This window comes from Homo sapiens, chromosome 13 (assembly GCF_000001405.40).
Source record: "Homo sapiens chromosome 13, GRCh38.p14 Primary Assembly".
Lineage (NCBI taxonomy): Eukaryota > Metazoa > Chordata > Mammalia > Primates > Hominidae > Homo > Homo sapiens.
Window position 1 is genome coordinate 105,522,021 of NC_000013.11, and position 288,358 is coordinate 105,810,378.

The 288,358-nt window shown below is 36.3% G+C and overlaps 2 long non-coding RNA genes across 7 annotated transcripts; one reads left to right on the forward strand and one right to left on the reverse strand.

Annotated features, from left to right (window-relative positions):
• Positions 1-50,055: 50,055 nt before the first annotated feature.
• Positions 50,056-184,836, reverse strand: LOC105370345 (uncharacterized). 5 transcript variants are annotated; one of them, XR_931698.2, is made up of 7 exons: positions 184,650-184,836; positions 183,171-183,352; positions 169,531-169,574; positions 158,711-158,858; positions 154,955-155,069; positions 105,469-105,522; positions 50,056-51,327 (listed from the first exon to the last, which is right to left on the reverse strand). It is a non-coding gene; the product is annotated as an uncharacterized LOC105370345 (long non-coding RNA). The 5 variants fall into 5 exon arrangements; XR_007063935.1 differs by lacking the exons at positions 50,056-51,327; positions 105,469-105,522 and adding exons at positions 118,866-119,233; positions 119,926-120,072 and having other exon boundaries at positions 154,955-155,066; XR_931702.2 differs by lacking the exons at positions 50,056-51,327; positions 105,469-105,522 and adding an exon at positions 140,616-140,865.
• LINC00343 (long intergenic non-protein coding RNA 343) lies at positions 184,810-239,776 on the forward strand. 2 transcript variants are annotated; one of them, NR_046391.2, is made up of 4 exons: positions 184,810-184,897; positions 185,080-185,609; positions 185,694-185,817; positions 239,243-239,776. It is a non-coding gene; the product is annotated as a long intergenic non-protein coding RNA 343 (long non-coding RNA). The 2 variants fall into 2 exon arrangements; NR_120418.1 differs by lacking the exons at positions 185,694-185,817; positions 239,243-239,776 and adding exons at positions 208,295-208,438; positions 209,428-209,695.
• Positions 239,777-288,358: the final 48,582 nt, after the last annotated feature.

Below are 288,358 nucleotides of genomic sequence, written 5' to 3' on the forward strand. Positions count from 1 at the left end.
CCAGGATGGTCTCGATCTCCTGACCTCGTGATCCGCCCGCCTCGGCCTCCCAAAGTGCTAGGATTACAGGCGTGAGCCGCCGCGCCCGGCCTCTTGTAAGTTTTACAGGCAATAGTGTTGTAGGTTGGCAGTTATTTTCTTTCAGAACAATACAGAACAAACATCACTCTACTTTCTGCTAATGTCACTTTTGCTCTTGGAAAGTTAGCAGTTGATATAACTGTCACTCTCTGGGATTTAATCTGTCTTTTCTTGTTGACTATTTTTACAATGCTCTTTTTACTTTGGTGTTCTCCCGTTTTATCATAAGGTGTGTTAAGGTGTGAGTGTTTTATTTTAATTTAACTATCCTGGTTAGTATTTATATGTTTTCATGAATGTATTAATTGTCATCATTCATCAGTCATCAATAATCCTCAGTTACAATCTTTATATTTTCCTGCCACTTCTGTTTTCAGAACTCCAGTGAGAGATATGTTCATCCTTCACATTCTTTCTTCCACCTGTGCTAGGTTGTCCTTCATTGCACTTATTTCCTTGCTTGTCTGCACTGCCTTCCGGGTAATTTATTCAGGTCCCTCAGTTCACTAAGGCACTCAGCTCTGTCCTTGCTGTGGTCATACACAGGACCACTGGTTCTTTTATATCTGAAAGTTCTACTTGGTTCTTCTTTTAAAAATCATCATGTTTATTCTTATGTTTTCTTTTTCCATGATCATATTTTAAAACTAGTCTTTCATTCCTTTAAAGATATTAAATATAGATTTTATATTCCATGTGTGATTACATTCCTACGGGTTCTTACTAAACAGCCTTCTTTCTGATGCCTCTTGTGTTTGCAAGTTCTTCCTCATGGTTCTTTCTTTCTTGATTCTTTAGTGAAATCTGCTGGTGAGTGCTCATTTTTCTAGTAACATTCTCTAGAGATGAGTTTAGTAATGAAGCTGAAATTCTCCAAAAAGATTTGTATTCTTTTTGCCGTATGTAAATTGCCTATAAAATAAACTCTGGGTTTTTTGTGATATATATCCATGTCTATATCTGTATCTACCATGCGTTAAGTGTAAATTGGAGGGAGGTCTAGCTTTTTCCTTTCTTTCTTATTAAAGGGTTGATGGGAGGTTTGTGTGTATGTTTGTATCTCTGTGTATTTACGTGTTTACCTTCCATTCAGGGTCAAGTTTATCGACAATTTACCTTGTATCAGCTGGAGAAAGGAGTTGTCTTTAGTTTCGGCTCACAGCTATGCTAAGAGTGTAGCCTTCTCATCATTCCAGCTCATCAAGAGTACTTATGATCAACTCACATCTTTTTAGGGACCTGGATGTCCTCCTGTTTCCTGCACTCTGAGAGGCTGTGCAAACAAATTTGCAAGTCAAGATTTTTGGGTGATATCCTCAAATTCAAACCTGTTTCAGAATTCTTCTTTCTTCTCAAGGTTTATTTCTCTATTTAGTTTTCAAATGAGAATTCTTACTTTCTTTCTGGTGCATTGATTCATTTATAAAACAAATTTCCCAAGACTTTTTAGGTGTTTTTAATTAGTAGAAAGACCAGTTAGAATATCTAGTCTCCCATATTACTAGAAGAGGAAAATTGTGTTGAGAAAATTTAATGAAATCTTGCAAATGTGCAAATGCTCCATAAAATTTAGCCTTTGTCTGCTCTATGCCTTTCACCTGCTTTAAGCTTGTTTTTTGGCTATTAAAATAAATCACTTATTTCTATTCACTAATCTACTTAACTAAATTGTGACTTGCAATTTAACTCACATTTGGAAATAATTCATGTATTTATGTACTGCTTTAAAAACGCTCTGTAAGTATCCTGTATGAGTGACACACACAGCTTTTAACAGAAACGATACTATAGTGAGAAGAATCTGTGTATAATAATGAAGCACACTGCATAATGCCTAAAAAATAAGTACCAGATTTCCATCAATTTAACAGTTTTTTTTTTTAATGGCGAGCTGCTTGTGGGTTTCTTTTAATGAGTTTATGTGGTAGATTATAAATCAGAATATACTAATTACATTTAACATAGGCATTTTGAACAGATTTGGTATGGACTCCACATACAGAATATATTCTTTACAGATTCCCGTATTTATAGCTTTACAAAATATTGACTATCCATACTCAAGGAATGGTAGTACTCTGCTATTGCACTTAGGAAATTCCCTTAACATGGTCATTCATACCATTGATGGTAGTTAAATGTTTACAGACCAAGTAATCTATGTAATTAATCTTAATTTGTGGTTGATGAGTGTAATTGGGGAAACAAAAAAAAAAGCCTTATCTGGATCAGGTAATTTATTATGAGCTTATGCCTGTCTAACAAGGCTTGCCTTGAGATGATAAGTATAGGTGTGAAATTATGGATGGCCTTACGTATATTCATGGTAACTATTAAGAAAGCAACTGAGGATGAAGGCTAGAAACCCTTGGGATATCTTTGCAGTAGAAAGAAGTAAACAGTTCTACTGAAGCTATTTACTAATGCCTTAATCAAAAATCTTTATAAAAATGCATTTATTCTAGTCTCCCACATTCAAAGCATCTGTTCACTATACAGACAATATTGAGACATGGAGTCACTGCAAATGCCCAGTGTCCAAGTCCTGCTGAACCCTCATCATTGACCTGGAAGTTTGAGCTCTATTCTGCAATCCTACCCCTAGCATGCTTTCTCTTCCAGTCCTCACAGTTCTTGTCCTCCATGAGCTCCTCTGCTTTTGGGTATCCCATTCTCCACCTCCACTCCTACACACTCAGGAGGTCAGCAGATCCCATTTCCACTACCTTATGGAGAAAATAGAAATCTTTTTTTTTTTTTTCTTGAGATGGAGTCTCTCTCTGTCACCCAGCCTGGAGTGTAGTGACATGATCTTGGCTCAATGCAACCTCCGCTTCCCAGGTTCAAGAGATTCTCCTGCTTCAGCCTCCCAAGTAGCTGGGATTACAGGTGCCCATCACCACACTTGGCTAATTTTTGTATTTTTAGTTGAGATGGGGTTTCACCATGTTAGACCAGGCTGGTCTTGAACTCCTGACCTCAGGTGATTTGCCCGCCTTGGCCTCCCAAAGTGCTGGAATTACAGGCATGAGCCACCATGCCCGGCCGAGGAAATTGAAATCTATCTCGCCTTCATGGTCCCCACTAACAAACATGAATATTTGTAGCTTCCCTCACTTTCTTCCTTCTAGACCCACCTTCTTCTCACATGTGTGATGGTTGCAGTGGTCCAGCTGTGAAAATGAACAGTCTAAAATGTCAAGAAAGGGCACAACACAATGGGAGTGTGTTTTTGTTCAACTATTACTGCAGGGATGTTTCTCGTTGTTCCATATTGAGGGTCTCTGCTTCCTTCGATTGTATGGTGCATCTCCTCCTATTGCTTCAGCTTTTCCATTCTGCTGGGAGAAGGGAAAAGCTTCTGCCTTAAAATGCCACATGTGATCTTTATGGCTGGAATTCAGTCACATGGCCACCCCTAATGAATGGGCATCTGAGAAAAGGAATCTGTTTCGCATCTGCAAGTCCAAGGAGAAATGAAAAGGAATGTATAGCCACTGTGCCTGACTAAGGATTCCTGCCTGCCTCTTGAGCTCACCCCTTCTCTCACCTCTACCTCAACACTTTGCTCCTTTTTTGCTGCATTATCTGTAATCACTCCTAACATGATGTCTCCTCAGCATATAAGCAAAATCATCTTCATTATTATCATCACCATCCACACTTGTTTAACACACATTCTTCTCCAGGTCAACAGCTGTTGGCCAGAGGTCATCATCAGCTTTTAGAGGCCACCTGTACCCCCTTCCTTATGTTCCCCGCCATCTTCAAAACTATTAATACCATGTCAAGTCCTTGTCAGGCTTCAAATATCTCTGTCCTGCCTCTTTCCCTTATCTGTCTGCCTTCTGCTTCTGCTAGTACAGACTCGTGTGATTACACTGGGCCCACCTGGACCACCCAGGATCACCTCCCTCTGTTAAAGTCAGGTGAATAGCAACATTAATTACAACTGCAAGTCCCTTCTGCCATGCATATAACATAATCACAAAGCTGGCACCGGGGGTGAAAGTCATAGTGAACAAAATTCTGCCTACCACATTGCATCAGGTTCCAACTTTGTAGTGTGTGTCAGAGCAGCCATTTCAATTCATTTCCTACGTTATTAACCTTCTGACTATACCATTAACTTTATGCCTAGGGAGACCATATGTCACAATTTGCCTGGGGCAGCTCTGGTTTATGTGTGCTATTTCAAGATTAGAATTCACAGCATCTCCTTTGATACTAGCTTGAACATTAAATCAGAGGTCACTTAATTGTATTCCATGCCCTGTCCCATTGTGTCCAGTTTTCTAGTTTCTAGAAATTCATTGTCTATTTCATGACTCTTTGCCTTTTTTAACAGCATTTATGCCTTCCACCTTTCAGCCTATCCTTCTCTTTGATGTCTTTCTGGGCATTTTCTAATTTCTCAGACACAGTTTACCTCCTCTATGAAGCCATCTTTATACCCATTTCTGATAATTTTCCATTTTTTTCTTTGTCCTGTCCCTGTACTTTTATATGCCAGTCTCATAGCAACTAAAACTTTTCTTTTTTTATTCCTGTCTTCTCTTATTAGGCTATAAGTTCTCAAGTCCAGGAAAGGTACCTTATCCTTCTTGATATTTACACACCCCAAATGGATCAGAGATAACCTGGTCCTTTCCATGATTTGGTCTGAAAAGGAAACAGGTGAACAGGCAACAGCCTGAGGCTCCAGGGAGTATATTTCAAAAGGAAACCCAACTCCCAAATAAACTCTTGACTTAGAGATTGGCTTGAAACTCACCAACTCTAGGTATCAATAACTGAAATGAAGACACAGTGTCCAGAACGTAAGAACCCATTCACCTGGAGCAGGAGATGTAGCTCGTCCATGCAAGGGTGGCATTAAAATGGAGATGAATTACAAACACATGTTTTCCTGAAGCTGTTGAAGCTTTGGTTCTTAAACAAAATCAAAGTTTACCATCTGCTGAAATAAGGTTGAGGTTTGTTAACATAGGGACTGGCTTCACCTTTACTCTCTTTGAAAGATTTGTGGGACAGTTTGCATTAGATGGTCATCAACAAGAACTGCAGTGTAGGTACACAAGAGGAAACATGGGCCATCGTCCTCCACCTCTCTCTTTGCATTTCAGGTGAGTCTGAGGAACAGGCTTTCTTAAAGCATATCAGGAAGCAGATTGACTGATATGCAGACTGCGTGACATCCGTTGCACTCTTGTGAACTGCCAGCCTGCTCTAAGTGCTGTGCATTGATACCATGGGTGTAATTGGATGGATGCAGTAAATGTGAATTGTAGGTAGCGGTATCAAAATTGCCATACGTGGCAGACTCTGTGCTAAATTTGTGCATTCTATAGTTTGGTGTTTCTATGCAAGGTAGCAACTAAGCTTCATTTCCTGAAACTCAGCAAAATAAATAAAAAAACCTTTCTGCATAGGAAAGCATTTCCACACTCCATATTATTTTTAGAGAAAAAAAAATGATGATTTGCAAATATAGTCAAATAAAAGTGCATTTCTAAATGGAACTGATTAGACTAGGTTCTTTGTAGCAAAACGTGTATTCAGTGTTTGGCTTTGTTCTCCCCACCACTGCCTGCCTGATCAATGGACTGCACAACTTTTAAAAACATAAGAACATTTTTTGTACTGTACCGCCCATGGTTTATTCTGTAGTTAGATTATTGCTTTTTTCGAATTTGGTAAAAAAAAAAAGGTGATGCTAACTTCTTTGCAATTGAGAGGCTTGTGGGTCTTTTTAATGACAGAATTTAAAATCTCTACGAGCAAAATTGTTTTGTAAGTAACTAATTATTATCTCAATAATTTTTACATTTTGTAAAACAACTACAACTCAAGCCATAATTAGGATCACTTGTATAAGTAACCAGTGAATCATGAGCTTCTTGAGGCTGTGTTGTAACTAGTTTTCCATATTTTCAAAGTGCCCTAAAAGGAAAAGAATGAAGGAAACTGGCATTTATTTGACCCTTTTATGTGATAAATACATGCTTTTACCTTTTTTTCATCAAGTCCTCATGTGAATAATACCTAACATTTATTAAGCAAATCCTCTGTGCCTAACATCAAATTTTTTACGTGGATGGTCACATTGACTTTTCACAATGCATCCAGAGGAAGGTGATACTATCCCTATTTTATAGACAGTGCATAGCATGGGGAAGCCACTTAACATTAATACAGTGTTTAGGCAGCAGAGGTGGGATGACATTGGGTGGGTATTTTTCTGTATGGAGAGATGACAAAGCTGAATGACAGAAACATTGGAACAGGATTTAATGTTATACAGATTATAAATGGAAATTTGTGAATTCGAACCCTGATTGGCACGATATCAAAGTCAGAGTTCTTTGGAGTATGCTGAGCACCTCTGCTGGGAGCAGTAGAGAAACATCCTAAGCCTATAAGGAAAAGAGACACTGAAAACTTCCACTGGAATCTGACACGAGAACCACTTCCACCTGACAGCTGCTAACAGCCGTTCTGGTATCCCACTTATTAGCAGAAGCGTATTTACCCATGGAGCTTTCCTTTCAACATGGTATTTCTAGAATTCACACTAACACTAACGGCAGATGAACTGGTCTGGAAGATCCAAGAGGGCTATTCTCACTTTCTTAGCATCTTGGCAGGAAATCTGGAATTCTGGACTAGGCAGGAACTGTCCATCAGAACACCTCCATGTGTCTTCCCCAGTACAGCAGTGAGGTGGTTGTTAGACTTACATAGCATCTCGGGTCTCACTGAGAAAGTGTTCCAAGAGAGCTGGAAAGAAGCTTCAAGGATTCATATGACCTAGTCTTGGAAGTCCAATAACATAATGTTTTTTTTTTTTTGTCCCACCTTCTGTTGGACAAGAAGTCAATAAAATGAGCCCACATTCAAGGTGAGGTGAATTTGCTTCCCTATTTCAATGGGAGAAATAGTAAGGAATTTCTGGCAATCTCCAATTTACTAAAGGAAGAAAAATATCAAATTGTAAGTAAACAGAATATCACACTATTAGTTATGGCAAAATGGTTGCTACAGGACTAGCCTACCTTCTGTAAACAACCATTAATAATTATTATTATAGTTATAATAATAATAATAAATGTAATGGATTGGAACCCATCAAATACCTCTGGCTAGAGTACTTAATTTAAATATTCAGCACTCAAGACAGTGTGATATTGGCATAAAGAAAGAACATTATTGAGAGCCCAAAACTGGAAATGCACAAATATTATTATTTGATTTTTGAGAAATATCAGAATTCAGTGGGAGAAAGGACAAACATAATTCAATCAGAAAAGAACAGGAATAGGACAATCTTTTAAATAAATGTTGGTAGAACAAGTTGATTCCACCTGGAAAAGGTAAATACCACCACCTCACACCATACACAAAAATAACTCAAAACTAAATATAGACAAAAAAGCAAAAATCATATTATAAACTTGTAAAAGAAAGGATAAGATAAAAATTTCAGACTTGTGGGGTGGGGAAACATTTCTTAGAATACAAAAGCACTAAGTGCTAAAAAATAAAAGATTACATTTCACCAAGATAAAATTTTGTTCTTCAAAAGGTTTCTCTAAGACCATGAAAATGTAAGCCACAGACTGAGAGAAAAATATTTGCAGTGCACATATCTGACAAAGAAAGTGTATTAATAATATGTAAAGAACCCTTAAAACTGAAAAATAAGAAGATGTAACCCAATTTAAAAAGAAACAATTCTGAACATACACATTGCAAAAAAGGACATATGAATGCTCAATAAGCAAGAAAAGAAAAGATGTTCAGTACCATTATTCTTCAAGGAAATTCAAGTTAATATACACCTACTAGAATTACTGAAATTAAATAATTTTCCTATGTTGCTAATGGGAATGTAAAATTACTCAGCTGTTGTGAAATCGTCCTCCATGGGTCTCTCCTAATACCACACGTTTTCTGGATACTTCAAAATATCTAGAAAAGTATCTAGTATCAAACTCTCCTACTTTTTATTATTTTTTAACCTGGGCCATTTCTCAGGGTTATGATTGCAATGAGCCACTTTGAGGGACGAGGAAATGTTTTTATCCAAGACAAAGTTTAGGTTTGCTCACCAGTTATCTTAAAATGAAGAGTTCCCCAAGATCACTCTTCCTCTCCTGTAATCTTCAGCCACCCATCTGGGCCCTCTGTGTCATCCCTGTGGGACGTGGACGATACAAAAAGCCAAGTCAAACATGATGCTCATGCTGATTGCTCTACTGTGGATGATAAAGTCCTGTTTCTCTGACCCAGAAGTTTTGTGTCTTCTGCTTGCATCCATAAGGCATTAATAAACTAACATGTTAGCTTATAAGTAGGTTAAAATCTCAGACCCTAACAATAGTCGCTTAGAGAAAGTTCTGCATTTCGTATTTCAATTTATGCATACCACATGACCAGAAAACCCCACTGTTAAACATTTCCCTAAGAAAAATAAATACATAAGTCCACAAAATAATTGTAGATGAATTTTATATAACTGGATTCAGTTGGTATATCTGTATACAAATTATGACTCAGCAATAAAAAAGGGCAAATCTGATGCAATGTGGACAAATCTTAAAAATATTACACTAAAACACAAAACATTGTGTCTTTCAAAGCCCGACACAAGAGAATGCATATTCTAAAATTCAATTTCTTATGATTTTCTAAAACTGAAAAGTAACTTGTAGTGACAGATTTTTATTTGTAAAGGCAAAAATTATGATATTTTGTTTTGGGGATGTTAAGTTTGAGATGTATCTTGAGATCACCAAGTGAAAATGTTGCATATTCAGTTATATGTTAATTTGTGAAGGAGCAACATTTTAGGGTAGAGATCAATCTGAAGCAGAGGCAAAGCAACAAGAGCAAAATGATGCAATTGTAGTTACTGAAGTCAAATGATGGTCACATTTTATAAAATCTGGAATGGTCCAGAAAGTTGAATATCCATGAGTCTTCTGATAAATTGGGAACGGAAAGGGTATCTGTTGCCTTTAGGGACACACATACGACTAATAACATTAAAGGGTGTTTACATGCATTGCCAGGATGAAATACAAAATGAAAAAGGTTGAGAAGCTGGAGGGAGCTCACAAAATGGGAATGGAGAGAACAAAACTATTTTTTTAAACTGATTATAAACAGTTGTTTAGCACTAGGGACATGGTAAATGGAGTGATAAGTAGCATTTAGGAAGGATCTTTAGCTATTTTATTTATTTTATTTTTTGAAGAGACCTATGCATGCATTGAAGCTGATAGAACTTATACAGGAAGGAAATCCAAGCTCATAATTTACATCTGAGGAGAAGGTAGGATATTTCTTCTTCTTTTCTTACTGTGGGAAGAAGGTAGCATTCTCTGCTAGCATACATTGATAGAAGGCTAAGAGACCAGAGAGAAGTTGAATTCAAATCTTCAAATATGATGGTCTGTTTTTGTCAGATTTCCCTAGGTTGGAGTGTGCTGTGGAATAGTCCCCAAATCTCAGTGGCTCACGGTAGCTTTTTTCTCACTGACATTGCATTTCACCTCTGGGTTAAATATGGTTTTTCTCCTCATGCCGTTTCACCAGATTGAAAGAGCAGCTTCTATTTGAAACGTCGTTCTCAGGCAAAAGGGAAAAGGGAGACAGCCAAACCATGCAACGGCCCTTAAAGCTCTTTCTCAGACATGCGGAAGTCTCCTGTTTTGAAAGGTGACAATCCTTCAAGCAGTGTAACAAAAGCAGAGGCTTGCACACAGAGAGAAGACAAAGTGCAAAGGCCTCAAGACCCAAACTGAATCTGCTGTTTAGGGAAGAGAAAACGCTAGTGAGTCAAGTGCAGCGATGGGGGATGATGGGATGAGAGATAGGAGCAAAGGTGACATCCTAATCAGTCATCCATGCATGGAAGGGCACAGACTGGCCCTTACCATTTGCCAAACACAGAGCCAGGCATAGGAAGAACATCATGGTTGAGATCAGAAGGCCCATGATGTGATGAAAGGGTGGAGGATTAGGACATGTAATCTTCCAATTACAGTTACAGTGAGGACCATGATGATGGTAATAGGGGAAGCCATGCAGTGCCCAGCATCCTCAGTGTGGTAAGTACAAAGAGGGAGGTGATGACAGGGTCACAGATACAACCTGCCTGCAGCATTATCTATGATAGATGTGTCCAGCTCTGGAAAAGCTTTCTAAACTATGGTAAGAAGTTTGGACTTCATTTAGAGGGTAATGGTAAGATACTGAATTATTTGAAGAAGTGAATAATATAATCGTAGCTCCATTGTAGAAAATAAAACCTCTAGAATAAATTCTTTTAACGAACAGATGGAAAAGATTAAAAGAATCTGGTCATATTTTAGGCAAGTAATTACAGTAGCCTGAAGTAAGGCTGTAATCACCACACTAGAGCAGAGTGAGTATATTTGAGAGGCATTAAGAGAATTGAAGCAATAGGATGTTGTGGCTGATCAGAAAAAAGGAGGCTGGTTAGTGATGAAGCAGAGGAGAAAGAAAATCAGGGATGATTACTACAAAACTTCTAGGAGGAATGGAGTTGTTGACAAAACATCTTCTAAACAAGGGAACACGAAGGACAAAGTATAGATATGGAGGTTATTTGAAGGTAATGATTTCAGTCTTGCAGCTTGAGATACCTGGTAGATATCAGGTAAATATCCTTTGTAAACCAAATAAAGCTGTAAGAGTGAGTCTGAACTGAGTGAAAGATTAAGAAGTCCTCAGCAATACCCTGGGATAAATAAGATTGTTTAGGGACTGTATGAGTTACCTGCTGTTAATTATGACAAGCCGTTGAAGGGCTTTAACCTAGAAAAATGGTTTCTATTTCAGAGAGAGTGTTCTGATAGCAGTATTAATGGGAAGCAGAATAACCAGGTGAGAATGTAATCTTCAATAGACAGAGTGAGAAATAATACAGGTTTTAACCAAGAAACTAGTCATGAGAATGACAGTGGGTATGAAAATACGTTAATAGCCTCAAGAGATGTTAAGAAACTTTGTAAATGGCACTTGGCAGTTGATTGAGTATAGCAGTTGAAGGAGTGAGAGGAGAAGTTGAGTTTCAGTTTCTTGATTATCATTTTTATAGTTACAATCAAGGTAGAGATGTATGAGAAATAGCCGGTTAAAGAAACAGCATTACTTTCAGACTATCTTTTATTTGAAATACACGTGGGGAAACCAGAAGGTGAAACCCCTTAGGAGATGGATATAGGATACTAAAATCTGAGTTAGAAAAATTTGAGCATCAGCACCTTACGTGTCATGCTAAGATAGTGAATGAGACTGCACAGGAATTGCATGCAGTTTAACGGAAAAAGAAGTCGAAAGATAAATTCCTAGAACACTAACACTGAGTTATGGGAGGAGAAATATCCTGCACAGGTCACTCTGGGAGACATGTCAATTGTTTAGCCAATATCCATTTAACTCATCTTTCTTCCTAATGAAAACCGAATTTGGAGAAGCAGGTAGTGCCCCTGGCTAGAAATATGAACCTTCCCAGCTTCTCTCATGCACTGAACTGACAAAGTTCAGGTCTGGCATAATTCAGGCCAAGGATACCTAAGGAGACATGGCTGCCAGGGTCTTAGGGACACTTTTCCTTTCTGATTCATTGAATAAAGAATTTAAAAAACAAACTAATTTTGTCCTTTTTTTTTTGTCTTAGACACACAAGCATTGTCCATGGCATTTCAAACCTGAGGTTCCCATAAGGCAACAAACATGAGAACAAAAGCCAAAATGATATGGAAGACGGAGCAGAAATAGGAAAATGCTTAGACCTCTGGCCACATTGCCAAAGGGCTGCACCAACCTTGAACTCCTTAACTCCAGATGTTAGGTTTGAAATCTGAAAAAAATTCTTGTTTATTTTGGTTATTGTTGCGTTTTTGAATCTCCTACAGTTAAATGCATTCTTAACGATGAAGATGCTGAGAAGAAACCTCACATACTGGAAGAGAACCAAGGGTGGATAGTTTCACCGAACAGAGGAGAGTATCCATGGGGTAAGAAGTCTAAAGTGAGGAGAGCCAAACGGAAATGTACTCCCAAGATAATTCACAGATAATGCTTCAGACTCAGTCAGAAAGCCACTCTTGCCCCAAGCTGTCAGAAAACTTTGGGTATAAAGGTCAAATTGCAGAGTTTTCAAGCATGAAACAGAGGTAAGAATCTGGAAACCATGAGAAATAGAAACTTTTTTTAAGCAGATTGTTTGAAGAAACAGTAAGGGGTAGGTTAACAGAAAGACTATAGCAGAGGAGTCAGCAATCTACTGGCCACCATTGGGCCACCTGTTTCTGTGAATAAAGTTCTACTGAAAAAAGTTATGCCCACTCATTTTTATATTGTCATAGCTGTTTTCATTGCAATCACATAGTTGAGTAATTGTGATAGAGTCCATATGGTCCACAGAGCCAAAAACATGTATGGATATAGAGCATCAGGGGAAGGTTTTGCTCTTTTTTTTTTTTTTTTTTTTTTTTTTTTAAAGACAGAGTCTCACTCTGCCACCTAGGCTGGAATGCAGTAGTGTGATCTCAGCTCACTGCAATCTCCGCCTCCCAGGTTCAAGTGATTCTCTTCCCTCAGCCTCCTGAGTAGCTGGGATTACAGGTACGTGCCACCATGCCTGGCTAATTTTGTATTTTTAGTAGAGACGGGGTTTCACCATGTTGATCAGGCTGATCTTGAACTCCTGACCTCCTGATCCACCCGCCTTGGCCTCCCAAAGTGCTGGGATTACAGGCGTGAGCCACCATGCCCAGCCTTGTTCTTGTTTTCAGGGAGAGAACAACATTGACATATGATATGGTTTGGCTGTGTGTAGGGACAGATCTCACGTTGAATTGTAATCCCCAGTGTTGGAGATGAGGCCTGGTGGGAGGTGATTGGATCATGGGGGTGGTTTCTAATGGTTAGCACCATCTCCTTAGTATTGTCTTGTGATAGAGTTCTCAGGAGACCTGGTTGTTTAAATGTGTGTGGCACCTCACGCACCCTTCGTGCTCCCACTATGTAAGACATGTCTGCTTTCCCTTCACCTTCTGCCATGATCATAAGTTTCCTGAGGCCGCCCCAACCATGCTTCCTGTACAGCCTGCAGAAACGTAAGCCAATTAAACTTCCTTTCTTTATGAATTACCCAGTTTCAGGTATTAATTTATAACAGTATGAGAAAGGACTAATACACCACACTTACAGGAATGGAGAAAAACTGCAGAAAAATGAGAGAAGTGGTTACATTATTAACACAATGACCTCAGAGGATGGGGTAGATGTGTTGGACGGGGTAGATGTGTTACCACAGTCCAGAGGAAGGATGATTTGTGATGGGGTACATGGGAAGTTGGAAGCTCCTTGTTTTCTTTCTGGAAAGGGGGTTTAAATATCCTATTAAAAGTGATTAGTAAGGACACCATGACACCATGATCTCAGGTTACCATCTCCAAAAATGCTGTCTGGGAAGTTCTAACAAAAGATTCTTTAATAAAGTAAACACAGGTATGATATATTTCTATGCTCCTAAAACTCCTAAAACACCCAAATCAATAAAAGTATTACCTGTTAAGAACAATATGCTTGGATTTAACACCAAATTTATTTATTTTTAGATAAAATTATATTTTATTTCATTATAGTTTTTCCTCCATGACTTTAAAACTCAGAAAGTTGTAGATCTGAAATAGACACCATTATCATTATTCAGTAACTAAAAAATAAATAAACAAATAAAGATCATTACAAGACTACCGGAATTTTGATAATAGAGAAAAGATAACAGGTAAAATTTGATCATGAGAATGAGACACACTCTCCTTCATGTTTTATGTATTAACATTACAAATAATGCACAAAGGAACCCTGTATAGACAGTCATGTGTGTTTAAGAAACATAGATTTAACAGATATCTTACTATTTCATTCAGGTTTTATGACAGATTGAAAGTATTTGCTCCCCTGTCCTATAGGAAGATCACACCTCCCACCCTGATGACATCAGGCTTGACCATGTGACCTGCATTGGCCAAGGAAATGTGAGCAGAAAGGATGTCTATTACTTTAAGAACCATCATATAACTCCTACTTTTTTCTAGGGAAACTTCAGTGTCACAAAGAGGGGACTCCTTCCACCTGGATCCAAAAGGGTAAAAGACACAAAGATCACAGTCAGTGGACCAGTGGAGAACTTTTCATGGGAGTGAGAAATACGCATCTGCTGTTAAGAGTCACTGACAGATGAAGATACTTTGTGTAAACCCATGGAAATATATTTTACTTGAAAATTATTTCATTAATCCTGATATTACTTAAACTTCCCCCTTCTTTTAAATTTTACACTAAAGAGGCCTACAGAAACACATACCAAGTAATGCAGTGGGATTTCCTTATGGAGTTGATATAAAAGAACAGAGATATCAGGTAATTCTAAACTCCCCAAAGACACCTGACCGCTTGACATGAACAAAAAATGTTTTATGATGTTAATTTATGGAGAACATGGGTTTTGATTTGTAAAAGAAGTTGGGATTTCCTTAATTAATATTTACTTCCCAGGAAGAAATTTTAAATCTGTGGTGTTAGAGGCTTTATATGACAAGATGGCTAAAATTATTCAGTTTGAAGACATATTGTTACATAATGACCCTCTGTGTGTGTAAATATATGTATTTATATGTATAAATACATACATACATTTATATGTGTGTATAATATATATGTATATATATTTGTATACATATATTTTTAAGGTGGAGTCCCGCTCTGTCGCCCAGGCTGGAGTGCAGTGGCTCAATATCCACCTACTGCAATCTCCACCTCCTGGGTTCAAGTGATTCTCCTGCCTCAGCCTCCCGAACAGCTGGGATTACAGGTGCCTGCCACCATGCCCTGCTAATTTTTGTATTTTTAGTACAGATGGGTTTCACCATGTTGGCCAAACTGGTCTCGAGCTCCTGACCTCAAGTGATCCACCGTCCTCTGCCTGTGAAAATGCTGGGATAACACGCATGAGGCACAGCACTTTGTATGGGGGCATATATCCATCATCACAAACATCACAAACATTTATTTTTGCTTTGTATTACAAACAATCCAATTATACTCTTTCAGTTCTATTAAAATGTACAATATATTACTGTCGACTGTTGTCACCTGTTACGCGATCAAATACTAGATTTTATTCACTGTAACTATATTATATGTGCGTATATATTGTATTTCAGTTTTTCAGATTATTTTGGATGATGATAATATTTTAGATTTCAGTCTCATGTTAGAAACCTGTATTAAAAAACATCAAGATATAGTTACTCGAAACTAATTTATTTTGATAAATATTACAAATGAGAATTTTTAAGATAAATTAACAAATCCTGTCAAGGTTTTAGATGTAGAATAAAAGTGTGAAAGATTAAAAAAAATAACTGTTACAGGGGATTATTTGGAGAGCAGAAGTGCAGATGAAAGATGCATTCACAAAAGAATCTAAAGTTGGCTGACCCAGAATAAAAGTAAGACTCTCAAACCATTTAGAATACTGGTTTAATGTTTTCTAGATGCAGTTTACAATCTATTAGCATCTCCAATAGAGATCTCTAGTACCTAGTATAGGTCAGTTTTTAAAACTCGGATTGAGGTTTCAATATCTGGGGAGGAAATAGTGGGAGAAAATTATTTATGTATTCTATTGGGCTATTAGAGGAGGGCTAATTATTGCGTTACTTAGAGCCTCAAGGCTTCTTTAGTAATATTTTATGAGTGCTTAAATCATGATATTCAAAAGGAGGGTTGAGTTATATGAAACAGCAAGAATGTAGACATGACATAATGAGTGTGAGAATTTGCACAAAATATTCAAATGACCTGAATAGCTATCCTAGTTCATTCCTTTAAATATTAAAAGCTAGATGTCAAGTTGTCTCAATTTAAAAACCACTTAAAAAGCTGTATCAGCCATTTCAAAAATAGGACCTATTATACATATAAAGCAGTGTAGTTCTATATTGGTTCATGTAAACTTCCTAATTAATAAAATCAACAACAGCCGTGACTTGAGTTTCCAGGAAACTCTAGATAAGTTCCTTAATATGTTGAGTACTTGTAAAATAATTAAAACATATTTTTGCTCTTTACAGGAGAATTCAGTTACATTGTTATCTTACCTCGAATACTGAATGTCATCAGGTCTATGTAACTTATTCAGGTTGAATCTTGAATATATCAAGAATATATTCAGAATATACACCCTGGAAATATTCAAAATAGCATTGGAATAAGATATAACTTATTCAGGGAAATCTTGGAGTCACAGTTGACTTTCTTTTACATGTCTTAATCCCCTCATGTAGTTGCTAAGAACTGCTGATTCAGGCTTCTTAAATTCCCTCACAGCAACCCCCCTGCCGGCACATTAAACTAGTACATGAGACAAACACCTGCAATGACCTGCTCACTGGAGACTTCTCGCCAACCACCCATGCATGCCAGCTGGCTGCTTCCAAAATACGATTTTGCTTATGTTGAATCCATTCTCAGGATTTCAGAGGCTCCTCACTGCCTACAAAATTCAAATTCCTCGGTCTTACTTTAGAGACACTGATATCAATTATTTCATTACTTTATCTGCTTCACTTTTACTCTCCCCTCTGTGAAAGTTTCATTCTGACCAACGCAGACTACTGGCCTTCTGGAATATTTGTTAATTATTAAACTTTACCCAGTATTTATTTCTGCATATTATTTTCATTAAAAATTACTTATATTTTTTGAAAAGAAATCCCATATTTATTCATTACCTAAATTACCAAGACACTAAATTATATTAGACATCATTGTGAAATCATTAATAAGATGTACTCCCTTATCAAAGTTTTTTTGTTTTTTTTTTAGTTTTATTATTGTTATACTTTAAGTTTTAGGGTACATGTGCACAACGTGCAGGTTTGTTACATATCTATCTTTTAATATAGAACTTCAAAACCTAGGAAGCTTCCTTAACCATTGATACTGCATTATTTCATACCGCTGTGTTTCAGAAATTTGTATTTCTTACTCACCAGCATAAAAATTTCATTTGGAGGCTTGTGGTTAATTAATTTCTGTCACCCTCAGTCACTTCCCAAAGTCCATCTGTAATATATAGCACATCTTATCTCCAAATAAATGTTACGGCAGCAGTCAGAAACCCACATCACTAATAGGGTTTAGCCAAATTTGAGTAGAAGCCTTTTGACTGGGAGGGTCAGATAGAATTCACTCAGTAAAGATTTTTCATTAATAACATCTTGAAAAGTTCTTTAATTCAGGATTGTACAACAATTATGATGGCATGAGAGTGAACTATCCCACCATGAAATTAAAGCTTTAAGTATATTATTATATGACTAACTTAACCCTTCCTCATAAAGCCCTTAGTACAGCACCTGCTGTATAACACTCTGTTAATATCAGTTTTCATCCTTGTTTAGGCCCATGCCACCTACATTAAAGGTGAACACTGTGTAGTGGACTAACGACAACAACCACCTATTGGTATTTCTTCACATGAACTATGAGAAAACACTTTGGCAGGTGCAGGCTAGAAAATTACTTTCACGCGTATTCTCATTTAAATTTCTAACTTTTGATGACCTTCTGTGAGTCTCTCCTTCTTGTCATAAACTTGTCTTCACACACACACACACACACACACACACACACAGAGAGACGCACGCACACACAAGCACACATACACAGAGTATCAAGGATATTCTGTTGGAAATTCGGAGTTCGTACTTGATAATTGCCTGTTAATATATTGTTTTCTGCTGGCAACAGTTATTGTTTAAGAGTGTACTTGTGACCTAAATACACGACTATAAGAGGAGGAGTAGGAAGAAAGAGGGATAAGCCAGAGCTAACATAAAATTATAGAAATTTACATCATCTAAAAATACAGTCTGATTATGGTTACTGATGAAGGGAAAAGATTTGGCAGAGGTAAGATGTTGGAGATCCACAAGAGAAGGATAATGACTGACAATGCAAGATGTCTGAAGCAGTAGCCAAGGTTGAAACAGATTGACATTGTACAAAGAAAAGGGGAATAAAGTGGAAGGAGAAGGGAGGATGTAAATTGATATGATTTAGGCATGACAGGGCCACAGTTGTATGCCCTACTAGCTGATAGTATTGACTGTCTCTGTGAAGCAGCATGTGAGGTATATTCTGAATACACAGGAAAGGAGAGCTTGGAAATAAACTTTTAATAATCAGGGAATGTATAACCCTACAGAAAAAGCACGTCAAATGCTGACCCAGAATAGAAACATATTTTCTCTACAGCACTGTGGGCTCAGGAAGGATTTAGATGGCAAGAATTCAAATTAGACCAATTCACATAATTACAGCATTGTGTTCAATACAAGGATGGAGCCTAAAAAGAGAGAACATAGGATTGATCTGATGTGTAGGTTTTAGGGCCAGGTAGAAATGAAGAACAAAAGATGATGGAGTCAATTATACAACAAGAGAGAAATGATAGGTATTTATGATATACAGGCTGAGAAGAAAAGAGAGGAATGACTGAAGAGAGGGATGTCTGAAGAAGTGATACCTGATAAGAATGGAGGAGTTACAAAGCTGGAGGACTTCATGTAAGGAGGTGTATGTGCTCTTAAAACATAAAGTTTATGGTTTATGTTTGGAGGATATTTATTTCAGATGAACTGAAATAACGATCATGAAATTTTAGTCTTGACACAGTTGTCAGCCAAATGTGTAACCTTGAATAGGTCCTGACATACTCTGCACCTGAGAATTTTGATCTGTGAAAATAGAGGAGACTTGGAGACCTCTGAAGAAATCCCAGTTGCAATATTGAGTGATTAAAGAATCAATAAATCATCTTTCAAAACAAAATAAAGGACAGTCTTCATTTAAGAATGCCTCTTAAAAAATTTCTAATTTGAAGCTCTTCTACATGGCTGGCTTTGGCTTTCTTGGTGTCTGTTCATTCAATTTTACCGCTGATCACTCTCTTCTCCTCAAATATGCTCCTATTTCTCTGACCTTTCATTCTTCAGCTCCTTGACAGGCTCTGTATCTTTAATTCATTCATTAAATATTGGGCAGCATCCAAATGTCTTCTATTTGCTTACTTCTCATTCAAAACACTCTCCCTGGATGATCTCAGCCACTCTTATTGTTTTGACTGCCACGTGCATACTGATGACCCTGGAGCAGACACTGAATGCCTAGATTCTTCTACAGGGCTCTGCACACATGTATTGTAAGTTACCTGTTAGACCTGCCCACCGAAATGTCTCGTACACATCAAATTTATCATATTTAAAATGACTCTTTTCCTCTACAAGCATTTTCCTTCAGGTACGATTTCTGTTTCTCTTAATGCATTTCCACACACTATGACACTAAGTCAGAAAACCAGGTCATGCTCCCCCACTTCTCATTTCCCCATCCACTAAATTTAATTATCTCCCAGTCGTAAGAGCCTATGTATTAAGGAGGACCTGACTCTGTTTTCACCTCAAGAAACCTACTTCTGCCTTCTTCATTTGGGTTTCATTTCTAGCCTGGACTTTGGTAATAGCCTCAGCATTGCCTCACTAAAGGCAATAATATAATAGCCTCAGCATTGCCTCACTAAAGGCAATAATATATTCTTCCTGTTCCCAAGTGATATGCCACACTCTGGCCAGAAGGAATTCTCATATAAATAAGGTAAAAATGCTGCTCACCTATGAAAATTATTTTGTTGGTACTCTATTCGTGATAAAATACATCTTCAGCTTTTTCTGTGCTAATACAAGATCCTTGAAGATCTAATTTCTACCAATCATTGCCTCTTCTCTCTCATACTTTTGGGTTAAGCAATGAGGCTTCTTGCAGTTCTCTGAACATCTATGCTGTTTTAGTTATCGTCTTGTTAGAATTGATCTTCACTTCTCTTTGAAGACTTTCTCCATCATCTGCATGGATGATCCCCATTCATCCTTCAAGAGTTGGGATGAGAAAACCACATCCTATAAATCTGTTCATGTCCATATGTCCTAGAACATGGCTGGCTCTTGCGAAGTATTTTACTCTGATGGAATGTGGGAAGCAAAGAAATATACATAATGTAGGTAGACATGAATATGGCTAAAGGTTCAAAGGAGGATGACTTGTTGGTTATTTTACCAATGGCTTTTATCCAAGGGCAATGCATTTAATGAGTGAGCTCTGAATCATAGAAGATTTTCTGATATGGCAAAGAAAAGAAAATATTGAGGGCCAGCAGATCTGATTTATCATTTTGTTGTGTTTACTGTTTGCCTCTCAACATGCATTCCCACTCTTGCATCAACATTGATTTAATTTTTCTTGAGGTAGAGGAACCAATCCTCCCTTTCTTAAGATCTTTGTATTTGGCTGAAACTGTCTACAAGTATAGGATCCTAGGTGAGCCAGTTAATATATTGTTTTCTATTGGCAACAGTGATTGTTTAAGAATGCACATGCGACTGAATACCCAACTATGAATTTCCTAAGAAAAAGATATCCACTCTTTTTTCAGTGGATGCCAAGGAAGAACTGCATACCCTTACAAGGTGCTAGCGACCATCTCAAGTTTATGAGGAGAGCCAGCCCTACAACAAAACCAACATCCAAGATGGAGAGCAGACAGCTGGACAGAAACTATCTGCATTGAAATCCACACATCTGCTTTGCCACTTGATTGATGGATGACATTGGCAAAAATGTTTGTCTTGTTTCTTCTGAAATCTGTAGATAAATTCATGATCCAAAGACATTAGGATTGACTTGTGCTGTCAGCGTAAAACTAATAGTTGTTTTTAGTGTGAAAATTCTCTGAAGGAATATGACTGCTGTTTGGTTGGCAAGAATATTTGACAAATTATTTCTTCCAGGTGAGCATGGCACTGAATGAAGAGGAAATTTGCACAATAAGAATTCAGAAGGTTACATTTCCTCTGAATTCTGGTTTTCATTGCGTAAGTGAGAACTCCACTACTTATGGGGACAGTATAAAAGTAATCAGAGTAATAGTGGTTATTATGAATGCAGGAAAAGGCAGATACCTCAAAAAGATGACCTGATCATGTCCACAAAACCTAATTCCATTGTTAGGGTAATTTTCTTGTTTACTAACCATGGTAATTGCCTAAATCAGAACAAAATCTGCTTATTGTTTAATAAGATAACAGATTTAGATTGGCATCTCAGAAGAAAAGATCAGTGAATAACACATCATTTTCCCCCAATTTAAAAGATAAAAACTAAAACAAATGAGAAGTCATGAAGCTGAATGTCCTGGATGTATCCACACCCTCTAGGAACAACTGAACAAATCTTTCCTGGAAACGGTGTTTAATTACTCAGAGCAGTGTCACATTAATATAGAAGCTGTGCATGTCTTCCGTATATACTCTGTCCTTTTCTGTGTGAATTTTTTAAAGTGGAATTATTAACTAATCATGCTGCTCCCATATTACCTGATTATTACCAGATTTCCCAAGTAATTCATCAAAATTGCCTGGGTCAAACTTCTCTGTTACTCTTAGTGCTGCCCATTCTCATTGGTTTTATCTATTTGTTTCATTTGTTAATGTGTTTTAGGCAACCATATTTACTTTCATTTTTATTTTACTACCTATTTTTGGTCTCATAGATTTCTCCTGTAAAGTTTTTGCACTTCCAATTTACATGACTTTCTTTTTCAATCATGAGTCACATCATTTTTCATATTTAAACATTGTTCTTTCCAAACGTTACTCATAGACTTCTTGGTTTCTGATCTACATGTGTAATGAGAATGTCACTAGGGTTGCATCCTTCAGTACTTTCAAGAATTCTGGTGAGAAAATTCTCAGTTGTAATGACATTGTATCAGATTCCCTTTCAAGTCTCTTTTAAATCTAATACACTTCTTGAAAACTTTAGAAACTGCATTGAACAAATTAAATGACCTAACTTTTCGGTGACTCAGGCTTCACATTTTAACCATATAATTGATGTGATTATTACTACGGAATCATTTTTTGAACCAGCTGCTGGAGCATCCATATTCTATAAATATAGGTTCAGTTTTCCTGAGAAGGAAAAGTTATAAGAATCAAATGTTTAAAAGGTGATTTATGAGTTGAAAATAATACACTCCCAATAGAATTCGAGATTCTAAAAGTGAGGTAAATACCTTAGTACACATAAAAATGCCAATATTAAGAAAAAAATTATAATTTTATATAGTTTTATATAATTTAAATTTTCTACTTTACAGTGTAGGAAACTTACAATTCATGTCATTTTTACAAAAGGAAATATTTATCTAAATTTCTTACCATTTTTGTCTCAGTTTCATAAAAGTCAACAGTTGTCTAAACGTCTTAGGATCCTTTTGTCCATTTGATACTAATGCCTAGGGTTGGTTTGTCCAACAGGCTCTGTCCTTCCCCAGTGCCATCAGTGAGTGGGGCTCTATGTCAGCCAACCGGGAACAAGAATAATGCCTGGAAATGCTTTTGTGTCAATTCAGACTCTGTGACACAACATAAAGGGAATCTTTTAACGGAGCACCTCCAAAAGAGAAGGGAAGTAGCAGTTGAAAATAAATGAATCACAACTTTTTTATTAATTCAAAGCACATACGGTTTACTAAAAGTAACCCAAACATAATTTCATCATCGAGAAAACCTAAGTATGTATTATATGTGAAAGCATAGAAAACCCCATACTTCTGGCCATGTCTTGTAACCAGCGGCTCATGCTTGTAATCTCAGCACTTTGAAAGGTCAAGGTGCTGGCCTCCCACCTTCAGGTGGGAGGATTACTTGAGTCCAGGAGTTTGAAGCCAGGAGTTTGAGATCAGCCTTGGCAACATAGCCAGACCCCATGTCTAAAAAAATAAAATAAAATAAAAAATTAGCCAAGCATGTAGCCCCAGCTACTTGGGAGACTGAGGCAGAAGGATGGCTTGAGTCCAGGAGTTCAAGGCTACAGTGAGCTATGATGAAGCCACTTCACTCCAGCCTGGGCAACAGAGCAAGACCCTGTCTCTAAGAAACAAGACAAAACAAACAAATAAACAAATAAAGGCATACTTCCTCTAGAGGGGAAAATGTCATTTTAAAAGCCTTATAATACCTGAAGATAAGTGCTAACTTCTAAGCAAAATGCTAAACATAGAGAAGTTAAGAACCAATTATACATCAAATCCCAATGAATGCAGAGTACATAGGTGGCTTCTGTGATAATTAATGAGTGTATTCCATGAAGGATCAGCAAAGCCCCAACAGGAGTAGCTCAGTTTAGCGTCTCTATCTCAATTCCAAGTGCTCTTTCTTTTCTATTAAGAGAATTCTCTTTCCAGCCTACCCTAGAAGTCATTGGTTTTGCTTGGAATGGTTGTTTCTGCATTCACTTCTACCTGAAAAACACTTTCCCAATGACCAAAGCAATTATCTTCTTCATTATTGCATACTTTCTGCAGTGAAAGTCCTTATAACTTAAATTCAAAAAGTACATTTGGAGACAGATAGCTAATACACCCTTAAGTTTTAAGTAGGTTTTTGTATTTAACGATTCTGTCTGAATAACCTGCATTTTGCCAGTGTTTTGTGAAAGACTGAATGATTCGTACCAGCACTCCACTCCCCCGTAGTACATCGACAGCTTTACCATGGCTTGTTGGTTGGTGGCATGTACTTCCCAGTCCTTGCATTTTGACTTCATCAAGTGTGCTTATGTAGTTAAGCTTCATTCATTCATAAGCTCCTCTCAGTGCCTTTAAAGAACATGCCACTGCCTGGGCTTCTCCAAACACTTCAGTCTGTGCCTCGTAATGAAACGTGATGAGCCAAGCTCAGCCAGCTTGCAGCCTGAAGCAGATCCATCCTCCCAGCTCAGCCAAGTCAAGAGTAGCCAAAACTCAGCCAACCACAGAACAGAGAGCTCCAGAGTAATATTTGTTGTTCGAAGCCATGAAATTTTTGAATGGGTGATTATGCAGCATTATCGTCATGATATTTGAAAAAGAATAACTTATCACTGCAAGTTCTTGATCACGTTTTTTAAACGAACTTTTTAATCTATCTCTAATAAATCAAGGTATATAAAAATATTTCTTTCTTTCAAATCGTCTCTCTGATTTAAAGTGCCCTCTGCATTCTATCAATCATCTTCTAGTTTTATTTCTCATTACATTAAACTACAATATTAGTTACTAAATTAGCTTTGAAGGCTGTCTCCCTTTCTTCATACTCCTATGTATGTTGTATGTGGCTCATTCCTCTATGAATCCAGTCCAATATCTTAAAGGTAAAATGATGTGATGATGTCCCGACTTCTGAAGGGCAGAAGATAAAGCATTGAATTGTTTTACTTTCCAGGAGAAACCCTCAAAAACACAGGAAAATGAATGGGAATTGAGAATGAGAAATTCAAGTCTGCACTGCCTGACTTCAGGTTTATTTTTCTATGAAAAAATTATAAAAACATTATTTTTATTTATTTATTTATTTTTGAGATGGAGTCTCATCCTGTCACCCAGGCTGGAGTGTAGTGGTGCTATCTCAGATCACTGCAATCTCCACTTGCCAGGTTCCAGCGATTCTCCTGCTTCAAGCTTCCCCAGTATCTGAGATTGCAGGTGCCCGTCGCCACACCCAGCTAATTTTGTATTTTTAGTAGAGATGGCATTTCATCATGTTGGCCAAGCTGGTCTCGAACTCCTGACCTCAGGTTATCCACCTGGCTTAGCCTCCCAAAATGTTGGGATTACAGGCGTGAGCCACCACGCCTGGCCTAAACACATTATTTATTTGAATCACAGTCTATAGGCATATTTGTAACATGTAGCAAAAAATATTTCTTCCCGATGCAGATTTCTAGCACAATGTGTGGTTGGCATCCCTCACAAAACCCCCACACCATTTTCAGAATAGTATCGTATCTGGGGTATTGTAATCGAGGCACATCCTTACTCTCATTCCTAACAACTCTTTCTTTTAAGAAACTGACATATTACTCATCGGTGAGTCTATGTTTGGTACTATCTTGTGACTGGATTGCTACTATTTTTCCTTTGGAAGAGTTTGCCATCACCCCCATGATCTGAGCCACAACCACAAGACCCCATCTGGAAAAGTGATGTGCTGCCATTTAGTTTCATTCCATGAAATTTTCCAAGGCCATTTTGCATTTCAACAAAGTGTGACTTTATGTCGCTCACACATATAGATGAGGGTTTTTTTTTTCTTTTTAGAGATTTCACTGATATTCCAAAAAATATTTCTAAACTCTTCATTTTCTTCATTATTACTCAGTTTAGCCTGATAAGATTAGTAAAAGCTAACTTTCCATCTCATAAATTTAAAAATATATAAAAATTATTGATGTTTCTTTTAAAAATATGAGATAGCTATTTTTAAGGCCTAAGATTTCTAGTTAGTTTCAGCAAGCACTCAGTACCTCGTTTAATTTAAATAACATTACCCCAGAAGATAAAAATATAACAAACGATATTGTAAACAGTTTAAGGGTATTTAAATGATTTATAACTTCAAAAATATCCTATTTGTCTAACTTTATACAGGAAAACAATAAGAAACATGATTCCTATCAATTTGTTTTAATACATTTAAAAGCAGATTCTTCTCCATCACTAAAGCATGTTTGACTTTGAATAAATGGCTTAAACTGAAAAAAAAAAAAAACTTCTTTTTAAAATTGAGAGGTTACACAAGATTTGTGGAGATTCAGTAGAATCACAGGGAATTACTTTCAAAATCACTGGCATTTATCTACCCAGAAAGTCAAAGGCAGAGCCCAGTATCTGTGCTTTATGATAACTCCCTTGGCAATTCTACGGTACAACTCTGTTGGCAAGCCTGTTGGATTTAATCATTTCTGAGCACTCGGTCAAATATATTATTTTATGATTCCTAGTTTACCTTCTAATAAGGGGACGGCTTGAGATGTCTCTTAATTCCTTCACCCTTAAATATAGGTCATTTTGCAGAATTTCAGTTTTCCTTCTTGGGGGACTCAAGAGAGTCCAGGCTAAACTCATGATGTAATTTAACTGCTGTGTCACTTGAGATAAAAGAAAGCTGAGAGATTTAGAAAACTAATCTAAGCCTGGAAAAACCATCTCAGGAGTGATAGATATCCAGAAAGATGCAGGGTGGAGTAAAATTTTAAGAAGATTCTCTACCAAATTTTAGGAAGCACTTTTAAAGTACTCTAATGTGGCAAACCGCTATAATTCCTTCTTATACAAAAGGAACAAAAGAAAAGTGCGGTCGCTAGATACTATTTGATAAATAAGAAGACAGAATTAAAGGAGATATTCTTTTGGAGATGATTTCTCTTGCAGCATTAAATCTTTGACACTAAGACCATTTTCTATGCATACATTCCAAATCTAACATCCAGAGAAAGACGAACGTAGGTGATATTGTTTTAGTGTCAATTTTTATGTTTCTTTACTCCTTGAGTATTTTTTTTTGTAAAAGAATGGTAACAATGACTTTAATGAGAGTATGAATTCAATACCTGGTTAATTTTACTGTTTGGTGAAAAAACAAAGGAGTCTCAGAATGTTATTCCTCTACAAAGGCAAAAGAATGTTTAGCACCACGTTTAGTTGGGCTCTGAGGAGGGACTCTACAAGTAAGCTAATAAAAAATATTATGTCTGGATAAAATTTAGCTAACTCCTTATAGGATGAGTCTGGCAGTATCACCACTTACTAACTGTTAAAAGCGGCTTTTCAGTTTTATATTCAGTTGAAGGAAAAAAGAAAATGATAAAGAGTCAGTAGGGACCCAACACCTACCAAGAGTTCCAGGACCTCCCGTGCCAAGAGCACATTCATATTCATGCATTACATTTAAGGGCTCCCAGAGTAAATATTTTCCATGCCCCCCACAGCTATATTCCCCATAAGTAGACAAATTAGTGAAGGTGGATTCTGGAGCTGTACATAAATATTCAACTAGTGTCTGTATTTATGCCCCAGCTTACAAATAACTAATGGTCGGCTGAGCCAAAATAACCATATAAGCGAGACATGTAGAAGGATTGCTGATTTCATTTATTATACCACCTGTGAACCTCCTAGGGGAAGGGCAGTCTAGTGAAATATTTTGGTGTGCTGACACAATTTTGTACTTGTTTATGAGGCTACACCAGCCTATTCCTAATTTCCTGTTGTAATTCTCTGCTTCAAAGGCCAAGTCCACACATGGGAAGAATATTTTCTGCAAACAGTCTTCTCACAGCTCTGCTGTCTCTGTCTCTCCAGTTGCCTCCCTGGGCATTCTCTTCCCCTTTATGCTCTTAACAGTCATAAGGGATTCAAGTTAGCATTTGAGTCAGAACAAAACCAATAACTATAGAGGTTTAGTTGGCTATGTCAATTACCTGGTTCTGATTCTTCTTGAATATGTAGGAGAAAAATTATCTTTTCTAATTCATGAGCTACTAATGACACTGGGAAGAGGTTTTACCCCAATGCATTTCATCAAAAGATCAAATGGAGACAAACTAATCTTACTGTTGAGCTCACAGTCTCCCTACAATCCTGTTTCCATCCTAAAGCAAAGTCTTGATGTAAAGCAGACAACCTGGAAATATTAGTGCTATCCCTCAGGAAGCAGGGACAGCATCCTCTCCTGGAGGAGTAGTTATTGCATTTTTTAAGGATTCATATAAAAATGCTCTAATCCTAGCTGGAAAGCTCAATGTTACTAACACTGGGGCAGGCAAGGTAGTAGCTTCTGTCATTACATCTATCAAAGAATACCTGAAATATTGCATATTATTATGACTTTCTACTTTAATTTATTGTTTCTTGTTCATTATATACAATTTCAATGTCGATTGGATATGTTCCTGTTTAGTATTAACATTTACAGCTTGATATTTTGAATTTTGAATGTTTGCTTTACCTCAATATTAAGAAGTATTTTAAAAGATGTGTATTTTTGACATCAAATGCTTAGATTTCCTAAAGGGCAGCCAGAATATATATGCCAGTCAAGTGGAATCCATTACTCAACCAAAGACAAAAATAGAGCAGTAAGAGATGCCATTGCCTTTTCTGATGATATTGGACAAGTTGGAAAGCTAATGGCCCAAATGAGTTTGAGTTGGACCAGAAAACTGGAATCAATAACATCTGGATGTTCTCACTCAAAACAATTTCCACAATTCCCTAACTGCTGATGAACGACAGAATTCTACTATTAAACAATGATCAGTTTCACTGTACGTCAATGATTTTTCCACTTTTTGTCAAATAAATTCTGGTATCATGATAAACAGCAAAGAATTTAATACTGCCTGGCCACTGGCTTAAAAAAATTTTAGAAAAAAATGAACATGCAAATAAAAATGGTAATTAGAGTCCAAGGGGCACATTGCTTAACTAATTTGTTTGTTGTGCTTAAATATTGCAAAGGTTTCTGGTATGAGCATCATGTTGTACCATATGTGATCCTGTTTTGCTTACACCAAAATAATTGTGATTGCCTGAGCTTTTGAATCAATCTCTTCCTTTTTGTATAAGCCCTGATCATCACATTATTTAAAATGTCAGTATGAGTCTACAGGCTAACATTAAGTATATTTCTTCTTAAAGTGATTTTTTTGTCTTGTAATGTACACATTTTTATCCATGTTTGAATATTTAAGGGGCACTTTCCAAAGCCACTCCTGAAGAAATTCAACTTTTTTTGTTTTATCTAATTATCTTATAAATTAATACAACAAGTGAGCTCATTAAGTGCAAACGAGGAAGAGGGAGAAGATGTTGCTAGAACTTAATTAGCAAGATACAAAGACACCAATTAACATCTATAGCTCAGGAAAAAAAATTTTTTTTCATGTGGTAGCATCAGAAAATAAAATCACAGCTGGTTACACATAGTAAGTAGAGTGCAGATGAATTTCAGTTGTCTGTGATATTAAGCCCTCAGGAGTAAGTAAAAAGGGGGCTGAGGAAGCAAGAAAAATTATCTAGGCTGGCCAATAAAGCACCATTTTGTAAATTTGAATGTCTTCTATTTGAGTGTTTAGATGACAGTCTATATTGAAGGGCAAAATTCTATACAAATTCCAAGCCAATAATATTTTATTGTTTCAATCCTTTCTACAGGTATGTTCTCTAAATCACACTGTAAATATTTAACTTATAATGATCACTTCTGTTGATTTTATCAATAATTATTTCATCAGACCAAATAATTTGTATGCTCAGCATGGTAGCTCATGCCTGTAATCCCAGCAACTCAGGAGGCTGAGGCAAGAAGGTGGCTTGAGCCCAGGAATTTGAAGCTGCAGTGAGATATGATTTTGCCACAGCACTCCAGTCTTGGTTACAGAGTGAGACTTTGTCTCTAAAAATAAATAATAATAATAATAATTTTAAAAGAATCTAATAACTTATGTGTAAAATAAACTTCATAAGACATAAATCTTCATAGTTTCCGTATTTGAAGGAGTCATGAAATTAAAAGAGAGTTTTTGTTTTAGTTTTCTAAGGAAGGGCTACAAGTAGTTCAAAACCAACATATATTAGTATGACTTGAAATGTATTTCATTTCCATTTAAAAGGAAACTGTGTAGTAACTCAAATTTTGTGCTTCTCAAGATAACTTAAACTGGGTTCTTACACTTACGTCTAAGTTTATAATTAAGGCAGAGGGGTTAAATCCCAAATGTGTAATCAGCGTGTTCCAGTAACTTTCAAAAAATAAAGGAAGTTTTCGAAGTATTCATCTAAAATAATGTTGTGCCAATCCTTCCTGGGGTAACATTTTTTCACTTTTATTTGAGGACAATTTCAAGCTTACAGAAAAATTGCAACAATAGTACACAGAGCTACCATAAGTGCTTTTCCCGGATGTACTGACTGTTGCATCATCTCCGTGTGCGCTGTGTGTGTGCAAGCCTGTACATCCACACACTCAGAGCTCCCCTAAATCCTTTTCCTGGGTGTACTGACTGTTACGTCACCCTCGTGTGCACTGTGTGGTGTGCATGCTTGTACACCCACGCACTCACTCGGAGCTGCCATAAATCCTTTTCCTGGATGTACTGACTGTTGCGTCACCCCTGTGTGCACTGTGTGGTGTGCATGCTCGTACGCCCACGCACTCACTGCCAAGTGCAAGTCACTGACACACGGACCCTACAACCCTTAGTACTAACTACAAGGGCATCCTCTTTGTTAACCACAAGCTACCGTTTCAGGAAACAGAATGTTGATAGAAAACCTTTATTTGATCTACCTTCCAGATTTCAGTTTTATGAATTGACCAAGTTAATGTCTTTGATAGCTTATGTTACATCACATAGAGGATTCGGTCGTAATGTCTCTTGAGTCTCCTTTAAACTGGAATGGGTCCTCAGCTCTTTGTTTTTTTTCATGGCATTGGCATATTTGAAAAAAAGTTTAATAGTAAAGTGTTCTTGGTTTACAGTTTGTGTGATGTTTCCTAAAAATGTGGTTCATTTTCCTCATATTACTACTTAAGTGATGTGGTTTCCTTCTGAGTATCAGAACCGGAGCCACGCAGTTATCCATTGACCCTTCATTGATAATGTCAACCATTTTTACATTACTCTTGTCTAGTTTATTCACTACTTAGATCTATGAGATAACTTTAAAGATGGCCATATTTCGTCTGATGATCATTATGACTTTAAACAACACATCATATATTCTAATGAGTCACAGTGCATAACCTACATAGTAATCAAATTAGATATATTTAAGTTTTAGAATTCTATTGGCAAAACCTACGATATCCTAATATAAAAATTTTAATTCATATTAAGCTCAACAAAATTTCCATTGTTTTTAATGATTATAAAATGCAGAAACATTAAGTAAAAATCCATGGTTTTAAGATTAGGTAGAACTTTTTTAAATGTTCTGTGTACAACCTGTACCAATTTAAATTATGTTTGTTATTTCCTATAAGACCATATGAACAAACTCACACACTTATCAAATAACTGACTACATTTCTCTACTTTCATAAGATACTTTATCTACATTATTGTTAATAAGAAGATGGGCAAGTAACTTATTGCCTGGTTAGGAAGATAAAATAATTGTATATATCTGTGCAGTATGGAGTAAAAAGTGTATGTAATGAAAATAAAGGCGTGGCTAGTATGTCATTCTTTGGCCAATCTATTTTCGTCATTGAAACTCAGATCAAGGTCAAGAATCAGAATGACCCTAAGTGCCCTCTGTGTCACGTTATATTTTACATGATATATTTTATACATTCGGCTTCTAAGCCTGCTTAAAATGATTCTGGGACCTCATGTCACTTATCTCTGGGGTAAGAGGCACTGTTATTTCAGTCCCAGTATATCCCCGTGTTATTTTTTCCTTGTTTTGCTGAAATATATTCTCAGAAATCTATTTCTCCAGACATTTATATAAAGACAATTTCCTTAGTTCTTATAATTACAAAATATCATTTTTTGTTATTTTAGAATGATAATTTAGTTAAACAAGGATTTTTTCTTTTTTAGAATTTTAACTTCGCAATTATTTTCCCTCAGAATTTTGCAGATACAGACTCCTTTGGAGTCTAGAGTCTAGAATTGCTAATTCAAAAGTTATAGCAAGAAAGTTCCACTTCCACTTAAGATATGGAACATGAAAGAGCATTACTAATACCTTAATAATTTGGGGGAAAAATAGTGGAACATACTACAAAATCATCTCTATTCTTGAATCCAACAGAGAGCTGATATTGCAAGGAAATGAAATAGCCTAAAATCCAAGGAAAGACAGGGCATGCAAAGGGAGACAGATTGATACTTGTAACAGAGCATGGAGGGAAGATGAGGCCACCTTTGTCCTCTTCCATTGCATAAGAGCCTGCTCCATGACAGGGTGTAACTGATAGAATATGGTAGAAGTACAGCTATACCAGTTTCTCTGCCTAGACCTTAAGAAAATGGCAACTTTACTTTCTATCTTTTGGAAAACAATCTCTCTGAATCCTCACCTGCCATATGAGTTTGACTCTCCCAGGAGAGATGGTATTGTTAAAAGGAAAATTTCAGCCAAACTAATTTAAAGGAGTTTAATGGAGCAATGAACGATTCATGAATTGGGCAGCCCCCAGAATCACAGCAGATTCAGAGAGACTCCAGGGATGCCTTGTGGTCAGAACAAATTTATAGACAAATAAAGTGACGTGACATACAGGAATCAGAAGTGAGGTACAGAAACAGCTGGACTGGTTACAGATTGGCATTTGCCTTATTTGAACACAGTTTGAACACTCAGCGGTGTATGAGTGGCTGAAGTATGGCTGCTGGGATTTACCAAGACCCAGCTATTGTTATAAGTGCTAACTCCTAAGTTAAGTTTAAAATTTTCTCTGCCTATTAATTTAGGTTGCGGTTCATCCACAAGGTCTCAAATACAGAAGTACAAAGTCTTTCTCAGGCCATATTTAGTTTGCTTTAACAGTATAAACCATGTGACTTGCTAATATTTGACATTCTTTGATCTTAAAAAAATAAATTTTGTAGGTTTCAGCCTAATATAAATTTTGAGAAATATTAAGAATGTGCACCCTGGAAATGGTTGACTAGTAGGAATTCTAATCAGAAGCCTGAAACAAGGAAAGGTAAAAACATGCCATCTATTTTTCTCTCTGATGAGACCAGAGGTTGGTTAAATAACGTATTTAATAAAACCAAAAGTATTTTTCTCTAGTGGTCTAGCAGTTAGAATTTTTAAAAAGTATTTTAATTGAAGAAATACTAACGTTAAAGATTTGTGAGATGCCTAGAATTCCATATGCACTCCTATTTTTCCTTTTTTTTTTTTTTTTTGGAGTCTCGCTCTGTCACCAGGTTGGAGTGCAGTGGCACAATCTCCACTCACTGCAACCCCCGCCTCCCAGGTTCAAGCGACTCTCCTACCTCACCCCCCCGAGTAGCTGGGACTACAGGCACACACCACCATGCCCAGCTAATTTTTGTATTTTTAGAAGAGACAAGATTTCACCATGTTGGCCAGGATAGTCTCTATCTCTAGACCTCGTGATCCACCCGCCTTGGCCTCCCAAAGTGCTGGGATTACAGGCATGAGCCACCATGCCCGGCCTCTATTGTTTCAAAAGAAGGTTATAAGGACCTAGGAAGTTCAAGAGCCTGAACACTTTGTGATGTCATCCAAGTCTTTGTATCCAATCACTGATTCAATTATTTTAGTGCAAATATCTGACCATAAGATAAGCTGAATTCTGTCCTTTGAGTATTTTGTGCTCTGGCTTGAGTCAACATTTTATGCTGTGTACAATTAGAGGACATAAAAGGCAGAGAACCTGGACTTCATTATACTCAGTACAATTGATTTTGTCCATACTTGATAATACATGTTTGCATGTACAGTAGAATTCTGTCTGAGATTGCAGGGAAAGAGACCTTTAATTCTCACATAACTCTACATATAGAAGGCTAATGATATTACTAAAAATTACCTAACACTTACGAATGAAAAATAAGCTTAAGTCAGGGCACATGTAGAGCACTTCTCTTCTGTCAACTGATAAAATGCAAGGGGTTTACTTTGGGGTCTCAAAACATAGCTAACAGTCTTGACTCTCAGGCTGCTCACTCAGTTACTATTAAATATCACAGACAACCCTATAGTATTTGGCCAAAAATTCCAACTTGATCTCTTCTTTGACAATGAGCTGCAAAGCTAGACTGATCAGCGCAACTGTTCAACTATTCACCTTCCATTATTCGCCTTGTTTTTTGGACCCAATGCTCATTCTCTTTTTGCACACCTATGAACCCAAAACCTCTCTGAGATTTTAGATTACTACTCACTTCCTCAGCTTCTAACTCTCATGCATACTTCCCATGTGGCTTACTACTTCTTTTTTAATTCTTGTCTTCTTGCTCTTTTATATAATCCGTTTAAAACTTAACAAAGACTTGGAAAGATAAGTAAAAAATGCATATGTTTAGTCTGCCATCTTGAATTCAAATTTGCATTAAACAAATATAGGTTAGTTCCATGAGACTTACATTTCAATGCACTAGGGACAGTCATTCTTTACCAATTATAATACTCCCTGATGTGGTTTGGTTGTGTCCCCACCCAAATCTCATCTCAAATTGTAATCCAAATTGTAATCTTCACCTGTTGGTGAAGGGGCACAGTGGGAGGTGTTTGGATCATGGGAGTGGTTTCCACCTTGCTTCTCTTGTGACAGTGAGTGAGTTATCACGAGATCTGATAGCTTTATAAGTGGCTGTTTTTTTTCTTTCTCTCTCTCTCTGTCTCACCTGCTGCCATGTAAGACATGCCTGCTTCCCCTTTCACCATTATTCTAAGTTTCCTGAGGCCTCCCCAGCCATGCAGAACTGTGAGTCAACTAAACCTCTTTTCTTTATAAGTTACGCAGTCTCGGGAAGTTCTTTATAGCGGTGTGAAAACGGCCTAATACACTCACCAAATATCCACCAAGTATTCAGTATTCTTGAATACTTACTATGCCCCAAGTGGTCCCGTGTATGTCTTGTATCCATATTTCTATTGCTTAGTAGTCTGAAATCTATGTATTCTCATAAAATGAAATTATGCTTCAAAATTTAAGCAGACATTTGAAATTATTGGAGCCCAGAGAGAGGTTCTCAATCTCAGTCCAAGAGAAAAAGCTGAAATCTCATAAAGGAGGATTTTAAATTGAGTACATAAAGACACAAAAAGTTTGGCAGGTAAAAAAAGTGAAAATGGCAGAAAGTCTGGAGACAAAATTGTTTATCTGGTAAATGAAAAAAACACTTAATATGGCTAAAAATCAAGATTTATGGGGGAAAACTATAGCAGAAAAGACCAGATACTTGAACATTAGAATAATACTAAGATTCTTGTTTCTATCTCTTACCTAAGGGAGGAGGCCAGCTGAAACTGGAGACCCTCGGTATCCAGGGACCCCCAGTCTGCACCAGGGCATTCTGTTACACAGCTGTCTCTAACAACAGGAGTCTAGGAACACTGAAAGTGTATTGTATAATTGTTAAGATATTCACACCAGAGTGACTGAAGATAAAAAGAGGAAGAGGGGATGTTCTTGAAAATGCTGTGAGTGAAGGGATCGAATGATGTGGCTGGCTTAATGAGGGAAGAAGCAGCAGGCAGAAAAAAAACAAAGTTCGAGGCTGAATAGAAGGCATTGGGGAATAAAAGCTATGAGAGATGATGCCATTTACTGATTGCAGATACTAATCTTTCATAGTTCAAAGATGGAGAATTTCCAGGTGTTAACAAGGTCCTGTGTGTGGCCATGAGAGTGTGTGGCAGAGTGCCTGGAACTGAAAAATATCAAGGAGGAAGCGTTAAGAGGCCAAGAAAGCATTGGTGTTAATACACAAGAAGAAGAATCACACTACAGTGGGAATCCCTTGGTGTTCTGCATACTGATAGGTGACACCACAGATGTGACACAGTGTTGACGTTAAATTATTACTTGTTAAATGAAAGAAGAGAAGAAAGTGTTATTTGGATTGTACATTAGAGGAATAAGAATCAAGAAAGTCACTGACTAGAAATTAGAAGCATGGGATTATAAGATATTCTGCAGAAAATAAATATTTGACAACAAAATGTAAAATAATGATGCAAAAGAGAAAAATAGCAAAATATAATTTCAAAGTTTCTATTACAGCATGGAAGAATTGTGGTACCACTGAAAGAAATTAGATGGTAAAGAAGGCAATCTGGAATTGAGGGAACATTGCTAACTCAATCTTTACCAACTGTGCTTGTGGTTACACAGAAATGGATGATATCAGAACAACTTGAGTTAGACAAAATAAACAAGGGCAACATGTTTGTATTTTTAATCTTCTGTTTTGTTTTGTTTTCAGTGGAAGATAACAAGTAGGCAGTCCTAAATTTCCCCTTAAGTATACACACAAGGAAAAAATGAAAATCATATTTTTTGTTAGTCATATATTCTCTCGCTTAACTTTCCCCAGTACCTCTATGAAATGAACTTGTTTACACACCTTAACAGTTGAGGTTACTAAATGGTACTCGTCAGGTTCACAACTGTTAAGTAGCACAAATGGGAACTAAATAGAATATGTTTGCCTCTAAATGCCATGATTTTACCTCCCTATCATACATAAAAGAATTTGTAATTTTAGAAACTCATAATATAAATGCTTCCAAAATAAGTAGCACGTAACTTTTTGTGAGATCCTCAGAATTCAGGTTGACTAATAAGTTCAGAAAGGCAGTAGCTAAGAACATGGACTTTAGAATTGCAAAGACTCGGCTTTAAGTTTAAACTCTGACTTTTTTTTTGCCATGTAATACTGGGTAAATCACTTAACTCCTCTTAGACTTAGTTTCCTCATTTGTAATGAAAGACAAATAAAAATCCTGATCTCATGACAATGTGACAAATGAGGTAATGCATGTCAATTTATTATCACAGAGCTAAATCAATATTAGCTATTAATAACTAATGAACTAAGTGTATTATTTTTAGTTCTACAGTCTTAATTTTACACATATTTATACAAAATATTTCTCCATGGTTGTATCATACTAAACATTCCTACACTTCCGCTAAAAAATTATACAGTTGACCATTGAACAATGTGGAGGTTATGGCTGCCAACTCCCCCAGCCCCAGCCACGCAGTCAGCAATTTTTATGTAACTTAGACTCCTCAAAAGCTTGACTACTGACAACCTACTGTTGAATGAAAACCTCACAGATAACAAGCAGTAAGTTAACACATATTTTGTATGTTGTATGATTTATATTCTGTATTCTTACAATAAAGCTGCAGAAAAGAAAATGCTATTAAGAAATCCATAGGGAAGAGAAAATATATTTACTATTCATGAAGTGGAAGTGGATCATCATAAAGGTTTTCATCCTCATCGTCTTCATACTGAGTAGGCTGAGAAGGGGGAAGAAGAGGAGGGTTTGGTTTTTCTGTGTCTGGGGTAACCGAGGTGGCAGCAAATCTGCAGATAAGTGGATTTATCCACATAGTTTCCACCTATGTTATTCAAGGGTTAGCCACATTCAGGTTATTGCAATTACAACATCTTGATCTGTACAAATTAACCACTGAACATTTTAGGCTCATCTGTTATGCTTTAATATTGCAATGTGAACATTACAAGACTCAGGATGCACCTCGAATAAAATAAACAGCTATTAAGATGCCAAATTAGCGACAGAAAACGTAAAATCTGATTAAATTTTCTTTAAATTTCTTCTAGATTACTCTTTACAGTCAATAGAATTAATGGGTTACTATCAACAAAAATCATTGGATTCCCTTAGCATCAGAATAAAGAATAACCAAATTGTGTGATCAAACTAGGTTAATACTCACTTTGGCAAAAATTATGTTAACTCAAAATCATGTTAACATCAAAGCTATACAGTGATGTATAAAAACTGGGACTCCCATGAAACTAGAGTTAATAATACAAATGCACAAAACAGGAAGCATAACATTTGAGTTGAAAAACTCTTAGAGTAAAATGTTTAAATTATCTGATTGGAAATGTTAGAGAACAGAAATGATCATTGACATTTCAGTTTTGATATCAACATAAATGATAGTGGTGATGGTGGTGGCATTCCCTCCTGGAATCAATTAGGAATGTCTCTCCTGCTATCTGCCTGGAGAGCCATCTTTCATCAGGGTAAAGATCACCCTGTCCTGTACAGGCACCATTCTTTAGAGAAGCTGGATAATACAGCTGGAGCAGAATTGAACAAAAGTGCATTTATATGAATGGATCATGTTATCATTTTTCAATTTAAAGGACCTACTTTCCCCTGCACCCTGTCTCTACTCTTCTTCTCTGATTATCTGCAACTACCGTTCTCCACCCATTCAACTGCATTCGCAAACTTTTCTAAGGATATAAGTGAAGCTGAATACATAGTGAATTTAATAACAAACGAGTGGCCCAAGCACTATATATTTTACCTCTCTGTCTTAGACTGGGTGGCCTAAAATGCAGGAATTTATTTTTCATAACTCTGGAGACTGGGGAGTCTGAGTTCAAAGTGCTGACAGAGAGGGTTCTTGGTGAAGGCTCTCTTCCTGACTTGCAGAAGGCTGCCTTCTTGCTGTGTCCTCAAATGGTGGAGAGAAAGATCATATCTTCCATCTCTTCTTACATGGACACTAGTCTCATTCATAAGGGCTCTACCCTCATGACCTTATTTACCTCCCAGAGGTCCCACTTCCTCACATCATCACATTAGGAATTAGGGCTTTAATACATGAACTTTGGGCCCATAAAATATTTGGTCCAAAGCACTCTTCATCAACAGTAGCAGTTCCTCCAAGGGAAGGTAACTAAATGACATTGCAACTGCACTGTGAAGTCACTGGCAGAGTCAGGCCAGTTTGTACCCTGCCAGTGTGACTAAATCAAGACCTCAGGCATACAGGCAAGAAAAATGCAGCCTATAAGGCCACACAAAGAGACAGATATCCAGACAAAGGGCAGTGGCTTCAGGATCCATAAAGATCTAGTTATCCCTATGCAGCCCGTGCTTCCTAAGCCCAGCAACCCTTTGGCATTGTGAGGTTTCATCTAGCTTCTACAGGCGGCGCTTCAGGTGCAGAGGAGATCTGCAAAAGCTGCTATGAAGCGTCCCCCACAGTTGTGCCTGTCCTGGCGCAGAGTCCCACGTGTGCCCTCTCTGCTTATGGCAGGGTCTTTAACTCTCTAAGTCAATAGAACAGGATTTTCTCTTCTCAAATGTGAGCCTACCTAGACAGACTTGTAATTCTCTGACCAGAAAAAAAATATATATCTAGCATAAGGATAAGGATAAGATCACTTCTCTCTGTGTTGCGCCTTTTTGTTTTCTTTTTTTTTTTTTTTTCCTCTTTTTTTGGACAAAGGGTCGTGCTCTGTCTCCCAGGCTAGAGTGCAGTGATGCAATCATAGCTCACTTCAGTTTCCACCTCTTCTGGGCTCAGTGATCCTCCCACTTCAGTTTTCTAAAACTTCGATTACAGACAGATGTGCACCACCACGCCTGGCTAATGGGGTGTGGATTTAAACTCTTTTTATTTACCGACATAATTACAAATTTAACACGTGAGTGTTAACACAATTGCAAAAACTCTTTAGTTTTCATTTATTAAAATATAAATTCTAATTAAATGATTACAGCATGTATGGCATAGTAGGCAGAACAAAAATTTTGAAACAAAAATCTGAGGAGGTGTCTCATCTGTGTCACCATATTGCTGGGTGACCTGGTCTCATTGAAATTCTCCCTTGTACTGTTGTGAGAATGGCTTAAGAGAGTGGATTAGAAAACACCTTCTAGAGTCTAGAATGCTGTTAAAAATTGAATTGTCATTTTATTGTTTAATGTACCTTTTTAGATTGATAAAGAGCAATACAAATACAAATGTATGGCTATTGACTTTTCGCCTTCATTTGTTCACATATGCTCTGACATACACACTATCTAACAATGTGTGTTCAACTTGTGCAGATGAGCTAGAAAAAACAAAAGTATTTTCCGTTGATGCCCTAACTTCTGTGAAATCTGAAGATATTTAAGCACATCCCCCCAAAAGTGCACGGTCACGGCTCTGGCATTTACACAGCATCAGTGGCTCCTCACTCAAATCCTTTGCGAGTCCTCCCCCGTGGTCTACTTGTCATCACAGGTATTAAGATTACCCACCCACAGGTGACAGGTGTAACCATCCGTGCAGCATGAATCTCATCGAAACTGATATTGTATCTACAAAGCAAATAACATGAAATGCTTTTTCTCATACAGTCAAATGCCTGTGTATGTATTAAATTAATTGTGTTCATTGATAATTCTTGCTTATGCAATAACTGTTCTCAACTTTTATGTTCTCCCACTTTCTGGAATGACGAATAACATCTCATGCTTTCTCCTGAGAATGGCTTATCACAAGATGAAATCCACATGTAGAAACTCAAATTCATCAGAAACTTTTTCTCTTCTCTGATTTGTTTGTTAAATCATGTGCTTGTGAATTCATCATTTGCAGTTTCTAATTTGAAGCACTAATTGCATCTACTTTGAATTCTGCATAAAATCATCTTCACAAAAACAGTGCAATTTACTATATTTGTATGAGTTTTCCATCACCTTTCCTTTTCTGATTCATATATTTTTAAAATAATGCACAACGTTTTTAAAAGTGTATTTCTATTCAATAACAACATTTACTAGACTTTATTATTAAAAGAAAAGGTTCCAAATATTGAGATATTTAATGAATGCTTTATATCATTAATTAATTTGTATTATGAAAACAAGATCCATGCATTTACTATCACTAACATAGTACTTGCTATGAGCATGCCACTTTTCTTTTTCTTTTCTTTCTTTTTTTTTTTTTTTTTTTTGAGATGGAGTTTCACTCTTGTTTCCTGGCTGGAGTGCAGTGGCACGATCTCAGCTCACTGCAACCTCTGCTTCCTAGGTTCAAGCGATTCTCCCGCCTCAGCCTCCCGAGTAGCTGGGATTACAGGCTGCTGCCACAATGCCAGGCTAATTTTTTGTATTTTTACTAGAGATGGAGTTTCACCGTGTTGGCCAGGCTGCTCTAGAGCTCCTGACCTCAGGTGATGCACCCGCCTTGGCCTCCCAAAGTGCTGGAATTACAGGCGTGAGCCACCGTGCCTGGCCCTAGCATGACACTTTTCTATGTGTGTTCAACAAATCTGAAAACAACGTGATGCAGATATGATTATTGTATAAGTTTCATAAATGAAGAAGACTGAGATCCAGAAAGATAAATTAATTGTTCAATGTCACATAGCTAGTATTTCACAGAACATGAATATAAACTTACACAGTCTGTTTCCGCAATTCGTGCTTTTAAGAAATATGTCAGTGGTTCCCAAACCTTAATGCATATAAGAATCATCTCGAGAACCTATTAAAATAGAATTTCCTGGATCGCATGCTTGGATATTCAGAGATTTAAGGTAGGGCTCATGAATGTGTGTGTGTAACAAACTCACAGATGTCACTGTTGCTGCTTGTCCAGGTACTATGCTTTGAGACCCACTGAACTACCTACACTGACTCTCTCATGAGGATAATCAAAGATATCATCACCTGAATCTGAATAGTGTTCACTATTTTCACTGAGAAAACACTAAAATATTGTTCTGTTTTGGAAAAGATAAAACTTCACCAGCCAATATATTATATCTAACATAACATTTTAGATTCTATATAAAAGCATCTTTCAGTAGAGGTTAAGAGTCATATGGCTTTGTGTTTCAATTATTTTCTGTGGATGTTATGAGAGTTTGATAATGAGCAAATTGTGTATCTTCCTGAAACTCCATTTTGCACAATTGTAACAGGATCATACCATCGACTACACTGAGTGGGATTAATTGAGATAATATAAACATAGCATCTAGCTTAAGGACTTGGTAGCTGCTTAGTTAGAAGCTATTTTTCTTCTCAGGCTATTAAGAAGGAAAATAATCATAGATTATTCAAATGAATCAATAACACATGGCGAAGACGAGGGGGAAATAGCATAAGGAAAAGGGAGAAAGACCTTGGAGGTTATATACCATATTGACAAACTTCTTGTTTCATCCAAGTGAAAGTTCAATTGATTTTATAACAAAAGTAACAATATTTCCTGACAATCTTTCCTGCTAATAGCTTGAGTGAAGTGATTAAAGGCCATTATACTCTCCCGAAATAGTCCCCTTCCAGTAAGAACTCATTAAGCACTTTAAACTGTGGAACATGATTATAGAGAATAGAATACTAATTGTTAAAAATAAACGTCATGCCTGAACTGACTGAATTAATTTCTTTCAATATGTTGATATATAAAGATCTCTAACCACATGTAATTCTTAAATGTCACAATTCCTTTTTCTCTGATCTTTAAAATTTGCTACCTATTTCTAATTCCATTTTTTTGTTATATGTTAGTGGAATATGGCATTACTTAAACTTTTACTGTTAAATCCAATATTGGGCAAAAATAGTGCAGGGAAACATTGTGGCAGGAACAACATGGCCACTATCAAAGCACAATCTGTACTTTCAACATGGATCACTTTATCAACTTCCAGCTTTCTTTCAGTAATCACAAAGGATGCTGTCACGGCAAAACCACTTAAAGTGCTTAGATTTCCTCTGATTCCATCTTGATATCTCCTGGTTAAAGACTGACTAGTGGGAGAAGGCAAATTCCACTTGCAAGATCTTCTAAAATGGAACTTACAAGCATTGAAGAGTTGTGTTCAAGAGAATAGGCCAAACTAATATGTAATAATTAAAAGGCAGAATAGCAATTACCTTTGGGATGAGGCATGAGAAGGCCCGGGTCGGGTAATGCTCTATCAATGTGTTATTTTATTGGCATGCTAGTTACATGGCTATATTCACTTGAAATCCATTGAGCCGTAGGCTTCTGATTTGTGCACTTTTCTATATATACTTTAATTTTCAATAAAATTTTACCTAAAAGAATGTATGGTCCTAAACTCAGGTATTCTTCTGGGTCCAACATTCCATATTTATAAGGCAGGCAAGTAAAACACAAAAACGACTTGCTTGCTCTTAAAAATGTTATTTTTGGTCTGCTGTTCAGAGCAGCATTAAAAACAACTTTTCTTGAACAAAATATTTTTTATTTCATGGTCTACGTAAATACACATTTCCAAAGATTGTAAACCGATTCTTGCTTTATGATGGCTCTTGGTTTCCATGGTTTTATACAAGTCAAAAATCACCCCTGGATAAAAATCAGAGACTAAATTCAGAGGCATGATCCAGGACAAACCCATCTAGTTCTAGAAATATAAAAATCTCCATCTTCTAGATTTATTTACGTTATTACTATGCTCCAACAGCATCATTTTGGTTTCTAAAGACTTTAGAATAATTTGTTTTTTCTAAACCAATTTATATCATGTCAAAATGAAATAGCAGTTTTATAACCACCTGGAGGATCAAGCAATCCCCTTCCATAAATAAAAAAGTAATCTGCATAAATATGTACTAAGATATCCCTATAGACTTTTAAAATCTCGTATATGGGGGAGGGGAGTGAGTACAAACCATTAAAAAAATGTGAAACAAGTTCCAAACTTTGCATCATTTGCCATATTCTAATTGTCTAATAAATTAATATCAATGCTAAAAACAGATTTGTACAAATATTCATTTGGGATTAGAGCCAGCTAATTCAGATAAACACATATCTTTCCACTGAGCTGTATGCTCCAAAGCAGAAATTTATAAAAGCAACTCTCAGCAAATATGAATAACATATTTGGAAGAGCCAATATAATAAATTTGAAAACTCTGAGCTATGTTGCAGTGTACTGCTCATCAAAGAGTATTTTTACATTAGTCAGCCCTAAATGTATTTCCTTATTCTGTGTAATAGATTCATATTAAGCAGACAGATATGCAATAGATAAAGCAGGAACGAACACCTCCCCATTGACAAGCCGTCAGAAGGGCAAGGGAAATATCCCAGATGAGAGGGAAGAACAACAACAAAAAAGTCAACAACAACAAAAATGTCAACAACAACAAAGTAGCCTCTGAAATAAATGTCTTCGTTAATCCCTTTCCAACAATAAATCGCGTTCTGAGTGTTCAGGCTAACACTTAAAGCCTGAATCAAGCGAAAAGCTATTCTTGCAGCCACCATAGTCTGCAAAATGTTCTGTGTATCTGCCTTGTTTATCTTTCCATGTTATCAGCTAGGTCACGATGAGTAAATCTATTCACAAATTGGAATTTGGGTGTAATTATACAATGATCTTGAGCAAATTTGTCTCGATTAGTAATCATTGACATTGCATCCTACTATCAGAGCTTTGATTGTGAGTTTTAAATACTTCAACAACCAGACTCTCTGTACCAGTTGCACCTTTCAGTCCTGTGAAACCTGTATGGATGTTCATCCCATATATTTCATATACGCTTATATCTACTGTATCACATGTCATATTTCTTGTCTTTGTACCACCTCTATTTCAATTAAAATATTTTTCCCTACTTCAAAACATTTGTGGTCTTGTTTTCTCTGGGAAATCTTTCCAGTTACCCTTCATTCCAGTAAACAAAAGTAGCAAAAGAGACGACTTTCTCAATGTGATTTCAAACACATCAGAAAGTGCTCAGTTTTCCAGAAAACATATGGCTAATGTTTAACTTCAACTTTTTAAAAGAAGCTTACCTAATTTTGACAATTTTCTTTGTTAATATTAATCATTCATTCACCCTAATGAGCCATTATTATGTGATAAGTCCATTTTATACAAAGAAAGTAGAATATGTTTCTTGCCTTCAGATTCTTCACAGCTCCAAGCAGAATTCAGATGTGTGAACCAGTAATTGTAATAAAATATTTCATAACTATTAGAATCAATGGGAAATCAATAAGGGAGCAATTAATTTTTCAGAGAGGGTGGGAAATGTATCAGGAATTTCACTAATGAAGAACTGCTATAAATGATTATTAAAGGATGAATTAAAATTTACAAAGATATGAGATAAGAAAGGCTATTCTAGGAAGAATAAAAAAGTAAAAGCGTTTAGTTATAAAATTGGGGAAAAGGGATGTTTGGTTTACAGAACTGTAGCAGTTCAGAATCACTGGATATGGGGGGGCACGAAGAAAAATGACAGAAGTTGGAATTCAATTATCATGATCTTGTATATCATTGTACATTCTTGGACATTATCCATGAACAATGGGCTAGCACAGAGGGTTATGGTAAGGAAATGAAGGATGGGAGAGAAATGTCAGCTGGGTAGAGGGAATATTGGTGTTACTGTTCTTTTGCATTCATCCTTCCAGGCTGCTAGATTTTGAGGAGTTTTCCTCAGTGTGCAGACTCAGTGAGAGTTGGGGCCAACCATTCCCCCAAGTTAGAGAAAGCATGAGTCATGTTAAGGAGCTCAGCTTATTAGCTCTTCTCTGAGGATCTGATACTACTAGGGCTTTTGTTTTCATCCTCCTTATGATGAAGACTTTATCACAAACTAAATTACAATAAACAACTTTCATCTGGATACACCATGATGGAGTTTTTTGCTTTGATTCATACGTTTTTCCATAGAGCAATCTTTCTCCTGCTTGCAAATTTTCTCAGAGACCAGAGTACAGTAAATAGCTTGGCTAATTCCCTGCATTAATTCATGCATCTAACCCATATTTATTGTGCTATTATATGCCAAATACTATTCCAGGCTTTGGAGAGAGAGTAGTGAACAAAACAAGCAGACATCCTTGTTATTGAGCTGCCTTTTTACTGGGGAAATAGGCAATAAATAAAATAAGTAAAATATGTTTGTTAGATTGGGATAAGCGCTATGGAGAAAAACGAATCGGAGAAGGTAGACAGGAAGTGTATTTAGGGGGATACAATCTAAGATGGGGGGCAAGGCAAGTTGTATTGAAAAGGTGACATTCAAATAAAAACTTGAAAAATATGAGAGATAATTGATGAGGATATCTTGGGCAACTGCATTCCAGGTGGAAGGAATCGCGAAGTGTCAAGGCCCTAGACAGAAGCATAGTTAGGTGTGGACAAGCTAAAGCTACCTGTTGGGAAAGGTAATCAGAGAATGAAGGCAGAGATGGGGAATACAATTAGAGAATGAAGGGTACAAAGGCAATGTCATCTTTCTAGCTGCTTTGGTTAAAAAAATATACTCTTGAGTCCCTTTGTTCTCCCTCACTACACGTGCAATTCTCAGCAGCACCATCGGCTTGTTTCTCAATATAAAACCAATTTCCACATTTCTGATAACTCGACTTGCTATTACCTTGATTCTAGCCAACACCACCTTCTGTCTAGATTACCAAACTATCAACCAGGAGATTTCCCTTTTGTGCCATTACCCCCCGCAGTGTATCCTGAAAACAGCAGTGGATTCACAAAACCACAAAGTGGTTTTGCATTTCTCAATGTTCTTCTAATAATCAACAAGAAGTCATACATGCCCCTCTCCCCACTTGCTGACTTTATTCCCTTTTAGGAGCACCCGTGCGGCCTTTTTGTTTTATTAGAACATGCCAGGCACACTTTCGAGCCAGGGACTCTTGCTTCAGTTCACCCTGTCTGGACGGTATCTATCAACTTGGTAAGCTCAAAGCAGGAAATATTTTTAGAAACACTCAAAGTTTCAAGTGTAGAAAACTCTTATCTAACAGTTCTAAAGGAATAGGATGGGGATCATGGGTAATTACAATCCATGGGTAAATTTTTAAAAGCTTCCTTTGGCTTTTTTTATTATCAAGATATTTTCCTTGTTGAACTTGTGATACAGATAAGAAATATTTAAACAACCAGTATCCACTTAAGTCGATTTAAGATTAATGAGGAAGCAGAAACAGTAGGGCATAGATGCAGGGACACGGGAAAAAGATGGTGAAATCTTGGAGGTAACAAACAAGCTTTATTTTCTTCATAGGGTTTTTCTTAGTATAATTCTGCCTATGACCAGATCTCTTTTTACATTGGAATTGTGAATAGGATGCTTATTGTACTTCGCTGTTTTGCTAAATACTTCAAAAATTATTTACAATTGCCAATATACTTGTTTCTCTGGACGTTTCTAAACCATTGGGTTTTAAATGCTTTACTTAAGGTCATAGACTTCAAAGAACGTTTGACAAAATGATTTCATAGTTGAAACAACCTCTATAATGCTTCCAGCACTGAAAAGCATAAATTCATTTTAGAGTACAAATTATTCAAGATTTTCTGATATTGCCCTGATTATCAATTATACTTAAATAAATTACCGGCCGGGTGCAGTGGCTCACGCCTGTAATCCCAGCACTTTGGGAGGCCGAGGTGGGTGGATCAGGAGGTCAGGAGATCGAGACCATCCTGGTTAACACGGTGAAACCCCGTCTCTACTAGAAATACAAAAAATTAGCCGGGCGTGGTGGCGGGCGCCTGTAGTCCCAGCTTCTAGGGAGGCTGAGGCAGGAGAATGGCGTGAACCCGGGAGGCGGAGCTTGCAGTGAGCCGAGATCGCACCACTGCACTCCAGCCTGGGCGACAGAGCGAGACTCCATATCAAAAAAATAAATAAAAAATAAGTAAATAAATAAATTGCCTAAGTTTTTATTGTATGTGCAACTTTCCATTTATTGTAGTGAATATGTTAGAGTGTAGCAGGAAGAGGCAATATATTCAATACTGGTCTTTTCCTTTATTATTTCACTTATATTTAAGCAATGGAATTGAGGATTCATTGGCATTGCTATCATAGCTTACTATAATAAGCGATTGGCATCTCTTCAAACATAAAAAATCTATTAAAAATGGCTGCAGCAAATTTTAAATAACTGTACGTGCGTCTCATGTTTTCAGAGAAAATTTAGAAAAATCTCAGATACCTGGTGTTAGACCTTGGCTAGGAAATACATTTTTAAAACCTAAATCTAAATCATTAAAAGTAAAAACTTAATTAAAAAAAAAAACTAGTCTTTTTTTTTTTTTTTACAAATGGCATTTTCTTAAATTGTACCTAAACTTTTGCCAAAGCACTCCTAAAATTATTTTCTTATGTAAAGAAATAATAATAATAATAATAATAATGAATTAAGCTCTAAGGAGAAGTTCATTTATAACTCATTTTCTTTATATCCACATGCCAAAGTACTAGATTGAACACATGGCTGAGCTAAGCACTGGCCCCGCTGTCGCCATTGGCCCTGGCCACTGTTGAAAGTGCCTTTGTCACTTTGGCCTGGATGACTGTAGATGTGAATAAAATATATAATGCATTTTCTCCAAGCAATTAATTCTTTTTTTTCAGTTAGTGTAGACAGAGTCTATTAAGCAATTAACTGTGGTTAACTCAATTATAGAAAACATAACTCATCTGATTTAGAAACTTAACTGACAAGGCAAGTGAACTTTGGCTAACCTCAGTGGGACAGAAATGGAGAGTAGTAAGGCCATGAGGACTGATCATCCTAGAAGAAGAATCCACACAGGAACAATTTTTGGGGTACTCAAACATGTGGTCAAGTGTTTATGATTTTAGTATGGTTTGGATTGCTAAAATTATGTTTTTATTTTTTCTTACATGAAAGTTTATCTTTACCAAGAAGTGTAAAAGTTTCTTTCTTTTGGAAAAGCAATAGATTTCACATATTCACATTACTTGTTGATAAAAGTTACTATATGTTCACCAAAACCTCTACTAGCTGATCATTTTCACAGTGCGCAGTCTACGATAGTGTGCATTTTCTGAAATGTTTAATGATAACATCTTACTCTTCAGTTTTTACTTAGAGAATTCACTCTCCCAACACTTTGAAGAGAAAAGAAAAATTTTATACAATAAAACGTATTATTAAATCTGTGACAATTTTAATATCCCAAAAATCCTTGCATAAAGATTATTAAATATCACGTTTTTTGTAAAAGATTTCTAAAAACTAAATTAACTGATTATTTTTTGTTTGAGGCATAGTATTTTCTTGATGTATTAATTTTAATTTAAGCAAAATCCTTAAAACTCTTTTTGTGACATCCATAGAAAGTTTACAGGCTACAAGGAGAGAACAGCTACATACGAATGACAAACATCCAAGTGGAACCTAATCATTAATAAAGTAATGTTCACCAGTAGTGTATTATAATTTTTGTAGTACTCAATGCCTCAAGTTCAATAAACAAGAATTAATACCAAACAGATAGAGTTGATATTAGTTAGGATTAAGGGGTCTCCATACTGATGTTCTTACTACCCAAAATAGTTGTGGTAGACATGAGAAGAATTATAAATAGTGCACCAAAGACAGGACAAAAAAGGGGGTGGATGTGGTGAGAAAGAGGACAATGGGTGTCTGGGAGAGGGATGGAGGAGGGGCTAAAATTGAAGACAAGATGCTTGCCATAACTCCATGGCTAAATTGTGAACTACATTTTCAAGGTAAGGATTTTATATCTTTTTTGCATTAGCATCTCCAGAACTCATCAGAGTACTTGACAGATTACATGCAGTCAGAGTGTGAGGCAAAAATGGGCAGCCTGTTGACTTTAAAAATAGCATTACTAAATCTGTTGGAATATCGACCAAACATCGAATTCATTCTTGGGGCATTTATAAGAATTCTTCCTTATTTTTGGCTTGAATTTCCTTATATCCCTGCTTTGAATCTTTAATATAAGCTGGCTTCTTCATGCTCCCTCCTTATTTTACTTTCCCTTTACACTTTTTGTGACAAGATCTTTGATATATTTAACTGCATAAGCTTGCTTGTTCAATCAAATGGGTTTTTGCTTGTAGAGATTTTCTATGTCCAAGGAAATTCTAACTGATTCAAGATTGGCTTCTTCTCTTCCTTAACTTCTATTTCTTGCCTCTGCAAAACTATGAGGTAGTTACAACATAACTTTACATTGGCCTTAAAGTGATATACTCAGGCTAATCTAGTTAGATTACTCGGCCAGGTAGCTCATGCATTTGGGACTCAACATTCAGGCTACAGATTGATTGTGCAACAGAAAAATCGAGAGTGGGTTAATAGAAAGGGTTCAACAACACACTAGCAGAAGGAATGAGGGGTAGAGTCTAGACATATAAGCAGAAAGTCAAATTAGGCAGATCACCCCAATATGGAAAGAGAAAGGTGCCATGGAAATTTTTGGTTCTGCCACAGACCAGCTTTGAGCATTTGTTCAGTCATTATTGTGAACTTCAATTTCTTCAATGACACACAAGGCAATGGATTAGGAGTATATAAAGTATAATTGTTTCCAAATATAAGCTATTATAAATATTGACATCTTGCAGTATACCCAGTATTTTAATTATGAAAGTTAAAATTATATAAACAACATATATGTGGTAGTATTTTCTCTTACCTTTATTATAAATTGATCAATATAAAAATAATGGCTAAATAGATTATAGCCTCAAAGACAGTAAATGATAATTTCCTTTCCCTAGAAATTGAAATAGTCCAGTATAAAATTTGCTTTTGTTAAAAGCTTAAAATTTAGGAATATAAAATATATTTACTGTCATGTGGAGGATGTAATAGCATCCTGATTCATTACTTGAGCTTTGTCCAAAGACTTTTATGTCTTCAAATATACTCTGTGATATTTTACTTTCTCTGGTTATGTATAAAGCTAATCAAGAAGCGAATATAATAGCTGCTACTTTAGGATAAACTAAAGATAGGAAAATAATTATATTTTATATAGAATGTATCAGCTATCCTTTAAATGCCTATAGTGGTATCAAAACTAACACATGCTAATTTAGCTAGGTATCAGCAATAGGCTGGCAATTAGTAAGGGTGCTTTGAAGCAATCACTGAAGCTACAACATAAATCTGTGGCAGACAGCACAAACTACATTCTTATGTTGTTAATCACTCTTCTTAATTTTCAGTGCCAGAAAGAATGGTCCTTTTCAGGCTATCTATTGCTGCATAACTAATCACCCTGAGAACTCGGTGGTTTAAAAATTACAATAATTGCATTAACTTTCAGGGTTTATAGGGGACCAGAACTAGGAAAGAGCTTGGCTTGGTGTTTCCAGTTCAGAGTCTTTCCTTGTGATTGCATTTAAACTACAATAAATTTAATTAAAGTTTAATTCTTAAAAATTAAAGTTTAAAATGTCCCCTGAACCACAAAATAATTTTGGCATAATGATGGCCAATTGACTCTTTCACATATGAATTCTATCATTGCCCCTCTATTTTCACCACATTTTACCTAAGAGATACCTGTCTAAAATAACTGGTGGTACCTAATTGATGTTTTCCTAATATATATTATAAGTGCTCTAATATATAAAGTTGCATTGTGTTCTGAATATGTTAGCAAACAACATTAAGTATCAAAATAAAATGTAGGGAATTGCTTTCCTTTTTTTTTCAGAATGTGCAGGCAAGCAAGAAAGACACAGAATAACATTGAGAGAAATAGAGATCATTGTGCAAGGAGAAGCCTATGAATAAAAATTAGCTGGAAAGTCAGTCATTATGTCAGAACAAACATCTTCTAAGAAGAAAATTCTGATTGATTTCCACATAATCACTCTGATTGTGGAGTCAGCCTGAGCCACACATGAGCCAGCTCTTCCACTGCTGTTGACTGCGCCTGCAAACAACCAAGAAAACATAAATCAGGGAGAGGAAATGACTAAAGTATGGATTTAAATGTTCCTATTTTTACAAGGCTGTAGGCTCCACATTTTTGTTGACTATTTTAATGATACCAGCAACAATTTGGGGCAGCCATCCTGGTAATGTCTCTTAACCTTTTCTGTCATTTATGGGAAGCAGTTTGCAGGTACTTCATGATCAGAGAAAGAACTTGACCAATTTATTCTTTAGTATTTAGTTCAAAAGAGAGCTATAAAAACTGTTTTTTTTTCTAGTTTAAAGGGATGCTATTTTGAGAAAAAAATATTCTCAATAAAATTTGCTACTAAGGTAGACAAAATATATACAAAATTTAAACACATATAATAACATATACAAAAGTTACACAGCTCAATTAAACAATCTCAATATGGAGAAAGGCAAAAGATGCTTCTCAAAGATAAGTAACCATAAACTCACTGACCAGCTAAGTTGGTCCATATTTTATCCGCTCATTTATTCACCTAACATTGACATTTACTGAGCACCTCTATGTGCTCAATACAGTAGTACATGGAACACTTAACATAACTTTAAAGACATATATGTATATATATATACACACACACACACACACACACACATATATACTTTAATAATAATTTTAAAATGTAACTCAACCTTGTTATTAAAGTGAGGCAACTTAATTTTATATCTTGGTGATATGGTTTGGCCATGTCCCCACCCAAATCTCATCTTGAATTGTAGTTCCAATAATCCCCACGTGTCAAGGGAGAAACCCGGTAGCAGGTAATTAAATCATGGGGGTGGTTCCTCAGGCTGTTCTTATGATAGTGAGTGAGTCCTCGCGAGATCTGATGGTTTTGTAAGGGGCTTTTCTCTCTTTATTCAGTATTTCTCCTTCTTGCTGCCATGTGAACAAGGACGTGTTTGCTTCCCCATCTGCCATGAATGTAAGCTTCCTGAGACATTCCCAGCCTCAGGACTGTGATTCAATTAAACCTCTTTCCTTTATAAATTACCCAGTTTGGGGTGCGTCTTTATTAGCAGTGTGAGAACAAACTGATGCAGTAAATTAGTACCAAGGGAGTGGGGCTATAAGGATACCCAAAAATATGGAAACCACTTTGGAACTGGGTAACAAGAACAGGTTGGAACAATTCGGAGGGCTCAGAAGAAGACAAGAAAACTTGGAAAAGTTTGGAACTTTCTAGAGACTTGGAGGGCTCAGAAGATAGGAAGATGTGGGAAAATTTGGAACTTCCTAGAAACTTGTTGAATGGCTTTGACCAAAATGCTGATAGTGATATGGACAGTGAAGTGGTCATCTCAGATGAAGATGAGGAACTTGTTGGGAACTGGAGCAAAGGTGACTCTTGCTATGCTTCAGCAAGGAGACTGGCAGCTTTTTGCCCCTGACCTAGAGATCTGTGGAACTTTGAACCTGAGAGAGATGATTTAGGGTATCTGGCAGAATAAATTTCTAAGCAACAAGGCATTCAAGAGTAATCAGAGCATAAAAGTTTAAAAAATTGCAGCCTGAAGACGCAATAAAAAAGAAAAACCCATTTTCTGGAGAGAAATTCAAGCACACTGCAGGAATTTGCATAAGTAACAAGAAGCCAAATGTGAATCACCAAGAAAATGGGGAAAATGTCTCCAGGACATGTCAGAGACCTTCATGGCAGCCGCTCCCATCACAAGCCTGAAGGCCTAAAATGAAAAAATGCCTTATTGAACCAAAACCAGGGCCCCCTTGCTCTGTGCAGCTTCAAGACATGGTGCCCTGAGTCCCAACTGGCTCAATGCCAGCTGTGACTAAACGGGGCCAAGGTACAGCTCAGTCTGTTGCTTCAGACAGTGCAAGCCCCAAGCCTTGGCAGCTTCCACGTGGTGTTGGGCCAGTGGATGCACAGAAGACAAGATTGGAGGTTTCGGAACCTCTGCCTAGGTTTCAGAGGATGTATGGAAATGCTGGGATATCCAGGGAGAAGTTTGCTACAGGCATGGAGCCCTCATGAAGAACTCTGCTAGGGCAGTGTGGAAAGGAAATGTGGGGTCAGAGCCCCCACACAGAGTCCCCACTGGGGCACTGCCTATTGAAGCTTTGAGAAGAGGGCCACCCTCCTTCAGATCCCAGAATGGTAGATCCACCAAACAGCTTGCACCGTGCATCTGGAAAGGCTGCAGGAACTCAATGCCAGCCTATGAAAGCAGCGGGGAGGGGGACTGTACCCTGCAAAGCCACAGGGGTGGAGCTGCCCAAGGCTGTGGGAGCCCACCTCTTGCACCAATATGACCTGGACGTGAAACGTGGAGTCAAAGATCATTTTGGAACTTTAAGGTTTAATGACTGCCCTATTGGATTTTGGACTGGCATGGGGCCTGTGGCCTCTCTGTTTTTGCCAATTTCTCCCAATTGATATGGATGTATTTACCCATTGCCTGTACCCTCATTGTATCTAGTAAGTAACTAACTCGCTTTTGATTTTACAGGCCCATAGCTGAAAGGGTATTGCCTTGTCTCAGATGAGACTTTGGACTTGGACTTTGTAGTTAATGCTGGAATGAGTTAAGACTTTGAGGGACTGATGGGAGGGCATGATTGCGTTTTGAAATGTGAGGACACGAGACTTGAAAGAGGGCAGGGATGAAATGATATAGTTTGGCGTGTCCACACCCACATCTCATCTTGAGTGTAATTCCTATTATCCCCATGTGTTGTGGGAGGGACCCGGTGGGAAGTAATTGAATCATGGGGCTGGTTACCCTCATGCTGCTGTTTTCATGATAGCAAATGAGTTCTCATAAGATCTGATGGTATTACAAGGGGCTTTCCCCTCTTTGCTCAGCACTTCTCCTTCCTGTTGCCATGTGAAGAACGACGTGTTTGTTTCCCCTTCCACCATGATGTAAGTTTCCTGAGGCCTCCCAAGCCACGCTGAACTGTGAGTCAATTAAACCTCTTTTCTTTATAAATTACCCAGTCTCAGGTAAGTCTTTATTAGCAGAGTGAGAATGGACTAATATACCTGGTAAAGGCTGATTTTAAGAAATTCAAGCTAATATAAAAAAACTGTATATATGTGACATGTTTCACTAACTTCTTTGTTAACAATAATGCAAATATCTAAAAGGTTTCACATATTTGCTCAGAATGCTAAAAATCATAGTGTATTATATAAAAATATAAGTGTTTTGACCATTGTGCATAAGTATTCAATAAACATTTTGAAATCTATATACTTTTATAATTTGAAAATAACCTTTGTCTAAGTTAGTTCAATTTTCATTTTATCTTGTAAAAATTTTAAAGATATAAGAAAAAGATATATTATGGATGAAATAATAACTTAAAAAAATCAGGTACTATAAGCAATTATTTCTGCACTATGGCAAATATTCAAATCTGCTCTCACATACTTTACACAATGGCCATTTCTGAATCCAAACCTAAAATAATCCTTCTTAGGTCTCCTTTCTCTGTGCAGGAAAATAAAGTCATTGGCCTTTAGATGTTGTGTATCTCAAAACAGATGATATTTTAGGATATCTAAAAGACAGTTTTATGGTAGGTAATTCCCTAATTCCAAACTGAAGCCAACTCATTATTTTTCAAAACCCTTCCCCATCACTGTCAAAACAAGAACAAAGGTTTTATTACTCTCAGTTGTTCATTTTCTTTTAAAACTAACTGGGACTTTCATATTAAAAAAATTGTTGTTTTAAACTTACTCATACACATTGTACACATTTATTGTGTGTGTAAGCATAATGACCTTTTGTTTGCCATTTGTAACAATAAACAGACACTTAAAAAAATTCTCTAACTTCATTGTAGGACCACGTCTTGGACTCTTCTGGCTGCTATAACCAAGTATCATAAATTGCACAGCTTCATTAAAAACAGAAATTTATTTCTTATAGTTCTGGAGGCTAAAAGGTTTGCGATCAAGGCACCAGGAAATTTGGAGTCTGGTGTGGATCCTTACCTAGGTTCACAGAAAAGCATGTCATATTTCACCTACATCTTCCCATGTTGGAAGGAGAAAGGGGTTTTCCTTGGGCTTCTTTTGTAAGTGCAGTAATCCCATTCATGAGGGCTCCACCATAATCACCTTCTAAAAGCCCCACCACTTAATACTATCACTTTGGAAAATCAAATTTTTATACATATTTTGAGGGGACATGAACATTCAGACCACAGCATTCTGTCCCTAGCCCTCAAAATTCATGTCTTTCTCACAAGCAAGGACATTCGTTCCATCCCAGTAGCCCCAAAAGTCTTAACTTGGTCCAACATCAACTCAATAGTTCAAAGTCCAAAATCTCATCTAAATATCATCTAAGTTAGGTATGAATGAGACTCAAGGTAAGATTCATTTTGAGGCAAATTGTTCCCTAGCTGTGAACCTATGAAATCAAACAAGTTATGTGCTTCCAAAATACAATGATGGGACAGGCACAGAACATGCATCCCCATTCTAAAACATAGAAACAGGAAAGAGGAAAGGGGAAAGAGGCCCTAAGTCCACAGCCCAACAGAGAAAACATTATAGCATAAGTCTCAATAACAATCTTCTTCGGTTTGATGCTCTGCCCTTCCAACCCACTTTGGGGAAAAGTCCCTTCTGAGCACCCTGGGTGGTACTCCCTTAGCTTTGCCCCCCAGAGTTTGGACCTCCAAGGCTCTGGGAACCCCTGGCTACATGACTTTGCCAGATGCAACTTACAATGCAGCTCTCATGGATTGGAGATGTGTGCCTGTGGATCTTCCAGCCAAGAATTTTATGCCCGTGGCTCTCCAGGTCTGAGGTCTCAGGGGCAGCCCTACTCTTGTGGCTCTGCTGGGCATTGGCCTATTAGAAGTTCACTGTGGTGGCTCTGCCCCCCTAACAATTCCCTGCCAGAGTTCACCAGAACTGAATCTGGGGCTACCAAGGTGCATGGTAACAGAGTAAGGGAGGTAGATCCACAATGTGAAGCAGCACGGGGTCGTGGTGGTCCCTTCTTTAAATTGGAAACCACCCTGCTGCCCCGACTTTTGCATTTTGGGTCTGCGATAGGGGTGGCAGTTCTGATAGTTTTTGAATTGCTTTTAGGATTATCCTTCCATGGTCTGGGACAACAGGTTCTAGATTCTGTTAAATGACTGAGTAATTCTGTTAGATTGTCCTTTGGTCACACCCTTGGTCTTCTCTTGCAAAGATACTTCCTCATTTTTTACAATATGGATAGACTAAGAATTTTCCAGATATTTAAGTTTTGCTTTCCTTTTGATTAACAATTCCATCCTCTAATAATTTTTCTCTTCTCCCATTTTACTAGGAGCAGCAAAGAGGAAGGAGGCTACTCTTTCAAAGTGTTGTTTAGAAAGTGCTGCAGCCAAATATACAATTTCATCACTCACAAGTTCTACCTTCCCCAAAATATCAGGACAGGAACACAACTCAGCCAAGTTATGTGACACTTCATAACAAAGATAGACTTTTCTCCATTTTCCAATCCCATTCTCCCCAGTAGGATCTGGGAACACATCAGAATGGTCTTCACCACCCATATTTCTACCAATAGCTATTAATGATGACTTAGGTGGTATCTAAGCTTGAGGCTTTCCCTACTCTCCTTTTTTACTTTCTGAGTCCTTTCCAGAATTGCCAATCAAGACCCATAATTAAATGGACTAGAACAAAACATTTATTATTTTAAAATATCAACTCTGAACTAATCCAAACATTTGTTTATGTTATTCATACATAACATAAAATATATTTATTTTTTATTGAGTTAAATATATTCTAAAGTTCTAAACATTTTTGTTAATACTGTAAAATGTTCAAAATTGACTTCCTTGGGTCATATTATTAAAATCTCTGCTTTCTACTCACATTCTCACTCTGATAAGAACATTAATATTATACAATTGCAAAACTATATATTTTACCCCCTCTGACAGGCCACCTTGGGGCCTCTTGGGGTTTGCTTGCCTTCTGTCAGAGCGAGAAAGCTTTGCCGGCAAGAAGCAATGGAACTGAGGCTGGAGTGGGGCATGAATGAAAGCCAGCCCTCTGCTTCCTTGTGAAATCAAAAAACTGTGGTTTTCCCCTTTTTTTTTGCACTTATACAGCATTGCCCTTTGTTAACAATCTTTCTCCTGATTTTCCTTTGTTTAATCATTGCTTATTTCCCATCAACACCAACTTACATAAACTTGGAATTGGTGTTCCACCACTGGGAAATATTTACTAAACTCATGGCTAATGATGGTCTCTTATTTTTCTTTTTAATCTTACAGCACTCACTGAAACAACTCTCTATAAAGATACTTTCAGCTAATTCCTAGAGATGAAGAATCTGAGTATCAGAAAATTTAAGTGACTTGTCCAATGTCATGCAAAATATTTAAATATTTGCATTTGATCTATAACCCATTTAAACATTATGAGGTACATAAAAGTATACTGTAAATGATAAATTATCATGCAGTTGTATAACCAAAGTGTCAACTGGAGCTTCATTCCTTCTCTGGAAACTCAAATGTGCTTGGTTCACACACTCAATTTTAAAGTCTTTGAAGTACAGAGCTTCCTGTAATTTCTGCTAATTACCAGCACTTTCCCTCTAATGACGTATTCTGCATCAGGCTCCTGCTTCAACATGTGCTGTTCTGAAACAGCCAGTGTTGACTCAAATTCAGAATCACATTAGATTATCCCCCAAAATGTCATTCACCCAAAAGCAATAGGGAACCTCGCAAATTTTACTGAAAAGGTTACAAAAGCAGAGTGGTTTTAACCCCAAAGTTCACAACATAGAATTGCTATGAGACAGTCCAGTTCTCCTAAAAGTAGTTTCTAAGTTGCCCCATTACCAATTGGTAACTATTCAGCAACTGGGTCTCCTGGGGAAAAAACACCCTTATTTGTAGAGTCTGCCAATTAATGTGGTGTAAATATTCCACTGTAGTCATTTTCAAACTATCAATGACATCACTGAACTCAGAGCTGGAATTGAGAAAACAAGTGAGTAACTGGATCTTGCAAGCCATTGTGGACTAACTCCAGCACATTGCAGCCCATTACCAGAGAACTTTCTCAGTGAGCTTCTTCAATGCATGTCCCAGCCTCTCTTACTTCACTGGTCTTGCCCTGAATCATCACTACTAGCCTCATCCCTGGAGAACTTTAAAGTATTTCTTCCCTTGAATATGAAGCCTCTTAGCTTTTTTACACTCTATGACAGGTCTAAAACCTGTCCAACAAGTTCTTTGATTCACCTCCCTCACATGGGTAGAGACTCAATCAATCTTAGTAACTCTCTTGTGATCAGTAAACTGCAGCAGAAATGTCTCATTGTAACTTCCAAAACTAGTTATAAATAAGCCACACATTTCTGCCTTAGACTCTCTTGGGACATTCTTTCAGGTATATGCCAGCCACTGGAAGAAATTCTAAAATCCTGAAACTGCTGTGCTACAAAGACACATGGAGGTGATCCACTTGTCATCCCCGGCTGAGTTCCCAGCCAACAGCCACCATTCACCACCAGCCACATGAAGAAGCCATAGGATGGCCAGTTTAAATAGACTCCACATAATTGCAGCACTAGCCAACATCTGCCAGACACACAGGAAAACTTCCAATTCTGCCCTGCCTAGCCCTTTCCAATTTCCTTCCTCAACAATTATAAGCAAAAGAAAATGTGTTTTTTTCTTTAAGCTACTAAGTTTGACCTTCTTTCTAACTTACCCAAACTCATAAGAAAATGAGGTTGGGGTTATTGAGAGCAAGTATTTCTCTTGGTAATATCATATCCCTTCTTGAGAAAATGCAGAATAAAGAACAAGTTTAAAATGTGGTGAAGAAAAGTCAGCTGTAAAAAAGATCAAGTTTCTAATTTTGAAACTGGTATGATTTCACAGGGCAGCCTTAAATACCTTCTTTGACAAACCTAGATATGCTCCCTATTTCCCACCCCAGGTTTCTGCTCAACCAAATCCTTTACCCTATCTAAATGTTTCCCAGGAGTAAGGAAGAGGATACAAATGATAGGATGAATTCTACTGCAATTGCTTAGGCAGAGATATGACAGGGAATGAATGGGGATGATAATACACAATTACTTTTTTTTTTTTTTTGTGGCTGGAGAATCCTAGACCAGATAATGCAAGAAGGCTCTTCCAGCTTGAGAATTCACTGACTCACTTTCTTCTTCATAGATTTTCTGGTACTAAGTTTTTCAACCTTTGCTTTCCTGAATTCTATCTGAAGTTTTTATAAAGTTTTGAATTGACATTGCTTTCCATCTTCATTCACAAAGATATTTCCTTTTGTTCTAACTGTAGAACTAATCCCAGTCTGTAAAACACCCAGACTAATGGAGACGAAAATTCTCTTGTGTTGCTTAAGGAGAACTGAGTTGCACATAGAATGCCATCCACAAGGGGCAAGAATACCAGCATGACTACCCACAATCTTTCATCTAATATGGCATACATTTAAACTGGAATCAGGCCAGGTCCTACTGTTACCACTTTAACCAGGGACCATAAACCAGTGTGTGAAGAGTGAGGAGTCACATATTTGTGTGGTAACACTGTGCCTGCAGGATGCTTGTGATAAGTGGCAGAAGCTTCATTACCATAAAATGACAATGAGAAATTAATTCTAATTATCCTGATCATTGAACATTTAAACGAAAATGAAGACACTAAAGGTAACTAATTGCTAGGAAGGCCATTGCTGAAGATGAATTATGAAAGATTTTAAACAAAGACGTTGTAAAACAATGGGTTCCAACTGCCCAAATCTTGTCAGTTTGTTTATTTGTACTGATCACATGGAATTTACACACCAGAAAATTGGGAATGATTTGGTTGTTAAAAGAATGTGAAAAAGGTTCTGTGGAGAAGTGCACCCTCATTTATGTTTCTGAAAATAAGAAGTCACAGTTAATTATTTCTAAACTAGTAACTTTATCAATTTTCAGACCCAAATATAAATTAGAAACAAAGAATATGAAGAATGGGAGAGTTACATAGGAAACTTACTTCTGAATAATTGTCAGCTTCATGAATGTAATTTCACTGAACAGTTAAATAGAGCAGTTCTGGAAATATCATCATTTAAAAAGATGGCAATGGAAAAAGAAGAAATGATAATCTAATTAAATGACTCTGTAATTAGTAAACAAGTTAGGAAAATATAATTTTACTGACCAGAAAACCTAAATTTGGTAATCTTTTCATACTCTAGAAGAGTAATGCTCTTATTTGCATTTCCCCAACCTGTTCTTCAGAAGTAACTCAAGAATTACATTTTCATCTTCAAGAAAATGAAAGAAGGCTTGACCAAGCAAAAGTTGTGTTATTCAACAGCTAAGCAGTAAGATAAAAAGGTGAACTTTTGGAAATTTGGTATGCATCAGTTCAAACGTATTTCCTACCTGAATCCAAACAGCTTTCACATTGTAAAGATTCAGGCTCATGCAGAAACTTGTTTGTGAAATAAATTAAAACAAAATAAAACAAAACAAAAGCAGCTGCTCTTTATTGGGATATATCTCAGCACATTGCATTGCTGAATTTAGGTTGAGCAAAAAGTCAAATATTGGAACTGTTAATAAGCATTATGTTTATTTGAAATTACCTGTGAGCTAAGTTGATTAGGGATCCCTTGCTTTGAATTTAACGAATTATTTATTTCTTTTAAACTGACAAGAAATAGCTGCATTTTCACTAAGGTCTATGTCAAATTCTTGAGTTCAAATGCTTTTTATACATAAACTTTATGTTTTTGATACCACCCTCGCTAGGATTCTTGCATTACTTCCTGGTTACTTGTAAAACCGAGACTCATCTAGTTATATTATTTGAAGTTAATAAACCACTGAAGGACCTTCAAATATTGTTTATGATTCACTAACAGTGATTCCCTCTTTCCAAGTCACTGCATTTTGCACTGGCCGATTCAAATATCCACACTCCTTACCGTTAGTTGAAACAAATGAAAACAACATGTGTAAAAAAGCTATGGAACATCAGCAATACAATGTATTTCAACCACGAGTATGAAGGAAGGGGCCATTTCTATCTTGTCTACTATTGCATTTGGAGTATATTAGTTATAGTCTAAAATCATATACAAAATTATCAATAATTGCTTCTTAATAAATGAAGTCTCAGTTCATTGTCCCAGTGTTGTTTATTTCTTATGTTACTCTTTCATTTATTCATTTAATTCTTTACTTAGACACTCAATCAGGCAACAAACATATATCTCTTGAGTGGGCATGGCCAGTCAATTACAAAAGAAATTTATTACATTTGAAGAGCTGCATTATCAGGGATCATCAATACAATGCTCAGTCAAGTACGAATAGAATATCTTAGCCTACAGAAGTGAAGTGAACCAAGATTCCAGTTAGAACCTGATCTGCCGGAGCAGAATATCCAACTGAGTCCAACGTGGGGCATTTTCATCATTTTAACAATATCATACCTATCTGCAAATGGGCTAAATAGTGATATGAGACAGATCTACACAAGATTTAGTTAACTCCACTTTCAGGCAGGGTCAGCAAAGAAGTTCAAGAGAAGTTGGTGCCTGGGACAAAGGCATAAACATGAGTCTGTGCTCCTGATTTAGAGTGTAAGGTCTTCAGTTGAATCCAGCCTTTGTAGGCAATATTTATTCATGTGATTGCATTTTTATGTGGTTTTTCCTGTTCCACATCTTCACCACCTGGAAAAACTAAGAAAAGGCAGAGTCTTGCTCATGATGACTTAAAAGCCTGGGTGCAGAGAAAACAGATTTTTCTGGGATCTCCTTGACTCTACTACTATAGCTGGAGGAGTTGGGCCTAACCCAGGGATAAGTGGAAGAGTTAGCGCACACTTCTATTGCATGCCGGGCTCTATGGTAGGCACTGAAGATGCGGCATTAAAGACATCCCTGCTTTGGCCGGATGCAGCGGCTCACGCCTGTAATCCCAGCACTTTGGGAGGCCGAGGTGGGCAGATCACCTGAGGTCAGGAGGTCGTGAGGCCAGCATGTCCAGCATGGTGAAAGGTCATCTCTACTAAAAATACAAAAATTAGCCAGACATGGTGGCGGGCACCTGTAATCCCAGCTACTCGGGAGGCTGAAGTGGGAGAATCGCTTGAACCTGGGAGGTGGAGGTTGCAGTGAGCTGAGATCACGCCACTGCACTCCAGCCTGGGCGACAGAGCAAGACTCTTTCTCAAAAAACAATAAAATAAAATGAACAAATAAATAAATAAATAAAGACACCCCTGCTTAGGGAGGCTGAGGCGGGCGGATCAGAAGGTCAGAAGATCGAGGCCATCCTGGCTAACAAGGTGAAACCCCGTCTCTACTAAAAATACAAAAAATTAGCCAGGCGTGGTGGTGGTCGCCTGTAGTCCCAGCTTCTCGGGAGGTTGAGGCAGGAGAATGGCGTGAACCCCGGAGGCGGAGCTTGCAGTGAGCCGAGATCGCGCCACTGCACTCCAGCCTGGGTGACAGAGCGAGACTCCGTCTCAAAAAAAAGAAAAAAAAGACTGCATAGACTTTGAGCTAAGCTAAATGAAAGGAAAAGGAAAAAGATTCCAGGGAAGAAGTTTTGAAGTGAAGGTTGATTGACTTAAGTAAACTCCAGAGTAACTGACATAGAAAAAGAGGCTAATAGAAATTGTAGGACTAAGGAAGAAATTTGATCGCAACTTCTGACAGGCTCTGAAGGTGCCTGTCCTTAAAAGAACAATACTTTTAAGTGTTTAGGCATTAGCTATAGAAGAAAATATCCCAAATCTAGGTGGAGAATTCAAAGAAGAATGGCTACTAAGTGGTGAAACATATATTTGAACCTAGGTTTTCAAGCAACATTCTCTATTCTGTCTTTATAAGCAAAGCTGCAGTCTCTGGAGTCAGACAAGCTTGTTTCTAAGCTCCTGCTTCTCCTCTCACTGGCTATGTGGGTTTGTCAATATTACTTAAAATTTTTTGGTATATGTTTCCTCAGCTCTAAGAAGACACAATTATAATTACTTACACAACTGCTATGATAAATGTCTGCCTAGTCTAAATAATTTAACATAAGATCTAGTCTATACTAAGTGCTCCAAAAATGTGCTCCTGTCTTAATTTTTATGAAGTGGCATTGACAATTGGCTGGAAGCTAACGGAACTAGAAGTATCCATAGATTTAATTAAATATTATCTATAATAGGCTTTGATGTTTTGTTAGCCCCAGGATCAATCTTCTTATGGCAACAGGAAATTCACATATGGCTTGAGGGAACGCACCATCTCCTCTGCATAGGTCAAGCTGACTACATCTCCAGCCCCGGGAGATGGAGACAGGTGTGAACAGAAGGACTCTAAGAGGACATCATTTTCACAGACTTGGAGACATGTAGCTGAGTTCAAAGCCCATACTGCTTGCCACACAACAGCAAATAAGTCAAGAGACAAGATGTTGCAGCAAGGAAGCTGACTTTATTTTGGAGGACAAGCAAACTGAGAAGATGGAAGATTAGTGTCCTAAAGAACCATCCTAATAGAATTTTAGGAACATTTAAGTTTGGGGAAGAGGAAAGAGGGAAGGAGTTGAAATCACGAGGCAACCAATGACCACATATATCTGGGCAGCAATGAGGGTCCAATGGAGTGGACTGTGAAGTTCTTCATCCTTGGTCAGGTCACAATGCTCTTATAATCTTTAACCTAATGTTCTTAATTATGTGTACGCCCTTCTTGTTTCCTCCGTGGTTAGTTTTGGGAAGGAATTATTACAAACCTTGCTTTAAAGTGAAACTATAAACTAAATTCCACCCGTAGCCAGCTTGGCCTACATGCAGAGATAAGCAAAAGCCGTTAACCTAAAGGTGGGCTTAGGAGCAAAATGGGGCCAGTCATGCCGGGCCTCCTTTTCACTGCTTCAATGATGGAGCTTCAAAATCAGCACTTTCCAAGTCTTTGGGCATCATGATTGGTTCTAAGGTGGGCTCTTTCACAAGTTAGTCTAACTCGGGGCTTTTGTGACCCCATTCTGGGGTTTCAGTTATGTCCATCAGGAAGTGTCACCCTCTTTCTGAGTAGGAACTGGAGCTTAAGTATAGAGCTTACATAGATGAAGCTTAATCAATACATATAATATGAGTTAAATTAGACTCTGATTATGATCTTTGAGGCCTTAGATAAGCCACTCTTGAGGATCTACTCCTGAACTGTTACTCATACATGCCAATAAAGTATCTTTTTATGCTTAAGGAAGATTGAGTTGGGCTTTCTCTCACATGTCACAGAAAACATCCTAACTCACTCATGGACGGCACACTCTGTAATTACTATTGGTCTTAATAAATCAAGCTTCATCCGGGTTGGAAACCATCATTCTCAGCAAACTAACACAGGAACAGAAAACCAAACACCACATGTTCTCACTCACAGGTGGGAGTTGAACAATGAGAACACAAGGACACAGGGAGGGGAACATCACACACTGGGGCCTGTCGGGGGGTGGGGGACTAGGGCAAGGATAGCATTAGGAGAAATACTTAATGTAGATGACAGGATGTTGGGTGCAGCAAACCACCACGGCACGTGTATACCTATGTAACAAACCTGCATATTCTGCACACGTATCCCAGAAATTAAAGTATAATAATAATAATAATAATAAAAGAAATCACATTATCTTTCTCTCATCTTATTCTTCATTGAATATGGTCCCAAAGTGGGCTGTGTACCCTAACCCACATTTGTTATTGCCCCCTTGCTGATTTCTCTGATTTGTTTTTCTTTTAAGTGGAATAATAGATTAAAATCATGCAGTAATAAATGAAATAGATTTATAGTGACATTTTAAACGGAATTACCATTATAATTGTCTTTAAGAAAAAGAATTCTAGGGCCGGGCGTGGTGGCTCACACCTGTAATCCTAGCACTTTGGGAGGCCAAGACGATGGATCACCTGAGGTCAGGAGTTCGAGACCAACTTGAACGACAGGGTGAAACCCCATCCCTACTAAAAATACAAAAACTGGCCGGGCATGGTGACTGGCGCCTGTAATCGCAGATTCCCAGGAGGGTGAGGCAGGAGAATCACTTGAACCAGGGAGGCTGAGTTTGCAGTGAGCCTAGGTTGCACCATTGCACTCCAGTCTGGACCACAAAGTAAGACTGTTTCAAAACAAAACAAAACAAACAAACAACAACAACAAAAAAAAAAAAACGAAAAAGAATTCTAGGCTTTGGGTTATAGCCCCTTGCTATTTTAGGAACACAAATGGCCATTTATACATATGTATTATTTTCCTTGTTGCCTAAAAACTGTGTCCAAAGGCTAGAAAGCGCTGGGACATTAACTTTAGTGAGTAAATATCTGCTTCTTGTTGGCGAAGGACCTTGGGGCTTTAGTGGCAGGTAGTATGTAAATGTGAAATTGGTCTGGAATGAAAAGAGCTTAGAGCTCTCTCAAAGAGCAAAGCTATTAACCTGAGGGTTCTCATCGAATTCTAGCTCGGGCAGGCTTGCCATGCAGATTTAAACCAGTGCCTTCTCTTCTGAAAGCAGCATGACTCAGGTGAGCAGATTGCATGTCGTGTTCCGGTGCTGCACTGCTAGTTGACATTTACTGTGCTCCGACATGACTAAGGCAGAAGTAATGCATTCATCAACATGCTGTATAGAACAGAGGTTCACATTCTACCCATGGGGCTACTGGTGCTTGTGAACTTGAGCTCTAGAGACAAGTAAACCGATGCCTAAAGCCCACAGGCAATCTCTCTGTGGGAGTAAGGGATTCTGGTTCTCTGGTTTTAGATCGACTCCATTGCTCTTCTGTCCTTAGTAGTGTATAAGGCGAATCAAAGGCATAGAAAATGAGTTGGATTTAATAACAAGCATATCAGATAGTGTTAGGAAATTAAATAGCTGGCTAATAGTTAAACATTTATAAGCACACTCTATTTTTTCTGCATTTAAAAAAAGAGATACTGATCAATGAATGCAAAAAGAGACACTGATAAAAGATGTAGTAGGAACCAGAATACAGAAAGAATGAGTGCTCACGTAGATTGATTGAGAACCAGGAAAACCTAACATATATTTCAAAAAAAGAAAAAGTTGGAATTATTCGGCCAGGGCATGAATTATAATATAAGAAAAAGCTATTGAATTGGATCAACTTGTTTTTATGATCTTAAGTTGTATCAGAAGGGTACAGTAATCTCTTGATCAAAAGTGGTTATTTAAAGATTGAGTGACTAGTCCTGAGATATAAAAAATGAGAATAAACTTGAATGATTTCAGAACGTCTTCCAGAAAGTTTAGAAATATAGGGAAAAAGAGAGGTGGCATCATAAACTTAAAATTAGATACAATCAGTCTAAAATGGCAGTAAAGCATGTTCAGACATACAGAATACATTCCCAAAATTTGGATCCTAGATGGTCTGAAAGGCAGCGGAATCCCAGGGGTGAGCCCAGAGTCTTCTGTTTTTCAGCAGCTCTAGACCTTTTGAATAGTTTCCAGGGTAACAACTAACAGCTCCCTCATCACGTTCAACTTGGTGGAAACATTACTAATGTCAATGATAGGACACTTTCTTGTCTACATAATAGCAAATTCATTGATTTGGTTTTAAACTACTGCTCAGCGGGGCACAGTTGTCTATTTTTGAGTGAACAGCTTTAATAAAACTTTTTATTAGGTTTTCAAATATGCAGAAATGTATTGCCTAAACAAACATTTTGGGGGAGACAATTACTTAATTATAATGACAGTTAAGTCACACTGGAAAAAATTACCAACATTTTTCTGCCAGTAATTCGAAACACACATTTGGAATTTTATGGTATATTTAATGAAAATAAAATTTATATAATAATACCAAGAATATCCCTGTAAGTGATGAAAAGCAGAAGAATATTGCTCTCATTTTCTAAGCCAAAAGGCTTAGAGTTCTACAATATAAGAAAATGTTACTTTGCACCAGCTTTTAAAACAATATAATTATTTATTATGGATCTAAACTAATACAATTTCTCTTCCAAAAATATTTCAAAGTATTTCCCCTTTGGAGAAGGTATACTTTAAACTATTTTTAAAAGCTAGGAAATGCAAACATATATATATATGTATATACAGGGTGGAGTTTGTGCATTTCATGAAGGAATTCAGAGTAAGAATATAAAATAAAAGAGTGTAATGCAAGATATGGCAACAGATTTCTTAATTTTGAAACAGGTCAATCAGCTCTACTATATTCTGTTTCTACAATCGATAGCTCTCATTCCTGCTCCTCATCCTGCAAATGTATCTCTCATGCCAAGCAAGAGCCAGTGGGAGAACATAGATCACATAGCTGGTCGGTGATGCCCCATCAGCCCTAATGGAGAATCCAGTCAATATTCATGCACCATGTAACAGCTGATCAGCCACAACATTAACCCAACCATAAAACATAACATTTAAAAGCCAGATAAAAATATTTTCCCCATTTTATTTTTTACTGTACTACAAATATTGTCAGGAAAACAATCCATTAACTCACTGCTCTTCTAAAAGGATCGACTTAGTAGCCCATAACATTGTCCCAGGTAAATGATGCAGGTTTTGTGTATTGTGTTTGTATATAGCCTGAGGGCCCTCACGGATGAAAAGGGATCCATTTTTTTCCACTTTTATTTTAAATTCTTTTGTTCATTTTATCAACAGTCAAAGGTTTGGAATGTAAAATTAATGAGCAGGTCTGTAATCTTTCAGTGAAATCTTAAAGGTCCACTTTTCCACAATCACAAAGAGATGGAAAGGAGGCCAGGCTACATTTTTCTTCCTGAAGCATGGTTGATGATTTAAACTCACTAAGAAATAAATTTTTTTTTCTTAAGGAACAAATAAGAGCCTTGTGCTCACTCTTGCTTCACATTTGAATATGACTCTCATACTGTTGTTCTAAATGAAATTTGTCATGCATCCTTAAACAGATGGATTTTGAGTTTCTGTTGTGGAAATGTATTCATCCAGTGTTAGTATGAGCTAGGCTGGTATTTAGAAGGAGCCAAAGGTTTTGACTCTTGGGAGACATAAGACATAGCTTGCCCTAGCTCCCCAGCTCAGGGAAAGAGGAAGAACAACCTTTAACCCACAGAACTGTGCATAGCCCCCACTAGAAACCTCGGGCTCCTCTTCTGTCCTCAAGTCCATGCATTCATTAAAAACTCACTTGCAGCCGGGCGCGGTGACTCACACCTGTAATCCCAGCACTTTGGGAGGCCAAGGCGGGTGGATCGCAAGGTCAGGAGTTCAAGACCAGCCTGACCAACATGGTGAAACCCCGTCTCTACTAAAAATACAAAAATTAGCAGTGCATGATGTCATGCACCTATAATCCCAGCTACTCAGGAAGCCGAGGCAGGGGAATCACTTGAACCCAGAGGCGAAGTTTGCAGTGAGCTGAGATCACGCCACTGTACTCCAGCCTTGGTGAAAGAGCGAGACTCCATCTCAAAAAATGAACAAACAAACAAAAAAACAAAAAAAAACCTCACTTGCCTTTGACTGCAGTCCATACCCACCTTGTGTCTCACATAGGGAAGGCCTAGAGATCCCTGATAGAGCAACTTAGGGTCACGTGTCTAAACTTGGACGTGGTGATATAAAAGTGGAGTCTTAGTCCACATTAAAAATGAGGAAGCTACGGCAGAGAAAGTTCAGTGACTGGCTGCAAGTGACAACATGCATTACTTAGAGTTCAGCATAAACCTTGCCATCCCTCAGTGCCTATTTCTGATGTTTCCCAAAGAAGCAGATGAAAATGATATTTTTAAAAACCCAACAAATTATGTTTCTCTGGGTGAAATAGCTTTTAGTATACTTCATTTTTTTTGCTACGTTCTTTAACAAAAAAGCAATAAAAAAAAACCCTTCATAACAACAACAATAAAAAAAAACACATAAAAAAAGGAAACCAGAGCCAAAAGCATGCATCAAAATATGCAGCTATTAAATATTACCATTTTAATTTGGGAAAAAATAATGAGGGTTTTGCAATAGTTTCAATGCCTTAACTTCGAGATCAGATAAGAAATAGCAAAGAAGAAAGAAAGTGAATTGAGATGGTAATTTCCCGGTCAGTGACCTACATATGCCAGGACTGAGCACTCTAAAAGTGCAAAGAAAACCAGTGCCACTCATTGGAGAAAAATGCACATAGATTTTAAAATGTTGGTAATCATTCGTCACACATTTATTAAAGTAATTAACATTGAGGAAAGTAGTATAGTCCATGTTGTAATTTTTTTTTATTTCTTGACCTTACACTTTCTTCTCGAGAGTGGTAAGTTTTATTTTGACCTTTTACTGTATTATTCTTAAAATTAGCTCATCAGCCTTCTATTAAATAATTCTTTTATTAAGAGAGGGTATAATTATTAATGCAAATTGTGAGGTTGAAAGTTGAGATATGTGCAGCCTTTTTCAAGAGTTTATCCTTTGAAATGTTCAAAATAACATATTGACAGAGGTGTGTGCTTTAAAGAGACTTTAACAAAACATCTGTCATAGGATTGTTGCTATAGAAACTGGTTTATTAAACATTAAAGTTAATAAATTCAAAAACCACTTAGGCTGGCATGAAAGAAAGAAGTTTATAAATGTAATTGAGGTACAATAGGAAAATAGCAATCTCACAGCAGAGGGATCTCCTTCATGTCGCCTTCTGAGATCTGAAAGATCAGCGGAAAAATGTCATGGTTGATATTTGGGGTATGGGAAAGACATAGAGAAAGTGAGTTGTTAGACACCTGGGATATTTTCAAACACTTGTGTAGGTATTTATTTTTCTCAAACCTTTTAAAGGTTGCTATTTCCAAACTAGGTCAAATCAGGGTCTCATTATAACTTTTGTGGGAACTAAGTACTTTTGTTTTCATTGGGCTCTGGCATCATATTGATATCAACATTGAACATTTTTAAAGGTTAAATATTTTATTTTTTCTGTTTCAGACAAAAATTTAATAGATTTTTATTGTATGTATTAGAGTTCTCTAGAGTGACAGAACGAATATGGTAGATATATATATATATATATATATGTATATATATATATATATATATATATATGTATATAGGAGTTTATTAAGTATTTAAGTATGAACTCACACGATCCCAAGGTCCCACAATAGGCCATCTGCAAGATGAGGAGAAAGGAGAGCCAGTCCAAGTCCCAAAGATGATGAACTTGGAGTCCGATGTTTGAGGGCAGGAAGCCTTCAGCATGAGAGAGATGTAGGCTGGGAGGCTAGGCCAGTCTAGGCTTTTCACGTTGTTCTGCCTGCTTAATATCCTGGCCATGCTGACAGCTGATTAGATGGTGCCCAGCCAGATTAAGGGTGGGTCTGCCTTTCTGAGTCCACTGACTCAATGTCAATCTCCTTTGGCTACACCCTCACAGACACAGTCAGGATCAATACTTTGCATCCTTCAATCCAATCAAGTTGACACTCAGTATTAACTATCACATGGTTTCTGAAAATTTAATTTTATTTTGATTTGAGAATAAAAAAGCTTTCTCTTTGACGCTGAAAGTTTTCTTTTTCTTTTTGTTAAAATATATTAAAATATTTATATGGATTTCTAAAATATTGTGAGCCCCAGGAACTGTGGTTAATGTGCCCGATGGGTAAGTTGTCCTCTTCTTTTCTCACAAGAGTATGCTTTAGTTAGCAATTTCATCCATGGCTTCAATACCACCTATATGCAGACAATTCACAAATGTCTGTACACAGGTCAGGCTTCCCTTGTGGGATTTTGATCTGCCTTTCCAAAAGTTCAATACCTTCTGAACATCTTTTAAATGTCTCAGTGGTCTATCAAACTCTACATACATAAAAACTGAAAGCATGCCTGACCCAACAGCAAATATTCTTCCTAGAATACTTACCTCAGTTCATCAACCATAATCCTTCCAATTTGCCAAAACAGAAACAATTGCAATAACCCTAAATTATCTCTGATGCTGAAAGCAGGATACATTTGTATTCTTATGTATGTTTATAGGCATCCATGTTCTCCAAATTGTCTAAATTGAATACTATTAGATAACAACAAAAATAGTTTATTAAAACGAATATATCTGAGAAAGTAAAAATAAAAATATTAGTCAATTTCTAGGAAAATTATTAAGAAATATCGAACTCTTGTCTTCTGCTAATACATTAATATAAGAGTAAATGTTGAAAAACCCATATTGGTCACCCCTTATTCCAATATAATTCTGGTTTCAATTAAAATGAAGAAATGATCTATCTTTTAATATGATGTAATATCTATGTGAAAGTAAAGAAAAAAACTATGATATTTCCCTTATTTTGTAGTTTTTAAAATGTCACTGTTATTGAGTTAATTGTGTCCCTCTAAGATTCATATGTTGATTTCCTAGCCCCAAAGGCAATTGGAGATAGGGCCTTTAAGGCGATAATTAAGGCTAAATGAAGTCATAAGAGAGGGACTCTAATCTGATAGGACTGGTGTCCTTTTAAGAGGAAAGGAGACCAGAGATCTTGGAAGGTCCATTCTGGGACACGGTGAGAAAGTGGCCCTCTACAAGCCCAGAAGTGCCCTAATGAGAAACCAACCCTGACGGCAACAGAGATCATCAGGCACATTAACCACAGTTCCTGGGGCTCACAATATTTTAGAAATCCATATAAATATTTTAATATATTTTAACAAAAAGAGAAAAACTTTCGGGGTCAAAGAGAAAGCTTTTTTATTCCCAAATCAGAATAAAATAAAATTTTCAGGGACCATGTGATAGTTAATACTGAGTATCAACTTGATTGGATTGAAGGATGCAAAGTATTAATCCTGGGTGTGTCTGTGAGGGTGGTAGATATTATCATTACCCCAATTTTACAGATGAGAAAACTGAAGTATGCAAAAGTTACTAACTTGCATGAAATTGTCAGGGTACTAAAAATTAGAAGAACTAACTTCAGAGACTCTCAAGAAACTCAATGTTGGCAGGTTCCTTCCAGTACTTCTGAACAGTGCTCTCATTTTCCTCCCGGAAAATAGGCTCCTGGAGATGTGGAAAGACAGTCCCAGAGCCACTCATTTGCAAGCAGGCCTGAGTTCTGGACACCATGGGCTCTTCAAACTTCCTTCTAAATTCATCTCTGCACCCTCTGAGGAGGAAGATGAGTTCCAATCACGCGGAAAGAGGAATGGTAAGTTGTTTTGGTGAGCTTGGTAAACCCCCTGCTCTTAGGCTGAAGAGATGGTGCTGTATGCCTGGCATAGTCATCAGTTTCTCCTCACACTGTGGTTGGGATCCTGTCTCTATGGCTTTATGGATGTCCTCTCTGTTCTTTGTGTCTACACAAGAGCTACCCAAGTCTTCTTACATCAAATCCCGGTAAGATCAAATACAAAACTCGTGAAAAATGAATACTGCCACTGAAAAGCATGCACACACCTAAGATTACTTATTATAGAACACTGTGCACTCCTCAGTATCAGATTTCTTTATGTTCGGGAAGTCTGGTAAGATTGTTCACTAAAATCTCATTACTGTTCAGTGATTTTTGATAAAAAGAGCATCTCCTCTGAGTGTCAAAACAAAACAGCATCTTCCATATGTGTCAAAATAAAAGAAATCGGAGGGGTAGGGGGGAGCGATAAATTCATATTATCACAGGGGATATTTTCAAACATAAACTCATTCATTAAATAATCATTGCAAATCACTGAAGCTATGATAACAGGCCTCAGTTTCCATAACAATATTTTTATTCATGGCTCTGAAGTTCTCCTGCACATTTTAATGAAGTATATGAAAGAATTGCGGGCATCTAAGCAGAAATCCCACATTCTGCTACCCGCCACGCACTGTTTATTTTTTAATAAAACTCTCCGTATGACAACAGGCAAGGTTAACTGGGTAGTTTCCTATTTATAGGGCAATCAACACCACGGCGAATATGAAGACTGTTTCCTTTCATCTTTAGCACTGATGCAACAAGTCAGCAAAAAGCTTCTGCCCCAGTCCTGTTAGGTGTTCTGAGATCAAAAGCACTGAGAAAACAAATATCAGACATTCACATAAAGCATGCTATTCTCCACTTCACTGGGACTTGCCATCACTCGCATTTCACGTTTCTGCCTTAAAATTCTGTTGCTCATTTTTCCAAAAAAAAAAAAAATTACGAAATTCTATAGTTCCTTTTCCTACATGTGGCTGACATGTCTAATAGCTATGTGAAGAAATGTTCAAAGCCCTCAACATAATGAAGAACATGTGGCTAATTATCATTACTTTTAATTTATGGCTAAGGCTCTCTGTCTACAAAACAACCAAAAACTAATTTGAAAATGAAAAAGGTGAATTATCGATGTGGTTGTTATAAAAGATGACTAACCACTAGCATGTCTTGATTAAATGAACTGGTTCTTTTTTCTTTTCATTTTTTAATTTGGCTTACTCTGTATACAAATAGAAGAATCAAACCCATATTAAGGTGGTAAAACTGCTCAGACAAATGTTTCCTTATCCAAATCCCAAGAAGTGCCCACTCCACTCTTGGCTGGAGCAGACTGACAGCTCTGCCTGACATGCAGCCTGCTCAGCCCAACTGTGGTCACCACAAAGTTGAACCCTGCTGAACTAATCTGAAGGGTGTTGCTTTCTGAAGAACCATCATTAGCCAAATATGAGATTGCCCTCAGCATTCAACAGCCTGTTGACATCACAGCACACATGGGCAACGAACCACTGAATCAACCATTCTGAGGGTATGGCTGAGATAATGTCCCAAACTAAGCATTTAACCACTAGAGGAGGGTCAGTGATGGCTAATAAGATGAGAAATCTAAATGAGAAAGGGAGGGAACATCTTGATTGCAATCTGCAGTTCAGTTATATTCATTAAAAAAACCTATGTTTATGTTTGAAATATGTCCCATTCAATGAAATTGAATTTTACAAGCAGTCATGGGTTACCAATTGGCCTAAATAGAATAATCGTTTAGCAGTTAAATTAGCTCTTTTTGTTTGACCTTGTCCCTTAACTCTTTTTCAGTCATTTATTTGATTGGCTTATGGAACCCCTACTCTGTTCCAGGCTCTCCCCTATACACTAGGGATTCAGAGGTGAAGGAAAACATTCTTTTATTTTTTTTTTCTTGAGTGATCTCGGCTCACTGCAACCTCCACCTCTAGGGTTCAAGCAATTCTCCTGCCTCAGCCTCCGAGTAGCTGGGATTACAGAAGCCAGGCTAATTTTTGTATTTTTAGTAGAGACGGGGTTTCACTACATTGGTCAGGCTGGTCTTGAGCTCCTGACCTTGTGATCCGCCCGCCTCGGCCTCCCAATGTGCTGGGATTCCAGACGTGAGCCGCGGCGCCCAGCCCTGGAACACATTCTTGTCATGAAGTTTCCATTCACGTGGAGAAGACATGCAATGAACAAACACATTCACATTACGCCTGGTGATGGTAAGTGTCTGAAGAAAAGCCTACAGCAGGATTCAAGGAAAAATAGTAGCTCAGTCCAGCATAGTACCAATGTTATTTAGCACAGGGTGATGAATAAAAATCTTTCTGGTAAGATGATTGTCTAGCAGAGTTCTGAATGAAAGAGAGAGAGGAAAATTCTGATATCTGAAAGAAGAGAGTTTCATATAGGAAAAATAGGAAGTCCAAAGGCCTTCACCTACTCCCTGTGTAACAGAAAGGACATGTTTCTCACAGGGGCTGGAGAGAGAAGTCAAATTTGTGTACAAAAGTAATTAGAATGATGGGAAACTTCCACCCAGGGGACAGTATAGACAGTGCTAGGGTGAAGACAAGATTAAAAGGATTTTATTAAATTTGAGGTATAATACAAGAATTCATAAAAAGTCAAGCATTGAAAACTTGAGGATGGGATCCAAATTCAGAACGATAAATAATTTAAAATGAGACCAGACATAACATTAATTTCAATGGGAACAAATTAATAAGAAATGAAAATAACAATTAAGTAATTTGATTAAGTTTCTGCATTCCTCATAACAATTCTGTGAGATTGGTATTTACTATTATATTCTCAGTTAAGAAATCACGAAAATGACATTATGGAAAAAGATCATACCAGTCCAAACCTTACCCACGTGTGTGCGATGAGAGATGGTGCAGATTTTTTTGCTAGTCCTGCCATGGATAAATGACTGTCCAGCCTTGGTGACTCCCTTCTCCACTGGAATCTACTTGAAGCAGCTTTCTGGGACTTCAGGATACACATGGGACTTCAGGATACACATAAGCAGTGCTACGTCTGCTGTCTTGCAACACCTGCACTGGAGTCCTCAGCTGAGACCTAAGAAGTACCAGTAACCTGAGACTGCCATGCTGGTGAGGTCATGTGTAGCTGTTGCCATATCCACTCTGAGACTGCCATGCCGGTGAGGTCATGTGTAGCTGTTGCCATATCCACTCTGAGACTGCCATGCTGGAGAGGTCGTGTGTAGGTGTTGCCATATCCACTCTGAGACTGCCATGCCGGAGAGGTCGTGTGCAGGTGTTGCCATATCCACTCTGAGACTGCCATGCCGGAGAGGTCATGTGCAGCTGTTGCCATATCCACTCTGAGACTGCCATGCCGGAGAGTTCATGTGCAGCTGTTGCCATATCCACTCTGAGACTGCCATGCTGGAAAGGTCACATGTAGGTGTTGCCATCTCCATTCCCAGGTGAGCCCAGACCTCCAGCATCCCTGTCAAGGGCCAGACACACGAGTGATGCCATCCTTGGTCCCTGACACCGGCCTGCCCACCAGCTATCTGTCTCTGAGTGAACGCTGTGAATCCCCGTAAAACAGAAGAGTCTCTCAGCTGAGTGCTGCCAGTTTCTGACCCACAAAATTGAGAAATGTGCAAATAATTGTTCTTTAAGTCTACCATGTGCTGTGGTCATTTGTAAGATAGCAGTAAATGACTGGTTTACCAGGTAACAAGTGCATTCAAACACTGCTTTTCAAATTCTAAACGTTGGCCCTTTTTTCCTGCTTCTAATACAGAAACAACAAATTTAAGGAAAAGGGAAATCATGTAAGAATGGTTAAAAAGTTACTATTGTCTGTGATCAGGCAAGCTAATCACAAGTCAAGCAAATAATCCCAGAAGAAAGAAATCATGAAATTGTACGTCTAAATAACCTTACACTGTAGCATAGTCATGTAGACTTGGAAACTGAAGCACTAGACCAAGAATGAAGAACTGAAGAGAAAGAAAATTGTCAGTGTTTACAGGGCACTAACCAACAGAGAGAGAGAGAGCGATTCCAACCTTAGGGAATGACCCTAAGAAACAGTTTCTCAAAATCAGGGTGAGTCAGAAACTGAACTTTCTGTAACCCTCTGTAATATCTGTAAGAAAGATTCATTTCACTAGCAGCTCTGAAATACTTAGGTTGGTTCTCAAAGCCAACTGATGCCAGGAAGCTAGTGGAGGGCTTAAAATCCTCCTCAACAGCTCATTGGAATTCTTTGAATATGATTCTGTGGATCAGCCTACTTGGACTCAAGTAAACTGGAAGATATTTTAAAAAATTAAATTAAATCAGCATCTTAGAATTCATAAAATCAGAGGACAGAATTCCAGAGCAACACAGGGTTAGCCACACAGAATTATAACTACACTGGGATTATACAGTCAAATTATTTGGCAAATAATGTATTTAACAGCAAATCAATTACTCTTTAATTTAAGTAACTCACTTTCATGATAGGGTCAAAGAGGAGATTCGATGTTTTAGAGTTTGGAAAGTCTAGCGTAGCTGTTTGTTTTTGCTTGTGTTTTGTAATTGGGTTGGCATCATAGACATAGCATCTCTAGAGGACCAGCTCCACAACTTCCCAGGCGTGGAGAGAACTTGGGAAGAATTCAAAGGAGAACCACAAATAGGTTTAACACATTTTAAGAACTGCGAAGTAAGACCTAGCCTAGTAGGAAATGTAGTTCTCACTCTTAATAAACAAGAAAATCAGAAATATGGCTAGGCATCAAAAAGAAGTTATCTGTGATACTAGATGCTATCTTTGCACTCAGGCCAGGACCCATGATGAAGCCCCCCGAGGCCCCAGAAGAGGCTCAGCCCCTACCTCCAGCTCCAATTTACCTGGATGAATGGCTCCTTTGCATTACCGTGGCCCAAATACCAAAGGAGGTTTTCAGGAGGCAAACTATGTAGGGAATTGAAAGCACCACCCAATTCATATCAGCCCACTCAGTTTTGGATCACACCCTTGGCAAGGCAAGACAAGGCAAGGCGGACTTACAAGGCAATGGGAATGCACTGATGCAGTATCTTGCTGTAGGATAATTAGGTGGAGTATATTTTACAGGAAGACACCAGCTCCCACGTAGCAGCAGGGTTGTTTTTATGATAGCAGCTATTGAGTTGCAGTAACTCCTTCCTGACTTTCCTCATGGGCTTCCGTGATCTCCCTTTGGACTGTGTTTGTGGCCCAGTTCTCTTGCCAGCATTTCTCTCCTGCTACTCAAGTGACCTCCTTCTCAACTGTGGCTTTGAGAGACTCACCCTCTTGGCTCTGTACATCTAGGACAGCGTGGAAACAACCTTAGCTGCACTTCCATCATTGTGCCCCCCTGATCTCGGACAGTGCTTCTGCCCACTCAGCGGTTTCTGTGTCTGGACTTTCCTTTTCCCTGATTTTTATCTCTGTCCAACCCTTTACTGTATGGTCCAAAAATAAATAAACAACTGAAAATTTATGGACCACAAAAGGAATATCTGCTGGAGAGATCATTTAAATTAAGCCAAATACCCTGTTAACTAGTTTCAAAAATATACTGTTTTTTTTTCTTGCTTAAGTCACTTTTAGGGAAGACTAAAGTTATAATGACTTTCAGCTTTTATCTTTGGCATTTAAAAATCTTAGTTTCCTTTAAAGCAAAATTATTTAATTGAATTCTCATAATTGAGAATTTTACTTTATTTGGATTCCATTTGATCCATTCTATCAAAACGATCTGCCCAAATTTCGACTGACATCACTGCCCAGATTGTTCCTCTTTGCCTTTTCTTTGTACATCATCCCGATGTCAAGTTGACCACAAATTCCTGCCCATGGTCTCTGACCTCTTTCCCCCAGCTCCATGAAACCAAGTCCTCTTTCACAATGACCACTGAAACTGGTGTCTTCTTGACTCTCTCTATTGCAATCTACTCTTTTAATAGCAGAATTATCCTTCTCAAACAAAATGCAATCTATCACTTTTCCAATTAATTTTGGCTGCACCTGTTCTTCCTCTAGCTCAAAAGTAAAGTCTAGATGTATTGGCATACATTTGGAAAACGTTCAAAGTCTTTTACCCACCACCCCATTTGGACACATCCTTGGCAATCTCTTCCATAAAACTTACACTTCAACCACATCAAATGTTTTAGTCCATTTATGTTTCAATAAAGAAATACATGAGCCTGGGTAATTTACAAAGGAAAGAGGTTTATTTGGCTCACAGTTCTGCAGGCTGTACAAGAAGCATACCAGCATCTGCCTCTGGTGAGGATCTCAGGAAACCTACAATGATGGTGGAAGGCGAAGGGAAGCTGATGTGTGCAGAGAGAATGCAAGAGAGAGGGGTGAGGTGCCAGGCTCTTTTTAACAACCATCACTTCCAAGAACTGACATTGTGAGAATTCACTCATTAAGGCCAGGGTGGGACCAAGTCATTCATGAAGAATCCACCCTCATGACCCAAACACCTCCCACTAGGCCCCACCTCCAACACTGGGGATCAAATTTTAGCATGAGGTTTGGAGCGGTCCAATGTGCAAACCATTGCACTAATCTTCTCCCCTTACCCAAATATCAAAATATGTCAAATTCAAGACCATGCATGGTGGCTCACACCTATAATCCCAGCACTTTGGGAGGCCAAGACAGGCAGATTGCTCAGGAGTTCAAGACTAACCTGAGCAACATGGAGAAACCCTATCTCTGTCAAACAAACAAACAAGCAAACAAAATATGTCAAATTCAAATAAATTTCCATGTCTTTGGTCAAACTATTTCTTTTTTTAGAATGTTAAGACCCAAATTCAGAAGTCCTATCTTCTCTGAAGCTTTTACTAGCTACCTTTTGCAGGTATCTCTCATGTTTCTAAAGCATTTTATCCACACAGGCCAGAGCATTCATCACACAGTGCTGTAATCATTGCATTACAGAAGTCTTGTCATCCCATGACTGTAAGAATCTTCATAATGGTTAGCGATCTTCACAGTGTAGCACAGAATGCACTATATTGCAGGGGCTGGATAAACACGTGGTGGTTGTCTTTTTACTAACTTTGATATATTCAATTATATATGGGCCTCATTTCTTCCAAGCAATATAACAAGTTTTATGGAACAGCCTATCAGTGCTATTTGTCTTAAACAAGCCTGAGCCATGTCATCCTAAATTTTATTAACCCCTGTGCATAATGCAGGACTTAACATTTACTAGTGGTTAAGTATCGTTTTTCCAAAAAAGGGAATGAACGAGTTTTTGTCATAATTTTCTAAATTAAAAATTATGTTTAAAAATAACACTATAAAAAACAAATTTCTCCATTAAATATGTGCTTCTAAAACAACATTGAGAATATATTTCTACTTCCAAGAAATTGTAGGTAAATTCATGAATGTTTTTACAGGTAAATGTTAAAGCAAACAGTTACCTTTTCAATGTTTTACTTTTCTCTACCCACAGTGTAAGCTAATAAAACTTATTTCCAAGTGAATTTTTCTGAAATTTGTATGCAGAAATTGCTTCTTATTTTTTGAAACATAATCAATTATGTTAAAGCCTGGCCAACATGGCGAAACCCTGTCTTTATTAAAAATACGAAAGTTAGCCAGGCATGGTGGCAGGTGCCTGTAATCCTAACTATTCTGGAGGCTGAGGCAGGAGAATCAAGGAGAATCGCTTGAACCAGGGAGGTGGAGGTTGCAGTGAGCCGAGATCATACCACTGCACTCCAGCCTGGGTGACAGCATGAGAATTTGTCTCAAAAAATATATATATATATATAATTTTAGTTATCTACTGTGAAACCATAACGGTAGAAAATATTGTATGATTGTTGTATCTAAAATACATTTTTAAGTAGTACCTGGACATAAAATAGTCCTAAAGGTTAACATGTTTATAGCCTGCAAAATAATCTGGAAAAAATTAAGGATGCAAAAATACTAAGGTTATATAATAGTTCAACTTTACTAGGAAATTTTAATTCTGGCAACAGCACAAATTGTTAATTTTGTAATCTCAATGTATATCTGGGAGTGGATGATGGATTACTGAAATATGGACTTCAGTAAATTCCATCAAATATTTATTAAAAATTACTTGATTATAGCATCATCTGTTTATCACTTTGAAGCCTGGGTACACAGTTCCTTGTTTATATTTCATTTGAGACAATATTCCTTTAAAAATTACTTCAATTCCACTGGTCTTTACCGTAGCCCACCTACAGACATTGCAACAAAGCCAGCTTGGCAAGCAAACTCCATTAGGAAGAAAAACATTCTTCTTGACATTTATGGGTTTATTTTTTAAGGAGAAATTAGAAAAGTTTCCAAATATGTAGAAATCCATTAAAAGAAATGGAGTGCTGGTGGCAGGAGTCGCTTTTATAGTATTGCCCTGTCGTTGCTTCACTGCTCTCACCACGTAAACCTTATTTCCAATTAGACAGAGCACCACAAGAATCAGAGAACACATAAACATCCTAAACACATACTGAATATGCCACTTCATATTTGCCACCAGCCTGTTACAATATATCTATCAACTACTCCAAGGAAGTAAGCCATGCTGCACTGCAGAGACGTCGAATAATGTCTCACTCAAACATCAAGTGCTTTAAAAACATTGCACATCCCTAATGCGGTAGATAAACATTTTATCTTTCTGCTTTTGATGGCATATAATTTTCAGCCTTTGATCTAATATAATTTAAGGTGTGTCAAGATGGATTTTGGCAGAGCAGGCTAGTAAAAAGAAAGGTTTAGCACTTCGGTTCCTGGAGATGCACATCCCAGACAAGGACTTTGGCAAGAGTGAGGACTGTACAGCCAGTTTGACTACAGGAAATAAAAGAGGTGCTATTTAAGGGAAAGAACTTGGGTTAGAATGGAATTGCTGCTGTAAAAGATGTTCAACTCACATTGCCATATGGGTTTTTTTGGAACCATGCCCATGTATATTAGCTATTTTCTTGGCACTGGGAACTGCATTTGGCTCTGCGACATGCTTTTGCTGCTTTGAAGTTTTCTGAAGGTAATGTCATGTGGCTACACCTTCACAGTAAAAATCATTGATGATTTTAATAATAGGATCTGGCTTAAAAATATCAAACATTTAATCTTTTATCCTAGAGTCTGCATCTATATATACAATTTAATACAGTTAAATATTGTAATTTGAGATCGATGTCTTCCACTAACTTACATGGACAGTGAGAGAAAAGACATGTCTTTTTAGTTTGGGAATTTACATAAAATAAATATAATATTTATCAAATTTCTGTAAATTTGAGAAATATTTCCATATTATAAATTGCTTCTACACAACTATGTAAAAATAATTCTTAAGTGAATTCAGTATCATACTGCAATTGGTATTAAAGGTTTACATTCAAAGGCAATACACATTCACTCTACCTTTATTCACTTATTCATTCACAAAAATATTACTGAGCCTATAGGCATGTACCAGTCACTTGATTTGTTTTGGGGGATTTTCTTACTTGTTTTGGGCCATTCTAATGAAAAAGCATAAATTGGGTGGCTGATAAACAACAGAAATTTATTGCTTACAGCTCTGGAGGCTGGGAATTCCAAGATCAAGGTGCTGGTAGATTTGTTGTCTCTTAGCGGCCAATTTGTAAGCTCGCACAGTGGAAGGAGAGAACTCTGGTCTCTGCTGTTTAGGCCGTAGCAAAGATTCATAATCAAATTTTAATGAAACAATTAGATCCAACTCTTCTTTGCTGGATTTTGTTAGTGCCACAGCTTTTGGTATGTATGGGCCGCTATAATGGAATACCAGAGACTGGTTGGCTTATAAACAGATATACATTCAAGATTCTGGAAGTTACGAGGCCCAAGATCAAGGTGCAGGGTCACTTGGTGTCTGGAGAGGAGAGGGATCACTTCCTGGTTCATAGATGGCCTTCCTCTTGCTGGGCCTTCACATGGTGGAAGGACGCAGCAAGGGAGTGTTCTGGGGTCTCCTATATGAGGGCACTCACCTCATTCATGAGGACTCTGCCCTCATGACCTAATCATCTACCCAGGACCCCATAGGTTGAAAAACACGTATGAATGTTGGAGTGAACATGAATATTCATTTGATGGCAATACAACTTATATAGTACCAAATGTATAGAACTGTTTAAAAAATATGTGGAGGTATTAAACAGTAAAAATAAAAGGATGGATTTTGTAGAGAGATTTGGATTTACATTCTCAATCGGTATTTGGATGGTATGAAAAAGGTCATTTAAGTCCCCAGAACTTTAACACAATCACCCCTAAAATGAAGACACTTCACAACACTATTCCTTAATCTGTGCTGTTGATAACTGTGGAGATATTTGTATTTTAGTTGTTTTTAATTAAAAACTAAAATCAAACCAACCTTAAAAAATATATGTAATTCATGAATAATAGTACATGCGAAACAAGATTTAAAAGGTACAAGGGGTAGAAAAAGTATGAATCCCCCCAACCTTGGCTGCTTTTCTTCAGCACCTCATTTCTCTCCACAACGACAATTATTTTCTTGAGTATCTCTCCAGAGATTACCACAAAATCTATACATGTGTCGGCACATACACATACATTTTCTGTATGCAAATGGCTATGCACTTGCAAAAATTACATCTGGAATACAACTCCACGTGGATTTTTAAGAATTGCCTTTTCCTTTCTAATGGATGCCCAACATTTCAATGAACTGCTATCTCATAATTATTATCGAAATGCCTACTTATTGACCTGGATGCTATTTCTATGCTTTTAGCAATACAAATAAGGCTGCAGTAAGTATTCTTGCTCCTATTTAATTTCTAATGTGATTGTTGGATTATTAGACAATATAATTGTGAAAGAAATTCAAGCATTAGATTCAGTTATTATGTTTCAGCTTGTGAAGTTATTTCATTCTCTTTCATCTTACGTTGCTGTTGATGAGAAATCAATTACTGATTTAAATATTTCTCCTATCATGCTAATTTCTTATGTTCTCTTTCTTTTCAAGGTTACATTAAAAATTTTCAGTTGATTTTGGTGTTTTGCAGTTTTACAATCACCAACATTTCTTTGTATTTATACTACTGAAAAATTGTTCCAATCATTGAATCTGAGTGCAGGTGTCTTTCCTCAGCTCTGGAATATTCTCAGGCACTATTTCTTCAAACATTATTTCAACCCATCCTTTTTTCTTTTTTTTCAAGGACTCTGATTCAATATAAAGCCTAACCATTCATTCTGTCCTCCTTGTCTCTTAATTCCTCTGTTTTATTCTGTATAATTTCTTTGAGTTTCTTCTAACTCGCTCATTCTATCTTCATCTCCTTCTAATGTACTGTTAATTTCACCCATAGGCTTTATGGTTTCAGGTTTTTAGATTTTATTTATAGAAGTTTCCTTTGATCTGTTTTAAATATTTTAGATAACCTAATACATAGTCCCTTGTTTGAGTTTATATACTTACCATTTTCCCTAAAAACATAGTATTTTTGTAGACTGTGTCTACAAATTTCAATATCTGTAAACTTAATGGGTTATTTCTGTTTATTCCCATTCACAGATAAATCACTGCCTATGCTTGGTGAACCTGTAGTATATGCTGCCCATCATGTTTGAAAACTGATTTGAATAAGCTGAAGCCTATGATGAAATTGCCTTATTCCAGAGATTGATTGACTTGTCTCTGTCACACTCAGGTTAGTGATATTACCAACCTGAGACCCTTAAGCAAAATTCATGGTTTGAGGGTAGCTGAACGTCCCAAGGCAATGTGTATCTTGTGTTGCAAATCCCTGGTTTGCTTTTGATTCAAACATACCTGAAAGGAGATCCTGAATTTCTGCTTAATTTGGGTATAATCTTCTATTATATTCTCCAACTTTTGAGGGCTTCTAGCTTTAATTTCTATCCTCCTGATCTGACAAGTCACTCTATATAAAAATTCAATTTATTCTGAGTTGGAGACTAACCCCATGGCAAGACCAGTTTCTTTGTTCAGTTTTGGCTCAGCAATTCCTTCCTATCTTTCTACCTAAATTCATCTACTCCTTCTCTGTCATAATTCAAAAAATTAAAAACATATAAATAAATAATAACTGATTTACAAGCAATGTGTAGGGGGAAGAGGAATAGAAGTTGTCTGTATTACTAATGTCTGCACTCCAAGGAAGCCAGCTCAGAAAGCCCCGCCGTTACATATGTTAAAAACAGAAAGAGAATATAGAGCACTAAAATGGTGGATTTGATGGGGCAAGGAAAGCATACCAAATTCTATGCGAATATTTTCTTGGTCTGTGTTATAAAATTGTATAGTTTTACTGTGGACTTGGATAACTTTCTTATTTTTTATTATAATTTTCCATTTTCTGTTTGACCATTCCCATACCTCTGAACATTTACTGTAATTAGGAGAGAAAGTAAGAATATGTTTCTGTAATGAACATATTCCCTTTACCATCCCTTACATAGCTGAACCAAATAAATGCACAAGCCAAGAATGTCCTCCATTATATGATAAACACCATAGAAACGGGAGCATGTTTATTTTCTCCACTACCCTATCCTTCACGGGTGTCTGGCACCATGTAGATAATCCCAGTAGATATTTTTTTAAGTAAACTTGAGAGAGAAAGTAGGGAATGTGGACAATTAATATCTGTTCAAGAATAGAAAATTGAATACCAGCAGCAGGATAGAAAAGTTTTGTGTTGACTTTATTTCCAGATCCTGTTACAAAATCTTGAATGCATATTTTATCTATATGTATGTTCTTAAATAGAATTCTTAGAGAATGATAGTTTTTAAAATCCCTGGCAATTTATTGGCTATAATAAAATGATGATAATCACCATGTCATTTTGGAATCTGTGTTTTTTATAAGAGGCCTTATGCATGATACGTTATATTTTCCTATTTCTTTTTCACTTGAACATTCTGCTGTGGGATTTATCATTTCTACATCATAGATGAGGAGTCAGGAACACAGCACATGCTCTATAGTATCCAGCTATAAGCCAGGATCTGACCTCAGGATTTGTGTCTAAATTGCAACTCAGATTCAAATGAGAGAAATAGTTAGGCATTACAATAAAAATCTTTGTTTAAGAAAATATCACACCGCCAAATATATACATTTTTTTTTTTTTTTGCTCTTTCTAGGCCTTGCTGGTATGGTTGGAGCAGACTACCACAAGGAAAAACATGGGTGGACAGTTTGGTTTGCTCAGTAATTTATCAATCTGTTTATATGTTAAAGGTTTTTGTTATTAATTTACACATTCCTTTAGAAATAAAAAAAGAAGGAAAGAAAGAAAGAAAAAGAAAGAAAGAGAAAGAAAGGAAGGAAGGAAGGAGGGAAGAAAGGAAAGAAAGAAAGGAAATAACTCTTCTAACCTGGGATATCATCAAATGTCAGTCATGAATTTGCAAGCCCCAAGTAATGCCTTAATGTAGCATCATTAACTACTTATCCTAGATTATTATGCTGAGGACATTTGCATTTTTTTCATTTTGGAAAAAAATATTTTGAGTACGGACAGTCAAGAATTTATCTCAGATTTATGTTATTTTCCCAAAAAAGGTAATTTCCACTACGTTTCAAAATCAACTCTTAGAGCTCCTCAGTGACTGTGAAAATGGGTGTGTGTCTGTGTACTGAGTGGCACTGGCCATGTGTGCTAGTTAAGATAGCTGTCAGAACTTTAACTCCTGGGCTGTTTTGCTTCCCTATGTTTAAATTGGCAACTTTAGTGTTGCTTTACTACACTTTTGCATCTAATTGCCTAAAATTTTATATTAAGCAAAAAGTAATTTCTTTGGAAATATATGCATTCAAAAATATAGAGAGAATGATATAATGAAGAAAGAATTTGCAAAGGGCAAAAAGCAACTTCAGCAGTTAATGTTTAGCTTTTTTGAATTTTATTTCCCACTAAAATGACTTTCCCCTTATGACTAATTATAATTCCAGTTAAAAAAATGTATTACTGAAGGGAATTTTGCATATTTTAGCCTAATCTTTTAAAATAATCTGATGACTATTCTCATTCAAAAAGTTTGAAAAAAATCTTTAAATTTAATGTAATAAAATTAGAAAGAAATGTAGGTTTTTAGAAGAGTTTAGACTAGAATTCTCTGATGATTCATTCAAAACAATAATTCTGTTTTAATTGGTTTCTCAGAATTCCCAGTGATGTATTCGTTTCAAGGGAAGCCGCGTGAGTTCTTTTTGTTTACTAGTGTACCACTTAGTTTATTAAGAAGTTTTCAGGTGACCTAAAAGAGCTAATGCAGCTACCAAAGTGATTTCCCCAAAACTGGAGAGTAATCAAGAGAGAAGGTATATAGACCTCATTAATCAAAATGGATATGCTCTTACTTAAACATACTTAAGTCCGTAAGAAATACTGAGCCCCTCTAATACAATCAATATTATGCTAATATACTGAACATGAACTACATTGGAAAATTTACAAAGTTAAATTAGTGCCGATATCGAGATTTTTTTCCAAATTGTTTTTTTTCTTAAGTATTTTTAAATAACATTTTTTTTTGGTTCACTTGTTTTTATTCTGTGTCTGCATAACAAAACATACAAATCACCATGAGGAATATTCAAAATTATTTCAATTTTATATGAAATCATCAAGGCTTGACACTGCTTTTTTACAGCTGCTTAATACAGATGACAGTTCTAAAGTGTTTATTTCATAATATTTCATAATACAGGCTTGAGTTTAATTTGATGACTGCAGTAATCAGGGTTAATAAATTAAATTTAAAGCAAAACGCTCTACTAAGATTTCAAAACTTTGGCTGCAAGTAAAGAAAGTTAGTATCCACTGCCCTGGATCTTTTTGATAGGCAATCCAGCTGTATTTCTTTTATATGACCATAGATTTAGCAAAGACTTTGGGGGTTATTTTGTCTGCGTTCCCACTCAATATAGGAATCTTTACAATTATATCTGTGATCCATGGCCACTGGCTCATTCCTTATTTCCAGTGATGAGAAAGTTAACTTTTCTTTTTTAAACACATGGTTCATTATTAGACAGCTCTATTTTTATGATTCCTTTTTTATTATTTCACCAAAATAAAAGTCATTATCACTCTTCTAATGATATATTGTGCCTATACATTGTCAACAAGCAAACTCTAGCTCAGTTATTTCTACTGATGTGAGAGAACTTTTAAATCGCCCTTATTCAAATACATACAGAGTTAAGAAAATAGGATAAAATACATTATTCTCTATGGATACACGAAGTCAGTCTTGAGAATTTAAAATACCACATTCTCACTTCTACCAACCTAATAAGGCACAAGTCAACAATTTTGAGGGACAGCTCATCTGTTTTGTTGCGAGGAATTTGATTATCCATGGAGTGCAGGAAACTAACAGAAGTTGTAAGGAATCTAGACTTGATCATTGACTTTTTTTTTTTTTTTTTACTGCAATGGGAGAAAAAGCAATTTTCCCTCCCAACATGGAGACTGTGCTGGGAATATGAGCACAGAACTCTATCAAGCTCAGTTCAGTTCAGAATTTTACTTTAGCCAGCTCGCCTCCAAGAATGTGGCTGGTAAGCACCTATGGAAAAACTACAGAGACCCTCTAAAGACATGAAGGAATTGATTTCAAGGCCATCGTCCAGGACTTTTGTCAGGTAGTTTTCTCCATCTAGTTGTTTCTGGTGCAAGAGTTTTGAGTCTGAGTTCCTGGGAGACAGAATCAGGGGTCGATGGCATCTCAGCATTTGAAAGGAGCTTAACGAGGTAGAACCGGGCACCCGACACCCTCTTCTCACACCTTAAATAGAAAAGCTCCCTCTTCATATTTTTATTTATATGTTAGGCTTCCAAGCAAAAATGTGTTTCAGAAGAATGCTGCTCCATTACACACTTGAAACAGCTCCTGCATTTTCCTAGGAAGACTTTCTCTCTTCCAGATAGGGGAATCTTCTGCTACCACTTAAGTTCAAGGAACCCGAGTCAGAAACTGCATATAATTTCTTTTTTTTATTGTTGGTTTAATTGTCCAAATATATTCAAAGGAACAAATGGCATGGCTCACTTTCCATTATGTATACTTGTATTAGGCTGTTGTTGCATTGCTACCAAGCAGTACCTAAGACTGAGTAGTTTATAAAGGAAAGAGGTTTAATTGGCTCACAGTTCTGCAGACTGTACAAGCATGGCACCAGCATCTGCTCAGCTTCTCGGGAAGCTTCAGGGAGCTTTTGCTCATGGCAGAAGGCGAAAGGGGAGCAGGCACGTCATACAGCCAGAGCAGGAGCAAGAGAGAGTGGGGAAGGACAGCACCAAGCCATGAGGGATCCATCCCAATGACCCGAACACCTCTCAGCAGACTCCATCTCCAACACTGGGGATCACATCTCAACATGAGATTTGGAGGGAACAGCCAAATCATATCAATATTAATAATTAATTTTCACTTTATTACAGTTTTGATAGAATGTTATACAGAGATTTTCCTTTCATGTAAACATACTTTATAGATTCTCCTTTCCTCTTAGCAAAACTGCAAATGGTTAAGAAACCATATTTTAAAAGTAGAAAATCCAGAATCGTTTTTATAAGCAAGACACCTGGAGGCTTAGAATTTAAAATTAAGAAAATAGTAGAAGCCAACAAACAAAAAAACAAAGAGGTACCACGTACAAAAACTTCCCTATTGGAAGACCAGGACAAAGACAATAAAGATACATTTATGTTAAAATATTTGGCTTCAGATTAAATATGGAGTGAATATTCAGGGTGGTAGAAAATTCAGTTTTATCTGAACCCATTCTTTTATCCTTAGCCATTGCTTTCTATTGTTTAAAGACGACGTTATGCAGGATAGACTGACTGGGGAGACAGAGCAGACCCGGCATGAGAATTTCTTCCATGCAAGCCTGCATTCTTGTCATGTTTCTGTGGGTGCTTTTCAGAATACAGTGGAAACAAAAACAGCAAAGTGACTCACTCCATGATAAATGAATGTACCCAAAAACATGAACCTGTAATACCAGCCAGAATGACGGACTCAGGCTTGTCAAGAAAAACATGAAAGAAAATAGGAAAGGGTTTCTTACGATGCCAACTTAATCAAAAGCTTCAAACATGATAATAAAAGCATTTGATGAAAAAAAAAAAGACGATAGCTGTTTTCCTGACTGGAATGAGATAAAGTTTGGAGGAAATCTGGATTCTGCAATTAAAGGGTGTAGCCATTTAGTTATGTTTGTGCAGCAAAATCAGGTCTTTTTAGTGAATTATAATGCTGGTACTTACCTCTCTGTTTACATAGCACTTGTAAAATAAATAGAATTACTATTTTTAAGAATATATCATTTGAGCTCAACTAGAATTGGCTCCGGGGAATATGCAACCATTCATCTCTAAAGTTGCTTAGTTGCATGCACTCCTGGATTTAAAGGAACTATTCCTCTGTACATTGATCTCCTGTTGGGAGAGGAGAGAATCAGTTGAAGACAAAGGAATTTAGTGCACCTCGAGAGATACGACTGTAATGAAGGTAACTGATGAAGCATTTCTCGTCCTTGCTTCTCAATTTGAGGAATTGGTTTGAGCATGAATTGGGAGAAAAGCTAAATTAGAAGTTGAAGTCACTGTTTTCATGGTAGATTTTTGCAAGTCTGTTAAATAAACAGTGCTACCTTAAGGCACAGGTGTGGGAGAGAAGGGTTTTCCCATTTTCTGTATGGGATCAGGTATTGCTTGCCATTCATTATCTACTCATTGGCTTTGGGACCCTGGGAGCCAGCGGCACTTTTAACTAAAACAGGACTGTTCCTATGAAACCTCAAAGAAACAATGGAAAGACAGAAAGTAAGAGCAGCCAATAGGAGACACTATCCAAGAAACTGCCAGCACAAATAGAAAATCTGCAGGGGCACTGGAGCCCTCTAGACACATTCTGGTTGGTCATGTAAATAGAATTCTATGGTTTTAACAAATGTCAGTACCTTTCTGTGTAGACGTTCTGTGATAGCTAATTTTATCTGTAGCACCCAGAAATGTGGTTAAACCTCAGACTAAGTGTTTCTGCGAAGGTATTTTTCAGATGAGATCCACATCGAAATCAGTAGACTCATTAAAGCAGGTTGTCCTTTATAATGTGCGTGACTTATCTAATCAGTTGAAAGCCTTAAGAGAAAAAGACTGAGGTTCCCTGAGGAAGAAGGAATTCTGCCTCCAGACTGCCTTTGGACTGGAAGCGCAGTGTTAAAACCTCCCTTGTCTTCAGACCTGCCTGCCTGTCCTGAATATTTCAGATTTGCCAGCCCCATGATCACATGACCCAGTTCCTTAAATTAAATGTCTCTCATTCATATGTGTGTGTGTGTGTGTGTGTGTGTACATATGTATACATACACATCCTATTGGTTCTTTTTCCTCTGAAAAACCTTGCCTAATAGAAGTACTATGCATCAGACTCCCGACACGCTTCATCTCTAGCTTTTAACAGCCTGTCAAAATATCTATTATGTACCACCACTCTCTCTTTATGGACAAGTAAATTGATGTTCAGAGAAACTAAGCAACTTGACCAAGTCACTGGAAGTCACTGGTCTAATAAATGCTGGAGTGGAATTCAAGCTGTAGGTTTTTCACTCCAGGATCTGTGCTTTCCCTATGTGCTACGTTTAACAAATATTTTACAGAACAAGTGTTTGTATCTCTGCAAAAGTCCCTAAAATGCGTATCTTTATTTTCACATAGGCTATAAATATCCTTTATTAGATTATTCTGCGTAAATTATTGTTATTCATTCCAGAAATTTACCAAAAGATGCCAAAATATTAAGCAAAAGCAAGTTAACAATATAATCCAATAAGGAGATGATATTTTTCTTCTATATTAGCAACTGTATATGGGAAAATTCTGCTATGAGAATCTAATCAAAAGCTGCTAACAGACTGCAGAATGGGTACAATTACCTTCATAGTTTGTTAGTTAAAATTATATTTTGAACCTTTGTAGAATGAAACGTCTATGGAAACAAGCAATATTCACAGAAAAAAATTAGCTTTTTAAACATATTATGTACTATCTCAAATTATCTGAATCTCTGTGAAAGTCTCTGATGTTAAAACTTTATTTAAATTCCATGAATTAAAATATATTATAATCAATGCAAGTGACATGGTCACCTGCAGCCAGGAGAAATCTATGTATATTGGCCTGCAGCCCATATTAGAAAATTGTATATTATATAAATATATATAATTTTATTTACATAATATATATTATATGCACATATTCTATTTCATGAGTGGAGGTAAAAACACAAATGTATGTGTGTGTGTGTGTATTTCCTATTTCATGAGTGGAGGTATAAACATGGTTGCATATGTATGTGTGTGTGTGTATTTCCTATATCATTAGTGGAGGTATAAACACAAATGGGTGTGTGTGTGTATTTCCTATTTCATGAGTGGAGGTAAAAACACAAATGTATGTGTGTATGTGTGTGTGTATATTTCCTATTTCATGAGTGGAGATATAAACACGAATGCGTATGTGTGTATGTGTGTGTGTGTATGTATTTCCTACTTCATAAGTGGATGTATAAACACGAATGCGTATGTGTGTATGTGTGTGTCTATATTTCCTATTTCATCAGTGGAGGTATAACACAAATGCATATGTGTGTATGTGTGTGTGTGTGTGTATTTCCTATTTCATGAGTGGAGGTATAAACACGAATGCATATGTGTGTATGTGTGTGGATATTTCCTATTTCATGAGTGGAGGTATAAATACGAATGCGTATGTGTGTATGTGTGTGTGTTTGTATTTCCTATTTCATGAGTGGAGGTATAAACACGAATGCCTATGTGTGTATGTGTGTGGATATTTCCTATTTCATGAGTGGAGGTATAAACACGAATGCATATGTGTGTATGTGTGTGTATATTTCCTATTTCATGAGTGGAGGTATAAACACAAGTTTAGTCAGCACTTTACAGCTAACGAAGTCCCTTGATGGAGGCAGGTTCTCAGGAAAGTTTGACTGAGTGGCTGAATGATACATTTCTGTGGACAGCACTTCTTAGTTGGAATAGAAAATGAAAACCCAAGGCACAGTGGATTTTACTCCTTCCTACCTTTAACAAAAATTGCTTTGAAAGGAAACAGATAAGTGTATAAATTTAAGACTTTAATGAGTTTATGTAATATACTCTTTATTTTTATCAAAATGTGATGTTTATATAAGAAATCACAGTAATTATAAAACATGTCCTACTTTAAATTTTTCAAGATGCTTAAAATATTTAAAATACCTTAAATACATAACTTAGAATCATGAAAAAAAAATATATATATATATAAAGAGAAAGGTAATTTTCAAAGAATGCCAGTTAAAAAATAAGAAGAATATGACAAAATTAGAAATATCATCTTTTTTTCAATACATAATAATAACTGTTTTTACCAAGGACCAATTATTAGATGATAAAAACTACTGGATGAAAATTTTTAGGAAGAAGGATGCTCACATTGCCACAAGGCCACAATTCTTCACTTATCATGTATCATATACATATATATATTTACCGTATAAATATAATGTTGTGTGATACATATACATATGTATATATTTACTGTATAAATATACGTGTGTCACACACATATATATACACACATATATACACACACACATATATATATGTATACACACTCTTACATCATATATATATACACACACATACCCACCTTCATAATGGAGTCACCTGGCAGTCACCATCATAACCAAGTCATTAAACCAGCATCATCAGTAATGGAGCAACATAAAATTATGTGCCTCCTGTTCAAATGCTTTAAGTGCACAATATCACCTACATAGTATTCTTGCTATGTTTTACTTGCTGCTTAACAGAAGAAATGTTTTACTTGCTGCTAAACAGAAGGAAACAATGAGACAAATTCAGAATGCAGAACATTCTAATGATAACTCCTCTGGATTCTTCAGAAATTCAGTTACGGAAACCAAAATAAACCAAGTCACCACACAGATAAACATTCTCTTTCCATGAAAGAGAATATAGAGATCAGAAACAAAACAAAGCAAAGCAAACTACGGTGAAACCACAAATTACAGTATAAGTAAATCTATGTATTGGATAATATTAACTTATTACTGATTTTCTTATACATGATCTATATTGTCATGATTTCTAGAGTAAACATAGAAAAGGATAGAAAAGGTAACACATCTGTGTGTGTATGTGTAATATACAGACACAAAGACAGACACAGAGATGTAGCCAGGTAGATAGATGGATAGATATAGAGATAATGAGGGAGAAAAAAGCAAATGTGGCAAAATTTGTAACTGGTGAATTTAATTGAAAGGTATTTACTAGTATTTATTATACTTTTGTTTCTATAAATTTGAAACTTTTCTGTAGATTGGAATTTTTTCAAAATTGAAATTTTGGCTGTGGTATACAGCTTTTCCCCTTTCCCTTCTATAAATAAAGAATCTGAAAGCAATGAAAACAAAGAGGCGAGGTAACCAAACTGAAAGACAGAAGGAAGAAAATCTACTGAGAACCTTCGATGTGTTTGGTGACTTCACATACATTTTAGGAAAGAACTGGTTGAGGGCTGTGCAAAGTATTCCCCCAAAAGTTCTCTGCATTTGTGGATGGTAAAGCTAGCACACGCTGTTTGTGAAATCTGGTCAGGAGTTAGAGCAGAACAGCAGAAAGCAGTGCCTTGCAGTGCCCCATCCACCCACCATCTGACCACTGGACCAAGTAGTGAAGGGGTGGAAGTTATTGGGCGCACTGGAGTTGGCAGCTCTTAGAGAGCATGAAGCCAAGTCATTGGTTCAGTTGTTATCACAGCAGCATATCCTGTCCCTGCTGTCCTCAGTGAGGTATGAATGCCTGTGTCTGAATGGTCATAAAGGGTATCATAGAGAACTGAGAGGGCAGAATATTAATAACCATTCCTGTATCTGGGAAAAGATGACTCGATTGAATTGCACATCTACTGAGAAAGTTCATCATTTTAGATAAGCAAAAGCTACTGAAGAGAAAAAGGACTGTAACCATGACAAGCAGCAAAGAATCCCTTTAGATTTTGGTAGCCCTCCAATTCAGAGCCATCTATCAACACAGCCTTCAAAATAAAGAATATACTCATGCTCGTAAAAAGCTAGAATCAAAATATCAGAGACCACATGGAAGGGATGTTATTACTCAGAAGTACGTTGGCATTTCAATTGATGTAGAGAATGGCTTACATTGTTATCAATTTAATGAGAAAATTTACAACTTTAATGGTCACTTTGGGTCAGATCCAAACACTCAAGACTTCTTTGTAGTTTAGTTTAGCGTTTTTTGTTGCTTTGTTTTGTTTTCACTATTTGTGTTGTGATTTATACAAGTTGATTCACAAAGGTTATTTAATACTAATGGAAGTTGTCTACTATTACTGAAAATTCATTAAGTATTTATCAGCTTAGGGCTCTTAAAACTTAGAGAAAAATCAAAGAAAAACTTAAAAGTTTCTCAAGAAAATGCTACACATACCCACCTTTATAATGGAATCACCTCTCTGAAATGACTGACCCTTTTTCTGTTTATTTCTCAGATCTTGTATCAGAATGTCATAGATATATTGTGATCAGCAATGCCATAGCACTGAAAGTAGAAGGCTTTTTGCACTGCCTCTCAAACGTCAAGCCAAGAGACTGTTTCCTGACTTAATGTAATACTCAAAAAAAAAAGCATTGAAAATACCATATATTTCAGACTTACAGAATTGAAAGAGATTAGATTACACCATATGGTAACCGACCCAGTTTCTTCAGTGACCTCAGACACCTACCTGAATTTCCTAGAAGTACCAGTTAAATGGGATCATTTTTTTATTTTACTTTATTTAGTTGTGTTATATCACTGGAAATCATTAATAACTGACAATATTGACAATTTTTCTACATTGTGTTTTAGAACTCTTGTCCAACTCTGAGATTATGGTCCATGGAAGTGCTTCCTTAAAATAATTCATTCTAAAAAATAGCAATCTATACTATGATAATTTTTTTTAGTCAGATACCACAGTCAGGTAACAATGAACTCATAAATGACAACATTCCATTTTAGGCTAGAGATAATATATATTTTTTGTACTGGCCAGATTTAGCTACCAAAATCTTTAATGTCATTCTAAGTATCTATAAATACATATATGCATAAAGTAAGATTGATTGTAGATGAATTTAACTATTAAACAAACCTGACCTACAAATGCCTAAGTAGATCTAAAAACTCACATAAAGTAATGAAACATAGATGAGTAATGTAAAAGTAAAAATGTAAAAGTAGCCAGCATAACGCTCTGCATGATCGTGCTTCTTTTATTACCTTTTAATTAATTTTGTGTGTGTGTGTGTGTGTGTGTGTGTGTGTGATGGAGTTTCACTCTTGTTGCCCAGGCTGGAGTGCAATGGCGTGACCTCAGCTCACTGCAACCTCTGCTTCCCAGGTTCAAGCAATTCTCTTGCCTCAGCCTCCCAAGCAGCTGGGATTACAGGCACCCGCCACCATGCCCTGCTAGTTTTTTGTATTTTTAGTAGAGACTGGGTTTCACTATGTTAGCCAGGCTGGTCTTGAACTTCTGATCTCAGGTGATCCACCCACCTCGGCCTCCCAAAGTGCTGGGATTACAGGTGTGAGCCACCATACCCGGCCCCTTTTAAGAAATTTTAATCAATTTATTCTCCCCATCTGATATTATCATTTCCCCTCACTTCTCTCAATCAACTAAACAACCAACCGAACAAAAACAAACAAAAACCACAATGTCCATGAATTCCAGGGTCAATTCAGTGTATGGGAATCAGTCATCCTGTTTATAGAAAGATAGAGTGGAGAAGGTGGAGAGGGTGGTTTTCACCGACTGGGGCAGTGGCTTCTGATGCTGCCACACAATGTTGTGGAATATGGAGTCCACGCATCCTGAAGGACACTTGGTCTTTCCACTTCAGTCCCCAGAGAAGAGTGAAGTCACTCTATGCTTGGGCTCAACAATTAAAATTCTTTGAATTTATATTCAATCATTTACGCATGTTTTCCCGAAGAAAGACTTCATGCAAGAATGGCCAGTGCTTAGGGATTTCCAGAGTAAGCAACACTTTTGGCCAGAAAAAGCCTTTTCTTAGGACGGCCAGAGCTTGTGTTGAAAACTAGTATCAAGCCACCCTTGTTATTAATGTTACCATCCTTGTGAATTCTCCAAATGCTCCTGGAGTGCTACTCTCAGAATAGTTTGTCAAGTGCCACTCTAGTCCATTCCATCACTTTCCCAAGCTTTGTGTTGGGGTCACAATCACTTTCCTCCCTGAGGATCTCTGGGATCCCTGTGTCAATAAGTTATCTACTAACCCGGATACTCAATGAGAAACACCAAAGATCATGTGATCTTCTTCATGTAGGGTAGATATATTGCTACCTAGATTGCTCATGTGATTCTTCCCCCCACTCCACTAATAATAGCAATTTATTCCAAGATGTCTTTCTATGTAAACTTTTTAAGATGTTGGCGCATACATATATATAATATAATATGTAATATATATTTATATATAGAATATGGAGGTTGGCATGAAACTATACATACTTGAATATATATTTATATATATACACACACCTATATTTAATATATATCTTATTTCCATTTCCTCAGATACCCAATTATTTAAAAGTAGAAAAGTAATAAATCAGTGGTAAGGTTAACACCCAACATTACTATCAATGATATTATGCAGCTGCTAGAGGTTGGCTTAAAAAAGGAAGCCTTCATTTCCTAAAAGAGATAGGCAGGATGCAAATGCAGTAACTCGCAACTTTTGTGATGTCTATAAAGAAATGAAACTGTTGTTTAGGTAAAAATCAGCTTTCCTTTAAAAAGACAATATGCTTATATAAAGAGGAAACAATAAGTGATAGAGTGGATGACATCCTCAGGAATAATCTTTCAATGGGTGCAAAAAGAAATTTCATGTGAGATAATCTATAAGGATATACTAAAATGATATATGTGGAAGTTAGCATTTTGGGGCATAAATAGCATGTAATTTGTCATTCATTTCAAAGGACAGATTTTCAAGGTCAGCAGTTCGAGACCAGCCTGTCTAACATGGTGAAACCCCATCTCTACTAAAAATACAAAAATTAGCCTGGCGTGGTGGTGCACGCCTGTAATCCCAGCTACTTGGGAGGCTGAGGCAGAGGAATGGCTTGAATCCAGGAGGCAGAAGTTGCAGTGAGCTGAGATTGCACTCCAACCTGAGTGACAGAGCGCCGAGGCTGCATAAAAACAAACAAACAAACAAACAACAAAAACATAGTAATGAGAAGGACTGGGGATTTTGCCTTTCTGGCAAAACAAAAAATGTATCCTAATATGGATACATGAATTCTAGTAGGAAGCAATGAGAAGACTCCTGGGACAGAGATCAAGAAAAGTTTAGTAACAGCAGTATCCAGAGTATCAACATTTTGTTCCCACATGGCAACACAAAGAGGATCATGTAAAACAATAATTTACAAGGGGCAAAGGAATTTATAGGGGAAGAGGAACCTGAACTTAGGGAACCTGAATGTTCTATAATGGGGAGTAAGTATGTTTGCACACTGTTTCACAGGCAGAAATGATTCTTCATTTCCAAGGATGTTTGCTATATAAACATCCTCAAAAGAGAATCCAGAACAAAAAGGTGGTCAGTGCCTGACTTGCAAGATGTGCAAAAATGTGAGAGACGAATTTTCTCCCAGTGAAGATATGCTGGGAGGATGCAAAATAAGCTAAGAAAATTTTCACTCTAGATAAGAGGAGTCAAAGGAAGATTAGAAGGGATGCCTGGAATGTGTCAGTTTTGGTCTACTGTATATATAGAATTAGCTTAGATAGCTATGTCCTGTACCAGTATATCCACTACAATACTATCATTAAAAGATTAATGCCTCTGCTAATTTATGGTAAACCTTTAGAATTGTCCAGTGTAATATTTAGAAACAGCACTTGTCTTTGCAGTTAAATTAATACAGACCATTGATTCTCACCTAAGTATGATTTGGCAATTTCTAAAGATATTTGAGGATGTCACAACCTGGAGTACTGTTAGCATCTGGTAAGTAGAGGGCAGGATGCCCCAAATCCCACAATGCACAGGACAGCTTCCTAAAACAAATAATTATTCCACTTAAAAGCCAATGATGCCAAGATTAAGAAACCCTAATGTATATATGCCTAAATTCAGTAATTGTATCTAAGTTCAAATAATCTTGGAAAATATTGTTTGAACTACATAATTATTGAGAAAATTTTAACTCAGAGGGTTTGCATTTAAGTGAACAAACAAAAAATATTTTACCCTTCATTTTACTCATCAATCACTTAAAAATCATTTCTAGAAATATTCTGGATATAGTCTGATTGCACTAATTTAAATAAAGGTTAGTCTTCAATTCATAATTATATACCCAGTTAGTAAATACACACTTCAATGGAATGGAAAAAAAAAACAGATTTCATGCTCAATCTTTCGGAGATAGACTCCTAGAACCATCACTTATCAGCTGCAAGACTTTGGGAAATGATACAAGTTATTTGACCCTCCTGTCCTCAGCTTTCAAAGGAAATAATTATAACACAAATGTTAAGACTGGCTGAACAACAACATTATGAGTGTTAATTGAAATAACGGAACAGTAAAGTGCTTTGTAAATTCTAAAGCTACTAATATCAGCTGCTATGTTAAAGGCATGTTTTTCTGTTTCTTTTTCTTTTTCTTCTTTGACATCAAAAAGGCTATAATGATAAATGGCCTCTTCTCCTTCTGTAGGATCATTGATTTTCGAAATCCTCAAGAATGGTAAGAGTGACCTTTTTGTTCTTCTTCAGTGAGTTTTAGTTTACTCTATTTTGAAGGCCAGGTATGTGTCATTGTATAGAAGAATCTGTCAAAAATTAGGATCACGTTTGATGTCACTTCTGAGCAACATGTTTCACGAAAGGTCTGAGAACTGACTTGGCAAGCCTTTCAAAATGGGAAAATTCAGGATTAAACCTGTATTGGAGCCTACCGAGGGAAGTAGAGTTACATATGTAGTCTTCATCTGCTTGTGAAATAACTCTTTTCCTTTTTCATTCCAAAAGAAGTAATGTATTGACTGCCTTATGGATTTGATTAATAAAATGCATCTTGCTCAAATCCAGTTTTTACAAGAGGTGATGGTAAATCCCTTTAAAGGAGGGTTTTAAGGCTGTGGCCGAAATGACTTAAGGGGACTAAGGCACTGAATCGTAAAACCTTACCTGAGATTTTTCCTAGGTTAGATACCAATGTTTTAGATACAATTTTGTTGGTGTGGGTATAAGAATAGCATACACTGCTTGAAAAAGATTATACTAGCTGACCACAGAATTTCTGTGTTACTTATGCTGGATAACCATAAATATTTAAGAAGTGCCTAAGAAAAACCTAGGGTTCCAGTTTCAGAATTATATTAAAAAGAATCCAATCATCTAATCTGTTTCAAGGATGGTTCTAGCATCGGTTGTTGATTACATTGAGTATCAGCATAAATTTACATAACAATGAAACAGAATTGACTGTTTTTTCCAGCTGTGCAGACATGTAAAAGTATCATGCTGATGAATTTGATTGACATTTAGTGAGGAAAGTTTCTTCCCGTCATTCTGTCATCAACTATGGATGCTACCTGAATTTACAATGACCCAATCTTTCCCTTCAAATATTTACACTTGGGGAGCCATTTATGCTCATTAATAGGATTGGACAAGATAACAAATAAAAAGATGAGGATGAAAATTACCTCAAATACTTAGACAAATTGACCTAAATAGAAGATAAAAGCTTGTTTAAAGTTCTTAATTTGTGAAACTGTTTTCAAAGAGTACATCCATTGCTTCCGTTTACACATAACGAAATTGAAATACAATCAAAATGACAATATAGATAATAGAATTCACTTAAACCATGTATTCTCAAAGACAAGAACTTCCTATATATTCATAGATTACAGAGCTCACTTGGACAATTATACTCATGAACTTACCAGTTTCTTTTGAATACTTCCATAGTTCAAATAGAATATTATTTTATATAGTCTTTTCCAAATTGCCTAATCATGAACTCAGAAGGATTGAACTGATTAAATGGAAACTAATTAATTCTGAATTATTCAATATACTTCACATTTATTTGGATCAAAATCTGATCCAAATAATGATTCATATGAATCAAAAATATTGATTAATACAAATATCTCAGATAAAATTCTGTACTATTCCTGATAGAAGTGTATTACATTAAGGAATAGCCTTTAAAATTTTTTGAGTAAGTCTTAAGTCTCATATCTCTGCAATGTAATAATTTATCTTTCTCATTGAGGTTTAGTTAATAGATAAGGACAATGATTATGGCATATTGTCATACTACTTACCCATACAAAGAAAACATACTACTTAGCCATACTACTTACCCATACAAAGAAAAACATACTACTTACCCATACAAAGAAAAATGAATTTTGCTTCCGCATGTCTTATTTCAAACCACTTTTTAACATGCATTTCTTCATAGATACATATATATTTAACCTTTACATCCTAAATAGGTTAAAAAGAAGTTGTAATTCGATTTCATTTTATTTTTGTTTATGGAGGCCTACAATGTCTTCCTAGAGCACAAAAGCAAACAGAAGTCAGAGACCCTCCTTTGCAATCTGAAACAGACCTGTGGCTGGCTCCATGACGGCTGTGCCATGGAGGTGGGGCAGCTGGCGCCTGTGCTTTTGAACCCGCCTGTCCTGATATTAACAACATCAGCCTTGAGACTTGAGCTCAGGCCTGGCCCCTAACTTTAAGCAAAGCATCGGAAATGGTATTCATAAAATCTGGATGCTGCTGGGACATTGAAATCGAAGTAATCAAAGCCCAGTCTGTGGCACAGAGGGAAGTAATATTTCCATGTAACTATACGGTAATTCCCAAATTACTAATTCGGTAAGTAAGCTATTAAGTGCAGCTTTTAGAGTGAAGACAGTGATCGAGACTGATACAGAGAACAGATAAACATCGGAAAATCTTAAAAGGCTATGGAGAAGAATTTAGGTACACTTAATGACAGAGTAGCTCTGTGGAAATACGAGATCAAATAAGGAGAACATAACGATTATATCTTAAAATTGAAACTTCTGCATATTACAATAGGAAAATCGGCAATAAATAGTCAATCATCATGATGTTTGGATAAATTCTAGAAACCTAACATTTATTTAGTTTTGTTGATTCTTAAACCAAATTATTTATGTAATTGTGCACATATGCACTCCAGAATTAGAGATGCTTACATTTGAGTTCAGTTTATCGTAAAGGAGGCTCAACTTCTTTAACAGAAAAAAAGATGATAAATATTCTTGTCTTGAAATGTAATTAGGTTTAAATGTGATAGCGTATGAGAAAGCAGCAAGTGTCACTTTCTTTCCTTTCAAATATGAGATATTCAATAATACTAATAGAGCTGTTTACCATTTTACCATTTCCCTAAAATATTTAAGCATGTTATTCATTGGTAGTGAAAATTTTAAGTCTTGAATACGTTTAGGAAATAGAATAAACATATCTATTAGAAAAGATAAAAAATAAAAAGAGCTGTATGCCAATACCATTGTATGTTCTATTAATATATTTTATGTTTGCAGTAAAGTCTTGCTAGATAGTACCTACTACTATAGTACAGGAATTATGCAATGAAATATCAAATTGGCTCCTCTACTTTAGGAGGCCAAATCAAAACTTCACAGCAACAGTAATCAAAACAAACTTTTGAGCCTGTGTATCAAATTGTTTCCCACCTGTTGGGGTGAATGGTGTATTTAGATTAGGGGCCCTTCAGGATCTGCAGGTGCTGGGTCAGCTCCTACCCTCTGAGCCTTGTGATAACCTTCACGGTTACAGGGAACTTCTCGTGAAGGTGAGCAATGGAGAGGAGCTGAGAAACCCAAAAAGAGGAAGGAGTGAATGGATGACGTGGGACCTTACTCTGTGTTGCATCCCCTGGCAGAGCAATTAAAGGTAAGGTGAAGTCCAGACTGGAGTGCCACCCAGGTCAAAATCCCCCCCACCGCATCAAGCAGCATGTTCGACTGGCAAATTTTCCCTTTATCAAATATTTATAAATTAAGGGAAGGCTTACCTTCAATTAAATTGCTTTATTTAGTTAAAACCTAGCAAAAATCAGTAATACTCAGAAATTGGGAATTCCTTGACTGGAAGGTGAAACTGAAGGACATAGAGCCATTCCAGCCATGGGTGGGGAGTTTTGAACATTTGAGAGCAGCCTTTGAGCTCTGTTCTCCAGGAGCATAAAGGAGGAGCCAGAATGGGAGAGAAGAGAGCTTTAAACATTTTTCCAGACAATTCCCCTCAATACATACACACTTTGTAACAGAGACAACTGGTTCAGTATTATACGTGTTGCAAATTTTAAAACCTTAGTATGGATTTGTTTCAGATTTAATACACTGCATATTTATGTTCTCAATCTTTGGTCATTAGACTTGAGTTTGATAGTCATTACTAAGTCCTAATAGTTAAACAAAAGAAAATGAATGGATATATTCTTTAATTATAAGATCGCTTTCCTAAATAGAAAATGAAAATCCCCTGGAGTTTCTGGAATGTCTTTTAAAAATAATTTATTATTGCAATGAACTAGACTCTCTTGCAAAGAGCCTAGTGATGCTTGTGTACCTTTGCACGTTTTTTTTTTTTCTTTTTCCAACCTTTTCTGGGCCTCTAGGGCCCTCTTTAGGATCTGAATACACAAACATATTTTGCACATGTGGGTGTTAGGAAAATGCTATTTGATGATAATGATGATGATTTCCTGAAAGTAAGGGTTGCTCATCAGAGGAATGTGTGACTGTTGGAGGCTTTTGATTAGTTTCTCTTGATCTCTTTTAAAAATAGGATGGTTTTGCTCATCTGTATGGGATGGTAAGAGGGAAGGGTAGTCTTGTCTAAAGGCAGAAAAAGGATGGTCTGACATCAAAACCCCTTCTAATTTTATGATTCTAAGAAGTAGGATCATTTATTCTGAAGAAAAGGCTCAAAGGTTTAGTGTGTAGAAGATGGTGACCAGCTGCTCTTCCCTCACTGATTACAGAAAAGGAAATGTGTTTAAATTTGAGCATGAGCGATTGAGGCTTTGAGGGAAGAATTTCCCAACACCAAGGCTATGTCAAAATCAAGGACAAAAGGAGTCAGAAAATGAATCAGTACATGTCCCCAAGTAGCAGTCTCCTCAAGGTCGAAGAGAACCCTATAATGAGCAGAGGAGAGTGCACCTATATTTTGTTTCTCTTTCTGTCTCTCTCAACATTAGTCTAGTCTTAACTTAGGAAAAATTATAGCACTGTGAATTGTTCATATGAATTCCTGAAGAGCATGGTGATTTATCTGGACCTTCGAATGCCTGGGTTAATGCTCATTAATTTGCATTTGTTAAGAGCTATCAAAGAGTTTATGGGGTGCAGCTCGGGGCCACTAGAAGAGGATTTTAATGTGCTGTTACATTTCTATGTCTCTGTCGCTTAAGAACGACCATGTGTTGTGAATTGTACTAATTTTATTAATTACAGATGTACACACATTGACATTAAAATATTATATTAAAGTCACTGCTCTCCCAATCTTCCACATTAGGTAAAATTATATGAATTCAGATTTTTTAAAGTGGTTTTGCTTGAGGTTTTTGGAAATGTTATTTTAGAAACGATTAAAAGAAGAAGTCAAGGACCTTATCCAGAAATGGTCCTAATATATTGGTAGAAAATGCTTTACAAGCATTCTCTGTATTCTTTATCTGCTTAAACCTTTGGAATAAAGAGAGTGATTGATTAAAATCTATTTGTAATCAGCTATTATGAGGCATGAAACAACATGACAATACCAAATAATAAAAATATCTATAAACCCTATATAAAACTGATTACTTACAACATTATTTTCCTTCATGCCTAACAGCTTAAAAATATCTATTACAAAATATCATTATCAACAGAACTATATTATTTAACTCTTTTACATTATGGACAAACTAATGAGTTTCTATAATTAAAATATCTCTCCATATAAATTTATTGTGACAATTATTAAATGCTAAAAAAAGTCAAATACTCAACATTTAAGATCACCACTAGGATCTACATCAAAAGTCTTCCAATTATTATGTAATAATATCACACACACACACACACACACACACACACACACAATATTGCTTGAGATGCTGTATTTTTGATCACTGGGAAAAAAACCCTAAATGTTATTTGAATTGACAGAGATTTCAGAATATTTACATACGGCTAATTATATTGGTTTGGAGGCACCCAGCTACAAATAATAAAAAAGAGTTTAACAGTGAGAAAAAATGTATTCTGTCTTATCACCAGGAGTTCCTAGGGTAAGGTGGCTCAAGGGTTGTCTGTTCTCACCAGGTCACCCTAGACAGGACTCTCCCCATGCTCAGTGGGCATGAGAACTTCCAGTTCTTACGTACACACATGACCTTGTCCGGCAGAAGAAAAAGAACTGTTCCCCCCTCTCTTTCTTTTGCCAAAAGAAACCTTTTCTGAGAAGCCTCCCAGCACAGCTCTCTTCACTTTCCACTTGACAGAACTAGGTTGTGTTCCCTTGCTAGTCTGCTGGGATTACCAAGACTGGCTTCGGATGACTGAGACTTACCCCAGGGCTGCTGGTAACGTCATCTTCCGTAAATGCGTGGTTATACCAAGGAGGCTGCCAAGAAGTAAAAAGAACACTGTTGAGTAGGCAACAAATACCGTCTCCAAAAATACACACACATCCAAAGTAAACATATTTTCTGTTTTATTTGTTAAGCCATAATGTGATAGAAATGTCATCCTGTATGCATATCCACACACATATACCAAGAAAAGAAGTGAAAACAGTAATAAAAGCAAACCAAAGAAATCAGACTAATCACAATCATTCACATCAAGAAACAGAGACCAACTCTTCTAATTCCACTTGCTTACTGCACCAGCCAGATGGAAAGTTGCTTTTAAATTATGCCAGATTTTTCAAACCATCATAACAAAATGTAGTTATCATTTTTGCATGCTTTTCATACTGAAGTAAAAGAAACATCTTAGAGTTTATTCTTAATATAACCAAATTCTTAATATTTTCATTTATTCAGTGAACTGGAAAGTAACTCTTTAATAATGAAAACATTGATGTCTTTGGATATTTTGTCTAAAGAATATGCTCATATACTTTAATATTGCATGTATACAATTATCTGTTATTATTATAAGATTGTAATTTGATCTTGATTACAGAACATTTCATTCTTAATACAATATGCTATTTGGTAATTTTTCTACAAGCCAAAGAAAACAGATTATTTAAAATTCACATAAATTTGAAATGTGCTTATATTTTAGATGTGATGTGGTTAGCACTGGTATTTTTTCTAAGTTCCATGGATGTTAACAATACTTCGACTCTTTAATCAAAATTCAAGGTGCAGTGGTTCAAGAAAGAAACATTGATAATTTTACAACAATCGGTTACTTCTATTTGTGACTGGGAAATAAACTCTACTTTTCCTTACTTAAATTAATGACAATTTAACAAAAAAATGATACAAGATTTATGAGAATAGAATAGTTAATATTACTGTCAAATGTAGATGAGATTACTCTAGATATTAAATTGCTATTTATCATTTTAAAGGCAACATATATATTTTGTATTGGATTACCATTATAACTATTGAATATCAAATAACTTTTCAAATAAAGTTCCAGAATCAAGTAATATATTTCAGAGGAACACTTAGGTAGAGTGATAACAACTGATTTTTGTCTACCCAATATCAATCCCCCCATTCCCAAGAGATGAAATACAATTGGCCTAACAACTCCATGTTCCCACCTTCCATCCCTCTCTCACACCTAGACACGGACACATGACCCAGTTTCTGCCAAAAAGGTGTTAAGTATATGACTGCCAAGAGGCTTCTAGGAAGGCTTTTTGCTTTCCTGATGATGCAGAATGAATGACGCTGTATCCTACCCTCTTCTTGTTTTGAATGTAGGCATGAAGTCTAAAGCAAAAGCAATCACTAGCTTTCAGTCCTTGACACCATTGTTGCTAATCCAATGTCAACAGGATTCCAGGAGATTTAAGGAAAAAGAAAAGACTCATCATTTGTTTAAAACTCTATGAGTTAGATTTTCTTTTACGTGTAGCTGAAGGCTTTCCTAATTCATATTGAGAGCTTTAACAGAAAAACTCATTATTTAGAAATTGGATTTTATCATATCACCAAATTCTTTGGTCAAATAACAATTTGATTTAGGATATCTACTTACATGCTTTCTTTGGGTCTTTCCTTGCTCCTCATTCATGTGTTTGCCTGAAGTCTCTATGAAATATCTACATTAACAAATAATTATCCTCCTAGACTAGAGCACACAGGATTTGAAAATCAATCTTAATATAAATTCCTTGAAAACCAGATAGCTTGATCTACAAATGTTTTAGAACCAGATAGCTTGATCTACAAATGTTTTAAAAGACTTTCTTAAATCCATGGTGTGGGTGGGGAGCTGTGGACGAAATAAGACATAAAGATTCCCAGTTGGGTCTTACACTAGTATTTGTACATGTCTTAGGATACCTCATAAACTTCTTCCAGCAGTTTATTTTTATTTTTTATTCACTTTTATTTTTTGAGATGGAGTTTTGCTCTGCTGCCCAGGCTGAAGTGCAGTGGAGCAACGTTGGCTGACGGCAACCTCCACCTCCCAGGTTCAAGTGATTCTCCAGCCTCAGCCTTCTGAGTAGCTGGGACTACAGGCGTGTGCCACCAGACCTGGCTCATTTTTGTATTTTTAGTAGAGACGAGTTTCACCATGTTGGCCAGGCTGATCTCGAAGTCCTGACCTCAAGTGATCCACCTGCCTCATCTCCCAAAATGCTGAGATTACAGGTGTTAGCCACCACGCCTGGCCTTCCAGCAGTTTATTTATATGGATGATACCCCTGGAAGGCAAAACACTAGTGTGATGAGAAGGTGCCATGCACAGTAAGATTAAAAACAACACAGCCTCAGTGGCAAAAGCAAAGCAAGGCTTAAGACAACATAACATCTGCCATTACAATTTTTTTCTGGTCCTTTCCACACTTGATTCATATACCACCCCTATAAACTGCAAATGGACCATGTTATAAACAATAGCTAGCAGTTTCCACTTCTGGTTAGGAATTAGAAAGCCATAAGAGAACTACAAATGAGAACAAGATGGATAACTTGAAAACAACAATAACAAAACACAGTTTATAAGAGCCAATGAAGAGCTGGAGATGCAAAAAAAGCCTAACTGAAAGAAAATCTAGAAAGTCATGATCTCTTCCTATGAGAGAGGAATGAAGTGCTTCCCTGATGCTAGGTGGAGTGATGGGAAGAGGAGGAGGGATTTGCCAGCAAAGGGATGTGAGAAACAAGTCCAATTTTCAACACATTTTAAAAAGCTTATGAAGTGTGATGACTCAGGTCCCTGAGGAAGCTCCATCAGAGGCAGCTCTGCACCCACCCACCTCTCTGTCCCAGGGGGCCTTTACTTTAGTACATGGACATAATGCACCCAAGTTTGGGGGCACAGTAGGGGATCTGAAAAATGGAGGCTTATATAGCTGACTTGAGGCTGGGAGCAGCTCAGGAGAGCCATGAGAAAACCCTCTAAGCCAAAAAGCTGTTGCGGAAAGCTGGGTAGAGTAGGACAGCAGTGGGAAACACCTCCAAGGCTCCCGGGGACTTCACTGAGTCCACTCAAGCCTCAAAGGCTCAGAGCTGAGCAGCAAAGCGTAGAAATCTGAGTTGTGAAAAGGCTGGGTGAGCAACCAGACAGCAAAGAGAATTCACTGGAAGCCCGGACTCAGGGAGTCAGCAGCTGGGTTATAAAGCCCAAAGAGAAATCCGAGGCTCTCCCTTGCTTAGATCTCATGCCCTGTTAAATGGAAGGGATCGTAAAAAATTACAAGACATGAAGAAGCTATATATATATACATTATAGGATGTATAAACATAACTATGCCATATGGGCAAGGGAAGAAAGAGAAATAGAGGCAGTTCCAAATATAGATGTTGAAATTATCAGAGAGGAGTTTTATATTAAATATAATAGATATGTCAGATAATCTAACACTATTTTTAGACAATTTTTCAGAAAAAAAATGAAGAATTTTAGCAGAGAAATAAACACAACTAAAAAGCCAAATGTCAAGAATAGGGAAAAAAAATAAAATATTGAGATGGGGAATTAATTGGACAGGTCTATTAGTAAACTGGCATACCAAAGAAAAGAATCAGTAAACAAGAAGATAGATCAATAGAAATCACCCACATTGAAATATAAGAAAAAAAAAAGGAGGGAGGGAGAGATGGAGAGGAAGAAGGAGAAAAATACAGAAGAGAAGAAGGAAAGGAGAGCCATGCCTGTAATCCCAGTACTTTGGCAGGCCAAGGTGGGTGTATCATCTGAGGTCAGGAGTTCGAGACCAGCCTGACCAACATGGTGAAACCCCATCTCTATTAAAATACAAAATTAGCTGGGCATGGTGGCAGGCACCTGTAGTCCCAGCTACTCGGGAGGCTGAGGCAGCAGAATCACTTGAACCCAGGAGGTAGAGGTTTCAGTGAGCCGAGATTGCACCACTGCACTCCAGTCTGGGTGACAGAGTGAGACTCCTCTCAAAAATAAAATAAAATAAAATAAAATAAAAACGAAAAGGAGAGCCATCTGAGATGTGTAGAAAATATTATGCCATCAAATATATTTACGTTAAGGGTCTTGTAAAAAGAGGACAGATAATGAGGTAGAAGACATTTTTGAAGAGAACATGGGTGACAATTTTCTAAATTAGATGAAATATATCAACTCACATATATAAGAAACAGTAAATACATTCAAATATAACAAGAACTAGGCAAACGATCATCAAATCGGTGATGAAAACCAAACATGAATAGAAAATCTTGAAAGAGGCTGGAGGAGATAAAAAACACGCATTGTGCTCATAAGATGAATGAAACTAGAAGACCATAAAATGTTTTTAAATTGTTGAAAGATGGCCGGGTGCAGTGGCTCACGCCTGTAATCCCAGCACTTTGGGAGGCCAAGGCGGGCAGATCACAAGGTCAGGAGATTGAGACTATCGTGGCTAACACTGTGAAACCCCGTCTCCACTAAACATACAAAAAAAAAAAAAAAAAAAAATTAGCCGGGAGTGGTGGCGGGCGCCTGTAGTCCTAGCTACTCGGGAGGCTGAGGCAGGAGAATGGCATGAACCCGGGAGGCGGAGCTTGCAGTGAGCCGAGATCGCGCCACTGCACTCCAGCCTGGGCGACAGAGTGAGACTCCATCTCAAAAAAAAAAAAAAAAAAAAAAAAAAAGTTGAAAGATAGTAGAAGATAAAAGACTGTAAACATGATAGCAAATATCCTGAGACAATGCCTTAAAAGCATTTCTGTATATTTTTATATGTTCACCAGAAAAATCTGAATCGTCTGGAGCAGACCTGTTCTATAAAAAATGCTGAGGTAACTTCTTCAGGCTGAAGAGGAAAAATACCAGGTTGGAAGGAAGAAAAAGCCCCAGAAAGGGTAAACATTTTTAAAACAACAAAAATTTCCAATTAAATATGTGGATAAATATAATCACAAAGCTTTAAACTACATAAATGTAACAATTTAAAAAACTGAAGGAGAATTACAGAAAAGACTCCAATCACAGACATTAAACATGCTTTTTCAGCAATTAATATAACTAATAGAAAAAAATTAATAAGGACCTAGAAGACTTCAACAATATCAATATTAGTCTAAATGACACATATAGAACATTATATTCAACAATTGAAGAATACACTTTATCTGTTCTATGCATATAAAACATTCCCTCAGGTAGATCACCATCTCAACCACAAAGCAAGTTGTGATAAATTTAAAAGGATTGAAATAATACATGACATTTTTCTCTGACTATAATGGTATTCTATTAGAAATCACAAACAATAGTATAATATATCTGTAAAAATTCCCAAATATTTGGGAAGCAACATAATTTTAAATAATCTGTATGTAAAAGTGGAACTGACAAGGGAAATTAGGAAATATTTCAAATTGAACAATAATAAAAATAAACCCTATAAAATTTTGAAAGGTAAAATTTGAAGAATACAGCTAAATCAGTTGTAAGAGGAAACTTTCATCTTTAAATGCCTATATTAGAAAATAAGCAAAGTCTAAAATCAGTTATCATCTCTGCTTTTATCTTAAAGATAGAAAAAAGCACAAATTAAACCCAAAATAAGTAAAGGAAATAAAATATTGATGGGAACTTATAAACTCAAAAGAGACAAACAAAAAGACAATGTTATAAACCAATTTAATACATGGAGAAACCGTAACGGGCGTCTACTACAATGTGTTATTTTCTGGGAGTGCTGCTTGTTCAACACTTCTCATTTTTCCCTGGAGTAGACAGAACTCTCACCTCCTAGGCATGTGCAGCTTCTTGTACCCTGCTCACAATTTCCTCTGATAAGAATGATCTTGCTCTGCTTAAAGAAAAAAGAATGCTTGACTCATTTTCATTTGGGGTTCTCTCTTTTTTGGAGCCATCCTCGCCGTTGGACATGCATGTTATTTGCTGCTGGATGCTGAAAATTTCTAAAGACTAGCATTTCACAGTTGTTAGGAAAAAAGCCTGCCAATTTAGTAATATGTTTAATTCAAGAGAAAAAGTTGGGAAGCCCAAATGTATGATCACAGTAGTGAGCCACCTTCTTCAACATCTGTAACAAAACTGGTATATATTGATCTGCATCACTGTGTTTTCTCCATAGTTTCCAAATTCTAAAGGAAGGTTCTGGCTGAAACCCCGACACTAGCCAGTCCAGGCAGTGCCCTGCCCTTTGTGTCCGGAACCTTTCTGCCCTTCTTTCATGTTGGCCCTGCATTTTGACATCCGTGATGCCCTCTTGCATGAAGCACTTTACTTCTCTACATTCTCTATTTGAACTAGATAGAAAGGTCACTCATTACATAAAGTGCAGAGGAGGATCAAGGAATCCAAAGGATATAGAAATTTACCCTCAGGTGATGCTAAGCACTTTATTAAAACTCTCACCAGCTCCGATTGATGACAAATATCAAAACATGAGCAGCAGGAAAAGTTAAATATAATTCATTATGTCATTGTTGGAACAATTCACTAAGGTGAGAGTTAGGGACTAAGATGACGCAGACTCCGTGCCTGTGTCCATATCTTCAGCATATTTCACTGTTTCTGAGGCTGACATTACCTTTAAAATCATCACCAGTTTACCTACAAGTGGTGGAATGGAGACTGTCCTGGGCTTAAAAACTTGTGAGAATGTGTGTGATGACTCAGAGTGCAAAATGCTCTTTGCCAAAAAAATCATCCCCACATGACTGAAATTTACCCTCTGAAGGCTACAGAATACTCTGGTGACTTCTGAAGTGCCAGTCAATATTCTGGAATTCCAAACAGTTAATGCAGATCAAACAGGGCAGCATTTGAATCCCATTATTGAGTGAAAAATCTCAATAATCACAACTTCAGATTATGCATTAATGATTCCAGTACAAACTGAGGTGCGCCAAGGAACAATGCATCTCAAAGTATGCTCGAAACACGTGCTTACTGAACCCAGATGCGGCTGGTATCACATAAATATAAACACTGAAAATATTTTTCTATAAGAGGATAAATTAGGGAAGTGAGGTTTTATTCTTATTCAGTTTTGGTTAATTTTCTATTAATGTACTCTTTGATAGAATTGAAAAAGTGAAAATAAGATGCTCCGGACAACTACAAACATAATATTTAGGCATTACCAAAGTATTACATGAAATGCTAAGATCAAGTTGTAGAGTTACATGTGTGTATTAACCACCTGTTTCTTGTTGAAAAGTTGAAAGCATGGCAGTGTTCAGAACTGCATAGCAAAGATCTGGGTTAAACTGACAAAAACCAGGAAATTCGGAGTTAACTTTGTCACATCATATTTAGAATGCCTCTGATATAAAAATGAAATAAAACCACTAATGTTTGATGTCATATTTGTAAATAATATTGAAATGTGAAATCACTCTGTAATGTGTATGCCACTATTCTTGCCCAAAATTTGTTTTCCACTTCTTAGGTAAAATATAGAATACTCTGAACCAAAAAAAAAAAAAGCAATTTTTACAAGGCAAAGTCAGCCAGCCAACTGTAGAGTTGAACTGTTTGAAGTGACTGTATTGTCTAAGGCAGAATGGAGTTGAATCATAAAACACATGGAAATCGTTTCCATCAAATGATAGGACAAGAAAGGTGTCCTTGGATAGCTTAGCATGATGAATATAAACTGAGCATCAGGAAATTGATCTCTAATGCAGGTGTCTTTCATTTAATTTTTTCCCAAGGTAAGGTCATTGAGGAACTATTGTATAATTCTGTTAGGGAATTGGGATATTATCAAGTGTTTCTTCTTCACAAAAAAATTCCTATTAGAATATATTACTTGTATATATAAATAGAACAAAGGTCATGTTATAAATATAGTACAAGCATGATAGAATGAAATGAACCTAATTATTTCTTTAAACACTTGTGAATATTGTTAACACTTAAGGGCACAATTCTCAACAGCGAAAATCTTTCTATTCCACTCTTATTTGCAAGAAAAAACTGAAATATATGATATTACCAGCTGATTAAAAAACTCTCCCTTATGAGTTAGAGAGAAAACTATAATAAATGTGCCCTGACATAGCAATTACCTATTGTGCTAGATGCAGTGTATATATGACATATAGATATCCACATAAGCACACACATACAAACAAATGTTTGTGTGTATATGTGTATGTGTGCACATGTAATATAATACATCTGTTCCTGCTCTCCAAGACAGACTCTAAGCGTTGAATGAAAGATTATGTTTTCCACTAGTGTTAGTTTTAGAAGAGATGAAAGATTTCTGCTACTTAGAATTTTACCTCCAAGGCTGTTATGGACTAAATATTTGTGTGCCCCAAAGTTCATATTTTGAAATTCTAATCCTCAAGGTGTTGGTATTAGGAGGTGGAGACTTTGGGTGATTAGGTCATGAGGCGGAGCCCTCGCGAATGGGATTGAAGCCCTTGTCACTCCAGGAAGTCGCTGCTATCTGCCACTTAAGCATACAAGGAGAAGTCAGCAGTGTGCAGCCAGAAGGATGGTCCTCAACAGAAGCTGTCACCCTGATCTCAGACTTCCAGCCATCAGAACTGGCTGAGAAATAAATGTCTGCTGTTAAAGCCACCCAGTCTATGGTATTCTGTTAGAGTAGACAGAACTGACTAACACAAAGTTTATGTTTTTGCTCTTAGTAAAAACCTTTGTCTTAAATATGTTTTATCATGGTAAATACCTCTTTGTGTCTTAAATATTAATATTTATACCACATTTTTTCAGCCTGATGGACGTTACCAGTGTTCACCAATATTTCTGGATCTCCTGTGTTTCCTGGTCAAATGGCCTTGTCTTCCTGAGGATAGGCTCAGGCATGACTATGTGATGTGCTTTGACCAATAAAATGTCAGTAGAAGTGACGTGCATCATTTCCAAGAGGAAGCATTTCAGAGGTAATGTATAAGTCTTAGAAAAATGTATGATTGGCATACATTTGGAAAGGAAATGGCAATAATAAAATTACAAACATCCACATTTTAGTATCAAAACACTTCCATCTACATAGAAGCCTGAATAAATTTTTCTTCTTTCTTAGAGAGTAGTTATGGATGTATGAATGCAGGATGAAATAATGGATGTGTGAATGGATGGATACATAGATGTTTGGATGGATGAATAGATGGACAGGTAGATAAATGGATGAATTGGTGGATAGATGGATGGTTGGAGTGCTGACTATTTCATTATAAAAAATAAATAAAATTGAATATTGAAAATGCCCCAGCTTACAAAGGATATTTTCCTCCCCTTTGAACTCTAAAAATATACTTATTTTCACGACCACATATTTAATATTTACCATATATTAAATCAAAGACATTGTTTTTAAACAGTATTGATAATTGAGAATGTCTTTTTCTTCATCTATACTAAAAATTTGGAAAGGAAAAACTACCTGCCTTATTTCCATGTTATACTCCCCTACATGAAGCTACATTTCATCGTAGAAAAGGATTTTGAAGCCATCAGTAGATTCAGATTGTATAAGCGTACTTCATTTTTGTGACTGTAAGTAAATTATTTACCTTAAGTCTCAATTTCTTTATCTGAAAAAAGAGATAGTATCTGACTTAAATATTTGTTAAAATGTCATACATATAAAGCACCTAGCACATATTAGGAGATCATCAAATATTAAGTTTTTTTTGTATATCTCTCACTCATAAGCTTCATGCAAATTGATGGCTTTAAAAAGAGTTGGGTTAATAATTTAATAAATATGAAATGAAGTTACCTAATCCATCATCATTTGTGAGTTATTATGTTATTTGAGACAAATGTTTTAAGTTGAACAGATGGTTGTCTGTTCAATCTAGTCTGTGAGCTATAAATTTTATTTTTCTCACTAGAGATTTCCCTGAACATTTAGTGATTTTAAGTTATTTTTAAGATTTAGACAAAAAATAATTTTATAGAAGAATTGCAAATTTTGGCATAGACTCTAATGTCTTTTTTATAGCAAAAAAAAAATCTACATTTTAGGCAAAGGATTCAGAGTGATTAAACCTAAGAACATTTAACACAATGCCAATCATATTTGGTAACATGGTGGAAATAGTATAATCTTTCATATTGAACCAATGAAAACAGGTGCAGAAGATATTCAGTCTTGCATTTAGAACTTCAAATGACTTAAAATGCCCTCCTGAGAAGCATACTTTAAGATAATGTTAGTTAGGGGGATAATGTCAAATTGGTGGCCAACTTTTTATTCATCTGGTCAACAATTCTCTACTCTGTTTATTTAAAGTGGAATAAGAACAGATTGCAATATTATAAAGAGTAGCTTGCACTAGACCAGCGATTTGACAGGACAGGCTGGGAAAAATTCAAGAGGACTTCTGGAGTTAGAATTCATGAAGCAGTGTGATGAATGACATGTGGGGGAGCAGGAATGGTTGGTGATTGTTGAAATTTCTAGCTAGAGTTATTGGGTAAAATAGTTCCTGCCTTCCCATATTGCTATTGGATTCCTATTGGATTACTTGGCCTCAGAAGTTTTCCCTTGAACCTTCCCTATCTTTATTGCCTAATCTTACATATAGTGTAAAAGGCCAGCAGGATTTAAAGTGTAGAAACTGGATCAACTGATAACCAATCTAAGAAAGCATTCTTTATACAGTACATTTTTTTCTAAAATATTTTTAAAGCGATAATTATTGGATAGGAAAGGGGAATACTTAAGGCTAGATTTATCTTGATTTGAAACTTAGGGATGGAAAGTAACTGGGAACCATCTTCTGTCAAAAAAAAAAAACCTCCATAAATATGAAGATTATTAAATCACTCTCCAGCTCCCTCCTCTCCAGGATAAAACACACCAATTTATTCAACCACTCTTCATAGTCTCAATTATGCGACCCACGAGCCATTTCCATTCTTTTCTTTTAAACTCTTTCTTATAAATACTAACTAAACTAACTGAAACTTTTCTCACACCCATACTTTACTTCCGTACAGGTGAACAAAAGACAACAACTTTAAATACTAAGTTTCAGCATTAAGCCACCAGACTCCTGAGGTTCTGGAGCTGACTCACACCAGCTAGCAAGAGACAGCTGTGGTCAGAATTCAGTTCCATCTTGTGAGTAAATCATCCATGGTTGGAATATTTATATCAGGGAGATTGGCAAATGCTACAAATAAGGCCTTCCCTGACCACCTATGAAAACCTATTGTTAAACATTTATCAGCAGACACCTGCACAAGCCACAAACCTACAAGACCTCTGTGGCCATTCCTTCTATTTCAGTTACCTAATGACAGATATCTACAATTAATTGATCTCAGACTTTAGTAGACTTTGTCTTGGAATTGTACATGATATAGTTCAGATATGTGTCTTCTTTGAGTCTCACACTGACATGTAATCCCCAATGTTGGAGGTGAGACTTGGTGGGAGGTGATTAGACCATGGTGATAGATTTCTCATGAGTGTTGTAACATCATCCCCTTGGTGCTGTCCTTGCAATAGTGAGTGAGTTCTTAAGGGATCTGATTGTTTAAAAGTGTGGCACTTCTCCCTACTCTTGCTCCTGCTCCTGCCATGTGAGACACCTGCTGACCCTTTGCCTTCTTTTTCAAGACTCTCCAGGAGCAGATGTCGGTGCTATGCTACCTGTACGGCCTGAAGAACTGTGAGCCAATTAAACCTCTCTTTTTACAAATTACCCAGTCTCAGATATTGCTTTATAGCAACACAAGAACAACCTAACACACTAAAGAAAATCTTTCCAAACTCAAGGCTCCAAGTTGCCACTGATGTGTGATTAGAATTGGCTCCTGATTGAAAACCTATTTCAAATTTTAGCACATCTCTGATATGTATGAGAAACAATAACTTGAGATCATGACCATGTAGACAGTGAGTAGAATATATAAAGGCCCTTATTCCTGATTCCAAGGAAATTTCACTGTTGCTGTCTTCCCAATATCCGAAGTGTTTTCGTTTAATAAAGAACCACAAAGTTTTCAACAGTACTTCCAGCTTATGCAATCAACTTGTTTGCCAATTAATTTTTCGACCATCTGACCCTCCCTTTAACAACAGCTCCATGTTAAACTCCTTTTTTGCAATGGAAGTTCCTAAGGCTATGACTTTGGTTATTTAATGTTACACAACTCCTTAATTTGTGTAAATGTAGTCTCAGTCAAGAGAAATCTTGGGATCACATGTCCTTTTGTCAACTGAAGAGTGCCATGCAAGGGAACATGCACTTCTCTCTTCTGATTCCCTGCTCTAATTTCTGTCATCAGTATCTTCATTCCTCTCATACCTTGAATTAGTTGCTGGATAAATATGCATGTTTGGACACACAAATAATAGAACGTTACTGCAAGAAATACTATTGCAAAACTAAAGTTAATCCAGATAGGAAAACTGAGCTGTAAGAAACCATGTACTTCATTTTGTATTTCATCTTGATTAATGCTTTATCTGAGTGCAAAATTTTTAATTCACAGAGCTCTTTCCCTGTTATTTGGTTTTTTGTTTTTGCCAAAGCATTTTGAAAGTATTCTGTAATGTCTGTTTTTAAGAGTTAGGTTTCTAGAGAGGCCTAATTGTTATTTTTTGTTGGTAATACTTTTCTCATGTTTAGTTTTTAAGAATATGGCCTTCCAATTTTTAAAATGTATTTTTTATCATTTAAAAATTCTTAAATTATTTTGACTATGTATTTATCATGTACAAAACGTTGTTTTGAAATACTTATATACTGTAGAATGGCTACATCAAGCTAATTAATATATGCATTATTTAATATACTTATCATTTTTATAGTAAGAGCATTTAAAATCTACTCAGCAACTTTCAAGAGTATAATAAATATTATTAACTGTAGTCACCCTATTGTAAAATACATCTCTTGAATTTATTCCTCCTGTCAAACCCAAAGAGAATATGGATTTTGACGTGCTACAATTTCATTACTTTGTGCCTCTGTGCGGATTTATTTTCATTTATTTTTCTCAGTACGAGACACGCACATCCTATCTGAAGGCTCATGTTTTTCTTCAATTGTGGAAAATTCCTTACTTTTTTCAGTATTGTTTCTCCTTTATTCTTTTTATTGTAAACCTCATGGTTATATGTCGGAGTCTCTAAATCTACCCCTCCTATCTGTGAATTGTTCTTTTCTATGTGGTGTGTGTGTGTGTGTGTGTGTGTGTGTGTGTGTGCGCGCGCGCGCATGTACATGCATGCAATTCCTTCGCATATTCCTTGGCATTTTCTCTAAGCTGCATCCTGGGTGAATTCTTTCCTGGATGTCTAGTCTGGAAACTCTTCTATCTATTAAATATTTTTGTTCCATGACTCCACTTTTTCCTGAATCCACAAATTTATTTCTATATGCATTTATTGGACAATATTTTTTGTTCCCTTTGTGGATGCTGTGGTAGACACATCAATGCCCCCTTCCTCCAGGATATGGAAATATGTTACTTTACATAACAGAGGTGATTTTCTGTGTGTGACTAAATTAAGGATTTTAAGATGAAGATTATCTTGGATTATCCAGGTGAGTCCAATAGAATCCCAAGGGTCCTTGCAAGAGAGAAGTAGAAATGTGAGCGACAGAGCCAACGTGATGGATGAAGCGCAGGCTGCAGTGATGCACTTTGAAGATGGAGAGGCAGCCAAGAGCCAAGGAACGCAGCAGCCTCCAGAGCTGAAAAACCAAAGCAAACGATTTTTCTCTAGAGTCTCAGAAAGAAAAGCAGCTCTGCCAACACCTGGATTTGAGCCCAGTGGGCCCCATGTTGGATGTCTAAGCTGCTGTAAAGTAATGAATGCATGTTGTGTTAAGCTACTAAGTTTGTGGCAATTTGCTATAGTAGCAATATGAAGCTCACATGAATGCTGTGTCTTTTTTGGAAGATACTTAACCTATGTAGGGTCTTTTCATATTGTTCTATTTGTTTTAGTACATTTATTTTAACAAGAGGACATCCATCTTCTCTCTTTCTTCCTTTCTCTTACTCTTGCTTTTCTCACTAGTCACACAGGTCTTCTAGATTGCTTTTGCCTCCTTCCTGCCTGCCCTGTGGTCTCCCATCCTGAGCCACATCTCAGTATAGTACCAACCTTTTCCCTGTGATTGCAGGATATGTCAAATCCAACAGGCAGCTTGGCCCAATCTTGGGTGTATGACTGTTTGCTTTTTTATTTTCTGTAAGTAAACCTCACTAAACCTTAGTCCCAGACAATGATCAGTAACACCTTTTATTTCAGCATTATTTTGCAAGGTGGGGGCCAAGACATTGTTTATGTTAAGCAGTAAATTTTGCTGGCCAGTCACGTTATGAGTGGTACTTACAGACCTCGGTGCCCCAGAGTGCCCAAGAATGCCACTGTGAGTACCTGCTTCCAGACCCAGGGCCTGGGATGCCTCCGGCTTCAGCCCTTTTTATCATTGCCTTTTCTTCTTGATTTCTGGCTCATGAACATGCTTATTTTGTTTTCTATCATTTATGCTGTCTCTTTATATTCTGTATCTTATTTTTTTTCCTGCAATTGAGAGAGGATTTCAAAACATAAACTTAAAAAAAAGCAAAAATAACACCTTTACACTCATTGGTTGACAATAGTTTCTTTTTTTTTTTTTTTTTGAGACACAGTCTCACTTTTTCGCCCAAGCTGGAATAGAGTGGCATGATATCTGCTCATTGCAACCTCCACCTCCCAGGTTCACGCCATTCTCCTGCCTCAGCCTCCCAAGTAGCTGGGACTACAGGTGCCCGCCACCACGCCCAGCTAATTTTTTTGTATTTTTACTAGAGACGGGGTTTCACTGTGTTAGCCAGGATGGTCTCGATCTCCTGACCTCGTGATCTGCCTGCCTTGGCCTCTCAAAGTGCTGGGATTACAGGCGTGAGTCACCACGCCTGGCCGACAATAGTTTCATTTTTAAAATAACTCTTGGTAAGAGGCAAAAGAAAATAGGATCTATGTGGCAGCCATGCCAGTTTTATTTTCCTATGCCAGTACAGACTCATGTCGAATCGCTTCCTGGAGCACTGTGTGGAGAAAGATTCCAAGGTTACATCTGTTCTCACTGGAGAATTGTGTCAGCCTTGGTTAATGATCCCTGTTGTGGGCGCTGAGGGAGGACGTGCCCCTCTCTCCCGTAACGTATTTGCTATGATGCAGACTGCACCCTGTTGCGGCAGTTAGGTTTACTTAATGTCATGCAACACAATCAACCCAGTTACATTAATTTTTAGGTGGCCATTTATTATAAAGACATTAGGAATTCACAGGACCAACAGGAACTAGAGAAATATTCTTTGGATGACTCAGGGTAGGTCATCTTGCCTGCACTCCCTTAAGTAGCGTACTGAAGAGTCACATTGACACACTGCAGGCAAAATCTTATAAAAGTGGCATTGGTAAGAGTTGTTGCATTGTCTCCTACAAGGCAGCAAGCTTCAAGCACACGCATGAATGCAGTGAAGAGAATAGCATTACAAATGTAAAACACATCAAACTCACAAGAAGTCCGAGATCAGTATTTTCACACCTTTTTCAGCGCTCCAAGTAGATCCTAAAGAGGATGATCTTAATATTTTAAATTTCCTTTTAGTTTTGTTAAACTAATATTGACAACAAGGTGTGGGGATTTGGCACACCCCAAATTGCAAGTAGATCTATAAATACAAAACATCGCTTGTGGTCTGGCAGTTTCACTATACTTTACACATTTGAGAAATACATTTCTATAGGTTTTGGGGGATGTGTCTACATCTAGATATAGACATATCTATATATCTATAGCTATATATGTAGTTTAAGTTGAAGTACATATCCAAAAAGAGATTAAAATAGTTTTGGTGATATTAAAATTACAGGCTGTTTATTCTTATTTCATAAACAGAACTCTTTTATCTGTAAAGAAATGTGGACATTGGTTTCAAAGATATTATTTCAAAGAAGAAAAAAAACAAAACTATCCCCTAACTGAAATAAACATTGATTAAAAAACTTAGCTGAGCTTGAAAATGTACTTAATAAAGTTTAATTAGTATAATACTATTTCACTATTTGAAATGATTTAAAGATAATTTAAAAATATAGCAAAATGTCAATATTCTTTTAATAATTCATAGCTTGGCCATGGAAAAATTACAATTGTGGTTGTAAGTAAATACTTGTAGAAGGCCAGTCAGTTCATTTATTGTCAAATTCTCTATCTTTGCAATGATCCTTAAAAATGAAAAATACTTGCTTATACCTTAGACTTCACTAGTACTTACATGATGGTATGTGACAAGCCCATTTGCAAACGTTGCAATTGGTTAAAAAATGCAACTTCTAATACCTTTTTCTCCTATATATTCTCTTTTAATAGTCACTGATTTACATGACATACTGATTTAATGTATCTAATCCAAACTGGTACGCTTTCCTTTTAGTGCATTTGGTTTCATATCACAAATCGAATCTCAAGGTTGTCATCTGCTCTTACACAATATAATCTCTAGTCACAAAGAAAACAACCTTGGTCCTCTCTTTCACGCACACCCATAGAATGTCTTTCTTGCTCTCGCTCCTCAAGGCCACAAACACTGAAAGATCCTAATTAAAATACAAGGTTTGACTCTGTTCTCTTCAAGGATTACTGAAGCTAAGAATGTGAAAGTCATAGAGATTAAAAAAAAAATACTCAGGCCCTAACAAAGACTTTCTTTGAGTTTCACAGTTAGCTTTTCTTTTCTGCGGCATCATGCACTCTGGAAAGAAAAAGTTATGATGAAAAAACTGAGAATGTGGACATCATTCAAGCTAGTTTAATGCATACATTCTCATATTAGTTTAATGCACGTATGTCAATGTGAACAGAATTTCAGACAAAACGTCTAAGCAAGGATGCATGCAGAAAGAGCTTTGACATCTAACGACTTCATAGAAATAAGCACACATAAGACACATATGTATTCCCATATCTCTGCACATTTTTTTAATATTTGTGAACATATATTGTATTTTATTTTATAATTTCAACATTCATTTTAGATATGGGGATACATGTGCAGGCTTATTATGTTGGATTCTGTCTTTTAAGACTATCAGCCAAGAAAACAGATGTATTTTCAAGAGCTAAATGTCAAGAGTTACAGATCCAGGTCAAGCTCAATATAATAATAACTTCTCCATGATGTTGAATCATCAAAGAGTTTCTTTTAAAAAATATTCTTCCTTCCTCTTTCCTTCCTTCTTTCCTTCCTTCCTTCCTTCCTTCATTCCTTCCTTCCTTCCTTCCTTCCATCTTTCCTTCCTTCCTTCCTTCCTTCCTTCCTTCCTTCCTTCCTTCCTTCCTTCCTTTTTTCTTTCAGGGAAAATGTATGCATATCAAAAGAAAAAAATGCAACTCTGTGTGGTCACCACTTTCTAGTGATTCTACTATAAATAGACTCAAGCTGATATAGATATAAAGTCATGCTCTGGTCTTAGTGTCTTTGCTTACTCCTTTACATCCTTTATACTAACACACATTTAACCTCATTCACCCATAAAAGGTCTAACACTGATACAGAAAAGAATTAGCTTGATATTAGTTTATATTTTCTACATTTCCCTAATTTTCAGTTTTAGTAACTCTGAATTAATACCACTTGCTTCCATTTTATTTTAAATCTCTCTTTCCACCAAAAAAACATGATTTAATTGAGGGAGAAAAGCCAAAGAATAACAATCAGCCTTTCTAAAGTTATAGCTGTACATGGAAAATCACTGAAAATAAAATGGAAAGAATACATTTGTGTACAGAATACATGATAATGATCTCAAGAAATATCTCTGAGTATCTTTCAAAAATTTTATTACAATATTTCTTCATAGAAATTTAGCCTTAGACTTTCATCACTACTTAGCCACTCATCAGGACCTTCTCTTCTCATCATAAGGACTAGAGAGGTATTTTATGTCATTGAACATTTGATACCTTTGGATTACTTGAGGAATCTTTTAATGTTTGACTTCATATTAATTACCCAAATTCCTTTCACTTTATATAACCTTAAACCCAAAGGCTAAGTTTCTATTAAAGAAATGTTTGAAGCTATGCTCATTTATTTTTACTGTCATAATTGCATGGACACAGTCTCTTCTATCAGAATAAAAAATGCTAAGCTCCACTTTCTGCTCAGCTATGGCTTTGGGGAGATGACATTTGTGAGTGCTAAGGGGCAAATTAGGATTCAGAGGATAAATGACCAGTCCAAGGAGATCCAGCTAGTAAAGATAATTTTGCATTAGCTCTCAGATCTCCTTGTTGTCTTTCCCAAGGTCTAACTACAAAAACATGCTGTCATCAGGGAAAACATGACCTTTAAAATGCATCATGGAAAATTACTTTTAGGGTGATTTTTGTGTAGTTAAATCTATTTTATTAAAATTATACAGAAATGGTCAAAGGTCACATCTAAACCAAACATGTATAACAAAATAGAAAGTAAGTAAAATATCCACATCATTGATATCATGTTGATAAAGCACGTGTTCTAGATGGCAGTCAGAAATTTGTAATGTTCATGGAGGTACGGTCTACAGTCACACACATATTTTTATTCTCCTTTTATGTGACTGTAAGCATGTCTTCTCATACTTGTCCGACGCAGCCTCTTTTCTACTATGTTTCAAACACAACATAAGTAGCGCATCAAAGCAGGAACAAGCAAATACAAATTTGAAATTAAATTAGCCAAAATGCCAAAATTTTACATCTATGAATAAAATTTAAAAGTGAGAAAAGCAGTTTGAAATTATCTCGTACACAGAAGTGAAGAAGCCAGGTTTGAGGCATATCGTGAAGAATTCTGCCCCTCTTCCCCAAAAGACAAGGGTTCGCCAAATTTTGGTGGCATTAATTAGGACTCTTACTCAGAATCATCTTAGTACTCATGACATTGAGCACCAAAACGGGACATTAGACAACAGCCACACAGGTGCAGCTTTAGGACCACAGCGGACTTCCTCAGCACATCTAAAAAAGGGAGCTAGAGAAGATGCACCAATCATAGACTATGAATAAGAAAGATTATAGTTCATCTACTAGGGAAAATACATTTGGGGTATTTCTACAAGCTAAGGGAATAATAGAATACCAAAGTTCAGGTAACTTCAAGGCTGGTAGCTACAACATTGATTCAATATCAGATCTCTTTGGGGAATACTGCTTAGAACCTGAATTCAAATAGAACGGTCATATTTCACAAAGTTCTGATCATAGTTATTATGTCTCTTTATATAGCTTGGATTGTTCAGTCCATAACAAGAGTCCAGTGACCCAGGAACATAACTGTATTTCCCCTGCTGAAGCACAGTTTCATATATGTTGCTGCTTGATCCTTTTCCAAGTTCTTGTCAATACCCAAGTCTTCTAAGAGTGAATATTTCCGTCATAAACAATTATAGCTATCACAGTATCACCTGAGGTACTTCATTTAGAGTGAGATGTTTAATGTTCTTATATAAGAACTACTATAACATCTAAATTTTTTCCAAATGTAAAGCCAATTTAGCATTCAATTCAATCCAGACTGGTTACTCTTCCCCACAAAGCATTTAAAATATCATTTTTCACACAGATTCACATATCCATCCCACTGCACAATTGCCCTATGGCAATTGGACTTTATTTAAAGACACAAAGTTGGCAACAGCATTATAAAGATTTGGTTATAAAGTTTTATTTGAACATTTGCCAATGGAAAAACCAAGACTTCTGAAAATAATAATATTGACTCTAACACAAGGAAGAGATCAATCCTACATAAGATGCTATGGAATAAGAACAGCAGGGGACCCACAGAAAAGGACTGATAAAATTTGAATGATATAAAAACAGTCTTCCCTCACTAAGAAATCTGTCCAGTCCATTTTGGGAGAGGAATTGGAAATTACTATCAGAAAACTACCATATATTATATGCATAGAATATATAAAAATGGACAAAATATTAAAATGGCTGCAACTCATATGACATATTATGGATTCAATATTTCTATAGTTATTTTATATGATCTACATGACATCCTTAGAAAAAAATGCTTTTGGGTTTTTAGATATGAATACTCAGATTTATGAATGTCACCTCACTATAGAAGTCAAAATTTTGTTGCAAAAATTGGACAAAAACAAATTAATGACACCCCATAAAAAATTTCCAAAGCATAATTTTTTCTAAGTGTCTCTCAAAAAACTGTTTCAGACAGTCCAGGTTCATATATATTATTACAGATGAATTATTAATAGCACGTTCTTTTACTCTCAATTTTTTTTTTCTGGTTTGGAACATAAATTAAATGGCAACCACACTTAGAGCCAAATGTTTTCATGGTGCTTTTGTTTTATATTGAGGATAGAGAGGGCTAACTGGATTGAAAACTTAAAGCAGGCAAAGAGACACCTAGAGAAATTGTTAAAATACAGATTGTTGACTTACAACCCCAGAAATGATGATATAAATTATTGGGGAGGAGAATATTCTAGAAAGATGGTGGAGTAGGTAGCACTAGAAATATGTATCCCTACATAGAAAAAAATAATGCCCTGACAGAATCTGTCTGATGTTACTATTTTGGAATTCTGGAAACTATTGAAATTAAGTTCCAGGGAAAGACTTGCACTTCAAACTCCCAGGAGATGGCTTAGACTGTCAGTTGTGGTTAATTGTGGTCAATTTTAGCTATTAGCACAATAGCACCTATTCATTCCCCACCTCTCAACTCTGTGGCAGGCAGCGGTGCCTGGAGCAGCTACCACACAGCTTGCAGAAACTAGGGTGGGCAACAAACAACCCTGCCTGCCAGATAACAGAGACCCGTGCTCTGATCACTGATCACTGCTTCTGATCCCAGAGGTGCAGACAAAGAAACAGTGGCCATTGTTATGCTCCTCCTCAATTATTGTCAGCCCCTCTCCCCTGGCTGAGGTGGTTCCCAGGGAATGTAAAGAGGGTGGTGCCTCATTTTTTCTCCCTTTGTTTTTCTCTTTTTACTCTTTTGGACGGCTGACATTGAAGATAAAGACATTCACAAGCAACTGTATATATGGGTGAAATTAGGAAGTCACCATGTAGACACAGTGGGAAGATACAAGTTCAGAAAAAAACCTGAGGAGAGAATAAGTTTACACCTCATGCTAATACTTGGCACAGAGACAGCTGCAACAATAAAAAAAAGTCAAGAACAAAACAGCAAACCCTCAGAAAGAAAGAGAATCCGGTTATCAGAGTTAACATATTATTAGATTCAAATGCTCAGTTTTCAAGTGAAAATCAGAAGGCATACAAAATACTAAGTGTAAAATACTGTCAACCAACAATACTAGATTCAGCAAAACTGTTATCTAAAATGAGGGAGAAATTAAGGCATTCCAGGTAAACAAAAGCTGGGGGAGTTTATTACCTCTAGACCTTCCCTGCAAGAAATGCTCAGGGGAGTTATTTGGGATGAAATTAAAGGACCCTAGACAATAACTAAAAGCTATACAAAAATTAAATCTGAATTAAAAATAGGCAATTTTAAAAGCTAGTATTATTGTAACACGCTGTATAACTTCATTTTGTTTTCTACTTCATTTAAGACACTAAAACATTAAGATAATTATTATGCTAAAAGTTGGTATTGTAATTTTGGTTTGCAATTCCACATTTTGTTTTCTACATAATTTGAGAGATGAATGCATCAAAGAATTATTAGTTTATGTTTTCGAACATGAAATGTATAAGATATAATTTTATAGCATGAACAGCTGAAAGAGGTGGGGACAGAGCTGTAAAAAATATTTGAGTGTATTATTAAAATTAAGTTGGCACAAATTCAAATTAGAATGTTATAACTTTAGCATGTTGAATATAATCACCATGGTAACAACAAAGAATATAGAAGAAAGAAAATAGCAGAAAAAAAGACTTTTAATATTTAACTGAAAAATCAACTAGATGAACTAAACACAAAACACAGAAATGTAGAAAATGAGGTATGAGAAAGCTATAAGGCATATAAAAAACAAATAGCAAAATTGCTTGCTTATCAGCAATGATTTTAAGTGTAAATGGATTAAGCTCTCCAATCAGAAGACAGAGGTTAGTAAAATGGATTTTAAAAAATGATGTAGGCCCAGTCTACAATAGACTCACTTTAGACCCAAAGACACAGATACACTGAAAGTTAAAGGATGAAAAAATATATTTTGTCCAAATAGTAAGTGAAGAAGAGCAAGAGTGGCTATACTAATATCAGACAAAGTAGATTTTAAAACATACAAGAAGGACATTATATATTATTAAAAGGTTTAATGTAGCAAGAAGATATAAAAATTATAAATATTTATGCATCTAATAACAGACCATAAAATATATGAAGCAAAAAGTGACAGAATTGAAAACAGAAACATACAGTTCTATAATAATTGTTGTAGTTATCATACCCCACTCTCAATAAGGAATAGAACAATGAGACAGAATATAAGTAAGGCAACAGAGAACTTGAATGGCACAATACACCGACTAGGTCTAATGGACAGATACGGAACACTCTACCCAGTTTCTATGGCATACACATTATTTTAAGTACACATGGAACATTTTCCTGGATAGAACATATATTAGGTCACAAATTAAGTCTCAAAAAACTTACGGTAAAAAATATCATACAAAACATTTTTCTGATCAAAATGGGATAAAGTAAGAAATCAGTAACAGAAGAAAAACGAGAACTTTTACAAATTTGTGGAAATTAAACAACATACTCTTACCAATGGATCAAATAATAAATTACATGAGAAATTAGAAAATACTTGGAGATAAACGAAAATGAACAAACAATATGTCAAAACATATGGGACATAATGAAAGCACTGTTAGAAAATTTAGATGCATACATTACAAAAAACAAGAAAGATCTTAAATCATCAACCTAACTTTACAACTTAAGGAACTAAAAAAATAAGAATATACTGAACCCGAAACTAGCAAAAAAAATGAAATAATAAATATTACAGCTGAGATAAAATAGAGAATGTAAAATAATAGGGAAAATAAATGAAACCAAAAGTTGGTTCTTCAAAATAGTAACAAATTTAGAAAACCTTTAGCTAGAAAGAAAGAAGAAAGACTCAAGTTACCAAAATAAAAAAAAAAAAAAGGAACATAGGAACATTACTTCCAAGTCTACATAAATACAAAGATCAGCAGAGAGTATTACGAAAGTAATGATATGCCAACAAATTGAATAACCTGGATGAAGTGGACAAATTTCTAGAAACGCAAAGCCTACTAAATCTAAACCACAAACAAATAGAAAATTGTAATAGACATTTTAAGAGTCAGGAGATAGATTACTAATCAAAAATATCCTGACAAACAAAAGTCCTTGGCCTGATGGCTTTTTTGCTGAATTCTACCAAACATTTAAAGAAGGGCTCACCCCAATTTTCAATAATTTCCAAAATATCAAAGAAGAGGGAACACTTCCTAACACATTCTATGAGGCCAGAACTACCTTGATACCCAAGTCAGACAAAGACATCACAAAAAATAGAAAACTAAAGATCAATATTCCGTATGAACATTAATGGGAACAATCTTCAAAAAAGTACTAGCAAACTGAATTTTGCAACATATTAAAGGAATTATACACCATTTCTAAGTAGGATTTATGCCTGGAATACAAAGATGGTTCAACATACGAAAATCAAAGTAGGATTTATGCCTGGAATACAAAGATGGTTCAACACACAAAAATTAAACAGTGGAATATACCACATTAACAATGGAATACACCACACTAATGAAGAAAAAAGACATGTAATCATCTTTTATTGATGCAGTAAAAGCACTTGAGAAAATTCAATAACCTTTCATAATTAAAACAATACTCAGTATACTAGGATAGAAGGAAACTACCTCATCACAATTTTTTAAAAAGTTTTTCCTGTCAGATCAGGAACAAAGCAAGGGTGTCTGCTTTCCTCACTTCTATTTAACGTAGTACTGGAAATCCTAGCTAGAGCAATTAGGCAAGAAAAAGAGAGAACATATGTTGGAATAAAGGAAGAAGTAAACTTATCTCTGTCCATAGATGATATAATCATATATGTAGACAACTCTTATGATTCCACCAAAAAATCCCATATGAAACTAATAAATGAATTCAGAACTAATAAGTGAATAATTACATATGGTTATATCAGCTGGCGTAAAACAAACATGTTGGCCAATAGAATAAAATACTTACATGGCCAAATTATTTTTGACAAGGGTGGCAAGATCATTTAATGGGAAAAAGACACTATTTTTAACAACAGATGCTGAGAAAACTGAATCTCCACATGCAACGGAATGAAGTTGAACCTTATATGAACCTCCATATAAAAATTAACTGAATATGAATCAAAGACCCAAATGTAAGGCCTAAAAATATAAAATGCTTAGAATATAACATATATAATGTGATTTATATATACAATGGAATATCATTCAGCCTTAAAAGGGAAGCCAAGTCTGACATAGACTACAACATGGACAAACCTTTAGGATGCTAAGTGAAATAAGCCCATCACAAAAAGGTAAATTCTGTATGATTACACTTCTATGAGGTACTTACAGTGATCAAAATCATACAGACAATAAGTAGAACTGTTTGCCAGCAGCCGAGCTGGGGGAAGGGGGGGAATGAGGAATTGTTTAATGGGTAGAATTTCAGTTTTGAAAGGTGGAAAGAACCCTGAAGATGGAGGATGGTGATGTCTACACAATGTAATATATGTATTTAATATCACTAAACTGTTCATTTAAAAATGGTTAAGATAGTAAATGTCATGTGTATTTTGCCACAATAAAAAAGAAAAAAAAATGAATTAGGGCTCAGTTCTTAAAATCTGTTTTTTGTTTGTTTGTTTGTTTGTTTGTTTGTCAATCTCTCTCTCTCTCTCTCTGACTTGTCTCTGAGCACAGGAATTATTATTCTGCTTATGGTTGACACAGTCAATCGTATCTAAACCTTCAAAGAGAAATACAAAGTTACACAGATTGTAGTTTCACATTGAATGTATCGTTATTGCATGTAATCATGACCATAGACCTTTGAAGCTAGAGCAAATCGGAGCAGAAATTGCTAAGTGTTCTGGGTTTATTACGAAGCTGCCATACAAACGCTGGGAAGGAGGAGCTCCGGGGAGGGAAGGAGAGGAAGGAGTTGAAGGAAAGAATCAAGTGCAATGAATAGCTGCAATTACAAATTAGGTAATTGGGCATGGATGCATTTGCTTTACTTTGCACACTCTGCTATGCATTCTGAATTCACTACTGTCTATTTGTGTGAGTGCATCCTTATTTCTTGTTCCTGAGTTTCTTTAAAAAATAATGATCTTTGGCTGGAAATAAAATACTCTATGTGACACATTATATAGAGGAAACCGTATCATACATAACTGTATAATGATAACCCTCTGTGTTTTGGTTATCAAGACATTTTAGGAAGTCTAAAAAATGGAAAAACATAATGTCATGTCCTGACAAAGGAATTGATGACTCTGGAAATGATGTTATAGTTGTAAACTAGAACCACCAAATATGCCTTACAATTCCATAAAAAATGGAAAAAATACATATACTAAAATAAAACAGCTAAAGAGAAAAGTACCTGAAAAGTTAGAATTACAAAAAAAAAATCTATATTTATAACTATAGCACAAATACATCTTGAGCTTTCGGTAGTAGAATAATTCTCACCTAAACTCTCATGCACTGGTAAATAAAAAGTGTTTCCTGGCAGGTAATGATTAAAGAGTACTAGCAAGGATGACCACTACCAACAACATATTTCTTCCACTAAGATTGAAATAACTAAACTTTAAGGACATTTTAGAGAACTGCAGTCAGTAGGACAGATTTACTATTTTCCCTGTGGAGTGGCACTACAAAACAAGTTTGGGATGAACTAATTGCTCTGATGACACTATGATCAGAACATAATTGGAATTGCCAATGAAACCACCAGCAGAATTGTGGCAGTTCAATAGTTTTCCCCTACTCATATTCTGACATATAACTTGCTTGGAAAAACTTTGAAATCATAGTTTAACTGTGTCATAGTTTTTAAAACACTTTCAGGTCAACCTCTCTAATGTTGCCGATGTGTGTGTGTACGTGTGTGTGTCCGCTCTGGAAGGTTGAGGGGGCTCTTTTTTCTTCCAAATAATCAATATAAACGCTGATAGCAAAAAAAAAGAGACAAAAGTGACTAGTCCATTAAAATCTGAGCTACCTGATTTTTATACTGATTAAAGTAAGTGGAATTTAGGACACTGAATTTGGAGATGAGAGCATTTATCTGTCTTTCCTTTTTTAAATTTTACTCTAGATTCTGAGAAAATGTGTAAAGAAAATTATGAGAGACATTGATAATGGCTAATTGAAATATATGACTCCAATATCATTCTATGATAGAACAGTAGGTTGTATTACTGTTCAAACAATAAGCCACTGATCAGGTTCAGCATTTCACTTGCTCTGGCCAAGGAAATGACAGCAGAAGTAACATGTCTCTTCCAAGCAGATCTTCTGAGACTGCATAGTGTTCACCATGTTCCTTCTCTCCTTCATTATCAGGTATCTTGTAAAAAGATATCCAGCCAGGCTGAGTTTGGGAGTGCAGGTGATGTGGGTGAAGCAGCAGTCAAATGGCAATGGCCATGTGGCACAGGTGAGACAGCAACCTTTATCAGATGCTACTGAGGTTTTGAGATCACTTGATACTTCAGTTAAATTAGGTATCTTGATTAGTAAAGACAACAATCAGATTATAACATGATAAACATGTTAAAGCTATCTGCTCATTAATGTATATTTGACGTGATATACCCAAAGAAGCAGAGTTCGTTATATTCTATTTATTGTAGAAATTCAAAAGTCTCATTTTAAAATCAGGTATGCTGCTGTTTATTATTTCTGTAGATTATATAATGAGATAATGATAAACACTTAAAATATAATTTCCCCAAATTTAGAAGAGGAAAAATGTAAATGAGGATGGTTTCAGTTTTATGGTTATCATAAAATGTAATAAACCAAAGATAACCAGAGATAAGGCAGGACATTGATAAATGTCTTCTATAGGGAAAGTTTTTCTAACAGATGTTTCCCAAGCATTAAAATTACATGGTTATAGCCAATGATTCAATGCTAGCCATATTTATAATAAAAAATACTAAGTGGAGAAAAAGTTTCTCATATTATAATTATGGGTTTTAATTGCCCTTAGAGTTAACATGTACAATTCACTAAATAAATATTAAAGAAAGCATTGTTAATGATCTGTACCTAAATATATGGTCCCTGACAAAAAATAATTGCTTGTATTCCCAGAAATCCTTGTAAGCACCAAAATGTCTCTCTATGCTTGCTTAATACTTTAAAAAATATTTTTGTTTTGTTTTCAATTAAGTGTATTATAATCGAAATTCCCAAACGTTAGTATTTGCTTTTATATAATTCTATCAGTATGTGGAGCTTTTCTTTTAGCTAGATACAGATATAAATATAGATGTAGATATAGATACATATATAGAAAAGCTATTGTGTAAGGCTTGTTTCAGTGTGCATGTGGTCTACTTTGGATGTTGTCCAAGAAGACATACTTTTTAGAACTACTCACAAAATCTCGTGGCATGCATCCCACAGTGGTAGAGTGGTAAAATTATAAGCATTTATGTAAGAATTTTTTGCTTTATGGAATTCAAATTCTAAAGATTGGTTTGCATTTTCATGGAAAACTCCATCTTGGTCAAATCTAGTCACAGCCAAAATTCACCTGATTTCCCACACTATTAAGTCAGGTCAACCTCCCCAAGGAAAATCAGTTGAAGGCTCTACACTGGCGTCTCACACTCCACATCTACTTTGTCTCAGTGACTTAAATAATTGAACAGGCTTGGAGCTTAACGGATCTTCTGTTCTTAGCCACACCTTTTCCTCTCATGAGCCTCTGGCCATAACAACATGCTTCAGCTGAATGGGCTGTGACCTTGTAATTTGTCTTCTTAATCTTCTTATTAACCATTCATTGATTAACAAATGAGATCAATAACATATTTTTGTGATTCAGTCATTGAAATACCTGAACTTCTCTAATTGCTTTAGCCTATGTTACCATGTATAGATGTGTGCGTGTGTGTGTGTGAAAGAGGTGCCAAAGAAACCATTTATTCAGCATAAACACAGTAGTAACATTGAAGTTTGTGAAAATTCATGATCTTGAAATTGCACTCTGCTCATGGATTAAACTTAATACCTGACATAGTGCTGGTAATAGTGTTGAAAATATCATAGTATTCCTTCAGTTTTGGAGCTAACTACCCATAAATCAGTTCAAAAACAATATAAGAAAAATATCAGTATAATGAATAATCACAATCTTAACTACAGCTAAACTTCCTATTTTCTATTCAGCATTCTATTTCTAATAAACTTTAATAAAAGATTAATAGAAATGGAATACTGAATCCTTTTATTAAAAGGTAAGGGAAATAAAAGACTGAAGACAATAAACTGTAAGACAAAGAAAGTTGACTTTTAAAACTTGTCAAGTGAAGGGAACTGTCACGCAGATACTAAGCACAACTGTGAGCTTCAGTTGCAGGTTAGAAGTTAGGGTGTTGAGAAGGAGGAAGAGCTGATGGTGAACTGTGTGGTGTCAGGGAAGGTAAGAGAAGGGAGCAGGGTGTCATTGAGGTGAAAAAGGTGAACATGATGTGAAAGGTATGTCTTTTGTAAATTCACTTCTCTGTAAGAAACAGAGCTGCAATTCATAACGCATTAGTTGCATAAAGCATGGAAGCCTGTTATGGGAAAAGAAGGGAACATATTTGGGAAAAGAAGGGAACATATTTGCAAATTGTTCAAGGACAATGACTCCTTCTATCAGAATGGAGTCACAGTTTTCAGGTTGTCCCCCAGTGCTATTTTAATTATTCTAATTCTCAACCATGCCTTCAGTTTTGTGTCAGAAATGTAAATGATTACCAACCTTCTCAGACTTAAGAATTGTTTCTTCCCATGTAATAAGTGGTAAATATATGCATGCATATTAAAATAATTAACATTAAAAAAGATGTGTAGGAAATATGAAGTTTAACATTAAGGACAGAAAAGTTTACTAAAATGTGTGCTAGATTAGAAAACAATAACTATTCCCTACAGTTGCAGAGATTCAAGATTTATTAGGCCCACATTTCAAGCAGCTGACTTTGATTTTCATGTTTGACATATAAGATATGATTTCTGCTTTCAGGCATGTGTATCTTTGAAATTTTCTCACTTCTCAATTCTGTCAATTCCTTAGTGATCAAGTTTTCAATAAAAACTACCTTCAGTATCTTGGTGCAATTATTGATATGTGTTTTATTTCTATTTCAATTAAATAGATCCACTGAAAAGATAAATGTAAGCCCAATACAGAATTGCCCTTGTTTTTACAGTTATCGGGTAGCTAAAATGTGAACTTCTGTATCTCTTTTTCCAAAACCCTCCTCCTTTTCACTTTGTCATATGGTCCACCAATAAAAATACATTGAATGCTAAGACATGGAATAGTATCAGAAGCAAAACAGCTTAAAGGTTTAAATTGATTATTCTCCTATTTTTAAGATCCTTAATATCCAGTGAGAATCTCAGAGGTTAAGGATTACTGATCCTTTAGTAATAATTGATTAATCACACACACACATATTATGGTGGCTGCTCGATATTTGGAAAAGGGCAAGATGAGGATCACAGGTGCAAGAGAGGTGGGGAGGCCTTCTGAGTACTAATAATCACCTCAGGATGCTGTGCAGCATTCTTAAGCCTCAGCCATCTCCGATCATGTGAAAAACAGACTAATTTGCTGCTAAGTCCTTATAATCTTTAAGAAAGACCACTGGATATGTTCAGACATGTGAGGTGTCCAGAACTGCACCTAAAAGTCCTGAACACTTTCCAAAATGAGGAGGCACTGAAGAAGCTAGAATGTGATAGTGAAACTCTGACCTTAAGAAGTTCCCTGATAAGCTAATATTTTTCCTGTTCTCAATACCTTCTGAATTAGCATTTGATTCCTTTTTTTTCTAAATTTCTCTATCAAAATTTTAAAGGGAAATCCTATTTAATTTAAACCTTTCAGAAATCCCTTAGACCTGATCTGTCCCTACCAGATGCTTGGAAAAACATATGCCCAAAACATCGTCCTAGTGTGGACTAGATGCAATGGAGGTTTATTTTTCTTGGGAAAAACATGTTAGCGCCCAGTCCTATCACCAAGCATCTTACATAACTATCATGTAACCGTGAGCAAGTTACTCAACATGTAGTTGTTGTGTCTTGTTCTGCAAAGCTGTCTCAAAAGTTTCCGACTACTTAGTTAGTGAATGCAAAGCCCTTTGAAAAGCTGTAAACATAAGGAATTTTTAACAAAGAGAAGTGAGATGTCCTAATTATGGACTGTGGGTACATACGAATACTTACAAAATATTTTTTACGGGGCAAGAAGGTTATTTAGGGGGTGCGAAATGCACGGTGATACCTCTAGAAATAAGGATGGATACTAGTTGGAGAAATATGTGTTTTTAATCAGAAAATACAATTTCAAAAAAATGACCTATGAATTGGAAGTTAGAACTTTTCGTAGCAGTGATGGGATGTGCTCTCCATTGTTTTGAAATAAAAGTTTAACAAAAGCAGAGACTACTTTTGAATGATCATCCCTCTCTGTCTGTCACCAGCACATTTAGGTGCTTTTACAAGGGCAAAATCTTGACATAAACCGTGCTAAGCAAGGGGAAGATATCCATCCTTCTTTCTTAGAGCCGCAGGCTCTTTCAAGAGCAGTGTGAAAAAACAATTGAATGTTAGGAAAGGTCAAAAGCCAGGATGAAGAGACATTCTGATTAAAAGCTTTCCCTAAAGGCAGCAAGACCTTTCCCTGTTCTCTAATTCAAACATAAAGACATTTAGCTCATGCTAGTTTTCTGGTTAATTTTTCAAGAATATGGGTTGTTAGGGATCAGAACACTGTATAAGCTTCAAAAGATTTGAAAAGCTCTGGCTGGACCCAAACTCTTTAAATTGGGTCTCACTGCTAACGTAGCTCTTGTTCGTTCTTTTAATTTGTGCTTTTCTTCTTTCTTCACATTTCTTTCTGATATCCTTCACAGTTTTAAAAGGCTCATTTTTTAAGCTATATGATTTAAGACAAAGAATTTCTACAAAGTCTTGTAGGAGAACTGAGTTTTTTTACCTTCCAAAAGAAGCTAGTCATACAATATTTTTTAGAAATCAGTGGTATTGATATATGAACCTCAAAAATTTTAAAGGCTTAATTTTTATCCCAGTTACTTTGGTAAAGAAAACCTCAGAAGATCAAGTTTTCTTTTTATATTTCTATTACTTCCTGGTTTCAGTCAGATCTGAAATACCACAAAACAGCTTGATTTGGATTTTTTTTTTAATATGACACAAAAGTTTCCAAGTTTGAACACTGATGGAAACCCAGATTTCTCATTTATATAATATGGAAAGCAAAAGTGAAAAAAAGTGAAAGACTAACATTTACAAGGATTGATTTACTGTCTACATGTATAGATCCATAAGGTTGCTGTCACGCCCTGTCCCTAATAATATTTGCAGGACCCAGGGCTACAGTGGAGATCTGCATGCTACATGTGCAAATAGTATAAGGGAAAGCCAAGGAAACGATAACTTGTCAGTTCTTCAAAATGTTAAACATACAGTTTCTGTCTGATCCAGCAATTCCACTCTTAATTATATACCCCAAAAAATTGAAAACAGGGACTCAAGCAGACACTTGTACAACAATGTTCATAGCAGCATATTCACTGTAGTTAAAACATGGAAGCAAGTCAAGTGCCCAGCAACTAATGAATGGATAAGCAATATGCGGTACACACATGCAATGAAATATTATTTATCTATAAAATTATGTGAATGAAGTACTGATACACGCAACAACATGGATGAAACTTGATAACACTGTGCTACAGGAAAGAAGCTAGACATAAAGGGAAAACACTGCATGTGTCCACTATATTCAGGATCTAGAATAGGCAAATGCAGGAAAGCAGAAGGAAGAATAATGGTTACCAAGGCCTGAGGGTACAGGGGATTGGGAAGTTAGCGTTTAATAGGAACAAATGTTTCGTTTAAAATTATGAAAATGTTCTGTATATAGTACCGATGGTTGTACAACATCATGAATGAACTTAAAGCCACTGAATTTCACACTGAAAAATGATGAAAATGGTAAATTTTATGTAGGTTTTGTATATATTTATATTTTCTGTATATTTTACCACCTAAAATTACTTTATATAAAAAAGGAAACAATTTGTTAAACAAGTAAGGTATATCCTATTCTCTTCTCTTAACTCCTTATACCTTTTGGTATGATTTGAATTTAGGCTTGGCGGATTTCACTGTCTTCCATCTGGAATATTGTGAAAGCCTCCTGCTCTATATTCCTTACCTACACACACACACAAACACACACACACACACACACACACCCCTGTAGTGAATTCTCTGCTATTCCTGCCTAGCCTGCCACACCTTGGAGGGTCCCAGTGGTCATGTACATTAGCCCCACGATCAAACAACATCCTCATCCCCTTGCTGGAGAGAGGCCCATACTGGGGATGGTGTGGTGTGACCACAAGAACATGAATCCAAGCAAGAGATCTGCTCTTGCAAATGAGCTCCACACTCTGCAAGGAAGAGCCACAGAAAGCATTGTGCAGAAGGAGACACAGGCTAATTGTGTGTACGTTCCCTTGGCTTATGGCGTTCTTGGACTTCTTGCCCCATGCCGAGGGGTGCATTGTCCACAAGAGGGTAGGAGTGGGGATCCTCTACAGTACGGGGTCCAGCATAGCCTCCTCTCTCCTTGAGGTCTCAGGGCAGAACTGGGTCCTGTGATTGATTCACAGACTTTTCATGCAACCTCACCAGTCGCACTGAGTAGAGAGAACTTCACCAGTTCAAAGAAAAAAATAAATGTCTCATCTAGACTTCCTACAAAAAAAAAAGGTCTCTGAGCTCACTCACTTCTTTCAAGTTTTTCTATTTTAAGAAACGGCTGTGGTGTTAATCCATATAGAATTAACACCAGCAGCCCTCTGCGGCACATAACCTTTTGACATCCAGATTGGTTTGTTTAAACACTCTTTGTTGTGGCTGCTCAGTCATTTCTCTCAAATGCTGACAAACTTGTGCACAGACAGACACTCCAGAAAATCTATTTTGGGGTCCCTAAAGTGGATTATTGACTTTGTTGGACAGCTGCCATATATTTTTACTTTATACACCCCTTTTCTCTCCTTAACTTTATCTTCCAATAAGTATCAGAGGCCCTAGTAGTCTGACTATTTTAAAGAAAAAAGTGATGGTGATTTTGAATAAATAAAGAATCACAGCTTTTTCTTCTCATTAAAACAAGAAGTAAAACTTGACTGATCATGTATTGATGTCTACGCCATGATGAACATCCACTTGTACCTTTCCCATCTCTTTCCAGTTTTAAAAGTACATACCTATCACAATACTGCCATTTCTTTGGAAGATCTCGACCTGCAAATAGAACTTGGCTGTATTGCTTTGGTTTTCTCTTTGAATTTTGCAAGTATATCTAGTTCTTCCTGTTGTAAATATATTTAGTTGCTTCCATATTAAGAAGATCAAGAATACTATCCTTATGACCAGAAATTCAAACTACTCATTTTTTCTTTGGGTCTCCTGATGAAACCAAATTGTCTTAACTTTTTAAAATTTGCCAATGAGACGTTTACCTTTCAGAATTAAGCTAGAAATGTGATGTCTGTGGTTTCTCATTGGCTCATTTATATATCCCTACAGAAATCATCACATTAAACACTACATAAGTAGTCACTGCAGGCAAAAGCCATTATTGATGCTAAAATTAGTGGGCAAGTGTATGATGAAAAACAGAGTATTTCCATAGCCTAAAAATATCTTCCCAGAAGACACTTACAAGTTATAAATTTAAAAAAAAATCACTTAAAAGACATCTGACAGACAACATAGAAATCAAAACAAACAAACAAACAAAACATAAAAAAAAAATGATCCACTGAGCATGGTGGCTCATGCCTATAATCCCAGCACTTTGGAAGGCCGAGGTGGGTGGATCACGAGGTTGAGAGATCCAGACCATTCTGGCCAACGTGGTGAAATCTCGTCCTACTAAAAATGCAAAAATTAGCTGGGGGTGGTGGCGCATGCTTGTAATCCCAGCTACTTGGAAGGCTGAGGCAGGAGAATCGCTTGAACCCGGGAGGTAGAGGTTAAAGTGAGCCGAGATCATGCCACTGAACTCTGGCCTGGGGACAGAGCGAGACTCCGTCTTAAAAAAAAAAAGGAAAAGAAAACAATGATCCGTGTTTACATCTCATACATCACATGCTATCATATAGTGGAAAAGCACAGTATCATCACATCTGCCGCAGTTTTGAAAAACTGCATAACCTCAATTTAGTCATGTGAAAACATCAGACTAACCCAAACTGAGGGGCATTCTATACACAATAACAGACCAAGCGTTCTCCATGAGTTTCAAGTTCGCAAAAGACAAGAAAAGAGTGAGGGACTGGCACAGATTGCAGACAACAGTGGTGACATGACACATAAATGCATTGTGAATCGTGGAACCAGAAGAAAGACATTAGTGGTAAAACTGAAAATATTTTAATAAGGCCTGTAAATTAGTTAATATTATTAACTAAAACTAGCAGTAGTACTATCATTACTATCCTACATTGCTGTATTTAATATTATATACTATATTTTGTTATTACATCATTGTATTGTGGATAAGTAAATAATGATACTATTAGTTAATAATAATTAGTTATAGCGTAACTAATACCAATTGGCTCATAGTGAATGTTGGTTTTCTGATTTCAATAAATATACCATGATTATAAAAGACGTTATCCTTAAGTGAATCTGGATGAAAAGTATACAAAAACTTTCTACTATCTTTACAGTTTTTCCAAAAGTCTAAATTTATTTGAAAATAAGAAATTAAAATAAAACAGGGCATATTCAGCAAACTTTTTTTTTTGTGCTTTGATCTTATTCCATCTGCCTGGAATGAAGGATCAGTGCTGCAAGGGGAGCAGGCAGAAGGTACCAAGGACGAGGGTGATTACCCAGAAACAGAGGGGCCATGGCTCACAGAACTGCGCTGCTGCAGAAGCTCATGCTGCCTGCCTGCCAGTCTCCAGCCTCTTGTCATATGGGAAAACAAACAAAAACACGAAAAACAAAGTCTGTATATTTAGGCAATCCACCAAAAATAATAAGATAAATAATTCTGATATTTAAACTCTATCATTCTTTGGAAATTAACATTTTTCATTAACAAATTATTATTATTATTTATGAGATGGAGTCTTGCTTTGTTGCCCAGACTGGAGTGTAGTGGTGCAATGTCAGCTCACTGCAACCTCCGCTTCCTGGGTTTCAAGCGATTCTCCTGTCTCAGCCTCCCGAGTTGCTGGGATTACAGGCATGCACCACCATGCTTGGCTAATTTTTATATTTTTAGTAGAAACGGGGTTTTACCATGTTGGCCAGGCTGGTCTCGAACTCCTGACGTCAGGAGATCCACCAGCCTCGGCCTCCCAAAGTGCTGGGATTAGGATTACAGGCGTGAACCACTGCACCTGATTCATTATATAATAATTAAATAATTATATATTTATATATAATTAAATAATAATTTAATTAATAATTAAACAATAATTAATTATATATAAATAATTAAATTATTATTCTCAATGATTACAACAAAATCTTTGAATGCTATATACTTTAACAGTCAAAGATTTGCATGCTTCTTTTTTGAGAGGAGGGTGCACAGTACCAGTGTCTGCCTAACTTGGAAGTCACTAAACAAGATTTCCTCAACATGCATTGGTGATGTCTATGACAAAACATCACTGACATTACATTCAATCAACTTTACACTGATGCAATAGCTTACATTTTACAAAATATGTCAGATGCATCATCTTACTGAACAGCCCCAATAATTCTTTGAGGTAGATATTGTTATTTTCATTTGTGGAGAAGACTGATGTTCAGCGAGGTTTAACTACTGAAGCTCATATGGCCACCATGGTGGTATGAAAATACACCCTTTTTTTTATATCATTCCTCACTTCATACAAGGGAGGCTAGTTTTCTTGCTCTGAAGTATGACCACCCTTAGTGACTCACTTCCAATAAACTGAATGTGTATAAATGGTGACTTGTGACGTCTAAGACCAGGTCAAAAAGGCATTATGGTTTCCTTCTCACCCTCTCTTTCTTGTATCTCCCATTCTGGGGAAAGTCAGCTGCTAAAAAGTGAGGCCAGTCAAGCTGCCAGTGAGGAGTGGATATCTTCTGCCAATACCACATAAATAAGATACCTCGGATGCCGATGCTGCAGCCACTGTCATACCTACAGGTGGCTGCTGCCCTGACTGGCATCATCACTGTAACCTCATGAAAGATCCCAAGCCAGAACCGTCCAGTTTAGCCATTCCCAAATGCTTGACCCATCAAATCTGTAAGAGATAACAAATACTTACTGTTTTAAGCCACTAAGTCTTGGGATAATTTGTTACACAGCAATAGTTAACTAACACAGCTACTGGTAACAAAGGCTGGATTGGAACCCGGATTCTTTGATCCAAGATTCAGAGTAATTTTTACTATACTACAGATGCTTTCTTCTTGAAAAACTATAAACCAGTTCATTATATTGCTGCAAACATGAATAATCCACATGTAATTGTAGCTTTGTAATCAGCACTCTCAGTAATGGGAGGCATTTGCCATTTTGCAGATATTTCCTGTCACTGCTTCAGGGCTCACATCCCCAGCATGACATAACATTTAGTGGTTAATAGGAAGAACAGGCAGAGAAATTCTCACGTGCAACGAAATCCATGCAGTATTCGTGGAATAAATCATGCAAGTGTTTTAGAACATACTTTATTTATATAGCATATAAATAAAAAGATTTTATCCCTGCTAGGGTTTATACCTGCGATAGTCCAATCACTCTAGAACAGGTAATTAATTAGAGTAGCTATAGTTAGCCACTGTATTGCTATATAATTGTTAAATTTTATATTAATCCTGTTTGTCTATATGTTTTCTTTGTTTGTCCAAAAAAAGATGATTATGAACAGAGCAGTTACCAGGACAGAAGAATATATTTTGCACACATGAATATTATCAAAGGTATAGGATTTTTTCTAAACATATAAAATAATTAATATTTAATAATTATAGCTATGTTTAATAATTATAGCTATCAATTAGTAAAGCTATATTTAATAATTATAGAAATCAATTATTAAACTTTATTATTTTGACATATCCACACAGGTGCGCATGTGCACACACACTTATTCATGTCCCCCCTGCAGACGTCTTGATGCCTCTTCTCTCTCAAGTCCAAAAATGGAAGCAAAGGCAGCAAATGTCTGGAACAGCTTTAACAAAACTTCAATAAGAGAACAACGCATGGCTTGCAGGTTTTAAAGCTCTACCCCATGTGTTCTCATCTTGGAATAAGTCATTTTTACAGTCCCATACCATGTCTGACAAAGGCCAGATTCTATGTGGAAATCATGTGCTTCCTAAAGCTTTGCCTGAAAATGGGCCATTCTTTTCAACAGAATTTGCCATTTCTGGTCAAATGGAAGAGAAATACCACAGGCAGGGCTAGTAGTAACCTGCCACTGTCTCACTCTTGTAATGCTGGTTTTTTTCCTCCTTATTTGAGCTCAACTAAGGTGCTAATCACTTTGGTATGTGTATGTGCGTGCCTGAGTCTTAGTCAATGTGGCCAACAACTGACTCTTTTTCTCAAATTTTTCAATTCTCTACTGTGCTGTGTGCTGTGTTTCTACTCTAGATGCAGGAATACATCAGAGGTTGCTAGGAAGTTTTTCCTGGTGTTCAAAGAACTGCAACTGGGTTTCATTAAAAAAAAGAGAAAGCAGGTGTAAAATTACTTAAATAAAAAGTAGCCTCCAAATTGTTGACATCTATTTTTTGTGGGGTACATACAAAGGTACCTTTAAAACTGTAAGAATTATAGCTTACATTTGCTAATTGTGTTTATCTGTGGATTCTACATTACATAAACAATTCAAACCTCAAGCATAAACATTTAAAAAACACATATGAATAGCAAAACAAAAGAATAGAAGATTTTTTAAAATCAGAATGTGTGGACTTTCAGTTTTATCTCCTATGTGTGAAAGCTTGGACTTCATTATTCCTGTTCTTACAAGGAAAAGCAGGACAAAGTGAAAATCAATGAATTTTATTGGATGCATCAGAGAATAGAAGTTATAGGATAAAGCACCACCTCATCCAGCAGATGCAGCTGAGATCCGCTTAGGTGGAATAATAAGTGAATACAGCAAGGTTACAGGATATCAGGGCAATATAAAAAGTCCATGGCTTTCTCATACATGAAAGACAAAGATTTGGAATTAAAATGTAAAAAAAACCTTATAATTTACAATAGCATCCAATAAATGATATACTCAAATATAAATCTAACAAAATATGCACAGGATTTGTATGTTGAAAACTATAAAACATTGATGAAAAAATCAAAGATCTCAATAAATGGAGCAATATTTCATGTTTATGCATTAGAAGACATAACATTGTTGAGATGTCAATTTCCTTCAACCTAATCTGTAGATTCAATGTAACCACAAAAAGAAAATCGTGGCAAGCTATTTTGTAGATGGAAACAAACTGATTCTAAATTTCATACAAATGGCACAAGACCTGGAAAAACAAATACAGTAGTAAAAAAGAATAAGAAGAAAGTCAAAAGACTTGTCCTATTAGCCTTCATGATTTACTGCAAAGCTACAGTAATCAAGATAGCATGATATTAGCCAATCAATAAACACTTAGATCAATGGAACAGAACAGAAAAGACAGATATCATCGGTATTAGTTTATTTTGTGCTCCTGATAGAAACTGGGCAATCTACAAAGAAAAAGATGTTCAATGGACTCACAGTTCCACGTGGCTGGGGAGGCCCACAATCCTGGTGGAAGGAAAAAGGCATGTCCCACATGGCGGCAGCAAAAGAGAAAATGGGAACCGAGTGAAAGAGGTGCCCCTTATAAAACCATCAGATCTCATGAGACTTATTCACTACCACAGGACAGTATAGGGAAAACCTCACCCATGATTCAATTATCTTTCACAGGGTCCCTCCCACAACACGTGGGAATCATGGGAACTACAATTCAAGATGAGATTTGGGTTGGGACACAGCCACATCATATGATTATTGTACAGAAATACCATCATTTAATCTTTGACAAAAGGGCCAAAAAGGTTGAAAGAAAAAGAGAATAGTTTTTTCAACAAATGATTCTGGATTAATTGAACATCCACATACAAAAATAAATAAATAAATAAACTTAGAAAAAGACCTTATACCTTACACAAAATTAAATCAAAATGGATCACAAATGTATGTAAAATACAAATGATGAAATTTCTAGACAAAAACATAATAGAAAATCTGTCTGACCCAGGATTTGGTGATGAGTTTTTAAACATAACACCAATAGCACAATCAATTAAACAAATAGATGTGTTGGACTTTATCAAAATTAAAAACTTATGTTTTATAAAATAAATTGTTCAAAGAATAAAAAGACAATCCACAGACTAAAAGGAGATATTTGCAAAACACATATCTAATAAATTACTTATATATAAAATATACAAAGCCATTTTAAAACTCACCAAAAAGAAAACAACATAATGAAAATAATTGTTGACAATGAAATGGAGTAATGGGAACTTTCATCCACTGCTGATCAGAACTCAAAATGGCACAACTGCTTTAGAAGACAATTTGTCAGTTTCTTAACAAGGAAAAATGTAGCATTATCATATAATCCAGCAATCAGACTACCAGGTGTTTAACTAACTTATTTGAACATTTATATCCACACAAAAAGCAGCATGCATATTTATACATGTGGCAACTTTATTTATAATTGTCCCAAATTGGAAACAATCAAGATGCCTTTCAATAGGTGAATGAACAAATAAACCATGGTATATCCATGTGATGAAATATTATTCAGTGATTTAAAAATGGGCTATCAACATACACAAAGACATGGATGAATCTTAAATCCATATTACTAAATGAAGGAAGTCAGTCTGTAAAAGCTACATACCCATGAGTTCATTTATGTGATATTCTGTAAAGAGCAAAACTTTAGAGCCAGTAAGCAATCAGTAATTTCTAAGGGAGGGAAAGGTTGACTGGGTGAATCACAGGGCTGTTCTCGGGCTGTAAAATTATTCTGTATGATACTGTAATGGTGAATACATGACACTATGAGTTTGTCAAAACCTTGGAGAAATGGTTAATCCTGGAGCTACATAAGGTAATATACAAGATAAGCCTGGAGCATCTTGACATTTTAGAAAGTAAGAAAGTGCTAAACAGACCAAGCTGCAATAACATCAAAAGCACACAGCAGCTACTTAAAGTGTCCGATGACCAAAGCTGGAACAATTTGAGCAAAAATAAAAAAGATTGGATTATAACCCAAAGTACAAGAGAAATGTCCATGAGTTCTTATTGATATAGCTAAAATACAATATAGAAACAGGGAAAAAATTAACTTTACAGTGGAGAATCCTGACAAATACTACCTCAACCAGGTGATCAGTGTTAACATCAATAGTTTTAAGTCATGTCAATAGTATAAACCCTTGATATGCTGTGATGAGAATGTATTTTACCTCTGTGACAGTCCATCCCCACAAGCCCTAAGTCCAGTCTAATCATGGTAAAAAATCAGAAAAATTACAAGAAAGGAACATTTTACAAAATATCTGACCAGCACTCCTCAAAACTGTGAAGGTCATCAAAAATAAGAAAATCCTAAGAAACTGTTATAGCCAAGAAGCACCCAAAGAGACAAGATTAGTGAAAGTTCTGTGGTATCCTGGATGGAATGGAATTCTGGAGCAGGCAAAATATATATATATTTTTTTACATGTGTATATATATTTATTTTATATACATTGTATATAAATATATAATATATATTTGTTACATATTTAATAATGAGAGCAAAACTTTAGAGCCAGTAAACAATTCAGTGATTTCTAGGGGAGGGGACGGGATATATAAAATATATATATAATATACGTATTTAAATATATGTGTGTGTGTGTATATATAATATATATATATATGTATAACATATATGGAGCATTCTGTAATCTCTGTGTGTTTTTTTGTTAATTTAAAACTATTCTAAAAATAATGTTTATTTTATAAAGTCAGAATAAAAATAAAAATCCAGAAAGTGTTATAACTGTGAAACGGGACATTTATTAAGAAAAGGAACAAAATAATTAGATTTTTTAGTAAGTTTTTTTCTCATTATTCTGCTCATACATAGTCATAAATATTCAGTCAGTGTATATAAAATATTGAGGCATATAAGGAGTATCTATATTGAGCAAATAATTTTTATTTATTTGCAGCAACATATTGAGTCAAACATGATAATTCACTTTCATAATACATATTTTGGACTTTGTTGTCCAAGTGATTCTGATATTTCTAGAGTCTGTCCTTCATATTTTCCTATTTCAAAAACTAATGTAGTTATATTCTGAATGGAGAATCATAGCTTCATATAACAGAGTGGTGAGATAGAAGAAGTGGGGGAGTGAAAAGTTCCAGTCCCTGTAACGTGGTAGTTACTAAATTGCTATGGCCTAAATTTTTGCATGTAAAGTAGTATATGTCTATCCTTATACAACTGTATGTTTAATTGATAGTGGTTTAATTCCCCAAGTGGTTTAATTCATAAAGCAATTCCTTGGCAAGAATGTGGAGAGACATCATGAGTGTCCTAGGTATTCAATAATAGATTTCAAAAGTTGTCCTTGCAATTAATGTTTTATTATCAATAAAACTTGAAAGATAACTAGAGCTAACAAAAAGGCAATGACTGCAAAAATTACTGAACTTAGCTTCACTTTTATAGTGTTTTTTTCTAGAGGCGGCTGGGTTCAAGAATAAGGTTAGTGTATTCTTACTTTAGCTTATTACCTCTTTTTATTTTAACAAATGAGAATAGGATTTATTCTTGGCAGCCTTCAGAAAAGGAAATATCTTCCTCTCTCTTTTCTAATTGCTGTTTCAGGATTCAAAAAATAAATAAAGACTTGCTTACACAGTTCAAACATGAGAAGTATTCCTTCTTCTTGAAAATGCCTACTTTACAGCAGCTCTGAATTGGTACTTGCCCTCAAATGAGTTTATTCATCATTCTGAAGGTCTGACCTTGTATTAAAAGAAAATAATGCTCATTTCACAAAACCTTTCAAAATGGTGATTTTGAAGGGTGTATTAGTAACAATTACAGCAAAGTTAGCTTCCTATACTTGGAAGAGATGAGGATCTACTCATCTCCCCCTAATTAACTGGTATGGTCATCACCCTCAAATACCTACACCTAGGATATATGATGGACCAAACTTTTTTCCCTTCCCCTATTGCCTTGTCTGCTTCTACTATAGAGATTGTGGAGGCAAAAACCTTCATTTCCCCTCCTTTTTCACTGTTAGAAATGATTGCTTCTGGGCAGTGATACGTACATCAGTCTCCCAAGGTCACTCCTCTCTTCTTTGACTTTCCCGCCTGAAGGTGCTAAAACCACTGCAGGAAGTTACAAAGGGTCTGGCTTCTTGGTGTTATTCTCCCCAAATGCTCACCCCTGAATGTTTTGCACAAGATAAATTATTTGTGTTTAAGCCACTACAGTAACATTTTCTGTTATGAGTAGTTGAACCTAGTCCTAAATGCTGTAATAAACATGGAGACAGCAAAAGCAGCTGATGACTTTTAAATGGCTAACACTCTATAGGTCCACGTGAATAATATCCAAGATACTGCAGGAAACTGTCATTGGTAATATTGAAGTGCTTGAACAGTACTGAAAGAATTCTTTGAATGCATTAATTCAGTAATTTTGAAAGAATCCCTGTGTGAAAGGTAATATTCTCATTCCTGTTTTTTTTCTTGAGCAGACTGAATTTCAAAAAAATGTTTCAGTGATCTGTAAATATATAACTGTGCTCACACAGCTGGTGAGTAAAAGAAGTTAATTTATAACCCCATCTGATTCAGAGGCTAAACTACTACAACTTTCCTACTTCTGGCCTTCTTGTGATATGACACATTAACTCTCTTTATTATTTAATACTTTTTTATGGGAGTCTAATCACATTATAACATATATACATCAAATTTGGAACTAATTATCTAGTATAGTAGAAGATAGAATCAGACTTAGAAATATGTTATATGACAGCAAGTCCTACATTCACTCAATAAATACATTTTATTTAAATTAAAATTATTTAATATATGTCAACTACATAATATTCAGTAGGAATATAATAAGTAGAATTAGACATGGCCCTGCCCTCTTGAAATTAACTGTGCAGTGGTAGAGAAAAAAACTGAACCACAAAATTCAATGTAAGATTACAATTTTTTTTTTTTTTTTTTGAGACGGAGTCACGCTCTGTCGCCCAGGCTGGAGTGCAATGATGTGATCTCAGCTCAACTCACTGCAACCTCTGCCTCCCAGATTCAAGCAATTCTTCTGTCTCAGCCACCCGAGTAGCTAGGATTACAGGCATGAGCCACCGTGCCTGGCTAATTTTCATAGTTTTAGTAAAGGCGGGGTTTCACCACATTGGCCAGGCTGGTCTGGAACTCCTGACCTCGTGATACACCTGCCTCGGTCTCCCAAAGTGCTGGGATTACAGGCGTGAGCCACCACACCTGGCCAAGATTACAATGTTTTTTAAGTGCTATCAGGAGAGGGGTATAACTTGGTCTTGCCTGAACAGTCAAGGAAAAGGCCCTGACAAAATAAAAATGAGATAAACTTGGATAATCATAGGTTTGAACCAGGCAGCAAAGTAGGAGATTTAAGAGAAAAATATTGAAAGTAAAAATAAATAAATAAATAAATTATACACTTCTAAGATGCAGTGATGAGAAGTTGAGAAACCTATGAAGAAATTAAGGAAGGCTGAGCCAGAAAGTGAGGGGAATCCTGGTTCATGACAATATTGAAGAGAGGAAGTTAGGGTAACTAGCAGCATTGTAAGAGAGCCTTGTACTCCAGATAGAGGGCTTGGGTCTCTATCCTGAGAGCAGCAGGGTATCATAGATTTTGGTCTTTATCCTAAGAGAGATGAAGTGTTATAAGGTTTGGGTCTTTATTATAAGAGGAGGGAGGATCACAGTGTTTGAGTCTCTATCACAAAAATGGTGGAGAATAAGAAAGTTTAAGTCCCTATCCTAAGATCAATGGGGCTTCATAGTGTTTTGTTTTTTATCCCAAGAGCAATAGGAAATCATTACGGATTTCTAATAGTAGAATACATTATCATATCTATCACTCTGGCTGATATATGGACAAAACTGGAGGGATAAGAAGATGCTTGAGGTAGTGAAACCAATGAGAAAAACATATGGCTAATGGTTTAGTCTAAGTGATATGGTCCAGATGAAATGGTGATGGTGGTGTCATGGTATGGATGAACGTGGTTAAGTTAGAAGCAGATACAGGTAAGAGATATTTAGAAAGTAAAATCAACAGAGTTTGGTAATAAACATGTAATGGCAGGTGAAAGTGTAGTGAGATAAAGTATCATTTATTAGTCTTAGATTTCTGGTGTAAATAATTCAACACAAAGTGGGATCATTGCCAGAAGTAGTGAACACCCCAAGAGAAGGAAAGAGATTTGGAAAAGAAAGTCATGAATTCCTTTTTGGACACAGTGAATTGAGAGGCCTTTAAAACATCCAGATGAAATGTCAAATGGCAATTTTTGATAGGGTTGGTGTCAGTGGGGAGTTCTTGGTTGAAAAAAAAACCAACAAATTTCTGAGAACTGATTTCAACATCTTACTGGTTCTTTCGTTAAACTGATGAGTTAAATAACATTTGACATATGTTTATTTGATATTTCCATGAGAATTGTGATTTTACCTGTGGGAATGTTATGTGTTAATGGGTTTAGAGGTAGATTATCTGCCAAAATGTCTAGTTCATCAACTTAGAGTCAGGTAAACTGTGGGGCTGAAGAAATGGACCTCCTGAATTGCTTAAGCCCATGAACAATTTTCCTGCCTCCCAGAGAGGGTATCAAATGGCAATAGATATTTAACCTTGTTCACTCTGTTTCTTTAACTTTGTTTCCTACTAACTATATATTTTGTTTTGTTGCTGAGTAAGACATAGCTGATGGCTTATTTTCCACTGGAGGAAGCAATTAGGAATTTGGCTTTATGATCTGCCAATTCGATGATCTCTGTAGGTCTACTGTCTGTTGAATAAAAGATGACGTAATCGGCTTATTATTCTTATTGTCTATTTTGTTTTACTTGTGAGCTCAAATCAATTGAGAATTTTATGCACATTGGGAAACTGAACTTCTCTTTGAGATCTCAGCCATTGGATTTTTGCATCTTTGTGTGTATTCTTGACTCGTGGCTGAAGTGGAAGATATCAGGCTGTGAGTTCTCTAACACGTTTGTGACTCTGTAATTGTGAAAGGTCTTGACCTCAGTTAGTGGATATAAATGTTCCTATCTCTTTAATTAAAGAGGTACTATTCTAATTGGCTTTTAAAGATAAATGTACATATAAATCCAATTTTTCCAAATTCAAAAAAAAGAAAAATAAACTAATACTTTAAATACACTAGATTAAAAATATCATCTTTAATAGTGTATTGTATACTTAAAATTTGCTAAGTGGATAGATATTAAGAGTTTTCACCACAAACACACAAAGATAACCATGGTATGTAATAGATACATACACTAAGTTGTTTGTGATTGTCACGTCACAGTGTATATGTATGTCACAACATCAAGTTGTACATTAAATATTTGGTTTGTGTAAAAGTAATTGCTGTTTTGCATCAACCCAACATATACATTTTTTATGTTAATTATAAACCAATAAAGTTGGAAAACATTAAAAATGTTCTTATAAAACCTTTAGTTCAGAAGCATTTTTAAATTCCAAGTTTATCTAATTCCATTATTAGGCAAATTATATAAATAATTTCATTTATTAAAAAGTCTATATGTTTTTTCTGATAAAGCCACACTAAATATAATTTGACCTACAATTCACTCTATTTTGGTTGCTTTTCTCATGATGATAAGAGTCAAACTGCAATTTCTGAATTTATAGTGGTCTATCGATCATAAAAACTAACATTATTTCTGCACAATGTGTAAAATATGAAAAATTGCATTAAATTAAATTATTATTATGATAAACCTTTTCTGTCAATAGTAACTATGTGTTGCAGTGTGACAGCTTTAACTTAGTTTCTAACTTCCTTAGGTTACTTAAGACCTTGACTAATGTTAAATACCCTTAAAATTGGAGAATTCTTAGAAAACAAAGTAACTTCTAATGAATGTATAACAGTTGAGTCCTTGACTACTAAATATAAATTTAAGTTTACATACTTGTGCTTGTTATTTTTATATGCTGTCCAGAAGACTATCTCTTGGGATACATCTATATCAATGAGTATATTTATTTTTGCCATGGCAAGCAGATGTAAAGGATGGATGACACGGCCACCAGGTGTGTTTCCTGTGACCTTTGGTAATACAGTAAATACTGTATGACATCCGTTCTTAATTATTCCCCCATTAACCCAGTTTTTTCTATGAAATAAGCTTAATCAAATGGGTGATTGAGACTCTACTAAGGATAATAGAGTCAGGGAAACACAAGTGTGTATATTTTTGTCTTTCGAGGAAAAGAATTAGTTTTGTATTTTAGAAAAGTGACAGATCTTTCCAGAATATGAAAGAGTATAGTGAAAAACAAAACTTAGAAATTGAATTTTGTCTTTGTTAATAACACATTAATCTAAAACAAAACTAAAATATTTTATATTTTGGCAAATTTCACTCTGTTTTTGATGTGCTTGTTCCCTTGGTTTAATGATGCGTGACTTGCCTACAATGTGAAAAGTCATTTTTTAACCTTTTGTGTAATCAAAATTCTGATAATAGGTGATAGAGATTCTGTATCCCACTTGAATAATTTTTCTGTGTTTACTTTCATATATCTTTGATTACTAAAAATAAAACATTTTCTAGCTTTGGAAAGAGCTAAGAATATTTATAATTGTGGAAACTTCTAAGTTTACTTTAAAATATTTTGATGTCATTTTGATGAATTAACCAACCACTGTTTTTTAGGTATTCATGATCTTATCCTAAATAAGTGCCCAAATCTCCACCAACAATTATTTAGATTTTGGCTTTCTAAGATTGTATCCTAAATTAAGAAAAATGAATCAAATGTCTACATCTCTTTTGAGATTTCATAAAAATTTATTCTTTCACCTTAAGAAAAGAGTGATGCTACAAATAATTATGTTTTGTGATGTGCACTATATTTCTTAAATTACCTCGACACTATGGTGAGAGCTGCATAGCAAGCATTATTAAATTGGGAAAGATCCTCAGCTATTGCTAGATAAAATTTAAACAGAAAAATATTATTGTATTAGTCTCTTTGGCTGCCATAATAAAATAACACTGTCTGGGTGGCTTGAACAACATAAACCTATTTTCTCACAGTTCTAGGGGCTGGAAATCCAAGACCACGGTGCTGGCAAGGTAGGTTTCTTGTAAGGTCTCTCTCCTTGATTTGCAGATGGCCACCTTCTCACTATGTCCTCACATTGCCTTTTCTTGTAAGCATGCTCCTTGTGTCTCTCCCTCTTCTTATAAGGACACCAGTCATATTGGGGTTCTTATGATCACAGTACCCTGCCCTTACGATCTCATTCAAACTTCATTACCTCCACAAAGCCCTTATCTCCAAATAGAGTCCTATTCGTGGTTAGGAATTTGATGTATGAACTTCAAGGACACAATTTCATTTATTAATATAAATTATTAATATAAATATTTTAGAAATTATATAATTCATGGGAAGGTCCAGAAGATTTGCCAGTACTCTGGCTGTACATGATAATTCCCAGCACAGGAGAAACATTGCCAAACTCTTATGGAATTGTTGCCTACTACACCCCATAGAGAATTCCCCTCTTCTCCATTCTGACATCACTGGTTATTATAATAAATTGGCCACAGCCATTCAGTCTTTGTCATGTACAGGTAGTTTCTCGTTACTCTGATGTTGGATACTGATGTAAGATTCACACCACAGTTTGTCTTCAGTAAAAGAGGGCTCTTAGAGCCTTGTGGAAATGTTTGTACCAGCAACTTTAACTTTTTATACTTCCAGAATGGTCTCTTATGTAATATCACCTGCTAAGGTGATATTACTTAACCAACTCTCAGAGGGTAACCATCTACCGAGTCAGGCTTTCCAGGACACTGTATTTATTTATTTATTTATTTATTTATTTATTTATTTACTTACTTAATTTGAGATGGAGTCTCACTCTGTTGCCCAGGCTGGAGTGCAGTGGTGTGATCTTGGCTCACTGCAACCTCCGCCTCCCAGGTTCAAGCAATTCTCCTGTCTCAGCCTCCCGAGTAGCTGGGACTACAGGCACCTGCCACCATGCCTGGCTAATTTTTGTATTTTTAGTAGAGATGGGGTTTCACCATATTGGTCAGGCTGGTCTTGAACTCCTGACCTCAGGTGATCTGCCCGCCTCGGCCTCCCAAAGTGCTGGGATTACAGGTGTGAGCCACTGAGCCTGGCCAAGACCTTCCTCTTAAAAGCAGGGTTCCTGAGAACAGGAATGAACTACATAGGTGAGAGGAAAATGCAAGTATTGTAGAATACCATCAATGTTGTTTTTAGTTTTAAAAGATATATATCAAAGTGCTTTCTTCTTAAGATTTGAAGCAAATCTTACCCTTAATTTCATAGACTCTGCTCTTGATGAAATGAAACATTTAAGAAATGTATCTGATTCTCACTGACTCCCCAGAAGTAATAAGGTTTACTAAATTTCCTAATGTTTTATGAAACTGCTGTATAGATAGTTGAAAAGGTCCACTAAGAATCTGTCTTCCTTTTTATTAGGATATAATTGGACAATTTGATTCTACACTCAAGACCTTACTTAGTATCATATTTGAAAATAATTCTCATTTAATCAAGTCTGACTATCCCACTATTATAAAACACGTTTGACATTATGTGTGGAGTAAACGCCTCAAAGCCTCCCCAGGAAAAGCACCCAAGTACCTGGCTCAGAAGGTCTCAGGATCAAAGGCAGTAACAAAGGTCTCTCCTTGGTACAGGATGTGCCTCAGTCAATTTAAAGGATTCAGTTGAATGTAGGAAATGCAGGTGAAATCTGCTGGAGAAAGTTTCTTGTGGTCAGTTTCCTCGTCTTAGAATATGTTATGGTTTGGCTCTGTGTCCCCACCCAAATCTCATCTCGAACTGTAATCCCCATGTGTCGGGAAAGGGGCCTGGTGGGAGGTGATTGAATCATGGAGGCAGACTTCTCCCTTGTTATTCTTGTGATAGTGAGTGAGTTCTCAAGAGATCTGGTGGTTTGAAAATGTGTGGCACTTCCCCCTTTGTTCACTCGCTCTGTCTCCTGCTCTGCCATGGTAAGATGTGCTTGCTTCCCCTTAGCCTTCTGGCATGATTGTAAGTTTCCTGAGACCCCTAAGTCATGCTTCCTGTTAAGCCTGCAGAACTGTGAGTCAATTAAACCTCTATTCTTCATAAATTACTCAGTCTCAGGTAGTTCTTTATAGCAGTGTGAAAATGAACTAATAAAGAAAAGAAAATCATAGGGATTTTTAGAAGACCAATCAAAGATTTCTTTTGAAAACTCCTAGTCATAAGTTTATTCTCTGGTCTTAGTAGTTGCTTAATAATTCATTGATTAAGAACTACAGAATAAACTCAAAGATGCCCATATGGTTAGTTTAAATTCTTCTGCAACTATGTAAATATCAGGTCAAACCTTATGGGCATCCTTGGCCTGTTTGAGATTAAGAATTTTCTTTCAATATTATTTTTATTACTAGTGGAGATACTGTCAGGAAATGGGCAAAAGAAATGACTAGGTGTCCTTTCAGTGAAATTCTGGAAATTATTTTAGCAGGATTTCTGGGTGATTATCTGACTTGATAGGAATGCACATTTTGGGTTAATTCTTATGTTATTTTACAATTCTGTAGAGTTAGAACTTAAATTGTAAAAAAAAAAAAAAAAAAAAGACAGTAATACCAATGTTTCCTTCCATAGGCATGCAAATAATTACTGTTATCTGAAAGTAAATGGAGGCCCAATAAATTTTAAAAGAATAGTTTATTTGAGCAAGCAATTCATGAATTGGGCACCTCCAAAGTAGAACTGGTTCAGGAGCTTTACTGAGGAAACAGAAAGAGGAGGCTTTTATAGAACAACACAGAAGTAAATCAGAGAAAGCATTTGGTTGGTTTCAGTTATACAGTTGCCTTATTTGATCTATCCCATCGGAAAGTCCCCCCAGTTATAGGATTATAAGTGAGTAGACTGCTTCTGACTGGTTAAGCTTAAGTTCTGTTTTGAATACAGGCATTTACAAGAAATAGCTCAAGCTGACATTCACTTATGTTTGCAAATCAAACAAGGTTGAGGTCACTTATGAGGCCTGACTAGTGTTGTCTGCTCAGGGATTCTTCAGGCCTTGTCTCCACTTTTTAGCACATTTCTTAGCAATATAAATACATTCTGTGCCTTGGAGAATGCATATATCTGTATATCAAATTATCATTTAAACCAGTTGCAACATTTTACTTCTCTCACTAATATATCTCCAAGGAGACAAAGCAGGAAGAGTCAGAAGCATGGAAGGAAAACAAGCAGGTTGTGGTATTAAAGTCTCCAAAGTGAGAGGTGCTTCAAGAACGATAAAGGGTTCACCGCTTGACTACTTCTTGTGCTCATGAAAGGGAAAGTAGGACGAGGAGAGAAAATCACCAAGAGAACTGTTCAGGGAAGTGACAGGGCAGCGGAGAGTGGTGTCATTTGAGGAGAGACCAAAGAAAATGCTGGTAACCAGTATGGACAGCAGTGGTGTAATAAAAATTGTACTTCATCTTTTTCCCCTGTTCTTGGCACAGAACTACCAAAACCCTCGGGACTAGCAGAAATGGGAGTGCCTTCTGTTATTCATAATAAGCCCCTTTCTACTACACCTGTGTTTATGCCACTGAGGTAACCTAGGGTGCGGCCCTCTGTATAGCTTCAGGATAGGGCTGGTCACAACAAAGACCAAATGGTGATTAGGCGTTGGAAATCTTCAGCTATACCCCCTAACCTCCAGGGAAAGGAGGGTATTAGAGATTGGGTTATAAAAACTCGTGAGCAAAAGAGATTCAAGGAGCTTCCAAGCTGGCAAACACATGGATGTGCTGGGAGGGTGGTGCCCCCAGAGAGGGTGAGGACGCTCCCAGTCATTCCCCTACCCCATACCCAGCCCGTCCTGTGCACCACTTCCATTTGACTGGTCCTGAACTGTCCTTCATAATAAACCAAAAAATCAGTAAGTGTAGTGTTCTCCTGAGTTCTATGAGTTGTTCTAAAAAGTTGTCACATTTGGAGGGGTGGGAATGGTGGGAACCCTGTGTTTGTAGTGGGCCTGGCAGGAGACCAGGAAGGCTGGCACTCTTTTTGTGGCTGGCATGTGATATGGGGGCAATCTTGTGGCATTGGGCCCTCATCCCGTGGGTTTTTCTCTAACTCTGGTTAGTTAGAATCCAATTGAACTGCTGTCCACACAGATGGTGTCAGAGTATTGGTTGGTGTTTGGAAAAAAAATAATAATAATACAAGAGCTTTTAGAGAAGTCTGGTTTTCACGAAGAGACAATGATATGGAAGGAGTGGAATCAGGATACACGTATAAACCAATGACATCTTCTGTTCTCTAACCTTTTTAAAAGACTTTTATGGGTATTCTTTAGTAGATCCTCACAAGAGTCCTGTAAGGCAGGGGGAGATGACATTCCTATTCCCATATTACAGCAAACAGCTGTCCCAGGAGGCCAACTGGGACAGTTGTTCAAGCCCACGTAACTATTTGGCCGTTGATCTGGAACATTAACCCTAATCTCCAGTTGATGTGAACGTTCTCTTTTGGCTCTAAAAGTATAAGACCTGAAATCTCTCAATTTAAATTCAAAAATCAATTTAAAATACAGAATCAGAGAGATCTGCCTCAGCAGCTAGGGCTGTATTTGAAAGAGAAATAATGGAATCTCCTTTTTATGACACTGAGATCATCACCAAGTCCATATAAAATGACTCATTAGCTTCAGCGTGCACTGGTCTGAGCAGACCTCCCGGCGGGAATCTCTGCCCAGGGCCTCTGCAAAGGGACATGGACAAAGTTGTCTGAAAGAGAGGAGAGGGTTGGAAGGGCAGTCCACCTGGACACACTGTCCTGGGGGAAGGACCACAGAACAAAAGAAGACTCAGGGGATTCTAGTAATTGTTTTTAAAAATGAAAAGTACTACAAAAAGAATACATTTGGTTTCTGTTGTTCTGGTGGGCAAAACATGGATCAATTGATTCAAATCAATATAAAAAAAATTTTCTGACAACCACAAATGTGCATTAGAGAAATGGACAGCCTAAGAGTTATTGAAGTCTTCATCCTGAGGATGCTTGTGAAGGTGACTTTGGTTGATAAAGTGTGAGAAATAGCACAGTAGCTACTTCTACACCTCTCGGGAATTGATATTAAAATCATTCCTAACTTTGGCAGCTCTGATTTTAAGAAAAGTTATTTGGGACTTTAAGCATTGAAAACCAAGAAGTTTGGTGAATCATTCAACTTTGAATTCAGTAAATCAAATCCAGAAATATACCTCGGGAAGGTAAGGCACAATTACACCAAACAATTTCCATTTCTTGGTGAAAGACAAAGGTATTTGCTGCAGTGAGTTCGATAAAGTTTATGCTACAGTACAAGGGGGAACAGATTATGACACTTACCTTCCATTCTGCTTTCATAAAAGTAGTTTTGTGGTGCTTCAGTTTACACAGGTTTGTCTTTGTTTGTGAATGTGGGCTGGAGATTCAGTGGGGAAGGCAGGAGAGACAGAGGCAGCGGCCCAAGGCCTGTTTGTCTTCAATAAACTTACTAAAATAGAAAAATATAACAATCCTTTGGGATAGTGGCAAAATAATGTTTTATTCAAACATAGTAAATGCAATACATTGTAAAGTACTTTTAATTTGTTAAGATCATTCTTAAAAAAGTTTGAAGATAAGCTAATGATTAAAATGTGAAGGAAATTAGATTAAAAGAAAAACTCTCAGGTCCGGAGAAACAGGGGTGTTGTCCTCCACCAGGGATTGCAGATTCAAGGCCCCCAAAACCAGGCAGGGCCCATATCAGCAAATTGGGAGGGTTATACCCACTAAATTGCTTTATAGACTCATCATTGCCAACATGTTTTTAAATATTTCGATGTAGCTTCATTTAATTTGATTAAAAAACAATTCAATGAGAATTTTCTTTTTAGTTCATAAAACTTTGTATCCTATTTCTTATATATTGGTGATAGATCTTACTAAATTTATTTCATAATAATGCTCGAAATTGTACACTTTTGACACACTAGCTTAGGATATCAAGTTTTTGCAATGAATTATACTCCCACCTTTGGTCTATTTTTCATTTTTCTAAATTTTGACAGACAAAGGTACAATAATATTTCACATTTCCCTTAACTATAAGAAAAACAATAGCACAAATCAAAGAAAATCGGAAATGTTATACGGTCAGTCTCAGAGTGCAGGAGTAGAGTCAAGGAAGTAAAGAGTGCCCAATACCCGCCATCTTCAGAAACGGCCTCGCTGCAGCTTTTGTTTTTTTTGTTGTTTTTTTGGTTTTTTTTGAGACGGAGTCTCTCTCTGTTCCCCAGGCTGGAGGGCAGTGGCGCCATCTGGGCTCACTGCAAGCTCCGCCTCCCGGGTTCACGCCATTCTCCTGCCTCAGCCTCCGGAGTAGCTGGGACCACAGGTGCCCGCCACCGCGCCCGGCTAATTTTTCGTATTTTTAGTAGAGACGGGGTTTCACCATGTTAGCCAGGATGATCTCGATCTCCTGACCTCGTGAGCCGCCCGCCTCAGCCTCCCAAAGTGCTGGGATTACAGACGTGAGCCACCGCGCCCGGCCTCGCCACAGCTTTTTCAAGGTGTCAGGATGGGAAGGCCTGAACTCATTTTGAAAAGAGAAGCTAGAAGTGCAAACTTGTATGTAAAATCATCTACTTTTTAAACTGAAAGCAACTAGTTTAATTGAAATAAGAATACCTACACTATGATACCCACACTGTGCTGGCAAAGTTCCCAAGCCTTATCTTTAACATTTCCCCATAGTTTTTCTAAGGTATACTTAGGTTATGTTATTTTTATTTATTTATTTATTTATTTATTATATAAATATTCTTAAAATAAATTGTGTCTCATATATCATTGTCATATTATCTAAATATTAAACTAATGGATTTGTGTAACTCACAAATAAATACATTAAAATATTTTTAAACGTGTTTATTCAGTTGGGAGAGTTACTTTGAGAGCTGAATGAGTATTTGTACTCATTAATTTTAGTATATTTTAGGTGCATATACTATTTATCATGAGTACTCATTTCTGTTGTTTTTTTTAAAATACGTACTTAAACCTCTTCTCTCCCAAAGTTAAGACTAATAAGTAAGTTATACATTATTTCCAATGTTTAATGTAAGTTATAAAAGTAGGGTTCTTTTTTACTAAAATTGAGGGAATGGAAGTTTTAAAAGACCCAAATTTGTTTGTAAGCTGTAGGTTAAAATATAGCATCAGAATCTTTTGAACTAAAGAAAACTTTAGGGAGAAGCTATTTGAACAATTTTCTTTAACAGATTTTATTTAATTTGATTTAATTTAAATTAACAGATTAACATTTAACATGAATAACACGAAAAAAAATGTGTTGAGTACTATGTCACCAGGCAATAGTAGGAATATAATCCTGTTTTCACATTAAATTCTGATAATATTTACCCACTTCTTTAACCTGATGGTATGGTTTTGATAGCACTATCACTGAGATATATATTTACCTTGTAGAAATATGACAAGCTTTGAGATTGTATCTGTAATTCTTTTTTCTCTACTACTTATTAATCTGTGTCCTAGAAGAAGCATTAATATGTAATGTGTGTACATGTGTTTATGCTCTGTGTGCATGTTTGCGTGACAGAGTATTTATTTGTGCACACCATTTTACATGTGTAATTTTAAAAACGGATTATGTAGTTTTAAAATGTTTTAGGCTTCTATCCTCCTGTAGTCAAAAAATAAAATTCTAACACGACAGAATTTGGAGGAGCAAAGCTCTGGACAGAAATATTCTAAAACCTAACCCTTGATCAATTTCATTGGCTTCATTTAACAATACAACATATTTTATAAACATAGAAGTATAACTTATCAATAAAGAAAACTCTTAATAAGAATGTTTCTGATTTATCAAAACGTATTTTACAATCTTGCATTTTGATACTTATTTCAGGAATTTTCTAAAATCATTTTTTTTAAAAAGCTTAAGGGAGAAATGTACTTAATTTATAATGAGAATACTTTGTTAGTTATGAAAATATCTTACAAAATATTGCCATATATAAGAAACTAAAAACTTCCATTCCACAATGGAGTTTGATTCTCTGAGATTTAACTCAACTTAGATCGTAAATCTGATTTGATCAACATTATAGAAATCATCTGCTAATACTACAAGAATAAATAAAAACTAGAGAGACCAATGATAGGATGGCTGTTAAGTACTTGCCTGATTACTGATGGGTCTGTGGGATTCCTAAATCGGACATCCTTTTTTAGTTTAATTGAATATGGATTCAGAGGATGGCCTTATATAAATTCTTATATCATTATGTCCCAATAATCTCAGATTTAAATATGAATATACAGTATTTAAGTTTAAAATGCACTGTATGTCATTTTATTAAAGTAAGACAGACTTTCTCAAGAAATTAGAGATCAGTAGGTATCAAAATAATAAAATCAAATTTGTAAAAAAAGAAGCAATTAATAAAAGTGTTGATACTAAAAAAGTGAACCAACTAAATGTTTATTATGTTATAAGTCCATAATGGCAGAGAAATAATATCCTTCTACTATTTTTAGGTGCTGTTTTCCTGTCTCCTCTCAGGGTTCATCCATTTTTAACATGTTTGTGGTCATTTTCAAAAAAAAATAGTTTGCTGGTCAATTGTCTAAACCTAATACCCATCAAAGAGAATTGCGAATAATAAAATTATCTAACAGAAAAGGGCTAACGCGGCTGATTATTAACATAGTTTCTCAGTTAACTGGCAACACTGAAGACCAACATCTCATGCAATTGTCAGGAATTAGGTTCTCCCCTTTACTATCATTGAGTCACACTTGAAAGCTTAGTCAAATAAAATGATATTTATGAAAAACTGTTTGGGAGATATAAAATTCACCCCATTCTAGCTGTTTCCCACGATTCTTGGATGAAGTCAAATCATCAGAGAGCTACATATGTGGACATCACTCAATGTCCTTCCACTTTCCTTTTTCCAAAAAGCGTTTTGCTAAGTTGGAGTTTGTAATGATGTCATTGCTTTGTCTGGAAGGATATTTTAAGAAATAATTACAAGAAGATGTTTCTAAAGATGATATTCATTATCTTGCACAGTGTTCTCCTTAGGAGAGTAGATTTGAAAATTATTTTCTGTAGTATTTATAGCAGGACTCTTTCATTCCTATTAAATGGCTTGCTTTTCACCCAGGGACTCTGATTTTGGTCACTGCATTTTCCCGTCTGCACTGCTAATGTTTGGAGTTGAACTCGAAGCTCCTTGTTTGGAAGGACAATGATGTCACAGACAAACTTTGTGGACTGACTTTGCTCCTGGATTCTTTTTTTTTTTTTAATTCATTTTCACTTGCCTCATTTTTCTACCTCTTAAAGCATATCTTACTTTGTAAACTGTAAAGCAAACTATTTTTTTTAGGAAAAGGCTAAATTAAAAGGCAGAAATACATCAAAGTAAGAATATGAAGGAGCACGAAAACTGTAAAGCCTAAATATGTGTGGTTTTGTTCTGCATTTTGGAATAGTGCTGTTTTTCCTGTACTTGTTTTCTCTGTGAGTACTTTCCAATCAATCACAACTTCAGTCACACCTGAGACAGCATTTGTGAAGCACTGGCAATTTACCTGATTTAATTTCATCAATGGAAACAGCCAGTCTTGGTAATTCAGCCTCCTAATTTAACTTTGTCTACATTGATGAAATTAACTGACACATTGCCAAATTCTTCCCCTCCTTTTTCTTCCTTTGTTTTAGGAAATTCAAAAGAAAAGGGAAGGAAAGAAGAGAGAGAAATAGGAAAAACTTAGCTTTTCTCTTCAGGCTACAGATATCACTGAAGCACTTGCCAAATAGGATGCGGAGAATCTGTAAATTTACCGGCGTTTATGCCATGGATTGTGGACATAGGCCACCTAATTGAATTGTCACCATTATATGACACAATAGAAAAGAGTATAGACTCTGTGAACAAAACTCAGAGGGTCCCATTCCTATCTGGGTGTGTGTGTGTGTTCCATTAATTGTTCATAACTATTTGCTGTAAAGTGAAGAACACGTATAAAGTCATGTAACATGGATACCATTAATCCAGTTTGAAGGGAGATAAAACTCATGTTGAGGTAGGCATGTGGGGTTGTTTGAGATGGACAAAGACACAGAAAGCTGATATGCCATGAGATGTGGCACAAATTGATTTATCACTATCAGGTAAGTTACTGTCAGTCAAATATTGTGAAATTAAAAAAGAACAAGACAAAAATAAGCAAATTTAAAAATAACTGAGCTTCTTTCTCATTTAGTGCAGGAGAAACTTTCAGGTTAACTGTTTTCATCTTTTTTAAAGTGGTTACGATTCCATAAATTGTAGATAACTGATTGCAGTTTAAATGACACTTGCCCATAGAAATGCAAATGAATTTTGTCCCTGGAAATAACTACTGATTCCTGGACAACGACCCCAATCTCCATGGAAAAAGCCAGTTTTGCATCATTTTGTACATTCATTTCAAAATTCCTGATTTATGTATATATGTGTTTATTTTGAATTTTGAATTCTACCTTGAATTGGGTGTAGCATCATACCCATTTCTTCATTAGTTAAAGAGTTAAATAAAATATTTGACATGCATTCATTTGATATTCATATGAGTATCATGATATTACCTTTTTAAAATAGTTACTCTTTAGTGTCAATACATTTTGTTTTCAATAATGCTCCTCTTCATAATTCTTAAATATGTTTTAGGGATATGTAATGGCGTTACAGCAGAGATTCATTTCAACCATGACTTTGTAAGTAACTATGTTTTCTATGTAAGAGCATCTAATTGTGAAGAGTCAATGGATTTCATGATAGATGTATGTTATAAAATTATATCTTAAAACATAGCATTTAATCCTTCAATGGAATGTTGAATGGGTCTTTTCGTCAGTCCTATTTTATAGTCCAGTGGTATTAAAGAAACTTTAAGGACTGAAGTCATGATGATGAGTGGCACATAAGTGCTCAAGAGAAGGCTTAAGGGAGAGAACACCTGGGCAGGAGAGCATGGCCATATGAACTCAGAGCTTCAGTGAAACAATTAATGTTTTCTTTAAAAGGGTAAGAGTGCAAAGACCAGACTTCAGAAAAGATACATAAATTGACATTCTGACCAAAAATGGACTTTATTTGCCTTCTTGCCAATAGTGGCTATGGCCCATTTTCTGAATCTTTATGAAGTTATAAGGCAAAACATATATCATTGCTTGTAGTAGCCTTCTTTTGATTACCAGAGATGGCCGTCGTTTCATATGTTTTGATTATTCGTATACATTCTGTATTTTCTCTCTTTATATCTTTGTTCATTTTAAAAATCAAGACTTAATTCTTTGTGTTCTTCCTTGAGTAGCTATCAAAAATCTAAGCCTTTACAGCACTGAGTATGTATATTGCCCTCACATCAATAGTCTCGGTGATATTATTAGTGCTCTGTTGCAACTGCTGGAGATAGAGCACAGCTACTTTTCATTAAAAGAGTTTGGCAATCTCAATTGATTAGCTCCATGTCTTATTTTTAATAAATCCAAATTCTTTATTCCTCCTATCATCAAACTTGTCAAATAACCACCCTTCATTTCTTCACTTGCATTGATGCCCCAGCCCCTGCCATCTGATTTTTGTTAGCGCACCACTAAAATTCCTCTCGGGAAGAAGCCTTTCGTGACCTTTCAAATACAACAGATATTTTTCCGTTCTTACATTTAAACTCTACATGCTCAGATTCCATTGCCAAAACTTTCCCTGGGCACCTCGTTACATCTTTTAAAGGTCATTTTCTCTCTTGGTTCCATCTTCAGCCACAACTCTTCTTATGTTACTGCAGCAGGCAGAGGCTTGGCATAGAATATTCAGCACAAGGTCACTACTTTTTAACCAATGAGGAATATTTAATGAAGGTACTGTCTACGAAGGGGCAGGCAGGATTTAGGGGAATCAACTGAAGATGGCTGAGAACTATAGAGCTAGCAACAGTTGGGAGACCTCATCATCCCTTGACCTGAAGCAGCTAAGCAGACTCTAGAAGCAGCTGTGTGAAGAGGTGCACCTGCTGCAGCTGTGGCCTTTGACTGAGGATGACCCTCAACCTGCAGTTACCCCTTGACCCAGCAGAAAGGAAGCTGGGAAAACAAAACCTGTTTTCACCTTCCTGGGTCCCTGATTTTCTCTCTATGCCTCCTCTAGATGGTGCTTACCAAAACCCTGAGGATGGAAGAGTCCACTGGTGCAGTCCACTGGGCTCAGGGTGCTCTGGTGCCCAGACTACATGAAAGGGCAGATCTGAAGGGCAAATAGAAGACAAGAAGAGGAACAACCTGCACTCTCTAGATGTTCTCATCCATCCTTGTTCTCATCCATCCAACAACAGCCCACACGATGATGACGTTGACACTAATTGTAGGCCAGCAGTTTCCAAAGCTGGCAGTTTCTTATAATCGCCTGGGGAGTCTTTTTTTTTTTTTTTAATGAAAAAAAAAATTCAGGCGCACATCCCCATAAATTTTAATTTAATCAATCTGCAGTTGGGCCTGAGATTTAGTCATTTTAAGCAGTAAATTTCCTAATGTGCAGTCAGAATTGAGAACCAGTTTTAGATTATATATCCGCATTACATTTCAAACTCACATATGCTATTGCCTACTAAAAATCTCCACCTACATTTCCCATATGCATTTCAAGCTATATATGTACAAAATAAATGTTTTACTGTTCTCAAATGCATTTCCCCTGATATTGTTACATTTTAATCTTAGCCGTTGACAGTAATATCTAGCTAGGTACTCAAGATCAAAGCTGAAGATTCACAATGCTCTGACCGTTGTTTGCTGTTCTCTGCATCTGCTTTACTCTTTGAGCTGTATTTCCCTCTTTTTTGGATAAATGAACTCCTACTCTGCCATTAAAATGCATCTGTCATTTTGAAACTTTCACAACTACTCTTTTCACAGCAACTCATAGGACATCTTCAAACTTTTATTTCAAGGTGTTTTATACACAAGCAATACTTTCAAAAGTATAACTAAATATCTCATTTACCCCGCAGTAAGTTATAAAACAAATTTCAGCAGGTTAAAAATCACTGGCATTAAAAAACTGGCATTAATGCCTATTGATATTAATGTTGAAATAAGGAAAATTGCTAAGTTTGAATTTATAAAAGTACTAAAAACTACTGTTTTTACCTGTTTTGTAGTATGTCATAATGTGATTACATGTACATCTTTTGCTATAGGTAAAAACACCTCTGCTGCTATAATTTTTGAAATGTCACTCTTCTAGACTGTGAGACAAAGAAAGAGAAGGGAGAAGATTGCTGTGGGAGCAAAGGAGCTGGGGAGGGGTCCATGGGCTCCCGTCTCCCAGTGAGTCCACTCCACACCCTTCACAGTTCGCTATTACCCAGTGGCCTGTGGGACATTAGCTCTTTCCTTTGCTTTCACTTTCATTGTGACTATGAAAAAGAAAATGAAAATATAAACATCATTATAAAAAATGCGTCAAGCCTATTATGCATCTTCTCCACACTGGTTTTCTGAAACAGATGGGAGAGAACACGGCATCCTTCCTCCTTCACACTGAAATGCTGGCCAATTTCCCAGATTTCCACTGTAAGTCCAATATAGGACTAGAAGCCTTAGATATATGTAGCATTGTTTGAAACTAATACTTCAAATATACAAATTTCATGTATATTTATAAATATATTTATATATAATATGTTATCGATAATACATTATAATATAATGAAATGTGTTAACATGTAAACAATATTAATGGAAGGTTGTTCAATGGGTGTAGAGTCTCAGTTTTGCAAGATAAAAATGTTTTAGAGATCTGTTCCACATCAATATAAATATAGTGAACATGACTGAACTGAATACTTAAAAGTACTTAAGATAATAAATTTTATATTATGTATTTTATCATAATTAAAAGTTAATTATATAATTAATAAATTTTGAACAAAAGACATATTAGCATACATTTCTTCAAAACATTTCTAAACCAGTTAAGTATCTAATTCATTGCTCCAAACATTTCTGTGTTTATCTTATATGTTTTGTTGTGTATATTTTAATATATTGTGTTATACTATGTTTTTATGTGTCTGTCTATGTTCTCTCTTTTAGGACTTCACATCGATTTGTTGTGTCAGTAACTGTTCCTTGATGTTAGTAATCCCGACACTTAGTGTAGCGCATGCTCTGAAACTGACCCTCAAAAAATTCCTGGGTTAAATGAAGAATGAATGAATCAGGTTAAAAATATCAATCCATCTACCTTACAGACTTCTGGAAACGTAGTTCCTAAAATAACTGTGTGAGGTAATGCATATGTTAATTAACTCAATTTAGCCATTCCACAATGTATACATATTTTAAAACACCTTGTTGTGCAAGATAAATACACACAATTTTATTTGTCAATTAAAAACAAATAAAACAAGTAAATTGGCAAAAAGAAGAAGCATAGCTCTTAACTGCTGGTTAATTTGACACAGTATCATTGTGATTTCAGCCCATATAAAGGTGTTATTAATAAAAATTACTATCCACAAACCCCAGGGGGTCCTAAAAAGACTGTTCGGTAATTAACAGATGTTCCCACAATGTCCTGTTGTTTATGAAGGTAACTGTTTCTACAATTAAATACTGAACACACACTCCAGGCATTTTTCCAGGTGGTTTTACACATACTCTACTTGCTAATCTAATCTTTTCGTTTGTTTGTTTGTTTTTGTTTTGTTTTGTTTTTTTTAGATGGAGTCTTGCTCTGTTGCTCAGGCTGGAGTGTAGTGGCGTGATCTCAGCTCACTGCAACCTCTGCCTCCCGGGTTCAAGCAATTCTCATGACTCAGCCTCCCAAGTAGCTGGGAATACAGGCGCATGCCACCATGCCTGGCTAATTTTTTTTTTTTTTTTGTATTTTTTTAGTAGAGACGGGGTTTCACCATCTTGCCCAGGCTGGTTTCAAACTCCTGATCTTGTGATCCGCCTGCCTCTGCCTCCCAAAATGCTGGGATTACAGGTGTGAACCACCGTGCTCAGCCACTAATCTTGATGTCAATCCTTAGAGGTAAGCATTCTCTTCCTCACTTTTCAATTGAGGAAATTAAGGCACAGAAAAGAAAAGTAATATCCAAAGTCATACAATCAAGTGTGTCATTGAAATTTTCATGTAAACCTACAGAAAGTGCATAGTCACCTTGATGAATTTTTCAAAGTAAACCCATCAGTAAAGCTAGGATTAGATCAGGAATTAAAACATCTTCATCACCTAGAAACTTCCCTCCTGCCCCAGCCTGGGTACACTAACTGCCAAAGGTAACCACTGACTTGTCTCACTGTAGAATAGTTTTGCTTGTATTTGAAATTTGAATAAAAGTTCTTACAGAGAATGTAATCGTAAACAGCCTGGCTTTATCCACTCAAGGAGTTTTGAGTTTCATCCATGTTGCTGGGTGTAGCAATAATCTACTCATTTTAACTGTGGTCTAGAATTCCATTCTATGGATATACCAAAATCCATCCATTCTACTGTTGATTGACATTTGGGCTTTTTCCCATTTGGAGCTATTCCAAATAATGCCACCATTAACGTTTTGTATAAATCTATGGTACACATATTTACAAATTTCTGCTGGAATGAAATCATAGGTTGTAAAAGATCTTGGAATTTAGTTCATTCATTTTTACTCAATTCCAGGGCTCTTTGACAAATCTGTGGCATATCATTAGGTTGTACTAAATCCATTTAGTCATTTTGCCATTCAACCATTTATTTATTGTATGTACGTGTGTGTATGTGTGTATATAGAGGAATGTGCCCATACACATGTATTATATATATGTATATGCCCATACACATGTATATATGTGAATATATACACATATGTGTACATGAGTATGTACATACACATGTATATATGTGTATATATACACGTGTGTATGTGATTATGCGTCCATACACATGTATATATGTGTATGTACATATATATGTGTGTGTGCGTGTGTATGTATACACATGGTTGGGGAAAGAAAGAGAGAAAAGATAATTAATAAAGTTTGTTATGCACCAGGTACTCATACTGTGCAGGTCCTGGTGATAGGATGAAAACCATCTGGAGCTCTTTCTTACCTTCATGGAATTATAATCCAATAGTTTGATTCACTGCAGTTAACCTAGAGGAAAAAAATAAAAACATATTAATATTTCTAAATTTCCTATATACATTCACAGAGCCAACTGAATTACCTTCAATAAATTGAAATGACCAAAAAAATTAATCACATTATAATTTCTTGCATTCATATGAGTTGGACTATTCTATGTACTCCCTGTTACTATACCCAAGGCTAGTGTTTATGTTAGAAAGGCACCCCGGGGTAAATAATCTCTCTAAGCCAAGAATCTGAGTATTATGGATTGCCAATGATTCAGTGTTCCTTTAACATCTTATGGAGGCCGCAAAACACATGTGGTAGAAAATCGACGCTGGCCAGAAGACTCACAATGACCGAATTTGATCACGGTTCTGTCACAGCCATTGTGCACCATCTTTCATTACTGGCTGGAACTTTCTGGGGCTGTTTCCAGTGTAAAAAAAGGGACTGATCCCCGTGAACACTATGGGCTTTTCAAGCTCATGGACTTCACATTTGGTTTATAGCTGGCAATTCTGGCATTATTTGAATTGTGGTGCAAAAAAAAAAATCCACTTTTAGGAAAACTATTTACAATACCCTAATATAGTCCTTTAAGAGAACATCTGATTGGGTTCATTTTACAACACACTACATGATATTTTTAAAGTGCAATAAATTCTAGTAGTTTTCTTTAGTAGGTAAAAATCCATATTTACCTTTTAGTTCATCTATTTAATATAGATAGTGAAGATCTAGTAAACAATTTGTAGGTTTTCTTACTAATCTGCTTCATTATTTTGTCATCATTTAGTAAAAATCCATCAACAAATGCTGCAAACATTAAATGGACAAGGAAGACCAACCAAAAATTATAATATTAGCTATGGCACACACATACACACACACTCACAAATACTGTATCTAATTCCATATCTTCAGCTCTCATAGAACAGGACTTTTCCTGCATTTTTTTATTCCATCTTCACTCAATTAAAAAACACATTTCTGAAGCATTTAGTGTGAGTTGCTATTTATGCCAGTCAATAATTCACATCATCTGCAAAAAATATGTTTGTATCCTTTCTACACCCGTTAGAGATGAAAGGAAGGAATTTATGTGCTAAAATGGCTTCATGTGCCCAAATCATGCAAATTCTCTAAGCCATTTCCTAAGATTTGCAGATGTGTAAATTGCATCTTTTTTTTAAAGAGTAGGTATACAACGGTATGAATCTCAAATCAGTTTTTGTTCCACCTCATAGTTCTTCAAATGATGAGAACTGATTTATTATTGAGGCATTGTCAAACTCTGAATGGAGTCTAATCTTCCATTTTAATCTTTTATGAGGCAACTGGGTAAAAAAAAATTACAAATGCAAACGATGTGTGTCAGTGTACGTATGCACACACACTTACATAATATCAGCATATATGTCACATTAATGGAGATTAGATCTCATGGAGCACCAGAGTGTCTTGAAAAAAACCTCCGAATGGTGACACTGAACAGGAAAAGGACTGCATTTAATAAAATCGGGACAACATAGCAAAATGTACACAGTGTCTGATACATAGAAAACACTCAATAAAGTGTTTTTCTACTCCCATAAAATCATGGGATCATTGTCTCTCTGAGCTTACAGCTATAGAATAAAGATGGGATGTTTTAAGTTGTGAGATTCTTTGTGCCTATTTTATTGTATTCATTTTTATACAGTATTAGTACAAACACTTTACCCATTTGAGAGGAAATTGCCTTTCCAAGACACCAGAGATGCATTTAATTCTATGGAAGAAACGTTATTCCAACTGATGTCCTCATGTCTTGGAAACCAACTGTTATGTTTTCTTTTCAGTGAGTTTATGGTAGTCTTTTAAAATCACATTGGTGGAAATATGTATGTATATATACAATACATGATATATATAATACATTATATATTATATATAAATTATAATATATTATATATTATGTATTATATATAAATTATAATATATATTATGTATTATATATAAATTATAATATATTATAAATTATATATTACATATTTTATAATATACACAATTTTTATATATAATTTTATAAATTATATAATTATATATAATATAATTATAAATTATAAACATGTAAATTACATATAATATATAATTTATAATATATAATTTTATACAACCATATATAGTATATAATATATTCCTTTATATGAATTTCTTCATTATATAAAGAAATTTTATTTATATATATAATTCTTTTATTGTATAAATATCTCTGTCTATCTATCTATCTATCTGTCTCTAATGCTTTGGGGTTTAAAAGCCATGCCAGTGGAAAATAATAATAGCATCATGTCTGAATACAAGTATGATAAATGCTGTGTGTGGTTGTAATAAATGTGAAGATGGATATAGATAAACTCTGACTTCCCAGTGGCCACCCTGGCTGATGCAAAAGACCATAAATCCTTTGTATTTATAAAGGAAGAATCAAAGTGCACTGGAATTTATTTTAACTCTTTTCAGATTTTCGGAGTAGTTCTTTTATTCTTCTCCCAAATATTCATTTACACTGTTTAGCAACTTTCTGAAGCATGAATAAAATTCGTAAAGCTGATAAGAAGCACTGGAATTCTCTATCTGTAACTTGAAACAAGATTTGGGTTGAACCTATGATGGCACATTGAATGGCTTGTATTTGGTGAGTTTTCTCTGTTACTCTTTTCTGAAGGGTTTTCTAAGTTTCTCCAGGTGTGCCCCTGGCAGGGATCAGGAAGCAGGAGCAATGGACAGGCAAGAGACACTGCTGAGGTGCCCTGTACCTTCTCCAGATGGCCTCCCTCTTCTCCTCTGAGACACAGTGCAATAATACCGTATGGATAGAAAGTCTGAGGCAGCATCATGGAAGCTGAGTCCCCAGAACCTGGGAAGGCTGGGAAGAATGATGGAGAGAGAAGAGCAAGGAAAGAGAGAGGGGAAGGTAGGAGCTGGAGAGTCCAAACAAACACTGAGGCTCTCCCTGTAACTTTTTGGCAATGGTTCTTGGGCAGCTCTTGCTCCTAGAGTTTGAACTGTAAGAACTTTGGCATTAGGTGTAGAATGTAATTATCTCTTAAGGAATGCACATCAGAATGTCAGTAATAAACCGAGTAATTTTAAAATCACTCATTTTTTGCTCATTTCTGCTGATATCTTGATATGGTTTGGCTGTGTCCCCACCCAAATCTCATCTTGAACTGTAACTCCCACAATTCCCACACGTTGTGGAAGGAACCTGGTAAGAGGTAACTGAATCATGGGGTGGATCTTTCCTGTGCTTTTCTTATGGTAGTGACTATGTCTCATCAGATCTGATGGTTTTAACAAACAGGAGTTTCCCTGCACAAGTTCTCTCTCTTTGCCCGCTGCCATCCGTGTAAGACGTGATTTGCTCATCCTTGCCTTCCATCATGATTGTGAGGCCTCCCCAGCCACGTGGAACTGTGCGTCTCTTAAACCTCTTTCTTTTGTAAATTGCCCAGTCTCGGGTGTGTCTTTGTTAGCACCATGAAAACAGACGAATATATATCTACACCATTTCTCAATATCTATCTCATAGCAGAGACTCACAATATTTTTCTTTGAAAGTTGTGAATTTGAATTGAAAATCTACCATCTTTCCTAATGGTACCACCCATGTTGATCTAATTTGTTTTTTCATTAAACTATCAATAATATTCCAATGATATACAATTGCTCTAAGAATACAGTAGTCCTCCCTCATCTGCAGTTTCACTTTCTGTGGTTTCAATTACCTGTGGCACACTGCCTTTTCAAAATATTAAATGGAAAATTCTATAAATAAACAATTCATAAGTTTTAAATTGTGCACTGCTCTGAGTAATGTGATAAAATCTGTGCTGTCCCATTCAATTCTTCCCTTGACATGAATCATCCCTTTTCCAGAGTCTCCATGCTGCAGACACAACCTGCTTATTAGGTCAATAGTAGGCCACCCTGCGTCATGATGCCTTTCTCATTCACCTTACTTCATCACATCACATCACATAGGCATGGTATCTTCTCACATCATCAAAAAAGGGTGAGTACAGTACAATAAGATATTTTGAAAGAAAGAGAGACCACATCAGACAACTTTTATTACAGTATATTGTTATAATTATTCTATTTTATTATTAGCTATTATTGTTTATCTCTAACTATGCCTAATTTATAAATTAAACTTTATCATACATGTGTATGTATATGATGAAAACATAGTGTGTGTAGGGCTTGGTACCATTCATGGTTCCAGGCATCCACTGGGAGTCTTGGAACATGTCCCACTAGGATAAGAGGGAGTATATCCCACCAGGATAAAGGGGAACATATTCCCACCAGGATAAGCGAGGACATACTCCCACCAGGGCAAGGGAATACTGTATCGTGAACATCAGCTATTGCAGGAAAGAAGAAAAAGCTTTAATATGCTGTTGCTTTCAAATTCAGCAGGAATTTGACAAGCATTTTTTGTGCTAAATATTGCTGTTTAAATTTTGGTCTTGAAAATGAAATCTTTCTTTGCCAAAAATGCCAAAAATGCCAACTATCTCATTTATTCATTAAAAAAAAAATCCATCTTTCTCTCTAGCATGTCAAAGACTTCTGGCCTAAAATGGAAATGTGGAGAAATCCCTTCCTAGAATTTCTCCTCAAAAGTGCAAACTTGCCTGCTGCTTCCCTTTTAGCTATGGCATTCTTGGTTTACAATTTACTCTCTCCTTCAACTGCCCTAGATTTATTCTCTCCCCAATTTATTCTCTCCATCAGTTGCTCCTAGAGGGCAAATGGTCTCTGAGCACCAAACCATGGCCCTGCCCTCGGTCATCACCATTCTGGGCCATGGCTGAACTGTGACTGCTTCCTAGAAACAGTCTAGGATCTTATGGAAGCCAAAGAAGATCTTCTTGAATTCCCCAGTTTATCTTATTCTTTTTAACTTCCCCTTATTGCCTTCATTGAGTCTTCCTATTCCCAGATGTGAGAGCCCCTACAATATAGTTTATCTGTACTGGTTCACTCAATGAGTGCACCTGTGGTTTTATTATATATGGTGGGTGTTTCTATTCTATTTGGTTATCTGTCTACATGGTAGTCTGCATGGATGACGGATTGTCACTTTGAATTCAATGTGTTCAAAATTGGATTCATTATCTTTCTCTAAAAACTGGTTTCCTTTAAAATAATTCATTTCTATCTGAGGTATGCCATCATCACAGCTTTTGCAATAAACCTTGGAAACATAATTTCTCATCCTCTTTTTTTCATAATCTCATTCCAAAGTTTCAGTGCTTTTCCTTCTAAAAATGATCACGTTGACCCATTTCTCTTTATTCCCATGTCACCACTTCATCACTAATTGCCATTGTTACAGGATTCCACATCTACATTATTTTCACAATTCTCATGGCATGGTCACTTTTGTCTCACAAAGCCCACCAGCCTTTTCCCAAACTTTTCCAATGCCTCCTATATTCACTGCCTCAAATCCAAATCTTTGCTTACATAAATCAAGCCTGCTCTCAGTTGAGGTTGTTTTGTTCTTTGTGGTTAAAATGGTTGAATCTGAAATAAACATACTAGTTTATTTATTATATTGTATATCTTCATATGTTTGTTTAAAAACTCTTTTTTTGGCTGGGAGATAATTTGATAATCTTCGGAATGGTAACAATTTATTACCATAGCCCTATTTCACGTTCTAACACTCAAACCTTGTCCCTTTTAACAGTTTCTTAGATGTTTCCTGTGAAAAAGAAAACCAGCCTCTTGATCTAAATATGCTATTTTATTTATTTCATTGTCTCCACAAAACTTTCCCTGAAACAGACACAACATCAAGAGCATTTCTCACTATTTCTTACATCAAATTACTAGGCTTGAAAGCAATTCAGGATCTCCCAATATTTTTTAATGGTTTTAACTTATCTCTTAACACAGTATAACTTGGGTCTCAATTTCTTTACAAATCAGTCCATTCTTCATCTTCCTAGTATCATTCTCATATCCACTGACTCCTGCCCTCTGTCTGTCTCTGCTTCTCTCATATGACTTTGTCTGAATCCTCTCAATTATTCACTGAAATATCTCCCTCCTTTCCAGATCACGATGCCTCCTGAGCTGACTTCATTCTGTTCTTATCACTAATCACCCAGCATCACGTAAATCTCAAATCGAGATGGGTTCAGGTACTCTTAAATTCTCATCTGTTAATTCCCTTATTGGACCTTTCCAAACCCCTTGAGTGAAGGTTCTTTTCTAATTAATTAGTAGTTAAGTTAAAGTAAGGGAGGTTCATTTGTTATTTCATTTCATATGCAGTATCAGAGCATATTGTTATTCAATAAATATCATACGATACTGACAATAACTTCAGGTTAATAATATTCTAGGAGATTAGATATGATGAAGTCGAATAAACATACCCTTGAGTCCAAAAGGAAAAGATATTTAAATTTAAGGAACACTGCAGAAAGCATCTTTCTTCCAAAGACATAGCAAATGTAAGATATAGAAGACAGCCTCTCCCCGACTTCCAGCCCCAGCTTTCCAACCGATATTGCTTTACCACAGCAGCCAACCCAGGCAACTGGTAAGCAGCATCTTGACTAATGAGCCAGTTCTTCCAAGGTGTATGATATTTCCTTTTTGTAATCCAAACATTTTTGTGAACCAAGTGATCCAGACAGATAGCTTAAATACAACTTCAGTGTAGGTGTCGCCGTGGAGCTGACCCATGGCCCAAAGCATCTAAATTTGTAATAGGATATAGTTTATACTTGGCAAATTTGTCTCAGTATGAAATAACAATCAATTGAACTATTTCTGCCTAGGTTTTCCTTATCTTTGTTTCTCCATATTCCCACAGAGCACACTGCATTCTTATATTGGGGAATTTAGCTCCTTGTATTATAGCGAGGTTTGCTTATGTGGGTCTTCTCTGTCAGCATGAACCCTGAATTACTTACTGTTTTTCTAAACACATTAATAGGTGGTTAATGCATGGTTTGAGAATGAAAGAGAAAGGATAAGTATTTGTAGCCGAACTTTCTTTATAGAAACTTCTAAATTACTGATTATTTTACGCCATTTAAAAAACCCATCAGATAACTACGGAAGGATACAGCTCTCAAAAGAACATTGACAAAATATCCATTCCCATGGCTTCAATCACTAATCATTATCAGATGGTATCTAAAAATATCTCCATCCCGTTTCTCTTGTTTGAACTTGAAATCATAGCCTAATTGAATTCCCATCTTGGATATTCCAGAGATCTAAAAGTGGAGTCTTTAGCTTCCCCAAAACCACCTCTAGTCTACTCTGTCTGAGTTGAGTGATTGGTGCCTCTATCTACAAAGTGACTCAAGTATTCATTACTCCTTCATTTTCCTTGTTCCTTAAGTTTAAATTATCATTAAGTCTTACTTATGCTTTATCCTAACACCCTTTATATCTATGCATTTCTCCTCTTCCTTACTGGCCCTGTTCTCCTCTAGGCCAAACTATTTATTTTTTACACAACAAATAAATATTTTTATTACGTAAAATAATGCCTTTCTTTCTCAATTCCAATTAATTTAAATAAATCTTTCTGAAAGTTTTATAATAACTGCAACTTTCCTGCCTACACCACTTTGTTATTAGCCTTAGAATAAGCTTCAAAAGTTTAAAAATATATTACTTCCTAATATGGCCTTTACCTCTCAAACTGTATTTCTTGACAACTCAATACCTCTCCAGACCTTGACTCTTCACTCCCCTTAATCTCAATTTATTTCAGTACCTTGAACACAAGATGTTTTATTTTTCTTCTGGACCTTCTCAAATGTTTTTTCTGACGGAAATCCTCTCCAGCACTACATCTTTCATTCAGCCTGGTCAGTGTTCAGTCTTCAGCTTAGGCAGTACTTTCTATAGAAAGCTTTTCTTGATTCCGAAGGTCTAAGTCCAGTATCCCTCCCCTGTGAACTCTTAGCACCTGGTACTTGCCCCTTCAAACTACTAAACACATTTCTGGGCTGGGCACGGTGGCTCACACCTGTAATCCCAACACTTGGGGAGGCTGAGGCAGGCAGATCACTTGAAGTCAGGAGTTCGAGGCCAGCCTGGCCAACAGGGCGAACCCCATCTCTACTAAAAATATAAAATTAGCTGTTCATGGTGGCACACAGCTGTAATCCCAGCTACTGGGGGAAGCTGAGGTGGGAGGATTGTTGGAACCTGGGAGGCAGAGGTTGCAGTGAGCTAAGATCACAGCACTGCACTCCAGCCTGGGTAACAGAGCGAGACCCTGTCTCAAAAAAAAAAAGAAAAACCAGATTAACCATATTTTCAATGCCAGTTTACTTAAAATTAATGAATAGTAATTTCAGTGTGGTAGCTAAGTAAATGTTGTTCTTGAAAAAGCCAAGAAGGAAATAATGGTCATATAGTATTTCATTTGTATGCAGCCTTTTGATTTTCTTGGAATTTCTTTATATATATATAATATATATATTATACTTTAAGTTCTAGGGTACATGGGCACAACGTACAGGTTAGTTACATATGTATACATGTGCCATGCTGGTGTGCTGCACCCATTAACTCGTCATTTAGCATTAGGTATATCTCCTAATGCTATCCCTCCCCCCTCCCCCCACCCCACAACAGGCCCTGGTGTGTGATGTTCCCCTTCCTGTGTCCAGGTGTTCCCATTATTCAATTCCCACCTATGAGTGAGAACATGTGGTGTTTGGTTTTCTGTCCTTGCTATAGTTTGCTGAGAATGATGGTTTCCAGCTTCATCCATGTCCCTACAAAGGACATGAACTCATAATTTTTTATGGCTGCATAGTATTCCATGGTGTATATGTGCCACATTTTCTTAACCCAGTCTATCATTGTTGGACATTTGGGTTGGTTCCAAGTCTTTGCTATTGTGAATAGTGCCGCAATAAACATACGTGTGCATGTGTCTTTATAGAAGCATGATTTATAATCCTTTGGGTATATAGCCAGTAATGGGATGACTGGGTCAAATGGTATTTCTAGTTCTAGATCCCTGAGGAATCGCCACACTGACTTCCACAATGGTTGAACTAGTTTACAGTCCCACCAATAGTGTAAAAGTGTTCCTATTTCTCCACATCCTGTCTAGCACCTGTTGTTTCCTGACTTTTTAATAATTGCCATTCTAACTGGTGTGAGAATTGCCTTTCATTTCTTTCTTTTTTTCCCCTTTCCTTCCTGCCTCTCTCTTTCCGTTCTCTCTTTCTGTCATCACCTTTCAACATACTGGTTTGTCACATCTCTATCTGATCAGGTATCCTGTCAGAATTTTTTTATTTATTTAATTTTTCTTTCAGAGGTTATACTCTTGAGGGCATTCATCTTCTATTCCAATCTAAACATTCTTATATTGCTATTATCATAGGACTACTTTTTATTATTTTTCTAAATTGTTTCTATATATTTTTCTGTATCTCACATCATACTTTTTCTTAGTTTATTCCTCTGTTTGACTATAGCACATCCTAAAGTAATCTTCTAAGAAAATATTGGTATAAGGTAAATTTTCAGAATTATTCTCATATTATAAAATATCATAATTTGAAGCTCATACTTGATTGATGCTATGATGATAGATTGAAAAGAAGTTCTCTGTAGATTTTTTGAGGCATTCCTCCATTGTCTTCTAACATCCAGTGTTTCTGACACAATTTCTAATAATTTTATATTAAAATATTGACATAATAGTTTCTAAGATAATACAAAGTATTCCTGTATATCTTTCCCCCAACTTTTCCTGAAGTTGCCATCTTACATAATGATATTTTATTTGTTACAACTAAGAAATTAGTATTGGTACAACAATATTAACTAAAATAGACTTTATTTGTATTTCTTTAGTTGTTCAACTGATGTCCTGCTTTCTGTTCTATAATTCTAAACTGTATACCCTATTTCATCTAATTTTCATGTTTCCTCAGTCCCCTCTAATCTGACAGTTCCTTAGTCTTACTTTGTTTTTCACGACTTTGCTTTTTTTGGGGGGAGATGGAGTTTTGCTCTGTCGCCCAGGTTGGAATACAGTGGCATGATCTTGGCTCACTGCAACCTCCACCTCCTGGCTCCTGGGTTCAAGCGATTCTCCTGCCTCAGCCTCTCAAGTAGCTGGGATTACAGGCCCACACCACCACACCTGGCTAATTTTGTTATCTTTTCTTAGTACAGTTGGGGTTTCCCCATATTGTCCAGGCTGGTCTCGAACTCCTGACCTCAAATGATCCACCCATCTCGGCCTCCCAAAGTGCTGGGATTACAGGTGGAAGCCATGGTGCCTGGCCAACTTTGACATTTTTAAAGGGCCTGAACAGGTATGTTGTAAAATACATCTCAATTTTTCTTTGGCTGAGGCTTGCTCATGATGAAACTTGGGTTATGGATTTGTGGGAACAATGCCATAAAAGTGAAGTGTCCTTCTCATCTAAGAAGAACATCCATGGAACCCTGACTCTTATCTCTTGTACGTGACCAGATTTTTCTGTTGGTATTTTCTGTGGTTCCAAGTGATGTTTAAAAGCATTAATTGTCCCATTCATTGCATTAGGTTTCCATTGAACCTCTTTTGATGTGCCTGTTTGTATATTCAAGCTCTGAAAATTTCTTATTTATTTGTTTTTTGATATGTCCTGCTTTCCTTCATCTTTGTCCTCCCTTAATCTTATTTACACCAGCATTTATTAGCCTTTTGTTTACACGGTATCATGAGTTCTTTTCTTTTTATGAGTAAATTACTCTTGAAGATGATTTACTAAAACACCGGTTCTTATGGTCTTTTCTCAAAGTTTAAAAGGGGAAACTCATAAACTTTTTTTTAAATTTCTGATCTCCACACATTCAAAACTGAAATATAGGCAGGCATAATTTTGGCTTCCACTTCTTCTACTTTTAATGATTAACACAATTATTTTGAACTATTTTGGCCTCTGAATACTTCAAAGCAGTGACCCATAATGTTCAGCATTCTTTATCTCCTCTGTCTCGCAGCTGACGGAGTGGGCATACTGGTTGTATGCCTTGGCTCTCTGTTCACAATCCTGAAGGGATAGAAGCCAATCGTTTGGTCATTCTGACACCAGATATTGTATGCAAAGCTGACTGTGTTTTCTCTGGTGACACCAGACACTGTATGCAAAGCTGGCTGTGTTTTCTCCGGTGAATTGGGAAGAGGGACTACACTTGAAATTGACAAGATGAGTTTCAGTTGCCAGCTGTTCCACGTGGGTCCTTTCAGTTCCTGTAAGGCTTCCAGACACTGGCATGAGGTCAGATTTCCTTTGTCTTACTTTTCATAATCAAGTTCTAGGCCACTAGATAAAACTACTCTTATGATTTTTAATTCTTTATTAAAGTAGGTTATACACAGAAAACATAAATTGGAGTCTGCCTTCCTGATTTTCCTGTAGTGGTTTACTTACTCTGATTCCCCTATTCAATATGGAGTTACTTCAAAAACACATGTTCAACTGAAATTCTAAAATCCCTTTTAAAAATCAGGGCTGGTGCAGTGGCTCACGCTTGTAATCCCGTAATCCCAGCACTTTGGGAGGCCGAGGTGGGCAGATCACGAGGTCAGGAGTTTGAGACCAGCCTGGCCAACATAGTGAAACCCTGTGTCTACTACTAAAAAAAGAAAAGAAAAGAAAAGAAAAGAAAAGAAAAGAAAAGAAAAGAAAAGAAAAGAAAAGAAAAGAAAAGAAAAAAACATTAACCGGGGGTGGTTTTGAGCACTTGTAATCCCAGCTACTCGGGAGGCTGAGGCAGAAGAATCACTTGAACCTGCTAAATGGAGTTTGCAGTGAGCCGAGATCGCGCCACTGCACTCCAGCCCAGGTGACAGAGCAAGACTCCATCTCAAAAATAAAATAAAATAAAATAAAATTGGTGGTCTATCAAATACATACGACTTGCTAAGCAAATTAAGGATGTTTGTCCTTACATACATATCTTGGTTCTTATAACTGGAGCCAACAACAGATTCGTACAGCTAACTCTAGACAGTTGAGAGACTGTTTACACAGATTACACACCATCTCTACATCATCTCTTCCTCCCTCAAGCTGCCATCTAATTTTAGTTACGTCAGTACTAGTGCCTTCATAATGATGGAGGAAAGGTATTAAGTTTCTTTCTTCTGGAGGCCCTGTTTTTAATAAATCAATCACAAGTGAGATTTATTAAAAACAAATGGCTAAAATGATTTTTAGATTATTCATATTTTATAGTAACTGCCTATCCGACCATTAATGACTACACATGAAGTTGTTCTATATTTATTTTGTCCAGTAAATTTTCTTCTAGATAAATATATGGAAAGACAATGGCTCTCTTAGTTAAAATGATATTTGACATAATTTCAAAGCTATGACAATTTCCTTATATTTGAAACACTTTCTGCTGACGCAGCATTTCTTTAAAGCATAGTTTATTCCATGACATGAAGATGGAAAAACCTCCTGAGTATGAAGGACCAGGTACCCAAATGTCCTGAGAAAGCCTCCTTCCCTTTTTATACCTCAGAAGCCAAATATGTTATTTACTCTAAAGCGTGTTCTTACATCTTGCTCCATAGCTCATTTAATGACATCACCATTCATTCAATGTCCAAACTGCTCTCATTGGATACACGAGGCTCTAGGGTAGTTTGAAGATTCCCTTAAGACCGAAACAAACAAGTAAACACCTCTGACTATGTTTGGTCGTTTAGTCTATGGTGGATCTGTAGATCCATTTTTTTTAAACTGAAGTTTGGATGTTTTATTTATTTTAGAAATGTAAAAGATTTCTGTGTCTGTGAATGTGCAGTGTTGTATGGTAGAGGAAAACATAGGCCCTGAAGTAAGATAGATCTATAAGTGACTTTACTTCTTTTATAGATGTTGGAGGAACTTTGAAAAAAATAGGTTTTTGGATAAAAGTTGCTTAAAATTTCAGATCTCTCTTCCCATATGTAAATGTAAATATTTATATATATTTAAATATTTGTCATTAAGATACTTTATTAATTAATTAATTAATTTATTTATTTATTGAAGCAGGGTCTCATTCTGTTGCCCAGGCCAGAGTGCAGTGGCACGATATCAGCTCACTGAAACCTCTGCCTCCCAGGTTTGAGCGATCGATTCTCCTGCCTTGGCCTCCCTAGTAGCTGGGACTATAGGCGCATGCTACCATGCCCAGCTAATTTTTGTTGTTTTTAGTAGAGATGGGATTTCACCACGTTCGCCAGGCTGATCTCAAACTCCTGACCTCAGGTGATCCTCCCGCCTCGGCCTCCCAAAGTGCTGGGATTACGGGCGTGAGCCACCACGCCCAGCCATGAAGATACTTATTAACAATATATAAAATGATAGTATCTGTCATTTAGAGGTGTTCAATTATTTACATAAACATGTGAATAGAAAAGAATATAAATCTACATTCTTGATGACATAAATGATAATATAAAATGTTATATATCCCAGAAGGTTCAGAAAAAATAAGACTAGATTTGAAATAAAATTATCTAATAAAGAAATATAAATGGGATGTAAAATCATGTCAACTACTCACCCTTTGAAGGAGCAGGCTTATGAGAAGCTAGGAAAGAATTCTTATGGTTCTTAAATAATTATCTGCAGGAATCAAGGTGCTCAGTACTTCCTCTTGTCTCCTTTAGTCTATGCAGATACACTTGGTAAATAGTCCCATTTCCCCTTCATGTCTTCCTTTCTTCCCTTCATTGTAATAATGACCTGTAAGTACAAGAAGAATTACCGTCAGGTAAAAGCCTTTTTCATAGATCCTGCAATGAAAATTATAATTACTTTAAAGCAGTAAAATTGTAATGCTAGTAGGTAATACTCAGACATGTTCTTCTCAAACATTCTTTTAACTCTTCCGTGATATTTTCTGAAGCTCTGAAAGAATTTCCCCTTTTAAAGAATTGACGTATAAAATATATGCACTCTCCCACTAGAGATACGAGCTACTTTAGTCCCGTATTTTATTATTGCAGGGATAGATAAGTGGACAGATGCTGTCAAGCATTCAAATAATCGACCTATAAAGGGCTAGACATAGAAAGACATAATTTCCCTGACCTCTCCAACACGCAGTCTATTCTCACTCTGGAGGATGAAATGCAAAGACTCAACTCCAAGAATGAAGGTACACAATGTGTTTCAGGGGAGTGGACGCATAGCTATGGCCTCACAGTTGGCACTTACTCTATGCCCTGGTGATACTGAATTTGGATATGATACACAACGATATTCAGCTTCTGGAGGGCCGGGGAAGGGTCCATTGCAAAATTGTGCGGAGTTGACCCTTGGGTAAAAATCAGAATTTACATTTTGGTTTTAAATTTTATAAGGTACAGTACTGTTCTATTTGCTCTACATAAATAATTTCATTTAATCTACTCAACAGCTTAGTGTTTTGTGTATTATTATTCATCTCAGTTTATAGCTGTGGAATCTGAGCTTTACAAAGGCTAGATAACTCATCTGAAGGCAATGCTTAGCACTGCTTAGCAGCCCAATAGTGGTACCAGCTCAGCACCATGGTTTTATTTATACTTTGTCTCTGTAGACCTTGCTTTATTCCGGACTTGAGAAGGAGTTCTCCAAGCATTTGGAAGAAACTCCTTTTCCATTGAAGTTGTTTAAAGAACACTTACCTTTTGAGTAAGCCAGAAGCTTTTTTTGAAAATACATGGAATGTGATGTTTTTTATTTTATAATGCCTACTTGAGCTGCATACCCAAGGCTACCTGTCAATAATCAGTCACTTTTCACAGATTATTTTTACTACAATCTATGACAAAGATGATCACACTGACCTATTTAGCCTCTTAAAACTCTGCTTTGTACTTGATTATCTAAAACACTATTTATTTCACTTCAGCCCAATAAATACTTATTGAGTGCCTGTTATGTGCCAGGCACAGATGCCAAGATATAACCTGTGATTTAATGGGGTAACATACATCATGCATTGCTTTAGGAGTGTGTTCACTGGGCAAAGGGAACAAAGAGGCACTTGGCTCACCCTAGATCAAGAGGAGAGGCTCTCCAGATTTGCTGACCTAGAAGGATAAGTCTGAAAGTAGGAGGGTGGGGAGAGCCAGATGAACAAGGGAGGTGAAAACGTGATCTAGGGAGGCATCCGAGTGAGCAAAGGCACGAGTGAGCCTGGTACACTTCTGGGCAGGCAGAAGGAAGGCAGTTAGGCTGTTAGGAAGGCAGTTAGGCTGCAGTGAATTCTACAAAGAGGCTATGGGAAAGAAACCTGGAAAGGTAGGGAGGTATGGATATGGACAAGCTATGCCAAGGAGCAGGGCTTTGTCATGGAGAGTGACTAGGTGCTTTTACATAGGAAAGTCACCTGATAATATTAAAACCTGTGAAATATCACTCTGGTGGAAGTGTGAATGAATTTGAAAGGGGTGTAACACTGTTCTACTTTGTTTACTCCTCAGTACCCTTGGCTGTGTACATTTGAGTAAAGAGAGCACTATAAAATCAAAAACCAATGAAATGGTTTCCAGAACACAGAACTATTAAGCTTAAGAAAAGGACAGAAGGAACTGAAGAGAGAGGAACTGTTTTGGAGCATCACACTTCCACCTCAGAAGAAATAAGGAAGGAAGGAGGAGGGTGTTCCCACGGCTCTTCAACCAGGCCGGCTCTTCAGCCTACATCCCCATCTCATCAAGTAAAAGGGATTTTTCAACTGGACCAACCAGATGGTTTAACAGTGCACTCCCACACCATTCAACTACGCAAGGGAGATACACTTAACATATGCAGTCGTATAACACCTACTAACATTTTCAAACATTAAACCTTTAAAAAAGAGTTCTAAAGAAATAGAAGCTTGAAGTATCATCTCTCAAGTATATAGACACTACTTCATGGTGTGGTAATATATGCATATAGAAGCTAGTAAACACCTCCAGGAGATGCAAAAGGAATTAGAACTGCCACAAGGTGCAAGCAAAACCTTGAGGTAAGCCTGTTCTTTACTCAGTACATTTTTCCTCTTCGACATTGTAGGTATGTTATCTCCATCATCCGTATTTGTCTATTGCAGTCTCCATTGATGGTGAAGTATTTTCACTATTTGGCATGTCTTCTCTAGTACCTAGAGCAGTGCGTTGCATGCAGTAGCAGGTTTATAAACATTTGCGAGTAAAACATCCAACCTGATACTCAAGGTAAACTCCTGAACCAAACACCCAGAGTAATGTGAATGTTTTTCTATACTCTAGAGTTTATGGCTAGAAATTGCACGGAATGAACTGCATCCTAAACTGGGGTCGGGAAGGTGGGAAAATGAGTCCAGTGATGAAAGGAAGAAGCTGTGCAAGCTATGAAAAAACCTGGTGTGGGAAACTTTTTGTGTGATGTCTGTATATTTTTTTCTTATTTTTTAACAGCAGGTAGCTGTCTTCTCATATATAATTAATTTCCAAACCTCCATTTTTGATGTATGTCATAAAACTGGCATTTTAATTATTTATTTTCAATGTATTTTCTGTTCTGTTAATGAAGATTACAATGAAGAGGAGGGGGAAATCAATTTTTTTAAAAAAAGGAAAAATATAAAATTCAGACCTAAACCTATTTTTCTTCTTCCGATCTATTTACCCAGCTTCATCTTCATATTACCTGTAGCCCTGTGATGCAGGACAGCGCTGAATCAGTTCTCAAAGTCATCCAGTTCAGGAAGCTTTCTAGATACTCACACTTGCCCTCAAACATACCCCTTCTGCGCGCACACACACACACACACACACACACATCTTCCTTCTCTAAATGCCCCATGATACTGGATTTATCCTTTTATCACTCTTGTTTACGATGTGCTACTGTAATTGAGTATATCCTATGTATCAAGCTCTGTGTTACCTATTTTAAGGATTTAAAATGATTTAGTTGTTTGTACACAATTTGTGTAACATCCTTTCCTATGAGAGCAAAAAGACAAAATTTGCATCTGATTTTTAAAACATGATATACATACATGTTTCAGAGAGCATGTATCTAATTAAATATTTGATGAGTGCAGAAGAATGAGTGAGAGTATGAATGTCTGTAAAAGATTATTTGGTTATTACATTAAACCAGATAGTCTCTTGGTAAACTTTAAGTTACATTTATGCGGACAGAATTACAGATTCTCCACTGGCACACATGTTGCAGCATTTACTATCTTCTTTCATCTGATCAGATGTCAAAAGGAGATTTTTGAGCCATCATTTAGGTAATTGTTCATGAAGCCCAGACCAAAATATTGTGATAAATGTAGTTAAAATTATCTTTTTGTTAACTGCTATATTAGGAAAAAGTTGATACAAAATAAATTTTACATGTTTAAAATGTACCACTTAACAGGTTTTGGCATATGTTTACCCCTTAAAGCTGATACTGACTGCCCCATCCCAAAGCAGCCACTGATCTACTTCCTGGCCTTATCTATTAGCTTACATTTCCTAGAAGTTTGTGTAAATGTAATTATACAGTGTACCTTTTGTTGTTGTTGTTCGACTTATTTCATTCAGAATGATGTATTTTTTTTGAGATTCATTCACATAGTTGAGTGTATCAATACTTCATTTATTTTTTCCTGCTTGGTAGTTTTTCATTGCTTGGGTGTGCTACAGTTTTTATATTCAATCATCTGTTAATGAACATTTGAGTTGTTTCCAAATTTGCGCTGTTACAAATAAAACGGGTATGAACTTGTATGTATAAATATTTGCATGGACATATGTTTTCATTTCCTGTGGGGAAACACCTAGAATGGGAATCAGTAAATCCTACTGTAGGTATGTATTTAAAATGTTAATCAACCGTCAAACTATTTTCTAAAATAACTCCATGGCTTTATCTTCTCACCAGTAGTGTGAAAATTCCAGTTCTCTCAGGATTCTTGACTAAATTTAGTGTGGACAGTGTCTTGAAATTGAGCTATTCAAATAGGTGTATAGTGCTATGAGATTGTGCACTTCATTTGGACTTTTTCTAAGTACATTGAACATCTTTTAATGTGCTTATTGCTATCTACATGTCTTCTTTGATGAAGTGTCTATTCAAATCAGTTACCCATCTTTTAATAGGGTGGTTTGTTATTTTTACGTTTTGAGAATATTTTTAAAAATATTTTGAATGCAAGTTCTTTATTAGACATTACACACATAACTTGATAATCAGTTTTTCCCAATCTGTGGCTTGTCTTTTCATTCATGGTACCTTTGGAAGGGCAGTTTAATTTTGATGAATTAGATGAATTACAACATATCAATTTATTCTATTATTGATCTGAGCCTAATCTATGTCACAAAGAATTTGTTTCCTTTTTCTAGAATTTTTGTAATTTTAGACTTAACTCTAAAATCTTGAGTTAATATTTTATATAAGGCATGATATGAATTAGAGATACATTATTTACATGTGGATATCCAATTAGTCTAGCACCATTTATTTAAAGGCTATCCTTTTTCCATTTAATCTTCTGTAAAACTTTGTCAAAAATTAGTTGTCCATATGTGTATAGATCTACTTCTGGAATATCTATTCATTCTCTTGGTCTCATATTTGTCATCATATAATAAGTCTTGAAATCTAATAATGTTAGATCTACAACTTTGTCTTTTTTATTCAACATATTCTGACTATTTTAGAAACCTTGCATTTCTGTATTTATTTTAGAAACAGCTAGCTAATTTCTAAAAAAGACAGCCTAGAGTTTTAATGAATACATATAGTAGTATTTCTTCCCTTCCAATCTTGGTGAATTTTTTTCTTTTTCTTTCCTGATTTCATTGACTAAAAATTCCAGTAAAATGTTAAATAAAAGTGGTGAGAATTGAATCTGTTTTGTTCCTCACGTTAGTGAAAAAAGTTTCAGTCTTTCGCTATTAAGTTTGATGTTAGCTGTAAGCATTTCTGATGCCATTTTTCAGATTGAGATGTTTCTGTCTTAACTCTTATAAGAATACTTATCAGGAAATTCAGTTTACAAATGTGTGTAATTTCAGGTTACTTTTCATACATAAAACCAAACCTTAATTCTTAGAATAAACATCTCTTATTTTTTATATGTTATTATTTTTGTATATTGTTGGATTTGATTTGTTATAATTTTGTTAGAACTTTTTCATTTTTGCTCATGATGAATATTAGTCTATGATTTCTTTTCTACGAATATAATTGTCTGGTTATGATATCAGAGTAAATCCAGGCCACAAAATGTGTTGGGAAGTGGTTCCCCCTTTTAAATTTTCTGGGAGAACTTGGATAGAGTTGCTATTTTTCTGTAAATATTTGATATAAATCATCAGCGAAACTATCTGGGTCTGGAATTTTGGTGGAGGCAGGTTTTTAACTACATTGTAGAGTACTTCAAGTAATCTAACTCTTCTTGAGTGACTATTGTTGTATTTTCTCAATAAGTGTGTTCATTTTTCGAAGCTGTCATATTTCCTGGCATACAGTTGTTTACAGCATTCTTTTTTATTGCCTAATATCTATGGATCTTTAGTAATGCCACTCCCATTCTTTGGAAATTTGGTGCTATTTTTTTTTTTCAGATCATTCTGGCTAGAGATTTATACATTTTCTTGATTGACTCAAAGATCCGTCTTTACTTTTTTGAATTTCTCTGGTTTGTATTTTATTTTATTGATTACTATCTGATTTTTACTATTTTATTTATTCTATATATTTTGTGATTAATATGGTGATTTTTTTCTAGTTTCTTAAGTTGGAAGGTGAAGTCAATAATTTGGAGCCCTTTCTTTTTCTAATACAGATGTTTAGTACTATACATTCAGCTAAGCACTGCTTCAGTAGTATCTTACCTATTCTGACATGATGAATTTTTATTTTCATTCCTTTCAAATATTTTAATATTTCCATTTTGGTTTGTTATTTGACACATGGATTATTTTTAAGTATGTTATTTAATACCCAAATAATTCTGGAATGTCCATATATCTTTCTGTTATTTATTTCTTATTATATTTTACTTTCACCAGAGAACATACCTTATATGATACGAATCGTGTTAAATAAATTAAGACTTGTTTTATTATCCATAATATGGTCTATTTTGGTAAATGTTACATGTGAACTTGAGAATAATGTCAATTCTTATATTGTTACAAAGAGTATTCTAGGTGTCAAGTAGATTAATTTGATTCTAGGTGTCAAGTAGATTAAGTCTTCTATATTTTTACTTTCTATTTCTTTTATCAGTTAATAAGGCTGAATGTTTAAATATCAGCACATACTTGAAGAATTGTCTGGTTCTTTTTCTCAGTTCTATCAGCTTTTACTTAATGTATTTCTATTTCTTTATTGTGGTAGAAAACACACGAAATTTACCATCTTAACCATTTTCCAAGTGTACAGTTAAGTGGTAAGTATATTCTCATTGTAGTGAGACACTTCTCCATACATTTTCATCTTGCAAATTTCAGTTTATACCTATTAGGCAGCTCCTCTTTCTACTCTCCCTGCAGCCTCTGGTAACCACCATTCCACGTTCTGTTTCTATGACTTGGACTTTTTTAATATTATCTACATTGGATCATACAGTATTTGTCATCTTGTGACTAGCATATTTCACTTTACCTAATGTCCCCCTGCTTTCTCAATGTCGTAGCAAAGGATTTTTGTCCTTTTAAAGGCTGAATGATGTTCTGCTGTACGTATCCATCACAGACATTGTGGTTATTACACCTCTTGGCTATTTCAAGTAGTGCTGCTAAGAACATGGATGTAAAAATATCTCTTCAGGTCCCTGTTCTCAGTTATTTTGGATAAGTACCCAAAGATAGGATTTCTGGATCCTATGCTAGTTCTCTTTTTAATTATTTAAGGAAACTCCATGCTGATTTTCATAATGATTGCATCATTGCAAAATTCCACCAGGAGTGCAAGAGAATTCCAATTTCTCCTCATCCTTACCAAGATTCATTTTCCGTGATTTTTGTTGTGGTTGGTTGTTTGTTTAGTTGTTGATTTTGTTTTACATGTTAGCCATCGTAATGGGCATGTGGTTACATCTTGTTGATATCTTGTTGATTTACCTTTCTCAGTGATTAGTGATATTGAATAGTTTTTATATGTTTGCTAGCTATTAATATATCATCTTTGTAGAAATGTCTATTCAAGTTCTTTGGCAATTTGTAATTTTTTTATTATTTTCTGTTGCTGCATTGCATTTCTTTATATATTCTGGACATTAACTTTTCATTAAATATATGACTTTCAAATATTTTCCCCCATTCCATAGATTGTCTTTTCTCTCTTTTTATTGGGTCCTTTAATTACAAAAGCTTTCAGTTTGATGTCATCCCATTTGTTTATTTTTAATTTTTGTCTTATGTACTTTAGTGTCATAACCAAGAAATTGTTGCCAAGTCCAATGTCATGAAGCTTTTCCCTTATATTTTCATTGAGAAATTTTATAGTTTTAGGTCTTATACTTAGGCATTTAATCCACTTTGAGCTTATTTCAGTATATGGTGAAAGATAAAGGTCCAACTTCACTCTTTTGCATGCGATTATCTAGTTTTCCAACATCACTTGTTGAAGAGACTACCCTTTCCACACTCAGTAGTCTTGACAATCTTATCAAATATAATTTAATCATATAAGTGAAGGTATATTCCCACGCTCGTAACAGGCATTGAAATTAGGAGGTGTGATTCTTTTGAATTCCTTCATTTTCAAAATTGTTTGGCTATTCAGGGTCCCTGACATTCCATATGAATTTCTGGATGCGTTTTTCTATTTCTGCAAGGAAAAAAAAGTCACTGAGATTTCTATTTCTATAGGGATTGCATTGAGCTCATAAATTTCTTTGGGTGATGTGGACATCTTACCAATATTATTAAGTCTTCGAATTCATGAACATAGAATGTCTTTCCATTTATTTGTACCTTTGTCATTATATTTCAGAACTGCTTTGTAGTTTTCACTGTATAGTCTTTCACCTCCATGGGTAGATTTATTTCTATGGTTTTTATTCTTTTTGATGCTATCATAAATGTAACTCTTCTCTTAATTTCTCTTGTAGAATGTTCATTGTGATTGTAAAGAAACACAACTAATTTTTGTTTGTTAATTTTTGTATCCTGCAGCTATGTTTAATTCACTTATTAGTTCTAACAGGTTTGTATGTGTGTGTAAAACTTTTATGAGTTTCTATGTTTAAGATCATGATATCTGTGAACTAAGATACTGTTCTTTATTCCTTTCTAATTTATGTTCCCTTTATTTCTTTATCTTGCTTAATTGCTCTGGCTAGGACTTCTAATATTATGTTGAATGGAAGTGGCAAGAGCAGTATCCTTATCTTATTTCTGGTCGCAAAGAAAAATATTTTAGAATTTTACCACTGAGAATGATTTTTAACTGTGGGCTTTTCCTAAACGGTTTCTGGAATATTATTAATTTCTTTCCTCGAACCGCGTTTTCCTGTGTTTTTTTTGTTAATTTTTTTAAAATTTAAATTTGTAGGTTCCAAGTAGGTGTATATATTTATGGGATATGTTTCCTGTTTTTACGTATGCTGTGTAATTATTTGCTGGGATTTGGACATTTGAAAAAAACAAACAAACAAACAAAAAAACTGCTCTTTAGTCTTTGCACACTGATTTCATTCAAGGAAAGACCTGCTCCCTAAGCCTGGATGGAGGTCTAGGACTTCTCAAATCTTTTCTGATCTTTTGCACCCCCATTCCCCAATGTCTGGCAGCAAAACGGAAGCTCCAACCTACTGCTTGCCTATTTTCAAGAATTTCTAAATTCTGTCACCCATCCCATCAATGCTCCAATTCAAGCTAGATAGAAATGAAGTCCTCAAGCCGTTCTAGACAAGCCAGAATGTTGGATATATGAAACATTCATTTGTTTAGTCCCTGACAGAGAAATGCCAGTGTGAGAGGATGTATCCTAGTTGTAACATGCTATGCTGTGGGAGGGAAGGGACATAAACAGGTGTGTCAAACATCACATTATTTTCTACTTTTTTTACTGGAATCTTCTCTGGATTTTACAATGGCCTGGATTTTGTAGCTTGTCAATTGCTCTCTAGAGTTCTCACAGAGGTATTCTAGTCCACATATTGCTGCTAACTCAGTGTCATTTTGGGGGGAAAAGGACCTGTAGCTTCTTAGTCTGTCATCATGCTGATGTCATTCACTACTTAAAGTATTCTGAAGCTCTGTTAGGTGCGTAAGAATTTTAAATCTTATGTCCTTTTGATGAATTCAGTCTTTTTATCATTATGAAACCAACTTTTAATAGGTGATCATATTCTTTCCTCTGAAATCTGCTGTTTTTTAATTAATAAGCCAATCCAGATTTATTTTGATTAATGTTAACGTAAATTTGGTATATTTTCCACATCTTTATTTTTATTACTCATATATATACACACATACAAATATAAATCCAGCTCCTTCCATGTTGCTGCGAGTGATGGAATTTTATTCTTTTTTTATATCTAGAGGTTATTATGTTGAGTCAAATAAACCAGGCACAGATAGACAAATATTACATGCTCTCACTCATATGTGGGAGCTAAAAAACGCGGATCTGACGGAGGTAGAGACTAGAATGGTAGTTATCAGAAGCTATTAATAGAAAGGGAAGTGAGGAAAAGGAATAAAAAGAAGTTGCTTTGTACAAAATTACAGTTAGATAAAAATAAATGTTAGTATTTGATAGTACAGTAGAAAAATTATAGTTAAAAATAATTTATTGTATATTTCAAAATAGCTAGAAGAGAAAAATTGTAATGCTCTCAACACAGAATATAAATATGTGAAGTGATAGATACTGATTATCCTGATTTGATCATTACACATTGTATACATATATCAGAATATACCAGGTACCCCCAAATATGTACAACTACGATATATTGATTAAAAATGTAAAAGGGCATATCTTGTAAACAGGTGTATTTGGATTTGCTTTTTTAAAATTCAGTACTATAATCTTTTCCTTTTGATTGGAGACTTTTCTTTAGACTAGTTGCATGTGGTGGCACTATTCACGTGCTTCTGTTTAGCTCTGTTACCTGACTCTGGTTTCTTTGTCTCATGTGTGTTCCTTTTTTCAGCTTTGCCTCCTTTTTTGCTTTCTTGTCGATTAGTTGTAAAACACTAGCAATATTAGTTGTAAAACTAATCTTCAAAAAAGCAAAAAAAGAGGAAAAGGTGAAAAAAGACATTTTTATAATTTTTTTGCATTTTTTGGTTTAATAAATATAACACTTTGTTATATGATTTCAATTGGTTGCTTTAGAGTTTATAATACACATCTTTAACTTATAACAGCCTAATTTCAAGTAATATTATGTTAACTATAATATTAAAACTTATAATAGTGGAATTCCTTTCCTCTCCTCCAAAACTTTGCGCTGATCTCATTGTATTTATCATTTCTGGTGTTCTCAATATGTTTGTGTAGATCCAGGTTTCCAGTGATTTCATTTTTCTTCTACCTGAAAGAATTCTTCTAATACTTCTGTCAGTGTGGGTCTCTGGTGATAAATTCTATCAGGTTAGGGGTTTTGTATCTCTGAAGAAGTCTTTATTTCACTTCCATTTTTGAAAGACACATATTGCAGGATATGGAATTCTCATCTGACAGGTGTTTTTCTTTCAGTACACTAAAGAGGTCTCTTTTCACTTGCATTGATTCTAATGATAAATCTACTGTCTATCATTCTTATTTTTCACTCCTTTTTTATGTAATATGTCTCTCTTCTCTGGTTTCATTTAAGATTTTCTCTTCATTATGTTTTTAGCAAATTGATTATAGTGTATCGTTTTTTATGTTTGAGGTTCTTGACTTCTTGAGTCTGCAGGTTTATAGCTTTTGTCCAGTTTGGAAAATGTTTGACCATTATTTCTTTCAAGTTATTTTCCTGCGCCCCCATTTTTCACCTTCTTTAGGAGCTCCAGTGGTATACAAATAAGACCACTTGAAGATTATTTACAATTCATTGATTTTTTCACTTTTTAAATTATTTTTCTCTTAGTTTTATTTTGAATTGTTTCTATTGCTTTGTCTTCAAGTTCACTTCTTTTTTTTTTTTTTTTTTTCTGCAGTGGCTAATTTTCTATTACTCCCATCCTGTAAATTTCTCATCAGAATCAGTGTTGTTTTTATTTCTAGAAGTTGATTTAGATCTTTTTTACACCTTACATATCTCTATCTAATTTGATAAAACACAGAATGTTGTCATAATGAGTGTTTTAGGCTCTCAACCACAAATTCTAGCACCTTTGTTAGTTTGGGTTTAAGGTGATAGATTTTATTATTGGTTTATTATTATTTATCTGCTTTTCTGCATGCCTGGTAAGGTTTATTTTTAGATGTCACAAATTGTAAAATTTTCCTAAAGCGAGTGTTGGTTATTTTGTATATTTCGTATTCTTATAAATGTTTTTTACTTTTATTCTTGCATTCATATGTTAGTTGCTAACACATTAACTACTTTAGGCCTTGCCTTTATGATTCTTTGGGTGAATCTGGAGCATTGTTCAATCCAGGAATTTTTTTTTTTTTTTTCTGATGGAGTCTTGCTCTTGTCACCCAAGCTGGAGTGGAATGGCGCGATCTCAGCTCACTGCAACTTCCACCTCCCAGGTTCAAGCAATTCTCCTGGCTCAGCCTCCCGAGTAGCTGGGATTACAGGTGCCTGCCACCACACCTGGCTAGTTTTTGTATTTTTAGTAGAGACGGGGTTTCACCATGTTGGCCAAGCTGGTCTTGAACTCCAGACCTCAGGTGATCCTCCCGCCTCAGCCTCCCAAAGTGCTGGGATTACAGGTGTGAGCCACCACGCCCGACCCCAGGAGACTTTTCCAAGTTACCTATCCAGTATACATTGAATTGTGAGGTTTCCCAGTCTAGCTGTTGACACTAAGCACTGTTCTTTTCTCTTTGTGACTGCAGAACACCTTACTCTAATTATTTTTAGATTTGTTTTTATTATTTTGATAGTTTTCTCATGCAAATGCTGATTAGTACACAACTGAATATCAAGGAGAGCTCTGGAAAATAACAACAGTTCTGTCTCTGGAGTTCTCCTTTCTGTAGAACATTGTCCTGAAATTTCTAGCTACATTGGTCATCTTCTCCTCATCTCAACGGTTTCACTGAAAACTACCTGTGCTCCTCCTGCACATGATACAACCTAGAAAGTCTTATTGTTTAAACCAGGGAAATTGCAGCACTCATGTTTATTTGTGACCTCTCAAGGACCACTGCTTGTTTTCTGATGTAAAAAATCTTCTAAAGTGTATTTCAAAGCATTGCTTTATATATTTTATCAATTTTCTTATGTTTTTCAAGTTATAGAGAAAGTTTCCGCTTTTTAATTTATTTTGTACTGACATGCTTTGCAAATCTATTTACTTTTTTTTTTTTTTTTTGAGATGGTGTCTCACTGTCACTCAGGCTGAAGTACAGTGTCATTATCATAACTCACTGTAACCTAGGACTCTTGGCCTCAAGCCATCCTCCTATCTCGGTTTCCTGAGTAGCTATGAGGCCTGACTAATTTTTTATAATTACTTTTTGTAGAGGTAGGGTCTCACTAGGTTGCCTAGGCTGGTCTCAAACTCCTAGCCTCCAGGAATTTTCCTGCCTTGCCCTCCCAAATTGTTGAGATTACAGTCATGAGCTCAGCTCCCAAAAGCTTTCTTATATGCCTGTTGTTGTTGTTTCCTTCCTGATTAAATGGTCTATTATATAGATAATACTGTGTCTGCAGCTATGATTTTTTTCAATTGTTTAATTATTTAACTAATCTCTTGATTAGGTAATCAATCTGCATCCCATTTTGGATGAGAATATTTGCAACTTTGAAGGTTATTTTAAGGACAGCAGCAGAAGAATTATGGCAGGTATCTGAAATTCATTTCTGTGCTTTGCCGAGGACCCATGGGATGCCATTTGCAGATGAGAAAACTAAAGAATAGCTTTATCTTCCAGCTCTTCACGGAAAAAAAAATGGCAACAATAAAATCAGCAACTCCTGCCAAATAAATGGGCATAAAAAAGAAATCATAGACTGCTGGCAATGGTGGGGAAAAAGTTATAAAAATTGTCTCTGCACCATCTTCCTTTTGTCCTCTAAAATATTCACATTAGCAAAAGTATATAACAGCTGATGAAGAAATACTGATAATTTGTCTTTGTAAGTATATCGAAAACATTTCAAGATCTAGAAATTTGAAATTGTTGACAAGTATTTATCTGTTTATTCACAAATTTGAAATCAACCTCAGGAATGCTCATTCTGATTGATATACTTAGGTCATAAATTTTTAAGACCACAGATTTCCAGGGACTTTTTGGAAAATCACCCAGTAAAACAATGTCTTTTTGCAGGGGACTAGCTTCAGTATTTTGGCTTCTTTTTGCTTCTTTGCAACAAATTGGGAGACAAAGGTGGGAAAGTTTTTTTCAATAAGTTAATAATTTTTTAAAGGTCAAAATTTTGTTCTTTGCTTATATTAGAATTAAACACTGTGAGATTCTCTCTGAGACCTTGTATACTTTCTCTTTTAAAGATAATTTCACTGCATGTAATTTTTCGGGGAATGACTCTCAGAGTTGTTGTCTGAAAGTACCTTGATGTTTGGATATTGGTTTGTTTGGATGAACAACAAAAGGAATCAGTAAGAGAAGTTATTATAAGAAATATAAAGCTATTATTAACATTTCAATGAAACCAAGTAGTCTGAAAATTTTCACAGATGACTGTAATAGTTAGTGGGATGACCTCACTGTTTTGCATTAGGAAATGTTATGTAGCCTTTAATTTATTGAATATAACTATTGCCTTAATTTTAATGAACAATTATAAATACGTGAATGAAAAAGGAACAATTCTATATATAACAATTCTAGTTATTATTGCTCCATATAACAATTCTAGTTATTATTGCTTATTCTATATAACAATTCTAGTTATTATTTCATATGGTCTAACATGAAAGTCAACAGCATAGACACAAGACAGAAAGCCCATGTTTACAAACCAAATACATTAAAAAGATTGTCGTTACATATCAGCAGAAGAAAAATGCCCAATGGCAGATGAAGAGAAATGCTAATGAGATTCCATGAGCTAAAACCACCATGACAAATGTAAATGAATAGTACTAAGTGATCCACATGTTTATTTCACCAATTCTATTTGCGAGAGAATAAGTAGAAAAGTAACATCCAATTGCTGTCTTCCACAAGAATAAAGAGGCTTGACGCTTATTCCCAACCTTATTCAACAGAATGTTATCGTTCAAAGCCATTATGCAAACTGCCCTTTTTCACAGTTCTCAGGCCACCGTTATACAATTGCACCTAAAGCAATTGTCAGGCACTTGCTTGTACAAAGTTCAAACTCCACTAGTACAATAAGCAAAAGCTCTGCATGTGTATTTCATTTGCTTCACAAGTGGCATCAAGGAACAAACACATGGCTTATCTAGGCTGGACGGTTGGGGGGAATGACAATTTGATCTTGGTTCGAGGTTGCATTTACTTAGGTTTACTACTGAACTACAACTAGAAGAATCAAAGGATATATGCCAGGTGAGCACAAAGAACAGATATTGCATCCTAGTTCACTTCCTGCTGGAAGAGAGCCTGAGGCTCCCAGTCAAGCATCCTGCAGGGAGAGAAGAATGTATTAAGTTAGGATCAGAGCTGCACTCCTATGTGGCTTCTATATATCAGCTCTAAGTTTCCAGCTGCACCACATACACAAACACTTGACTTTCCAGTTATATACTTCATTTGTCTGTAAAGAAATACTGAATAAATGTTCAATTTTTTCTACAAGCCCAGACCAGAACAGGTGTTCAGTTTCTGATTACAAGCTGTAATTCCACAAAGAAGTTCAAATATATGAAGAGGAAGTCAGCTAGCATTCCGTGTAATATCTTCATTAAAACTCATCACAGTTTAGCTCCTATGATAGTCTTCCTGCAACATCTTGCATTGAAACATAGTATTGTTAAAGAAACAGAATGCTTAACTTACTATGACTTAATACAGCTCAGCATTCTGTTTTCATCTTATTTGCTCCAATTTGTTCTTTTTCCTACTTAAACAACTAAAATTGAATGATTATACTCTTTTTGAGGATTAAGTAGCTAAACTTACATTCTGGACTTCAAGATTCATTGTATTGTACAGTAGACTTAAAATTATGTAATTAAGTAACTTTTGATTTGCTTGGTTTTTAGCACTTAAATCTTTAATGTGTATGTGTAGTAGGATGCGCATACATGTGTGAACATTTGTGTGTGTGTGTGTGTGTGTGTTGAGTTGGAAAGTAGTAAATATCTCTTTTTGCTGAAAGTGTGCTGTAAACACATTATTCCAATTACATTTGGTTCTAGTTACTTGGTCTCTAGCTAAGTATGGTTCCCTATTTAAGAAAGATGCAAATCAAGTTAATTGTGATCGCTCTTATGCTCCATAAACAATCTGAGTGTTTGGAAGCATTGGAGGCACAGCCTTGACAGGCTACCACTGAAGATTAGCCAACATAAACATTGTGCGTGCAGAAAGTCCCATCAGGAGGACAAAGGAAGCAGGAAAGACCGCAGAACTCTTGTTTCACACACTGCCTCTCACTGGATTGTTGTTGAGCAAGATACTTTCATGTTGGCCAGATACCAATGGGGTAGAAAAACAGAATTGTAATATAATATATTTTATCAAAAAAAAAAACATGTAGAATGTTTTTCATGTTTTTGCATGCAACATAACTTCCTAACTGCAAGATTTTTTTTCGAAAAGAATTTCACATTAATTAACAAGGCAGCAGTCTCTATGGGGTCATAGTTGGCAAAACCAAATCATAACCAAATCACAACCTCCAGCCACTCCTAGTTCCTACTCCCAACTCCGGACCATGGGACTGTGGGTGACGACATGACAGAGGAGTCATTAATCACAAGCTGGCATGGCAAGATTCATAACAAATGCTTGGACAATCACATTTCATTTCTCAGGAACTTGGACTGGGGGCTGTAGAGGAAATGGAGCACTCGGCAATGGAAGGAAGATGGATGTCTCCTTCCATGGTGGGGCTGCTTCTATTTCACAGGCTTCTACTAAACCTAGAGAGAAGGTGCATGATTCCTTACTTCTCATTCCCGCTTTCTGACACTGTCCCTTCTATGAAAACCCTGCTGTGAATATCACACACATCTTCCTCCTGCTCCCTGTTGCTGTCATTTACCAGCTATCAGATCCCATTCTCTGTTGCTATTATTCTTAGTAATTTGAATTCTTGCGTAGGTGATCCATTCAACAACCGGACCTCTGAGTTCCTGGAAATCCTCTCCTTTCATAAACTTGTCCTCACTCAACTCAGCCACAGCTCCCATGGTCATTTCCTAGTTGTGGTCATGACCAAGGCTCAAGTATCCTTGTCTCCAAACACCATCTTCCTAGTTCACTCCCTCTAGAACCCTTTGACCTTACAGGAACCCACAGCCCTTTAATCCTACCATACCTTTATTCTCTCTTTTGCCAATTCACTTTTCCCTTCATGCAGAATAATTTCCATGGCCCCTAAGCACAGTTACTACCTGGTGTACACCCTAAATGTTTATCCTCCCCTCGCTTCATCATGGTTGCTTAGAAAAAACCACATTACTGGCTGAGTATAACCAACTTTCTGTCTCTTCCATACCTACATTTGTACAACCTTTTATGGAACTAATCATGGCTGGAGAAATATACACATCCATGCTGGCAGGTCCCACTTTAAGTTCATGATCACTAACCCCAAAAGGGCTCTTAATACTGCCTGGCAACTATACCCATAACATATTCCCTGTTCACTCTCCTCTTTTACATTTCTCTTTCACACCTTTCCTCTCCTCAAACTTCCAACACCTCCTCCTCCATTCTCACACCAAACTGGTTTCTTGATTTTTGATTCAGATAGAAAATAGAAGCAGTCAGAAAATTCCTACAGGCTCCCTCAACGGACTGAATATGGGTCTGTGCATTCTGCCTTCTCTTCTTTTGCTGTGGGTGGCTCGGCCAGGCCATGCTCCTCTCTGGGGCCCAGCCCGCAAAGCGCATTAGACTCTGTCTTATTCAACCACTTATTAACATCATTCAATTAAGTTTCCCATTTTCCTCTGCATTAACACATTTTTCTTCACTAATAAGTCATTCCCTTCAGTGTATAAACACGCTCTTGTTTCTTTCATCTTAAAAAAAAAATGTTAACCCATATCCTTCTCCAGCTCATGTCCTCCCCTATTCTCAAACAGAAGAATGCCCCAGAAATAGTTATTTGTACTTGTTTTTTTCCCTGCAACTCTTCTCTTAGATTTATCCTAATAAAATTCAACTCTACTCTGTGATCAAATCTATTGCTGTGAAAGCACTCAACAACCTCTACATTTCTAAAACCTAAAATCAAAATCCACATCCATGTCTCATCTTTCTGTGCTGTAGAAGTGTTGTACATAGATGCAAGTTTTTATGGAAAATGAATGGTCTGGAGGTAGCAATGAGGAAGAAGAAGAATAGAACACCGACCCAATTTCTTTCTCCTTCCAATACATTTTTCACTTGCTTCTCAAGACGCCAGCTTTCCTTGATTGTCCTCACACTTTCTGGCTGATGTTTCTCCGTTTCTTTCCCTCTTTTTGTCTTTATCTTTATAACATGGGGCCACCAAAGGCTCCGTTCTTGAGCCTCTTCTTGTTTCTGCCTGCACTCACTCTTATGCTAATTCCATTCGGTCTTGTAGCTTTTAATGACTTTCCTATTTACGTTCTGAAATTTATGTTTCCATCCCCACCTGTTCTCTTGAATTTCAGACTCATATGTTATGTATCAATATTCCATTTACTCAAAGATTTATTCTCAAGGCTAGCTAGTTCTTCAATCAGATCCTCAGATTTTGAGATTTCACCTCTTCTTTCACCTCCGTAGTTTGGCATTTGTGTGTGTGTCTTGTACATCACAATGGTAACAGGTTTGATTAGATCTGTATAATGACCTCAGGTTTCTGCTAAAGCGTAACTGGTCTATTCTGCCTTGGACAAGTGATCTCTAGTATGTGTTTGGAATGATAGAAAAAAGGCATTGAGGGTAAGTGTGGTATTCCTGTGGTATAAGCACATTTTTTTTTCTCCTTTTACCTCTGTTGTTTTAAAACAGATTTCTGATGGTTCTATCATTTTTTTAATTCACTGGTGACAACACACCCTGTTATCAACTATTTTACTACTGCTATCACCCAGTTAAAATAGATACTGACAATAGCTTCTTCCCTATCAAGAGTCACAGGTATTGTGCAAAGGGCCATTCAGAGTGGACAGTCCAGGAAAGGGGAGAGACCAGCTGAGAAGGCTCCACACTGGCCTCTACAACTCACCCTAGATGCCTCTTCTGCGATGCTTCAAGGCCTTCAGCATTTCTCACTCCCTGTCCTTCCCTTGTTCGTAGTGCCAACACCTTTGCCAGTGGCCCCTTCCCACACTAATCTCTCCCATGGCTATATTCACAGCTGCTTTGACCCTTCTCCCTCTAGTAGATGAGCTTGACCAAACACCACCCTGGCTAGACCAGAGCAGGTAGATATGGCTATAAGAAAATACCCAATCATTCTGACAAATTACCTTTGAGTTTTCTGGTTGGAAAAATAGAAGTGCACCTTTGGCTTTGTCCAGCAATCTTACCTTTAATTTGGTCTTTCACTCACTAACAAACAATAAATTTCTCAACTTTGTCTGTCTTCTCCAGTCCCATCTTTTCTTTCTCTCACTCTCAGCTGATGGCTTAGCTTCTTATTTCACTGAGAAAGTGGAAACATTCAGGAGAAATCCAGCCTTCCATCAGGGCTGCCAAGCTCCTGTGTCTGAACCTGTCTTCCTATCCAATACTGTATGAGAAATGGCTTTCATCTTCTTGTGCCTGTTCAAGGCCTTTGCATTTGACATTTTCACTTACTCTATTAATGCATCAAGTATTATTTCTCTTTGGTATCGTTTTTATATCCTCATAAATATGTTGTAATACCTTTCATCGTAAGAATTACAACGTCAACAAAACCTTCCCTGATTATAAACCCTCTCCTACAATTTCACAACACATTTCAAAAGAGTTGTCTATACCTGCTGTATCCACTTCAGTCTGCTCCTTCATGGTGGTAACACCTGCATTTGCCTCTATTGAAACATATCAGCCCCAGAACAACACGCAGCTCATTCTATCACTACTCTATCCAGCTCTCTGCTCAAATGCTATTTTTTTTTAAGAGGAAAGTCTTTAGTTGGCTTTTTAATTAGAGGGTTACCCTCCCTCAGGGAACGCTCTATCTATCTATCTTGTTTTATTTTTCTTCTGATGACTTACTACTTCCTAAAATCACACACACACACACACACACACACACACAAACACACACACACAAAATCACATTACATGCTGGCTATTACCTATCTCCCAGTAGAACAAAAACATCCTGAGGGCCAGTGACCTTATCATGCCCAAGCTTAGCTTCTTAGATGTGCCTGTCAGAATTGTCCCTCAATGAATATGTTAAGTGAATGAATGAATCAGTAATCATGTTTACTTATTTGATATACTGGGAATATAACAACGATGTCATTTAAAATAAAATTAGGATGTTGGCAGCCAAAATTTGGAAAAATTTATACCACTTGGTCAATCCCATTTCCACTTTCTTTACACTAATATCCTTTTGTCTTAGGCACCAGGAGTTCCAGTTTTTTGGCTTTAATTCTATATAAAATTTAGCCCTATATAATCAAGTTCATTACAAGAAAAAGCTGAACTGAAAATTCTATCTAAAACTTAGCCATATATAATCAAGTTCATTATAGGAAAAAGAAAGCTGAACTGAAAAGCTGAGTGTTCCCAGGACATTGCTAGTGCAGCACCAATAATCTATATTTGGAAGAACTCTGGAAAGTGAAGAATGAATTGCTCAGTAATCTGGGAGGACATTAGCCATTTTCCATGAGTCATGACTCAAGGTTGTCTTCTATGCCCTGCACTGGAGAAGCAGTGGAGTCAGGAGAGACCCAGAGACTGGTGTTTAAAGATGGGTTTGTCTTCCACCATGGGAATTCTAGCAAGCCATCATTTCAGACACTGTTTCTGTAAAATGGGATGGTAGATCGTGTGGTGAATAGAAGCCAGGGGGCCCTCATGCTCCTAACCTTCACATCCTTTCCTCTTGAATGCAAGCGAGACCGCCGACTTCCTTCCTTCTTCACGGATGTTGCTCCAGTTATTAGGCTTTGCGTTGTACTGTGTACAGCTCCATCTTGGTAGAAGGAAGAGAGGCTCTTCTTGCTGGCCTGATGACGTGAGCAGCCATGCTGGGAACATCCCCACGCCAAGGCCAGTATCTCATCAACAAACAGCATCAGCTGAGGCTCTGAATCATGCAGCTGCAAGCTGATTCTGCCCCAAACCTGAATGAGATTAAAAGTGGATTCTTGCATAGCTGAGAACACAGCCCAGCTGACACCTGATTAGCCCCCATAAGGAATCCGTGGACTCCTGGCTCACAGAAACCATATCAAGATGTGGAAAGAAATAATAACAAGACCATGTTCCATTTCTTGTTAAGATTTGATAGTTGCGTTTCACTACATTAAGAAAGGTTAATAAACAAAAAGTATTTTTTCTTCCCTGACTCCCAACAGTCATAGTATCCTTTGGTCCTACAGAAGACTTTGTTTTAAACACTTCTTATATTGAAAATGAACTATTTTCTTATACATAAATGGCATGACCATCTTTCCTGCTATATAGGGACTGAGACGTTATCTGCTTTTTCTGCAACTAGCTTGTACTTGTGCTTAATGGTTTCTCTGTGGATGTCTGTAAATTGGAGGAAGGCAAGTCTTGAACCCTCTTAAATGCACATGGGGTGAACTCAATCTCATTTCTAATTCTCTTCCCAATCCTCTATAAATCCTACGGAGGAATTTTGTTAATCATCAGTTCTAATTTTGGTCTATGAAAGTGTGCTCAGCACATGTACTGGTGTACAGGATGGAAATGATTCACTTGGAATAAAGACCACCCTGTAGATAACACACATAGGAAGGACTGGAAGCTATGGCTGTGCTCATGTCCCAGAGTCTCTCAGTCTGTGGTTGTTCCTCGGGAAGCTCTAAACACACAGTTACAGAATTATGCAAAGCCTCTTACTTGATAAGATCTTCTGGAAATACTACATGGTCAAGAGCAGTCTACACACAGCTTTAAGCTTAAAGTCTGTTCCATCCCGCCACCACCAACAGGTATCATCTTTGATGACTGTGAATTGCATATATTTGTATGTTGTTACAGAAAATCTAATTTAACCCTAAAAATGGAAATATACCAAGAGTTTATTTTATTCTCCTTAAGCAAAGGGTCCAAATAAATAAGTGGAGAAGGCATTGTCTGTGATGGCTCTCAGTCAATAAAACGTCGTGAGAGCCTTCTCAAGGCATCTTAGTTTCTGCTCTGTTTTGTTTTGTTTTTCTCCCTCCACCCTCCTCCATCAAGGGGGAGAGTGGAACATTTATGCTTATCCCTTCCTTAACCTTTGTGATACAGGAATATTTTGGATGGATAGGTAGAAATTTATTTTGCTTTACTAGCAAAAGTTATACACAAGGAATGATTTGTAAAATTGAATAAAGGAATCAATTAGTGTCCTTCGCTTTTTGGAAGGCTAACAACATACTATCTCAGAAATGGGGGGAAATGACTCTCCCACATGCTTTGAAGGAAGTTGAACCCTTGGTGGGAAGACTTAGGTTGATGAACCATTAGTGATATCTACTTTCATGGATATTGGACTTATTGGCACATTTTCCAGTTTATTAAAAAAATCCATTTAACCTTTCTGACAAAAGCAGGACTAAATCATCTGTGCTTTATGTGAGAGTACCCAATGATTGCCTCCACATGAAGACTTCTGAACCCTGGTGTTGCCATGGTAATGACTGAGTCTCAGAATTGGTTCACTTCAAATCATCCAAAAGTTCCTGTTTTAAAATGTCACCACTAGTAAACCCACTTTGCTTTTAAAATGTGTGGAGTGGAAATTCAGGGAAATAGCAAACCCTTTATTTGCCTCTGATATAGCAGTCCTAAAAGTACATACATATTTATGGATCTAATAAGTATTTGTATGTGTGTGTGTATATATATATATATATGTATATATATATATGTGTGTATATATATATATGTGTGTGTGTGTATATATATATATATATATATATATATATATATATATATATAATGATTTCCCAAGTTCATTTACTCTGAAGGCAAAATGGGTCAATATACATTTGAAGTACAGTGAAGTTATACAATATTTTTACATTTATTACTTCCTGTGTCTGCTCTTTTCTGCATTTTTATGATGCTTAATTACAAACACAAAAGAAAACTAAGGTAAATAAATTTAGCTTCCATATCTAGTGCTTATAAACCTCTTTAATAACACTAAACTCCCAGAAGAATGAGGATCATTTCATCTTCCTAAGGATATAATAGCTATATTCCCCAGAGTTGCTGAGAATAATTTTATAAAACATCATAATGTAGAAAATATTTTAATGTATTGAAAATATGGCACAGGAAGAACTTCAGCCATATGTGCAATTCATGCAAATAAATCATGTCATTTCTGGCTGTTTAAAAGCCTGTTTAAAAGCTTTTTTTTCTTACTTATTGCATCTTTGGAAATAAAAAGAAAAATAAACTCATTGACCAAAATGTGCTACTATGCAATCAATTTAAAAGATGAAATGTTTTTGCCTCACTCTATATCTAAAGTGGATTATTGATGGTGAAAAGATTTTTTTCAGTTTGACAGAAATGGCCAGTTATAATCTTGTAATTTAAATGCAGCTTCTTTAAAATATGAAGACTTCGAAGTTATTTATCCAAACCAACCTGATCATTTCTTAAGAGTGAATATACCTTGGAAGACGTGTCCTGCCTTTAGTAGCGTCACAATGGATTACATCCTCTATAAAGCAGTCTGGGGTGAGTGAAAGAGGGGGGCGGAAATTAGTGATTTCATTTGATTTAATTGTTGAATCATACTTAAGAACTTAATAAGGCTTTGTTCTTTAGAAAAACCAGAAACTGTAACTCAATGTGATTTTTGTTAAGCTCTTGATGCTTTTCCATGAAAGATTATTTTGAATTCTTAAGGTGGTAGAATAGGAAATTATCACATAAAAATACATGAAAATAGACGTGTACAGACATTTTTGTCAGGACAAAAGGAAAACCCTCTGCTCAGATAATGGCAGTTTATCAAGAATCCTGACGAAATGCTTGGTTTCTCCCTTCAATGGGCCACCCACTGCTGTCCAGGTAGGAAATTTCCTGCCATGGACAATCTGGAAGTGTCTGAGAGACTGTCTATACTCAGCTCAGTGAGTGAAAAGAGAAAACCTGTGATGGGCAAATAGTCTGGATGATGATACCAAGATTAATTTGTTCCGTCCATCTGACTGGGTGGAGTGCATATGTGCTATGTTGTTGTAGACTCCAAACATCTAAATTGTTCAGACCAGACCAATCTGGATATTTGGTGAAAGGAAAGCTCATAGAAAAATTTTTCAGAGTTTTTACTTTGTGCAATTTTATAATTTTATATTATCTAAAGTTTTAGCTTGAAAATATGAAAGACAAGCATCCAATTGATGGAAGAAGAAAAGAGAGTTTTCCTTTTAGATGATTGTGTCTGAACTATTAGGCTTATTATGCTTCTAAGTGCTTTAGATATTTTCATGTGTTTACTTCTCACAATATGACAGCTGAGGAAATGGAGGAACTAGAGGTCAGTAATTAGCCCAGGGACACATCTCAGTTGCACAGGCAGTATTTGAACACAGCATTCCAGCCATGGTGATGATGTTTTTAACAGCTGCATTATATTTCCATTTCATGGTCAAATACCTTCATTGAATAATTTAAAATTTCATTTAATTAAGTAGGTCTGGCATTATTCAGATCCAAATTTAAACCAGTTCAGCAAGCCATCTCAAAATACAGTAATTGGGTATTAAGAAATTATCTAGGCATTCTCTAAATTTATTTACATATTCAACGAGCATTGAAAATTATGTATCAGATATTCTGCCCAATCAGAGGCTAACATCTGCCACAAGACAAATATGGTGCCTGCCCCCATGGAGCTCATATTCGAATGGAGAAAATGTCAACAAGTATCCCACGGAGTGAACACTTCAAAAGGAGAAGCACAGGTTGGTGTGATTAGAAATGGCAGGTGTTTATGAACGGGGTGCCAGTGCAGGGAGAAAAGGCCTGTATCGAAGGACACTGTTGATGCTGAGATTTGAAGGGTGGGCAGCAATTAAACAGTTGATGGTGTGGAGAGTGAGCCACACTCCAGGATAGGAAGACCAACGTGATAAGTGAGCAGAGCAAAGAGGGACCCTGGCTGTCCAGGAGGCAGGGCTCAGTTACTCACGGCCCCACCGTCAAGCTGAAGATTGGAGACTTCATTTGGTAGGCAATAGGAAGCCACTTAAGGCTTAAGCCTCTAAGGACCATGCCCCAAATACAGGTTTAAAAAGGTTTCTCTGGTTATGGTTTTAGGTGAGAAAATCGAATTTGGACACCGTTGAGGAGACTATTGCAGTCATCCAAGCTCAAGATGGTGGAGCTTCATCCTTGAGAATAACCAATGGGGATAGATTTAAGAGACACTTAGAGTCTGCAGCCAACAGGGCTGAATGAGCAGTAAGTAGGAGCACAGCTGGGTGATGTGGTGGAGGGAAAGAGAGGAGTCAGTAACAGCTCCCCTGTTTCTGGCCTTAACATGTAACTAGGTACCTGTCTGGACTTCTGTGTCTCAAAATATGAAGCAGCCCATACTACTACTTCCTTTGTTTCTGCATCTGATGGAATAATAGAAACGTTTTCAATTTTTGTCAGAATACCTTCATAACACACACATACAATTAAAATAGCCTTTACATTTTTTACATTCCTATATTTATATTTACACTTAACATTATTGAGAAAAGCCCACACTTGATGTACATTGTACCAATTGTACTGTTCTGCTTGCCCCATCAGGAAAGCAACTCTGGAAAAAGTGTGGTTGTTTGCAGTTTCCTGGTTATTTAAATTGACTGTAAAAGGTGATATGGTTCTTCAATATTATTGAATAGTGTTGCTGAGACTTTCTTGAATGTTACTGAACTTCTGTAATAACATCACTCAACAACTGAGATTATCCTATCCTAAATAATGGTTGATGTGATGTAAATGCCAGTCCATCAGTCATACAGACAAAACCCAAGATGATGTTTTGATTGTCATTGAGACAAAGTTATTCTTGCAATAATAAGAATGGCCAACGCTCATGGAGTGCCTTCTACCTTCCAGGCACCAACTGAGAGCTTCACACATATTAACTCACTCAATCCTGCTAGCAATACTCCCAAAGATGGTAATATTTTTGTCTTCACTTTGGGGATGAGCAAAGTGAAGACATAGAAATTTAGTATCCTGACCAAAGTCAAATGCTGGATAAGTGGTGGAGACAGAATTGAAAGCTGTTAGGCTGCCTGGAGTGAACGTCATCAGAAAAATGCAAGACCTCTTTTTACGGAGAGTTATTCTTCTGCCCCAAAGATGGAAAGCTAAATTTCTGATTGTGTATGTGAATAAGCAAATTTTAAAATAATCACATTTAATGCACATACACTGTGTCTTTTCCCTAGGAGAGTTATGATTCAGAAGATCATCTAAAATTGAACAGCTGCCACTACTGGCAATAAGTCTACTGCCATTTGGTAGATAACCTTCTTATCACACAGAAAAATATCAGTACAGACAAATAGACCGCAAAGAAAATGAGACCATCAGCAAAGAAGATAAAGAAGTTTGTACAAAGCAACTTTTTATAAATGGATGGCTGTCAGGCAAAAATAAATTTCCTGTGGACAAGACCAAGAGCAAGGCAAGAGGAAAATAAACATGTTTAAACTATTGGAGAGTCCATAATTTAAATATAAACTCTTCTGTTGAGTGGTAGTGTGCACCGAATCAGTTCCAGGGATGGCAATAAATGTTACGCTGCATTTTAGGAAGTATGGGAGAGGAAGCTGGGGCAAGAGGAACTAATGCATGATTAATGCTAGATATTTGGAATTGCCTAGAGCAAAGGAGGTTGGGGGCTGCAGAAAACTAGATCTTTGAAGATTTAATAGATTCCTCATTCTATGTCAGTCAGCCCACTTAGATTTGTCACGTGTTAGCTCTGTTTTTCTTTACATTTAGTATTTTTAGTAATGGCTTTTACATTTTTAAAAATCAGGTTGAATTTAAGCTAATGGACAATAAAACTTCAGGGTTAGAGATACTGTTTTTATTCAGCAACTAGATGAGGAACTGCAATGAATGAGAATTTGGAAATTGATGTTTTTATAGTGACACAAGCTGCATCACTATGAGATGTTCTTAGAGAGGAAATATTTGAAATTTTTAATATTTGCATTTTAAATTGGAATTGAGAAATGGGCAAATGAAGACATAGCTCAATGGTCAAATTAAACATTACTTGTTATTCTAAATGCAAGATTCTAGTTAAATTAGAAGGGTGGAAAAGTGTTGTTAATTATTTTTTCTTCATAGGAATGTAAAATCAACTATAAAAAATTAATGCATGAGACCCAGGGATTAGCATTACAGCAAATTCAGTGATTTTTGCAATCCATGCCTTTACAAAGAATGTGTGATTACTTTGTCTAGACTTTGTAGCACACTATAATAAATAGAGACTGACAATATCAATATATTTCATAAATACATGACTGGAATTTACAGTATTTCTGACGATTAATATTTTCTCAACTACCCTAGGTAAAGCAATGTGTACATCTTATAAAGGCAAATCTGTTGATAATGCCATTTGCTAGCAGACAAAAAAATAGTAATGGCATTTATTTGTCTGAATATATTCATCTTCTCAAGTAAACCTGGGAAATCTGAACTGAAATCCATAGATAATTCATTAGCTTCAGTTCATGGGTTTGTGTTCTTGGAGTCTTCTCATACATATAATATCCTAGCACAGTTTTTGTAAGATTGCTTCATGGAATGATTTCTTTTTCCTGAAAGGGCTAAGCTCATATAAAATCAACTATGATGGGTTACTTGTAAAGCTATCGATTGACATGGAGCTGAAATGGCTTCTTTCTAAAAAAATTCTTCTAGAGATACACACGTTTTTGTAATGAAACCACTAACAGCAGATGGGAGTTCATTGATACTTGTGCCAAAAGGCTTCCATTTTTTCAGTTTCTTAGAGCTGTGGATACAGCAAAGGCAACTAAAAATATAATTTTGGAGAACAATTAGTCACTCTCAGGAAATCTATAAATATTCTGGGAAAGCAACATGGCATACACATTCTGCTCCACAAAAAAGATGACTACATTATATTATATTATGTCATGATTTGCAATGTTATGTGATGCATACATGCTTCACAATTCTTTTTTACTTGTATATTTAGAAGATTCTAAAAAAAGAAATAGTTCTTTTGGCTGCAAAATTTGCAGAGAATGTCTGAATGCACCCTCTTCCCACCTCCTGCCACTGCGTGGCTGCCTCTCTGCATAGTTCTTCCATCACTCTCCCTAAATGAATGAAAGCTTTTGCTTGCCTCATACCTGTGAAGTTCCTCCACAAATACACATTCCTATAAAAATAAACCAAAAAAAAAAAGAGCTAGAGAAGCTGAACATGTGGAGAGCGCTTGTTTTTCTATAAGACGATCTTGATTTCTCTTAGGGATTTTGGGATATTGGCCAGCTCTGAAGTTCTTGGATGTGGTAAAATCATGGACACACCTACGCATGAGTGTGGGTATAGTCAGGAATTGGTTGACCCATCTCAGAAGTCAGCATTGGTCTAGGTACTCACAAATAGGAACTATAATATAAAATGTTGATATATAAATATTATTAATAGGTGGCATTGTAGCACACTGCCAATATTTCTTTAAAGGATAGCAATTTCTTGATATTAGTTATTTAGAAGTATAGTGGTTAAAATAACTTATATTCTGTGTTTATCTTTTCAAATCATGCTTATATATACTATTGTTTTCATCATTAGGAATTAGCTTTCAGAATACCCTTTCCAGACACCATGAATGATTTAACAAATGTTTATGCTTTGAGTTTCAGATATACCCGGCTTTTAAAATTGAAAACCATAGCCTAGAATTCTGATTGAATATGCATAACAAGATGGGAGCATAAGAAGAAAATTTTTATTGATCTTTAAAATATAAACCAAATGACTCTCACTACTGATTTTAGACTTGTGAATTAAAACAGGGGTCCATGAACTATGCGTAGAGGGTCAAATCTGGCCCACTGCCTGGTTATATAAATAAAGTGTTGTTGAAACACAGCCACACCATTGCAGCTATGTAACTAGGGGGATATCAGCTCTACCCCTATGTCTGCGGTAAGTTAATGGGTCCTGCTATAATCCCCTTGTCTTGTCAAGGTTTTGCTCCAGAATGGAGATGAAAATTAATGGTAAAAGAACCATAAAGATAGGTCTTCTCAGAAGCTTCTGAGAAATGTCCTGGTTCTTAAGAAAGAAGCACAGGAACATGCTTTTCCTTTTTTGCCAAAATCCAGTGCTGTCCAATACAGCTCCTTGAAAATATGTAAATCGTCTATATCTGTGCAATCCAATATGATGGCCACTAGCTACATGTGGTTGTTTAGCTTTAAAATGTGACTAATTCCACTGGATAACTGAACTTTGGTTTTATTAATTTTGATGAATTTAATGTAAATAGCCAGGTATGGCTAGTGATGATGAGTCTGAAAAGCATATTTCTAGATGGCATCATGCTTGGATAAAGGTCATTGTTGTGTTACAAGCAGGCAGATGAAACGAATAACAAGGATTGCACAAGGAGCAGTGGAAAAATCCCACATCCTTGGTACATTATTGAACCTCTAAACAAACCAGCCCAGATGATTACTCTAACCTTGTTAAGTATTTATAAAACATTCCTTATTAGTTAGGTTTGAATTTCTGTTTCATTTATTTAAAACATCTTAACTAATATACACTAGCCCTTTAGTTTATGCTGCCTACACTCTTCACCTTTACTCTGAATAAAATGTAAGTGATGTCATTGTGAGAGGCATGCTTTAGTCTTTTTGTTTGTTTGTTTGTTCTGTTTTTTGAGGCAGAGTCTCACTCTGTCACCCAGGCTGGAGTGCAGTGGTGTGATCTCCACTCACTGTAACCTCCACCTCTCAGGTTCAAGTGATTCTCTTGTCTAAGCCTCCCAAATAGCTGGTATTACAGGTGTGTGCCACCATGCCCGGCTAATTTTTATATTTTTAGTAGAGATGGGTTTTCCCTATGTTGGCCAGGCTGGTCTCAAACTCCTGACCTCAAGTGATCCACCCACCTAGGCCTCCCAAACCATTGGGATTACAGGCATGAGCCACTGCTCCCGGCCACCTTAGTCTTTTTTTTGTGCAGCCCTCAATGCTTGTGATGCTGAACACTGCATGTGTTCATTAAAAAAGAGCCCAGAAGCAGGTGTAGACCATTTCCTCACATTTGAAGCTCTGCCAACAGGCTTCCATTTTTTCAGTTTCTTAGAGCTGTGCATATAGAGGAAAGCTCAAAATGTGAGGAAATGGTCTACACCTGCTTCTGGGAGGTAGGTGGCAGACTGCCAGAAGGGAGACTGCCTTGTGACAGTCGCTAGTGCACTCAGTAACTAGAGGAGGAGGTCTAGCTTGTACACAAACAAACAGAGAAGCAGGCTGCATACCAGTCCAGATGTAGAGAACCACAGCACTCCCTCAAACTTCCTCTCAGCAGTTATTCTGCAAGATAGAAATCTGATCACTGGAGAGTCATTCTATCATTTAAAACACTGACTTTCTACATAATTGAGATACAGCTTTTTCCTAAATAGAAAATTACATAGCAATCAAATGTAGAAGATAGCAGAGGAAAGTCCAGCTGCTCAGGGGAAAGTGGGTGGTTGGAGGCTCAAAGTCCTTTCCTCCCCTCTCCAGCTGGCCTGACTGATCCCCTTCTAAGGACCCACAGGGACCTTCCAGCAAGCCCTAGGCTTCTACGAAGCTCACTTTCAAAACCTCAAATTTATATGTAACTTCGTTCCTTGCTAAAACACAAATCTATTCAAAAAGGGTAAGTTTTGTAAGATATTAAGCCTTTAGTTATCAAATAGTCTACCATTATAATATGCAAGAAACAAAAAAAAATTGACATTGTAGGTTCAATATTGAAGGAAATAAGGGCCTTGTTTGTAATTTTTTATGCCAGAAGAATTGACAAGGCTAATTGTGAAACAGTTGAATGTGAGCCTAGAATTGTAAAAGGCAGTATTCCTAAAATACACACTTTTTCCTTCTTAAATACTTTTTAAAAAGTTCTAGCATAGAAATAATATACATTTAATAAAATGAGGAAAGGTAGGAAGAATTATCACTAATAATTTTACTGCTAACCAAGTGTCACTGTTAAAATATCTAAAATTTCTTTCCAATCTTATTCTGTGACTATATTTTTCTCTGTTGTAGTAATATTCAACATGTAATATTCTTTCTTCACATATTAATTAAGAAGAATCCTTCCGTATTATATTAGTTGAGAATACATTATTTTAATGATGTCTGTGGGTATTGTGTGTGTTGTGTGGGTATGTATTTTTTAATGGTTATTTCTCAGAGAATACAGTTTAAATCAGAAAAAAGCAGAAAATAAAAATAAGACAAATTACAATTTTATCATTCTATAAACAATATATAGATTGAACTTTGAATTTTATTTAGTTTTGGTTAATTTGCATGTAAATAGCCTTGTAGCTAGTGGCCATTGTATTGACGAGCATAGCCCTAAATAGTGTCTTTCCTGGATACAAGTCACCCTTCTGCTCCAGGTCTTCAGAAAGAGCAACAGTAAGGACAGACAAGAGAAGCAACTGAGAGAACCCCAGGCCTTGGTGCACCTTGGCCTCCACATAAACCAGCCCTGATGGCCACCCTAACTCCAGGTTTCCTGTCATAGATTTATAAAGTTCTTTACTGTTTAGTTGGAATTTCAGTTGCATGGATCTGAAAACATCCTAACTAGCACAATTTTTCCCTTAATTGTATTAATTGTGCCCTATCTTTACCAAGATATTGCTCTGTGCTTATTAGCACTAAACATTATCCTTCAAAAAAATCTGCAATGGTTTTCTAACAAAAAGGAAAACTAAGCTTTCTTGCTTGCTGCCTGTGACACAATATTGAAATCTTACTTAAATTCTCAACAACTGAAGGGGTTACCCCTGATGTGCAAATGAGGAAATTATAACACAGTATGCAGTGAGTTGTACACCCCAACACAGTCAGATTCTAAGCTCCAAGTCCATTGTATGTTTCACCAACATTATACAACAAAACACTATTTCAGGTCTTTGAACATATGTCATTTTCTCCTGGAAGCCTTCTCCTTTCATCCTACTTAGAACTGCTACACCTGCCATCCACAGGTGTAACGGCCCTTCCCCACACACCTGCCCTGTTTCCTTTTCCTCTGTTGTATTTCATACTAACATCAAATAATATATTATTTATTTGTGTAATTTTTATTGTCTCCTATAATAACATGGGCTTTGCCATGGTAGAGGTATCTGTCGCTTTTGTTCAATGCTGTATTCCCAATATGTGCACATAAAAGATATTCAAAAATCATGTGTGGAATGAATGAATGAATGACGAATCAGATTCTAGTTTGTTTTCCTTTTGTTATTAGTGCCATTAAGCATTTTTTCATAATGATTGGTCAATTACATTCTGTTTGTGAATTACGCCTATTTCTCCTCTGTGCCATGAATTGAATCTGGCCCCTTTACACAACACAATGCCGTGTTGTAGAAGCCTAGGTGTGGAGAATGATCTTTGCTAGAGTCCTCTTCCCATGTCCAGCTGAATGGTTTCTTGCAGTTATTTTTCTGGATATCAACCTCATGGCTCATGATCCAGCACTTGAGTCTTGGGAAGTTATGCCTGTCCAGAGAGACTTAAACCACTTTTGCCAGACTGTGGTATGTTAGCTGCAAAATCCATTTAGGGTGTCACATGCTACATAGCTGGAGTTTATGGGAAACCCCTGGGAAACCCCTTCCAGCTAGGCCAACCTGCCCAGCACCAGCAGGTAGGGCATTAGACAATTATTATTTTGAGTTCATTGATTGGCATTTTATGTCTTTCCTAGTACATTGTCAGTTTATCTAGTTGTATTTGCCGTATTCATTTAAAAAAAAAGAGTAATTTTTTGTTATCATTGTTGGAAAAAAAATTTATCTTCGTTGGAAAAAAATTTTCTCAGTTTCAGTATTTATTGTATAGTTTCCTGAATGGACTTATTTCTTAAGACATTTTTCTTCTTTTATAAACTTGTTGCTTTTTTCTCTAACAAATTATTAATCCTTCATAACTCACCCAGAATTTTAACTTATTGACAAAAAATGTACAATTTGCTTTGTGTTGTTCTTGACTAAAGTTTTAATTATCTTGAATAAGAAGTGTATTCTCAGATTTCTGAATGAATCACACAAAAAGGCCATTAGTTACTTGTCTAAATTCTCCAATATAAAATAAAATGTACCATATCTGTTCTTAACACCTTGCTCAACCTTTGCACGTCTGACAGATTTCTATTTCAGGTTTTTTAAAAAATCTATGAATTAAAAAATTTTTTAAATATATTTTTGTTTTTGTGAATACATGACAGACTCTATGTTAGGTATTAAGGAATGATCAGTCAATGAGACCAACATACAATACTTGGTCTCGTGAAGCCACTGAGCATTTATTGTGTTTATACATAAAAACTTAAACTCAGTGCTGCTGAAAGGTGGCTAAGGCATAATCAACCTTTCAGTAAGAGTCGGTTTCTCTGTTTATATTATCTGGTCCTAGTCTTAGCTTTGCTATTTACAAACCTGGGTGACCTTGCAGGAATTTCCTTTGCTTCTCAAGTGTGCCATGTCTCAAACTTTTGCTCAAAACCAAACTCCATCTACCTCTCTAAAACTGATTTTCTCCTCAATTCTCCTCTCTTGATAAATGGCATCTCAAGTCTTTAGGACTCTCAGGCCAACAACCTTGAAGCCATTCTTAACACCTTACTTTCTCTTATACAATTCATTCAACCTATTAAAAAATATATACCATCAGTTCTATTTTCAAAATAGGTCCAGAATCTAACACTTCTTAAAACCTTCATACTTGCTATCTTATAAAAGACAACATTATTTCTCACCTAGACAATTACTATAATCTCTTAAATTGTCTTTCTGATTCTATTTTTCTCCCTATGGCTTAATATCTACAAGACTTCCAGTTATTATTCTTTTAAATAGACTTTATATTTAAAGCAGTTTTAGGTTTATAGAAAATTTCAGGAGAAATAACAGAGAGTTCTCATATGTCCCCTGCCCCCACGTGTGCAACCTCCCCCACAATCAATATCTCACGCCAGAGTAGCCCATTGGTTACAATCATTGTCACATCATTATCACCCAGAATCCATAGTTTAGATTAAGGTTCACTCTTGGTGCTGGACATCCTATAGGTTTTAGCAAATGGATAATGACATGTGTCCACCATTACAATGTCATACACAACCTGTTATCATTTTAATGTTGGGTTGAATGTCTATTTTGCCCCAAAGCCTTCAATGGCTCATCATCTTACTCAAAATAAAATTCCCAATCCTTCAATGAATTTAAGACTCTGCCTTAAATTCTCACCTGATCTCAGTCTTTGCTACAAACTCTCTCACTCTGCTCCAGCCACGTGAACTTCTTGCCCTCTGCAGACAGACTTCACCTTGGGGTCATTGCACATGTGCTTCCCTTTGCCCACAATGCTCTTCATTATGGCATCTGCTCAGTTTGTCCCCTCTTATGATTCTGGCTTTTATTCAAGTTTCGCCTTAGTAGCAGGGCAGCATTCATTGGCCAGCCTTGATGCTATGGCACCCTCATCACCCTCTTGAGTCCTCATTCTACTTTCTTTCTCCTCCATTAACTTACCTCCTGCAAACATTATATATATGTATTTTGTTGCTGTTGTTTCTGTGTTTGTCTTTATGTCCAGATATGATGTAAGTTTCATGCGAGTAAGAATCTTGCTGTTATTTCCACCATTATGCATGAATAAATGAATTTCTTGGTGCCTAATTTTTATTTCAGCTGTAGAATAGGTATGATAATATAAATCACAACATAAGCTTGCTGGGATGATTAAATAAATTAATATCGCAAAGCAGTTAGTATTATGTCTCATGTAAAATGATTAAATATTTGTTAGTTGTTTTTATTTTATCATTCTTAAGATGATGGAATGAGCTCACAGTCCTTTCCGCTAGTTTCTTTACCTCTTTCAATTTAGTCTTTTTGGACTCCTTCCAACTACTGTCTGAACCTAATGAACCTCTGCTCTTCTATGTGTGTATGTATATACATATTTGAGACAGAGTCTCACAGTGTCGCCACGCTGGAGTGCGGTGGCACGATCTCGGCTCACTGCAACCTCTGCCCCCTGGGTTCAAGGGATTCTCCTGCCTCAGCCCCCCGAGTAGCTGGGACTACAGGCATGCGCCACCACACCCAGCTAATTTTTGTATTTTTAGTAGAGACAGGGTTTCACCATGTTGGCCAGAATGGTCTCGAACTCTCGACCTCGTGATCCGCCTGCCTCGGCCTCCCAAAGTGCTGGGAGTACAGGCGTGAGCAAGAGCACCTGGCCTCTATGTATATTAATAGCCATACTTGGCTGTACGTTCTTAGCAACTGACATTTAAAACTGCATTAATATAGTATTTAAAATGACAATATTTGTCCAATAGAAGAATTAAATGTGGCTTAATGTACTCTTACGTATTATAGCAACAATGATACAGTAATACTTTCTATCAAGCAGCTACAACACAACAAAGACTTTATGTGTATTTTTTTTAAACACTTAAAACAACCTTACAAGGTGGGAATTATGAGCCGGTTTCCTAGATCAGGGAACTTGGTGTCAGAGGGTGTAAAGTCCTCACCTCTGTAGGCCACGAACCCAGTAAGAGGTGGATTCAGAATGCAGTCTCATGATGCTCTGGTTTCAAAGCCTTGCTCATTTTCTGACAGAAAGATTGAAGGCTACAGGGTGGAGGGTACTCTCAGGGGACATGACACAGCATAAGTAATTGCCTAGCAACGGTGGCGTTGGCTCCGAAGTCAGGAACCCTGTGGGCCCCCAGGACAGCACCCCAATGCAATTGTTTTGCAGGAGGCTTATCTGGAGAGCCGAGGCATTTCCTAAGGACACTTAAGGAAACTTTTCACTATATCACAAGTTTTTGCAATTTCACAACTTCCACAAAAATGTAATAAGTGTGAATGAACAGGTAATATTTCTCGTGTGGAAAAGTCCATATTCTCTTGTGGCCGAGGTAAAGTGATAGATCTTGCTACATAATATTTAAACTCCCACCATTAGAATTTCACTGGATGTTTTAAAAATATCTGATTGATTAATTGCAGGTAGCCTTACATTTTGTGTATTTGTTTCTGTTTTTGAGGCTGTGCGTGTTTGTGTGTAAATTGTCCTTTGTTTTTCAAAATTTCTTCTGGATTTCTTGCAAAGAGGAATACTCATATTGTCTTTTTTGTTGTTGTTGTCGTTTTTCTTCTCCTTCAGATGGATATTAGTGTCATTATGGAAAATAAAATTCACAGGAAGACTTTTCTGGGTTAAAGCAATAGGTGGGAAGTAGTGTTAAGGGGTTATTTTTACGTACAAAAATAATTATATTAATTTCTTAAATTGCATTTTCGTTTCACTGAGGAAAAAAAATGTCTATATTCAAAATCAGGTTATTTCCCTTATATTAAGAAGCTTCCAACCTTATTTTTTTTTCTGTTTTTGATAACTCACTTGAACGTGAAAATGTTTAAGGGGACCAGATTCTTTAATAAAGAAAGCCTCTCTCACACCTCCAGAAAACTACCAATGCCATGGCTGCAATTTTAAACATTTTAAATGATATATACTACACTGCTTTTTACCCAGTATTAAATTACGGTAACTTCTTTTTTTTTTTTGGAGACAGAGTCTTGCTCTGTCTCCCAGGCTGGAGTGCAGTGGTGCAATCTCAGCTCACTACAAGCTCCACCTCCTGGGTTCATGCCATTCTCCTGCCTCAGCCTCCTGAGTAGCTGGGTTTACAGGCGCCCGCCACCACACCAGGCTAATTTTTTGTATTTTTAGTAGAGACGGGGTCTCACCATTCACAGGATGGTCTCGATCTCCTGACCTCATGATCCACCCGCCTCAGCCTCCCAAAGTGCTGGGATTACAGGCATGAACCACCCCACCCGGCCAAATTAGGGTAACTTCTTAAAGAGCAAAGGATAATTGAAATGATTTACTGAAAGAGCAAATAAAAAGATTAGTAATAATTCCCAAGTCCCTAGTTATGTTAAGAAAACAATTATGGAACTACTTAATCTTTAATGTAGACAAATCTTTCTTGAGTGTAGATACACATTTTGGTATTCATTGCCAGCTGAATGAAGAAAAACATTTTAACAATCTTAATTTAAAATAGTCTCTTCTCACCCTTCACTTGCTTCTTGGCATGACCAAATAATGGTTGGTTTGAACACTCACAAAGCAAGAACTACATACAGAGCACTTGTAAATATCATCTTACATAATTCTTACTAATACACAAGGCAAACCTTTTTATCCCCCTTATGCAAATGAAGAAATTGAGTTATAGAAAGTTGGAGTAAATTGACTAAGTCACAAAGATAGAGATGGTGCCTAAACCCAAAATTACTTTTTCTCCTTAGAACATGGGACTTTATGGGATTTTTTAATAGCATGAACACAGAAAATATACCATGTATGTACATGCAGTGAAACAAGATCAAACAATATAGGAGTGTATAAATTACAATGCCATTTTGTCATCTGATTTCCAAACCTACTCTGCAGAACTTATCAGTGTCATGATTAGATGTATAACTTTCTACATTTTTCAATGTCTAGACAGCAGGAGTAACAAATCGTGGCCTGGCCAAGATTTGCCTACACACATATTTTGCTTGGCTAACACTGTATCTGAAAGCATTTAAATGAAATGAAAACATTAAACACACACCCAAGAATATACATTAATACCTGAATCTACTTCTCTTCTCTAGAAAAATCTAAATATCTGACAAAATAGGGCACTGGTACCTGCATGGCAACAATTGGTGGGCACTGGGAGGACGTTTAGATCAGTTCACCCAGCCTTCTCCTTGTGCCAAGAAGAACGCAGGGCAATAGCTGTCTTGGGTCACATCTGCCCTGATGTTACCTGACTAGGCCCTGAGAGCATTTTTAGTTTGTATCCTGTATGTTTTCTCATTAAGTTACTTTCTCTACTTAATGTTCTATGAAGACCTCCTTTCCCTATTTTTCCTGGACTTTTAAAATGCCTACCTAGTAGTCCGTTGTTTGGATACGCCATCATTTATTTAACCCTCCTTCTACTGCTATAGAGTTGGCATGGTTCCCCCTTTTGCCATTGAAATGCTTTAATGACCATCCTTACAGATATATCTTTGCCACTTATGTTTATGTTCCAGCAAGATAAATTTCCATAGGTGGAATTGCAGGGTAAAAAGATATGCACATTGTATACTTTGATGAATTGGCCAGATTGCCCTCTGATGTTTGTCCTGAATATATTATGTGTAAGAGTTCATCAGAGCTCCTACTACCTGGAGCCCTTCAGTAGGACAACTCACATATGAAGAGACAGACACTCAAATTCTGGAAATACTTTGGGGAATGTGTGCATTTTGAAACAATGAAAGAAAGAAACTAATTAAACTAAAGAGCTTCTGCACAGCAAAAGAAACTACCATCAGAGTGAACAGGCAACCTACAAAATGGGAGAAAATTTTCGCAACCTACTCATCTGACAAAGGGCTAATATCCAGAATCTACAATGAACTCAAACAAATTTACAAGAAAAAAATAAACAACCCCATCAAAAAGTGGGCAAAGGATATGAACAGACACTTTTCAAAAGAAGACATTTATGCAGCCAAAAGACACATGAAAACATGCTCATCATCACTGGCCATCAGAGAAATGCAAATCAAAACCACAATGAGATACCATCTCACACCAGTTAGAATGGCAATCATTAAAAAGTCAGGAAACAACAGGTGCTGGAGAGGATGTGGAGAAATAGGAACACTTTTACACTGTTGGTGGGACTGTAAACTAGTTCAACTATTGTGGAAGTCAGTGTGGCGATTCCTCAGGGATCTAGAACTAGAAATACCATTTGACCCAGCCATCCCATTACTGGCTATATGCCCAAAGGACTATAAATCATGCTGCTAGAAAGACACATGCACACATATGTTTATTGTGGCACTATTCACAATAGCAAAGACTTGGAACCAACCCAAATGTCCAACAATGATAGACTGGATTAAGAAAATGTGGCACATATACACCATGGAATACTATGCAGCCATAAAAAATGATGAGTTCATGTCCTTTGTAGGGACATGGATGTAATTGGAAATCATCATTCTCAGTAAACTATCGCAAGGACAAAAAACCAAACACCGCATGTTCTCACTCATAGATGGGAATTGAACAATGAGAACACATGGACACAGGAAGGGGAACATCACACTCTGGGAACTGTTGTGGGTTCGGGGGAAGTGGGGAGGGATAGCATTAGGGCATATACCTAATGCTAAATGACGAGTTAATGGGTGCAGCACACCAGCATGGCACATGTATACATATGTAACTAACCTGCACATTGTGCACATGTACCCTAAAACTTAAAGTATAATAATAATAATAATAAAGTACAGTAAACTTTAAAAAAATGGTTTTAAAAGAGTTATGTCCACATTGAACTTTATTCCAGAGGTCAGTGTAGACAACAGTACTATTGCCCTTAATTTTAGTGTGAGGCAGTTAATGAAGAAGCCACAGGAAATGGTACTCCACTTTTCTTCCATCATCATTGGTAAAAACGATGAAAAAGATGTGGAAAGGGAAGCATTGTTGTAGGAAATTATATCAAATGGGGTTTTTTAATTGTTCCTAGCTTTTGACCTATTGTTCGAGTGTATTTAGGGAAGAAAAAAAATCCCTCCTGAGAAGGAAATATAATAAATACCGTTTAGGAACTACAGAGATATAAATATAATTATGAGAAGAATGTGTTATTTCTGCCAATTACTTCTGGAAATCTAAAAAGGAAATTAAGGCTCTTTACAACCCATCAAAAACTGTTCACTTTACAAAGAATGAATCCTGCTTAAACCTAACCTCAGGTGAGATTTGTGGAAGATTGGTTTGACATCCATCTCCTGCAAGAAAAATAATGAGAGAACCTGAGCATCAGAGTGTTTATGAATGTGCTCATTCAACAGAATGTGATCATCAATCCAACAGAATGTGATCATCAATCTACTTATTTTTCTATATCAACAAAGATTACTTCTATGTTATACATTCCACTTTAATGATTCATTTTTAAAAATGTGTGTATATCTACCTCAGGTAGAATGTAAAGATTGGGCTTTATGTTCATTAAGGTTTAAATAGATTTTACTTCATTTTCAGAAAATAAATTGCTTGTCCAATTGATCAACTCTAAAAAACCAAAATACAATCTGTTCTGTATCATATAAGAACATTTCCACAACAAGCATTATAAGAGAGAGGCATAGAAGTTTTCTATACTGAAATGGAATCAACTATTACATATCTTCCAAATCATCAAATTTCTTAATATGTCCCATTTTCACCTTTTCAGTTCTCATTTTTCTATGAGTAGTTAATGATAGCGAATGTATTTTGTCTGCTTTACTAGAAATTTAACGAAAAATCAATATATCATTTAGGTCTATCCTTGCTCTGTCAAGATCATATATCATAGCCATTTTTCTCACCACATATTTTGCAAAATGAACAAGATTTTTAAAACTATGAAAATAAACACACCAATTAAGAAATGAGAACATGTGTTATGCTTATCAAAGTAGGCTATTGATCACATTTTGCTTCAGAGACCTTGAATTTGATATCATCCCAATAGATTAAAACAATAAACATTAATCCATTCCTCAAATATTTGTTGAAGGTCTAATTTGGGCTATGCCCTCTATAAGGTGTTATAAATGATATTAGGAAGAATCTGGCAGTTTCTTCTTTACAATCTTAGTGATATAGTTATGTAGGTAACAATGGAAAAGCCCCCAAAACTACTGGTTAAAATGGAACAAAACAGAAAGGCCATTGATAAGCATAAAGGTATTCATTTAGTTTAAAAGTCATCTGTTTCATATGTTCAAGCTCACAAAGAACTGGGAACTCACTACAAACCGAAGGTGAGATGACAGTGTAGCCACTGCTAAAATCCCTCATACAAATCTCCTTTTAATTTATCTGTCATCATCCCAAGCTAACACTCAAAGATGTTAACTAGGTTCTCACAATTAGTAAGAAGATAGCCAGAAAGTGGGCAAAGGATATGAACAGACACTTCTCAAAAGAAGACATTTATGCGACCAACAAACATATGAAAAAAAAGCTCATCATCACTGGTCATTAGAGAAATGCAAATCAAAACCACAGTGAGGTACCATCTCATGTCAGTTAGGATGGCGATCATTAAAAAGTCAGGAAACAACAGACGCTGGAGATGATGTAGAGAAATAGGAACACTTTTACACTGTTGGTGGAAGTGTAAATTAGTTCAACCATTGTGGAAGACAGTGTGGTGATTCCTCAAGGATCTAGAACCAGAAATAGCATTTGACCCAGCATTCCCATTACTGGGTTTATGCCCAAAGGATTATAAATCATTCTACTATAAAGACACATGCACACGTATGTTTATTGCATCACTGTTCACAATGGCAAAGACTTGGAACCAACCCTAATGCCCATCAGTGATAGACTGGATAAAGAAAATGTGGCAAATATACACCATGGAATACTATGCAGCCATAAAAAAGGATGAGTTTGGCGGGGCACAGTGGCTCATGCCTATAATCCCGGCACTTTGGGAAGCCGAGGTGGGCAGATCATGAGGTCAGGAGAGCGACACCATCCTGACCAATATGGTGAAACCCCGTCTCTACTAAAACTACAAAAATTAGCTGGGCATGGTGGCACATGCCTGTAGTTTCAGCTACTCAGGAGGCTGAGGCATGAGAATAGCTTGAACCTGAGAGGCAGAGGTTGCAGTGAGCCGAGATGGCACCACTGCACTCCAGCCTGGGCAACAAAGTGAGACTGTCTCAAAAAAAAAAAAAAAAAAAGGATGAGTTTATGTCCTTTGCAGGGACATGGATGAAGCTGGAAACCATCATTCTCAGCAAACTAACATGGGAACAGAAAATCAAATACCACATGCTCTCACTCATAAGTGGGAGTTGAACAATGAGAACACATTGATACAGGGAGGGGAACATCACACACTGGGGCCTGTCCCGGGGTGGGGGGCTAGGGTAGGGATAGCATTAGGAGAAATACCTAATGTAGATGACGGGTTGATGGGTGCAGCAAACCACCATCACACATGTACACCTATGTAACAAACCTGCAAGTTCTGCGCATGTATCTCAGAACTTAAAGTATAATAAAAAAAGAAACTAGCCAGAATCAGACGAGGGACAAAAGGTCCATGCACCCAGCATACGGTTGATGTTCAATAAAGTGTTGAAGAATGAATGAATAAATGAACTTTCTGTAGCATGTTTTTAATAAATATATGATTTTAAAAGTGAGTTTATTCCCTATTTTTATTCTAGGGAGGAATAAAATATATGGGGAATAAGTTAGAATATAGCAGTTTTCTCAGGATGTTGGCTGTCCAACTCTAGACAAGAGGTCAGCAAACTACGGTCTAAAGACTTGCGGGTGGTACTATAATAAAGTTTCATAAGCAGTTACTCACTCATTTACTTTTGTCTACGGTTTCTTGTAAAGCCTAAATTATTACAGTCTGGCTCTTCATCCATACCCCTGCCACCAGCTGTGTTTCAGCAGCATCCACAGTGATTTTTTTTTCAATAGCACTGATGATTTGTTTTAGATAAAAGGATGCAAAATAAAAGCAGTAAAAGTAGAAAACATCAGTAGTTCCTTGTATGTCTGAGTCTCTTCATTCTAGTTGTGTCATTTTCCAAACTTATATTCTTATTTCCCAAGCTTACCTGGGGAAGGGATGTATATACATACTAACCTCCTACTGGAGATTTATTTATTTATTTATTTATTTATTTATTTATTTATTTACTTATTGAGACTGAGTCTCGCTTTGTCGCCCAGGCTGGAGTGCATTGGCACGATCTTGGCTCACTGCAAGCTCCTCCTCCCGGGTTCACGCCATTCTTCTGCCTCAGCCTCCCAAGTAGCTGGGACTACAGGCGCCCGCCAGCAGGCCAGGCTAATTTTTTTGTATTTTTTTAGTAGAGACGGGGTTTCACTGTGTTAGCCAGGATGGTCTCCATCTCCTGACCTCATGATCCGCCCGCCTCTGCCTCCCAAAGTGCTGGGATTACAGACGTGAGCCACCGCGCCCGGCCACTGCTGGAGATTCTTAAGCTTTAGGCAAATTCTTACTCTTATTCTGAGGCAACCTACAAGCTGAGAGTCAGGTTCACTTGTTTAACTCCATTATGTTCCAGTCATCTTCAGAGATGGAACCCTTGTTCTGAGCAGAACACTCAACAGAGTCACGGTTGCCAGAGTCTATGAAACACATAGAAAATATTGTCCTATCCTTCTATTTAAAAGACCTGGGAGAAACTGCTGCAAGTAGTGTTAACACATGCAATTAAAGATAATAATGACGAGATTTCTGGCCAGACTTGAAGGTCAAGTACACTAACAAAGCATGTTACAAACCAGGAACGAACATGGTGATTAGAAGTTTATCCAATGTGCGGTGTTTGTTCAAAGAGCCATAGACCCTCAGTATCAGAATTAAAAGTACTGATTTGGAGATTTCAACCAAAACCCAAAATATTAGAATATTTGTGGTTGTGATGGGGATCTTGATGTTAACAAATGCCCAGGTAGTTTTTATGTGCCTTATTATTAAATTAAAAAAGGATCAGGAAGATCAAAAATGTCCCAAGGGAGAGACTCTCAAGGCCACTTGCCCGTGATATTCCCATGCCCCCAGAGTTTTTCTAAGGTCAGATATCATGGAAATGCTAAGGACAGCTGCCTTGGGATAATGGTAGCAAGGCTGTGCAAGAGGAGTACAGCAACTCTAGGAAAAACACAAAACAAAGATTTGCACCTATCATAACAATCCCTCTACCAAATTACAAGATATCAAAAAAAATCTGCAAAAAAAACCCTGGTTTTATTTCTCACTTGTCCATATAGCTTTCCTTGAATCCTTTGGTCTTCCTAGATTGTCTTGTCCACTAAATTTGATTGCAATTTTAGTTTATCGCCCATTATTTCATGAATATTTGTTTTACATTAAATATTACAATACTCTGTTATTTTAGGTTTGCTAATCCTTGTCTCCCTATTGTATTGGGCAGGGAAAAGTGTCTTGTTTGAAGGTAGATTATGGGACAGAGTGGGTACAATTAATGCTATTTTAATAAATACATGTGACATGATTGATTTACTAGTAATGTCAAATAGATACTAACATGCATCAACTATGTAAGTAGGCTTATTCATGGCTATGTGAAGAACAACAGGCATAATACGAATCATGACTGGGGCTAAGCTATTTCACCTTGTCTGTTTTGATCGCATATAATGGTGTCAGCAACTTAGAAATAATCTGCAGGCAGAATGGCAGCTTCAAGGTCAAATAATATTGAGAAATACAGGGATAAAAAAGGAAACTAAGAAAACAGAGTATAGAGTGTGCTTGTTTCACTAATCAAATAGTCTGTGGCAGGAGTTTTCTTACAGCCCTGAGCTAAGAGTTAATAGTTTGAACAACAACAAAAAGACTGGTGTGAACAAGAGAAAAATTTTCATGAGTGGAAAAGGTGGTAAGAATAGCACATCCTCAAAGGCATAGAAGGAATCAGGTATCATGAGTCTTAAATTAGGAGAAGACAACTTGAAGTGGGTTGTTCAAGGTGCTAATACAATGCATGTGTGCTCCAAAGGAAAGAGGTATGATTAGTGACGAGGGCATGTGCGTTTCAGGTAGCTAGATGGCAGAACTGTAAATAATTGAGTGAATATTTTAGGATGTATAGATTCAGAAAGGAAGCAGAATATCATAAAGCTTGGTTGCAAAATCAGTGGTGCTAGGTCAACCTTTAATGAAAGACTAAGAACAAGAGAGTTCAAAAACAAGACCAATAGGGATCTCAGAATATATGGTTTAGACATTAGATTCTCAGCCAACGAAATGAGGGAAGGCCATATTCCTGAAGTCAAATAAAAGACTAGGCAGATATTTCCTCAGAGGGACACCTGGGACCACCAGAAGGGCCAGTGATTTATGTGGATATGAGGAAAGGTGTTTCTGCAGCCAACCTTGGCAGGCTGGCCCCCAGATGGGTGACATTCCACTTCTATAGGGACCTCTGTTGTTGCCATAAAGCTTTTCCCAGTTTTGAGGGTTAACTTTGGGTTGAATATGTGAGAATAGAAGGTAAAAGTGGAGAATATCTTTTTAAGGCTTACTGCAGTCTATCATGAAATGTAACTTCATCAGAGTTGCAATTTCATCAAACCTATCCTATGGCCATAGTAAGTGCGTAGTAATAACTTCTGCAGGAGAATATAATTATTATTCCAAACCTTCTCATAAGAGCAAAAATTAGTTCTGTCTTTGCATATCTTCTGTGCTAAATTCATCATAGGTAGCCTGAGGAAATGAGAAGTGCCACCTTTGTAAAGAAAAGCTAAAGAAAGATATATGGCATTGATTAGATAGAAATATAGATAGAGATTTAGCATATGATAGATTATATATTGATGACACATGTATATATATTTCGGAGAAAAAGATATATGGGTTATATACAAAATATAGACAGGTTATATATAATCTTTATTATGGTCTGGCTCTGTGTTCTCACCCAAATCCCATCTTGAATAGTAATTTGAATTGTAATATCCATGTGTTGTGGGAGGGACTTCATGGGAGGTGATTACAGCAAGGAAGTGGTCCCACCAAGCTGTTATCATGATAGTGAGTGAGTTCTCACAAGATCTGACGGTTTTATAAGGGTCTTTTTTCTCCTTCACTCTGCACTTCTCCTTCCTGCTGCCAAGTGAAGAAGGATGTGGTTGCTTCCCCTTCTGCCATGATTGTAAGTTCCCTGAGGCCTCCCCAGTCCTGCAAAACTGTGAGTCAATTAAACCTCTTTCCTTTAAAAATTACCCAGTCTCGGGTGTTTCCTCATAGCAGCGTGAGAACAGACTAATACAATAATCTCCATAGACACTTAATCATGGGAAGATTTCTATATTAAACATCAGAGTCACCTGAAGAAGTCTTAAAAATACGTTTCTGATTCCACCTAAATACACTTGATGTGAATATTTGATTGTAGATCTATAATTTTTGCAGTTTCTAGGTATTTTTTTCAAACCCCTTTACTGGTTGCTGGAAACCTCAGGGTTCCTCCAATTCCAACCTAATGGAAGAACCCAGCCAACGTTCGAAGAACTCTAAAGTCAGGAGCTCAGGCCATTAGGAAGCATCAGAATTGCTTAGTCTGTGTTCGAAACTGAAGTCTTTGAATTGACATTACGGTTCAAAATCCAGTCTTAATTTGTCTACTGCTTCTTCTACAAAACCCTCAGCACGTATTTCCCTGCTGTTACTGTTGGGTTGCAGCAACAGAAAGTGATCTACAGCAGAACTACCTGGCTAGAGTGTCCTACAATTTGGAAAATAATTAAGTGTCTTTGCAGTTGATTATTCAGATTCCTGGGATGGAGGAGGCCTGTGTTCAGTGAACACACACACAAAAGGAAAATTCTAACTCTAAGGAAAACAGGAATTTGAAGCAAATGTATCATACCAGCTAAAGTTCTAAACTTTCAAAAGAGTGAATAGATCTGGCATGCAATTTTGTTAGTTTAGTTTTTGTTCTTCTGCTTGTTTTGCTTCCAATAAGTTGCTTCTCCTGCCCCCTTTTCTGGGCTCTTTCAAGGTCACAGCTTCTGAAAGCTGCACACTCCTGACTTTCCCCAAGGCCTCGTAGATGAGTGAAGCCTCTCGGAGGGATTCCCAAAGAAGCTTTGGTTACTGGTCAAAAAGAAATAGCCTTGCTCCTCTCATGCTCCGTTAACTGAAATGTTCAGAGCAATCAGATGTATCACGAATGAGTCTAATTTAAAGGGAATTGAACAGACCAAATGTTTTATTTGCCCAAAATGCTATCCTTCAGAAACTTTGTTTTTTAGTTTGATGTTACTGCCCTAAGACCCTGCTACTGTCTAGTTTAATTCTAAGTTACTCTACTCCTTAAATCTGACAGCAAATACTCTATTTCTTTAAAGTTAAATTTAATTGAATTTAGTTTTCATTAGATTATTTTCTTTGACTTTTACATCAAATTGTAGGGTAATAGTTTTCAAGCTTTATTTAAAAAAGAGAAAACAAATGAAATATTTTGTTAAACTACAGGGCAGTTGATCCTTGAACAGCATGAGTTTGAATGGTGTGGGTCTACTTACATGTAAATTTTTTTCAGTAGGTGTATTGGAAAAGTTTTGGAGATTTGCAATAATTTGAAAAAACCTCACAGATGAACTGCCACCCCTGAGATAACAAAACCAACCCCTTCTCTTCTTCCTCCTCTTCAGCCTACCCAACATGAAGACCACAAGGATGAATACCTTTATGATGATCTACTTCCATGTAATAAATATTAAATATATTTTCTCTTCCTCATGATTTTCTTAATGCAATTTTCTTTTCTCCATTGTAAGAGTGCAGTATTTAATACATGCAATATAAAAAATATGTGTTAATTGGCTGTTTACATTATCATTAAGGTTTCCAGTAAACAGTAGACTAGTAGATAAGTTTTGGTGGAGTCAAAATCTATATTCAGATTTCCAATCATGCATAAGTGAGCACTCCTAGCCCCTGCACTGTTCAAGGGTCAACTGTGTATATGTCAGTTTAAAGGTGAACCTTATCCTTACACCTCCCCCTTACTTACTTCTGTATCCCTAAATACACTTGCAAAGTCATGAAATATCTGAATAATGCCACTGTGATTTTAATGGTTTTGCATAGCAGACTGTTTATGTGTTTAACATGGTGTTTGAAATAGCACTGATACCGCCTGGTGCAGAAGATTCAGAGAATAAAACCAAAATTTACTAAGATTTTTCTTTTTTACCACCCTGCTTGAAGGAAGTAGTTTTTAATCAAAAAATAATTATTTTAATTTGTTAGCATTTATTTGTAGCCTGCACATCTATAGCTAAAGCTGAGCAATTGGTCAGAAAATCACTTTATGTTGTGTTATGATTTTTATTATAAACTCCTACTCATCATTCTTTCCTTTCCAGAAAAATCTGTTGAACTTTGAGAAAATTTGTCCTCTAAGTGAGAACATTATGTCTGCTAAATGGAGATAGTCAGTATTTGAATTAAAAAGTAAACAAATTACCTTGGGCAGTATGGCCATTTTCACAATATTGATTCTTCCCACCAGTGAGCATGGAATGTTCCTCCATTTGTTTGTATCCTCTTTTATTTCATTGAGCAGTGGTTTGTAGTTCTCCTTGAAGAGGTCCTTCATATCCATCAAGCTATCAATGACTTTCTTCACAGAAATGGAAAAAACTACTTTAAAGTTCATATGGAACCAAAAGACAGCCCGCAATGCCAAGTCAATCCTAAGCCAAAAGAACAAAGCTGGAGGCATCATGCTACCTGACTTCAAACTATACTACAAGGCTACAGTAACCAAAACAGCATGGTACTGGTACCAAAACAGAGATACAGACCAATGGAACAGAACAGAGCCCTCAGAAATAATGCCACATATCTACAACCATCTGATCTTTGACAAACCTGACAAAAACAAGAAATGGGGAAAGGATTCCCTATTTAATAAATGATGCTGGGAAAACTGGTTAGCCATATGTAGAAAGCTGAAACTGGATCCCTTCCTTACACCTTATACAAAAATTAATTCAAGATAGATTAAAGACTTAAATGTTAGACCTAAAACCATAAAAACACTAGAAGAAAACCTAGGCAATACCATTCAGGACATAGGCATGGGCAAAGACTTCATGTCTAAAACACGAAAAGCAATGGCAACAAAAGCCAAAATTGACAAATGGGATCTAATTAAACTAAAGAGCTTCTGCACAGCAAAAGAAACTACCATCAGAGTGAACAGGCAACCTACAGAATGGGAGAAACTTTTTGCAATCTACTCATCTGACAAAGGGCTAATATCCAGAATCTCCAATGAACTCAGAAAAACTTACAAGAAATAAACAAACAACCCCATCAACAAGTGGGCGAAGGATATGAACAGACACTTCTCAAAAGAAGACATTCATGCAGCCAAAAGACACATGAAAAAATGCTCATCATCACTGGCCATCAGAGAAATGCAAATCAAAACCACAATGAGATACTGTCTTACACCAGTTAGAATGGCAATCATTAAAAAGTCAGGAAACAACAGGTGCTAGACAGGATGTGGAGAAATAGGAACACTTTTACACTGTTGGTGGTACTGTAAACTAGTTCAACCATTGTGGAAGTCAGTGTGGCGATTCCTCAGGGATCTAGAACTAGAAATACCATTTGACCCAGCCATCCCATTACTGGGTATATACCCAAAGGATTATAAGTCATGCTGCTATAAAGACACATGCACACATATGTTTATTGTGGCACTATTCACAATAGCAAAGACTTGGAACCAACCCAAATGTCCAACAATGATAGACTGGATTAAGAAAATGTGGCACATATACACCGTGAAATACTATGCAGCCATAAAAAAGGATGAGTTCATGTCCTTTGTAGGGACATGGATGAAGTTGGAAACCATCATTCTCCTCAGCAAACTATCGCAAGGACAAAAAACCAAACACCGCGTGTTCTCACTCATAGATGGGAATTGAACAATGAGACCACATGGACACAGGAAGGGGAACATCACACACCGGGGCCTGTTGTGGGGTAGGGGGAGGGGGGAGGGATAGCATTAGGAGATATACCTAATGTTAAATGACGAGTTAATGGGTGCAGCACATCAACGTGGCACATGTATACATATGTAAAAAACCTGCATGTTGTGCACATGTACCCTAAAACTTAAAGTATAATAAAAAAAGTAAACAAAGTGAAATAGTGAGATAATTATTTTTACACAAAATATTATCAGTAGTAATCATACCAAAGATTTTGCTTCAATATCTGCAGACAGCAAATGGACAACTGAAAAAAGATGATGAGAATAGATTTCTCATTCCAGATTTCTGAGTTACACTAGTAATAAAGATGTAAAATTATTTCATATTCTCCCAGATATTAATGCAATTAACCAAACAGCAGCTATCATTCTCTATGGGTGCTTGCTCATGTATTGAATGAGAAAGGTACAATAATTGACTTGATCCAGATGTCCATGTAAAGTAATTGAGAATCTGAAATGGTAAAATTTCTAAAGAAATATGAAAAGGATACTAAATTTTTACAAAATGCTTTAAATTCATGGAAAATAAGTTCAAGTAAGGAATAGCATTTTAAAAATTGTGTGACTTAAAAATGTATATAAAATAATTTTAAGTGGCATGGAGATAAAACTAATGCTGAAACTGTACTTTCTTGTATAAGACACTTTTAAAACTTATGATTATGACAGTATTTCCTTATAGCTCATGATTCTCATCTAAAATGATAATAAATAGGTTATTCTATAGCTCTATTTTTCCAGAAGTCTAGCTATCATTAATTTTCAGTCTATGAGATATGTCACAAAAAATCCTATGTGGTTTCCTATTAAGACTCTGACATTGTGTCTAGTTGTTCCCAAGAAATCTAAATATATAGGCTTGATATACTGGTCAAACAAGGCTAGCCCTTTGTCAATCAGGTTTATTTGGAAACTGATATTTTGCTTGGAAGAAAAGAAATAACGTTGACTAACAGACACAGAAAACAGTTTATTGCAGGCATGCAGGTAACTCGAAAAATCAACAGGAAGCCTATAAAACCAGACTTAACAACTCAGGTCTAGACAAGTGGCTCACTATAACAAAAATTAAGGTCACACTCAGGAACAACCAGGGTGGTGTGCAGTTGCCACAAGCCCTAGATGACCACCACTGTCTCTGGACCACTGATGCTACTAGCTCCAGGGGAAGGAATTCTACAGAATCCATGCTGGCCATCACTCATGCAAAGACCCAAGTGAGAACTTGCTTAGGTCTGGTAGCCTTACTGAAGCTATAAAGGTCGTAGAAAGCAAGCATTTATGTTTTCATTATTTCTTTTTATTTTTTGTACTAAGGTAGATTTAGAGACAGAACTGAGCTGAAATACGGGGCATCCAAAAGAAGGAAAAGCACTAATAACTAAAGTTGTATTGTTTTGTTAAATGCAGATTTATGAAACACAACTTACATTATTACCACCAAGGTTTAATATGTCCATTATAGAATAATTAGAAAATATAGATAAGCAAAGAGAAACACAATAGCACTCCAAACTCATCCACCCAGAACTAATAAAATGTCAACATTTTGTTGTGTAACTCAAGATTTTTACAACACTTTAAAATAAAAATGTGGTTATATGTGTGTGTATCTATGCAGACATATGTTTACATACACATGTACAAACACAAACACACAGTTGAGTAAGTTGAGAAGACAAAGCAATATATCTTAAGTACTTTTCATATCTTTACAATTTTTCTATATGATTTCTATTTACATGCATGAATTTCATTATATTGCCATATCATAATTCACTTAACCTATCTCCCTATTGTTGCCATGGAGAGATTTTTGCTCATATATTTTCCTGTTAAAAATAAGCCGGCAATTAACATTCTTATAGAAAATGTATAATTATGTTCTTAGGATAAATTTTTAGACTTGAATTATTACAGGATCAAAGTAGAATATGTAATTGCCTTTTATAGGAGAACAAAAGTTTCAGAATATTGAACTGTGACAGAGCTAGCATCCTGTAGTTAACAGCTGCTGATTTATAATTGGATCCATCCAAGTCATGCTTTTATGAACTATAAGTATATGTTTACAGGACTAGAGTCTGAAGTATCTTCTTCTATCTACACTGTTTAATAAAGATAAGGCTCAAGAAGAACATGAACCAAAGATGACCAGTCAGGAGATTTTCAGAATGGAGTCCAGTCATCAGCAAACAAATCAAAGACTAGAAAATTTTCATCAACTTCACCCCGACCCCCATCCACTCCTATTAATGTCAAAATTTTATTTATTCTTCAAAGACAACTAAAATGTTGCCATTCACAAACAGCTTGTTCTTTATCTGGAAGTGATCTCTCCTTGGATCTTGCTTTCTCAATGTTTTTTCTATCACCACCACCCCATCCCCAGCAAACTTTGCTTTGAAAATGTGGTCACTCCAGGCATGTGTTCTCATCTTCAAGAGTTCCTCAACCAAGACACTACTTCTTCACCTAGTATTATTTTGTATTTCAACTGACCTAGGGGGGAAAATATTTTCAGTACAAGTATAATATGTGCTAAATTTTAAGAGTATACAATTTTAAAAAGTACAAATTAGAACATGAGAGCCCTCTATAACCCACACCTTACATCAAATCAGATTCCTAAATGCCATTGTTCACCAGGATTTCTTCCCTGGGTTCACGTCTTCTCTCAATATATACAAGTCTCCCCAGTTAACATCATTCATTACCAATAGAGTCAATTCCCAATAGGCAAATCATTCAATCCTCTTTCTTAATTTCAGGACACTTACTTTCAAATGTTTATTCTATTCCTTTATCTGAAAAATTATTTCCATTTCTCTGCCTTGGTTCTGAAGCTAGCCCTGTCCTGATCCCAATTAGAACAGCTAGAACTTTTCAGTCTTGCCTTCCTCCTAATGCAGATCCCATTGAAACTATAAAGTACCTTTGTGTTGGTTCCCAATATGCCCTGAGATTCACTCTGACTGCACATATCTACTCCTAATCCCTGGAGAGTGTCTTGATGAAATGCACAAATTAACTTGTCCTTTATTGCCTGTTCACCCACTTGGAGAACAGATGGTGTCAGCTTCCTCAAACCACACAGCTGACCGTGGAGAAAGAGATCGTTTGTCAAAAGACAGTTGAGGTCCTGTTACCGGGGGGAAAAATGCCAGAAACAAAAGGTGTGTCCCCCCACTCTGTCTTCTCCATACCTGCTGCCATTGTCCAGGCATCCTTCATCCCCTATGGGAACACTTCAAACCATTTCCTTGTTGATCTACTATCCTGTGAAGAATGTCTTCTCCCTCTAATATTCTCCAGTCAGATGAGATGACTGATTTGATAGAAACAGGTATAATCTTGTCACTCTTTTTTTTTTTTTTTTGAGATGGAGTCTCGCTCTGTCACCCAGACTGGAGTGCAGTGGTGTGATCTCGGCTCACTGCAAACTCCACCTCCCGGGTTCAAGAGATTCTCCTGCCTCAGCCTCCCAAGTAGTTAGGACTACAGGCACATGCCACCATGCCCAGCTAATTTTTGTATTTTTAGTAGACACAGGGTTTTGCCATGTTGGCCAGGCTGGTCTCGAACTCCTGACCTAGGTGATCCACCCACCTCAGCCTCTCAAAGTGCTGGGATTACAGGTATGAGCTACCGTGCCCAGGCGTCACTCTTGTTTAAAACGTATTAATGCATATGTACTTACAAACATTTGAATTTCTAAGCATAGCTCAGTGTTCCTTTATGGCTTTATCTCTAATCATAACCCAAAGTAGACTGCCCAGTGTTCCCAGAAATGGGACTCATTTTTTATGCTTCCGTGGCTTAGCATTAGCTGGAACATTTGTACTGTACAGTTTTTCCTGGCCCCTGTCTCCACTAGCCCCTCACTTCCCCTAGTAGATGGAGTTGCTCTTGAATCTATATTGCCATGACATATTGGAAAAATCCCTGTCAAGGTACTAATCATGTATTTGCAGGAATTTATATTTACATTTCAGTCTCTCTTAGTTAACTGCGAGTTGCCAAGGTTGTCTTCTCAGCTTTACAAACCAGGATGTCTAAGAAAGTGCTTCGCATAAAACATAAACTCAGCAAACATTTGCTAAATTGAATTTTTGGACACTTAGCAACAGAAATATGTCAGAGCCGTTCATATTATTCTTGTTAATCCAATCAGCTTCAATCATCCAACATAGCTATGCCAAGAAGGTACAAGCTACTCCAGTGTTTCTGACATATTTTTATATGCATAGCAGTTATTTATTGGTCAAAATTACTGGGAAGATGATTTCTACTATGAGCATGCCCTATAATTTTTATAGACTATATTCTTCTTATCCAAGTACAATTCACAATGCCAAACTCAGAGATTACCGATGTTTATAGAAACATGACAATAGTGAGACTCTCTTCTCTCAAAGACTGAGTATGATGTACAGCCATCCATGATGGAAGGCCAAGTAGAAAACATCTCCGAGACTGTGATGTGATGATTTCTTTGTGCACAGATGATACAATTCCAAGTTGCAATGCACTCCATTAATTAAACAAGTCTGCATGCTCATAATTTAATTTGCTGAAAGAATTCACAAGAGGGATGGGAAACTGGGTTCCCCTGCTTCCCATAAATGTAATTGACATAATGAGCAGCTTTCTTCTCTTCTGAGTCACAATGCCTTACAGTAATACCTGCCTCACATGATATCAAGTTCTCTTTGAGTCGTACAGAGAAATAATTTCCTAAGTGCAATTCAACTCAATGTAGATAGATATCATATGGCATCAGAGACTTCAGAAGTAAAGCAAATGAAAATGACTTCAATGAACTTGGTGCTTGGAATAGTAAAAACCTTAGTTCAATAATAATTCCCATGGAAACACTACATATTTCTCTCTCACTCTAGGTATTTTCAATTAAAGCTTGCAAAATTTGAAATGGAAAAGAAAAAAATCTTAGACTGAAATGTGAAATATACTAAATTTCATTTTGATTAGCAATGTATAAAGTACTTTGATATGTATTAACATACTGTATGTTTTATGCATCATTTGGTGAAAGAGATTTTCTTATCATTCTCATAATCATCCCCTTTTATAAGTGTTAAAACAGAAGAGTTGAAGAGTATAGTCATTTGACCAGGCTCATATTGTTTATAAACAGTAGAAATTTGAACTTGAATCTCTGCCTTCTTATTTCTAATGCTATGCTTTTTCCATGATGGAATTCTAAGATTGTCCAGCACTTATAATTGAGTCATGATCACACTGAATGCTCAGCAATTATATGCCCAGTGAATAGATACCAGAGAATAAAATGCATAACTTTTATCATGGCACTTTTTAAAAAATTTTAATTTATCCCTATTGCTGACCATTACAAGATTAAATGTCTTTATTATAAATTTCAACCTCCTCTAATATTACAGTCACAAATCTTTGGATTTTTTTCTTAGCTAATTTTAAAATGATATTTTTAGACCTCTAAGATAAAATAATCAAAGGAGAATAAAATCTTTTATTTTCTGAATATACTTTATACATCTCATTCTATCAAGATTTTACATTATTTTTTGTTTGCTTCTCTCATTCTCCTTCCTATTAGTTGTTTTTTCCCAGTTAATTATGTGTAGCTTTTTCAGGTTTCAAATGCAATCTCTTTCTTTCCTTTCTGAGCTGCATTGTTCACAGTCATAAAGAAAAATAACCAGGGAGCTAATAAATGTCATTTTTTACATGTTATATAAAGTATTTGTGAAACAGTAAGCAATGTTCAAATATCTTCAGAATTGGCCATTTAAGGCTTTAATATCTGGCACTGAGAAAAGTAGTACTTTGAAAGCTTTCATTTTATACTGAAGCTATAGAAATTTCAGCACCTACTGATAAGTTGTGAACATTTACAAGTGAATGAAACAAATTAAATGACAAACTCCTACTAGTGTTTAAAACGTAATATTTTAGTAGCTGCTTTATTTATTGAATAAAAATAGAATCCCAAGCAACTACTCAACTTAGCTTTTATTATTCCTGTACCCAATTTGTTTACAAATTGTATTATACAGAGAAAGACATATTTTATATTTTTCATTAATTCAACATATTTCTCAAATCTCTTAGTCCTTATGTTAGTGTTTACGAAGATAACAGATAGTATATGTTTATATCTGTATATCTGGACATATATCTATTATAATATAACCTTTCTTCCTAGAAGGTTATTTGGAAATGTTAACCTTGGTGTTTTTCATTTACAGTTCTGTTTTTCCTCTTCTAATCCTTCACCCATCTGAGCTAAAGTCTAGACCTAAGGAGGCTACTAATTCAGGGATCGAGTAATCTGCCAAGCAAGAGTTTATTCAAGCACAGTTTGAAATAAAGGTTTCAAATGCATAGCCTGTCGATACTTTGGAAGGATTCTCATCATAACGAGTATGCAATTTGCTATAAAGAAGAATGCCCATTACGGACTAAATGTTTATGTCCTCCTAAAATTCATATGTTGAAGGCCTAACTCTCAATGTGATGATTATGTGGAGATGGTGCCTTTGGGAGGTAACTGGGCTTAGATGTGGGCGTGAGGGTGGGGCCTCATGGTGAAATTTGTGCCCTTGTAAGAAAAACACACCACAGGTTTTCATTCTTCCTCTGCCACATGAGGCCACAGTAAGAATGTGACCATCTGCTAGCCAGGAGGAAAGTCCTCACTGGAACCCGCCCATAATAACACTCCAGTCTGGGGCTTTTCAGCCTCCAGAACCATGAGAAATAAATTTCTAGTGTTTAAGTCACCCAGGCTATGGTATTTTGTTATAGTTGACGAAAACAATGCCCAATGAATTAAATTTTCTCCTTCTGGGCTGAGGAGAGCTGGAAAAGGGAACAGCATGGTCCCGTGAGAGAGATCTTTCTGTCTTTGACTCCAGTTCTCTTCCTGCTCCCCATCTCCTTTTTCCATCACCAGAAATCACATCATGCAAAACCTAAATAACTTTATGAATGTGAAAGTAGAAAATAGCCATGTCCTACTTCCCATTTGGAAATGGAAAAATGGAAGGAAAAAATAAAAACAGCAGCTTGCAGCACTCTCTGAAAACCATGGCATAATTAATGCCAAGGGCACTGTGTGTGGTGTCAAGACAGTGGGGGGCTGAGATTGCCTCACAAAATTCACTGGTGCTCCAAAGAGCACCTGCAAAGCAGCCAACATTTCCCATGTCCACAGGAAGGACATGCACTTAGATGAGTGAAGGGCAGCAGACTTAGAGAGGCCATGGGGTTGGGATGAAGAAATCTGTTTGCAGATGACAGTGTGGGCCGTAGGCCAGATTTCATATGCAAAGTCATCGCAGTGGATGCTCACAAGACCAGACAGGGCAGTGTCAACTGTGAGGACGCCAGTGTGAGCCGATAACAAGGTCAGACATTCACCACCTAATATTGTTGCCATTAGTAAGTCTCCAGGATTGTGCATCAGTCCTAGAGAAGAAGGGGGATTAGATTGAGATAACCTTGAATTAAGTACCTAAAAGTTTTGGCAATGAGGAAAATAATGATAAGCTTGAAATAGGAAAACCTGCATATCTATCAGTTGTGGTGACTCACACCTGTAATTTTAGCACTTTGAGAGGCCAAAGTGGGAGGACTGCTTGAGCCCAGGAGTTTGAGCAACACAGTAAGACCTCGTCTCTACAAAAAATTTTTAAAAATTTGCCAGGGAGGACGGATACTCAGATACTCAGGAGATTGAGACTGCAGTCTCAAAAAGAAAAAAAATAAAATAAAAGTTGCATATCCACATTTTTCCCTGGAAATATTACACTTGTTCTAGACATATCCATTCTAAACAATAGTATATGTACATAATACACTTCCTTAAGGATAAACATCAAAGTTAGTGATAGTTCAATAATAAAGCATAAGACAAAGAATTAGGTTAAATAAAGGCTTGCCCTGTAAAATAAAATTTTGGGCAAAACTTCAACAAAGTTTTTACGCTATATTAATATTCTGGGGGTTTTATGCTATTAGAATCACGAGAAGCCACCGTAGATTGTTAAATATTGGGGATACATTATCATAGTGATGATACAGGTTAATTTAGCAAAAAAATGTGAACAATGGACAAGAGTGAGAATTAGAGACTGGAATGTTAGCTGAGAGGTTATAGCACCTGCCAGGCACAGGATAATAAGGAAAGTAATAAGGCAGTAAAAGTAAAATATGGAAGTGATCACACAGATTGAATTCATAATATCTGGACTTGATCAGTTACAGGGAGAGAAAGTTATGGAAAACAACTCAGATTTCAAAAGTTAGGAGTTCATGTGTATCCCTTGAAAGTACTTGTGAACTATCTTCTGTGATGTAAAAGAGGTGCTGGTGGCCAGGCGCAGTGGCTCAAGCCTATAATCCCAGGACTTTGGGAGGCCGAGGTGGGTGGATCACAAGGTCAGGAGTTCAAGACCAGCCTGGTCAATATGGTGAAAACCCGTCTGTACTCAAAATACAAAAAAATTAGCTGAGCATGGTGATGCATGCCTGTAATCTCAGCTACTTGGGAGGCTGAGACAGGAGAATTGCTTGAACCCAGGAGGCGGAGGTTGCAGTGAGCTGAGATCACACCACTGCCCTCCAGCCTGGGCGACAGAGCGAGACTCTGTCTCAAAAAAAGAAAAAAAAAAGGAGTTCATTGGTGAATACTATCATGATAGTGAACATTTTTCTATTTTAGGATATGGGAGGACACCTGAGACGGCAGGCCAGAAGTCACTCAGTAGGAGAAACATCCGTTAGAAGTAATAATGTGGGATTGCTGAAGTAAAGACTATAGGAAGAAAAAAGTGTCTGTGTGTAGGAAACGGAAAGGGAGAGAAAAATACACTGAGATGGTAAAGTAAGGAAGTGGAAGATCAGCAGAATGTGCAGATGCCAAGCCATCCAAGAAAATCATCTCTTGTGATTGTTGCGAAGTCAACTAGCTAATGTGACTCACTGCTAGGCTGTTGGATCTGAGACTTATGTGGGATAATTTAGAAACTTGCTAGTGTCTTAAGATCAATTACTCACCAATGAGAGTGGCATTGAACTGTGAATGTTCCTCCTAGATTTTCCATGAAGACTAATGGTTTTGTCTTGTCTTGAATTTGTTTTAATTACAATTTGTATACATCCTGTTCCACCCTGAAATTTTTATTTTCCAAATGGTTTTTCATTTAAAGAGACTAAATAAAGGTTCTGACTGAGTTGTACTTGTGGGAACTCCAAAATCTTTTTATAGGAAGCTATTTTCATCAAATAGTGTTGAGAATCAAGTTTCCAGTTGGAGAAAATAACAGAGACATGCAAATTCAGGATGTAGCTGTACAGCAATGTTAGTGAAGAGAGAAAATTTTGAGTCATTTAGACATTAACCATTAAGCATCTGGATTTTTTTAAATGTTAAGACAGAAAAAAATACCTGTATGTCAACCAAAATTTTATTTAATTTAGTGAACTGTGATAGGGACTCCTCTCTGCTCATCCAAATCCAGGTTTTCTTCTGCTCCTGGACACATAAGCAGGGTATGTGTTGCAGTTAGCTGTGGCCAGGACATTGGACTTGTGGTCAATGGAATATGCACAAGAAGAGATGTGCGATATTTCCAAGCCTGACTCCCTAAACAGTAAATACTTTCGAGTCATAATTTTCCACATTCTGTCCTATTAGCTGTGTCAATGGAATGACTATTGGCATCTTAGAAGTTAGAGATGAAAGATCTCCTATCAGCCTGATTCTTCAGAGACTTACTTGGAACAGAACCTCTGCTGTGGATCTTAAACCACTCACTCTGGGGAATGGTGAGGATTAAATTCCTATTTTGTTTGAGTCATTGTATATCTTGAGGATGATTTGTTAAGTGCTTGTGGTACCTGCAATTCATATATCCTTTATTTATTTTAGCAGCATTTGGGAGCATTTGTTCCCCTCCCTTCCCCTCCCCTCTTCTTTCCTCCCCTCCCCTCCTCTCCTCTCCTCTCCTCTCTCTCCTCTCTAACCCTCCTGCCTTCCTCCTCCTTTTCTTCCTCTTCTCTTTCTCCTTCTTTTTCCATCTCCTTCTTCTCCCCCTCCTTCTTTTTCTTTTTTCTTTCTTTCCTCCCCTCCTCTCCCTCTCTCCTTTCCTCCATTTAATTATGATTCTCACACACACCCCTCCTCCAGTAGTTCCCATGCTAAAATGGAAAGGTGAGGGTATTGGCTATTGTTCTTACTTTGTACGGGCAGATATTGTTATTCCCATATTGTGTCTTGTCACCTTGCTAATTTTCAGCCCATAGACTTCTATGCACCAAAGTGTTCACACAAAACTCACATTCTTTCTAAATGTTTTATGTGGTAGATGCCCACCAACATGTCTAGCTTCAAACATTCTTGTCATCTTTTACTGTTACTTTATCTATGCATACCTCATTGAAGTAACCCACTCTCATACATACATTTAATTATTTGTCTTGACCTAAAATGGTAGGATGTTTTAAATTCTGAAATTTGCTTTTTGAGGCACAGCTTCCTATTTACTTCACTACCTCACTCACTCCCCACATGCACCATGTCTGCATTGACCTAAGTGGTATCACCATTTCTACTGCCTCTGCTTATTCTCTTAGCCTATAAGCCTTGTTTTGATACAGCATTTATCTAGTATTTGGATATCAGTATCTAGATCTTAGGGTCAATCCTTTCAGCCACTATTTCACCACTAACAATGCCCTCATTCCCTGCAATCTCTGCCACTATGGCTATTTTTATTCAACAAAGAGCTATGGAACATTTACCATGGGTCTGGAGCTCAGCAGTGAATTGAAACTGCACTTATGGATCAAGGAGCCATCAGCACTAGATGGTACTGAAAATCATGAAACTAGAAAATACCTCATAAGAGAATGTAATTAGAAGACTGAGAGGCGTGCCTCATGCCTGTAACCCCAGCACTTTTGGAGGCCGAGGTGGGTGGATCACGAGGTCAGGAGTTCGAGACCAGTCTGACCAACGTGGTGAAACCCCATCTCTACTAAAATTACAAAAATTAGCCGGGTGTGGTGGCGCTCGCTTGTAATCCCAGCTACTCAGGAGGCTGAGGCAAGAGAATAGCTTGAACCCGGGAGATGGAGGTTGCAGTGAGCCAAGATTGTGCCACTGCAGTCCAGCCTGGGAGACAGAGCAAGACTCCATCTAAAAAAAAAAAAAAAACCAACGTAATTAGAGAAAAGGGCCTAAGACCAAACCCCAAATTATTCTACAGAAAGGGCTAGCAGAGAGAGAGAGTCCACTGAGGTATGAAGAAAGATATAGGACCACTTAATATTACTGAAGGCAAAAAATAGGTGTATTACTTAAAAAACTTTGATTGCAAGCAACAGAATACAGATTAAGCTAACCTCAGGAAAACAAGTTGATGGGAAAAATATTTTTAAGTGCATAAAACTGAACAAAGATAAAAGAAATATTTCAAAATACTGCAGATCTAAGTAACAGTAGTATACTCTTATCAGTGTGTCACTACTGTAAGTTAGAAGTAAGCAAGTTTAAATATTTTTGGATATTGTCTTCTTCGGTTCAAAAGTTATATACCCAAGAATTGGTTAGCCCAGGTTAAGACCCACAAACCATATGTTTAAATAGTTAAATACTATAAACTTAGCTAACAAATTTTTCACTGAAATATTTTCTCCTACCTGAACAAATATACCTTCATATTGAGAAATATGTTTACAAATATGGTTTTAATAGAAATTTGACAAGACATGAAAGATGATTGAATCAAATCACTATTAATATGTTTAAATAAATGATGACATTAAGACATGTAATTCACAAATAATTATATAGTTATTCATACAAATAATTTTCTTTATTTCAATAAAATTACTAATTAAATAATTATCAGGCATTTCACATAATTTGAATTTCACTAAAACATTTTTTCAAAATGTAATTACTCAAAGCATATCAAACCCAAAGCATATTTTCATAAAAGTTATAAATGGAAGTACATGTAAAATTAGAAAAATTAAGATAATATTTTTCATATTTTCAAATGTGTCATGTTTTGAAGGTGTTTGAAGTTGTTTTCAAACAACAAAAAAAGTAGATTACAATTAATTAATACCATGATATATTAAATAATTTCAATAAAACTAAGCTTTCCTTTTAAAAATGATTTGATAATATTTTTTGATGAACTTACAATTAAGAATTTCAAGCATATCTACTTGCCACTATGAGAATTCATTTTCATACCCTGTAAATATAGACTTGCATACATCTAAATTTGAGTAACAGGGATTGTAGAAAATTGCAAATGTTTCTCGACTGCCCCATGCAAAGAGACACACACACTCACACACGGGCACACACACAAATATCATGCTAATTAGTGCATTCCTCTGGAAAAATAAATTGGAGCACAACAGCACAACGAGAAGCAAGAAAGTCAGTTCCTGCGCTACTGAGAAATGACAGCTCTTTCTCCACATTCTGAAGCTATGCCTATCTCTATATGGGCAGTGCAATGACCCACACACTTTCACAACATTTAGACACAGCCATCTTTTCCTTTAAGAATGCATAGTAAAAGATGTACAAAAGAGTTTTGATGAGGCCTGCATAGACGTTAAGCTACAGGTCCTCCTTGGCCAATGCTAAGCATGGCATGCAGGGTAACACCGATTATCATGAATTCTTTAAACAACAGAGATCAGGATAATAAACTTCATTCTTGGCTTGCAGAGTGGTCGTGGTTGGGTGATTCTCTCATGTCAAATTGGTGTGTACAAATGAAATAAGAAGAATAAATGCAAGTCAAAAATATGAGCAGAAAGCATTACCCAACTTGTTAGATGTGTTTTAAATAATTCAAGAATGATCTATAGAAGTATCCATTTGAATCTGGCAACATAAAGGTCAATGGTGACTTTAAAAAGATCAATTTCACTATAGTGGTGATGAAAACTCTGAGTGAAGTGAATTGAATTGTGAATGGAAAGCAAGGAAAAGAGACAGTGAGATTTAACACATCTCTTGAGAAATTGTGTGGTGGATGGTGAGTAAAGAAACGAGGAAGTCATATAAGAAGGATATAGTATATCAGCACAATTTTGTAAAATAGGAGATATTAAAGCAATGTATTATGCTGAAGGAAATAATCTAGCATAGATGGAATGATGGATGAATTAGCACATGGGGAGGGTAATTGAAAGAGCAAAGTCATTAAACAGGCGAGATAGTAGAAGCTAGAGGACAAATGGAAGGCTTGACCCTCAGCATCAGAGAAAATGTGTAGACAGAAGACCATGGGGAGGACATCGCAGAAATCCACAGAAGAGTATTCAGAGAGCTAGGATTTGGTACCATAGCTGACAAATTATCCAGACCCAAAACACATTGTAGAATCCCCCCTCCAAATTAGTTAAGATTCGAGGGTGTTGTGGTCTAAGACTTGAAAGATTAATGTAACTTAGGGGATAGAAGGGATCTCAAAAAATATGCAACACAAAGTCAGATGTGCCCACATTGGCCGTGAACATATGACCTTCAAAGTGGGAGGAAGGAATCATGAATAAGAAGACAAGCAGAATGGAACTCTCAATAGAAATGAGAAGACAAGTTAGATTGGGTGCAATCTTCTCAAAAAACACTGAGTTAGAAAGAAGTGATGATGAGATACCTAAATAGAAGTGCCTCTGGGCAACTGAGTCAAAGTTTGACACTAGATATGGGGATCTGGGAGTAATCAGCAAATAATCATAACCTCCTCTCTAGCTTTAACTTGGTACATTTTAAAAAAAGAAAGAAGAAACCACTTTAATTTTGTATATATGATGTGAACAATTTATAGCAAAATAAAACATTTTTTCTAAAAATAGATTCTTACACGTTGCTGTAATTCTACATTAAAAACAATTCAACAATGTTTTGGACTCTTTAATAGAAAAGCACTTATAATATAAAAATGTACACTAGAGAGTAGAATCATTAAATGTATGCATAATAAGTTTATTAAAAACATTTTTGTCTCTCTTAAAAGCAGCGTCCTGACTGTTGATGCAAAGTGAGTTTTAGTAAACTAGTACATTAGAGCAAGATTCAACTTTTACATCGTTCTGATATATCTCAAATCTTCTGGCTTATGAAGATGATCATGACTTGCCTCTGAAATGAGCTAAAGTAATTTGTGTCACTTAAATTATCTCGTGTAACTAGGAGATAAAAATTCAATCCACATCTATTTGGTGAAGCTTAAATTATTACGTGTACTGTTGAGAGGTTCAGATTTTGGCTTTAAAAGTTTATAACAAAAGAATAAGGCAGCAAAAATAAGGGGAAGTGTCAAATAGAAAAAAAATATTCAAAGCATGTATTCGGAGAAAAGAGGCTGTGGAAGAAAATTGTCTAGTGGGATTGCAGTCTAATTCCTCTCTGCTGGAAAAATTAAAATCTATCACATTCAAAATTTCTAAAGTGATAAACTATGGGTGAATAAGAATTTATCAAGTTTCCTATAAATGATTTAGATAGAATATACCTAAATGCTATTTTTGTTGTAACATATTTTAAAGACTCTTTTCTTACCATTTTTAAATAAACCTTATTATTTAGAACAATTTTAGATTTACAGAGAAATTCGAAGATAGAACAGAGAACTGTCATATTCCCCACACCCAATATCTTCTAATATTAGCATGTTATATTAGGATGATATGTTGCTTACTAATGATAAATCAATATTTCAACATTATTTTTAACTAAAGTTCATATTTGGTGCAGACTTCCTAAGTTTTCACTTATTGTCCTTTTCTGTTCTGCCTTCACATCTAGGGTACCACATGACACTTTAGTTGTTGTGCCTCCTTGGACTCCCCTTGCCTGTGGCAGTTTCTCTAATTCATTTCATTTTTAATGACCTTGACTGTTTTGGTGGGAACTGGTCAGATATATTGTAGATTGTCCCTCAATTAGAATTTGTCTTTTTCTTTCATAATTAGACTGGGCTATCACATTACACCAAGGATACGTAATATCAACAAATGCTGTTGGCATTGACTTTAATCACCTGGCTGAGATAGAGTTTGTCAGGTTTCTTGACTGTACAGGTGCTCTTTTCTTAACCGCTTGCCACAGTGTATTATGGAAGGAGGTCACTACATGTAGCTGACACCCAGGAATTGGGGAATTTTACTTCACTTCTTGAAAGTGGAGGATCTACACAAATTATTTGAAATTCTGAATGGGATATTGGTGCCTTCTTTCCCATCTGTTTATTTTTGCCATCATTTATTTATATCAGTATATTTATATCAGTATAGATGCATAGATATTTATTTTTGTTGGATCATAATCTAATGCTAATTTAGTTATTCACTTGCTATGATTTTTCCAGAGTTGGCTCTTCCAGTTTGCTCTTATAGCCCTTTGACATATCTCATCAATTTGGTGGCATTTTTCAGTTTTCCTTTAGAATACTTCCATACTTTTTGACGTTTCCAGATGCTCCGGGATTATCTTGTATTTTCCTTCCTAAGTCCCAGAATCATCTATTTCACCAGGAAGCTTGGTTCCTTTTATTAGAAAATGGCGTTAGAAGCCAAGATCTAGGAGGTAGGTGTGCTCATTGCTACTGAGGAGTCATTGCTTCTAGTTCTCTCAGTTGACAGAGCAAGAAAATGTGTGTTTATGTACTAACCTGGATATATACACACACCTATAAATATTTCTGTATGTAGCCATCTGGACCTATATTAAGCTAAATAAGTTCGTACTGATATCTTCAATTCAAACCCACCACCACAAAAATAATTCTAAACTCTTCAAACTAATACCAGTATTTTAAAATAAGAACAGAAAATATTCTCTTTAAAGTATCTAAAAAAATAGAGATCATGCTTGAGCCAAAGATTATTCCAAGTACATATGTGATTAACCTTGATGCAACATTTATTCATATACAGGATAATACATTTGCAGTTGTCTAAAAAGCTCTGTACACAAAACAAGCAATGTGGATGTCCTTCAGGTATAATTTGAAGTTTTCCACTATCTATTTATTTATAACTTCTGGAATCTCACTGTTTGAAAGACAGCTACTTTGGTGTTGCACATTCTTGATCTTTATAATCTCTCTGTCAAAATAAAAACAAACCTACAAAGAATATCAGGAATTTTTGCATAAAGCAAGCCAGTACCATTCAGCAGAATGATGATGTTCTGACTTCACAGGAAGTTAATTGGTTGTGGACAGAGGACTAGAAATAGCAAAGAACTGAGTTAATTTGGAGTGTGAGAAAGGTAAGCAGATAGATTAAGAATAATGGTTTATAATCTCATGCAATGTTACATTTTAGCACCCAGAAGTCAGCATGAAGTCACTAGGAAATTATTTGGGGTTGTACAAACTTGGGGAAAAATATACATGATTTCTTAATAAGAATCTTATAGCTTAAATGCCCTAAATGCTATCAGTATAGGTGAAAGAATAATTAATTTAAAATTTTTCAATGCAGCAAATTATTTTATGTAAATTAAACACTGTTCAATGTTTAAGACAATTATTTGTTTCTAAAGGAAAAAATATACAGCTTATATTTGTGATAGAATTATTATCCACAATTATTTATTAGTATTTACAATGGAAATGAGATATAAAGATCTGGGCTATATAAAGAAGCACAGTTAATATTTAAATAATCTTTATTTTATTAAAAACACATGCTAAGGCCTCATGCTGGTTTACAGGTATTCTGGCTATGGCAGGAGGGAAGGGAGAGCGGGGGTGGGGGCGGTGTCTACCTGACTTTCTCATGCCAGCCAATGGGAAACAGGTATTATAGTCATCTTCACATGCAGAGAGGAAGAGAGAGGAAATAAAAAACAGCTAAATACACCGAATACTCCTCTCTTCCATAACTACCCATGAAAACCTTAAGGGAGTGTTAGAAGTATTCAACTAAAGTTGGCTATAGCAGGAAAATGGAAATCCAGCTAATTGATCTATTTGTAAATTAATGAAAGAATCAGTTCAGTGTAGTTAATGTCTATCCACTACTTTAAAATATATATAATTTCTCCCCTCATCCCTGATCTCCCCAACTCACCTATAGTCTTTGGATGTCTCTCCTCTTCCTGAACTTCTCTTCAATATTTTGGTAGATATTTTCAGATAGTTTTGCCTCTATTAATTGGGATGTAAGAAAGGAAGAGGACAAAATACTAGATTAATTTTCCCCTTTTCCTATTTGCTAACTTGTCTATACAGCATGAAGGAAAGTACCAATATTTATTTGTTCTGAAGTATAAGACAACTTTGTTCCTCAGGTATGACCAGAAACAAAAGTCCAACAGAGTTAGGAAGGCTGGCAGAAAGCAGGTAATCGAGGGTGAGGCTCTGGAAGACAACACAGGCCGGAAAAATCAGATATTTTCAGCACAAATAGGTAAGAATTTGAGACTAGAGAGAAGTAAGCTATAGCCGGTACCATAAAGCAGTTTCATTTTTTATTGTACATGTGGTCTGCAGACAGCCTTCACTGCTGACATACACCTGAAATGTTTATTTAAAATGTAGATTTCTCGGCTGTATACTGAGTCACTAAATCACAATTCTTGAAATCTTCAATTTAGGAAGTTGACATTTTAAACGATGTCTTAAAGTTTGAGAATTATGGCTATAAAGGTATAATGGTCCAAAAGCACTTTTTCAGAAAATCTAAATAGTTAACAAAAGTCATATTTGGTGCCACAGATCTAAAAATTTAGTTATTTAGCAACCAAGGCCTCGGAGAAAGATAATGGAGCTGATAAGCAGAGCCCAGGGGCAAGTTCAGCCCTAAAAGGAAGCTGAGGGATGTTGTGCCTTGCGCCAGCTCCCCTTTAGATAGAGATAGGCGTTGGCACTCAGGCACTAATTGGTACCCTAAAATGCCTAGAGACCTATGGACAAGCCCTGCCCTGTTTCAGAACAGGGCATGACTGAATGACATCCTGTTTAATTAATTGAATTCCCTTGCAATTTGAGGATCTGAGGTGAAAGAAAGAGAGGCAGGGAGGGAGAGTCCGAGAGAAAGGTTTTCACATAAATTTCTAATACATCTGGGATTTTGATTTTCTTCTGCATTCACCACAACATAGCATTTCTGCACACAAAATTCATAGTTTACTTTTCAGAACAGTCTACTATGACAGAAAGAGAAGCAAGAAGAAATTTCAGCGATCATCTTTTGATGTAATACCCCTGAGAAGTTTCAATTCCAGAGGACTCTTTTTACTCAAGATCAGCAAAGTCCTGGTGGATAGTACTGCTTTTGTGAAGGCCACTATCTTTGTTTATACTCTCCATCCTCAGGAAGCCAGACACTAACAAAAAGCCTCCTCATTTGATCACTGGGTGTCCTTTGATCTCAGTGTGCTTGGTTGCCAGTGTCTTGCCGCCGTCCTCAGGCAGGCAGTCTGGGGTAGCCCAGCACACAGTCTCCTTGTGGAATTGTGCTTTCTACCAAGTTTCAGGGTCATGACTGAGAGTCGATAGCTCCTAATTTCACATACTCTCTCTGTTTGTCAAAAGTACCATTCATTCATTTAAAAGTATATTTTTCTTTTTCTTCCTAATTGACCTATTGGCATAATAATACACTTTATTCTATTAGTATTACAACATGAATTGTGCTCACCATTCCTCACGATTGCTTAGCTATTTATTCTTTGCATTACTAATATGGCCATTATTAACTCAATATCTCAGGCTTTCATTAGTATAATTGTCATCATTATCTGCACGCCACCTCATTCACACTAGGCAATTAGCCAATTCATTGGATCAAGTTACAGAGACAAAATGATTAATTAAGTTGCCTGAGTTATCTCTGACTGTCTATACTGATTGGGATAAAATGGTTTCTATAGGACAGCAGTAGAACCAAGCACAGAAAAGATTCCTGGAGTTCATCTCAGTTAATGACTACAAGTCACAATGCTAGGAGTAACAAAAGGCTCTATCTAGCACATCCACAGGTCTTGCCTAACACTCAGCCACATACGCTGGAAACAGAAAACCAGATACAACACATTCTATTCTCCAGTGGCAAAATGGTTCTGTTAGAGGAATGACTGGTCTGAGAAGAGTGTCTGTGTGAAAAGGAGAGCTTGCATTTGTTGAATATTTACTATCAACTATGGCATAGGTGTTTCTGCAAATGGAGCAACATACAAGGAAGTAGTGGAGATTGAATAAGCTCTCCAAAACCACAAGGTCCATTCTCAGTAGAAAGCACGCTTTCACCCAGGCCCGTGACTCAGTCAAGCCAACCTTCTGCACGCTGTGCTACAAGGCAGTCGAAAGGCAGCTGAATTGCCGCTGAGTCAGGAAATGGATTCACCGTTTTTCAGCTTTCTTTATCAGACCCTGTCATCTCCACTTTCAGGATAATTATGCTTCCTATTCAAAGAATGGATCTCAGAGGAAACTGCAAAGTGCTTCCAGTATTTTAGACTGCACAATTTATTTAGGGCAGTAATTGCCTCATTCTAAATTAATTTAAAGATTCTTCTCACATGTGCATCTAACCTGAGAACTTTTGGTTTCAGTGGGCTCCCCCTGAGTGTTTCCATTTGAAAACATCCGAGTGGCAGTCACCATAGCATGATTATGAATTATTTTTAATAAAATGGACTCATGATCTATGTCCTAGGGGGTCCAAGGGCAGGCAGGTGGGGTGCTTTGCATGCAGTAGGAGCAAGCCTGCAAGGAACCAGTCCAGCCTTTCCCAGGAAGAAAAGGTTTCAAGTTAATCCATCCACTGATCTACTCAGTGACTTGCATATAAACAAGAAAACCACCTTGCCTTTCTGTTTACAAGCTAGAGCCACCTGCGGTTGCTGGTGGCCAAGATCTGACCGCCAGTGCATTAATCCACAGAGCTTAAAACAGGAAGGGAAAGCGGGGAGTCAGGAGACAGGAATTTTACAAATTGACTTAACATGAAAAGAACAAGGTTAATAATTAGAGCAGGAAAAGGGAGGGAGAAGAGAGAAACATTCTTGTCCCAGAGCCCTCTGCTCTTTTCGGTTACGTTTCTGTCATACCTTCCCAGACAGTAAAAGCAAACTCTGTTCTGCATCCTCTCTCCATCTTTACCAGTCTATTTTTGACTTCATAACATTTGCTGACTTGGAAGCTGGGTGGAAAGCTTGGGTCTTGACTGTCAGTTAAAGGCATATCCTGGTCAACTATGTTTCCGTGCTCTACTTGTTTTGTAAGATTTGTCGTTGTGTGCAAAGTGAGCAGAATTACATTTGGTTGAGTTTGCATTTTTGGAGAAGATAATCCCTGGAGGCTGTCTGAGGCCAGTGAGATCCTGGGGTGGCCTCAAGAGAGGGATACAGAGTTTTCTGCATTACCCAGGAGGATCTTTCTGGGGAAGTTTTGGTGTATTCCCAGCAAGACTCTTACTTCTTGTGTGTGGGCAACAACTTCTCTGTACAAAATTCTCTAACATACCAAAGATGATGTATGATCATGGAAAGTACACTGAATTGAGTGGCAGAAATACTGAATCCACTAACCAGCAATGTCATTAGCCTAGTTTATTTTTCTGAATCCTAACAATTTTTGAAATCAGGATATCTATGCCAGTGCTATCTACCTCATAGGGTTACTGTGCATTTCAAATGAGGTGATATACACAAGAATGGCTGATACATTCTCAGGCACTATGTAACTGTAAGATTGGTGTGTGTGTGTGTGTGCTCGTGTGTGTGTGTGTGTATTTAATCAGTTATTCATTTAGCAAATATTAAGAAAGTATTTATATGCAATACACACTATAATAATTGCTGGTCTTTGCCATTAAAATCCATACATTTTGATAGAAAATAGTGTAAGAGAAGAAGTGAAATTCCTGCTTATCCAGCATTTGCCAGGTTTTGGGGACATTGTACAAGGCATATTATTTAATCTTTCTTACTATCATCACCAACATCATGTTGGCCCTGATCCACTGAGCACTTACTATGTGCCTGATGCTAAACCAAGTGTTTCTTATTAATTTCTTCAGTCCTGTCCACTTGCTTGCTCATACATCATAAATGGCAAATTCCAACTCAGGTCTGCCCTCATCTAAAACCTGTGCTCCCAACCACCAGCGAACATGGACAGCACTCAACTTATGGGTAACAAAGCAAGACCATGGAAGTTAGGTAATAGTCTAAGGTCTACAACAGGAAACAAAACCAAGCTTTGAAACTGATCCATTTTCTTGCCAATCCCTGTTTTTTCCACCATACTCCCTCAGCATCCCATTGTCAAGATCCCAAACCATCTGAGACTCAGAATAAACATGTTGGATTTCAAAAGAAATTATTTGAAACAGTTAAGCCTCAGAAAATGTATTCTGTTTGGACCATTTTCTTTTTAAAGACTGTAAGAAATCTTATTTATAGTGTTTAATTTCACTTCTCGTTTTATTAACATGACTGAGGTGGTATTTTTTCTTTTCTGTTATAACCTGCTGATTTCTTAGGCTATATTATTTTATGATGCATCCTTTAAGTTTTTTCTATTATTTCACACTGAGTGTTTTAATAGGATTTTAGAAATTTTCCATTTTATTCTCAGAAAAAGATTTCTTTCTTGGAAAGGTTTTCTTTGGTACATTTCCAGCTGAGGAATGGTCTCCCTTGTGATATCAAAGGTTGCTAGCTCTCTGTTCTCTCCTATTGGTCTATGGAGATGAGCTTTTAATATTTATTTCTAAGGGCTGTTTTCTCTGTTTATAGCCTGCTGTTGAAATGAGCAGCTCAATGAACTTCTTAATGAAGGTGGTTGAAGCATTTCCTTTTGCTTTCATTTCTATTGCTTTTGAAATGATAGCGTGGTAAACAGTTTCAGCGCTTTTAAAACTTTCTGTGAACTTGCAATGCCCTAGTAAATAATCCTGAAATCGTTAATTGGCATAAAGAGTCACTGAGCTTAGAATTATATTGTTTTCAGCAAACAGTCATGCTTTTGAGCTTATATTATCTCTTCAATAAATTGTATTAAATTCAATCTCTATAAGGCTTTAGTGATAAAAGCTACATCTGGCATTAAGGTTCATTATGTATTATATTCCAATGTAATACAGAGCCCCAAACCTGTGACATTAAATCAGTACTTCAGCAGAAGAAAATTGTTTGAGAGAAACAGGAAGATTTTCAAGAGTCCTGTGAGAGTCCTCTTACACTATTAATTTGACTTTCGGTTATTTATTATTTTCTTTATTACATTCTCCAGTGAATTTCAGGTAGGCTAAAGTTCTTTTTAAAATATAGGCTCGGCTGGGTACAGTGGCTCATGCCTGTAATCCCAGCAGTTTGGGAGGCTGAGGCGGGCGGATCACAAGGTCAAGAGATGGAGACCATCCTGGCAAAAATGGTAAAACTCCGTCTCTACTAAAAATACAAAAATTAGCTAGGCATGGTGGCACGCATCTATAGTCCCAGCTACTAGGGAGGCTGAGGCAGGAGAGTCATGTGAACCTGGGAGGCAGAGGTTGCAGTGAGCAGAGATTGTGCCACTGCATTCCAGCCTGGCAAAAGAGCCAGACTCTGTCTAAAAAAATAAAATAAAATAAAAAATGTAGGCTCTAAAATCTTGAAACTACATCTTTTTTAGGGTCTTACATCAATTGATAGATGCTTACTGTCTAATATTCCAGTTGAGTAAACCAATTCCTGAAATAAATTGCCTATGATTAGAAGATGAATTGTTTTTCAAGAAATGAGAATACAATAACCTTTTTTGGCAATGATACCCTAAAAACAGGAAACTTGTCTTCTCAAAGGTAGGTAATTTTCCACCAGGTATGAGTTATTCACTGGGAAGGGTCAGGTCAGACCATATCTATCTATTTATTACCTATCTATCCATCTATCTATCACAAATCTATCTATCATCTAGCTAGCTAGCTAGCTAGCTGTCATCACTGACTTCAATGGAAGAATTTATTCAATTGAGAAATTGTTACTGATGTATCAACATTATTTGAGCATATATGGCATATGATGATGATAGTTTTAATTATAGGCAATCTAAATAGATAAAAGGGATTGTCTTTTCTCTTTAATTGCTTGTGATCTAATGAAAGTTAAAGCATGCATTCAACATGAATTACAGGAGAATATCTCTGAAACAACTGCTAAAGAGTATATGATAATATGTTTTAGAATAGCACCAACAGAAATGACAAGTTCAAGAACACAGACAGCCTTGGAAGTGGACTGGCAGTGAGTAAATGGAATAAACTTCTAACGGCCAGAGTTGTACTTGCTATCATGAGCAGAATGAGGAATGTGTGTCAGGCCTCTGCTCTACACAACCTTAAGAGGAATTAGTCACTTGTGTTCTCTTTTCTTGGCAGTATTTCACACTGGATATGAGGAGAATCTAGCTCTGGCAAGTTCTGTAATTTCCAGGATTGATTCTGCTTGATAGATTCCTGCTATAGAGGGTAATACAGTCAAATAAGGGAAATTGTTCTATGGTTCAGGTATGGAGAAGAAAATGCTGGACACTCCCATGAAGATTCAAACTCCAGTCTTAGGAAATTCAAAGCCATCTGTGACTATCCTTCTCTTATTTCTCACTATTAATTTGTCCTGAAGAGTGTCTCTTTAATCCTTGTCCCCAATTCTTTAATTACAAAAAGAGCCATCATGGGCTCAGTGCCTACCATGTCCTACACACTGGTATCACCATCTCTTCTTAATGATACCAGGATGATCTTCCTGAGTCCTATATTTGTACAAGTAATTATTCTAATTAGTGGCTCTTCATTGAACAGAAGTTAAGGCAATTGTTAAGAGGAATAGCTTTTATTCAGACTGTCAGAATCTTGTAACCCTAATCATATTACTAAATATTTTAGTTCCTTACCTGTAAAATGGAAAAAAAATATTTCACTCACTTTACTTATTAGGAAACATTTATTGAGATCTTGCTATGAGGCTGATGCTACTCTAGATCTGAGAGATACAGCAATGAACTAGACAGGAAAGCTCCCCACCCTCATGAAGGTTACATTCTAGCGGGCCATAGACAAGATCCAAGGAGAAGGACTACATGTCCTCTGACCTGGAGGATCTCAAAACTGCTAGAGGGATGAACAAAAAAATAAGTCATTATTTAGGCAAATACGAGCATTTGAAATAGATATAATCTCTTTCATCCTCAATGTTTGCTATAAAGAGGTGTGAATTATGCATGTAAATAAAGACGAACAAAATAATCTACATTTGCTTGAACATTCCTTGTGAAAACACAGCAAACATCATAAGAAATTGGGAGTAATTCGTTTATAAAGTCACTGAAAGCATGCCACCAAGATTTCCCAGCTCAGTTCTTGGTGCGCAGTAAGAATCCATTAAAAGTTAACAGCCAGTAGGAGCACTTCCTTAGTTGAATTCCAGCCTCCTTTGTCAGCCCCCACCCCAGCTAATCCACCCCACCTTACCCCTGTGTAAAAGCAATATGCCAGCTTTTTGGGACCAGGAGTTCTCCGGCCCTGAATCAGCAAATTAGTCTAAAATACATCTCAAATTCTGCTTCTTATTTTACATTTTGTCCCCTTTCATCATTATAATGCTTAGAACTGGGAGGATTTTGTGAGGGGAAACCTCGTATAAGCAGCTTATAAGTCAGAAAATTAAACACACTTTTATATTAGATAAAACTTAATGGTTTAGAATTGATTTTATTGTATATTCAGGCTTTGAAAATTCATCCTGCTAACGTGTACATAGGATGAAAATAGAAATGTCATTAGCCAAATCTGCCCAGACACTTTTTGTTTTCTTCGTGAAGTGATTTACAATACTGAATGTGAATATCTTTATATGGGGTAAGGACTCTCCATTTTGCCAAAGCCCTAACAAGCTATGCTTTTTTCACCTGATGTCTGTACTCATTTAAATTATGGACATGCTCCCTGTGGCCACATAAGGTTGCCATCTCTAATAGTTAAATAAATGATAACCTTCTCCTAGGCAATATATTTGATTGAAAACAGAACAATTTATCTGTAATGCCAGCTACTCAAGAGGCTGAGGTGGGAAAATCTCTTGAGCACAGAAGTTAGAGTCCAGCCTGGGAAACACAGTAAGAACCCCATCCATCAATTAAAAAAAAAAAAACTAGGCTAAAATGCCTAGTACTCTTAATATTCATGCCATGTGAAAGGGAATCTGTATTAAAGTTTAGACTCTGATCAAGCTAGCTGAAGGACAAGTAAACACTAAGAAGCGAAGAAAAAAACATACAAACAAAAAAGACTGCAGCAAAATACACTGGTTCTTATTCCCATCACCAATAATAATAAAATCCTAAAACCACCCCATACTATCTTGGATAATGATGAAAAACACAATTAAATAAAAATGGTATTTTTAAAACACACTATTATGTTTATAGTATACAATCTATAAAGCTAACCAAGAGAATTTCTGGGGCATGACTGTTGTTAGAGACAAGATAATAAAACTTCCTGGTGCTCTCAAATTATATTAGACATTTATATTGTTTATTGCAAATAATGAATATAATTATGTTCCTGGAGGAAAATCTTTCCACAACTTGAATTCAATGACATCATAAACTCTAGAAAATAAAGTCTAGGAACCCCTCAATTGAAATTTATGTTCATGCTGCTGGAAGGAGATTGGGACCTGTTTGTGAACAGTTTATTATAGAATTACAGTGAGAATACTGTAGAGGGTGAGAGTAAGTGTTTAACGTAATCCTCATGATAACTGCGAAGCAAAACATAACAGTAGATACAAAAATAAATAAAGAAAGAAAAAGGAATCAAAACATATCACTACAGAAAATAATCAAATCACAAAGAAAGACAGCAAAAGAGGAACAAAGAAACTACAAAACAATGAGAAGGCAGTTAACAAAATGTTGGTAGTAAGTCCTTACCTATAAATAATTATCTTGAACCCAAATGGATTAAATTCTTCAATCAAAGGACATAGAGTAATTAAATGGATTTTTTTAAAAGACCCAATTATATACTTCCTAAAAGAGACTCACTTTAGCTTTAAGGAGTGGCCATACATATTTCAGACAAAATAGAGTTTAAGTCAAAAACTGTAACAGGAACCAAAGAAGGTCACAATATAATAATAAATACAATCTTCACTATTTATCAAGAGGATATAAAAATTATAAATATGTATTCACCCAATTTCAGAGCATCTAAGTATATAAAGAAAGTATTAACAGATCTAATGGGAGAGATAGACAGCAATCCAAGGCTAGTAGGGAACTTCTATACACTCACTTTCAACAATGGATAGATCATCCAGACAGAAAATCAAAAACATTGGACTCTATAAAGATTATTTGAATAGGTGTTTAAATAAGGACATTTTAGACCAAATAGGCCTAACAAATGTATCCAGAATATCCCATCCCATAGAAGCATACAACCTAACAAGACTAAATCACGAAAAAATAGAAAATCTGAAGAGACCAATAACAAGTAAGGAAATTATATCAGGAATCAAAAACATCCTATCAAAGAAAAACCCAGAATGTGATGCTTTCATTGATAAATTCTACTAAACATTTAAAGAAAAATTAAATACTAATCATTCTCAAATCCTTCTTTAAAAATTAAAGAGTAGGGAATACTTCTAAACTGATTTTACAAGGCCAGCATTACCCTGATAACAAAGCCAAACAAAGGTATTGCTAAAAAAGAAAATTATGAACCAGTATCCCCTATGAATATAGATGCAAAAATCCTCAACAAAACACTAGCAAACCACATTTGACAGCACATTAAAAGGATCACACCATGATCAAGTGAGATTTATTTCAGGAATACAAGGATGGTTCAAAATATACAAATATATGAATGTGATACACCACATTAACAGAATGAAGGATGAAAATCATGTGATCATCTTAATAGAAGAGGTAGCTAAAACCATCTTGTACAAGAAGAACGAAGCTGTGATTTGTTTCTTATTTCAAATTATATTATGAATCTATAGTAATCCAAACAGCACAGTACTAGCTCTAGCTTAAAGAAAAGCACATAGATTAGGGATACAGAACTGACAGCCCAGAAATAAAAGTGCCAAGTAAACACAATGAGAAAAGGATAGTATCTTCCGTAATTGGTGTTGGGAAAATTGGATATTTATATGCAAAAAAAAAAGAAAGAAATTGGATCCTTACCTTATACCATACATACAAATCAACTCAAAATGGATTAAAGACTAATAATGTAGGACCTGAGACCATAAAATTTCTAGAATAAAACATATGGGAAAGGCTGCATGATATTGGCCTTGCCAATCAATTTTTGGATATGACACCAAAGCAAACATAACAAAAGCAAAAATAAACAAGTGAGACTGTATCAAGTTTCTTCATGGCAAAGAGAACAAATCAACAAAATGAAAAGGCAACTTACAGGATGGAAGAAAATATTTGCAAACTATATATCTGATAAGGGGTTAATATGCAAAATAACCATACACTAAAAGATCTATACACTGAAACTATAAAACATTGATGAAATAAATTAAACAAGACACAGTATAGGCCATATATAACAAATTCACAGCTATTATCATCCTCAATGGCGAAAAGTTGAAAGCTTTTCTTCTGAGATCAGGAACAAGACAAGGATGCCTACTCTCACCACTTCTATTCAACATGGTATATTGAACGTCCTAGCCAGAGAAATAAGGGACATTCCTGCTATTCCTACTTTGTTGAGAGTTTTTATCATTAAAAAGTTGAATTTTGTCAAATGCTTTTCTCTGCATCTATTGAGATGATCACATGGTTTTTGTCTTTCATTGTGTTAATGTGGTATATCACATATGTCATGAATGCATAGAATATATGTAGACATTAGTCTATTTTATGGGTTAATCAATGGTTTATGTTATTGGTAAAGCTTGAGGTCAACAGTAGGCTATTAGTAGTTACGTTTTTGGAAAGTCAAAAGTTAAATGTAAATTTTCAACTGTGAGAGGTATATTCTCCTAATCCCTGTGTCATTCAAGGGTCAATTATTGAATGGAATGTTATTCAGCCTTAAAAAAAAATAAATTCTGCCATTTTACATGGATGAGTCTGAAGAATGTAATGCTGTTTGAAATAAGCCAGACACAGAAAGACAAATACTGAATGATCTCACTTATATGTGGGACCTAAAAAAAATAGCCAAATAAATAAATGTAAAATTGAAAATTAAACTTAAAATTTTAAAATTTAAAAGTGAGAAAAGGACTTAAATAGACATTTATCTAAGTAATATAAACAATTGGCCACCAGGTATATGAAAAATGCTCAACAGTGCTAATAGTCAGGGAAATGCAAATCAAAACCACAATGAGGTAACACCTCAAACTGTTTGGATGGCTACTATCAGAAAGTGAAAAGATAACAAGTGTTGTCAAGGATGTGTAGAAAAGGAGACACTTATAAAACGTGAGTGGAAATGTAAATTGGTACAGCCATTATGGAAAAATGTATGAAGTTTCCACAAAAAATTAAAAATAAAACTATACAATTATGCAATTATATTTTGGGTATACATTTAAAGGAAAGAAAATCACTATCTTGAAGAGATATCTGTATTCCCATGTTCATTGTAGCATTAGTCACATAGCCAAGATAAACAATGTGGGTGTTCATTGACTGTTGAATGGATAAAGAAAATGTGGTATATATTTATGTTATGTATATATGAACACAGTTGACCAGTGAACAACACAAATATGAAATGTGTGGCTCCAGTTATAGACAGATATTTTTCAATAAATATACTGGAAAAATTTTTGGAGATTTGTGATGATTTGAAAAAATGTACAGATAAACCATATAGCCTAGAAATATTTTTTAAATTGAGAAAAAAAGATGTATCATGAAGGCATAGAGTATATATAGTTACTAGTCTATTTATGGGTTAATTAACTGTTTCTGTCATTGGTAAATCTTGCAATCAACAATAGCTATTAGTAGTTAAGTTTTTGGAAAATTAAAAGTTTTTGGAAAATTAAAAGTTAAATGTAGGTTTTCAACTGTGAGGTATCAATCCCCCTAACCACTGTGTTGCTCAAGAGTCAATTGTAGAATGGAATATTACTCAGCCTTTAAATAAAAAAAGAAATTCTGTCATTATGACAACATGGATGAATCTGGAGAATATAATGCTATCTGAAATATGCCAAACACAGAGACAAATACTGAATGATCTCACTTATATGTGAAAGCAAAAAAACTTAAATTTATAAAAACAAAGAGTAGAATGATGGTTATCTGGGATCAGGATGTGGGACGAAATGGGAAGATGTTGGTTAAAAGGTACAAATTTGCAGTTCTAAGATGAGTAAGTTCTGGAGACTTAATGTACAGCATGATGACTATGGTTAATAATTATGTGTTGCATACTTAAAACTTGCTAAGATAATAGAATTTAAGTATTCTTAACATACACACAAAAAGGTAACTGTGAGATAATAGCTAAGTTAATTAACTTGATTGTAGTAATCATTTGACAACTGATAGGGTTTGGAGATTTGTCCCCTCCAAATCTCATGCTGAAATTTGATCCCCAGTGTTGGAGACAGGACCTGGTGCGAGGTTTTTGGATCAATAGGAGGGCTCATCATGAATGTGTCGGTGCTACCCTGAAGATAATGAGCGAATTCTTGTCATATTAGTTACCATGAGAATTGATCGTTGAAAAGATCCTGGAACCTCCACTCTTTCTCTCCCTCTTTTCTTTCCCTTGCTTCTCTGTCATCATGTGATCTCTATACATCTGCTCCACTTCACCTTTCTCCATGAGTGGAAGCTGCCTGAAGCCCTCCCATGGCACCCAGATGCTGGTGCTACCCTTCTTGTATAGCCTGCAGAACCATGAGCTAAATAAACTTCTTTTCTTTATAAATTACTCAGTCTCAGGCATTCCTTTATAGCAAAGCAAAATGGACTAAGACATCAATTTATATGTGTATCAAAATATCAAACTGTATACCTTAAATATATACAATTTCTATTTGCCAATTATACCTCAATAAAGCTGGAACAAAATGAATTATAGTAAATGTAGACAGTGAGAGTAAGCATTTAAAAACTTTTACAGAAATTGGACATCACTGTATCTTTTTAGCATATTTGATAAAAACATGAGTCCTCCATGAACTGGAAATTTAAAAAACAAAAACAAAAATTGGCCCTTCATCACAGATAATTTGAGAGTCCCTCTGAGATTATAACAAACCATTGTAAATTTGCTAAGCATCAGTATGTAAGTTTACTAAAAACAAGGGGTTTTGTATCAGACAGATCTGGATTCAGTTCTGGGTTGGCCATGTGCTGGCTGTGTGATCTAAGGATAATTGTTCAACTGTCTTGAGGCTCAGTTGACCATGTAACTGAAGATGAAAATAGTACCTACTTTAAGGGTTCCTTTTGGGGAATAAAATGAGATAATGTTTATAAATAAATCAACATATTGCCTGGGATTATTTTTTAAAACCTTGTTACTGCTAGAGAAAGATACAACATTTATGCAATTGCCCTTTGAACAGTGCAAGGGTTAGAGGTGCTAACCTTCCTCCCTGCACAGTCGAAAATTTGCATACAACTTTTGAATCACCAAATTTAACTACCGATAGTCTACTGTTGACCAGAAGTCTTACTGATTATACAAAGAGTTGGTTAACACATATTTTGTATGTTATGTATTATATACTATATTGTTACAATAAAACTAAGGTAGAGAAAAGAAAATTTGAAATATGATATTTGAATACTTAATATGATATTAAGAAAATCATAAGGAAGAGAAAATGTATTTCCTGTTTATTAAGTGGAAGTGGATCATCATGAAGGTCATTCTCATGGTCTCTACATTGAGTTGGTTGAAGAGGAGGAAAAAGAGGGGTGGGTCTTGCTGTCTCAGGGATGGCAGTTCATCTGCAAGCTTTTCAAATTGTCACGAATCTCCAAAAATTTTCCAGTATATTTATTTTAAAAAATCTGTGTATAAAATCTGTGCATAAGTGGATGTGCACAGTTCAAACCCATGTAGTTCAAGGGTCAACAGTACCTGAATTGCACCTATCACATACATAACAACTTTTGGAAAACAATAGACAAAGCAAACCTTGTACCTTTTCGTAAGATTGATTATAATAATCAAACAATTTAGTTGTTATATGGAAATCAGATCATCTATCAAGTGAATGTTATATCTTCTAGAATTATAGACATAATTAAATCATCCTAATAAAAACACTGTGCTATGGGTAAACTCACATTTGTAATCCAGGGTTATTTTGTATGTCATATTCTAATTTTTTTCTCTTTTCTGTCACTAGAGGAAAAAAAAACACCCACACATATATGTTTTTATATATATATATATATGTTTATATGTATATGTTTATATACATATACATGAATCTCTCATTTATTTTTCTTGCCATTCTTGGCTGAAGCAATATCCTCTGTGCCAATTTTTAAAGCAACTATCTCATGCTGCAATAGGTTATTTTCCATGTCCATTTTAAGTTTAATATTTCTCACTAGACCCGTCTGCAAATGTGATTTACAGTGCCATTATCCAGTTCCCTTAGTGAGATAGATGTTTTTCCTTGGGCAATTGAAGCAAGGTTACCCATTTGTATTATCTAAGAGTCAAACCCCAAATTCTATGTGTCCATGGAAAACTGTGTCTCATGGAAAAATTTTCTGAATCCTCCTTAGAGCCGTTGTAACTAATGGAAAATCTTAGCCTCCTGTGAGAATAACAATAATAATAAACATTTGTACTTTGGCTTTAAATATTCAATATGATTTTACATATAGTATGTTGTTTTATTAACTCCTCACAAGCCAGCGAAATGGACGACCTTCCCAACTTACGAAAGAACTATACAAGCTCAGAGACAACAGCAGTCTAGCTATTAATGTCCAAATGTTAGATGTAAGCATCCCTGGACCAAAGAGTTGTCAAGGTAATAAGTGCTGGTTATTTCTTTTATAATAGATTGCTTTCTGCTAAAAGACATTATGTTCCTCCAGTCCACTAAGCCATATGTACCTGTCTCAATGTTAGATTATATTTGATTACCGGATTTTCTCTTAATAAAACATTTATAATCATTTCCTTTATTACGTCGATGTGCTTGGTTCCAGGAAAAATAAAGATTCATTAAATTATCAAATGCCAGTAATCGTTTTGTTTAAGGCAGTAGTGTCATATAAATATCCAAAAGTATATTTTAAATTATCAACGTGGCTGTTTTACTCAAAATAGGAAGATAAGTTGATGTAAGCACAAAGCAGAAATATGTTTCGCTTATGAAAGTTTTCTAGATAACAAAATTGAAATGAGAAATAAATGGATAGGTGATTATTTATAGGAAGTTTGTCTAAAATTTAGCTATTTTGTTGTTTATCCAAAAGTTTAATTTGACATGTTTTCCCCAAGGGAATAAAACGAGCAAGTGGCAAAGTCAGGCCTGAACCAAGTTTCCAGACTCCAGATGCAGATTTCTTCCTCCCTCTATGCCAGCGAGGCAGCCGTATCCATGACTTAACTTCCACATCTCGCCAGCACGTCACCTGTATAATCCAGGGCTGTCTACCTAGGATCACCGGTGTGTTGAACTAAAGAATCTGAAAAGCCTGAGATTGTGTTTGCTAGGGTTGGTATTTAAGCCTGTCTGAATATGCCACTTTCTAGCCAAACAAACCAAACCCAAAACGAGGGAAATCTGCCAAGACAAACTTTCAAACCCAAAGTTTAAAAACATTGGAATTACTGTCGTGTAGCACTCCAATGTAAATGTTGTCACATCGGGCCAGACTACCTGCTTACAAGAGGCCAGAATTGTGGGAGGAGTAGATGGAAAATCGTTCGGTGTCATTGACTGGTCCTGTTGACAATGGCTAAGAACACCATCTGCCTACTCCAATATTCCTTCTCCCCTTTCTCCTTTAACAAAGCCCTGAATTTTAGGCAGACACATTGTTCTCCATGCAACAGTCTCTATTTCCTAGTGGTCCTCTTCCACCTTAACTCCCACAGCTTTGATTCAAACCCCATCACTTCTGGACCAAGCTGATGCAGCAAACTTCCAACGTGTTTTCCTGCCTCCTGGCTTGCCTACGTATGTATTGTTTTTCCCACTGCTGAAGGTAATCTTTAAGAAATTCAAAGCCAATCATGTTTTTATTTTCTCTGCTGAAAATTCTTTAATGAACTCTATGATTTAGACTAGGAAGGCTTAACTCCTTAGCTTGGCAAACAAAATCCTCAAATGTCTGAGCCCTGGCCATCTTTCCAACCCCATTTTTCTGCCACTGTCTTCCAGTATATCCTATATTACAAAAATATTATATTTTTTTCAAATTTAATTTAATTTAAGTTCTGGGATACATGTGCAGGACGTGCATGTTTATTACATAGGGAAACATGTGCCATGGTGGTTTGCTGCACCTATCAACCCATCACTGAGGTATTAAGCCCCGTATGTATTAGCTATTTATCCTGATGCTCTCCTTTCCCCTGCCCCCGACAAGCCCCAGTGCTGTGTTGTTCCCCTCCCTGTGTCCATGTGTCCTCATTGTATTTTATGAATCTTCCTGAACAGACCAAACCCTTGTACACTTGTTATTTCTTCGTCTTTGTAAAAACACTTACTCATCCTTTATGAAACTCTGAAACCTCTCTTGACTCTAACCTTCTTCTCTGGGCAGAAGCCAATATTCTCTGCTATGTTCTCAAAGAACATTATATACATTCTCATTTTATAGCTCTTATAACATTTTTATGGCTGATTATTTCCAAAAACTATCCTTCTTGAGGAAAGTGCTGTTTTTCTTTTTCATCTTTCTATACTCAGGGCTTCCTGGAGTATCTCAATCAAAGTAGGCAGTCAATATATGTTTGATAACTGCCTGGCAACAGACAGTTGGTGATTTTGGTGAGCTGTTGATCATTTTCACAATGCTGACATAATTTCTTTTTATCTTTCCTCTAGAGATCTCACATTCCCCAGGAACAGGAGATTCTCTGAGGCATCAAAATACCAGCAAAGGTCTCCTCTAACTGCATGCAGCAGGTTCAGATGCTTGACAAAAATTCTCACTTATAGCGTTAACTTGGAACTGAGTCATATGCCTTTAAGATTGAGACAGACTGGGATAGAGACTCTGTGATCAATACTATTTAATTTCATTAGCTTAATTGATACTCAGAATCACTCTGTGAAGTAGATGATCTTATGATTCTAACTGTTATTATTATTATTATTATTATTAAAGTATATTTATGTAGCCATGGTCATCATTAGCAAAGATCTACGGCATGCAGGTTCCAAAATTCTCTGCATGGGAACAATCCATGAACTGATGCAGTTGTTCTATGTGAAAGGCAATTTTTAGTCTCTTCAGTGGGATTCTCACATATCTTCCCTAGATAACCTTAAAAATCCTTGACCTACTTCACAGAACATCTGCTATTACTATAATAAACAGCAGATAACACAAGAGAGTGGATCCAGTAAAAAGTCACATCCTGATATGACCAGGTTTTCCTAAACAGTGGTCATGATATACCAGGAACATTCAAAGCCATAATTAGAACATTCCAAAACTGGGATCATAGCCACATACTTGTTGGTTGCTTTTATTTTTTCTTCAGGATGTACTGAGATTCCGGAGAAAGAGAAGCCCGCCAATACTCTTCCATGAATTCATCTTTTTACCCACTCAGATACTTAAGTGCCTAAAGTTCATTATTAAGGCTTAAGTGAAAAAAAAAAAATCACAGAAAGTTTGAGAACATTCATTCTAATTACCAGGTTAATACTCGGCACCAGTAGCCATATAAAGTGATATTGTCATTTGGAAGGTTGTGCTCCTAGTCAAAGTTTTCTTGCTCATTTTCTTGACCCTGTATCTAAAAGTGTATCATTTCATCTTTGTTCTATTGTAGTGAGACTTTAAATGCTTCAATAATTCCCTTTATAAATAACTAATCACCCTTGAAGTCTTAATCCATTGTCTGTTAATAATACTTTAATTGGATGTCAGTTCATCAGATCATTTCTGAGTTGTCACCAGATCAAAGCAGAGAAAATGTCCCAGTAGGAGATGGTTTGGAGAGATCCAGGTAGGAGCAAAGGTAACAGACCTGGGCATGATGTTATAATGACTTCCATGGTACTTCTGCAATTGAAGGAACGATAACAAGATTTATTGAGTGCCTATTTCATTCCAGGTGCTATTTTAGGCAACTCATATATGTTACTTATTCAATAATATTCCAGTATTCTCAGAGGTTAGTGCATTATCCCAATTTTATAAGTGAACACACTGGAGCTGAAAAAGCTTAAATATCTTGCCCACAGTCATAGAGTTAGTATAAGCATTAGCACCAGAATTCAAATTGGATATATTTGAGCCTGAAATATGCTCTTTTGCTAAGCTTCATAAGGGATAATCAGGTGATCATTATCAATCATGACCATTGGTTTGCTTGAACAGGTGCATCAGGTCCTTCCTATTTTATAAACAGTAGAATGTTATATCCTTTTTTTTCTTTAACAAATATCTATGAAGAACCTACCATACTGTACATAAGGCCCTTTTCTACTTGCTAGGATATAGTTGTTAACAAACTGCAAAGTCGTTGCTCTTATCAAGTTTCTATAATAGTGGGAGTGGAGGCAACTTTATTACCTATGACTTCTGCTCTGTCTGCAAATATTTCCAATATTGACCAAAATATACTGTATCACATACTCTCTAGTGTACATATTTGAAAAACTATATAAACCACAAATAGTAAGCAACTAAAATATAGTTGTGTTTCAAGTCTTTTCCCCCTTGTTTCCATCCATGAAGAAGTTGTGTATTGGCCAAATGAACTAAAAATGTCAACTCAACTATTAAGACCTACAGCACTTAGCATGAACTGTCAATTTTCAAACATGTCAAATAATGCAATGCCTAAATACATAGCTTGGCCTTCTACACACTGAAAAACTGTTTCATTATGTGCATTTGTAAATAGCTAAGTTACCAATGGACCTCTAAGGTCTTGTTTAAGTTACTGAATAAACATTTCATCTCATAGTTGCATATGAATGAATATACGTCTACCTCTGTGATGATCTTGATAATTTTATACATCAAAATATTATAGTTTCCAACTTAGATGTAATTGTTCTTGAACAACAGAAGCTATAAAGATGAAAGTTCCATCTCTAATTTGTTTCCTAAGTTTAACTGTATTTAGGTTTTTTGAAAGAATATAATACATAAAATCCATGTTAAGCTACTATACTATATGAATAAAAAATAAATGGGTTTAAGTTAACATTTTTACGTATCTGAATAACTCTCATGTTTGTTTCACTAACACTTCATTGGAATAAAGGATTAGAACATAGCATAAGTTCTAGGAGTACTTATCTGAATAACTCTCATGTTTATTTCATTAACACTTTGCTGGAATAAAGGATTAGAACATAGTATAAGTTCTAGGAGAACAACATCCAATATTTTGTAGGTTTTTCTTTTTAAAAACCAAGAGCATTTTCATGTTTTGATTTTATGCTTCTCTACTTTATATTGCAAATACTGTCTTGACTTGAAAAACATCATATACTCTCTCAGAGGTCACACACTTTAAAAATTGTTGCCAATAATGCACTGAACATACATATGAATAAATGGGCATTACAGTGAATGCATGCAAAGTGAAAGACCACATCTGTTATCCAGTGAGCATTTTTCCCAAATCCACTTGTTAGGTTCAGCGTTATGCTTCTATTAGTAAGCATGATCTTTGGCTTTTTTGAAGTCATATTCAGTTTATCACAGTTTTTCAGTTATAAGAAATCCATGATTGTAATGTAAAATTCTATGTAAATTCACAGATCTGCTGAGCACGGTGGCTTGTGCCTGCAATCCTAGAACTTTGGTAGGCTGAGGCAGGTGGATCACTTGAGGTCAGGAGTTCAAGATCAACCTGACCAAAATGGTGAAACCCTTTCTCTGCTAAAAATATAAAAATTGGCCAGGCGTGGTGGTGGGTGCCTGTAATCTCAGCTACTTGGGAGGCTGAGGCAGGAGAATCGCTTGAACCCAGTAGGCAGAGGTTGCAATGAGTCAAGATTGCGCTACTGCACTCCGGCCTGGGAGACAGAGCGAGACTCTAATTCAGAAAACAAACAAACAAACTTGTAATCCCAGCATTTTTGGAGGCCGAGGCGGGTGGATCACCTGAGGCCAGGAGTTCGAGACCAGCCTGACCAACATGGAGAAACCCCGTCTCTACTAAAAATACAAAATTAGCCGAGGATGGTGGCACATGCCTGTAATCCCAGCTACTACCGAGGCTGAGGCAGGAGAATCGCTTGAACCTGGGAAGCAGAGGTTGTGGTGAGCCGAGATTGCAGCAGTGCACTCCAGCCTGGGCAACAAGAGTGAAACTCCGTCTCAAAAAATAAATAAATAAAATAAATAAATAAATAAATAAATAAATAACAGATCTTGCATTAATGGGGAAAGGCCCCAAATCTGTCATTTTTACACGCATTAGTAAGAATTTTAAGTGAGACTTAGAGTCTCACCTGAAGTAAAAGGAAAGAGAGCATTATCTTTAGCCAGAGAAGTACAAATATGAACACAACTGATAAACATATAAAGACAAGAAACACTTTATAAATTGAAAATACAAGCAGAGTTGTTTGAAGTGGTAGGGACGGAGGTTTCATGCAGGCTCTAAGGCTAAAGCATGCCATCGTAAAAAAGATGTTTTAGAAAATATTCGCCTGACTAAGAAAGGTAAAATAGCAAAACAACTGGAGGAGAAAGGAATTAGGTAGTGTATTAAGCCGTTCTCACATTGCTATAAAGAAATACCTGAGGCCGGGTGTGGTGGCTCACGCCTGTAATCCCAGCACTTTGGGAGCCCGATGCGGGCGGATCACGAGGTCAGGAGATCGAGACCATCCTGGCTATCACGGTGGAACCCCGTCTCTACTAAAAATACAAAAAATTAGCCGGGCGTGGTGGCAGGTGCCTGTCGTCCCAGCTACTCAGGAGGCTGAGGCAGGAGAATGGCGCGAACCCGGGAGGCGGAGCTTGCAGTGAGCCGAGATCGCACCACTGCACTCCAGCCCGGGCGACGGGGCAAGATTCCGTCTCAAAAAAAAAAAAAAGAAAAGAAAAAGAAAAAGAAAAAAAAAAAAGAAATACCTGAGACTGGGTAATTGATAAAGAAAAGAGGTTTAATTGACTCACGTCTCCGCAGGCTGTACAGGAACCATGGCAGCATCAACTTCTAGGGAGGCCTCAGGAAACATATTCATGGCGGAAGGCAAAGGGGGGTGAGGCACTTGTGGCTGGAGGAGGAAGGGCGGGGAGGTGCTACGCAGTTTTAAACAACCAGGTCTCATAAGAACTCACTATCTTTTGCATTTGTTTTTGTTGTTTTGTTTTTGTTTTTGTTTTTTTTTTGAGACGGAATCTCACTGGAGTGCAGTGGCGCGATCTCGGCTCACTGCAAGCTCCGCCTCCCGGGTTCACGCCATTCTCCTCCCTCAGTCTCCAGAGCAGCTGGAACTACAGGCGCCCGCCACCACGCACAGCTAATTTTTTTTTTTTTTTGTATTTTTTGTATTTTTAGTAGAGACGGGGTTTCACCGTGTTAGCCAGGATGGTCTCCATCTCCTGACCTTGTGACCCGCCCGCCTTGGCCTCCCAAAGTGCTAGAATTGCAGACGTGAGCCACCGCACCAGAACTCACTATCACACTAACAGCACCAAGGTGATGGTGCTAAACCATTCACGACGGATCCACCCTCATGATGCAATCACCTCCCACCAGGATCCGCCTCCAACATTAGGGATTATGATTCAGCATGAGATTTGAGTGGGGACAAACCATATCAGGTGGCAATTAATGTAATAAAAGAGGTGAGAAGAGCCCATATTAAGGTGTTTAGTCCTCAGAGATGCATATCAATTCTTTACATGCACAATATTCTTAAATGATAACATTTGTACACTTGTGGATTTGGTAAAAATGCTTACCTGATAACAGGAGTGGTCTTCAGCTTTCTATGCGTTCATGTAATGCTTCATTTCATTGATATGTATGTAGACTGCCTTATCGGAAACACTTGTGAAAATATGTGACCTCTGAGAGAATGTATGATGTTTTTCAAGTTGTCAATACAGTATTTGCAATATAAATTAAAGAAACATAAAATTAAAACATGGAAATGTTCTTAGGTTTCTTTAAGAAAATGTATAAAAACTTGAAATTGACTTACTACTGCCTGCATTTTACTTAAGAAACTTAAAACAAATAGCTACCATTAAGATGTTCCACATGTGTTTTTTCAAAAGCTCTTGTAGGTAAGCCAATAAACCAATTAGATCAACCCAAACAAATTCTTAACTTTTTGAGTATTTCCTGTGTCTTGTGCATGTATAAACATTAATGGCATTATAAAAACTGTAGGAGTGGAGAAATGCAATTTAGGCAGCTGTTTGTCAAATCAAGTTTTCCTAATTTTCCATTTCCACAAGTTTCATAAAATTTTTCCTGAAGAAATATCAGTCAATTAAAAGAAAACAATGGTGTATCATCTACCATGTGAACTATAAATTGTTATAGACACTAAAATTCTGTTTATTTATAGTAGAGTCAATAAATGTGTCATAACTCAATTTGAGAATGTACCATACAGAAAAAAGAACTAATTTCTGTAGAAAAAAGAATTTAGTTCACCAAAACTCATATACAAACACACATACTTGCTTATACACCTTCATAATTTTTGTAAAGATATACTTGATTAAAGAGTATTCTCTCTAATAGAGAAAAATTAACAAGTTCAGAATGAAAACATCTTCAAATTTAACATCATATCGCCTTCTTTGTGTTCTGTGCTTTACATTTTACAAAATATAACAACATACATAATTTTTGGTCATAATGATGACAGCCAGCATGGATATTTCCATGTTATCAATGAGAATAACTCCAGTTCCTAATAGAGAGCGTTTCAAAGGCAACTCTAGAAAACATGCACTATTTATTAATATGGGGCAATGGCCTCTAAGCATTTCTCTCACCTCTCCTCCATGCCCAAGCCCATAGCACCATCACCCAGAGTCAGCAGGGCCTAATGCAGCACACCAAACACATAAATTGTTTTCAAAGTTTTGCTTTTACAACATTTATGTGAATTTCAAATTTTCTGCCATATCTGACCATATTTTTTAATATAAATTATTTTCTCCACCTCTGAATCTTCCAGGAAGATGCAGCGTGTTGATCCCGTGCTTTTGAGGAAACCTAGCGTGCTATGTCACATCTTGCCAGCCAAGCTACAGAATCACTTCATTAATATCTAAAGACCAAAACACCAAAAGCTAATATGAACTAGGTGCAAAAAGCGTAGCCAGTCTCAAACCTCCACTTCTCTGTCTGTTACATAGGCTTCCATGTATCCTTCTGATAGTGAATGGAAAAAATATTGGAAGCACCTATCAGTGGGGTGAGACCCTCACCCTGTCACCTTACCATACATAGGGACTTTCAAGGGAGAAAAGGAAGGACCAAGAGGATAAGAAAAGACCCACCAAGGATACCAAAGAGTTGGCCTAGTATGCAAATACAGAGTTTTGATTTCTCTCCATTCATAGTTTTCAATCCTTATTTATTGAATTTAAAGACACTCGGGTTTTGAGTCTTGACTCATTAAAATGTTTCTCGTGGAAGATTGGGCTGAGCCCTTGTTTTTTCTAGAGGTTGGATTATGACCACTGTCATTCCTTACATTTTGACTGTTTTTCTGTTAACATAGGGAGCACTACAATTATGAAATATATTCTTTTCTGCTATGGGAAAATCAACACAATTTGGAAGCAGTCCTGCCTGGAATTTTGGGAAATTGATTCTTCCTCCTTGCCACTTTTCCATCAATCAACCTGCAGTCAATGGATAACTCCACTCTACTATGTCTTCTATCTCCTTTGTGGTACATCTGAAAGTTGCTGAATTGGATCAGGTCATTGCTTTGACAATGTTTGTCACAAGGATCTGTTGTAAACTCTCCCAAGAAATCTTCCTCTGTGTATTTGTCTTCTCAAGTCATTATGTTGTACCACCAAGTAAATTAGACATTATGCAAAAGTACATTCGTTTATGAAATATACAGCAGATATTCAAAGATATCGTTTCCCAGTAAAACAGAATGTAACAGGATGTTTGCACACTAAGTAACTATGTTTACTGTCATTTAAAGATCGACAAATTCAAAAGTTCATTAAATTGCCCAGGGGCATCCAACTAGGAAATGGAAGAGCCAGGATCCAAGCCCAGGTCTAACTGAGGGAGAAAGGGATGTTTCCATTGATGTTTACTGTCCTGTGCCCTTCAGTCCCCTTTCTGCCCATCTCAGAGAATTTCAATCTTGGAATTCCCTCTCCAGTGTATCCAGCATTCTCTCAATCACCCTTTCCCAGACAATGTGTCTAACTAACAAACAAACGAACCAATAAAGAAAAAGAAATGGTCTGTTAAGTAAGAAGCAAATCAAAAAAAGTAAACCTCCATACTATTTGAATATTTCCCATTTTAAATTTATTTTCTAGAAGCTCTTTGGTAAGAAATAAAAAGCACTAAAAATTTCGAGCTTTGGGCAATAATGCTTAAATCAATTTCTTTTCATGTTCACCGTAAAAAGATATTGCACTGATGCTTAAGTCTATTCCTGTCTTAGTATTACAGTATTAGTGTTTTCTGAAACGTAAAGTTCAGAACTTCAAGATTATTTTTAATTTTAGTTTTAAAGTTACAAAAATTTTAGAGACAGTTTGGGGGAAATCAATGAATATTTTTGGCAAAAGTAAAAGCAATAATAAATACAAGGACCAGGATACAGGCAGGCGTATATGGTTAGAAAGAGTTTCACTGAGCCAAAAAGCTCTGGAAAGGAGTAAGGGCACCAACTTGCCTTTAAATAATGCTGATCCAAAATTTCTGCTGTAATTAGTCAGACTTGTGGATGATAGGCTAATACTTTGAAAAACATAGAATTTCTGTCAGGCCAAAGTTGAAGCATGCTATATGGATTTAGAAAAAATGCTGTTTTTATTTTTTTAAACTTTCTGGATAATAGCTTTCTTTAGGGTAACATAGTAATTTCTTTAAGCACAAAGTTGTTTTATGACAATATCTTGTTATTGTTGATGTTGGTTTTATTACCACCACTGCTGCCATTGTTATCATTATGTTTGCCATCCTGTACTATTTATTTCAGTTAGTCTTTTATTGAGTTCACATGGAACTTGTTCAGAGTAATGCATTATGGTTAAGTAACTCTATGTATGTTACAGTTTGGGTTGTTGCAATAATCGTATTTATATTCTCAATGATTATCAGATTTATACAGTACACTACTAGAGAAAATAAGAAAACAAAAGGCTGTTTTCTGAAAGTGATGAATGTAATACACAACTTTGAATATTAATTTATAAATATTTATGATCATGTTCTTGTGTCATTGCTTCAGTCTTCAAACTCTTTTTTTCAAAAACTCTTTAAATGTAAGTAATTTTAAATTAAACTATTTGCATTTTACATATTGAGTTTATATGTTCATTCTCCAAAAAGGAGAAAGCAAATGGCATGGTCTGTTTTTATTACAAAGAATTTCCTAAGCCTGTTGGCTCTAAACAATTATGAAACCAATCACTTCCATAGTAGTACATCTAAGATCCTTTGCAGGAAGAAATAAAGATTTATATTGCTTCTTGTTACAATTTCTTAAAACCATTCATATACACAGACATGATCTACCACATACATGTAGTATCTTAGTTTGTTATATGTGTGCCTGTTTGAGACAGTTCATTCTCCATTATTGGCTTACTGCATTAACAGACTGAAGACTTATTCATAAGAAAATGCATTACGTATATCCTCTACACAGTGATGGCAACAGCAGGCAGTCTTTAGCTATGGCTTATGTTTCAAAGAACCTTTGGTGTGTAAACAGAATATATCGTTCAACCAATTTTAGTGAAGTATATATGAAACAATATGTTTTTCATAAACTTTTTTTGTAATATTGGAAACTGAGTTAACGTATTTACAACATGTCCCCATACCTTATTTTATTCGATTGCCAGAAGTTGAAATTGAACAAAATTAAAGAAAGAAGGCTGAATCACAAAGCAATATGAGATGGGGGAAACTGAATGCAGGATTGTGTTCCAAAATTTGTATAGAAAGATTATGTGACAAACAGAGTAATTCCAAGTTATGCTAACCTACACATTTTTAGCTTTCTCAATTCTAAGCAATAAAAAAGTAGTGAAATGTCTCCATTTTCCCCTACACTTCTATAATGAATGGCTCATGAACAGATCTTGCCGTTTACCCAAGAAGCTTGTTCATAAGTTGACAAATATGCCTAAATATAAAATTCCAAGGTGAGTTGGAGAAAATGCCATGCAAAACTTGGAAAAGCCCGGATGGTCCATCCACAGTTAATTAAGTAGCAGAGCCTAAAATAGCTATGAAGCTGTATACCCAAAGGCTGCAGTCATTTCTAGCCTCCTATAAACAGGAAACCAAAATGGTCTGAAGCTGGTATTAAGGATCTGTGATGTCATAGGGAAAAAAGAGATAGCAGTGCATGCACCTACACACATAGTACACACAGTCCTCAGTACAGGCTAAAAGAATGATGCCAACACTCAGAGACAAAATGAGTTGGGATATGGGTAATGCAATAGAAAGTCTTCAGCACAGACCTTTGGTCTTTGTCAGCATCTTTAATATTGTTAAATGCAACTGGGATTAAGTCATTAGCCTCTCCCATCTGTTCACATAATTATATAAAACAGAACTGAGTCTATGTTCCATACCTGGATATTGCTGTCTGTAGTCACTGCTCTAGCAGCCTTCAAAACCTTCATACTAAACTGTATATATGGGGGACAATATTTAATAATTTTCAAGGCAATATTTCATAATAACCAAGGCATACTCATTCTATATGCAAATATGCAAGCTACATAAGCTCTCTGAGCCTGGAGTTCTCTATCTGTAAAATGGTATCATTAGTACTGTAAAATAGTAATGTTGTGAGGACAAAATGAAATAATTCATGTGAGAATAGTGGCACAGTGGAAAGAATATTATGACAAAAAATGTTAGCTGCTTAAATGATAATGAAGATGATCATGGTGGTGGTGGTGATAATGATGTCATAGGCACTCAACAATTTCAGTTCTTGGCACATGATAGCCACTCAATAAATATGTGTTGAAATAATGAGGGAATATAACAGCATAACTATGTGGGATAGACACTGATGCCATCATGTCACAAAGAATAAAGCTCATTTCCAAATGGGTTAAGTGAACAATCTCACCCAGCTAGTAACAATCTGCTGGGCAGGCAGAGATCTTCTCATTGTATCCTGTTATTCCATCACAAAGGGCAATTTATTTTCATGGATCTGGTTTTCATTTGATCAACACAACCCCTCTATTAGTCAGAAATAACAGGTATTTAAATCTAAATGCAGATGAGTTAGCTAATGTCCAAAGAGGTTGAGCATTTTGCTCGAGATCATTATATATGTCTTAGGAAAAATGGTCTGTAAGCTGATTTTAGTGATGTGAGTGAGGAAAAACAGAAGAAATTGGTTCTGGCCCTATAATTTCTGCAACCTAGGTGATGAGTCTGACCCAGTGGACACCTCTGGGCAAACAGAGTTTAAAGAAGTGACACATTGTGTTCCAAGACCTCATTATAGCTGCCATTTGGCCCTTTAGCTTGTCACATAAAGATTCATATTATAAACAGGTCTTTATTCCTTATTACTGCCCACCACCATGAATATTCTATTTTTGCACATAAAAGTACACTGTTGTTTACTTGAATGCAGCTTCTTTCTCTTTTATTTGTTTTTTACGTTCCAATGGAAAAGTGCCATATATGTGACAAGCAGAGTGTCTCATTTGGAATGTGGCTTTCCTCATGAAACCCTTTTGCACAATGCCTTTGAAGCAATGGAACGTAATTCTTCAACACATCTCATGATTGCCAAATGTGGACAGGAAACAAGAGAAACAGCTGTTTAACTGGCCACAAATTCACCTTTATTACAATATATTTGAACAAGTAGAATATTTCTAGTTTTCAAAGTACACATTGATAACAATACTAATAAAAATAATAATGGCTAAGTTATCTTGAGTAATTAACATAAATCAGACATTTTCTAAGTAATGTACTCCTATACAAAAATGTTAGTACCTTGCCGTAGGTCGCACAGCTACCTAGGAGTAGAGCTGTAGTTTAAATGCAGGTGGTCTGGCCTCAGCACTGGTGTCCTTTCTCACCACAACATACTGTATCTGCTCATCACAGGTACTTAGGGACGCTAATCATTCCTGTGGGTGCCCACAGTTTGGCAAGATAAAGCACCTTCAGGCCTTCATGAAGCCAAACAATGTCTACTAACAGATTTGATGGAAAATGGCTGTATCACATAGCCATAGATGAAACACCAATGCATTTTCTGTGGTAAAACTCCCTCTGAAGACAGTCTTTACCATGGTATTCAATATTTCTCATAAAAGATGTGTAAAAAATTCTATCAGATTAGGCAAAAATGATCTCTTCTGATTAATTTACTTCCTTTTATTAGAAAAGGGGAGCCATAAAATTTCTGGTTTTCTGTATTTACTTTGGCTATTAGAAAGCTCAGAGAGAAGCTCAGAGTGAATTGTGGTAGGTTTACAGTGTTAGAGTTTTGTTGTGATTATTTCCCTCTCCTATTCTTCATTACTGAACTCTGTTATTTTCTTTTTAATATAATACAAGCCAAACAAATGCAATTGCTTTAAAGTAAACATTTTAATCTCATTACTTAAGTATTTTAATTTGAACACATTTGAAAAAAATATGGTCTTTTAGACAAGCAACCAAACTGGACTTTAGTGGATAATTTTATCCACTCCTCTGGTTGAAGGAATGCTGTCATTTATGGTTTGCATTATTCACTGTACAGGACAGACTTACTGTTTTCTAGAATTCTAATGGGTACAGATTTGGTTGAGAAACAAATATAATCTGCTGTATTATTTTTCACAAACTTATATTTCAAATTTATACTGAATATATTACATACAATCCAAGGAGATAATGTCTACTATGCAGTAATAAAAATATTTTTAAAGCCCACATATAAATCAATCATATTGAACTATAATTATAATCCTTATTGACATCAGACTAATAAAATAGTTGATCTTTGACATGTAGCTCTGGATAAAATTGACCCGAAGTCCTTACTACCCTATAAAGGCTTTTTGAATAAAAAGTTGTTTTTTAAAAAAGTACGGAGAATCATTTGACAGACTACATCAAGATAAAAAGATGCTCTATTAATTTGCAAAAGCCAGAACCCCTTGACTCATTTAGCTAATAATATAGCAAACAGAGCATTTAGCATACCCATCTAAATACTCATATAAAGAGCTCCACACAAGTGACTAGCAAGTGTTTTAGATTCTCAAAGATTCTACAGGTATTTCTCCCAGTTTTGTTGGGCCTTTAATTTTTAAAAATATGAGAAAGAAAAATTACTCATAATAAAATTAATCCTGTTATGTAATCTGAAAGCAGTTTAAAAAAAAAAAAGAAAGACATCTCACTAAGCATCTATTATTTTTGTACTTATTTATGTCATTGATAAAAATAAGGTATGTAATCCATGTAATAAAATAATACAGATTTAATTTTCTTCATAAATACTAATAATTCAGTTGGAAATATAGAAATTTAAAAACTCTAATATATAAGCCTTTTTATTATGATGAAAGAGAAAGATGTGGAGTCCCCAGATGGGAAAACATATCATATGAGTTGGAAGATATCTCTTAAAGCATTCTATTGCTGCTACTCTCAACATATTTTACCACTTAATATGAGCAATGATAATTGTAGGACATGAACTATTTTCCCATTTCTCTGTAATTTAATTTTTAAAAATTAAAATAACTAGAAAATATAGGGAGAAGAAGATATTTTCCCATAGAATAAGATTCTACTACCATGTATCCGGAGGACAAGTGGAATGGTTGTAACGTGAGTGGGAGGAGAGTAAGGAAGCAGAAGAAAGAGCTGCATTAAATAATGTCGTAGCAAATCATCCTCAATTTAAGAATGGTGATTTTAAAAAGAAGCTGAATACAGATGCTATTTTCTTTCAGAGGAAGATCTTTGCACTCTAAGAAAATTATGCATGAATCCTACTAATAAATGAGCAAGAAGACCTTTTTTCATAACACTGTTATAGAACAGTGTTTATGTCAATTGTATGAACAGTGTTTATGTCACTTGTATGAAAAACCAGTCCAATAATGGTTTCATGATCGCAATCCTTAAAATTCAGCCAATGAAGCCCTTAGAAGTCAAAATAAAAGTTAGTGTTATTATGAGAGGTTACACTCTCATCAGTAGTATTGGAGCAATCCGCAGTATTGGTGCAACCCTTCTGAAGTCACAGGAAAAAACATAAATAAATAAATATATATATATATATAGTAGCATATATATGTATATTCTATATGTGTGTATGTATATGTATAAAGTATATATGTACTATATATGTGTATATGTATAATTGGCAGTATTGGTGCAACCCTTCTAAAGTCACAGGAAACTATATATATATATTTTTTGTACTATATATATATATTTTTGTAGTATATATATTGTATATACATATTGTGTATATATATAGTATATATACTATATATAGTATATATAGTATATATACTATATATTGTATATATAGTATATATAGTACATATATTATATATATACTATATAGTGTATATATATAATATATATAGTACATATATTATATATATATATATATATACACACAAAAACGGGTCAACCCTTTGGTGCCATAATTATAAATGTAAGCATGTTTCCTACAGAAATAGAGATATGTAAAAATATGTTGCAACAGACAGATACGATAGTGAAAAGTTGAAACAATGTGAATGCGCAATAGCAGGAGTTTACTTTAATGTTCTGCATACATATGGTGGAATATCATGCAAACATTGAATACTTTTAACAAAGAAGAAAAAAGTGGAGACACAGAAAAATACTCATATTTTTGCAGAAAAGAAATCTAGAAAAAAATTATTAAGTATGGCCTATATTAGTTAAAGTTGCATTTGCTGCTATAATAAATAAATATTCTAGAAGGCTTCCCCAAATAAACATTTATTTCCTAATGTATAAAATCTCATTGTTAGGAGGCTGTCATTCAGGGACTTATTCTGATCGAAATGCTGCCATTTTCAACAGGGAGCTTTTTCAAGTCAATCTGGGAAACAATCCTCAGCCAGCAATAGGTGAGGGAAAGAGAGTAGAGAATAGATAAGAATGCAGCGTTGATTTTCCATGTATGTTCATGTATGTGCACACACATATATAAATGTATTTGTTTTCTTATTTATACCTTTCTATATTTTAAAACATGTCCATAATTTTGACTTTGCTTTTATAATAAGAAAATAGTAAAATATAAGAAACTAATACTGAGATTGCATTGTGTACTTGGTCTACATCTTTCTCTTTTCCACTCCAAATTTACTTAACTTGAAAGTAAAGTTTTAAAGTTAGAATTACCTAACTATGGACAAATTATATTTTCTATGATTAACTTCTGTCTGAATTGAGGCCCACTTTTAAAAACAAGAGTCAGAGTGTTCATGATATAGAAAAGTCTGGTAATACATATGAATTATTTCTAAATTTTATATATATATATAAACAAGCACACATACATATATGTATATATTTTATATATGTATATATACCATACATACACATATATGTGTACATACCATACATACACATATATGTGTACATACCATACATACACATATGTGTGTACATAGCATACATACACATATGTGTGTGCATAGCATACATACACATATGTGTGTGCATAGCATACATACACATATGTGTGTGCATATCATCTATACACATATGTGTGTGCATATCATCTATACACATGTGTGTGCATATCATCTATACACATATGTGTGTGCATATCATCTATACACATATGTGTGCATATCATATATACACATATATGTGTGTGTACATATCATATATACACATATATGATATATGTGTATGTGTGTATGCATATCATATATACACATATGATATATGTGTATGTGTGTTTATACATATATATGATATATATCATATATACATATATATGATATATACATATATATGTATATATATTTCAGGCACAGCTCTTTGAACCACCAATGGAACATTCCATGAGAGATGTTTACCAACAAGGCACAACTATATGTCTCTACATCTCTATTAATGTTTTCTTCACAATATAGTGGTTAAAAATGTATGAAGGAGCAGAAATAAAGTATTATAAATGTGAGAAAAGGTACATTTTAAGGGATCAATAGGCTCCTTTCTTTTCCCTGATGAAAAGTGCTGAGGCTCCATGAATGAGTTCCATAAATAAGCAAGAGAGAGCACAGCTTGGAAATCTACCAGACATTCAGCAGCATGAGTCACACGCAGTCCTCTCAGAGCCTAGAAGGATACATCCAATCTCCGTAGTCAAGAAAAATGAAGTAAAAATCTCCAACATCTTTGTCCACCTGACCTTTAAGATCAAAGCACACCCAAGTCTTTTATCTCCCTTGCTTTCCTATGCAGTCCTGAAGAAAAGCAATACAATTTATTAATAGACATGACAAGTTTCATGAGGAAGACCCAGATGGCTTGTGCTTATATCACTAACCAGCACAACTGGTTTCTCTGTGAATGCAGGGCACAAACTGGACAGGAGAAGAGTTTCCCTTGCTAAGGCTCCTTTCTCTTGCCCTTACCATGAGCAGATGCTACGGCAGCAGCATCTCCTGGCTGCTTCCAGACATAGTAGACTTCAGGTTGGCTGATGATTTTGGCTTTCCAACTGTCCCTCTAGATGGGGGAAGGATGACAGCACTGGGCTAGAATCTCAACCTAACAGGCTCCATTAAGGGAAGAAGAATGAAGGGAACCTGTCCTGCATGGATAATTGAGGTCATGTCTGTGGCAAGGGTCTCCATTACCTGCTGTCACTGAGGATCTTAGAGCCATATTTTCCTTGTCAGGCTTGTCGCTGCCACTTTCTGCTCTATCCAGATTCCCCCTGCATCTCAATGTATCTCCCAAACATTCCTTCATATTTTGGAAAGAACCATTCGACATTTTTTTCTCTTGATATTAAACATTTTATACATATTTATCACAAAGTGTTAGAAAAGCCAATAAATGCAGAGAAAAATTCCTGCAACATTTGGGAAAGGAGTTTATCACACTGATTTATTTTTCTTTTTTTAATCAACGCTTACACATAATGCTCCTTTGAAGGGCTAGACTACTGAACAGTCAGTGGAGTCAGTGGTCTAATGTGATTGTGAGTGACCTTAGGAGGCAAAGCCAGAGGACAGCCTGCGAAATAATCTATCTCTCCAATATGAGGGATGCTACTGAGAGTTGAGTAAACAGACAGGGTTAAAAACAGTTGAAAAACAGATAGGGTGATCTATCTCCATTGCCTGAGCCAAATTCTTTATAGAAACATGAAGAAAAGACTAGAAAACTAAGCAAACTGTATATTTGCATAGAATAAAATGCCAGAAACTGTTCTTTTAAAATTATTGAAAAACAATTACTGGTAGTATTCTACAATTTATTTCCTGGAGAAGAGAATGAGGGTATATGCATTTTTTAAAAGTAAAGAATTTGTGCTCACTTATTACTGTCCCATATATTTTCCCCACAAGCTCTGGAGTGAGGGAGACTAAGTGACTTGGCAAAAGAAACATACAACTAGGAAAACTGAAAACTACATAAAAATATGTGTTTGCTTTTTAAAGTCCGTTTACATTAGCTCATCCAACTTGGAGTTTCTCTTTAGAGTTCATAAGCAAATAGATATTAAAAAGGTCCATTTTCCAAGTAAACATTTATTTTTCAGTGGAATTACAGAAATGTCAGCTCCTTTTTCTTTGGGTTTTTGGATATAGGTATTGATGTGTTATTTTATGGAGAAATGAATCTGTATCTTTCTACAACTAAGTTTCGAACAAGGCTCCCAGCGTACATTTTTGGCAGAGAATACTGTTTAAATCCTGGCTGATTCACATATAGCATTCAAGGCCCAATTTTCTTGCGTCTGTTCAATCACTGATGAAGTTAATGTCTGAAGCTATCAGGGACATGCATTTTAAAGTAGAGAGAAGCCAGGAGTAGCCGCATGGCTGAGGCAGAGGACTGAAAACTCAGAGCTGAGAACTCTGCTCCCTGTTCAGCCGGTGACCCAGGGTGTAGTCTCAGGCATGTCACTTAACCATTATTAATTACTTAATTATTATATTTGTAATAGAAGGCTTAGGGAAACATGAGGTAATATCCAACTTCAGAAAGAAACTTTTGAACCCAGGTCTATTCTAAGAGGCATTTGGGCAATATTTTTGAGGTGAGTAAGGAATTGTACCTCCTGCTGCTTTTTTCGTTTCTGAGTCAATCTCTGGGTTGGACAAGGACTTGGAACGTGCTCAGTTGTAACTCCCCCACTCGTGCTTCATTTAAGTGGTGATATATCAAAATATCTTGGTAAATCAGATCTACTTTGGGCTGAGAAAAAGTTTTAGTATTTAGAAAAATATCTTAAGTAAGCCTTCCCTCTCAACTGAGAATATAGTTTACACAGCCCTCCATAGTATTACAAACTTATATTAGACAATTTCTGTAAGAGTACAAGTGGTAATTTTTTTAAAGATTATTAAAGGTGAGGACCTGAGAGTGTGAATTAGATATGAAAATCTCTATCTATCCTACTCGTCAACTTATCTGGGCTCTAGATTACCAATAAACAAGGTTGCCAGATAAAATATAGGCTTCCCAGTTAAATTTAAGTTTCAGATAAACAGGAGATCAGCTGGGTGCAGTGGCTCACCCCTGTAATCCCAGCACCTTGGGAGGCTGGTGGGAGGATCACTTGAAGCCAGGAGTTCGAGATTATCCTGGGAAACATGGTGAGACCCAGTCTCTACAAAAAATACAAAAATTAAGCTGGCATGATGGCATGCCTGTGGTCTCAGCTACTCAGGAGGCTGAGGCAGGAGGACTGCTTGATCCCAGGAGTTAGAGGCTGCAGTACGCTATGCTTGTGCCACTGTACTCCAACCTGGGTGAAAGAGCAAGACACCATCTTTAAAATAACAGAGAACATGGAATTGTTTTATTTAGTTAAGTATATCTTATGCAATGTTTGGGACATATTTATACCAGAAAAAATGAATGTTTATGTGACATTCCAATTTAATTGGGATGCTTTTATTTTTATTTGATAAACCTGGCCATCCTCTCCATAAACCAAGCTATCAACTTGATTCCTGTTGAGTACCTAAATTTTGTCACTGCCTCTCTTCTCTTGAGGTGGCACTAGACCCTTCTCGGATGCCATGGTACTCAGCAGTTGCCTCTGTTGGAACCCTTAACAAAGCACCTTGTAACACTTTGCTTATCTGTCCTTTGCTCTCACACTGGAAAATGAGTTCTCTCAGGCAAAGACCATGTGTGCCATTATTTTGAAACACAGCCAGAACAACTACCAGTTCTTAAACACCATCGGTATGGGGAGATCATATACTTCCCAATGTCTTCATCATCTCACTTGCTTTCTCTGGTTTTGGCTTTTTCTCTCTGCAAGAAAATTGAAGGCATTTGCCACAAAGAGAAACTGACCAAGGGAAAATTTCTCTTACAGTTTTATTACTCACCCATGGGTTGATGTCAGGTGACAAAACTATTGCAAATATTTTATTAGCATTCAATCACAACATGAAAGGTTGAGAATGATTTACCTTTTTGTAAATTGTTTCTTATTCACGTATATAGCACATCTCTCGTAAGTATATATGAAAAGCTTTGGCACCACTTTCACTCTGCATTTCTGAGGAGCAACCCTCAGCAGTTGTGAAGAGCAGGACTTTGAAATTAGAAACGTGGATTTAGACAACACTGCTGGCTCTTCCTAATTTCTAAGGCTAGTTTTACTACCTCATTGATCTGGTGGAGAGATTGAAAGAGATTAACACTTGTGAGACACTTAGTTCATTGCCTGGCCCAAAGTAAGTAACTCAGCAAATAGTAGCTGCTGTTTTTATTAGGACAGATTCAGGATTAACTTTTTGAAATAGTGTTATTCACCCATGTTCAAAAATGCTTTCTGGAGGAGACAAGAAAGAGGTGGAGACAAAGGGAGAAACTTAGCCAAGTTCCAGGTTCTCCTATGAGAAGGAGTCATACACAGACACACAGAGGATTATCTACTGTATTAGCCCATTTTTACACTTCACACTGCTCTAAATAACCACCTGAGATTGGGTAATTTTTAAAGAAAAGAGGTTTAATTGACATGCAGTTCTGCAGGCTGTACAGAAAGCTCGCTGGGGAGGCCTCAGGAAACTTACGATCATGGCGGAAGGGCGAAGGGGAAGCAAGCACCTTCTTCACGTGGCAGAGAAGGTGGAAGAGCGTGAAGGAGGAGGTACTGCACACTTTTTAACAACCAGATCTTGTGAGAAGTCATTCTCTGTCATGAAAACAGCAAGGGAGACATCCACCCCATGATCCAATCACCTCCCACCAGGACCCTCCCCCAACACTGGCGATTACAATTCAACATGAGATTTGGGTGGGGACACAAATCCAAACCGTATCATCTGCCATGTATCATGTGAGAAGAACTGAAAAGAAAAACAAAGAAGGACAGAATGGTCCAGGAGAAAGAATGGCTCGGGAGTCTTATTGATCCAGGTGCTGATTGTCGTACAGTGTTGAAAATGTGACTTAACCTTTGCGAGGCGCAATGACTTCACTGCAGAGAAAATAATATCGAACTTGTTTTAGAAAGTGAATAAGTTATGTATCTATGGTGTCTAACCTAGTGTCTGCCACACACACAAGTCATTTTGTAAAGGCGATTTTTTCCTCATTTCCAGTCTTCTTAAAATATGACTCCTATGTTCTCATCTGGGCTTCAAGTTTACCTAAACTAATATTGCAGTTCCTTAAACTCATGTTGGATTCCTTTGAACAGGATCTCCCCAGACTTAGTCACTCAAGCTGAGTTGAAACTCCTTGCACTTTTTGCTTTTATATACCTCAGCATATTCTGAGCCACTTTTTATCCATTTTTACACTAATATGGGGCTACAAAAGTACAAGAATCTTATCAAGACTCTTGCACATGCACATCCATGGCAGACCTCACAGATCCGTCGGTGACCTCACAGAGCCCATACACTGCAATTCAACCCATCTCTTGATGAGTAGACACCACCGACCTTCCAACACGGAAAGCCTCTTTTCAGCTCCATCCTGACATCCCCTTGAGTTATTGATTGGCTAGTTTTCCAAATTGCTTCCATGCCATCATCCAAGTCTTTCTTGCTGGCTTTGATCTCAAACTTGCCCCAACTATCTGTCCATTATATACAATAGACAATTATAAAAACAGACGATTATTTTTAATCCCTCCGATCTCTCAATTATAGAATATTATAGATTTTCAGAGGACTAAAAACCAATCACGACCAGAAAGAGTCACAGCATGAAAACAAAAAATCAGAAAGAGAAACAGAGATCACTACACAAAATGCTTATCCTTTAAAAAGAAACTCATTTAAAAGAAAAGCAGAAAAGTAATTTTCTTCCACCCCCATTTTTAGTCTTTTCCATGGAGTAATTTTTGTTCTTTAATGAATGTCTTCCTCTTGTGACATTTTAGAATCTTCGTTATGTTCTCTTAACTATTTACAAAGATGTGTTGTTTTGTTCTTGTTACGAGAGCTTCTTAAGGTAATCTCCTTACACTTGATGTAGCAAAACCAAGAAATTAATGTCTTTTGAAAAACTAGAAATAGTTCTAATTACCTCTTCATCTGAAAAGAATGACCAATTTGAGCCTACAATTTTGGCAAAGAATGTTTTCTTACTTGATTTTTTTTTATAATGTACCATTTCACATAGGAGAAGAACAAACAAACTCCAACAAAAATGAGTTAACAGTAAAATAAGTAATTTTGTATAGAAAAAAATGATAAAGTCTCATTATTGAGTGCTTTGTATTACCCAGCATCTTCTTGATTTCT